At 48.7% G+C, this 270,725-nt stretch overlaps 1 protein-coding gene and 1 long non-coding RNA gene across 2 annotated transcripts; one reads left to right on the top strand and one right to left on the bottom strand.

The window, feature by feature from the left end:
- Nucleotides 1-54,123: 54,123 nt before the first annotated feature.
- fer1l6 (fer-1 like family member 6) lies at nt 54,124-257,518 on the top strand. Its single transcript, XM_072467070.1, has 41 exons — nt 54,124-54,193; nt 61,581-61,663; nt 71,538-71,646; nt 84,539-84,593; nt 84,701-84,832; nt 95,529-95,591; nt 97,496-97,574; nt 105,169-105,328; nt 107,275-107,461; nt 109,465-109,657; nt 112,879-113,219; nt 116,826-116,934; nt 119,075-119,252; nt 121,736-121,856; nt 126,745-126,845; nt 137,194-137,284; nt 140,782-140,898; nt 143,431-143,583; nt 144,804-144,984; nt 154,233-154,357; nt 156,431-156,565; nt 164,160-164,309; nt 170,769-170,879; nt 180,768-180,929; nt 188,498-188,672; nt 192,411-192,517; nt 196,495-196,611; nt 199,807-199,858; nt 201,656-201,753; nt 203,754-203,885; nt 209,233-209,352; nt 210,026-210,153; nt 213,828-213,998; nt 214,087-214,241; nt 224,694-224,836; nt 226,973-227,061; nt 228,345-228,443; nt 235,729-235,970; nt 238,583-238,746; nt 247,043-247,143; nt 256,732-257,518. The coding sequence occupies exons 1-41, from the start codon at nt 54,171-54,173 to the stop codon at nt 256,910-256,912; spliced, it is 5,433 nt and encodes a 1,810-aa protein (XP_072323171.1). The 5' UTR covers nt 54,124-54,170; the 3' UTR covers nt 256,913-257,518.
- LOC140385189 (uncharacterized) lies at nt 189,299-236,241 on the bottom strand. The gene is made up of 3 exons (XR_011933308.1): nt 236,165-236,241; nt 235,839-235,988; nt 189,299-189,827 (listed from the first exon to the last, which is right to left on the bottom strand). It is a non-coding gene; the product is annotated as an uncharacterized lncRNA (long non-coding RNA).
- Nucleotides 257,519-270,725: the final 13,207 nt, after the last annotated feature.

Genomic DNA, 270,725 nt, shown 5'->3' with positions numbered 1-270,725 from the left:
CTCTGGAGTTCAGAAGTAATCTCATTGAAACATATAGGATCCTGAAGGGGCTTGATGGGATAAGCACAGATTTTTTTCCCCTGGCTAAAACACTGGGGCCACAACCTCAGGATTAAGGAGTGGGGGTGGGGTGATTATTTGGGTGAGAGATGAGAGATTGTGTCACTTAAAAGTTTGTGCATCTTGGAATTCTCAAACCCTCAGGGTTGTGAATGTTCCATTGTTCTGCATATTTAAAGCTGAGACAGACAGATTTTTGGTGTCTCGGGGATAGGGAAAACCGGCTGGGGAATGGTGGAATTGAGGTGGAAGCTCAGCCCTGATTGTGTTGAAAGGCAAAGCAGGCTCGAGGAGGTCATGCGAAGTACTCCTATTTCTTATGTTCTTGTGGTCACATTGCTGATGGATAGGAATGGATTATTCCTGCCACCAATACAGGTGTCCTTCTGCAACTGATGACATGAGACCGGGGTGTGTTAAAAGCTGCATCAGGATCCAAATTACTTGATGATCAACTTGATTCTCAATGGGGCCTGGAATGCGAGCCTCTATAGCTGCCTAAAACTGACTGACCAAAATGGTGTGGGGCTGAGTGGGGTGGTATATCACTCTGCTCCACATTAAGGTAAATTTAAAAAGGAAAACCAAAAATCTTTTATGTTGGCAACAGTCCACTTGAACAGTCAGGGTTTCTATAGGCCCTTAACTTTCTAACTGCTTGCCTGTGTTTTTGATTAGTGTACAGTTTCACTTTGTTATTTTGAGCCAATCAATGAAGAATAATCAAAAGAAAGCACAACGGGAAATAAGTTACATTTGCGGGATGTGTGTTGCATGCACGACTGCTGTGACGGTGGATCTTGTGTTAAAGGAAATTGGAGAATTCGGTTTTTGATTGATATCTTTGTACTGTTGCTTTTCCGCCGTTCCTGCTTCTCTTTTCTGACCCTTCGCACTTTTTCCCTTTCTGCTTCTCCCTCGACGCTCCTTATCCTCATTGCCCTCGTCTATTCTCTTTCAACGCCTTATTTCCTCTCCTTTGGGTAGCTGTTGGTGTCTGATGAAGAAGGGAACTGCTGAGTGGGTGGGGTGAAGTACAATCAATTCAAGAAATAATCAAAGCATGGGGCCACCAGTCAACGGAGGAAGCTTGAATTGAGTAAAACTAGATAGTGTAACCTTTGGATTATGGGTGGTGGAATAATGTGGCTGTTGGCTGAGGGGGAAAAAAAGAATTCTGGTCCAAACTGGTCTTGTATGCCTTAAAATGGAACACCAGTAAAAACTGGGAAATAGGGATACTGGTCTGAACTGTTCTTTGCTATTTGATGGGGATCTGGCTCCTTGTGCTCCCTACCCTCACCAGACTAGAACCATAGAATTCCTACAGAGCAGAAGCAGGCCATTCGGCCCATCAAGTCTGCACGGGCCCTCTGAATGAGCACCCTACCCAGGCCCATTCCCCCACCCTATCCTCATAACCTCACTTAACCTGCGCATCCTTGGAAACTAAGGGGCAATTGAGCATGGCCAATCCATCTAACCACATCTTTGTACTGTGGGAGGAAACCCACACAGACATGAGAAAGTGCAAACTTCACTCAGTCACCCAAGGCCGGAATTGAACCCGGGTCCCTAACCACTGTGCCACCGCGCCGTCCTAATGCTAGCAAACTACAGTGGAAAACATGTGGATGGGAACTGCAGTGGTGAGGCTGAAAGACTGCCAGGTGGAGGGGAATCAAGCTGAGGAGTAATCCAGAGCAGACATAAGGTCATCAATGAGGCCCTAAAGCTGTGCCCAAAGGCAGGCTGGTAAGGCACATCAAAGAGGGAGAAGGCCTGAGGGAACCAGTTAATGGTCGTTCGAAGAAGGATGGAATTTTAAAAGAATATTATTTGCCTTTTACTGTTTCTCTTTCTCCCCCCCCCCCCCCCCCCCCCCCCCCCCAATTTTGTGGTGGGTTTGGAAGGTCTGAAGCAACAATCTGGCTGGGTATTGCACTGTCTCAAAAGGAAGAAACGCTTCCCTCTAGTGTGGAGATGATGTATTGCAGGGCTTGAGGGCTAAGCAAAATTCATTGCCAAGTGCAATAGAGGTAGTGTGACTGGTAAAGGCTAGTACTACACAATAAAAGTGCACACCCTCCGTATAATTAAGGTGCTATGTAACTGGGGACAGCGCAGGTCAACATAGGCAAAACAGCTTTGGTTTAGAGTTTGAAGATTGTGTTGAAATGTTTAACCAATGTATGTTGTCCACCAGCTATTAAAATTATTTTAAATGCTTAGATTCCATTTCAAGCATGTTTTCAATCCTTAAATATTCCAAACATGAAATAGATTTTGAATCTCAGTAAGACTTGGCTAAATACAAGTAACTACTTAAGAGGGAGACATGGGAACATTTTATAATTGGGAGTTCTGGATGAGTAAACCAATAACAAAGTTCATATCATGTACTTTGAAATATGGATGCAGAGGCCACGTCTATTCGTTCAGGTGAACGTAGAAGATTCCAGCCACCATTTCAAAGAGGACGACGGGATCTATCCCTGGTGAACTGGCTAATACTCATCCCTCAATCAATATGGCACAAATAAATTGCCTGGATATATTAACTTTGCTGTTTGTGGGATCTTGCTGTTCTCTAAGTCGGCTGCCGCATTTGCTACATTACAATAGTGACAACACTTCAAAAGTACTTCCTATCCGGCCCCGGGTCACTGTGGAGTTCGCACATTCTCCCCGTGTCTGCGTGGGATTCACCCCCACAACCCAAAGATGCGCAGGTTAGTTGGATTGGCCACGCTAAATTGCCCCTTAATTGGAAAAAAATATATATATAATTGGGTACTCTAAATTTATTTTAATGAAGTACTTTGGGCGGCACGGTAGCACAGTGGTTAGCACTGTTGATCACCGATGATCGGTCAGTATTGATAGTTACTGCGCTATTGGCCAATGGATGTTTCATGCATGACACTTTGCTAAATTGATAGGCAATTAAATGTGTGACGGACATTATTCTGCAGGTATCATACTTGAAAATGTTGTACATTTTTGGGGGGGAAATGTTTTATTTAAAACAAATTTAATATTTCCAGAGAGAAAACAGGTCCTATGCAAAGAGCCTTAACATAGTGAAAACAAACAGTGGGAAAGAATAAACATGTTAATAAAGCACTTCCCCTGTCAGCTCTGTTTGCCCTGCCCCACGTGTTCAACTAAACTAAAGTGGCTCTAAACCCCCCACTTCCCTCGGGTGTCGCTGCTGTTGGTTTCCCCCCCCCCCCCCCCCCCCCCCGCCCACTTAAGTCTTCTCTGCTCTCCTTCCTGGCTGCCCCCCTCTTTCCCCCCCCCCCCCCCTCCTCCCCCTCCCAAAACCTCCCCTACCCCCCCGAGGCCTGACTTGCCAGGCCAGCCCTGCGCTTGGCCCTAGCCCGCCCCTGACCTACATTTGCTACGCTGACTCCTGCCCTTGGCGCCTGTCTGTCTCCCACCCGAGCGCTCGGGCCCTCCCCCCACACACCAAGGACCCATTAACCTGATTGTATCTCACCGTGCCCTTTCAAGTCCCTTAACCATCCCCTAGCCCATCCCCCTCTCCGAGGCCCCGATCTCCTGCCAAAAGGTACCAACTGCAGGGCCCCCTTTGCAGGGCCCCTCTCTCTTACCCCCCCCCCCCCCCCGATGCTATCCCCCCAAAAAACCCTACACAATGCGTCCTCCAGCCCCCGCTCTCTGTCCCGGCTGAAAACAATCTTGGATAGAACATGACAGGACAGGATAATTTAACAAAGCGCCGCCACACAAAAGCTCTGAGAGCCCAGAGTCCTTTAGTTCAAGTCCAGCTTTTAATAAAAGTCCACACCTAGTCAGAGCAAATTAGGTTAACAGACGCCGTCACTGTACAGCACTGAGAAAATTAAGTGCCCGTTTGTTCAAGTCCAGCTTTTCTTTAATAAAAGTCCAAACCTGTTCTGGTGTCTCAAAGTAGTAGTGGAGTTCCTCAAACGTAACCCAAAGCTTCGCAGGATGCAACATTCCAAACCTCACCTTTTTGTAGAGGGCTGCCTTTACCTTGATGAATCCTGCATGCCTCTTGGCCAGCTCCGTTCCCAAGTCCTGGTAGATGCGCACCTCACAATTCTCCCATCTGCTGCTCCTCTCCGCCTTGGCCCATCGCAGCACACGTTCCCTGTCAGCAAGCCAGTGAACGCGGACCACCAAGGCCCTCGGTCGGTCGCCCATTCTGGGCTTCCTTGCGGGGGCTCTGTGCGTCCCATCCAACTCCAGGGGTCGGGGGAAGGCCTCCGGCCCCATCAGCGCCTCGAGCATGCCTTTCACGTATGCACCCGCATCCGACCCCTCGCAGCCCTCGGGGAGGCCAACGACCCTCAAATTCTGCCTCCTGGCTCTGTTCCCCTGCTCTTCAAGCTGCTCCTGCATCCTCCTCTGGTGGGCGTTCAGCTCTTCCACCTCGTGCTCCAGCTCCGACACCGAGTCCGCCTGGCTGGAGAGCTTCACCTCGACCTCCCTGAGCGCCTTCTCCTGGACCGCCTGCGCATCGACCATTCGGTCCATTACCGCCCTCATCGGGTCCAACGTGTCCTTCAATTCAGCGAAACAGTTCTTTTAAAAAAAAAAAAACTCCATCTGCGGCTCCCTTGGCCACTGAGCCTCTGCTCCCTGGTCCCTGCCGTCCGCCATGTTTCGCTGCCTGGCCTTGGGTTGCCTTGGGTCCCCGTTGCTCCCGCTTCGAGCCCTGCCGCTCCACTCGACCACTTGTGGTCCAGCTGCCAAAAAATGTTGTACATTAGAGCATATTTAATTATATAGATTACAGTTCAACATTTGTGTTTTGTTTAATCAATTTTATCATGACACTGAAGACACCGTTTAATCTTCAGAAAATGAAAATCCCACTGAAAAGTCAGACGAGTCATGTTGTTTTACTAAAGTTTAGTGAAGTTGATATAATTAGCCATTCATCCACCCACTTTCCATGATGAAACGCAAGAGAAACATATAAACTACGACAGATCACTGGAAAGTTTGGTGGGTAAGCAGTCATGTTTATATATCTTTAAGGAGGGTGGCATGGTAGCACAGTGGTTAGCACTGTTGCTTCACAGCTCCAGGGTCCCAGGTTCCATTCCCGGCTTGGGTCACTGTCGGTGCAGAGTCTGCATGTTCTCCCCGTGACTGCGTGGGTTTACTCCGGTTTCCTCCCACAGTCCAAAGATGTGCGGGTTAGGTGGATTGGCCATTCTAAATTGCCCCATAGTGTCGGGTGGCGTTAGTGGGATAGGGCTTAGGTCGGTTCCAAGGGCCGGTTAGACTCGATGGGCCAAATGGCCTCCTCCTGCATAGATTTCATAGAATTTACAGTGCATCAGGAGGCCATTTGACCCATCGAGTCTGCACCGGCTCTTGGAAAGGGCACCCTACCCAAGCCCACATCTACACCCTATCCCCATAACCCAGTAACCCCACCCAACACCCAATAGGGAAATTTATCATGGCCATCTTTCAACTGTGGGGGGAAACCCACGCACACACGGGAAGAACGTGCAGACAGTGACCCAAGCTGGGAATCGAACCTGGGACCCTGGAGCTGCGAAGCAATTGTGCTAACCACTATGCTACTGTGCTGCCCACGCTGCACTTGAAATTCTATGTTGAATAGGGACACTGTCATATTAAAAATCTTAAATTTATACATTTTTAGTAGCTAATGCGATGGTCTGGTCACTCAACTTTATTACTGAATAAGCGTGGTATTTATTGGAGGCAGTGGGGCGGGGGGGGGTCTCACTCATTGGCTAGAGAGCTAGCCTCTTTTAGGAAAGGTCTGCTCTATTAAGTGCCACTCAGATGTGGAACTGGACAGTTGGAGCCCTATCCCGGAATCCAGGATCCTGTGGCTGAGGTCCCGCCCCCTAACAGCTGCTGGCCAATCAGAGGCCAACAGCTCCATTGAACTGCAGTGCCTCTGGGAGATGGTGGCCATTGCCAGTAATGCACCTATCCAAGAAGGTGATACTTTTGTTTTGGTTTAGGTCACTGTCCCTTTAAATCAGCCACAATGCAAAAGATTGAAAAAGCAGGCATGGATCAATACAAACATCGAGGCTCATCAGTTCGTCGCCACGGTTATTGGAGGGAGGGGGAGGGGGGGAGGAGAAAGAGTTATGTAATTAAATGTATTAGTGTTGAGGTTTCTAAATTAGTTTCCAAGGCTACAGGTTCAAGAGTGCTAGAAAGCTGTATTCCAAATCTGTTCACACTCGGTTGGTAGCGTGATGACCAGTTATTTTTTGATTGAGTGTCTATTATTCAAATCTTTGGCTCCTGAAATAAAATGCTGCAAATACATAACAGATCGGCCAGCATCAATGAGGAATTGATACCCAAACTGTTGAAATGTTGGCTCTTTCGGACGCTACCTACCCTTGTTTGCTTCTGGCATTTCCGTTTTGTTTTAGATTTGCAACTTCTCAACTTTATAAAAAAAAAAAAAAAATTTTAATTATAAATTTAGAGTATCCAATTCATTTTTTTCCAATTAAGGGGCAATTTAGTGTGGCCAATCCACCTACCCTGTACATCTTTTTGGGTTGTGGGGACGAAACCCACGCGAACACGGGGAGGACATGCAAACTCCACACGGACAGTGAGCCAGAGCCAGGATCGAACCTGAGACCTCAGCGGCGTGAGGCAACTGTGCTAACCACTTGCGCCACCGTGCTGCCCTTCCAGCTTCTCAACTTGAAGGACTCTGCTCAGAGGATCTGGAGTTCTGAAAGTTGGTCGGAATAATGCACGGCACCAAAAAAATACTTTTACTGTATCCGGGTATGTGCCAGGCTGCACTGTACCACCAGAGGGTGGTGTGTACTTGTGGAAAAGACGGACTTTTGCCAGTTACTCTGAGTTTTCCTTTACCCTACAGTCATCGTTGCTTTTGCAATTCACTTACTGATCATCATTTATGTGGTCAAATTACTTTGCAAGTCCGCTTCCTAACACAGAGGCCCATCTGATACTTGTGTTTAAGGTCATGAAACTATTTGAAAGGGTAGATAGCCAGAAATGTTAATGATCTGGGAGTGAAGGGAGGCGGTATGCTCATGAAGTTCGCTGATGATAGGAAAATTGGTCATGTAGTAAATAATGAGGAGAAAAGCCTTACATTACAGGATGATGTAGACGAGCTAGTCTGATGGACAGAACAGTGGCAAATGGACTTTAACCCTGAAAAGTGAGATTGTCACGCATTTTGGGGGGAACCAACATGGCAAGAGAATATACAACGAATGGTAGGACCCTAGGAAGTAGAGGATCAGAGGGACTTTGTGTGCAGGTTCTCAGATCTCTCAAGGCATTAAGACGGATGGATAAAGTGGTTCGGAAGGCATTGAGGTGGCATGGTGGCGCACTGCTGCCTCACAGCGCAAGGACCCAGGTTCAATTCCAGCCTTGGGTGACTGTGTGGAGTTTGCACTTTCTCCCGTGTCTGCGTGGGTTTCCTCCGGGTGCTCCAATTTCCTCCCACAGTCCAGAAATGTGCAGGTTAGGTGGATTGGCCGTGCTAAATTGACCGTTGGAGTCAAAAAGGTTAGGTGGGGTTAAGGGGATAGGGTGGGCTCTTTCAGAGGGTTGATGCAGACTCAATGGGCCGAATGGCCACCTCCTGCAGTGTAGGGATTCTATACAAGATACTTGCCTTTATTAGTCGAGGTGTAGAATATAAGAGCAGAGAGGTTAGACTGGAGCTGTATAAAATGCTCGTTAGGCCACAGCTAGAGTACTTTTTTTAAATAAATATTTTATTGAAAATTTTTGGTCAACCAACACAGTACATTGTGCATCCTTTACACAATATTATAACAACACAAATAACAATGACCTATTTTATAAACAAAACAAAAAAATGAATAAATAATAAATAACAAAAATGAAAACTAACCCTAATTGGCAACTGCCTTATCACAAGTAACACTCTCCAAAAATATAATTTAACAGTCCAATATATAATTATCTGTAGCAACGACCTATACATATTATACAGTATATATTAACAACCCTGAGAGTCCTTCTGGTTCCTCTTCCCCCCCCCCCCCCCCCCCCCCGATCCTGGGCTGCTGCTGCTGCCTTCTTTTTTCCATTCCATCTATCTTTCTGCGAGGTATTCGACGAACGGTTGCCACCGCCTGGTGAACCCTTGAGCCGACCCCCTTAGAACGAACTTAATCCGCTCTAGCTTTATAAACCCTGCCATGTCATTTATCCAGGTCTCCACCCCCGGGGGCTTGGCTTCTTTCCACATTAACAATATCCTGCGCCGGGCTACTAGGGACGCAAAGGCCAAAACATCGGCCTCTCTCGCCTCCTGCACTCCCGGCTCTTGTGCAACCCCAAATATAGCCAACCCCCAGCTTGGTTCGACCCGGACCCCCACTACTTTTGAAAGCACCTTTGTCACCCCCATCCAAAACCCCTGTAGTGCCGGGCATGACCAAAACATATGGGTATGATTCGCTTGGCTTCTCGAGCACCTCGCACACCTATCCTCCACCCCAAAACATTTACTGAGCCGTGCTCCAGTCATATGCGCCCTGTGTAATACCTTAAACTGAATCAGGCTTAGCCTGGCACACGAGGACGACGAGTTTACCCTGCTTAAGGCATCTGCCCACAGCCCCTCCTCGATCTCCTCCCCCAGCTCTTCTTCCCATTTCCCTTTTAGTTCATCTACCATAGTCTCCCCTTCGTCCCTCATTTCCCTATATATATCTGACACCTTACCATCCCCCACCCATGTCTTTGAGATCACTCTGTCCTGCACCTCTTGTGTCGGGAGCTGCGGGAATTCCCTCACCTGTTGCCTCGCAAAAGCCCTCAGTTGCATATACCTGAATGCATTCCCTTGGGGCAACCCATATTTCTCGGTCAGCGCTCCCAGACTCGCGAACTTCCCATCCACAAACAGATCTTTCAGTTGCGTTATTCCTGCTCTTTGCCACATTCTATATCCCCCATCCATTCCCCCCGGGGCAAACCTATGGTTGTTTCTTATCGGGGACCCCCCCAAGGCTCCAGTCTTTCCCCTATGCCGTCTCCACTGTCCCCAAATCTTCAGTGTAGCCACCACCACCGGGCTTGTGGTGTAGTTCCTCGGTGAGAACGGCAATGGGGCTGTCACCATAGCCTGTAGGCTAGTCCCCCTACAGGACGCCCTCTCTAATCTCTTCCACGCCGCTCCCTCCTCCTCTCCCATCCATTTACTCACCATTGAAATATTAGCGGCCCAATAATACTCACTTAGGCTCGGTAGTGCCAGCCCCCCCCTATCCCTGCTACGCTGTAAGAATCCCTTCCTCACTCTCGGGGTCTTCCCGGCCCACACAAAACCCATGATGCTCTTTTCAATCCTTTTAAAAAAAGCCTTTGTGATCACCACCGGGAGGCACTGAAACACAAAGAGGAATCTCGGGAGGACCACCATCTTAACCGCCTGCACCCTCCCTGCCAGTGACAGGGATACCATATCCCATCTCTTGAAATCCTCCTCCATTTGTTCCACCAACCGCGTTAAATTTAACCTATGCAATGTGCCCCAATTCTTGGCTATCTGGATCCCCAGGTAACGAAAGTCCCTTGTTACCTTCCTCAACGGTAGGTCCTCTATTTCTCTACTCTGCTCCCCTGGATGCACCACAAACAACTCACTTTTCCCCATGTTCAATTTATACCCTGAAAAATCCCATAACTCCCCAAGTATCCGCATTATTTCTGGCATCCCCTCCGCCGGGCCTGCCACGTATAGTAGCAAATCGTCCGCATACAAAGATACCCGGTGTTCTTCTCCTCTAAGTACTCCCCTCCACTTCTTGGAACCCCTCAACGCTATCGCCAGGGGCTCAATCGCCAGTGCAAACAATAATGGGGACAGAGGGCATCCCTGCCTTGTCCCTCTATGGAGCCGAAAATATGCAGATCCCCGTCCATTCGTGACCACGTTCGCCATCGGGGCCCTATACAACAGCTGCACCCATCCAACATACTCCTCTCCAAAACCAAATCTCCTCAACACCTGCCACAAATAATCCCACTCCACTCTATCAAATGCTTTCTCGGCATCCATCGCCACTACTATCTCCGTTTCCCCCTCTGGTGGGGCCATCATCATTACCCCTAACAGCCTCCGTATATTCATGTTCAGCTGTCTCCCCTTCACAAACCCAGTTTGGTCCTCGTGGACCACCCCCGGGACACATTCCTCTATTCTCATTGCCATTACCTTGGCCAGGATCTTGGCATCTATATTTAGGAGGGAAATAGGTCTAGAGGACCCGCATTGTAGCGGGTCCTTTTCCTTCTTTAAGAGAAGCGATATCGTTGCTTCAGACATAGTCGGGGCAGTTGTCCCCTTTCCTTTGCCTCATTAAAGGTCCTCGTCAATACCGGGGCGAGCAAGTCCACATATTTTCTATAGAATTCGACTGGGAATCCATCCGGTCCCGGGGCCTTTCCCGCCTGCATGCTCCTAATTCCTTTCACCACTTCTTCTACCTCGATCTGTGCTCCCAGTCCCACCCTTTCCTGCTCTTCCACCTTGGGAAATTCCAGCCGATCCAAGAAGCCCATCATTCTCTCCCTCCCATCCGGGGGTTGAGCTTCATATAATTTTTTATAAAATGTCTTGAACACTCCATTCACTCTCTCCGCTCCCCGCTCCATCTCTCCTTCCTCATCACTCACTCCCCCTATTTCCCTCGCTGCTCCCCTTTTCCTCAATTGGTGTGCCAGCAACCTGCTCGCCTTCTCCCCATATTCGTACTGTACACCCTGTGCCTTCCTCCATTGTGCCTCTGCAGTCCCCGTAGTCAGCAAGTCAAATTCTACATATAGCCTTTGCCTTTCCCTGTACAGTCCCTCCTCCGGTGCTTCCGCATATTGTCTGTCCACCCTCAAAAGTTCTTGCAGCAACCGCTCCCGTTCTTACTCTCCTGCTTCCCTTTATGTACCCTTATTGATATCAGCTCCCCTCTAACCACTGCCTTCAACGCCTCCCAGACCACTCCCACCTGGACCTCCCCATTATCATTGAGTTCCAAGTACTTTTCAATGCACCCCCTCACCCTTAGACACACCCCCTCATCTGCCATTAGTCCCATGTCCATTCTCCAGGTTGGGCACCCTCCTGTTTCCTCCCCTATCTCCAAGTCTACCCAGTGTGGAGCGTGATCCGAAATGGCTATAGCCGTATACTCCGTTCCCCTCACCTTCGGGATCAACGCCCTTCCCAGCACAAAAAAGTCTATTCGCGAGTAGACTTTATGGACATAGGAGAAAAACGAGAACTCCTTACTCCTAGGTCTGCTAAATCTCCACGGGTCTACACCTCCCATCTGCTCCATAAAATCTTTTAAGTACCTTGGCTGCTGCCGGCCTCCTTCCAGTCCTGGACTTCGACCTATCCAGCCCTGGTTCCAACACCGTATTAAAATCTCCCCCCATTATCAGTTTTCCCATCCCTAGGTCCGGAATGCGTCCTAACATCCGCCTCATAAAATTGGCATCATCCCAGTTCGGGGCATATACGTTTAACAAAACCACCGTCTCCCCCTGTAGTTTGCCACTCACCATCACGTATCTGCCCCCGTTATCCGCCACTATAGTCTTTGCCTCGAACATTACCCGCTTCCCCACTAATATAGCCACCCCCCTGTTTTTCGCATCTAGCCCCGAATGGAACACCTGCCCCACCCATCCTTTGCGTAGCCTAACCTGGTCTATCAGTTTCAGGTGCGTTTCCTGTAACATAACCACATCTGCCTTAAGTTTCTTAAAGTGTGCGAGTACCCGTGCCCTCTTTATCGGCCCGTTCAGCCCTCTCACGTTCCACGTGATCAGCCGGGTTGGGGGGCTTCCTACCCACCCCCCCCCCCTTGTCGATTAGCCATCACCTTTTTCCAGCTCCTCACCCGGTTCCCACGCAGCTGTATCTCCCCCAGGCGGTGCCACCCCCGCCCATCCCCTCCCATACCAGCTCCCCCCTCTCCCCAGCAGCAGCAACCCAGTAATTCCCCCCTCCCACCCCCCCCCCCCCCCGCCAAATCCCCCGCTAGCGTAATTACTCCCCCCATGTTGCTCCCAGAAGTCAGCAAACTCTGGCCGACCTCGGCTTCCCCCTGTGACCTCGGCTGGCACCATACGACGCCCCTCCTTCCTGCTTCTCTATTCCCGCCATGATTATCATAGCGCGGGAACCAAGCCCGCGCTTCTCCCTTGGCCCCGCCCCCAATGGCCAACGCCCCATCTCCTCCACCTCCCCTCCTCCCCCCATCACCACCTGTGGAAGAGAGAAAAGTTACCACATCGCAGGATTAGTACATAAAACTCCTCTTTCCCCCCTTTTTAACCCCTTCTTTGCCCCCCACATTCGCCCCACCACTTTGTTCAAACGTTCTTTTTAATAACCCGCTCATTCCAGTTTTTCTTCCACAATAAAAGTCCACGCTTCATCCGCCGTCTCAAAGTAGTGGTGCCTCCCTCGATATGTGACCCACAGTCTTGCCGGTTGCAGCATTCCAAATTTTATCTTCTTTTTATGAAGCACCGCCTTGGCCCGATTAAAGCTCGCCCTCCTTCTCGCCACCTCCGCACTCCAGTCTTGATAAACGCGGATCACCGCGTTCTCCCATTTACTGCTCCGAGTTTTCTTTGCCCATCTAAGGACCATTTCTCTATCCTTAAAACGGAGGAATCTCACCACTATGGCTCTGGGAATTTCTCCTGCTCTCGGTCCTCGCGCCATCACTCGGTATGCTCCCTCCACCTCCAACGGACCCGCCGGGGCCTCCGCTCCCATTAACGAGTGCAGCATCGTGCTCACATATGCCCCGACGTCCGCTCCCTCCGCACCTTCAGGAAGACCAAGAATCCTCAGGTTGTTCCTCCTTGCGTTGTTCTCCAGTGCCTCCAACCTTTCCACACATCGTTTCTGATGTGCCTCATGCGTCTCCGTCTTCACCACCAGGCCCTGTATGTCGTCCTCATTCTCGGCTGCCTTTGCCTTCACGATCCGAAGCTCCCGCTCCTGGGTCTTTTGTTCCTCCTTTAGCCCTTCGATCGCCTGTAGTATCGGGGCCAACAGCTCTTTCTTCATTTCCTTTTTGAGCTCTTCCACACAGCATTTCAAGAACTCTTGTTGTTCAGGGCCCCATGTTAAACTGCCACCTTCCGACGCCATCTTGGTTTTTGCTTGCCTTCCTTGCCGCTGTTCTAAAGGATCCACTGCAATCCGGCCACTTTCTCCTCCTTTTTTCATCCGTATCCAGGGGGGATTCCCTTCTGGTTTACCGCACAGTGTTTTTAGCCGTCAAAATTGCCGTTGGGGCTCCTATCAAGAGCCCAAAAGTCCGTTTCACCGGGAGCTGCCGAAACGTGCGACTCAGCTGGTCATCGCCGCACCCGGAAGTCCCCACAGCTAGAGTACTGTGTGCAGTTCTGGTCGATACACTATAGGAAGAAAGTGATTGCACTGGAGAGGGTGCAGAGGAGATTCACCAGGATGTTGGAAAGTTTTAGCTATGAATGGTGGGCAGCATGGTGGCACAGTGGTTAGTGCTGCTGCCTCTGCCCAGGGGCCTGAGTTCGACTCAGGCCTTTGTTAACTGTCTGTGTGGAGTTTGCACCTTCTCTCTATGTCTCCGGGTGCTTTCGTCCCACAGTCCAAAGACTGCAGGTTAGGTGGATTGGCCTTGATCAATGTGTGGGGTTACAGGGATCAGGCGGGGGAGTGGGTCTAGATCGCATGCTCTTTCGGAGGGCCGGTGCAGAGCGATGGTCCAAATGACCTCCTTCTGCACTTTAGGAATTCTATGAAAGGAAGGCTGGTTATCTTAGAATTTACAGTGCAGAAGGAGGCCATTCGGCCCATCGAGTCTGCACCGGCTCTTGGAAAGAGCACCCTAACCAAGGTCAACACCTCCACCCTATCCCCATAACCCAGTAACCTCACCCAACACTAAGGGCAATTTTGGACACTAAGGGCAATTTATCATGGCCAATCCATCTAACCTGCACATCTTTGGACTGTGGGAGGAAACCGGAGCACCCGGAGGAAACCCACGCACACTCGGGGAGGATGTGCAGACTCCGCACAGACAGTGACCCAAGCCGGAATCGAACCTGGGACCCTGGAGCTGTGAAGCAATTGTGCTATCCACAATGCTACCGTGCTGCCTGTTGTTGTTGGGGCTGTTTTGCTTAGAGCTGAAAAAACATACAAAACTATGAGGGATGTAGGTCGGGTGAATAGGAAGGAATGTTTCCCCTTGACAGAGGGGTCAATAACCAGGGGGCGTAGATGAGAAAAGCCCCCAGACGGTGATGGGAATCTGGAACCCACTGCCTGAAAGAGTGGTAGAAATGGGAACTCTCAAGACTACAGGCCAAGTGCTGGAAAATGAGATTAGAATAGATAGGCGCTTGATGGCTGGCACAGAAACAATGGGCTGAAGGGCCTCTTTTTGTGCTGTGAAATTCTATGACTCTGAACTATTTCATCTATTGAGGATGCCAGAACAGGGGGTATAACTGCAACATCAAAGCCAGGCTGTTGAGGAGTGATGTCAGCCAGCACTTCTCCATAAAAATGGCTGTGGGAATCCGGAACATTCCCCACCAAATGTTATTGAGACTGGGCAGATCAATGGAAAATGTCAAATCTGAGTTCGATTGAATTTTGATGGGTAAAGACATTACAAGGTGGATAGATGGAGTTGCGATTGAATGATGGAATAGGCTTGAGTGACTACTCGCCTTCCTATGTTCCTTGTGTTAGCAGCTCTGACTGAATATACATGTACCTGAATCTCTGGCCTACAGGTCAAGTGACGTCTGCTCACGGTTTGCAAACGTTACTGCATTTTGCCTCATTGAGGCCGGAACTTGTAAATGTGTTGTTGTATTTTGCCAGCAGCTGTGTCAGTCGGTTATTTTGCGAGTAAAAGGTGTTGAGATGCAGAATTGAAGGACTCTCATATCAGAACTAGATATTCTCATCCAGCTACAACACTACCATCTACCTGCCAATGAGATGTCTTATCCCCAACATATAGAAATTCAGCCAGCTGTTTATTAGCCTATATAACTAATCATATATAAAGGGATGGAGGTGGCACGTGGGTTAGCCCTGCTGCCTCACGGCGCCGAGGTCCCAGATTCAACCCCGGTTCTGGGTCACTGTCCGTGTGGAGTTTGCACATTCTCCCCGTGTTTGCGTGGGTTTCGCCCCCACAGATGTGCAGGCTAGGTGGATTGGCCATGCTAAATTGCCCCTTAATTGGAAAAAATGAATTGGGTACTCTAAATTTATTAAAAAATATATCTATATAAAGAGATGGGAGGATTCATCAACTGGGCAAGGAAGCTGATGAATCATAACTTGTTCATTGACACTCAGCTTGCGTTCCACCAGCTGCATCAGCTCTTGACCTCATTACAATCACGTCAGATTTTAAACACATACTGACCTCCCAAAGGTGAAAGATATGCAGGGCTAGGAACCAAACAAAAAGTAATTGTGAGAAAGATACCCAAATTTAAAAAAAAAAATCTTAATTAGTGTCACAAGTAGGCTTACATTAACACTGCAATGAAGTTACTGTGAAAGGTCCCTAGTCGCCACATTCCGATGCCTGTTCGGGTACACAGAGGGAGAGTTCAGAATGTCCAATTCACCTAACAGCACGTCTTTCGGGACTTGTGGGAGGTAAACCGGAGCACCCGGAGGAAACACGCAGACATGGGGAGAACGTGCAGACTCCGCACATCCAGTGACCCAAGCCGGGAACCAAACCTGGGATCTTGGTGCTGTGAAGCAACAGTGCTAACCACTGTGCTATCATGCAGCCTCCTGGGGATAATGTAATAAATTTGAAACTTGACAAGAAACCATGAACCTTTTGGTTTGCTGCTATGGCTACCATTACATCATCATCATGAGACTAATTCCCATAACTTCAGGTGGGCCCTGGAGGTGGAAATACTAACTGAGCCTTTAAATCTAAAACAAGTTCAGCAGCAATTCACTTTTAAGTTCCATCAACAAAGTATAAACGACTCTTAAATTTGCAAACCCCGTGGTTTCTGATTTCGCTTGTGTTAAAACTTGGGAGGAATGTTTGAGGAACAAGATAATCAGGTGGCCAATTTAAAACATTGGTTTAAATCCCTTTGGAAATGGTTTATTTGAGTTATTGTGGAAAGTTGACTTAACATAATTACAATATGATCCGGTTGATTAGTTATCCATGTGAGAGCACAAACCATAAGAAATAGGAGCAGGATTTGGCCCCTCCAACCTGCTCCACTATTTAACATGATCACAGCAAATCTTTTCCCTAAACTCCATTTTCCCACCTGCTCCCAATGTGTTAGGATACCAGACCGGATCCCAACTTTTGTTGGATATTGGATGAAAAATTCGAACCATTTTTCAATTTGTAAAACATTGAGGAAAGGATGCTTCACCCCGAGAGTGATGACTCTGTCCAATAGTTATCTTTTATGTTAAAACAACCTTTAATTTAAACACAGAATTAACCACATTAACATCAAAGAATTCACTTTACAATTATCAGTTAAACTGTTCTTAAACTAAAAGGAAAAACTTTAACTTATTATCTACACCTGCCACTAATTCCAATTAAGCAACTCAATACAGTTCAAATACTACTGGTAAACTAAAATTACCAGAACAGGCTATTTGCTTATCTGTGCAGATGTTTGGAGAGAGACCCTTTTGAGGAACAACTTGAAAATCCTTCTGAACTTGCTGTTCAACTTAAAATATTTTAACAGCTTGCAAAAGTAGATGGGCCTCCCTCTTCCCAGTAATTACATAATCTGCAACCCACTAAGATGTCCCATCATCCATTTACCTAGGACTAAATACAATCCCTCACAAATTATCAACTGTCCAGGGAATCTCCAGCAATCAAAACAATGGGCGCAATTCTCCCATCGGGAGACTAAGTTCCGACGCCAGAGTGAAAACCAGAGTGTTTCATTCCGCCGTCGGAGCCCACTCCCAGCCGCCTATTCTCCCGCCCCCGGGGGCTAGTAGCAGCGTTGAGTCATTTACGCGCGCCGGGCCTTGGCGCCGCATAAATGACGCGGCCGGCGCTGCGTAAATGACGTCAACCGCGCAAGCGCGGTTGCCGTCCTCCCTGAGGCCGCCCCGCAAGAAGATGTTGGATGGATCTTGCGGGGCGGCGGAGGAAAGGAGGTCCTCCTTCAGAGAGGCCGGCCCGCAGATTGGTGGGCACCGAACGCGGGCCAGACCCCTTTTGAGACCACCCCCAATGCAGGAACCCCCCCCCCCCCCCCCCAGCGTTCCCACGCTGTTCCCGCCGGCAGCGACCAGGTGTGGACGGCGCCGGCGGGAAGCCGTCGTGTTGGGCAGGCCGCTCGGCCCACCCGGGCCGGAGAATCGCCGCTCGCCCGTTACAAACGGCGATTCTCCCAGCGGCCAGCCGTGATTCTTGCCGCGCCGGTTTGGGGGGAGGTGGGAGAATCGCGTGCGGGTGCCGGGGTGGCGTGGCGGGACTCGCGCGGCGCCCCAGGAGATTCTCCCACCCGGCGTGGGGGGGGGGGGGGGGAGAATTCCGCCCAATGTTCCATTAGCCATCTCTCTGTAAACAAATAAATAGCTACCATCAATACTTACCTCACCTTTTCATAGAATCAGAATTTACGGTGCAGAAGGAGGCCATTCTGCCCATTGAGTCTACACTGGCCCTTGGAAAGAGCACCCTACTTAAGCCCATACCTCCACCCTATATCTGTAACCCCTCCTAACCTTTTGGACACTAAGGGGCAATTTAACAAACCAATCCACCTAACCTGTACATCTTTGGACTGTGGGAGGAAACCGGAGCACCCGGAGGAAACCCACGCAGGTACGAGGAGAAAGTGCAAACTCCACATAGACTGTCACCCGAGGCTGGAATTGAACCTGGGACCCTGGAGCTGTGAGGCAGTGATGCTTACCACTGTGCCACTGTGTCGCACCTTTTATGGCACCTTAATTACAGCTTTAGTAGACACACTGCCCGTATGTGTTTTAAACCAGGAATTGTAATGACATTACTGCCACAAATATGAAATATAATATGTAACAATTACTACATTCATGACATGATCCCTGAGGGATCAAAAGTCTTTCTGTTCCAGCCTTCAGTAAACTCAGTGATGGAGCATTCGCAAAGCTTTGGGGTCAGGAATTCCAGTGATTGACAGCTTTCGGAATGAAGAAATGTCAAATCTCAGTCCTAAATGATCGATCTCTTATCAAACTCAGTCTAGGGTGTTGCTGCATCAGTTAAGCTCATGATGTCGTTCACTGTGACCGTTCTAAAGAACTGAGATGAGAATGCAATTTGTCAATAACATTCAAGGTTGCAGGATTTGTGAACCTGTCAGTGATGAACTTTAATGAGCCAGCCGCCCATGACCGTGTGGGATTTTACAGCTTATATCGTGAAGATTTATTTGAATAAAGCACTCAGAATGTGGGTCCCCCAGACAGTGTTGGTGATCACTGTTACTTTTCATATTTTAGCAAGGAAACGTTTATTAGTTTGAAAGGTCAGCTTCTTGAGAAACAAAATCCTGAATTCTAAATGATAAATAAATCAAAAGTAACGCACATTGCTCCAAAACCCTGCGAACATGGTCAGTTTCCCTGGTAACTGTTCCATTGTGGCACATCTGCAACTTACCAGCCAATATCGTAACATTATTATTGTTGCCCTCGTTCCATTGATTCCGTTTATATATTTAAGCCCCTCCAGAAGACTGATATTGAGCCAGAGACAACAGGGAAAGGCACAAAGTTAGGTTTTAAATGTAGCACTTAATTTTCATCCTTCTGATTTATTTAATTGCTACCTGGCTAGCATTGTGCTGTGACTAATTCCCCAAAGCAAAATTATCCACAGCTAACATTTTGACAAGTGGAGGCCTTCACTGAGACCGGGGAAGTTCCCGTCTGTGAAAAGAATTGAATTTTTCAAAGAAACCTGTGACAAAAACCACATTGCTTCAGGCAACAGTGAAGGGGGTTTGTCTGTAATCGATAGGTTCAGAGCAATCATGCACAAAAGTATAGTTAGCATCAGACCAATCATCAATGTTTAATTGTTGTTGGTCCTGGTCCAGATCAGGTGTTTTCCCTGTATGAGCAGTTTTGAAATTATTGTGTGAATGAGGTTCTTTAATCCCTGCTCCATAATTTGGAGTTTTGGGGATATTAAGGATTTTGGAATTAATGACTGATACAGATCAGTGATGCTCGGCTTTCCAGGCAGAGTTTGTCAAGACTGAACAGAGGTCATAATGATTCCACCTTTGATCCCTTGCCTTTGCTGAATTAACTAATCCAAATTACTCAGCAGTGTGAGTGACAAATAGGGCAGAGCTTCCAGTGCTGATTACTATCCATCAACTGCTGGTAAAGGCCTTTGCAGGAAGATACTTGCCAATACCCAGGCTTGGGCCAACAGGTGGCAGGTAACATTCGTGCCACACAAGTGCCAGGCAATAACCATCTCCAACAAGAAAGGATCTAACCATCTCCTCTTGACATTCAATGGCATTTCCATCACTGACTCCCCCGCTATTAACATCCTGGGGGTTACCATTGACCAGAAATTGAACTGAAGTAGCCATATAAATATTGTGGTTACAAGACCAGATCAGAGGCTAAGAATCCTGCAGGGAGTAACTCACCTCCTGACTCCCCAAAGCCTATCCATGGTCAACAAAGCACAAGTCAGGAGTGTAATGGATGAATGCCTGGATGAATATAGCTCCAACAACACTCAAGAAGCTCAACACCATCCAGTGAAGTTCCCGTGAGTGTAGAAAGTGACGGCAGATGTAGTAGCACAGTGGTTAGCACTGTTGCTTCACAGCGCCAGTGTCCCAGGTTTGATTCCAGCTTGGTCACTGCCTGTGCGGAGTCTGCATGTTCTCCCTGTCTCTGCGTGGGTTTCCTCCGGGTGCTCCAGTTTCTTCCCACAAGTCCTGAATGACGTGCTTGTTAGGTGAATTGGACATCCTGAATTCTTCCTCCGTGTACCCGCACAGGCGCCGGAATGTGGTGACCAGGGGTTTTTCACAGTAACTTCATTGCAGTGTTAATGTAAGCCTACTTGTGTCAATAAAGATTGTTATTATTATTGATTGACAGAAGAACATTTATTTTTCAAAAAGACCTATGACAAAAACAAAATTGCTTCAGGTAACAAAGCAGCCCGCTTGATTGGCACCCCATCCACAAACATTCACACCTTCCACCACTGATGATTAGTGGCTGCCATGTGTGCCATCTACAAGATGCAATGCAAGAACTCACTAAGGTTCCTTAGACAGCACCTTCCAAACTGACGGCCATTACCATCTAGAAGGACAAGAGCAGCAGACACCTGGGAACCCCACCACCTGGAGGTTCCCTTCCAAGTCACTCACCACCCCGCCTTGGAAATATATCGGCATTCCTTCACTGTCACTGGGTCAAAATCCTGGAATTATCTCCCGAACAGCACAGCGGTCGTACCTACACCCCAGGGACTGCTGTGGTCCACAAAACAGCTCACCCACCACCTTCTAAAGGGCAATTAATGATGGCCGATAAATGCTGGCCTAGCCAGCGATGTCCACAACCCATATTTGATTTTTTTTAAAAAGCAAAGGCTGTGTCAAAGAAATGGGAGAGTTTTAAAGTTGTCCGATGTTTGGCATGGGCGAGTGGCATGTACGGGATTAATTGCAAGGCAACATTTTGTGCCTGTGCGTAATGAATTTTCCCTGAATTTAACACAGGTTGAGAGCGAACGATGGCTTTCTAAATCACTCACCCCCTGTGATTTTCCATATCATTAATTTCATCGTTCGAAGATTGCACACAATGCAAATTCAAATTTGTGATTTTCACTGCCAGTGAACAATACCCCATTGGCACCGTGGACTAATATATATTCCCTGTCTGCTTTATCAAGGCAAGTGTTGCCAACCGTCCAGGATTGACCTGGAGTCTCCAGGAATTGAAGATCAAACTTCAGGACACTGTTCTGTGCATCCCTGGAGAAAAACCATAGGAACATTAAAAAATATAGTTTTGGGGAGGGTCACGTGATGTGCACGCGGGCGCAGTTGTGTTTTTGCGCGCTTTGGCTCTGCTCAACTTGTGGTCTTTTTATCCTGGTGCACATTTCATATTTATTTTTCCTTGGGGTAAATGTCTTGCCTTGTATCCTTGGAGGATCTTCATGGGTGTTTTGTGAAGAGGAGCTAAGATAAATTGTGGAAAATCCTGTTTTGACGGTGGCTGTTGGAGTGGGCTGGGGTGGGGCCCAGCTTGCAGCGGAGTTGTTGCTGGTTGGTGGGTTTCCCCTCGGCGATGCTGCGTGCATCTGGACGATGGCCGCCATTCGGAATGCTGTTCCGGATGAGGATCTCGGCTCTGCTGTGCAGGTCATTAGAGCTTACTCTCAAGACTTGTGAGGTATCCTTGGGAGAATGGAGGAGGTGCCTGAGAAATTTCGCACGTTTGAGGGAGTGCTTTACCTGGTAAGGACCCGCCTTCAAGACGTTGAGATCCTGCTGCATGGCGTGTTGTCTGCTCTGGTTGGTTCGGGAGGGAGGGGCTGGGCCAGGTGTGTCTGGAAACCTGGCGAGAGGTGGGAGGCGAGTTCCAATTGAGTTTGAAAATTGGCTGCCATGCTTTAGTAATTATGATTTTGAGGCTCGGTGCACCAGATTCGACAGAGTATACGATCTTTGAGGCCTGGGATTCTATTGTGCCCCCCCCCCTCCCCCCCCCCCCCGATCGCTGGTCCTAAATTATCCTATCCTCGATACTCATTGTGAGGGGATGGAGGTGAATGAGTGGGTTGCGTCATTTCCCCCCCAACCGGCGTTTTGGCCGTGGGTCGCCTGGGTCTTCGAGCAAAGGCGTGGTGGAAATGATTGTGCTTTGTTCGTTGGGATCTTGGAGAGGTCATGAGGAATGTTCGCTGATCCTGTCTTAGCCTTTGCATTCTGAAGCAACATAGATGGTGTTATTATGCTGCAATTCTTCTACATTCATGGACGTTTTGCTAACACTGTTGGGGAGGTTTTAAACTAATGTGGCAGGGGGGTGGGAACCAGATTAGGAAGTTAGAGGTCAGTAAAGAGGCAGCAACTAAAGCCAGTAAGGTACTAGATAATAAACTCAATGTGACTAAGGGGAAGAGTAGACAGGGAAGAGATGATGAACGCAAAGGGACAGGTGGTCTGAGGTGCATTTGTTTTAATGCGAGAAGTGTAGCAGGTAAGGCAGATGAATTTAGGGCTTGGATTAGTACCTGGGAATATGATGATGTGGAGATGCCGGCGTTGGACTGGGCTGAGCACAGTACGAAGTCTTACAACACCAGGTTAAAGTCCAACAGGTTTGTTTCGATGTCACTTTAGCTTTCGGAGCGCTGCTCCTTCCTCAGGTGAATGAAGAGGTCTGTTCCAGAAACACATATATAGAAAAATTCAAAGATGCCAAACAATGCTAGGAATGCGAGCATTAGCAGGTGATTAAATCTATACAGATCCAGAGATGGGGTAACCCCAGGTTAAAGAGGTGTGAATTGTATCAAGCCAGGACAGTTGGTAGGATTTTGCAGGCCAGATGGTGGGGGATGAATGTAATGTGACATGAATCCCAGGTCCCGGTTGAGGCCGCACTCATGTGTGCGGAACTTGGCTATAAGTTTCTGCTCAGCGATTCTGCGTTGTCGCGGGTCCTGAAGGCCGCCTTGGAGAACGCTTACCCGGAGATCAGAGGCTGAATGCCCTTGACTGCTGAAGTGTTCCCCGACTGGAAGGGAACATTCCTGCCTGGTGATTGTTGCGCGATGTCCGTTCATTCATTGTCGCAGCGTCTGCATGGTCTCGCCAATGTACCACGCTTCGGCATCGAAACAAACCTGTTGGACTTTAACCTGGTGTTGTAAGACTTCGTACTGGGAATATGATGTTATTGGTATTACTGAGACTTGGTTGAGGGAAGGGCAAGACTGGCAACTAAATATCCCAGGGTATAGATGCTTCAGGAGGGATAGAGAGGGAGGTAAAAGGGGTGGAGGAGTTGCATTACTGAGTCAGAGATGATATCACAGCTGTGATTAAGGAGGGCACAATGGAGGATTCGAGCACTGAGGCAATATGGGTAGAGCTAAGAAATAGGAAGTGTGCAGTAACATTATTGGGACTTTACTACAGGCCTCCCTAAAACGAGCGTGAAGTAGAGGTACAAATATGTAGACAAATTATAGAAAAATGTAGGAGCAATAGGGTGGTCGTGATGGGAGATTTTAACTTCCCCAACATTGAATGGGACTCATGTAGTGTTGGAGGCGTAGATGGAGCAGAATTTGTAAGGAGCATCCAGGAGAGATTTTTAGAGCAGTATGTAAATAGTCCAACTCGGCAAGGGACCTTGCTGGACCTGGTATTGGGGAATGATCCCGTCCAGGTGGTTGAAGTTTCAGTCGGTGGTTACTTTGGGAATAGCGATCACAATTCCGTAAGTTTTAGAATACTCATGGACAAAGACGAGAGTAGTCCTAAAGAAAGAGTGCTAAATTGGGGAAAGGCCAAGTATAACAAAATTCGGCAGGAACTAGGGAATCTGGATTGGGAGCAGCTGTTTAAGGGTAAATCCACATTTGAAATGTGGGAGTCTTTTAAGGAAAGGTTGATTAGAGTGCAGGACAGACATGACCCTGTGAAAATGTGGGATAGAAATGGCAAGATTAGGGAACCATGGATGACGGGTGGAATTGTGAGACTAGCTAAGATGAAAAAGAAGCATACATAAGATCTAGACGACTTAAAACTGATGACGCTTTGGAGGAATATCGGGAAAGTAGGTCAAATCTCAAACGCGCAATAAAGAGGGCTAAAAGGGGTCATGAAATATCTTTGGCTAACAGGGTTAAGGAAAATCCCAAAGCCTTTTATTCGTATATAAGGAGCAAAAGGGTAACTAGAGAAAGGATTGGCCCTCTCAAAGACAAAAGAGGGAATTTATGCGTGGAGTCAGAGGAAATGGGTGAGATTCTTAATGAGTACTTTGCATTGGTATTCACCAAGGAGAGGGACATGACAGATGTTGAGGCTAGGGATGGATGATTAAATACTCTAGGTCAAGGCGGCATAAGGAAGGGGGAAGTTTCCGGTATTCTAAAAGGCATTAAGGTGGACAAGTCCCCAGGTCTGGATGGGATCTACCCCAGGTTACTGAGGGAAGTGAGGGATGAAATAGCTGGGGCCTTAACAGATATCTTTGCAGCATCCTTGAGCACTGGGGGGGCGGGGGGTCCCGGAGGACTGGAGAATTGCTAATGTTGTCCCTTTGTTTAAGAAGGGTAGCAGGGATAATCCAGGGAATTATAGACCTGTGAGCTTGACGTCAGTGGTAGGCAAACTGTTGGAGAAGATACTGAGGGATAGGATCTATTCACATTTGGAAGAAAATAGACTTATCAGTAATAGGCAGCATGGTTTTGTGCAGGGAAGGTCATGTCTTACAAACCTAATAGAATTCTTTGAGGAAGTGACAAAGTTAATTGATGAGGGAAGGGCTTTTGATGTCATATACATGGACTTCAGTAAGGCGTTTGATAAAGTTGCCCATGACAGATTGATGGAAAAAGTGAAGTCGTATGGGGTTCAGGGTGTACTAGCTAGATGGATAAAGAACTGGCTGGGCAACAGGAGACAGAGAGTAGTGGTGGAAGGGAGTATCTCAAAATGGAAAAAGGTGACTAGTGGTGTTCCACAAGGATCTGTGCTCGGACCACTGTTGTTTGTGATATACATAAATGATCTGGACGAAGGTATAGGTGGCCTGATTAGCAAGTTTGCAGATGATACTAAGATTGGTGGAGTTGCAGATAGCGAGGAGGACTGTCAGAGAATACAGGAAAATATAGATAGATTGGAGAGTTGGGCAGAGAAATGGCAGATGGAGTTCAATCCAGGCAAATGCGAGGTGATGCATTTTGGAAGATCTAATTCAAGAGCGGACTATACGGTCAATGGAAGAATCCTGGGGAAAATTGATGTACAGAGAGATCTGGCAGTTCAGGTCCATTGTACCCTGAGGGTGGCAACGCAGGTCGATAGAGTGGTCAAGACAGCATACAGCATGCTTGCCTTCATCGGACGGGGTATTGAGTACAAGAGTCGGCAGGTCATGTTACAATTGTATAGGACTTTGGTTAGGCCACATTTGGAATACTGCGTGCAGTTCTGGTCGCCACATCACCAGAGGGATGTGGATGCTTTAGAGAGTGTGCAGAGGAGGTTCACCAGGATGTTGCCTGGTATGGAGGGTGCTAGCTATGAAGAAAGGTTGAGTAGATTAGGCTTGTTTTCGTTGGAAAGATGGAAGTTGAGGGGGGGACCTGATTGAGGTCTACAAAATTATGAGAGGTATGGACAGGGTGGATAGCAACAGGCTTTTTCCAAGAGTGGGGGTGTCAATTACAAGTGGTCACAAATATCAAGGTGAGAGGGGGAAAGTTTAAGGGAGATGTGCGTGGAAAGTTTTTTACGCGGAGGGTGGTGGGTGCCTGGAACGCTTTGCCAGCGTAGGTGGCAGAGGCGGGCACGATAGCATCATTCAAGATGCATCTAGACAGATATATGAACGGGCGGGGAACAGAGGGAAGTAGATCCTTGGAAAATAGGCGACAGGCTTAGATAAAGGATCTGGATCGGCGCAGGCTGGGAGGGCCGAAGGGCCTGTTCTTGTGCTGTAATTTTCTTTGTTCTTTTTTACTCACTTGTGATGATGTTGTTGATTATTTAGTGTTGCCTTTTATCCTGCAAGGTGTGAGCACGAGGGACAGTGTGGGCTGTTATCCTGTTTGAGTAAAAATCATATTGAGTCGATTATGTGAAATGTGGGGTGTGATCTAACCAAAATGCAACAGAGTCCCTAGTGAAGCGTGTTTAGCCGGGTGTTTCCCGGCACTCGGAGCGCCAAGAAACACCACGCTATCTCATGGGACTTTGTTGCAATCCAGGGCATCAGCGGTGAACACCCCTCTGAGGCTGCAGTTAGTCCTGTTTCCTGTGCTGAGGAGCTCTGCTCACCGGAACTCCTCAGTGCAGGAGGAGGTGGGATCCCGATCTCGTGACCCCCCCCCCCTCCCCCACTCCACTGAAAGCCCCGACTCATCTATAGGGGCCCTCAGGCCCCCCACACTCCACCTCATATGGACCCAACCCCCAGTACAGGAAAAATGCCAGCTCAGCACCGTAGAATCATAGAATTTACAGTGCAGAAGGAGGCCATTCGGCCCATCGAGTCTGCACCGGCCCTTGAAAAGAGCAACCCACTTAAGCACACACCTCCACCCCAACCCCATAACTCAGTAACCCCACCTAACCTTCTGGACACTAAGGGGCAATTTAGCATGGCCAATTCACCTAACCTGCACATGTTTGGACTGTGGGAGGAAACCGGAGCACCCGGGAGAAACCCATGCAGACACGGGGAGAACTCCACACAGCCAGTCACCCGAGGCCGGAATTGAACCCGGGTCCCTGGAGCTGTGAGGCAGCAGTGCTAACCACTGTGCCACCGCGCCATGCCGTGATATAAGTGGACATAAGTGGCATCCTACTGCATAGCGGTTCTATCAGTTTGTAAATGCAGAGCAGCTCTGCCAAGCACTGGCAGGCACTGAGTGCTAGGTAGATGAACATTTGTTCACATACCCGTGTCTTGATATGGTTCAGTCAACTCAAACCTCAGAATGCTCTTATCATTTGGTTCTGCCATCACTGTGATGGGGGTAGTTATATCGGACAATTTGTGATACTTGGGTAGGAAATTCCCATCCCTGGAACTGTGTCTCCTCTTCTCAGGCATCCAGCTCACGTTTTGGCGCTGGATGCTGCTCTGGAACATCAATGGCTCCCATTGCATTGCCTAAGGGCCCGAATCTAGCGTCCGCATCAAGCTTTGCCAGTCGGCAAAGTGTAAGCGTGGGGTTTACACAAGGGTTTTTGAAACTCCTTGTCGCGATCCGCAGGTGGGTCATGGGAAGGGGCCAGGAGGGTCCTGGAGCGATCGGCCGAGGCATTCCGGGCCGCGGGTGAAGCACCCAATGGCCGCGACCAGCTTTTAAGTTGAGAATACCGTCCATGACCGGCTTTTAAATGCAAACAATGCAGTTTTCCTGCCAGTAGCGGCAGCAGAGAGCAGGTCACTCGCCCAGCACATACACTGGCATCACGTGCCCTGTTTTTGGAGCAAAATCACACAGGAGCGATTCCTCCATTTTCTAGCTGCGAGCAGGCAAGGCAACAGGACCGTGAAGAACTGAGAGGAGGGATCGTTTTGTTATAAGGAAGAGAGGGCCAGAGGCACAACAGGCCAGGATCTCACAATGGAATCTGCTAGAGAGAGCTGCTTAGCAGAGTCCATGGCAGGACAAAGCAGTGCTGGTGTGAGCTGCTCAGGAGAGTCCATGACAGGACAAAGCAGTGCTAATGTGAGCTGCTCAGGAGAGTCCACAACAGGACAAAGCAGTGCTAATGTGAGCTGTATGCAGCGATCCGGGGCTTCTGGTGAACAGTCTACTAAGAAGAAACTGAAATCGGCAATAAAGCAGTATAAAGGTGATTTCTTGAGGTATGGCTTTGTTAATTGTCCCAAAGCAAATCAGGATGCAAAGCCCATGTGTGTTATATGGAGGGAAGTATTGGCAAATGAACGTTTAAAGCCCTCAAAACTTCAAAAGCATTTGAAGATTAAGTATAGCGAATACGAGGGCAAACCTCTTGATCTTTTTCAAAGGATGCTGCATGAACTTAAATTATCAACTTAATTTCTCAGCAGAAATGTAAAATTGAATGACAAAGCAAGTCATATCGTAAGGGCCAGGATCGTCTGTTGCATTAAAGATAAGTGAAAATGGTGTGCCGCGAAGGTCGGCCGGCTTGGGTCACGAAGGACGATTGGTTGGTAAAAGTGGGTCCTGGGAAAAGTTTGAAAAACATTGGTGTACATTACTCTTGAAGGTATGCCTTACTTGCAATCTCAGAAGAGTTTGCGTGATATTTACAACACTGGAGATGGTGATACATCGATAAACAGGAAAGTGTATTCAATAATCTTTTCGTGACTGATCAGCAAAGAATTCCCAAATGTGGGTTAGGATGGAGGAGGAATCTTGTAAGGGGTCTAGTTTTAGGGCTATGGTGATGGCTGCGTTGCAATGGCTCAGAGTAGGTATTCAAGGAGCCCAGTGGTGCAGTCCACGGTGAAGATATGGAATCAGTTGAGGAGGAATTTTAGGGTGGAAGGGATGTCGGTGCTAACGCTGCTGTGCGAGAATCATGAATTTGAACCGGGGGTGGTGGTGTGGGGGTGTGAGGAAGAAATAGTGTATACAGGAGGTGAAGGAAAGTGGAGCTGGTCAAAGTGAGGGATTTGTATTTGGAGGAAAGGTTCGCCAGTCTGGAGGAGCTAAGGGAGAGGATAGAGCTACCGAGGGGTAGTGAGTTCAGGTATCTGCAGGTCAGGAACTTTGCGCGAAAGATCTGGAAGGGGTTCCCTAGGTTGCCGGGATACACCCTGCTGGAGCGACTGCTGCGCCTGGATGTGGAAGGGGAGGGAGGAATTGGGGATACATACAAGTGGCTGGGGGAGCGGGGAGGCGAGCGGGTGGTGAAGATCAAGGAGAAATGGGAAGGGGAGTTGGGAGGGGAGATCAATTGGGGAGTATGGAGTGAGGCACTGCGTAGGGTAAACGGGACCTCTTCTTGTGCAAGGATGAGCCTGATACAGTTTAAGGTGGTACACAGGGTGCATATGACTCGGCCGAGAATGAGTGGGTTCTTTCAGCGGGTAGCAGATGAATGTGAGAGGTGTGGGCGGGGGCCAGCGAATCACGTGCACATGTTTTGGGGTTGCGAAAAATTCTGGGTGGGAGTTTTCGCGGTCTTAGCCAGGATAGTGGAGGAGGAGGTGGATCCGGACCATGTGGTGGCAATATTTGGAGTTTCAGAGAAGCCGGAGCTCATGGAGAGGAGGTAGGCCGATGTCTTGGCTTTCGCCTCTCTGATTGCACGGCGACAAATTTTGCTGGGGTGGCGGTCGGAATCGCCACCGGGGATAGCGGTTTGGTTGGGTAACTGTACGACTTCCTGCGGTTGGAGAAGATAAAGTATGAGTTAAGGGGCTCTGCAGAGGGGTTTGAGAAAAGGTGGGGGATGTTTGTGATCGTGTGTGAGGGGCTGTTCATTGTGGGGGAGGGGGGTGGTGAAAATGGGGAAAAATCTGTACAGACTGTATAGTTGATTAGAATCATAGAATCATAGACGTTTACAGCATGGAAACAGGCCCTTCGGCCCAACCAGTCCATGCCGCCCAGTTTTTTACCATTAAAGCTAGTCCCAGTTGCCCGCACTTGGCCCATAACCCTCTATACCCATCTTACCCATGTAACCATCTAAATGCTTTTTGAAAGTCACAATTGTACCCGCTTCTACTACTACCTCTGGCAGCCCATTCCAGACACTCACTACCCTCTGAGTGAAGAAATTGCCCCTCTGGGCCCTTCTGAATCTCTCCCCTCTCACCTTAAACCTATGCCCTCTAGTTTTAGACTCCCCTACCTTTGGGAAAAGATGTTGACTATCTACCTTATCTATGCCCCTCATTATTTTATAGACCTCTATAAGATCACCCCTAAGCCTCCTACGCTCCAGGGAAAAAAGTCCCAGTCTATCCAGCCTCTCCTTATAACTCTAACCATCAAGTCCCGGCAACATCCTAGTAAATCTTTTCTGCACTCTTTCTAGTTTAATAATATCCTTTCTATAATAGGGTGACCAGAACTGCACACAGTATTCCAAGTGTGGCCGTACCAATGTCTTGTACAACTTCAACAAGACGTCCCAACTCCTATATTCAATGTTCTGACCAATGAAACCAAGCATGCCGAATGCCTTCTTCACCACCCTGTCCACCTGCGACTCCACCTTCAAGGAGCTATGAACCTGTACTCCTAGATCTCTTTGTTCTATAACTCTCCCCAACGCCATACCATTAACTGAGTAGGTCCTGGCCTGATTCGATCTGCCAAAATGCATCACCTCACATTTATCTAAATTAAACTCCATCTGCCATTCGTCGGCCCACTGGCCTAATTGATCAAGATCCCGTTGCAATCCTAGATAACCTTCTTCACTATCCACTATGCCACCAATCTTGGTGTCATCTGCAAACTTACTAACCATGCCTCCTAAATTCTCATCCAAATCATTAATATAAATCACAAATAACAGTGGACCCAGCACCGATCCCTGAGGCACACCACTGGTCACAGGCCTCCAGTTTGAAAAACAACCCTCTACAACCACCCTCTGCCTTCTGTCGTCCAGCCAATTTTGAATCCAATTGGCAACCTCACCCTGGATCCCGTGAGCTTTAACCTTCTGCAACAACCTACCATGCGGTACCTTGTCAAAGGCTTTGCTAAAGTCCATGTAGACAACGTCTACTGCACTACCCTCATCTACCTTCTTGGTCACTCCCTCAAAAAACTCAATCAATTGTTGGGAAGTATGTTTCCCGGCGAGTTTATTCACTGTAACCTGCTTTGATACATGTTTGTAATAAAATACATTTAAAAAAAAGAAGAATTCCCAGATGGAGGATAAAAGGAATCTCCCTAACTGGCTTTGTTTTTTTTTCTTGGAATGTTTCCCTGGGCATAAATGCAGAATGTGTTACAAAGAAGAAAGAAAATGATCCCATTCCAACATCTATCATGTATTCATTAAGGGCGGTGTTGGGAGGGAGAATTCTTCAGCTGTCAAAAATATATTTTTTTGTAAAGACTTTCACTCATTTGTTTTCATTGATTTTTCACATTTCACATTCTAAGAGACCCCTGCAGCATTAAAAGAGGTGTCATCTTTTTAAAGTAAATTTTGTTCGTATTTTATGACTTTTGTGTGGACTTTTCATCTGCAGCGTGCTGTCGCTTGGTGACTGGTCTAGCACAGTTGAACTGTGGCATGCAAGAACAGGGCATACCATTGGGCGACTCTTCAACCAATCAGATTGAAGAATCCTTCCCGAGAGCTATACGGCTACATTTTATTGTAACAGGCTACCAAGCAGCGGAGAAGCCTGTACTGGGTTGGGAACCCATTTGCTCTGTCAGTGAGCTTTGCTGAGGCTCTTTGACTCAACTAAGGCGTTTGTATCCTACTTCGAGGTCTCGCAGCCAATCATAGAGGACGGGCCGGATGATGGAAAGGTTTCTAGTTAAATGGAAACGGGGCAAAGGTCCGGATGGGTGAAATGTACATTGATTCCTGGACTTCATAGATCACGGGAATGGAGAGGAGGCTGTGGAAGGCTGCCCCTGGGTCTCTGAGTCTTATCTGGAGGTTCAACTGTGGGCTCAGTGACTGAAATGAAGTGAGGTTTCCCAAGGACAGGAGGAAGAGGATAGCCTCTAAGACCAAACAGGGTGGAGGGAAGCTGATGAGGAAGTCAGCAGCAGCACCGAGGTCCCTCTAACCCCGATACATTGCCCCAAGGGGTTCAAGGACCTCAGGAGAGAAGGAAAGGTGAGTGGGAAAAACTTTCAGGTGCCAACTCTCGCACTCTGACTTAACCAAATCTGCCTCCCTTTGCCAGTTACAATTCTGCCACAGAATCTAAATCATCTAAAGTGAAATATAGATTGGGAAAGAAAGATGCGTTAACATAGAGGGAAAGAAACTGAAAAGAAAGATTATGAAGACATTTTGTAACAACAATCATTAATAATTAATTTATGACAGAATGAGACTCCACAATTGTAAAATTGAATTTTCAATGTGAGAGAGGTTTTTATTTGGCTGTAATTTGGAGCTAGCAGCATTGCAAATTAACGTACACTTGAATACATTAGCCTTGTCCTTTTCCAGTTTGTTGAGTGCATTACTAAGTAGGTAAGTACCGCAGTTTTAAGCTGTTACGGGATTCATCGTTGTGGCTCTTGGCAAGGTACAGGGTTAGCGAAACAACTTCTGGATTTCCATGATTAACTGGAAGTGTGCGGATTATGGACAGCAACGTCCAATTTATTCCTTCATAATGTTGATGGCTGTTAGCCTTAAAGTAAAATCAGGGCTGATTAAGCTTGGATGGCATCCAGTACAGTCCTGGCTTGGGGCTATCTTCTTATTTTTAGCTTGATAGATTAAGCTTGACTCATGCTGACATCTGCACACTATTGATATCCTGTGGTATTTCCTTCAACATTCTCATGAATGTTCCTGCTCATCTTTATATACGCCTTTGCTGCTACTGAGACCATTACAGGGGCATCTGAATACGTTTCTTCCTGTTTGCATTGTGTCCTTTCTGCTAGCTGAAGCTGAGTTAGCTATCTCTGACAGGCAACGTAACAACCATGTTTGTGCAAGTGTAATCCAATGAAATGCAAATTTGTGGAACAGGACTTGATGAACCACACACAAGGATTTCCTTAAAAGCACTAAAACATGTTCATTTTGTTTGTAGCAACGGGGAACTTGAGAATATGAGTCAGAATTAATGTTTAACCTTCTTAATCATTTGGTGGATCAGCTGCGATGATGTACAAAACCGAGTTGTGGTTTTAGCAAAGTTGCCGCTGGGTTATATCTTCTGCTTGTTACTTTCCTGTTAACAGTCAACAATTCCCCTTGAATGCCTCCCACAATTGTGACTATCAGTCTTCTACTTCATGGGAAAAATTGTGAAAGAAATAAAAATGAGCTCTGGCGAACACATGTTATCTCCGTTCTCTCTCCACAGATGCTGTCAGACTTGTTGAGATTTTCCAGCATATTCTGTTTTTGTTTCAGATTCCAGCATCCGCAGTATTTCGCTTTCAGAAAATAATGCTGGCTGGAATACCTTAGGTTCGAAATTTAGACCAGAAGACATAAGACAAAGGAGCAGATTTAGGCCACTTGGCCCATCGAGTCTGCTCCGAAAACAATGTGCTACCGTGCCGCAGTTAGGGACCTTTAGCAACAGGATTTAAAAGACAATTTGTGTGGGGACACTGATCCGTGTTATTTTGCTTATCCCTGGTTGCCCTGACAATGGGTCCCCTCTATGAAAGGCCACAACCCTTGAGGTGCTGGTCCTCCGACAATTGTGATAAACTGGGAATTCAAGCGTTCTGACTTGATGATGATATGGGTTTTAGTCAGGACGGTGTGTAATTTGGAGGGGAGGGTGTCCCTGCAATATTGTTCCTCTTGTTCTACTTTGATAGAGGTCTTGTTACCCTGAGGAACTCTAGCCTTGTAATCCTATGGCTGGTCTTCAACAACCATCACCATCTTCCTTTGTGTCAGGCATGACTCTAACCACTGGAGGATTTCCCCTTTGATTCCCATTGAGTCCCAGTGTTGCTGGGACCTCCTGGTGCTGTACCATGTCTAATGTTGCCCTGAGGTTGAAGCCAGCTACTGTCACCCTTCTGTCCATGTTTGGATCAAGGTTGTGATGAGGTCTGGAATTATGTGTTTTGGATAGAGCCCAAACTGGCCGTCAGTGTATTGACCACTGAGTAGGGGGTTGGTTGATGGGATTATTGATAGCTCCCTTTGTCAGTCGATTGATGAGTGGGAGAAGGCGAATGGGATTGTGTATGCTGGACATTTAGTCAGATATGGGCCAGTGTCATCATTGTATAGATTGGCTAGGAGAGCGGCTAACAAGCACAATGCACATGTCTTCAGCACTACAGTCAAGATTTTATCAGGGAACACAGACTCTGCCGTCTCAAGTGTACTCAGCTGGCTTATAATACGGCGTAGAGTTCACTGAATTGGCTGGACACTGGTGAGCACTTTGGGAATGTCTCAAGTAAGCAACGCCTTGGCTCTTTTCTCCTGAAGACATGGTAAACAATTCCACATTGTCTTTTGCATTTCTGTACTGGACCATACCATGTTTGAGGATGGGAACATTTCTGGCACATCCTTCTCCTCTTAGTTGCCATGTTGTCTTTCATTATTCTCAACTGGATGTGTTGGGGCCACAATTTTACTCCAATGTGTTGTTTGTGGGCCTACTTAGCTCTCACTGTCTTCTCTAGGTGTTTGGCATGTAGGTATTCTGCACTGAATCAGATTCTTCAGGCTTGATTGTGGCCAGGGATTCAGCGATATTTGGCCACGGAGTTACAGATTTGGTATACGCAGTTTGCCTGTGGATCTGCAACACCTCGTAGATGCCCAGATTGAGCTGATAGGTCTCTCCTTAGTCTGTCCTATCTACAGCGTGTTCTACACAATGTGATGGAGGATGTGCTGAGAGTGGAGATCAGAGGCACGAACGAACGGCCTCTTCGCGCGGTGACCCGGCGAGGCCGTTAAATCTTGTGAGAGACCTCTCGCGAGATTTGTGATGCTCGGAGTGCCACGCAAGATCTAACGAGATCTCCCCTGATGTCGTGGTCTGGATCTCAGCCTCACTGGGCGACATCCAGATTTACATATTTAAGTGAGCAGTTAGGCTCACTTAAATATGTCAGTGCCCGATGTTTCCGAGGCCCGGGAATGAATGCCTGTGCTTGTGGGCAGCACGGTAGCATTGTGGATAGCACAATTGCTTCACAGCACCAGGGTCCCAGGTTCGATTCTGGCTTGGGTCACAGTCTGTGCGGAGTCTGCACATCCTCCCCGTGTGTGCGTGGGTTTCCTCCGGGTGCTCCGGTTTCCTCCCACAGTCCAAAGATGTGCAGGTTAGGTGGATTGGCCATGATAAATTGCCCTTAGTGTCCAAAATTTCCCTTAGTGTTGGGTGGGGTTACTGGGTTATGGGGATAGGGTGGAGGTGTGGACCTTGGATAGGGCGCTCTTTCCAAGAGCCGGTGCAGACTCGATGAGCCGAATGGCCTCCTTCTGCACTGTAAATTCTATGAAATAGTATTCTATGTGCTTGGGAGTCCTCAGCATGGCGCCATTTAACACTGTTCCACACACACGTGGACCAGGTGTAATGTCACCTGGGAAGGGAGGGTCTCTCGAGCCACAGGAGGCCCCCGGGTGGTCGGGGCCTGAGTGGCACTGCCAGGCTGGTAATGGCACTGCCAGGGTGCAGGTGCCTGGGCGCCAGGTTGCCATGCCAGGGATAAAGCCTAGGGGTGCCCTGCCCTTCAGTGCCCGTCAGTGCCGGAAGTAAGGTAAGTGCGACCTCGGCGGGGTGTTCCTCATCGAGGCCAAGAAAGAAACCAGAGTCCCGTTTGATAGCGGGGTCGATCCCGATGCAGCAGGAGCCGAGAAACACCCCACTAAATGCACCCAGTTAAATCGTGCCCTGTGAATATTGCCAATGTTCAAGGCTGATTTCTTCAGCAATGCCCAGCTAGCACTGTTAGAATTGAGATCAGTAAGCGGAGTACAGAGCAGGTATGGAATGTGGGATCCCCATGTTTCGTTGCCAAGCTTGGTGTTCCACATTATGCATTTGGGTCATCAGCAAATTTTGAAATGTATTCATGCTGAGATGAATTTCTGCTGATGACACCGTTTTCCATACCGTGATACAATCAACATTGCGATGATGTCACGACAACAGATTTCACTCTTTTTCTGCTTTCTGTACACCATGATGGTGCTTCTTTAAAACAGCACTTAGATTGGACGAGGTGTCACTAACGTTGTCACTAACGGTCATTGTGATAACTGTTGTTTGGTCCGTACAAATTAGACAAACTACACCCAACCTCTTCTCAGCCTCACCGTGTGGGGTGATGTTGAACTGCTGGGTGCTTGTTTCTCACCTGAGACATGGGTAGCTGGTAGTTGAAGATAATGGGGTGGTGGAGTGTTGAAGGCTTGAGGGTCATGTGATGCCCCATGAATGAGCAAAACTGCATGTCCGCCTGTTTCTGGCAGAAAGCTGCGTACGTGTACAAATCAGGGTCTATATGCTGTTCACAATGGTTAGCACTGTTGCTACACAGCGCCAGGGTCCAGGTTTGATTAAAGGCTTGGGTCTTTGTCTGCGGAGTCTGCACGTTCTCCCCGTGTCTGGGTGGGTTTCCTCCGGGTGCTCCAGTTTCCTCCCACAAGTCCCGAAAGACGTGCTGTTAGGTGAATTGGACATTCTGAATTCTCCCTCTGTGTACCCGAACAGGCGCCGGAATGTGGCCACTCGGGGATTTTCACAGTAACTTCATTGGAGTGTTAATGTAAGCCTACTTGTGACAATAATAAAGATTATCATTATTTTTCAGATTGCTTTTACAATTTTCAAGTGTAAATAGCTGAACCAGAAGTCTTTAAAAGGACCTCTGATAGCCTAACCAGCACTCTTTAAAGGGAACTCTGATAGCAGAACCAGCACTCCTTAAAGGGACCTCTGATAGCAGAACCAGCACTCCTTAAAGAGACCGCTGATAGCAGAACTAGCACTCCTTAAAGGGACCTCTGATAGCAGAACCAGCACTCCTTAAAGGGACATCTGATAGCCTAACCAGCACTCTTTAAAGGGAAATCTGATAGCAGAACCAGCACTCCTTAAAGGGACCTCTGATAGCAGAACCAGCACTCCTTAAAGAGACCGCTGATAGCAGAACTAGCACTCCTTAAAGGGACCGCTGATAGCAGAACCAGCACTCCTTAAAGGGACCTCTGACAGCACTCCTTAAAGGGACCTCTGACAGCAGAACCAGCACTCCTTAAAGGGACCGCTGACAGCAGAACCAGCACTCCTTAAAGGGACTTCTGATAGCAGAACCAGCACTCCTTAAAGGGACCTCTGATAGCAGAACCAGCACTCCTTAAAGGGACCTCTGATAGCAGAACCAGCACTCCTTAAAGAGACCGCTGATAGCAGAACTAGCACTCCTTAAAGGGACCTCTGATAGCAGAACCAGCACTCCTTAAAGGGACCTCTGATAGCAGAACCAGCACTCCTTAAAGGGACCTCTGACAGCAGAACCAGTACTCCTTAAAGAGACCGCTGATAGCAGAACTAGCACTCCTTAAAGGGACCTCTGGTAGCAGAACCAGCACTCCTTAAAGGGACCTCTGACAGCAGAACCAGCACTCCTTAAAGGGACCTCTAACAGCAGAACCAGCACTCCTTAAAGGGAACTCTGATAGCAGAACCAGCACTCCTTAAAGGGACCTCTGATAGCAGAACCAGCACTCCTTAAAGAGACCGCTGATAGCAGAACTAGCACTCCTTAAAGGGACCTCTGATAGCAGAACCAGCACTCCTTAAAGGGACATCTGATAGCCTAACCAGCACTCTTTAAAGGGAAATCTGATAGCAGAACCAGCACTCCTTAAAGGGACCTCTGATAGCAGAACCAGCACTCCTTAAAGAGACCGCTGATAGCAGAACTAGCACTCCTTAAAGGGACCGCTGATAGCAGAACCAGCACTCCTTAAAGGGACCTCTGACAGCACTCCTTAAAGGGACCTCTGACAGCAGAACCAGCACTCCTTAAAGGGACCGCTGACAGCAGAACCAGCACTCCTTAAAGGGACTTCTGATAGCAGAACCAGCACTCCTTAAAGGGACCTCTGATAGCAGAACCAGCACTCCTTAAAGGGACCTCTGATAGCAGAACCAGCACTCCTTAAAGAGACCGCTGATAGCAGAACTAGCACTCCTTAAAGGGACCTCTGATAGCAGAACCAGCACTCCTTAAAGGGACCTCTGATAGCAGAACCAGCACTCCTTAAAGGGACCTCTGACAGCAGAACCAGTACTCCTTAAAGAGACCGCTGATAGCAGAACTAGCACTCCTTAAAGGGACCTCTGGTAGCAGAACCAGCACTCCTTAAAGGGACCTCTGACAGCAGAACCAGCACTCCTTAAAGGGACCTCTAACAGCAGAACCAGCACTCCTTAAAGGGAACTCTGATAGCAGAACCAGCACTCCTTAAAGGGACCTCTGATAGCAGAACCAGCACTCCTTAAAGGGACCTCTGACAGCAGAACAAGCACTCCTTAAAGAGACCGCTGATAGCAGAACTAGCACTCCTTAAAGGGACCTCTGGTAGCAGAACCAGCACTCCTTAAAGGGACCTCTGACAGCAGAACCAGCACTCCTTAAAGGGACCTCTGATAGCAGAACCAGCACTCCTTAAAGAGACCTCTGATAGCAGAACTAGCACTCCTTAAAGGGACCTCTGATAGTAGAACTAGCACTCCTTAAAGGGACCTCTGATAGCAGAACCAGCACTCCTTAAAGGGACCTCTGATAGCAGAACCAGCACTCCTTAAAGAGACCTCTGATAGCAGAACTAGCACTCCTTAAAGGGACCTCTGATAGTAGAACTAGCACTCCTTAAAGGGACCTCTGATAGCAGAACCAGCACTCCTTAAAGGGACCTCTGATAGCAGAACCAGCACTCCTTAAAGGGACCTCTGACAGCAGAACCAGCACTCCCTAAAGAGACCGCTGATAGCAAAACTAGCACTCCTTAAAGGGACCTCTGGTAGCAGAACCAGCACTCCTTAAAGGGACCTCTGACAGCAGAACCAGCACTCCTTAAAGGGACCTCTAACAGCAGAACCAGCACTCCTTAAAGGGAACTCTGATAGCAGAACCAGCACTCCTTAAAGGGACCTCTGATAGCAGAACCAGCACTCCTTAAAGGGACCTCTGACAGCAGAACCAGCACTCCTTAAAGAGACCGCTGATAGCAGAACTAGCACTCCTTAAAGGGACCTCTGATAGTAGAACTAGCACTCCTTCAAGGGACCTCTGATAGCAGAACCAGCACTCCTTAAAGGGACCTCTGATAGCAGAACCAGCACTCCTTAAAGGAACCTCTGACAGCAGAACCAGCACTCCTTAAAGAGACCGCTGATAGCAGAACTAGCACTCCTTAAAGGGACCTCTGATAGCAGAACCAGCACTCCTTAAAGGGACCTCTGACAGCAGAACCAGCACTCCTTAAAGGGACCTCTAACAGCAGAACCAGCACTCCTTAAAGGGACCTCTGATAGCAGAACCAGCACTCCTTAAAGGGACTTCTGATAGCAGAACCAGCACTCCTTAAAGGGACCTCTGATAGCAGAACCAGCACTCCTTAAAGGGACCTCTGATAGCAGAACTAGCACTCCTTAAAGGGACCTCTGATAGCAGAACCAGCACTCCTTAAAGGAACCTCTGATAGCAGAACCAGCACTCCTTAAAGGGAACTCTGATAGCAGAACCAGCACTCCTTAAAGGGACCTCTGATAGCAGAACCAGCACTCCTTAAAGGGACCTCTGACAGCAGAACCAGCACTCCTTAAAGGGACCTCTGATAGCAGAACCAGCACTCCTTAAAGAGACCTCTGATAGCAGAACTAGCACTCCTTAAAGGGACCTCTGATAGTAGAACTAGCACTCCTTAAAGAGACCGCTGATAGCAGAACTAGCACTCCTTAAAGGGACCTCTGGTAGCAGAACCAGCACTCCTTAAAGGGACCTCTGACAGCAGAACCAGCACTCCTTAAAGGGACCTCTAACAGCAGAACAAGCACTCCTTAAAGGGACCTCTGATAGCAGAACCAGCACTCCTTAAAGGGACTTCTGATAGCAGAACCAGCACTCCTTAAAGGGACCTCTGATAGCAGAACCAGCACTCCTTAAAGGGACCTCTGACAGCAGAACCAGTACTCCTTAAAGAGACCGCTGATAGCAGAACTAGCACTCCTTAAAGGGACCTCTGGTAGCAGAACCAGCACTCCTTAAAGGGACCTCTGACAGCAGAACCAGCACTCCTTAAAGGGACCTCTAACAGCAGAACCAGCACTCCTTAAAGGGAACTCTGATAGCAGAACCAGCACTCCTTAAAGGGACCTCTGATAGCAGAACCAGCACTCCTTAAAGGGACCTCTGACAGCAGAACCAGCACTCCTTAAAGGGACCTCTGATAGCAGAACCAGCACTCCTTAAAGAGACCTCTGATAGCAGAACTAGCACTCCTTAAAGGGACCTCTGATAGTAGAACTAGCACTCCTTAAAGGGACCTCTGATAGCAGAACCAGCACTCCTTAAAGGGACCTCTGATAGCAGAACTAGCACTCCTTAAAGGGACCTCTGATAGTAGAACTAGCACTCCTTAAAGGGACCTCTGATAGCAGAACCAGCACTCCTTAAAGGGACCTCTGATAGCAGAACCAGCACTCCTTAAAGGGACCTCTGACAGCAGAACCAGCACTCCCTAAAGAGACCGCTGATAGCAGAACTAGCACTCCTTAAAGGGACCTCTGGTAGCAGAACCAGCACTCCTTAAAGGGACCTCTGACAGCAGAACCAGCACTCCTTAAAGGGACCTCTAACAGCAGAACCAGCACTCCTTAAAGGGAACTCTGATAGCAGAACCAGCACTCCTGAAAGGGACCTCTGATAGCAGAACCAGCACTCCTTAAAGGGACCTCTGACAGCAGAACCAGCACTCCTTAAAGAGACCGCTGATAGCAGAACTAGCACTCCTTAAAGGGACCTCTGATAGTAGAACTAGCACTCCTTCAAGGGACCTCTGATAGCAGAACCAGCACTCCTTAAAGGGACCTCTGATAGCAGAACCAGCACTCCTTAAAGGGACCTCTGACAGCAGAACCAGCACTCCCTAAAGAGACCGCTGATAGCAGAACTAGCACTCCTTAAAGGGACCTCTGGTAGCAGAACCAGCACTCCTTAAAGGGACCTCTGACAGCAGAACCAGCACTCCTTAAAGGGACCTCTAACAGCAGAACCAGCACTCCTTAAAGGGAACTCTGATAGCAGAACCAGCACTCCTTAAAGGGACCTCTGATAGCAGAACCAGCACTCCTTAAAGGGACCTCTGACAGCAGAACCAGCACTCCTTAAAGAGACCGCTGATAGCAGACCTAGCACTCCTTAAAGGGACCTCTGGTAGCAGAAACAGCACTCATTAAAGGGACCTCTGACAGCAGAACCAGCACTCCTTAAAGGGACCTCTAACAGCAGAACCAGCACTCCTTAAAGGGACCTCTGATAGCAGAACCAGCACTCCTTAAAGGGACTTCTGATAGCAGAACCAGCACTTCTTAAAGGGACCTCTGATAGCCGAACCAGCACTCCTTAAAGGGACCTCTGATAGCAGAACCAGCACTCCTTAAAGGACCTCTGATAGCAGAACCAGCACTCCTTAAAGGGAACTCTGATAGCAGAACCAGCACTCCTTAAAGAGACCTCTGACAGCAGAACCAGCAGTCCTTAAAGGGACCTCTGATAGCAGAACCAGCACTCCTTAAAGAGACCTCTGATAGCAGAACTAGCACTCTTTAAAGGGACCTCTGATAGTAGAACTAGCACTCCTTAAAGGGACCTCTGATAGCAGAACCAGCACTCCCTAAAGAGACCGCTGATAGCAGAACTAGCACTCCTTAAAGGGACCTCTGGTAGCAGAACCAGCACTCCTTAAAGGGACCTCTGATAGCAGAACTAGCACTCCTTAAAGGGACCTCTGATAGTAGAACCAGCACTCCTTAAAGGGAACTCTGATAGCAGAACCAGCGCTCCTTAAAGGGACCTCTGATAGCAGAACCAGCACTCCTTAAAGGGACCTCTGACAGCAGAACCAGCACTCCTTAAAGAGACCGCTGATAGCAGAACTAGCACTCCTTAAAGGGACCTCTGATAGCAGAACCAGCACTCCTTAAAGGGACCTCTGACAGCAGAACCAGCACTCCTTAAAGGGACCTCTAACAGCAGAACCAGCACTCCTTAAAGGGACCTCTGATAGCAGAACCAGCACTCCTTAAAGGGACTTCTGATAGCAAAACCAGCACTCCTTAAAGGGACCTCTGATAGCAGAACCAGCACTCCTTAAAGGGACCTCTGATAGCAGAACTAGCACTCCTTAAAGGGACCTCTGATAGCAGAACCAGCACTCCTTAAAGGAACCTCTGATAGCAGAACCAGCACTCCTTAAAGGGAACTCTGATAGCAGAACCAGCACTCCTTAAAGGGACCTCTGATAGCAGAACCAGCACTCCTTAAAGGGACCTCTGACAGCAGAACCAGCACTCCTTAAAGGGACCTCTGATAGCAGAACCAGCACTCCTTAAAGAGACCTCTGATAGCAGAACTAGCACTCCTTAAAGGGACCTCTGATAGTAGAACTAGCACTCCTTAAAGGGACCTCTGATAGCAGAACCAGCACTCCTTAAAGGGACCTCTGATAGCAGAACCAGCACTCCTTAAAGAGACCTCTGATAGCAGAACTAGCACTCCTTAAAGGGACCTCTGATAGTAGAACTAGCACTCCTTAAAGGGACCTCTGATAGCAGAACCAGCACTCCTTAAAGGGACCTCTGATAGCAGAACCAGCACTCCTTAAAGGGACCTCTGACAGCAGAACCAGCACTCCCTAAAGAGACCGCTGATAGCAGAACTAGCACTCCTTAAAGGGACCTCTGGTAGCAGAACCAGCACTCCTTAAAGGGACCTCTGACAGCAGAACCAGCACTCCTTAAAAGGACCTCTAACAGCAGAACCAGCACTCCTTAAAGGGAACTCTGATAGCAGAACCAGCACTCCTTAAAGGGACCTCTGATAGCAGAACCAGCACTCCTTAAAGGGACCTCTGACAGCAGAACCAGCACTCCTTAAAGAGACCGCTGATAGCAGAACTAGCACTCCTTAAAGGGACCTCTGATAGCAGAACCAGCACTCCTTAAAGGGACCTCTGACAGCAGAACCAGCACTCCTTAAAGGGACCTCTAACAGCAGAACCAGCACTCCTTAAAGGGACCTCTGATAGCAGAACCAGCACTCCTTAAAGGGACTTCTGATAGCAGAACCAGCACTCCTTAAAGGGACCTCTGATAGCAGAACCAGCACTCCTTAAAGGGACCTCTGATAGCAGAACTAGCACTCCTTAAAGGGACCTCTGATAGCAGAACCAGCACTCCTTAAAGGAACCTCTGATAGCAGAACCAGCACTCCTTAAAGGGAACTCTGATAGCAGAACCAGCACTCCTTAAAGGGACCTCTGATAGCAGAACCAGCACTCCTTAAAGGGACCTCTGACAGCAGAACCAGCACTCCTTAAAGGGACCTCTGATAGCAGAACCAGCACTCCTTAAAGAGACCTCTGATAGCAGAACTAGCACTCCTTAAAGGGACCTCTGATAGTAGAACTAGCACTCCTTAAAGGGACCTCTGATAGCAGAACCAGCACTCCTTAAAGGGACCTCTGATAGCAGAACCAGCACTCCTTAAAGGGACCTCTGATAGCAGAACCAGCACTCCTTAAAGGGACCTCTGATAGCAGAACCAGCACTCCTTAAAGGGACCTTTGATAGCTGAACCAGGAGTCCTTTGATTTTTTTCAGGGCCACAGGAACAGACGAGCTCCTCCTTGCTCCACAAAATGCCCAATTGACCCAGCGCCAACTTGTGCCCAACCCCCTCCAGAATCAGCTCCCACTTTTGCACAAGTCATGAGCTTTGGTCTTGCGCCCATTTGGTGTCGTTGTTTGCCAGCCCCATACAAATGAGGCCTGAACCTGAAAATGATGACATCGCTGAAGCTCTGCATAGATTGCAGATTGCCCTGGTGCGAGCCTACACATACTGCTGCTCAGGAATTCCAATCTCTCAGCGTTTGCAACAATCAGTGTTCATCCCAGGCAGCCGGCCGGAATCAGGAAGGCACGCGAGTGGTCGATTCGAGTGATTTCCATTATATTCAATTTGAGCCTTCTCCCTTTTAATCCAAGTTACTTCAGGTTCAAAATTCCGTTCAGTACCCTGTTTATAACTTAAAGATGAACTGAGTGTGCTTGAGAACTTAAATTATAACAGCTTTCAAGAAGAGGTGATCTGATATCTTCTCTCGAGAGATTTAAAGGAATAATGTTGCTGATTGTTAGCTCCAGTCCATTGTAAGTTGCAGTGTTTACATTAACATAGTGACGAAAGCTGAAAGAAATGTATTCACCTTTCTGTGTGTTCTTCGATTTTGTGTTTGCTCAGGGCTGGTTCGACGACAGGTGTTAAGTATGGCTGTGTCATGTGATTCTCTACCTATGTATTTACACAGGCATTTGATGACTTCACTAATACCTGAAACTGATAGGGTGGACAGTGAGAGCCTTCTCCCGCGGATGGATATGGCTGGCACGAGGGGACATAACTTTAAACTGAGGGGTAATAGATATAGGACAGAGGTCAGAGGTAGGTTCTTTACGCAAAGAGTAGTGAGGCCGTGGAATGCCCTACCTGCTACAGTAGTGAACTCGCCAACATTGAGGGCATTTAAAAGTTTATTGGATAAACATATGGATGATAATGGCATAGTGTAGGTTAGATGGCTTTTGTTTCGGTGCAACATTGTGGGCCGAAGGGCCTGTACTGCGCTGTATTGTTCTATGTTCTATGTTCTATGTTCTATGGTATCAATTGGAATTCGCAATGATAATCAACTGGAAAGTGGGGAAAAAATCCACCTGGGACCCAGACCTGTGAAAAAGGGAAAGTACAGATTTTGGCTGTTTTTTCCCCAGAACCAACAACAGCAACGTGCATTTATATAGTACAGTACGAAGTCTTACAACACCAGGTTAAAGTCCAACAGGTTTGTTTCGATGTCGCTAGCTTTCAGAGAGCTGCTCCTTCCTCAGGTGAATGAAGAGGTATGTTCCAGAAACACATATATAGACAGATTCAAAGATGCCAAACAATGCTAGGAATGCGACCATTAGCAGGTGATTAAATCTTTACAGATCCAGAGATGGGGTAACCCCAGGTTAAAGAGGTGTGAATTGTGTCAAGCCAGGACAGTTGGTAGGATTTTGCAGGCCAGATGGTGGGGGATGAATGTAATGCGACATGAATCCCAGGTCCCGGTTGAGGCCGCACTCATGTGTGCGGAACTTGGCTATAAGTTTCTGCTCAGCGATTCTGCGTTGTCGCGCGTCCTGAAGGCCGCCTTGGAGAACGCTTACCCGGAGATCAGAGGCTGAATGCCCTTGACTGCTGAAGTGTTCCCCGACTGGAAGGGAACATTCCTGCCTGGTGATTGTTGCGCGATGGCCGTTCATTCGTTGTCGCAGCGTCTGCATGGTCTCGCCAATGTACCACGCTTCGGGACATCCTTTCCTGCAGCGTATGAGGTAGACAACGTTGGCCGAGTCGCACGAGTATGTACCGCGTACCTGGTGGGTGGTGTTCTCACGTGTAATAGTGGTATCCATGTCGATGATCTGGCACGTCTTGCAGAGATTGCCATGGCAGGGTTGTGTGGTGTCGTGGTCACTGTTCTGAAGACTGGGTAGTTTGCTGCAAACAATGGTTCGTTTGAGGTTGCGCGGTTGTTTGAAGGCAAGTAGTGGGGGTGTGGGGATGACCTTGGCAAGATGTTCATCGTCATCAATGACGTGTTGAAGGCTGTGAAGAAGATGACGTAGTTTCTCCGCTCCGGGGAAGTACTGGACGACGAAGGGTATTCTGTCGGTTGTGTCCCATGTTTGTCTTCTGAGGAGGTCGGTGCGGTTTTTCGCTGTGGCGCGTTGGAACTGTCGCTCGATGAGTCGAGTGCCATATCCCGTTCGTACGAGGGCATCTTTCAACGTCTGTAGATGTCTGTTACGCTCCTCCTCGTCTGAGCAGATCCTGTGTATACGGAGCGCTTGTCCATAGGGGATGGCTTCTTTAATGTGTTTAGGGTGGAAGCTGGAGAAGTGGAGCATCATGAGGTTATCCGTGGGTTTGCGGTAAAGCGAAGTGCTGAGGTGACCGTCCTTGATGGAGACGAGTGTGTCCAAGAATGCAACTGATTTTGGAGAGTAGTCCATGGTGAGTCTGACAGACTACTCTCCAAAATCAGTTGCATTCTTGGACACACTCGTCTCCATCAAGGACGATCACCTCAGCACTTCGCTTTACCGCAAACCCACGGATAACCTCATGATGCTCCACTTCTCCAGCTTCCACCCTAAACACATTAAAGAAGCCATCCCCTATGGACAAGCGCTCCGTATACACAGGATCTGCTCAGACGAGGAGGAGCGTAACAGACATCTACAGACGTTGAAAGATGCCCTCGTACGAACGGGATATGGCACTCGACTCATCGAGCGACAGTTCCAACGCGCCACAGCGAAAAACCGCACCGACCTCCTCAGAAGACAAACATGGGACACAACCGACAGAATACCCTTCGTCGTCCAGTACTTCCCCGGAGCGGAGAAACTACGTCATCTTCTTCACAGCCTTCAACACGTCATTGATGACGATGAACATCTTGCAAAGGTCATCCCCACACCCCCACTACTTGCCTTCAAACAACCGCGCAACCTCAAACGAACCATTGTTTGCAGCAAACTACCCAGTCTTCAGAACAGTGACCACGACACCACACAACCCTGCCATGGCAATCTCTGCAAGACGTGCCAGATCATCGACATGGATACCACTATTACACGTGAGAACACCACCCACCAGGTACGCGGTACATACTCGTGCGACTCGGCCAACGTTGTCTACCTCATACGCTGCAGGAAAGGATGTCCCGAAGCGTGGTACATTGGCGAGACCATGCAGACGCTGCGACAACGAATGAACGGCCATCGCGCAACAATCACCAGGCAGGAATGTTCCCTTCCAGTCGGGGAACACTTCAGCAGTCAAGGGCATTCAGCCTCTGATCTCCGGGTAAGCGTTCTCCAAGGCGGCCTTCAGGACGCGCGACAACGCAGAATCGCCGAGCAGAAACTTATAGCCAAGTTCCGCACACATGAGTGCGGCCTCAACCGGGACCTGGGATTCATGTCGCATTACATTCATCCCCCACCATCTGGCCTGCAAAATCCTACCAACTGTCCTGGCTTGACACAATTCACACCTCTTTAACCTGGGGTTACCCCATCTATGGATCTGTAAAGATTTAATCACCTGCTAATGGTCGCATTCCTAGCATTGTTTGGCATCTTTGAATTTGTCTATATATGTGTTTCTGGAACATACCTCTTCATTCACCTGAGGAAGGAGCAGCGCTCCGAAAGCTAGTGACATCGAAACAAACCTGTTGGACTTTAACCTGGTGTTGTAAGACTTCGTACTGTGCTCACCCCAGTCCAACGCCGGCATCTCCACATCATTTATATAGTGCCGTCGACACAGAATAAAATGTCTCATTGCGCTTCACAGAGATCTTTGGGGGGATTTTCCGCACCCCGCACCCCCCTGCGGCGTGATTTCCGACGGGCGGAGGCGGCTCGCCCTTGGCCACCAGTGAGATCTTCCGGTCCTGCCGATGGCTACGGCATTTTGCCGCCAGCGGTAAGGGCCGGAAAACATCAGGCCAAAGTAGACACTGAGATAAAGAAGGAGATATTACGGAGGGGATGGTGAAATTCTTGATCACAGAGATTAATTCTGAGGAGAAGAAGGTGGAGAGACAGAGGGACAAAGAGAGGGAATTCCATGGTACAAAGCCTCGCTGCTGAAAGGTACAATCATCAAAATGAAATGAAGGGGAGGGAGTATACCAGAGCCCGAGGGATGGATAGCTTTGAGACAGGGAGAGGGAGGTGGGATTGTCGGTCCGGAGGATGATCATGAGCAAGGGATTTAAACATGAAGAAAATCATTTCAAATTTGATCCGTTGGGGCCTGGGAGCGCAGAGGGGGTAAACTGGACTATGGGCCAGATACAATGTGAGCAGTAGAGTTCTGGATGCAATGGAGCTTACGGAGGTTGGAGAATATGACATCAGTTAGGATCGCATTGGAATAATCAGGTCTGAAGGAAGCAAAATCAGGTATGAGGCATATTAGCAGTGGATGGGTTGTGGAAGGGACAGACATGTTAGAGAAATCGGTTGTCCTGATGGACAGTGTATTAGATCAAAAAGACACTGAGATTATGAAGAGTCTGGTTCAGCTTCTGTCAATTGTTGGTGGTGGGTGGGGGGGGGGGGGGGGGGGGGGTGCACGATGGAATCAGTTGTGGAAGGATGGAGTTTTTGATAGGAGGTTAAAGCAATGGGCCCTTTCTGAAGGCAAATTTGCACATTTTGCTCTTCCAAATTTGGAGAGCAAAATTGGAAAATCTCACTTCGAAATGCACCCTGATACAAGCCCACTTTTGAGCACTCTTGCCAGTTATGGGGTCAGTCTGGCACCGGCTGCCTGCCCAGCCGCAATTCAATACCCACAGGATCAACTCAGTGGTGACAAACTGGTGATGTCGCTGGATCATCCCCAAAGCAGGTGGGACCCTTGCCCCGGCCCATTGAAAGTGAAGCCTTGCTGTTGCCTCGGGGCTACCTCCTGCTAACAGGTCAAAGGTCCATCGCAGCTCCTTTAATTAATCTCCCACCACCCCCAAGAATAATAGAATGGGTGGGCCACAGCCCTGGCTGCAGGCCATCCTGTGGAGGGAATCCCATCCACAATGAAGGCCTGGCAACTGGGGTCACACTCATTTCTTTTACTATTTTAGAATTCTTCCTCTACCTGAGGCACCCGTCCATTTACCTCTGTGCCCCTGGCATAGTTTGCACAAGTGTTTTTTGTTTTCATAAACCAGTAGTGAATTGCGTTGCCCTGACGTCACATCGGCTGGGTGGGAGGTTAAGGCGTGGGTGGGCGTTATGGTGTCAAGCTCGATAAGTCTATGTCAAAATGTAATATTACACGGAAATTAGGTTCACTTCCTTTTTGTGCATGAACCTGATCAGATCACCAGCAAGGGGCTGCCGCAAATCCCGTTATTGCCCTCTCGTGAGATTTAGCAGCCGTGTACGGGGTAGGCCCCTTGGCGGACGGGCCCATTAAATCCAGATCTTTATGTTTGTTATTTACCAGGGACGTTGGAGCCACTCAGAATGTTTTGTTGTTTGCCTTCATCAGCGGCCAGTACTCAACCACACCTTGTAGTCGCAGAGCAGATACAACTGAGCTTTATTATCCTCGCTACACCTAAAGGTGCCCTCAGGAATAAGATCGGGGGGGGGGGGGGGGGGGGAAATACAGGGAGGTGCCTCATTACGGGCTCAGTGGGAGTTGTGTGTGCTCCATTTGCCAGACACCCTCAGGCATTCACCTGTTCTATATCTCATGACAATTGCTATTCTAGACAATATGAGTCACAAACATTTTCACTGCTCCTTCCATATGTCCTGGGAAGGAGGAAAGGTTGGATAGTTGATCGCAGAATTCAAACCCACGTCCATACCTTGCGTTAATAATTAACAGAGGTGATTTGAGCTCGGGTAAAAGCGAAACCCTGCAGATGCTGAAAATCTGAAATAAAAACAGAAAAGTGCTGGGGATTACATAGAATTTACAGTGCAGAAGGAGGCCATTCAGCCTATCGAGCCTGCACCGGCCCTTGGAAAGAGCACCCCCATTTTAAGCCCAGAGCTCCGCCCCATATCCGTAACCCAGCAACCCCACCCAACCCCTTTGGACACTATGGGCAATTTAACATGGCCACTCCACCTAACACTCAACAGGCCTGGCAGCACCTGTGAAGAGAGAAATAGGGTAAATGTTTTGAGTAAATTGTTGAATCAAAGAATTTTTACGGCATCGGAAGTGTATTCTTCACATTCCTCTGTGCGTATTCCATGATCTTTCACTTGTTTTTTTTTGTTCAAGTATTTGTCCATTTTCCCCCTTTATGCTCAGCTGAGAATTCATCGGAGACAAATTTGCATCCCTTCCTCCAAAATGTAGCAATCTCTAATTGTGCATTTGCAGCGGAATTCTCGTTCAACTCAGGTGACACTTGTCAGGTTATGGCGAGAGGGCGGGGGTATGGGCCTAGGTTAGGGTGCTCTTTCAAACGGCCTCCTTCTGTACTGTAGAGATTCTATGGTATCAATGGTAAAGACTGATCTACAATGATAATTTTCATCGATTTGTACATGTGTAAAGTGGTACATAGGGCGCATATGTTGGTGGCGAGGATGAGTAGGTTCTTTGAGGCGTAGAGGATAGGTGAGGGCAGTGCGCGGTGGGGCCTACAACCACACCCACATGTTCTGGTCGTGTCCAGGATTGAGAAGGTTTTGGCAGGGGTTCTCGGACCTGATATACGAGGTGCTGGGTGCGGAGGTGCTCCTGAGTCCAGAGGTAGTGATATTTGAGGTGTCAGCAGACCCGGATGTTCAGGGGGTGAGAGAGGCCGATGTTTTGGCCTTTGCCTCCCGTAAGACTATAAGACATAGAATCAGAATTAGGCCACTCGGCCCATCGAGTCTGCTCTGCCATTCAATCATGGTTGATATTTTTCTCATCCTCAGTCTCCTGCCTGCTCTCCATAATCCCTGATCCCTTATTAATCAAGAACCTATCTATCTCTGTCTTAAAGACACTCAGTGTTTTGGTCTCCACAGCCTTCTGCGGCAAAGAGTTCGACAGATTCACCACCCTCTGGCTGAAGAGATTCCTCCTCATCTCTGTTTTAACGGATCGTCCCTTTAGTCTGAGATTGTGCCACCTGGTTCTAATTTTTCCTACTGGTGGAAACATCCTCTCCACATCCACTCCATCCAGGCCTTGCAGTATCCTGTCCGTTTCAATAAGATCCCCCCTCATTCTTCGAAACTCCAACGATTACAGACCCAGAGTCTTCAACCTTTCCTCATACGAGCTGTTCATTCCAGGGATCATTCTTGTGAACCTCCACTGGACCCTTTCCAAGGCCAGCACATCGTCCCTTAGATACAGGGCCCAAAACTGCTCACAATACTCCAAATGGGGTTTGACCAGAGCCTTATACAGCCTCAGAAGTATATCCCTGGTCTTGTATTCTAGCCCTCTTGACATGAATGCTAACATAGCATTTGTCTTCCTAACTGCCGATTGAACCTGCACGTTAACCTTATGAGAATCGTGAACAAGGACTCCCAAGTCCCTTTGTGCTTCTGATTTTCTAAGTCTTTCCCCATTTAGAAAATAATCTATGCCTAAATTCCTCCTTCCAAAATGCATAACCTCACCCTTTTCCATATTATATTTCATCTACCACTTCATTGCCCACTCTCCCAGCCTGTCCAAATCCTTCTGTAGCCTCCTTGCTTCTTCAATACTACCTGTTCCTCTACAGATCTTTGTATCATCTGCAAACTTCGCAATAGTGCCTTCAGTTCCTTCTTCCAGATCATGAATGCATATTGTGAAAAGTTGTGGTCCCAGCACAGATCCCTGAGGCACACCACTAGTCACCGGCTGCCATCCTGAAAAAGACCCCTATACCCCCACTCTCTGCCTTCTGCCAGTCAGCCAATCCTCTATCCATGCCAGGGTCTTACCCTTAACACCATGGGCTCTTCACTTATTTAACAATCTCCTATGCTGCATCTTGTCTAAGGCCTTCTGGAAATCTAAATAAATCACGTCCACTGGTTCTCCTTTGTCTAACTTCCTTGTTACCTCCTCAAAGAACTCTATCAGATTTGTCAGACCTCCCTTTGATAAAGCCGTGCTGACTCAGTCCTATTTTACCATGCACTTCCAAGTACTCCGCGATCCCATCTTTAATAATGGACTCTAAAATCTTACCAACGACCGAAGTCAGGCTAACCGGCCTATAATTTCCCGTCTTCTGCCTCCCTCTCTTCTTAAACCGTGGTGTTACATTAGCCACTTTCCAATCCTTTGGGACCGTCACTGCCTCCAGTGATTCCTGAAAGATCATCACCAATGCCTCAACAATCTCCTCAGCTATCTCTTTTAGAACCCTGGGGTGTAGTCCATCCGGTCCAGGTGACTTATCCACCTTCAGACCTTTCAGTTTCCCCAGAATCTTCTCCTTCGTAGTGTCACTGCACTCACCTCTGCTCCCTGATTCTCCTGGAGCTCTGGCATCCCACTGGTGTCTTCCACAGTGAAGACTGATGCAAAGTAACTATTCAGTTTGTCTGCCATTTCTTTGTTCCCTATTATTACTTCTCCAGCCACATTTTCCAGTGGTCCAATGTCTATTTTGCCTCTCTCTTACCTTTTATATATTAAAAAAAACTCTTCCTATCTTCATTTATATTACTAGCTAGCTTGCACTCATATTTCATCTTCTCTCCCCTTATTGCTTTTTTAGTTGTCCTCTGCTCGCTTTTAAAGGCTTCTCAATCCTCCAGCTTCTCACTAATCCTCGCCACTTTGTTTGATTTTTCTTTTGCTTTTATGCTGTCCTTGATTTCCCTCATCAACCATGGATGCCTGGTCCTCCCCTTAGCATGTTTCCTCCTCCTTGGGATGAATTTCTACTGTGCCTCCCGAAAACCCCAAAAACCTCCTGCCTTTGCTGTTCCACTGTCTTCCCTGCTAGGCTCCCTTTCCAATCAACTCTGCCCAGCTTCTCCCTCATGTCTTTGTAGTTACCCTTATTTAATTGTAATACGGTTACATCTGATTGCAGCTTCTCCCTCTCAAACTGCAGGGTAAATTCTTTCATATTGTAGTCACTGCTCCCTAAGGGTTCCTTCATCTTAAAATCACTAATCAAGTCTGCCTAATTACACATCACCAAATCTAGAATTGCCTGTTCCCTAGTGGGCTCTACCACAAGCCGCTCCAAAAACACATCTCTTAAACATTCCACAAATTCCTTTTCTTGGGATCCACTACCAACCTGATTTTCCCAGTCCACTGCATATTGAAGTCCCACATGATTACTGTGAGATTGCCTTTTTTACATGCCTTTTCTATCTCCTGATTTATCTTCTGCCCCACATTCTGACTACTGCTGGGGCGCTTGTACATAACTCCCATCAGGGTCTTTTTACCTTTGCGATTCCTCAACTCTACCCACAGAGATTCTATGCCTTCTGATCCTATATCGCTACTTGCTATCGATTTAACTTCATTCCTTACTAACAATGCAACCCTGCACCCTTTGCCCATCTGCCTGTCCTTTCGATAGGACACATATCCTTGTATATTTAGATCCCAGCCGTGATCCCTTTGCAGCCACGTCTCTGTGATGCCCACAACATCGTACCGGCCAATCTCAATGTGCGCAACAAGCTCATTTACCTTGTTCCGTATACTGTGCACATTAAGGTACAACACCTTCAGTCCTGCATTGACCACCTCCTTTTTCACATTTGTCACCATTTTTGCTCTGCCTAAGGGTGATGTTGTTCTCTTATTTTTCTTCTTTATTTCCCCTTCAGTTATGACACCTTCTAAGCTAACACTGGTTCCCACGCCCCTGCCATACTAGTTTAAATCCTCCCCAGTGACACTAGCAAACCTCCCAGACCGGATATTGGTGCCCCGCAGATTTGATGCAATCCGTTCTTCTTGTACCTATCTGCCCCGGAAGAGATCCCAATGGTCCAGAAAACCCTCCTTCCTACACCATTGGTTTAGCCACGTGTTTAGCTGCACTATCCTCCTATTTCTAGCCTCACTGGCACAGGGCACAGGGAGTAATCCTGATCGCCCGGAGACGGATCTTGCTCGGGTGACGGGACTCGGAGCCGCCAAAAACGCGAGTGTGGGCAAACTACCTGGCAGAATTCCTGAGGCTGGAGAAAGTTAAGTTCGTCTTGAGGGGGGTCAGCTTACGGGCTCACCTGGAGGTGGAGGTTTGAGAGGTCAGCAAGGGGAGGCGGGGGTGAGGGTGGGGGGGTAAGCAGGTTAAAATTGAGAAGGCAGGGTGGCATCAGGGAAGCGGGGGGGGGGGGGGGGGTAGGTGTTGGTTGTTTATTGAGTTTGATTCTTCTGACTTTGTTTGTACATATGAAAATGCCTTGAATAAAAATATATTTAAAAAGATTTGTACAATACGTTTGTAAAGATTTCCAGAGGTTATGGTTCAACTTGAATTCTTCCACCCAATTTTGAGGCTTACCTGTAAAATCATTTGCACACAGTGGGAACGGCCTATCATAAACATTCATACCTCCCTCTATTATAATAACATGATTGCTAATCAGTACTCAACACAAAGGGATGTGGTTGGTTAGGTGAACTTTACAGTCTGGGGCAACCAGTGCAGAAACACACTTGGTTATTTTAGCTCGGTGAAATTAGTCTCTAAATCTACAGGACCTCGAGAGTGAAACTATTTTCCAAAAGATGGAGCCTGGTACACTACAAAAGTAAGTAGCAGGAATGTTTTCTGTTCACGTGGATGACAAGTGCCTCTCATTTAAAACTGAACTGAAATTCAAGTGAGCTTATTTCCATCGGTGATCCCAAAGAAAAAATGCCTTCATGTGTTTGCAATGGAAGTTTCCTTACAGTGAGAGTGCAAACTAAGTTTGGAACATTTTCTAAATGATTTTCATCTGTGATAATTATTTTTAGGAGATCTTGCAACCTAAGGATCAACATAATTAGAGTTTGAATGATCAAAGCAATATAAACATTTTGAGAAATGTCTTTGGGTTGCAACGTGGGACGTTATGGATGCAGTTGTATTGTGACAATAAGCAGATTTGAAATGCTTGGTTCTTTCTTTCCAGGTACACAAGGTTTTGTGATGTGATAACGCATGATAGAAGAGAGGGGAAGAATATTTCCTGGGGTTTCGGGAGTGAGGGGTGGTGGGGGTGGGGGGGGGTGTCAGGCGTCCATAATAGAGGCTATTTCCAAACACATACTGTAATATAGGACGGGATTTTCTGCCCCCTCTGTGGCATGGTTTTGGGTCAGTGGGGGTGGCTTGCGATTGGCCAGCTTGGGATCTTCTGGTCCAACCGTTGTCAATGGGGCTTCCCGTTGTTCGCACCCTCCGCCACCGGGAACGCACTGTCGGCGGGAGGGACGAGAAGATCCCATTGCAGGAATGGCCGGAAAACTTTGGCCAATATGTTCGTTCATACCTATATAAAAGCAAATTACTGCGGATGCTGCAATCTGAAACGAAAGAGAAAATGCTGGAAAATCTGAGCAGGTCTGGCAGCATCTGTTGGGAGAGAAAAGAGCTAACGTTTCGAGCTCAATGACTCTTTGTCAAAGCTTTGACAAAGAGTTATTGGACCCGAAATGTTAGCTCTTTTCTCTCCCTACAGATGCTGCTAGACCTGATGAGATTTACCAGCATTTTCTGTCCTGGTCATATCTATAATGAGAATCACAGTTCTTTGAGAAGTATCCTCTTTCTAAATGTAATGTAATGTAAAAACCAATAACAATATTATTGTTATACTTATATATTTTAAATTACATTACATATTTTTAAATGCATATGTATCTATATGTAGTATAATTAGAATGCCGAAGATTCCCTGTACCAACAAATTCTTATGAAAATGTTGATTCCGAAGTTATACAAAACTATCTATTTTCTCCATCTTTCTTGCTGATTCTTTGTTTTTCTCTGTAAAATGCTGAACGCCATTCCAAAGAGTTATCACCCCTCGGGCAGTTTAATGAAGTGACTATTCTGGAGGAAAAGACAATAATTCTGATTGGTTTTCTGAGGGGCATTGAAATCGTGTTGCGTTCTTACTGGGTATCACACTCGTGCACCTACATCAGTCATCACTAGGGCAGCACGGTAGCATGGTGGTTAGCACAATTGCTTCACAGTTCCAGGGTCCCAGGTTCGATTCCCGGCTTGGGTCACTGCCTGTGCAGAGTCTACACGTTCTCCCCGTGTGTGCGTGGGTTTCCTCCGGGTGCTCCGGTTTCTTCCCACAGTCCAAAGATATGCAGGTTAGGTGGATTGGCCATGCTAAATTGCCCTTAGTGTTGGGTGGCGTTACTGGGTCATGGGGATAGGGTCGAGGCTTGGGTAGGGTGCCCTTTCAAAGAGCTGGTGCAGACTCGATAGGCCGAATGGCCTCCTTCTGCACTGTAAATTCTATGATTCTATGATTCTATGATCACACGGCAGAGGCCACATTCTAATTGTGCTCCTCCCTACTCCAGGATTAGCGAAATCAAATATGTTAATGTCACGTCAATTACATTGTTAAAGTTAATAAAAGCAGGTGATGGGTATTGTCTCTTGGAACATATAAATAGTTTGGACGGAATTCCACATTGTGGATACCTCCCTTGCAATCCCACAATTTGAGCCCTCAGACGGGAATTCTCTTCTTGCCTTTCCATTCCGTGTAGAGGGGTTTCCTGTATGGTCTGCTGCTGCACAGACTCCCCCTCTTTGCTTCCCCCACGGTATGAACACCCCTTGGCATTCTGTTCTTCCGCCTAGTGGTGGGGGTAGCCTCTAGAGGAGGGATTTCTATGTGGGAGTCCCCCTTTTTCCATCAGCGACCTGACATGGAGGGTGTTGCTTGCAGCAGTGCCAAGCAATCGCAGATTAAGATGGTTCGCAGGCGCCCAGACCTCATGTCTTTTCTGCGGACAGGGCCGTCTGAGTTCCACGTTTATGTAGATTGTCCGAGGTTGCAGCCCCTTTTTTGTTATTTGAAGGGGCTGCAATCCAACCTTTGGTTGGATTTCAGCTCCACACCCCCATCTGCAGTCACCCGGTGCGGAGGAAGGTGGGGAGGGAGGAGGACCTCCTCGTAATTCTGCTCCTGGGCCTGGTCAAGTTGGCCATTAACAGGTACAAGCATGGACGGTCGAGGGTATTGTCTGACCCAACTGTCTGCCCATCTACAATGTCTATGTTTGTGGCTGGGGGACCTTTGAGAGGGAGCGCACTGTGCCCATTGGTACGCTTGTCTTTCCGCAACCAGAGGGCCATGGGAATGCATCATCACCCCGGGAATTAAATTTTGATTTTGTTAGTTAAGTTTACTTTGACATTTTGTTTTTGTTGCAGTACCCCAATAAGAGTTCTCACCCATGTCATTTTTGTACCATTTATGATAATTAGTTTAATTAAAAGAGTATAAATGGGGATAACTAGGACACTGGGCTGTGTGGCAGGAGAGCTGTGAGACTGAACAAGTCAATAAACTTGTATGGGCAGCACAGTAGCACAAGTGATTAGCACTGTGGCTTCACAGCTCCAGGGTCCCAGGTTCGATTCCCCGCTGGGTCACTGTCTGTGCGAAGCCTACATGTTCTCCCCGTGTCTGCGTGGGTTTCCTCCTGGTGCTCCGGTTTCCTCCCACTGTCCAAAGACGTACAGGTTAGGTGGATTGGCCATGACAAATTGCCCTTAGTGACCAAAAAAGGTTAGGAGGAGTTATTGGGTTACGGGGATAGTGTGGAAGTGAGGGCTTAATTGGTTCGGTGCAGACTCGATGGGCCGAATGGTCTCCTTCTGCACTGTAAGTTCTATGTTCTATGTAAACTCTCTCAATAAAGAAAAGCTCTGTGGCTTGGTTCTGGCTTCACCAAACAGCTTGGATCCTATTAACCGAATAGAACGGAAACCAATCTATGAGCCGTTCGAAGTGCATTGACCATGTTGCCAACTTAGCCACTCGGACATTGAAATCATTCAAACATACAGTCTACTTGAAGAACAATTCTGTATGAGAGACTCTGGATATTTTTACAATCTTGTTGAAGAGCTGTCAAACATATTGTACAAATCTGAAAGAAAACTTTAACTTCCTGTATGACTTTGATTTACATTTCAAGGGACTTTGATATTTTTGTTTCTCAATAGACCAAACCTGGGAAGATTATAGTTTAATGAAGTAGTGTTGGAGGTATCCATGACCTAATGATTCACAACTGGGTAACCATGGGCTACATTGTACAGGGTGGGTTGTGGGGAATGCTTCCTACTCCAAGGAAAGAAAGTTCGACTGGAAGTCAACAGGGCCAGGCCAACTCCGCTCCGCGATACGCTGGGGATGGAATAAATTGGCTGAGTCCAGGATTGCACCCCTCAGCGGGAGACAGTCCTACTCTTGGCTAGAGTATTATGGGGGTCAGCACAGGGGTGAGTGGGAATGTGATGGGCTGGTCACCTTATTTTACGTGTCCCCCTCCTACTTGAAACGCAATGTAAAATCCAGTCCCAGGTTTTGTTGTTATTTATCCTCTCTTACCTGGTACTTTGAATCATACAGTGGCTTCCTGATAGACTGATCTGCTGACTGGATAGATCTGATAGACTGATCACTTACACTGTTTACTTATAACAATCAAAATATGATCGTTCAAAACTCCCGATGTTATTGAAACTGTTTATCATGGTCAGTGCAACTTTGTTTGGCCAGTTTCCCCATTGTTGACACCTATGACAATTGTAACATATTTTACTTGTACGATCAAGTATATGAATGTAAATAAGATTACCAATGGTACTTAATTAGATTTAGCTGATTAACTATGAAGGATCTTGAGAATGGCTTGATAGTTGCAGTGCTAAGCAGTACTGCTCAATAAGTAATGACACTTTAGTTGGTGCTCACTCATAGCACCAGTACCAGCATTATAAAAACTGCAATGATGTGCACAGTGACACAATGGTTACCACTGCTGTCTCACAGCATCAGGGACCCAGGTTCAATTCCGGCCTTGGATAACTGTGTGGAGTTTGCACATTCTCCCAGTGTCTGTGTGGATTTCCAACAGGTGCTCCGGTTTCCTCCCACAGTCCAAAGTTGTGCAGGTTAGGTGGATTGGCCATGCTAAATTTCCTCTTAGTGTCCAATGATGTACAGGTTCGGTGGGGTTACGAGGATAGGGCGGGGGAGTGGGCCTAGGTAGGGTGCTCGTTCAGAGAGTCGGTGCAGACTCGATAGGCCAAATAACCTCCTTCTGCACTGTACGAATTTGGTGGTTCAATGCTTTAATATACAGATCAGTTTGTTAGGACCTCAATAGCAGCCATTAACATTTGAAGAGAAGTTTGAAATCCCAGTGATTAACTGAAAGAGCTATGCCACAAGATTTCAGTTTTTAAGCAAGAAAACATCTTTATTGTACAAAATTAAACAAAGCAAGCACTACTAAATTAACACTATAGTTTAAAAAGGCTTAGGCTTTACTCCCCCAAGAATACTCTTATATCATTACTAGATTTTGGAGGTTCATTCATGTCTGCTGGGACCAAACAAGATGTGCCACAGCCCTCTGGAATTCACTTTGGTTTCTCCTCAGTCTTCCAGCTATACTCCGAGTCATGAAATGTCATGGGGATCCTTTCATTAACTTTTGACTAAGCAATCCTCCAATTCTCCTATTAGACCTCAGGATTGTGGACTCCTCAGTTCAAGTGTGGTCTTCACTGCACTCTCGCTTGATTACTTTAAGATCAGAAAACCCTATTGGTTTCTAATAGCCCTTTACCATGGTTCCACAACTGTGTTACAGCTTCTGGCTTATTGTATATCTCGGCCTTCTCCAAACTCCATCCAGGCTTACTGCGACTGCTTGCTTCTGTGAATAAGCATATAGATAAATTGAAACGAAAGAACCTTCTTCAGCCTTACAGCTCATCTCCATGGCAATGTGGAATAGCTTGGGATGCTCCAAACAGAAATATGAATACAATAGAATCATAGAATCATAGAATCCCTACAATGCAGAAAGAGGCCATTCTTTTACCTTTAAAACAACACTTTGATTCTGAGACCCAGATGAATAGTTTATATCTTTAATAGCGGTAACGGCCCTCTTCTCAGGCTGAGTAGTTCCACCAAGAAGTCTTAAGATTACAATGTGCTTTCAGAACTTCTTTGAACTGGCGACTGCATGAATAACGGTAACTACACCAGAAAATATGACAATTGAAATCCCTAATTGGAATCACTATAGGCATCCTGCCCCTCCCAGAGCTCAGAGATGGGTCATTCATTATTTAAGGTTTCCCCACTTCTTAACATTGATCGACATTAAAAAAAAATCCAATACCCAAATTAAGATTTATATTTCCAAAATATAGAATCCATATAATCCCTACAGTGCAGAAGGAGGTCATTCAGTCCACTGAGTCTGCACCAACCCTCCAAAACAGCACCCCACCCAGGCCTACACCCCCGCCCTATCCCCATAACCCCACCTAACCTTTTTGGACACTCAGGAGCAATTTGCCACGGCCAATCCACCTAACCTGCACATCTTTTGACTGTGGAAGGAAACGGGAGAATCCGGAGGAAACCCACGCAGGCACAGGGAGAATGTACAAACTCCATATCAGTTACGAAATGGGATATTTGCAACAGGTGCTTACAGCAATCATTCAGAACGCTGGCAAAATTGCTCAAAATGTCAGCTTTCCGCTGTATCCTCCTGGTTAAAGTAATCACCTATCATAATATTTGATATCTGATATCTCATGTTGGTCCAATGCTTTGCTAGCCCTCTGTCCCACTCTTAGAGTTGGGAACATAAGAACTAGGAACAGGAGTAGGCCATCTGGCCCCTCGAGCCTGCTCCGCCATTCAATGAGATCATGGCTGGTCTTTGTGGACTCAGCTCCACTCTCCGGCCCGTACACCATATCCCCGAATCCCTTTATTCTTTAGAAAGGTATCTATCTTTTTCTTAAAAACGTTTAAAGAAGGAGCCTCAACTGCTTCACTGGGCAAGGAATTCCAGAGATTCACAACCCTTTGGGTGAAGAAGTTCCTTCTAAACTCGGTCCTAAATCTACTTCCCCTTATTTTGAGGCTATGCCCCCTAGTTCTGCTTTCCCCGACCAGTGGAAACAACCTGCCCGCATCTATCCTATCTATTCCCTTCATAATTTTATATGTTTCAATAAGATCCCCCCCGCATCCTTCTATACTCCAATGAGTACAGTCCCAGTCTACTCAACCTCTCGTCATAATCTAATCCCCTCAACTCTGGGATCAACCTAGTGAATCTCCTCTGCACTCCCTCCAGTGCCAATATGTCCTTTCTCAGGTAAGGAGACCAAAACTGAACACAATACAGGCCGGTTATTTTGATGTCTCACTACCTATATTAACAGAAACATCACTCGAACTCACTAGGGGCGAGATTTTCCAGCACTTCCTGATGCCGGATCTTCCAGTCCCAGCGAAAGCAACATCCCCCGCTACAGTGCAGAAGGAGGCCATTCAGGCCATCCCCTGCAACGGTGGGTTCGCCGAAAAATCCCTTCCATGTGTGAACTGAGCTTATTTATTTGGGAACACCTGAAATATTGGCGGAGTGGCTTTCTATGGGGGAGTGAGGAGGGGCTGTGGACATGAGAAACTAGAAGATGGGAAAGAGGGACCTCAGTGACAACAATTAGAGTGGATTGAGATAGGAATGGTGTTTTCCATCATGATCACCTCATATTGGAAATTAGAAAGATGTGTCAACAACTCCATACTTGATGATTTTCTACCTCTTAGAACTTGGCCAATATAGGAATATAATCATAATGAGAAAGATTGAATATCTCACCCTGTGATGGATTTCTCCCTGACTGAGGGAGGTGAGAGAGAGGGATGTATGCAAAGATATTCCGGGGCTGGGAATTCTAGCCAGCTGTCTTGTTACTAATGTGTATCTAAAAGCAAAAGCATCCAATTCTCACACTGTGAATGCAGAGCTTATTAATACCCTTAATATTACTCATTTACTTCAATAAGGTTCGCAACTGGCTCACATGCACAGAAAACACACCAATGTTTTGCTTTTTTTTGTCAGGAAGAACGTATTTGCTGGAATGAAACTGAAAAAGAAGAAAAAGGAAGAAAGAGGTTTATTCATAGCAAACAAAGGTGCATTAGGTAAGGCCTTGTAGATAAATATCCACCACTGATAATAAGCAATATAAATGGCGCACTAAAGGATGTGGAATTGGTAAGAGATTGTTACACCGATATTCTGACAAATGAATTCTATTTTAGATCGAGTAGCAATCCTCCACCATAAGTAAACAGGAGCTAATTACACTGAAAGCAGTTTTCATGGGTGTCAGGTGTCAAGACATTTGCTTGTGCTATGGTAATAAAAAACGTCAGGGGAAATTCGAAGGCATTTCGCAATGTTTGGTCACTTAGAATAAAATAGAATTTACATAGAAACAGGCCATTCGGCCCAACTGGCCCATGTTGGTGTTTACACCCCACGTGAGTTTCCTCCCATCCCTCTTCATCTCACCCTATCACAACCTTCCATTCCTTTAACTCTCGTGTTTATTTAGCTTCCTTTTAAATAGAACCCCTACAGTGCAGAAGGAAGCCATTCGGCCCATCGAGTCTGCACTGGCCCTTGGAAAGAGTATTCTACTTATGCCTCCACACTATCCCCATAACCCCACCTAATCTTTTTTGGACACTAAGGAGCAATTTAGCACGGCCAATCCACCTAACCTGCACACCTTTGGACTGTGGGAGGAAACTGGAGCACCCGGAGGAAACCCACGCAGACATGGGGAGAAAGTGCAAACTGCACACAGTCAGCCGAGGCTGGAATTGAACCCGGGACCCTGGAGCTGTGAGGCAGCAGTGCTAAACACTGTGCCGCTAGTCTTTAAACTATTCCATGTGGTTGCATTGAGTTTCAGATTCTAACTAAAGAAGGTCACTTTGAATTTTGTATTGGATTTATTACTAACGACCTTAAATATACGACCCTTAGACTTGGTCTCCCCAGAAATGGAAACATCTTCTCTATGTCTGCTCTATCAAACCCTTTCATCATCTGAAAGACCTCAATCTGTTCTTCCCCCAGCCTTCTTTTTTCTGTTCAACCTTTCCTGAAGCATATCACCTTTCAGTTCTGGATTCATCTCTGTGAATATTTTTTTGAACCCTCTCCAGGTGTTTTTATAGTATGGCGAGGAGAACTGGGTACGCTACCGTAAGTGTGGTCTAACCAAAGTTCTCTGCAGCTTTAACATAACTTACCTGTGCTCCAATGGGGAAGGTCTTGTGGTGCAGTGGGTACTGTCCCTGCCTCTGAACCAGAAGCTCTGGATTTGTAGATCCACCCCAGGATGGCCATGGAAGGTACACTCATAACGTGGTCAAACAGGTTGTGTGCCAACCTGCAAATCCTTCCAACACGTGCAAGCGGTGAGAGCAGGAGAGATTCCTGGTTAGTGGTGTGATGGAAAGAAATTGGAGCCTCTACCATCACTATCCATAACTCTTTACTGCAACATGCATGTAAAAAGTGCATGTTCCACAGCAAATCAGAATCCCCGAGCGAATGGCACTGCGCACACACCTGCTTTTCAATTCTATCCCTCTTTATTTGCTTTTTCCAAATTTACTTGATACCCCTGGGGATTTGTGTGTCCGTATCCCTAGGTACCTTTTGCTCCACTACCCCATTTAAACTCCTATTTCTGAGGAGTGTGAGGCCTTCTGAAACGTCTTGTCAAAATACACCACCTTACGCATCTGTATTGAAATTAATTTGCCAATTACATGCCCATTCTGCAAGCTATGCAGTAGAAGCGGAGGTGAGGTAAGCAAAGCGATATTGACTTAAGTGACACCCAGCTTGGCTTTAAAAATCAGGAGTTAATAGGAAGAAGAAAAGACGAGGGGAGTTGTGGAGTTCCACAGCTTTGAGTTCCTGAAAATAAATAAATTACTGGATGGACTCCAGGATAGCGTCTTACACTTTTGCTAGCAACCATTTTTGGGTATCTCATCCAGAGTGGTAACAGCTTCCACGGCCAGAGAAACATGGAGGTTTGGGCATCGTTATTAAGTAGTAGGCACAGCGCTAGGAACCCACACATGTTTATGTGCCAATGTTCATGGACGTGATTGGGAAAGAGTGCTGTTTGGATGAGGTGTGTCTGGGCCTCAGAGTGTGATCACAGGGGATGCTGGGAGGTTGGGAAAGATCATTGCGGTGGTCCGTGGCCCTGTTGGTTGGGCCTCCGTATGCAGTCGTTGGGTGGGATTAGGTGTTCAGGCTGGGGTCAGGGTCAGATCAGGATGAGGGGCTGGAGTTTGGAGTCAGAATGAGGCCCGAGATTTCAATCGGCCAGAGTGGGGGTGGTTGCGTTGAGAACAAACCCTTTCTTGATGCTAGGCGTTGGATTTCCTGGGGCCAATGAACACTGGTGGTGACTGCCTCAGGGGCAAGCCAGAGTTGTGAGAGGGAGCATAGCAGGCATTAGGCCCCAATCAATGGTCTAATGTCTGCTTCTGGTATGGGTAAAGGACGTCTGGTTATTTGGCCCTTACTAAAATGCAGCCTGCAGCAGAATTGTGTGTGCACTGCTTAGACTACTGCTTCTCTGCAGTCCAAAGGTTCTGACTGACCCTCCAGCTTTGAGAGCCCATTCTCCATCCTTATTTGTATAGCGGGTCTACGTTCTCGTCATTCATTGGTCGCCCTGGGGAAAATCGCAATAAGTGACTGTTTCCCCACATGGCTTGAGCTTTTGACCCCCTTTTGAACCTGGCGGCAGTGTCCTGGGAAAATCCAGCTCCCAATGTCAACGGTCTGCATGATGGGAAAATAGCATTCATGACCTCAGGATATCCCAAAACACTTTGCAGCTACCAAAGCACTTCTAAAGTATAGCGACTGCTGTGAGGTAAGAAACGCGACAACCAATCCGCCTCAAAGCCCCACATACAGCAATGTGATAATGACTAAATAATCTGTCGATTGGGAGAGAAATATTGACCAGGGCACTGAGGGGAACTCCCCTGTGTCATAATATACACCAGTATATCATGGTGCAGACACACACACACACACTGATGGACATGCAGTGGGACCAATCAGCATACACAACACCGCAGCCAATCACCAGTGAGAGTACACGCACTATAAAGACAGGGGACAGGAGAGTTCCCGCTCATTCTAGTAGCAGCCAGCTCGGAGCACAGAGCTCACAGCCTGCAACACAGATATTCACCATGTGCTGAGTGCATCACCTGGTTAGGACTAGGCAAGGGTCAACAGTTAAAGCTGGTATTGCATTTACCCACAGTTCAAGTATGTTAATATAGTTAACCTTATAATAAAATATAGTTGCACCACTTCCAGTGTTGGTGACCTGTTTGTGATCCAGAACACCCAACACATCACCCTGCACCTCTTTCAAATTGTGCCGTTGGATCCTTCATCAATTTAATCAATTTAGTCTGAACGATGGCGCCTCTGTCAGTATAGTACACCTTCAGTGCTGCACTGGAGTGTAAGCCGGGGTCCGCCTGCACAAGTGTCTGGAGTGGGTCTAGTATCTGAATGCTTTGATTCTGAGGCGAGAGCAGTACCAATAAGCCAGGTTTAGTTGTATTACAATAACTTCTTTAATTTTTAAGAATACTAATAATCTTTATTGTCACAAGTAGGCTTACATTTACATTGCAATGAAGTTACTGTGAAAATCCCCTAGTCGCCACATTCCGGTGCCTGTTCGGGATTTGAACTGTGACAATCAGTCGGACCAGGCCACAGATTCACACCAGTAAATGGTACCTTTAGGACTGATATCAGGAAGAGGTTTTTCATGCGGAGAGCGATCAACATCTGCAATGGACCATGAGGTAGAGATACGCTGCTCTGATTGCAGAAGTGGAGCAGTTCTGAACAGATGCATTAAGATCGGTTAAATAGTCTTCCTCATCTACATACAATCACCCTTTTTTTTTCTTGTGAATTTGACAGAAATACCATGATCCGTGTGGCAAAGTAGTACAGAAAAAACTTTGTACTGAGGTTGGATTAACTACTGTCTCATGATCTGCACTGTTGTCACTGAGCAAACAAGTTTACTAACAGGCATATCAGCTGCCTCACATTGTCAACCTTTAGCAACTGACTCTCCTGGGAAAATACTTACTATAAACCAATCTCACATCCCACAAAATAAACAACTGATGCGTGTGATTGTATTGTGTGGTTTAATCTCGGCTTGACAAGAGAATTTGAACAGAAAGCAGAGTAAAATTTACAGTGGGGAAAAGAGGCCATTCGGCCCATCGAGTCTGCACCAGCCCTTACAAAGAGCACCCTACTCAAGCCCACGTATCGACCCTATACCCGTAACCCCCACCTAACCTTTTTGACCACTAAGGGCAATTTAGCATGGCCAATCCACCTAGCCCGCACATCTTTGGACTGTGGGGGAAACTGGCGCACCCGGAGGAAACCCACGCACACACGGGGAGAATGTGCAGACTCCACACAGACAGTGACCCAGTCGGGAATCGAACCTGGGACCCTGGAGCTGTGAAGCAACTGTGCGTGCCACTATGCTACCGTGCAAGTTTACTACTTTTTGAACCATTGAATTGATATTTGACGAAAACAGAGGGGGCACAGTGATCCTTGTTGGAAATGTAGGAATAGCTGGAGATTTGTGTTTTATATGTTATGCTCTAATTTACATACAGCATTCTCATGCAGCACCTCATTATCACAATAACTAAAACAAAAGTAATCTAATTCTCAAAACATTTTACAACTGACTGCATTAAAAGAAAAATCAATAGTGATGCTGGTAACATTGAAAAACATTCACCTTTTTGTTTCTTTGCTTTCTTCCTGCCCTTCAGCCACTTTCCTTCTTTCTCTATCTCCGCCTGTCTTTCTACCTCTCTTCTCGCTCTCTCTTGTTTTTCTCTTTCTTCCTGTCCTCCGCCTCTCACTTTCACCTGCTCTTCTATTCCCTCCTTCACTGTTCCCGTTTTCCAATCCCTTCTCTCCACCCTCTTCGTTTCCCCTCCCTCTACCTCCTGCCCCTCTCTCCTCCTTCCTTCCTTTGTGGTTCCTTAGTGGCTCCCGCCCACCGAGTGGGCGGCCCTTACATTTGTGACTCAGAAATGTGTCCATTTGAATCCTACTCCAGGACAGCAGCATGAAAATCAAGGCTGATAGTTCATTGCAGTGCTGGAGGAGTGCTGCACTGTTGGAGGAACCGTCTTTCAGGTGCCACCTTAAAGCAGGACTCACCTGCCTCTTGGGTGGATACACTCTACTGAAGAGGAGGAGGGGTGTCCCGCCCGGTGAACTGGTTAATATTTATCCCTCAATCAACATAACAAAATAAACAGTTTAACTGGTCATCATCACATTGCTGTTGTGGGAGTTTGGTTGCTGCATTCCCAGTTTTTCAAAAGGGGCAAGGCAGTGGGAAACCAAAGGAGTGGGGAAGAGAGAAAACAAGGAAAGAGCTAGAAAATGAGTGAAATAGGGCAGACTGGAACAGGGGATGAAGTGTTAAAAACCAACCGTGGCCAAGAGTATTTTGTGGTGTCTCGGCGGGGGGGCTGCCATTCCGTAGGGCAGGGACTCACTTTAGATACCTGGGGGTGCAGGTTGCCCGGGAGGGGGGGTGGGCTCCGCAGGTACAACATTTCTAGTTTGGTGGGGAGAGTGATCTGGCAAGGTGGGATGGTCTCCCTCTGTCACTGGCGTGTTGGATACAGGCGGTTAAAATGAGCGTGTTGCCGCAATTTCTGTTTATTTTCCAATGCCAGTCGATTTTCCTGCCAAAAGCGTTTTTCAGAGAGATTGAAGGAATGATCACCTTGTTCATATGGGGAGGGAAGGTGGCCAGAGTTACAAAGGTGCTGCTACAGAGGGGAAGGCAGGCAGGGGGTTTGGGTCTTCCGAACCTGATGTATGATTACTGGGCGGCGAATGTGGAGAAGGTGAGGAGCTGGGTCAGAGGGGTTGATTCCCAGTGGGTCAGGATGGAGGAGAGTTTGTGCAGGGGGTCGGGGCTGAAGGCACTTGCAACAGCGCCGCTCCCGATAGCTCCGGGGAAATACTCAGAGAGTCCGGTAATAATAGCTTCATTGAGAACTTGGAGACAGTTTCTCCAACACTTCGGGTTGGGGGCAGGGTCAAGAGAAATGCCGATTCGGGGGAACCACAGATTTTAGCCAGGGAGGTGGGATGGAAATTTTCAGAAACGGGAGGAGAACGGGATTAAGACACAGCTGAAGTTGTAAATAGAGCGCACCTCACAAGGGCGAGGGGGGGGGGGGGGGGTGGACCTGTTGGAATTCTTAACCCTTGAGAACATTAAGTTTGAACTGAGGGGCAGGATGTGGGCTAATGTTTGGGGTTTGGTGGGAGGATGGGATCGTTGTTATTGATATGGTGATTGACATTGTCATTAATGATTATTGTTTATTGTTGGTGTAAATTTGGGAGAAAATGTGAAAAAGGAGGAGAATAAAAGTATTTTTTAGAAAAACAAAACAACTGTGACTATATTTCAAAGGGACTTCATTGACTAAAGTGCTTTGGGACGTGCTGTAAGGGGCAAGTCTTTCTCCCCTTTCTTTCCTTCCTTTGTGGCATCCTCTCTTTGTTTCTCCACTATTTCTTTCTCTTCTTGTTCTCCCTCCTCTTCAGGTTTATTTTCTTCTCTATTCTTCTCCCTCTGCCTCATTCCCCTTTTCTATCCTTCCTTCTCTCTTATTTTTGGTCCTCCATTTTTTTTGTATTCTTTCGCGGGATGTGCTAGCCCAGCATTTATAGCCCATCCCTACTTGCCCTTGAGAAAGTGATGTTGAGCCGCCTTTGTGAACTTCTGCTGTCCGTGTGGTGCAGGTACACCCACAGTGCTGTTGGGGAGGGAGTTCCAAGGTTCTGGCTCAGCAACTGTGAAGGAACGGCGATATGTTTTTGAGTCAGGATGATGAGTGGCCTGTAGGGGGACTTCCAGGTGGCAGTGTTCCCATGCATATACTGCCCTTGTCCATCTAGGTGGTAGAGGTCACGGGTTTAAAGGGTTGTTAAAAGAGTCTTGCTGAGTCACTGCAGTGCACCTTGTAGATGGCATACACTGCTGCTAACGTTTATTAGTGGGGGAGGGTGTGAGTTTTGAAGGTGGTGACTGGGGTGCCAATCAAGCGGGCCCACATCCCATGAAGGCGATTCAGCGATGGTAATGCCATCGAGTGTCATGGGGAGATTGTTGGATTCTCTCTGGTGGAGGTGGTTATTGCCTGTCACCTATGGAGCATGAATGTTACTTGCCACCTATCAGTTCTCTCAGAAAGCATCACACAGGAACCAATCACTGACCATTGTCAGGCAGATCACTGTACCTGGCCTGCCCACCAGCCTCCAGCCAACCAATCGATCTGACTCCCTCATAACCTGGTTCCTAAGATCCACTCAGTGCCGAGGAGTCTGGCTTCTCCTCTCCAAAACCAAAACCTGGGAACACAGTGTCCCGACAAGCAGGCTACTTCAACCTTGTATCCTCTGCTTAAAAGTACATTCTGATTATGGGCCGATGGTCCAAAATAATGGACAGAGAAGAAATGGGAACAAGAAATAGGAAACAAAGGAAATGGCGACACGGTGGCACAGTAGTTAGCACGGCTGCCTCACAGCTCCAGGGGCCTAGATTCGATTCCAACCTCATGTTACAATCTGTGTGGAGTGTGCACATTCTCCCTGTGTCTGCCTGGGTTTCCTCCGGGTGCTCCGGTTTCCTCCCACAGTCCAAAGTTGTGCAGGTTAGGTGGATTGACCGTGCTAAATTACCCCATGGTGTCCGGGGTTGTGTGGGATTATGGGGGTAGGGCAGAGGATTGGGCCTAGGTACGGTGCCCTTTTGGAGGGTTGGTGCAGATTGGATGGCCAGAATGGCTTCCTTCTGCACTGTAGGGATTCTATGAAACAGCTCTCTCTTTCTCTTTCGTCCCACAGAATCTCTTAGTCTGATCCCCTTTTTCTTACCTCTGCCACGTTCCTGTTTATCAAAGATTTGGTAGTGATAGATGGGAGCAATCAGATTGCTGAAGCAACTCAGTGAGTTAAACAGTGCAGACTCAGGCTAGAGAGTGCGTTGGTCCTTTTCAATCAGTCCATAGCGTTGTTTGCAGCAATAAACTTCAGTGCAATGTGCATTGGTAATGGTAATTTACTATATGTGAACATTTATTAACGTTGCTGATAGAATGTAGACCTTTGTTTTTGGTGGTACTGTAAAACAGTAGATAGCAAATCAATAACAATGCACTGCCTGATAGGGTGGCAGAGACATGTTCAATAGTAGTTTTCAAAAGGGAATATATACTTGGAGGAGGAAACAATTGCAGGGATTTAGGGAAAATGTGAGGAGCGGGGCATCAACAGAGCTGGTGCAGACTTGTGGGTCTTATGAGCTCCTGTACTGTACTAACATTTGATTCTTTATTGGTTTATGTGTCACCGGCAAGGCCAGCATTTGTCGTGTTTAAACCCCTCAGATCCATTAGCTGCAAGCCATTCATTAATTTCTAATAATGGACTGTGGTTGACAGCTTCCACAAAACAGCTGCAGCCTTGATTCATTCATCTCCCTTCATGGATGAGTGACTCTAAGTGCTGACACCCCATTGTGGCTGATGTTTGTAAAATTTGGGTTTTCAGCACTTAGGGTCACCGCGATGCCCACCGCCAAATTGATGAAAATGGGTCATTTAGACCCATTTGTATTCATTTACATCCTCCCGTTGGGATGCGGGTGCGAACCTTGATCCTTCTGCCAGCCCGGGGGGGGGGGGGGGGGGGGGGGGGGGTGCGATTGGAGCATTGCGTCGGCATTGATCCTGATTTTTTGAATCTCCGCCACATCGGGACCCTGCTACCAGCGGTGAGTGGTGGAGAATCCAGGCCAGTCTTTAGTTGGTAGTACTTTATAATAAACGTCTCAAAATGTGAAATCACCCTCTCAACTATGAACTGGAAGTTTGAATTTCTTTTTAAAAGTTATGGTTCATCACAGAGGTCACAAAATCACATGTTCATGAGGACAATCCATTCTGTGGCTGTTTCTCTGTTTAATTAATTTTGTTTCAGCTGCTGTGTTTATTTTAAATGTTCAGGTAAAAACCCTGAGCTGGGTTCTCTCATCCCCGACACCGGAATCACGTTCAGCGACGGGACGGAGAATCCCCGATGACGGCGAAATCGGGGGCGGCGCCACTTTCACGATGCTCCACCCTCTGAAAAGCGGCGTACTCTGCGACTGCGCCGCACGCCGTATCCACGGCTTCCGTACACTCCCTGAAGCCCGCCCCGCGATGCTCTGTCCCCGACCGGCCGAGTTCCCGATGGCGTGGGACAGGTGTGGTCTCACCCATTGGGAACTCAGCGTGGGGGCTGCGGACACAGTCCAGCGCCGCCACAGTCGGGGGAGGGCTGATCCGAGGGTAGGGGTAGACATATTCGGGGCTGGGGGCACTTCGGTGGGGCGGTCCGGGGCGCGCGAGCTGGCTGAAAGGTAGGACTATTTCGCGGCCGGGTCCGTGAACGGCAACCGCCATGAAGCAAGGCGCGGCCGCTGGAGGCCGCCGCCGTGCGCATGCGCGGCCAAGGACCCGGCAATTCTGAAGGCTGTATTGGCAGCTAGAGCTGGGTGCTCTACGCTGCCTCCATGCTCGCCCCCATCACAACGGGGAATCGGTGGCCGTTTTGCGCCAGTTTTCCTGGCGTAAAACGCCACTGTTCCCTGCCGGCATAGTGACATAGTCTCCAAATCAGAGAAACCAGCCCCCTATTGGTTTCTGGGATACAAAAATTGGCCTATTTGTAAATTGTCAATTTATAAACTTCCTTCACAGTATTGTGCAGTTGCTTCATCTTTCAATAGCGGCTCCCTTTAACTTAAACACTTTCCTGTTGAAAGACTGACTATGCATTGCTGGAATACTGATTGTGATTGTTTCCCAGGTGATCAGAGTGATGTTGACAGCGTGCTGGACATGCCAGGAGTTATTGGCCATGATACCTACGAAGCCAGTTTTGAAATTCCAATAAGGAATATTCCTCACAGAAAAAGGTAGGCAACTCCCGTATGGTAAAACTATATTCCAGTTTGAGAGGATAACTTCACATTTTGGAAATTATAAGCATGTACAAGCTCGGAGTGAAACTTGTTTGGTGAAATCGGAGGCTGAGTCAGTCAATTGGCAGCCTTGATGTCTTGCTTGATCCTGAGAGGAGCTTCCAGCCATGAATCTGCTCCATTACTAAGACCATCTTTGTAACTTTAGCCCGTCTCTTACATTGTCTAAACTCATCTGTTCCTGAAATCCTCATCCATGCCTTTGTTACCACTAGGCCTTACTATTTCAACGCTCTCCAGGCTGACTTCCCATCTTCCAGCCTCCATAAACTTGACATTATCCAATAATCTACTCTCCATGCCCTTATTTGTACAAAACCCTGTTCACCCATTGCCCTGACACTGCCCTACATGGCTCCAGGTTTGAATGTTTCAACTTTAAAATTCACAGTCTTGTTTTCAAATCTCCTCATGGTATCATCTCTCCCGATCTCTGTAATCTTCCCTAGTCCTCCAGCTTTCCAAACTTTCTGAGTCCTTCCAATGCTTGCCTCCTATATATCCTCCAATCTATTTTAATCACCCCATCATTATCAGTGTGTTTTTTTGTTGCCTGGGCCCTAAGTTCAGGAATACTCTTTTTAAACCTCTTCACCTTTCTTCCTCTCACTTCCTCCTTTAAGTGAATGCATACGTTCCCCTGAGGAAGGAGCAGCGCTCCGAAAGCTAGTGTTTGAAACAAACCTGTTGGACTTTAACCTGGTGTTGTAAGACTTCTTACTGTGCTCACCCCAGTCCAACGCCGGCATGTCCACATCATTCCTCCTTTAAGACACTCCTCAAAATCTGCTTCTTTAACAAAAGCATTGTGGGGGTGGGAGTCGCGGTGGGTAGCCTGAGCCTGAGGGGGTGGGGTGGAGATGGAGGAGGGGAGTAGACTGGTGATTCAGTTGGTTTTTTTGCTTGGGTTTAGCTGAGGATGGAGAGGGTGGCTATTTTGGACGGGCCCAGATTAGTAAGGGGTCAGATGATTGGGATTTGGGTTTGGTGACGATGGCGGACCTCAGTAGAGGAGGGGGTCAGGTGTTCCTCTCGGGTTTGATTCTAGGTCGAGGGGAGTTGCGATCCTGTTCATGTAAAAAGGTGGTATTTGTGGTTGCCAGGGAAGCGTGGGGGCGGGGGGTAGGTTTGTGATGGTGAGTGGGGTCTTAGCAGGGCTTTGGTGGTTCTAGTCAATGCATACGTTCCGAATTGGGACAATGTTGACTTTATTAAGAAGTTGTTCGTGTCCATCCCGATTTGGATTCCCATCAGTCGATCATGGGACTCTAGGGTGAATAGATCTAGTCCCAAGTCAATGGCTAGGTCGGGGATGGTGAGGGTGTTGGACTGGGGTGAGCACAGTAAGAAGTCTTACAACACCAGGTTAAAGTTAGATGAGAAGAGGGGAGTGGATCCATGGAGGTTTAGACCCCGGGACAGTGGGAGTATTCCTTCTTCTCCCATGTACATCGGGTATACTTCCGTATCCAATTCTTTGTGGTGGGAGGGTGGTACTGTCGGGGGTTGTGGGGGCGGACTATGCAGGGATAGCAATTTTGGACCAAGTGTCGCATTATGTGGACATGAGGTTTGAAACGGGATGGGTACTGAGACCGGGGTAGAGGTTTGATTTGGTGCTCTGGCAGATAAAAGTGTTGTGAGAACGTGGCATTGCCGATAAAGAATTATGTGGAGTTTAAACTGAACCAAGAGGTTTCTGCGGCCGTGTTTTGCGAGGCATTGAAAGGGGTGCTTCTGGGAGAGGTTATTTTGTATAAGGCCTATAGGGATGAAGTGGAAAGGGAGGAGGGGCAGAGGCTGTTGGAAGTTATTGTAGAGGTGGCCTTGACTAAGGAGCTGGTGGCTGAAAGGAAGAATTAGCAGGGGAAGTTTGATCGTCTGACAACGGGGAAGGCAGTGGGCCAGCTTCAGTGTGAATATGGGGAGAAGGCTAGTCACCTGCTAACCCACCAACTGAGGCAGCAGGCAGAAGCAAGGGCGGCAGGCAGCAGGCCCAGCACCCCAGAGTGATATGACACATACCCTGGGAGGGTGGGCAACAGGAGTGGGGGGGTGACGGACCAGGTCACATCCTATGTGAAGCGGGCGAGTCTGAGGGCCTCCCTGGTCCTCTGGGCTTGATGACCCCTCGCCGCTGCCGCCTGTCCTGCAGCTCCTGGCTGGCCCTCAGGTTGTTCCCCAGCCTCGTCCTCCAGCCCCTGCTGGTCCGGCGCCTCCTCCTCCTCCTTGTAATCCTCCTCCTCGGAGGTGGCCATATGTGCCTCATCACCAACCCCCAGCTCGTCGCCCCGCTGCTGTGCGGGCAACCCTTCGAGCGGTGTTCTGGAGCGGTCGAGACATCGGAAGTGCATCTTGAGGAGCCCGCGCTGCATCGTTCAATCACAGCCCGGGTGGCCACATGGGCCTCATTGCATTGGGCCTCCGCCTCGGTCTCCGGCCTCCTTACTGGCGTCAGTAGCCAGGTCCTCAGCGGTTACCGCTTATCCCTTGAGAGCAAGCCGCCCATCCTGGGGTGATCCTTGAATAGGGCTGGGATGATCGGCTGCCCCAGGATGTAGCTGTCGTGCATACTCCCCAGGAAGCAGGCACACACGTGCATTATCTTCATCGGTAGTCGCACACGGGTTCTATGTTGAAGGATTGAAACCCCTTCCTGTTAACATAGGGCACTCCCAGCTGGCCCGGTGTAGCACAGAGCAACATGCGTGGCATCTATTACCCCCTGGACCTGGGCATCCTTGCGATGGCGGAGAAGCCTGCTGCCCAGGCATCGTGCTGGGCTTGGTTTTAAAAATAAATTTAGAGTACCCAATTAATTTTTTCCAATTAAGGGGCAATTTAGCGTGGCCAATCCACCTAGCCTGTTCACCTTTGGGTTGTGGGGGCAAAACTCACGCAAACACGGGGAGAATGTGCAAACTCCACACGGACAGTGACCCAGAGCCGGGATCGAACCTGGGACCTCGGCGCTGTGAGGCAGCAGGGCTAACCCACTGCGCCACCGTGCCGCCGGTCCATGTAAAAGTTGATGTGGTTTTCCACCCGGGCATACAGGGCATCCGTGAGCTGTTGGCTGTGCCTGTGGGCTGTGCCTGTGAGCTGGAACACAGATCCCCGCTGGAGCCCTGGAATGATCCCGAGGTGTAAAAGCTCAAAGCCACGGTGACCTTGACGGGCACCAGGACAGGTGCCCTCCTCCTCCACGTGGTGCCACGTCCGTGAGGATATGGCACAGGTACTGCACCGTCTCCTAGTTGAGGCGGAGCCTCCTATGGCACGCGCTGTCTGTCATCTGTTCAAACGACCAGCGACGCCTGTACACCCTGGGCCATCGCGGATCTCCCCCTCTCGGTCCCTCCCTGGACTGATGGAGGGACCTTAGGGTATGGGGCGGGGTCCGGCACATGGTCCTCCACCTCAAGCAATCTGCAGACACTGCTGCTGCCGCCGTCTCCAGCGTCTGGCCGCCCAGACTACCACCAACACCACTAGGGCAAGTTCTGAGTCCAATATCTCTGCCATAGCGTCCAATATCTGTAAGGGATTGGGAGAGGGTGTTAGACTGACAAACAGCAGTGCGTTCCACCCCGGGGCCCCCCATTCCCCCATTGAGCCCCCCCTTCCCTCCCCCACCAGAATGCCCAGCCCACGCCTTCCCGGCCGCAGTGGGCCCAACTGTACCGCGGACACCCGCTCATAACACCACCTGGACCGGGCGCTGGACGTTTCCCCGTGGCAGCCGCCCACCTCCGAACGTGGTTATGTCTCCGGAGTTGTATCCCAGCCCCTGGGGATTCAGATGTTGGCAGCTGCATGTGTGGTGTTGCCTCCCACTGTGTTCAGGCACATAATATAATTGGGATACTGGGCTATGACTCCCGCATGCAACATGACCCACCCACCCACGGGAATCCACTTGGTCACTTAACCACAATTGGCAGTTCCCTGTTAGCAATAGCGTTCAGCTGCACGGCCAGAGGCCTCAGCAGTCGGTGGGAGTTATGGGTTGTCGGTGGGGACTGACGGGCAGGGACAAGTGTTGCCCCCGGAACGGGTACACACGATCCAGGAGTTGGCATGGTGGTGCTGCGACCGGTTGCCCCCCCGGTTGCCCCCTCCCCCCCCCCCCCACCCTCCAATGGCAGCCGACCCAAGCCGCGGCTGTCTCCAACCCGCCCCTAGCCGAGGGTCCCCCGCCCCACACAGAGCCCTGGGATGGCAAAACCAGTGACCCTGGGCTCCTTGCCTGTCAGCAAAGATGGCTGCTCACCTCCTCAGCTCCCCACAGAAGCCCTTCTGCCAGGTTCACATTTTTAAAAAGGAGTAGGAATCAGCGCTTGTGTGACCACTTGCTGGGGAGGCTGACGAATGACGGGAGGCAGTTGGATATGGGGTGGCTTCTATTAATTGTATGGAAATAGGGCTTGAGTGGTGATAATTGGTTTCTCGCCATGCCACGGCGAGATCCCGATTTTGCCTACTGGAGCGGGCCGGTTGTATCGCAAACTGTTTGACACTTGGTTCTCGTTTATGGTTTCTCCCACTATTTACTGGCCTCATTCTGCTTGAACAAGAGCGTAACAAGGCCAGAGAATCACGCTCAATATTTCCTATTGTGGCTCGGAATCAAATTGCGTTTGACAATACTCCTGTGTTTTTGTAAAAATTACCTCATAGTGCCATGTGGATGGCATCAGGAAGATCAGCACTTATTGTCCACCCCTAATTGCCCTTAAGAAGTTGGTGGTGGGCTACTGCAGTCCCTCTGGTAAAGGTACACCCACAATGCTGATCGGGAAGGGGCCCTGGGATTTTGGCACAGCAACAATAAAGGAAAGGCAATATATTCCCATGTCAGGATGGTGCGGGGTTTGTTCGACTACTTGTAGTGGCACAGGTTGTGGATTTGGGAAGTGAAATCCTGGCAAATTGCTGCAGTACATCTTGTAGATGGCACACACTGTTGTCACTGTGCATCAGTGGTGGAGAGAGTGAGTGTTAAAGGTGGTGGATGGAGTGCCGATTGAGTGGACTGCTTTATTCGGGTTGATGTTGAGCTTCTTGAGTAACATGGAGCCATACTCTCCCAGGAAAGCGGAGAGTATTCCATCCCACTCCTGACTTGCGGCTTGTAGATGCTTGACAAGTTTTGGAGAGTCAGGAGATGAGTTACGTGCTGCAGAATATCTAGCCTCTGACCTCCTGTTGTAGCCACAGTATTTATATAGCTGGCCCAGGTAATTTCCTGTTAATGGTGACCAACAGGATATCAATGGTGGACGATGCAAAAATGATAATGCTGTTAAATGTCATGGCGCAGTGAGAAGGAGTGAATGGCTCCCCTCTATTCTGCCTCCTCGATTGGTCACATCAAAGATTTCTTTTTCACGAGGATATGCCTTTTCCAAATAAGAATGTATTTAACTGTTTCAGCGGTGAGCAATAAGGAGCCAATTAAACAAGGCTTTGTTGCGTGAAGAAAAGAGTAAACCAAAGGATAAATAATAATAAAAATGAGATGTCACGCATATAGGTATCGGAAATAAGAGAAGTTAGAGTCCAATGAAAAATAGGTTAAAAGAATATATGGTTCAATATCCTTTGATTATCCTTCAGATGTAGATTGTTAAACGTTGCGACTGTTTTGGATCAGCTGATTTTGTCAATGTAGTCAGATGTAGGAGATGTTGCAATTATGATGAGATCTTGGTTTGCAGGTAGATTTCTAGTTAAATTGGCTTCCAAACCAGACAATACACTTGTTCCAAGAGAGGACGAGTAGCTTTCAGCCTGTTTTTTCTGCTGAAACCTTTTGTGCAATCTTTCTCTCCAGTGGCTGCCTCCTGGCCGGTCATACTTCACCCATTGTGTATTTCCAAGGGGGCTTTGGATGGGCCTGTTGTGGCAGCCATTGTTTCAATATCAATCAACATTTTGCATTTTGATGCCTCTTCCTCAGGCAGTGACGAGTTTTGATGGGTCTCTGAATTATAGGAAATGTCTATGTGCACTCCCCTGAGGGTAACTTGTTTGTTTTGAAACCTTCACCTTGGGAGATGGCTTTGCATTTTTGAGTTTTTATTCTGTCTGATTTCAAATAGCAAAATTTCCAGTCAGTTGAAATTTTTAAATCATATATTTTCAAAATTAAAGGAACATAACCTTGTGATACTTGTTGGCGATGGCTCTTGCCAGGCACGTATGTTACTTGCCACCTATCATCAACACAAGCCTGAATGTTGTTTTGCAGTTGTTGCTGCATGTGAGACAGCTTACATGCTTACAGGTACTGAACACCACAATCATCAGTAAGCATCGCCACTTTATTGATTGATTGGTTGACTGATATTTATTGTCACATGTACCGTAGTACAGTGAAAAGTATTTTTCTGCGGCAAAGGGAACGGGCACAGTATGTACATAGTAGACAAAAGAATAATCGACAGAGTACATTGGCAGTGATACATCAACAAATAGTAATTGGTTACAGTGCGAAACAAGAGCCAAACAAGAGCAGCATAGGGCATCGTGAATAGTGTTCTTACAGGGAACAGATCAGTCCAAGGGAGAGTTGTTGAGGAGTCTGGCAGCTGTGGAGAAGAAGCTGTTCCTATGTCTGATGTGCGGGTCTTCAGACTTCTGTATCTTCTGCCTGATGGAAGATGAAGTTATCTTGGAGAGAAGGTCACTGATGAAGCAGCTGAAGATGGTTGGACCTAGGACACTGCCCTAAGGAACTCCTGAAGTGATGTCCTGGGGCTAAGATGATTGGCCTCCAGCAACCACAACCTTCTTGCATTGTGCTAGGTTTGGCTGCAATCGGTGAAGAACCTTTCCCCAATTCCCACCCACTCCACTCTCGGGTTTCTTGATGCCACACTCAGTCAAATGTTGCCTTGATGGCAAAGTCAGCCCTGCAGTTCAACTCATTTGTCCATGTTTGGTCTAAAGCTGTGATGAGGTCAGGAGCTGAGTGGCCCAGGTGGAGCCGACATTGAGCACTGGTGAGCAGGTTATTGCTGAGTAAGTGGTGCTTGATAGCACTGTTAATGACACTTTCCATCACTTTGCATCATCAAGAGTAGACAGTCGAGTTGATATTTGGATTTGTCTTGCTGGGCTGGACGTGACCTGAGGCCCTCTCCCCGATGCTCTGACGGGGCCGAGTTCCCGATGGCTTGGGTCTCTCATGCTATTTGTTTTCGGGAACTCGGCGTTGCGGCTGCGGACTCAGTCCACGGTCGGGGGAGGGCCGATCCGTGGGCAGGGGGGACTTTGGCAGGGTCTGGGGGCACTGTTGGGGGGGGGTGTGGTCCGGGGGTGGCGAGCCTGGCCAAAGGGGGGGCACTATTTGGCAGGTTGGGTCTGCGCGTGGCTGGCACCAAGTTGCGCGGCCACTGCAGGCCGCCACCGTGCGCATGCGCGGGCACGGACCGGGCAATTCTCCGGCTGTATCAGCAGCTGGCGCCGGGTGCTCTACGCTGACTTCCTGCTAGCCCCTCACCAAACGGAGGATCGGTGGACGGTTTGCGCCGATATTTCAATCGTATAACGCCACCGTTCCCACGCCGGTTTCAGGGCATAGACTCCAAATCGGAGAATCCTGCCCGAGGTTTGGGGCAATGTGGGAGCAATTTTCAAACAAGCTGTATATTTAGATTAGTAAATAACCCGTAAAAGGTGGATAATAGTTCATTGCTTGGTTAATGATATGCTTATTCATTCAAGGCAAACTGTTAAATAAAGAAATGCTGAAAAGTGAAACAATTTGCAAAGTGCCATTGTGATACAAATGAACCATTCAAGTAAAATTTGAAGTAGGAGGATGTAGAACATGTTTTGTTCCATTATTCATAGACGTGCAAAATGCTTGTACAGAAAAAAAAGCAAGTCTTTGCTGGAATTAACAGCTGATTAGTTTATTCTTTACAATTGTTGAAGCAAATCCTTGATTGCGAAAATGATATATGTCGGTTTTTTACACTTTAAACATTTCTCCATTAATTTAGACTTTGCACCAGGATTGAGGATTCGATAGGTTGGCTAATTTTGTGAGTGAATGATTTCAGTGGGGTACCTCACATACCAATTGGCGGGATTCTCCCACAATTGCCGAAATGGCCTGACGCCGGCGAACGGCGCGAACCACTCCGGCGCTGGGCCAACCGGATGTTGCGGAATTATCCTAATTTCCGGGGGCTAGGCCGGCGGCGGAGGGGTTGGTGCCGCGCCAACCGCCGCCAAAGGGCCGGTGCGAGTTGGCGCAAGCGCAGAACTGCCAGCATGGTTCCCGCGCATGCGCAGACCGGCCGGCATGTTCCAGCGCTTTGCGCAGGGGGGTTATTCTCCGCACCGGCCATGGCAGAACCCTACAGAGGCCGGCGCGGAAGGATGGAGTGCCCCCACGGCACAGGCCCGCCCACAGATCGGTGGGCCCCGATCGCGGGCCAGACCACCGTGGGGGCCTCCCCCGGGACCAGATCCCCCGTGCCCCCCCCCCGAGGGCTTCAGTGGCCGGTCTACAAGCCAGGTCCCGCCATGTGGGACCATGTCCATTTCACGCCGGCGGGACTGGCCAGGAACCGACTGCCGCTCGGCCCACTAGGGCCTAGAAAATTGCTGGGGGGGGGGGGGGGGGCTGCTAACGGTCCCTGACCGGCGCGGCGTGATCCCCGCCCCCACCCGAAAACCGGCACCGGAGAATACGGCAGCCGGCATCGGAGTGACCGGGCGGGATTCACGCCGCCCCCCCCGGGGATTCTCCGACCCGGCGGGGGTCGGCGAATCGTGTTTGATGGGCCTTCGTATTCCTGGAAAGGGGCAGTGTTGGCTTGGACAGGAGGTCAGGAAATTGTGGGTGTCCAAACTAGGATTTTCAGTCCATTTAAATTCACAAAATATGTAAGTGAAGAGAGAAAAAATCTTGTGCATAATTTCTCAGCATCTGTACCCACTTTACTTGGAGGTAACACGCAGAGTTCCGAGTGATGAGGTTGTGGGTTCAGATAGCACACAATCTAGGTGAGCTACCCAGGGCCAGGCAGAAGGAAGATTCTATTTTCAGAGCTGCTGGATGGATTGTAAACTGCAGTCCCTTCTGTCCTTTCAGATGACTGTCGACAATTCAATCCCACTATTTGGATTAGGGCAGGGAAATGCTTAATGGCATCCTCAATATTTATCCTACAACTGACCCTGCTACAGAACAAAAGTAAGCCATTAACTGCGAAGCACAATGTGGTGGCCTAAGGCCATGAAAGACGTCATAGGCCTCGTGTGTTTTATCCAACACCCTCATGTTCAATTGCGTTTCGGATTTCAGATCATTTCAATGTTCAGATACTGCATGTAGGCCTAGGTGTATTTATATCACAATGCAGCAGCCTACGTTAGCTATACTCTACATAAAATCATTGGAAAAGTAAGATTTACCGCTGCTTAATAAATACTGGAGCTGTAAGGTTCCACCCATGGCACCATCCGCGATTCAGCTTGTGAGAGAGGGTTTGCAAGGTAAACATTGCAAATAATCAACTAGACTTCCCAAGGCAAGCACGCATATCCGCGAGCATCCTGCATGCACACAGAAACACCATGGACTGGATTCTCTGATTCTGAGACTAAGTGTTGACGCTGGGCCCTGTCAGCAAGGTTCATGTCGGCTGGTGTCAGAGACTTCCCGTGCTAAGTTTAGATGCTGTTGGCTTGGGTCATGTTGCCTGGGGTCATGTTGGCTGAGCTCATGTCAGGTTGAGTCCTGTCAGGGACAGCATGGTGTCGCAGTGGGTGACACAGCAGTCTCACGGCGCCGAGGTCCCAGGTTCGATACCGGCTCTGGGCCACTGTCCGTGTGGGGTTTGCACATTCTCCCCGTGTTTGCGTGGGGTTTGCCCCCACAACCCAAAGATGTGCAGCATAGGTGGATTGGCCACACTAAATTGGCCCTTAATTGGAACTAGCATGAATTGGGTACTCTAAATTTAAAAAAAAAGATTGGGTCCTGTCGCTTCGGGTCATGTTGACTTGGATCATGTTGATTCGGGGGCGGCGCTGCTTTTGCGATGCACCACCTCCTCCAAAACAGCATACTCTAGGAGTACGCCGCCTGATGGATGGACGGACTCAGGACGTTACCTGAGGCCCTCCCCCGATGCTCCGCCCCTGATGGGCCGAGTTCCCGACGGCGTGGGTCTCTCATGCTACTTTCCGTCGGGAACTCGGCGTGGCGGCTGCGGACTCAGTCCAGCGCCGCCACAGTCGGGGGAGAGCCGAACCACGGGCAGGGGGGACTTTGGCAGGGGCTGGAGGCACTGGTGGGGGGTGGTCCGGTGGTGGCGAGCCTGGCCAAAGGGGGGTACTATTTGGCAGGCTGGTTCCTTGCACGGTGCGCGGCCGGTGGCATGTTGCACAGCGGGGTCACTGCAGGCAGCCGCCGTGTGCACGCGCGGCCACGGACCAGCCAATTCTCCGGTCATATCGTCAGCTAGAGCTGGGTGCTCTACGCTGCGTGCCTGCTAGCTCCCCACCAGACGGAAGATCGTTGGCCGTTTTGTGCCGGTTTTTCGGTCGTAAAACGCCACCATTCCCAGGCCAGCGTCAACACTTAGTCTCAGAATCAGAGAATCCAGCCCATCTTGTTTCTGTGCGCATGCAGGATGCTCGCGGATGTGCGCGCTTGCCTTGGAGTGCAGTACAACTGGAATCATACAGGAAAATTCCACCTCGAGTGTTTTCAAGTCATCCTCGATTTTAGTTTTGCTTTTTCCCCCCCGCATGCCGGATTTCCTTTCTCTTCATTTTATCCTGTCAGTATGTCTGAGCTCTCTATCCCTGCAGCCTGCAAAGCGGAGTCTTTTCTGAGTTTGAAAGGGGCCCATTCTGACTCCAGCCTTTAATTGTTTGTATTAGTGTGGTAATCACCACTGTTGTATATATTAGCCCTCAACACAATCTTTGTGCTGTTCGGCTTCCCCGCCTACATCCACAGTGATAGGGGATCCTCATTCATGAGCGATGAGCTGCATCAGTTCCTGCTCAACAGGGTTATCGCCTCCAGCAGGACGACCAGCTACAACCCCCGGGGAAACGGGCAGGTGGAGAGGGAGAACGGGATGGTCTGGAGGGCCGTCCAATCGGCCCTACGGCCCAGAAATCTCCCGGCCCCCGCTGGAAGGAGGTCCTCCCCGATGCACTGCACTCCATTTGGTCGCTACTATGCACCGCCACTAACGACACACCCCATGAACGTCTCTTTGCCTTCCCCAGGAAGTCCACATCCGGGGTGTCGCTCCCGACTTGGCTCGCAGCTCCAAGACCCGTACTCCTCCGTAGGCACGTCCGACTCCACGAGGTGGACGTGCTGGTTGAAAGGGTGCAGTTACTCCACGCTAACTCCCAGTATGCCTACGTACCGTACCCCGACGGCTGCCAGGATTCTGTCTCCCTCAGGGACCTGGCACCAGCAGGTTCCACACACACGCACACCCCTCCGGCCTGGTGCCACCCTCCCCTCCCCCGGCACACCCAGCAGCAACCCCCCCCCGGGACCATCCGTCCTCCCCCTGCCCACGCCCGAGGATGAAGAGGATTTTGGCATGCTCCCGGAGTGACCGAGAACCAGACCAACACCGGAATCGCCGCCACCACTGTGCCGCTCCCAACGCCACATCAAGGCCCCGGACCGGCTAAATCTATAATTGGTTCGGGACTATCAAACCACCGTGTACTGGACTTCAGAAAGAAATATTTTTTTCCGCTTCTGTATATTAAACTTGCTCTGTACATAGTTCTCCACCACCCCTGCCGGACTCAATTTTAACAGGGGTGAACGTGGTAATTCCACTGTTGTATATATTAGGAGATGTGTGGTAAGGTCCCTGTACTACAGGTACGGGGGTAGTCCCTGCCTGCTGGCTCCGCCCAGTAGGCGGAGTATAAATATGTGTGCTCCCTATACAGCAGCCATTTCGCCAGCTGCTGTAGGAGGCCACACATCTGAGAGTAATAAAGCCTCAGTTGTATTCAACTCTTGTCTCTGTGCAATTGATTGTGCATCAATTAGTTTCGGGTTCCTCGCCGCCACTATTTCCTGCTCCCTGCAGAGGTCCAAGGCATAGAAATCAGCCAGCAGCATGTCTAGAGATTTATGATGATTCCCGGGGGCAGGCAGTACCACGGAACCCTTGTTATGAATTGATGAACACTGAGGGACGGGAGCAGGACGTGGCCAAGGTGCTGCCTGTCTCTGAGGAAATCGGCAAGATTCTGTCAGCAGCACTGCTCAAACAGATTTCTCCACCCACAAATCTTTGCAACTCAGTGTTATTAATTTCACCTCACCGTATACCGACTGTGTTTGACTTATTTTTTAAATATAAATTTTGAGTACCCAATTATTTTTTTTCCAATTAAGGGGCAATTGAGCGCGGCCCGCCCACCGAACCGGCACATCTTTTTTGGGTCGTGAGGGTGAAACCCACGCAGACACGAGAGAACGTGCAAACTCCACACGGGCAGAGAACCCGGGTCCTCAGCGCCGTAGGCAGCAGTGCTAACCACTGCGCCACCGTGCTGCCCTGTTACTGTGCTTGATTTCTGGGTGCCTGCCCTAAAAATGGGGCCGCCCATGATATTAGACCTCAATGGGCAATCTGCGGCCTGATTTTAAATCAGGAAGAGCAGTAAACGATATCCCTCCCAATAACTATTTTACAACGTGAGCAGATTGTTACTAATTATTGATTTGAGTAATTTATTTATTTTGCCAAACTGTAAAAAAAAATCTGGATAGAATTCCACTTCATTAACAAAATATCCTTCACAGATCAAAACCAGTGTCCAAAATACACCCCATTGAAAACAAGGCTCAACACTACCAGGTAAGAGGACACATTAACTGATTCCGGTAATCTTATTTCAAGGCTGTTTAACAAATGCAACTGGACAACTATTCACCAGAGAATTCTTGTTTTCCTGTGCGCACCAGATTGCCATCACCATTACTGAGGCACGACAGCTGGCCGGGGAGAACATCAACCCAGTGGTGGCAATTGAAGTCGGAGATGAAAAAAAGCAAACAACGGTTAAAGAGGCAACAAATTCGCCATTATACAGTGAGGTAAAAATATCGAATCGCTCATGTCAATGGTTGAGTGAAAAATATTGTTCTGCGTACAGTCTAGGCAGATCGTTCCACACATGTAAAGCATAGGACATGCAATAGATATACGGGGCGTCATTCTCCGACCCCCCGCCGGGTCGGAGAATGGCCGTTGGCCGCCGTGAATCCCGCCCCCGCCCCCGCCGAAGTCTCCGCTCCCGGAGATTGGGCGGGGGCGGGAATCGGGCCGCGCCGGTTGGCCCCTGCTGGATTCTCCGGCCCGGATGGGCCGAAGTCCCGCCCAGAAATTGCCTGTCCCGCCGGCGTAAATCAAACCTGGTATTTACCGGCGGGACCAGGCGGCGTGGGCGGGCTCCGGGGTCCTGGGGGGGGGGGGCGCAGGGCGATCTGACCCCGGGGGGTGCCCCCACGGTGGCCTGGCCCGCGATCGGGGCCCACCGATCCGCGGGCGGGCCTGTGCCGTGGGGGCACTCTTTCCCTTCCGCCTCCGCCACGGCCTCCACCATGGCGGAGGCGGAAGAGACTCTCCCCACTGCGCATGCGCGGGAAACTGACAGCGGCCGCTGATGCTCCCGTGCATGTGCCGGGAAACTGACAGCGGCCGCTGACGCTCCTGCGCATGCGCCGCATTTCCGCGCCAGCTGGCGGGGCAACAAAGGCCATTTCCGCCAGCTGGCGGGGCGGAAGTCCCTCCGGCGTCGGCCTAGCCCCTCAATGTTGGGGCTAGGCCGCCAAAGATGCGGAGCATTCCGCACCTTTGGGCCGGCGCGATGCCCGTCTGATTGGCGCCGTCTTTGGCGCCAGTCGGCGGACATCTCACCGTTGGGGGAGAATTTCGCCCACGGTGTGAATACATAGACATCGGGTGAATCTTACGGACTGTAGTACTACTCAGTAGAGAATATGTGAGGAGAGATTAGTTCAGTCCATATGAGGGTCATTCAGGAGTCTGGTAACAACGGGGAAGAAGCTGTTTTTGTATCTGTTAGTGCGTGCTCTCAGACTTTTGTATCTTCTGCCCGATGGAAGAGGTTGGATGAGAGAATAACTTGGGTGTGAGGGGTCTTTGATTATGCTGCCCGCTTTCCCAAGGCAGCGGGACGTGTAGATAGTGTCAATGGATGGGAGGTGAGTTGGCGTGATGGACTGGGCTGTGTTCACGACTCTCTGTAGTTTCTTACGGTCTTGGGCCGAGCAGTTGCCATACTAGGCTGTGATGCAGCCAGATAGGATGCGTTCTATGGTGCACCTGTAAAAATTGGTGAGAGTCAAAGAACAAAGAAAAGTACAGCACAGGAACAGGCCCTTCGGCCCTCCAAGCCCGTGCCGACCATGCTGCCCGTCTAAACTAAAATCTTCCACACTTCCTGAGTCCATATCCCTTTATTCCCATCATATTCATATATTTGTCAAGATGCCCCTTAAATGTCACTCTCGTCCCTGCTTCCACCACCTCTTCCGGCAGCAAGTCCCAGGCACCCACTACCCTCTGTGTAAAAAACTTGCCTCGTACATCTCCTCTAAACCTTGCCCCTCGCACCTTAAACCCATACCCCCTAGTAATTGACCCCTCTACCCTGGGAAAAAGCCTCTGATTATCCACTCTGTCTATGCCCCTCATAATTTTGTAGACCTCTATCAGGTCGCCCCTCAACTTCATCGTTCCAGTGAGAACAAACCGAGTTTATTCAACCGCTCCTCAGAGCTAATGCCCTTCATACCAGGCAACATCCTGGTAAATCTCTTCTGCACCCTCTCTAAAGCCTCCACATCCTTCTGGTAGTGTGGTGACCAGAATGGAGTACTATACTCCAAGTGTGGCCTAACTAAGGTTCTATACAGCTGCAACATGACTTGCCAATTCTTATACTCAATGCCCCAGCCAATGAAGGTAAGCATGCCGTATGCCTTCTTGACTACCTTCTCCACCTGTGGTCACCTTTCAGTGATCTGTGGACCTGTACACCTAGATCTCTCTGACTGTCAATACTCTTGAGGGTTCTACCATTCACTGTATATTCCCCACCTGCATTAGACCTTCCAAAATGCATGACCTCACATTCGTCCGGATTAAACTCCATCTGCCATCTCTCCGCCCAAGTTTCCAAACGATCTAAATCCTGCTGCATCCTCTGACGGTCCTCATCGCTATCCGCAATTCCACCAACCTTTGTGTCGTCTGCAAACTTACTAATCAGACCAGTTACATTTTCCTCCAAATCATTTATATATACTACGAACAGCAAAGGTCCCAGCACTGATCCCTGTGGAACACCATTAGTCACAGCCCTTCAATCAGAAAAGCACCCGTCCATTGCTACTCTCTGCCTTCTATGACCTAGCCAGTTCTGTATCCATCATGCCAGCTCATCCCTGATCCCGTGTGACTTCAACTTTTGTACCAGTCTGCCATGAGGGACCTTGTCAAAGGCCTTACTGAAGTCCACATAGACAACATCCACTGCCCTACCTGCATCAATCATCTTCGTGACCTCTTCGAAAAACTCTATCAAGTTAGTGAGACACGACCTGCCCTTCACAAAACCGTGCTGCCTCTCGCTAATACGTCCATTTGCTTCCAAATGGGAGTAGATCATGTCTCGAAGAATTCTCTCCAGTAACTTCCCTACACTGACGTAAGGCCTGTAGTTCCCTGGATTATCCTTGCTACCCTTCTTAAACAAAGGAACAGCATTGGCTATTCTCCAGTCCTCCGGGACATCACCTGAAGACAGTGAGGATCCAAAGATTTCTGTCAAGGCCTCAGCAATTTCCTCTCTAGCCTCCTTCAGAATTCTGGGGTAGATCGCATCAGGTCCTGGGGACTTATCTACCTTAATATTTTTCAAGACGCCCAACACCTCGTCTTTTTGGATCTCAATGTGACCCAGGCTATCTACACATCCTTCTCCAGACTCAACATCCACCAATTCCTTCTCTTTGGTGAATACTGATGCAAAGTATTCATTTAGTACCTCACCCATTTCCTCTGGCTCCACACATAGATTCCCTTGCCTGTCCTTCAGTGGGTCAACCCTTTCCCTGGCTACCCTCTTGCTTTTTATGTACGTGTAAAAAGCCTTGGGATTTTCCTTAACCCTATTTGCCAATGACTTTTCGTGACCCCTTTTAGCCCTCCTGACTCCTTGCTTAAGTTCCTTCCTACTTTCCTTATATTCCACACAGGCTTCGTCTGTTCCTAGCCTTCTAGCCCTGACACATGCCTCCTTTTTCTTTTTGACGAGGCCTACAATATCTCTCGTTATCCAAGGTTCCCGAAATTTGCTGTATTTATCCTTCTTCCGCACAGAAACATGCCGGTCCTGAATTCCTTTCAACTGACATTTGAAAGCCTCCCGCATGTCAGATGTTGATTTACCTTCAAACATCCGCCCCCAATCTAGGTTCTTCAGTTTCCGCCTAATATCATTGTAATTAGCCTTCCCCCAATTTAGCACATTTACCCTGGACCACTCTTATACTTGTCCACCAGCACTTTAAAACTTACTGAATTGTGGTCACTGTTCTCAAAATGCTCCCCTACTGAAACTTCTACCACCTGGCTGGACTCATTCCCCAATACCAGGTCCAGTACAGCCCATTCCCTAGTTGGACTATCCACATATTGTTTTAAGAAGCCCTCCTGGATGCTCCTTACAAACTCTGCCCCGTCCAAGCCCCGAGCACTAAGTGAGTCCCAGTCAATATTGGGGAAGTTGAAGTCTCCCATCACCACAACCCTGTTGCTTTTACTCCTTTCCAAAATCTGTCTACATATCTGTTCCTCTATCTCCCGCTGGCTGTTGGGAGGCCTGTAGTAGGCCTCTTATTCCTGATTTCTACCCATATAGCCTTGCTGCCCTCTGAGGTGTCCTCCCGTAGTACAGCTGTGATATTCTCCCTAACCAGTAGTGCAACTCTGCCACCCCTTTCACATCCCCCTCTATCCCACCTGAAACATCTAAATCCTGGAACGTTTAGCTGCCAATCCTGTCCTTCCCTCAACCAGGTCTCTGTAATGGCAACAACATCATAGTTCCAAGTACTAATCCAAGCTCTAAGTTCATCTGCCTTACCCGTTATACTTATTGCATTAAAACATATGCACTTCAGGCCACCAGTTCCGCTGTTTTCAGCAACATCTCCCTGTCTGCTCTTCCTCAGAGTCATACTGGCCCTATTCCCTAGTTCTCCCTCAATGTTTTCACCTTCTGACCTTTGCTCCGGTACCCACCCCCTGCCATACTAGTTTAAACCCTCCCGTGTGACACTAGCAAACCTCGCGACCAGGATATTTATGGCTCTCCAGTTTAGATGCAACCCGTCCTTCTTATACAGGTCACACCTGCTCCAGAAGAGCTCCCAGTGGTCCAGATAACGGAAACCCTTCCTCCTACACCAGCTGTTTAGCCACGTGTTTAGCTGCTCTATCTTCCTATTTCTACCCTCACTGGCACGTGGCACAGGGAGTAATCCCGAAATTACAACCCTAGAGGTCCTGTCTTTTAACTTTCTGCCTAGCTCCCTGAACTCCTGCTGCAGGACCTCATGCCCCTTCCTGCCTAAGTTGTTGTACCAATATGTACAACGACCTCTGCCTGTTTGCCCTCCCCCTTCAGGATGCCTGCTACCCGTTCTGAGACATCCTGGACCTGGCACCAGGGAGGCAACATACCATCCTGGAGTCTCTTTCACGTCCACAGAAGCGCCTATCTGTGCCCCTGACTATAGAGTCCCCTATGACTATTGCTCTTCTGCACTTTGACCCTCCCTGCTGAACATCAGAGCCAGGCGTGGTGCCACTGCTCTGGCTGTTGCTGTTTTCCCCTGATAGGCTATTCCCCCCAACAGTATCCAAAGCGGTATACCTGTTCGAGAGGGGGACAACCACAGGGGATTCCTGCACTGACTGCCTGCCCCTTCTGGTGGTCGCCCATCTCTCTGCCTGCACCTTGGGTGTGACCATGTCTCTATAACTCCTACCTATGACGCTTTCCGCCACTTGCATGCTCCAAAGTGCATCCAATTGCTGCTCCAACCGAACCACGTGGTCTGTGAGGAGCTGCCGTTGGTTACACTTGCTGCAGATATAGTCGACCGGAACGCTGGAAGCGTCACAGATCTGCCACATCTCACAGTTGGAGCACTGCACCCCGCTGAGTGACATTTAAGCATTAATTAATTAATTTAAAATAAACACTTGAATTATTGTTAGATTGAGTTACAATTAACTATATGGCCCTGACGCTAGATGATTTTTACTGTAAAATTAAAATTAATTTTAATTAATTTGTCAATGTCAATGTGGACATTCCGAATTTCCTTAGTTTCCTGAGAAAGTATAGGCACTGTTGTGCTTTCTTGGTCGTAGCGTTGCACGTGTTGTGAACGCATTATGGTGGTTTCGAATGTGAGGATAAGGAAGATTTTAAATGTAAGTTTAGAAAGAATCCGAATAGCATTCAGAGTTTTTAAAAAAAGAAGATCCCTAACAAGTGGAGAGGGTGCACAGTCGAGCGCATACCTCTGCCATGCTGTGTTAACGCCACATTATTACAATGACCCAACTCTTCCTTGTGACTTTTCCCTGTTTGGCTGATGGTCTTTAGCTAAAAAGCGGGAAAAAAATATTTTTATTAAGAGTTTCTGGTGCTTTCGAATCGCGCCCCCCCCCCCCCCCCCCCCCCCCCCCACCCCACCGAGGTCTGAATTTCCCACCCGAGATCAACGGACCTTTAAATAGTTCGTCAAAATTTCCATCCTGACCAGGATGATTCTCATGGTGGGGTGGGGAGGGGGGCGGGGGGGGGGGGGGGGGGGGGGGGGGGGGGGGGGTGACAACTTGAAAATATACCCCACATCCCACTGAGGCTAATCTGCACCCAACAGCCTGCTCGGAAAACACTGCTCACGTTTTGAGAGCTGTAAGGAATTGCACCACGGCAATTGGGGCAATCCACAACATTCTGAAATAACCAATAGCAACGTAAATAAAAGAACCCACAACATCCTCAAAAAAGTCAAGTTGCCCACTGCCATAAAGTTAGATGGTTAAAAAAACTCCAGGATCCGCATATGCCTCGTTGCCAAAAACTAATCCGTTCTTCCATTGGCCCTACCCTATCTGTGAAACAGGTTTTGTTGAAATCCATCCACCACTTTTGATGTTCGAGAAATAATGGGTGCAATTCTCACTAAAGTGTCATTATGGGCACTTGGTCATTTCTTTGGAGGGGGCGTGTTTTGTACCAGCATTGAGAGGGGTGGCACCTCCGAGATCAGGGTGCCTCTCAAAGTTAAGTGACAGGACTCCCCCTCTTCCCCCCCCCCCCCTCTGGGGGACATCGTGACCCTATACAGACAAGGGGAACACTCCACCCCTTGACCACAGAGGGACAACTTCTCCCGCCACTGAGTGTTCGGGTAATGCCCCTCCACATACATTAGGGTGACGCGACCACCTCCCACCCTCGCCGAAATCACACCCCCCTCCCATCCTCAACGGTATCAGCCCCCCCCCCCCAAATGCTGGCACCAGGCCCCCCCAAGTGAGCAGCACGCTGCCATGGGGTCGCCAATGGCCCCCATCCCCTTCAGACCCCCTTCAGGCCCTGACCCTTGGCAGTGCCAACCTGGTACTACCCTCTAGCCCCTTAGCAGTGCCCCTTGGCAGTGCCTCTTTGCATCCTGACAGTGGCAATCTGCCATTTCCCTGACCACCCGTGACTACTATGGCCTTCAAGCCCCCTGACCTGGTCATCAAGAGACCAGTAGTGATTCCCACCAGCGCCACGTCACACCGACAGGTGGGAACACTGCACATGCCTGGAAGTTTCGGCATCAAGCCATCTTGGCATATTAAAATCTATATTGAAATGAGTAATAATCAGGTTCATGCCCTCACTGGGTGTTAAGCCGATTGCGTCTGTTGGGAGGACCCTGGAATATCGCAAACTGTTTGATGCCCGGCGCAAGTCCTGTTTCAGGGCACTGCCGGTATTTTCCCGCATGCAGGAATTTGCACCGGACGCAACGTGGCAGGAGAATCTCCCTTGTTGTTTGCAGACAAACAGGCCACCAGTGGCTCAAACATGTTCACCTTCAGCGGTGGAGATAATAAAAATACAGAAAGAGAGAATACCTCGGCGTGCAATCTGAGAATCTGGCTGGGTGTCTGCTGGTCCTACCGGGAGGCCGGTCAGTCAGCCAAAATCAGGGTTAGTTTAATATCAGGCAGAGATGGGGAGAGAGATGGACAAAGGCTCAGGCTACTCCAGCCCCTAACAGTCTCTCAGATTCCAAGAACGATTTATCTTTCCTCAGCTGTCCAGCTGCCAGCAGAGAGAGGGCAGAATGTACATGACCTACACTCATCCCAATTTAGCCCAAAGATGGCGTTGGATTTCCATTGACATCATAAGACCCCAATTTAAATATTTGAAATCAGCTTGCCACTTTCTTCAGGCACGTAGTTAGGCCACCTATGCAAAGGACCCAGCACAATGGCCACCAGCCACAAAGGCGGCGGCAATGGAGTGGTAAATTCTTGAATTCCATTTTCATACCACTCCTGGCTTGTTTCCGCCAGATGGGAGACCTGAGGGTCCAGCCCGTAATCGCAAAGGCAACGCTTCCGAGCTCCTGTACCCTGTGTCCATTTGAGGAAACTGGGCAGAGTGCACAAGATCATGTGCCCGCACCTGAGAATCTTCACACATTGGCTCACCGACCTTCATTATGTTGCCCAGGGACTGCTGAGTGAAAAGCAACTTTTCTTCCATTGGGGTAGATGGAAAATTCCATAGAGCAGCTACTTGAAAATTCCTGCACACCTCAATGATAGAACGTCATTGACAAAGGACTGGCGGTTGCCTCTCATTCTGCCCCACCCACCCTGCCCACTACACACACATACACACACACATATACACACACAGGTACTCATGTACATAGACATGTACACACACACATACACACACACGTACACACTCACGCACATACAGACACGTACACACACATGTACACACGCACACACATACACATGTACATACAGACACATACACACGCATACGCACATACACACACTCACGAACATACACATGTACACGCACACACGTATACACACACGCACTTACGTTCATACACACACGTACACGCACACGTACACAAACACACACATATATACACATACTCACCTACATACAGACATGTACACACATACACGTACATATACACACACGTACACGCACACATACACGTACACACAGACACATACACACACGTACACAGATGTACACACACGTACACACATACGTGCACACACACATGTACACACACAGACACATACACACACGCATATATACACACACTCGCGTACATACAGACATGCACACACATACACGTACATATACACACACACACATACACACATACACGTACACACAGACACACATACACACACGTACACAGATGTACACTCACACGTACACACGTACGCACACACACACATGTACACACACAGACACGTACACACACGCATATATACACACACGCGTACATACAGACACGCACACACATACATGTGCATACACACACACATGTGCACACATACACGTACACACAGACCCACATACACACATACGTCCACACACGCACACGTACACACATACACACACGTACACACATACACACACGTACACACATACACACACGTACACACACACATGCGCACACACACACATGTACACACATACACACACCCGTACACACTAACACACACACACACACTTTATTAGGAATGCTGTGTGGCATGGAGAGCCACAGAACAGGATGAAGAAAGAAATATATAGTTTTGCAAAAAAAACTTTTAAAAATTGAAGTATGTCAATAAAAAATAAACACAAACTGGGTAGCATTCACTGCTAAATGAAATGGACGCTTAGAAGTAATGGCAGATGTGATATTGATTTTTATTTCCGAGAAAGGGTATCAAGCTCACAAAACACGACAAATATAAATCGATTATGTTTAAAGTAAATATACATTGATATTCCATTTTTCCTCGGCTTTTTATTTTATTGTCTGGATAACCTGTACAGACATAAAATAAAATAACTCCTCAGTAGTTATAAATAGTGGAGAAACTTTCACAACTGTATTCAGTCTCTCTTATTGAAACTCAGTTAGATCCTGCCTGGCTACAAATTGAGGCTGGGTGAGAAATGGCCCTTGAGTGGTCACTGAGTGACCAATTAAATTGGGGCATGGGCAGGCTGGCCTAGGCCTTGACCGTCCCACCATAAAATTGTGGGAGACTCAGAGTGGTCAGGAGGGCAGATGGAAAATCATTCAGGGAATCAAACTGGCCTACCCGCTATCTGCAAGCCCATTGATGGGGGGGTGGGGGGCATAAAGTGTATGCCTGTGGTCTCATTGAAGCATACAACATTTTTAAGAGCTTTACTGTGTGGATGCTGGAAAACTGTTTCCCATAGCTGGGGAATCTAAAGCAAGTGATCACAGTCCCAGAATAAGAGGTCAGCCATTTTGTTCTGAAATGAGGAGAAATGTCCTCACTTAAAGAGTGTGAATCTTTGGAATTATCCACTGCAGAGAGCTATAGATGCTGCATTGTTGAGTATATTCATGTCAGATTGCCAGATTTTTGGGTTGGGAATCAGGGAATATGGACATTGTGCGGGAAGTTGCAACTCGAGGCAGAAGACCACCATGATCTTATTGAATGCAGGCTTGAGGGGCCAAATGGTCTACTCCTACTTCTTGGGCGGGATTCTCACATTCGGCGGCAGAGTGTCCATGCCATCGGAAACGCCGTCGCGTTTCACGACGACGTGAATGGGCCATTGGGAATACCGATTCTGGCCCCTACAGGGGGCCAGCATGGCGCTGGAGCGATTCACACCGCTCCAGCCTCTCATCCCGCTGTGAACTGTGCGCCGAGGGATCCGCGCATGCGCAGTGGCGCCAACCCGCGGATGCGGGGTGGCCTCCCTCAACATGCCGGCCCCGACACAACATGATGCGGGAGTTCAGGGGCCGGAGCGGAAGAAAATAGGCCCGGGGAGCGAGAGGCCGGCCCGCCGATCGGTGGGCCCCGATCGCGGGCCGGGCCCCATCGGAAGCCCCCCCGGGGTCGGAACCCCCCTCGCCCCCCTCACAGGCCGCCCCCCGACCCTGCGCGCAGAGTTCACGCCGGCTGCGACCAGGTGTGGACGGCGCCGGCGGGACTCTGCCTTGTTAGAGCGGCCGCTCGGCCCATCCCAGGCCGATAATCGGTGGCCCGGCTGCGTACAGCAGCCCGAGACCGGCGCCGCGCCAATGGCGCAGATTCTACGCTCCGCGGAGAATCGCGTGCCTGCGCGGGGCGGCGGGGCCCGGTCGCGGGGATTCTCCAGCCCAGCCCAAATCCCGCCACTTATGTTCTTATGTTTAACAAGGTTTTTGTTTCATTTACATCGATAGCGAGAAAAAACTTTCGAACCCCAATGAACAATCAAGAAATAAAAGTCCATTTGACCTATTAATGGTCCTTGCCCTAATTCCCTATTTGTTCCAGATTAAGTTACATTTTGGATACTTCTAACACCTCTGTGTTGGTACTAGGCTGTGCAGTTGAACGACGTAAAATATTTACTGTGACACGATTAATTACTTACTCATTCTATCTTTGCAGTATTTTGTGTTTGATTACGTCGGCCCGGCAGAAATATTGTTCGACAGAATCATTAAACTTTCAGTAAGTAATCACCAGATTATACACATTTTAAATTGAATTTTGTAAACAATCAGATAAACGATGCTGCAAAGTTTTAACTAGCCAGTGTACTGTAACTGAATCTCATTACAATTTAGGAAAAGTTAGTCTGTAAAGTCTTTATGATTCAAAAGTGGAAGAGTTCTCGCTGTGATTTTAAACGTGCAGGGTTAGTGTAAACTCAGCGGCAGTGAGTTGGCAATTGGCCATGATCATCCCCGATCGCCAACTTCAGCTGCTTCATCAATGACCTCCCTTCCATCATAAGGTCAGAAGTGGGGATATTCGCTGATGACTGCACAATGTTCAGTACCATTTGTGACTCCTCAGGTATTGAATCAGTCCATGTCCAAATGCAGCAAGACCTGGACAATACCCAGGCTCGGGCTGACAAGTGATAAGTAGCATTTGTGCCACACAAGGACCATCACCAGCAAGAGAGAATCTGACCATCGGGGTCCTTCACATTCAATGGCATTACCATCGTTGAATCCCCCTCTATCGACATCCTGGGGGTTACCATTGACCAGAAGCTAAATTGGACCAGTCAAATAAACACTGTGGCTACAAGAGCAGGTCAGAGGCTATGAAACCCAATTAGGGAAACCATAAAAATAAACTATGAGGATATGCTTATTAAAAATACATTAAAAATTGTCTTCCTGTTTGTTTTACGAAATTAGGTCCAAATTTCACACCTAAAAGTTTACTTTTTGATTTTGATTTGATTTGATTTATTGTCACATGTACCGAAGTACAGTGAAAAGTGTTTTACTGCGGCCGAGGGCACGTACACAGTTCGTATACAGTAGACAAAAGAATAATCAACAGAAAACATTGATAAATGGTACATCGACAAACAGTGATTGGCTACAGTGCAGAACAAGGGGCAAACAAAGCAAATACATGAGCAAGAGCAGCATAGGGCGTCGTGAATAGTGTTCTTACAGGGAACAGATCAGTCCGAGGGGGGAGTCGTTGAGGAGTCTTGTAGCTGTGGGGGGGGGAGGCTGTTCCAAAGTCTGGATGTGCAGGTCTTCAGACTTCTGTACTTTCTGCCTGATGGAAGGGTTTGGAAGAAAGCAATGCCTGGGTGGGAGGGGTCTCTGACAATGCTGTCTGCCTTCCTGAGGCAGTGGGAGGTGTAGACAGAATCAATGTGGGGGTGGCAAGCTTGTGTGATGTGTTGGGCTGAGTTCACCACACTCTGCAGTTTCTTGCGATCTTGGACCGAGCAGTTGCCATACCAGGCTGTGATGCAGCCGGATAGGATGCTCTCTATCGCACATCTGTAGAAGTTTGAGAGAGTCGATGCAGACATGCCAAATTTCTTTAGCTTCGGTAGGAAGTAGAGACGTTGTTGGGCTTTCTTGACTGTTGCATCAACGTGAGTGGACCAGGACAGACTGTTGGTGATGGTGACCCCCAGGAACTTAAAGCTATTGACCATCTCCAATTCGGAGTAATTGATGCAAACGGGAGTGTGTGTCGTGCTGCCCTTCCTGAAGTCGATGATCAGTTCCTTGTTCTTTCCGATATTTAGAGAGAGGTTGTTTTCGGTACACCATGCAACCAAATGATTTATCTCCCTCCTGTAGTCTGATTCTTTGTTGTTTGAGAAACGACCCACCACAGTCGTATCATCCGCAAACTTAAATCTTGCCACATACTCATATGTGTATAGGGAGTACAGTAGAGGACTGAGCACACATTTATTTCATGAATAAAGAAATATCAGCAGATTACCTGATCCAAACTTCCTCATGTTTAGTAGATTGAATGAAAAAGTACAGGAATAAAATGTGAATTTCATTCTTTACATCTAGCTCAGCTGGTTAACCTTTCACTCATTTCCTATTTGTCTAAACATTGATGTAATTACCCAGGTTTTGCATTCCAAACTGATTGGTACGACGTTGATAGGAGCATTTAAGCTGGATGTGGGAACAGTTCACAACGAACCAGGTACATTCAAATATTATCAGCTCAAGTCAAAGCTGTGGGGTTTGGGGTGGGTGGGTGGGGGCGAGGTAATGGTGGGGAGGTGCTTACCTGGCTGTCCTTCCGGACATGCTGGATTGTGTGGAACATCTGAAGGCTGGACATGTCGCAGCACCCATCCGGAGGAATACTGGGTGAGTTCCGTTACCGGAATCGCATTCTGAGCCACGCGGAGTTCAATGTGCAGGCACACCCAGGGATCACAGGATCAAAGAATTTACAGTGCGGAAGGAGGCCATTCGGCCCATCGAGTCTGCACCGGCCCTTGGAAAGAGCACCTCACTTAAGCCCACACTTCCAACCTATCCCTGTCACTAGTAACCCCATCTAACCTTTTTGGACACTAAGGGCAATCTAGCATGGCCAATCCACCTAACCTGCACATCTTTGGACTATGGGAGGAAACCGGAGCACCCGGAGGAAACCCACGCAGACAGGGGGAGAAAGTGCAAACTCCGCACAGACAGTGACCCAAGCCGGGAATCGAACCTGAGACCCTGGTCAAACTTCTCGACATAATCCCTTGTGCACCTTCTGTCTTATCTGTGTTGAGTTGCTTTGTTTCCCACTGAGAAACTGGATTCTGCGCTGGAGCAGGTTTCCTCCTGTATCTACCCATTTCAGAATGGTTTAATTCCTGATTGGGACTAACTTCATTGGATTCAGGGAATTGAGCAAACTGCAACTTCCAGGGATCTATCCAGTTTACCCATTGGGACCTTTTGAAAGAGTAAAAAGAAAATCTTGCATTTGTGTACATCCACCCAGCAACAAATCAAAGTCCTTTATCTGCAGTGGAATTTGGCTTTGATTATTACATGGGCAAACGTGACCAAGATCAGATGAAGGGCTGTATTTTTCTGCTGCTGTGCTGTACGGTGGGGTTAAAATGAAGGCAAATCACTGCATTCCATCTTTGCTACCACTGAACTTAAATTACTGCGCTACGACCTTCCCCTACAACCCTGCTGCCAATACAGGGACCACCATGAGCAGAGTGGCAGTACCAGGATAGAATCTTTACCCATTGCTAACCCACGGCTTCGGGCTTAGAGGGAGACTCTTATTGGGTGGGATTCTCCAGTTGCCCAGCCGCGTATTTCTCGGTACCACACCATTCGTTGGCGGCGGAATTCTATCTTCCTGTTGGAGCCACCCCACGCCACCAGAAATTCCGAGAATTCCGGCCATTACCTCTTTGGCCCGGCCAATTCATTGAGATCCTTTTCTGATATTTAAAAATAAATGTTTGGGGCTCTTCTGCCACTTCTTCTTCTGTTCAAGGACTGTCCAAGGTCCCCATCGCAGCATTGGTGAACTCCATACCCTAGTGGAAGCCAGCACCTCTCTTGGTGCCATTGAGGTCAATTTGGATGCCAACTTTGTATAGGTTACCAGCCTCAATGCAGGAAAATGGGTAAGGGTTAGGGTGATGGGTGGAAATCCTGCCTGACCACAACTCCGTAGCAGCCCAGGAAGGAAAATTCAACCTAAATTATTAATTGATTTGATTTGGGTTGTGTTGGACAGCAGGGGTGAGTTGGCCAGGCCTTCAAGAGAACACTTTTTTTTTAAAAGAGCAGAGGGTTAAAATGCTTTCTAACCCTCTTGATGGAAGACAACATCAATGGCGAAAATTTAATGAAATTGAGGCAGTTAGTCAGCAAACAGTTGTTAGGGACCATGGGCATGCAGCGATTGAAAGATTCAGAATGAAATGGTTTGCAACAAAAATATAAAGTATAGAGTACAAAAAGTACAGATAATTCTTAAATTATTGTTGCCATTGCCATTACAATTTGTTGTTGTCATTTCAATTTGATGGAATTTGATGGTAGCTGGGTTCCCGATGCGGCAGAGAATCAAAAAATCGGGATTGGCACCGAGCGTTGGAAGGCGCCAATCTGATCGCGATGCTCCAGCATCCCGCTGGTGGCTACATCGGGATTCACGCCCATGCGGCAGCGGTAAGTGTATGCAAATGGGCCTTTATGACTCATTGCATAACTTAGTGGGCCGGGCACCCTATGTTCTGGTCCTCCATATTTCTCCGGTTTGCTGGACCGGGAATCACGTGGGCGGGAATCACAACAGGTCTCACCAAACGTGAGCCTGACATGGTGGCCCTCATGATGGGCCAAGGGGGTAACTCCTTAAGGCAGTTGCCCCAAAAATCCATCCAAGGGCCACCCTCCCTCCCTCATAATGCACGACCTGCCCACCCCTCCTCTACTAGAGGCTGGGGCTGGTTTAGCACACTGAGCTAAATCGCTGGCTTTGAAAGCAGACCAAGGCAGGCCAGCAGCACGGTTCAATTCCCGTACCAGCCTTCCCGAACAGGCGCTGGAATGTGGCGACTAGGGGCTTTTCACAGTAACTTCATTTGAAGCCTACTTGTGACAATAAGCGAGTTTCATTTTTTGTTTTGGATAGTCAGAGGCTTTTCCCCGGGGTAGAGGGGTCAATTACTAGGGGGCATAGGTTTAAGGTGAGAGGGGCAAGGTTTAGAGTAGATGTACGAGGCAAATTTTTTACGCAGAGGGTAGTGGGTGCCTGGAACTCGCTACCGGAGGAGGTGGTGGAAGCAGGGACGATAGTGACATTTAAGGGGCATCTTGACAAGTGCATGAATAGGATGGGAATAGAGGGATACGGACCCAGGAAGTGTAGAAGATTTTAGTTTAGTCGGGCAGCATGGTCGGCACGGGCTTGGAGGGCCGAAGTGCCTGTTCCTGGGCTGTACATTTCTTTGTTCTTTGTAGACCAACCCCCCATGTCCCCCCTGGGATCCCCTAAAATGAGGGACCCCCCGGGAGCCCCTAGCTAAAGGAAGCCCCCACAGGGACCCACTCACTAAAGGAACCCTCCCACAGAGATGCCCTAACTAGAGGGACCACCCCACAGGGACCCCCTAACTAGAGGGACGCCCCACAGGGACCACATCAACCACATCAAAGAGAGGTAAATGCATTGCAATCACATGCTTTCAGTGATTGGAATGCACTTAGTGATTGGAATACGCTATCTCTCTTTGATGTGGTTGATGTTTGTAAACATTGGGGATTCAGCACTTAGAGTCACTCATCCACACAGTCACTCACCCACTAAGGGAGATGAATGAATCACGATGTAGAAGCTGCCAATCACAGCCCACTACTAGAAATGAATAAATGGGCTGAAGCTAATGGATCTGAGGGGTTTAGACACAGGTCACAGTTCTCTTTCCAGGAATGGGCACGTAGACAGGTAAGTGTTACAACTTTTGTTCACTGTCCCAGTCTGGACTGCTCTCTAGGTTCCAGACAAGGTTATTTTTTCTTGGGGGGGGCGTCCCTCTAATTACGGGGTCTCTGTTGGAGGTTTCATTAGTTAGGGAGTCTCTGTGGGGGAGTGGGAGTTCCTTTAATTAGGAGGTCCCTATTAAGGGGATCCATGGGGTCTTCTTACTAAGGTGATCCCTGTGGGCGTTCTCACTAGTTAGGGAGGGGGGGTGTTGGGTCACCCCTGTAGTTGGGGGGAAGGAGCAGCACCCAGAAAATCCAGGGGGGCTTCTTTGCCATGTGGGGGTAGGGTGGGGGGCTGATTTGTGGCTCAATATAGCGGCCCAATAGCGGGATTCCCTTTGGAATTCCATCTATTCCTTGCCATGCATAAATTTGTACGGCGAGGAAGAGTGAATTATCCCCTGATTTACACTCCGAGGGGGAACGTAAATCCGAAGTAACTCTGCTCCGGTAGGAGAACACAGGCCTGGATTCTCTTCCGTTCCGGAGACTAAGTGTTGACGCTGGGGCAGGATTTGTGAACTTCCACGACAGCAAAACTCTGGACCAATTCAGCGACCGCGGAGAGGCTAGCACCAGTGCCAAGTGGAACACAATCAATTCCAATGAGAAACGGTGAGGGATTCACCGGGTCCGTGATTGGGAGGCTGACAAGCTGCCGCCGCACAGACACACTGCACTTCCCACACCCACCATCCCAGCCATCAAGCTGGCACTGGTTGTGCTGGAACACGCCCATACAGCTGATGGGTCAGCTGGAGCCAGAGGGTACCTAGGGGAGTGCCCTGGGGGGAGGGCACCCATATGACCTGGGCTGTCAGTGGCGTGCGCAGCTGCACGGCTGCCATACAGGCCGCAGCAATGGCGCTCCATGCCCGTCCACCCAACCCCACAGCCCACCTCCTGGCCAGCCCCCGCTATTCCCTCTGGCCCTGGCAGAAGCTCCCCAGCCAGCGGCATGACTGTCAGCAAGCTATGGTGATGTTGGACACTTGCCGTACCCTCTCTCCCTCCCTCAGCAGCCACATCACCTGTTTCAGGACTTTGAAAAGCACAAGTGAACCTCGCCGTCGGGAATGCGCCCCAGTGGAGGCGGAGCATCTCGGTGGCCCCAGAAAATACCGGGTCGGGACAGCTAATGATATGCCAGCGGCATTTCCTGTACGTGCGGAGTGGGAAACATTGACGCCACTGTCGGGCACCAGAGAATTGCGATGTGGCAGGAACCCGCCACGATTTCGGCGTCAAAACCGATTCTCAGCCCATTTGCATTTCCCGATTCTGGTGTCAGCCGACGCAGAAACCCGCCCATAGGCCGAGATTCTCTGAAACCCCGGCCAAGTGTTGACGCCGGCGTAAACACCGGAGTGGTGTACGCCGGCGCTTCAACGGGCCTCCTGGCCCAGCGATTCACCGGTGTTCAGGGGGCTAGCACAGTGCCGGAGTGCTGCACGCTGCTCTGGCGCCGAAAGGAGGCCCTGCACAGCCGGCGCAGGTCCACGCATGCGCGCGCTGGCCATCTATGTACCAGCGCATGCGTGTTGTTGCTTTCTCCGCGCTGGCATGGAGCAACATGCCGGGGACCTTACAGCGGGCCGCGCGGAATGAGGTCGACACCCTCCAGATTGCGGCCGCCCTCCGATTGGAAGCCCCCGATCACGGGCCTGGACCCCATGGAGTGCCACCCTCCTGGAGTCAGATCCCCCCGCCCCCCCCCAACCAGGACGACCAGCGTGGCCGCGGGTCCGACCTCCCGCCGGGTGATACCAGGTTGGAGCCATGCTGGCAGGACTCGGCAGAACTCGGTGGGAGTTCGGCCCGTCGCCCATGGAGAATTGCTGCGGGCACCTATTTCAGCGGCCCCCGACCGGCACCGCGGCGACCACGCAGCCACGATTGACGCCGATTCTCTGGTCGCCGGTGAATCGCGTTCCGGCTTCGGAGCGGCTTGGCGGGAATCTCCCACGCCCCCGCCGATTCTCCGATCCGCTGCGGGCCCGGAGAATCCCGCCCATAGTCTCCCAAACGGAAAATCTTGCCCGATGTTCTTGCAAAATATTCTGATGAGTACAAGATGACAAACTTCGACAACACATGTCTTTTTCCAGCAATACTCAACATGTGTACTACCAATCGACAAATAATGATAGTAAATAAGGAACAGATTTTATTGTAACCTTTTGATAGACAAGTTATCTCAAACTTGTGACCTGTAGTCCTATTTCCCTAATGCTTATTTCAAAGCACAGCTCGTGATGTGCTGCTGGTTGTGCCGGTGTGCCTGAGACAATAAAGAGTTGAGTAAAGGCACAGATGGGGTCAGTTACTGCACCAGGCATGTGGGGCCATGGAACCAGGCAGCAATTTGCTGACAAATCATAAGGTTGTCGTGCAAGGTTTATTTTTAGCTTTCAGATTGACTTGTGTATTCTGCACTGTACAATTAAATTAATTTACCCCTTACCAGCATTTTGTGAACGCGGATAAAAGAATTGTTTGTTCTGCCCATTTTGTGAGTGACATTTTAAAAAAGCTTCAGGGCACTTTGAAGACTGCATTTCTGCTCAAAAAGGGAAAGGGTCGAAGATTCCTGCAAACTCACCAGTGAACATTAGGGCAGCATGGTAGCACAGCGGTTAGCACAATTGCTTCACAGCTCTAGGGTCCCAGGTTCGATTCCCGGCTTGGGTCACTGCCTGTACGGAGTCTACATGTTCTCCCCGTGTGGTCGTGGGTTTCCTCCGGGTGCTCCGGTTTCCTCCCACAGTCCAAAGATGTTCAGTATAGGTGGATTGGCCTCAGTGTCCAAAATTGCCATTAGTGTTGGGCGGGGTTACTGGGTTACGGGGATAGGGTGGAGGTGTGGGCTTGGGTAGGGTGCTCTTTCCAAGGGCCGGTGCAGACTCGATGGGCCGAATGGCCTCCTTCTGCACTGTAAATTCTATGATTCTGTAAATTCTATGAACATGGAACTGTTGGTTTTTGCGTACCAGTTGTTTAAAAACATCATGCCTTGCATGTGATTCCTTCCGAGCCACACAACTTCCTGACTTGGAACTATGTCACCTTTCCCTCACTGTTGTTGGGTCGAAATCCTGGAACACCCTCCCTAACAGCACAGTGCGTTTTTTATTTGAATGGCGGGGGAACAGTTATAGTTCGATGTCAAGGTTAACAATCTATTCAACCACTTCAGCTGACATTGTGTGAATAATTGTGATGCCACCATATGGATCTCTCTCAGGGATAGAATTCAGTATTTGAGCGAAAGTCTGACTTGGATGGACCCAGTCACAAGTTGAGCTGTTCCTCATGTTCCACTCATCAACAAATGGCCACATTTTCCCCGGCCCGTCCAGGGTTGTCCAGGTTTTCCGTGGAAGTTGAAAACTGGGACTGCGGTTGGTGGTGTTTGCAGTCAACCCGGAGGTGCACCAGCGAGAGGCGGGGCTGTCGTCGGTTTATCGGGCGTAGAGTGTATTCCAGTAGGAGCTCCTAGACGAGCTATGTGGATGGGTGGCACAGTGGGTAGCGTCCCTGCCTCTGAGCCAGAAGCTTCGGGTTCGAATCCCACCCCAGGGCTTGATGGCCAAGTTCATAACACAGCCAAACAGGTGGAGTGTGTCAACCTGCAAAATCCTTCCAACATGCCAATGGCTGGTGGTAAGAGCGGGAGAGAGTCCTGGTCAGCCACGTTTGACATGGAGTGGCACGCCTCAAGCTGTAAGCCCCTGGCGACAAATGAGCGACCATGTCCCGGGATTGCTATCTATGAAAACAGACGGGATGCGAATTGGGGCTGTTTAGCACAGGGCTAAATCGCTGGCTTTGAAAGCAGGCCAGCAGCACGGTTCGATTCCCATAACAGCCTCCCCAAACAGGCGCCGGAATGTGGCGACTAGGGGCTTTTCACAGTAACTTCATTTGAAGCCTACTTGTGACAATAAGCGATTTTCATTTTCATTTCATTTCATTTTTCAATTGGACTGTGGATGTGTCTACAACACACAGACTGCAATGGTTCACCAACGTGGTGCAGCTGGAGCAATTAGGGAATAAATCTTGGCCTTGTCAGCAATGCCCACATCTTATGAACAAAAATGAACAAAAATGCATGGTTTGGGGGCAATTTTTTAAAATTCTAATTGCCGTGTGACCTGCTGGACTGTAGCAGTAACACAGCAAAAATGTAATTCTGACTGGTTATTCATAATTTAAAAATGTGAATTAAAGTGAATATACCGAATTAACCTTTCCTCTTGTCCTTGCTTTAGGCCATCAGTTTTGTAACAAGTGGGCACCTCTTACCGACCCGAGTGATATCAAAACTGGAGTGAAAGGTTACCTTAAATGTGACATCTCTGTCATTGGGAAAGGAGATAGCACTCGACCCCCTCAGAAACCCAGCGAAGGCACCGAGGAAGAAATTGAAAAGTACGTTTGTACAGTCATCCCTCCTGAGCAACGTTGTGATGGACGTACTGGAAATGCCCAGCATGTTGGACAGCAGAGAGAGCGAAACATAGTTAATGGGTGTGGAATTTTACAGCCCCTCCCACCGATGGGATTTTCCAGTCCCTCCGAAGTCTGTAAACGTTTGATTGGCTCGCCTCACTTTCTGGCCCCGCCCACCACTGCGACAGGGCCGTGAAGGTCTGTCCCATGGGGGTGATTTTGCGGCCACGTTTGCTGTCAGTGAGAACGGCGGCGGGAAACCGCGCGAGAGTTGGCAATTCTGCCGCCGTTTTCCGATTTTCCCTGTCACTCGCTGGTGATGTAATGAGGTTCCTGCCCAGAAAGGGCGGGCAACTCATTTAAATGCATTAACGTGTGTTTAAAGGGCCTTCTCTTCACGTTATTCCCTGCTTTCTCTCTCCCTCCCTTTTTGAATATCGGAGTGACGTGAGCTACCCTCCAATCTGCAGGGACAGTTCCAGAGTCTATCGAATCCCGGAAGATGACCACCAATGCACCCACTATTTCCAGAGCCACCTCCTTAAGCACTCTGGGATGCAGGTTCTCAGGCCCTGGGGATCTATCCACCTTCAATCCCATCAGTTTTCCCAGCACCATTTCTCTACTAATGTTGATCTCCCTCAGTTCTTCCCTCTCTCTAAACCTTTCATTCTCCAAAATTTCTGGTATCTGATTTGTGTCCTCATTTGTGAAGACAGAACCAAAGTATGTATTCAATTGCTCAGTCATTTCTTTGTCCCTTATTATACATTCCCCTGTTTCTGCCTGTAGGGGGCCTACATTTCTCTTTACCAATCTCTTTCTCTTCACATATCTATAGAAACTCTTAGTGTCAGTCTTTATGTTCCCTGCAAGCTTACGTTCGTGCTGTATTTTCCCTTTCTTAATCAATACCTTGGTCCTTCTTTGCTGAATTCTAAATTGCTCCCAATCCTCAGACTTATTATTTTTCTTGGCCAACCTGTCGGCTTCTTCCTTGGATTGGATACTATTTCTAATTTCCTTTAATTTCCATGGAGTGGCCCTCTTACCCATTTTGCTTGGTGTCAGACAGGAATGAACAGTTGCTGCAGTTTCCCCATGCGTTCCTTGAATGTTTGCCATTGCCTATCCACTGTCATCCCTTTAAGTAACTCTCCCCAATCTATCAAGGCTAACTCACACCTCATTGGCCCCTTAGTGGGCTAAATCGCCTACTTGATTGTCGGTGGGCCCCGCTTCCGACTCTCGCACGTGCCCACTGACCGGAATTTCGCGCGCGTTGCGTGATGATGTCGGGAGTTGTGCCCGAAGACCTCTTTTGCGATTTCACGGTTAGGTTTTCGGGTTGGGCGCGGGCCCTGAGCAACGTAAAGTTCTGGCCAAAATGTGTGTTTAGCGTTTGTTCACCAGAAATGAACATCTTCAAAAGTATTTGTTTTCAACTAAATTTAGTGAATCTGCTTTTTCATTTAAATACATTGTGCTGAGGGGTTGATTTAAATGCCACTGAATTGGATATGTCCCAGTTCAGGCACCCAGTGGCAGCAGTAAGCGTTGGCAGGACAGCTGCACACAGTTTGATGCAAAGTAATATCTTCTCTCTCCTGCTCGCAGCAGTGCGACATTCATTGTTCTGCACCGGCCCTCATTAGGCCTGCTGTCAATGACATGGCCCCACTTGGTAGTGAATTGGGGACAGTTTTTGCCCCTCAGGCCCGTGGAACCAGGATTGTGCTCCGGCCAAACACATTTCGCATCGAACCCTTGCAGCCAGTACGCCGAGATTCCGATCGCACCCCTCCCACCGCCATGCTTAAATGTTGTTTCCCACGGTTTTGTGCTTCGGTCGGCAATCAACCGTTTTTTAAAAAATGTAAAAGTGGTTGAATTTTTATTTACAGTGCAATTTTTGATCTTTAAAGGAATCTGCTTATTCCAGTCGGGCTACCAACGGAGAGGCCGTGGGCCAGGTTTTTTGTCAAAATTTACAAAGCTCAGGGATTGCCGAAGATGAATTCCAGCCTCATGGCAAATGTAACAAAAGCGTTCATGGGAGACAACAAGGATTTTGTGGACCCATATGTCCTCGTCACCTTTTCTGGCCAAAAGGTATTTCCTTTAAAATTATTCCCCTGTTTATCAGCACGTTCATCGAACAAGTCTGTAAACCTCACCAAAGTGATTGAAACATGAAATTGAAACCAGACTATATAGCTTTGTGTTTGTTTACATATAACTTTATTAATTTTGTCCTGAGTAGGATTACTGCAGACTGGGTGACTAGGCCTCTTTTTATTTTGCACGTTAATTATGACAAAAACGAGAGGTCTGATTTAGTCTTGCCTTGCCAGGGGAAACCTGGTAGGTGGTTAGTTAAAATAGCGACACCGATATTGCACCCTTGTGAGGTGCAATTTTATTCTGTTCTTTTGGGCAGGGCCGCTGGAAACATCCACTGGAAGACAATGAGGCCTTTCTTTAAATTAGCAAATTGGGCTCTGATCATGCCATTGGGACCCACCTGTATTTTAAGCCAAGGCCTACGTGAGGAAGCCGTCATAACTTAGAAATATAGGAACAGCAGTTGGTCATTTAGGGCCTCAAGCCTGCTCCATAATTCAATGAGATCCCGGGTGATCTGTCTCTTAACTGCATCCACTGGCCTTGGCTTCATTTTCTTCTATCTGTCTGTCTCACAAAAATCTGTTGATGTCACATTTAAAAGCATTAATTAAGATAGTACTTATTGCTTGTTGTGGTGAACGTATTGCTACTGCAATTCACCACTGTATTGTACTGTACTATGTTGATGCCCCTGTGGGCTCCGCCCCCTCGGGGGTGGTATATAAACCTGCAGCCTGTAGGCGGCACTCAGTACAGAGCAGTCGCAGGCAGGCACAGATCTAGCTTATTAAAACCACTGTTCACTTCTACTAATCATCTCATGTGAATTGACGGTCGCATCACTTCTTATGGGAGAGAGTTTGATGATTCTGCTACCCTTTGTGTTAAGGAGCGTTTCCCCACACCTCTCCCCATTAGCCTGCCTCTGATTTGAAGATTTTATCCCCTTGCTTCCCAACAGTTGAAAACGTTTCTCTCCCCTCTACCCTTTCAAAAGCTTGAAACGTCAATCTTTACTGTTCTATATTCCCATAAATGCCAAGGCCGAGATTTTCCGCCACCCCCCACTCTCCAAATGGACACTGTCACTGAGCTACATTGGTACCATACCTACAATTGTTCAGCCCTTGTTACCAGCGTTTAATAATAATGACCCACTCAGGTACTTTATACTCAATGTCACGTAATCTGTTTTTGTCACGTATTTTCAATTATTGTAGGAATTTGTAATTTTTTCAATACACCATGAAAATATGGGGTTCCTCAATCCCGTGTTTCTCAGTGGCGCGCTATTCGCTGGTGCCGGAATTCTGTCTTCCCGCCGCTTGCCGATGGGTTTTCCCATTGAAGCCACCCCACGCCATTGGGAAATCCACAGATGCACATGTGCTGCCAGCGGGAACGACTGTAGAATTCCAGCCATGCTTTGTAACAGTATTGTAGTTGCTGTCTCACGATATCTGGGTAATCATTGGAATGAGGTCGCTGCTGAATCTGCAGAAAGATAGAACATACAGTGCAGAAGGAGGCCATTCGGCCCATCGGGGCTGCACCGACCCACTTAAGCTCTCACTTCCACCCTATCCTTGTAACCCAATAAGCCCTCCTAACCTTTTTGGGCACTAAGGGCAATTTATCATGGCCAATCCACCTAACCTGCACGTTTTTGGACTGTGGGAGGAAACCGTAGCACCCGGAGGAAACCCACGCAGACACGGGGAGAATGTGCAGACTCCGCACAGACAGTGACCCAGCGGGTAATCGAACCTGGGACCCTGGCGCTGTGAAGCCGCAGTGCTATCCACTTGTGCTACCGCGCTGCCCTGAATTCTCGGGCCGTTGGGATCACTGCCAGCGCATCCCTAACCGCAGTGTGCTTGAGTTTGGCTGGCTGAGGTTCCCTTCGAGCACCCACGACTAGCTGATTGTATGGAATTATTTATTCTCTGCACCATGACGGAACTTTCCTCTTTCCTTCCATCCATCAGGGCCGAACATCTGTGCAGAAAAGCTGCGCTGAGCCTGTGTGGAGTGAACAGATAATTTTTAAAGAAATGTTCCCACCCCTTTGCCGGCGAGTCAAAATTCAGGTGTGGGATGAAGGGAACGTCAATGATGTTGCCATAGGAACTCATTACATTGACTTGAAGAAAATATCAAATGACCACGATGGAGATAAAGGTTAAAAGGCATTTGTGAAATTTCTCAGCAGAAGAATCAAAATGTTCATTGAAATAAATATTATGTCAGCATTTAGTGACTGAATAGGATCACTGCATTTCAAATAAAAGCTGTTGAATGGTTACATCTACCAGCAGCAAGATGGTAATTGCTGATAAGATTGCGCCTCTCCCGATTTAACTATTTAAGACTTTCAAACAAATTCTTCAGATGTCAAAAAGTCTGTGAGTTTTAGTTGTCGGCAATGACGATAAATAAGGGCCAGAATTCTCTGGCCGTTGGGATTTTCTTTCCCCCCCCCGCCAGCCCACCCCCATCCGCAGGTTTCCCAGCGGCGTGGGGTGGTTCCAAAGGGAAAAGTCATTGACAAGCAGCGGGAAGAGAGAATCATGCCCCCAGCGAAACACGGCGCTTGGGGGCCGGATAATCCAGCCCAGGATACCGGGCCGGACTTTCCAGCCCCCCCCCCCCGCCCCATTCTCTCTCCCCCCCCCCCCTTCCCCCGGTTATCAGTGGGCAGGAAAGCCAGTGAGGGGTGTGGAGAATCCGCAAAACGCTTTTACACTTCTGGGGTTTCCTGTTGCCATTGACTCCGCCCCCACACCATGAAAGGTCAGAACCTCATTACCATATATTTAAATATTATTAGCAGGTTTCCCTGCTGTATTATCCCCCCCCCCCCCCCACGTAGGGATTCCACCAACCACCACCCCCCTCCCCCCCCCCCCCCCCAACCAGCCAGCGGGGTTTACAACATACCTGGACAAATCGGGACCTGATAAATGGTCCCCTGCCATTTATCAGGTCCCCTGGGGGGGGGGGGGGGGGGGGGAGAAGGTCACGCCCAGGCAGTCCCCCCTGGGAGTGCCCCCTGGCCAGTGTGACGTTGTGGGACCCACCTCCGGAATCTAGAGTTATAGGGCACGATTGAACCAAACGGGAACTACATCTCATAGCGAGCGCGTTTAGCTACCTGTTTCCTGGTGCTCGCAGCACCGAGAAACACAATGCTATCTATTGTGACTCCGGTTAGATATGGGGCCTCAGTGGGGAATGCACGGCCGAGGCCGCACTTAGTCCCATTTCTTGCTCTGAGGAGCTCCGCTCGCCGGAAATCCTCAGTGCAGGAAGAGATTAGGATACATAGATAAATAGAAGATAGGAGCAGGAGGAGGCCTTTTGGCCCTTCGAGCCTGCTCCGCCATTCATCACGATCAAGGCTGATCATCCAACTCAATAGCCTAATCCTGCTTTCTCCCCATAGCCTTTGATCCCATTCTCCCCAAGTGCTATATCCAGCCGCCTCTTGAATATATTCATTTTTGAATGGCGTCCCGATTTCTAGAGACCCTGATATGATCCCTGAACTACCCCCAAGCCCCAGCTCACTGTAAGGGGGTCCCTGGGCTTGCCCACAACCCTGCCACCCCTCACACACGGCACCACACGGCATGATCACCACTGCGCAAAAATGCCAGCACCTTGGCAGTGCCAACTTGTTACCCTGGAAGTGCCCCTGCTAGCTGTCAGTGCTGCTTGGGCACCTTGGCAGTGCCAGGCTGGCACCCAGGTGGCTGGCACTGCAAGGGTGCCAAACTGGCAATGCCAAGGTGTCCAGGTGGCACCAGCAGTGCCAGAGTACCACCCTGCCTAGATGGCATGCTCCTGCTGACCTCCAAATGCCTGGGAGACCTCTACGAGTGCTGTTTTGTCTGGTCCTCATTTGAGGAGACCAGTACTGAACGGTGCTCACCCGAGGTCTCCAAGATGAAGAGGATAGATCCCAAGGCCTTGGTTAACCCGGCGAGCTGCATATTAGAGTGAGATTAACATTCTCACTTTAATATACAGATTTGCCAAAAGGTGACCCCGACAACAATGGGTGGGCTGCACTTCGTGACGTCTCGCGAGATCGCGTTAGATCTCTTGAGGCATGATGAGCCACGTAGATCCCGGGAGCGGGATCTCCCGGCAGTTACCGACCACGGTGTGCCACGGCGCACCGCTTTTCAGGCGCAACGCGGCCGGTAGATCGTGCCCATAGAGTGAATAATCTTTTGGCAATGTATCAAAACCATGACGGGAGAAACTGGCAGTACAGCTGTCAGGCTACAGACCACTTTTCCCTCCTGACTTGGCACATTGTCAAAAAAAGAAAATACATTGACTGACATCACAATGGTGACAAAATACAAATTGTGAAAGTTATAAAGGGACATTTTCTTCAATTGCACTCCTGGCTCAGAATTGTGCCTAATGCTATTGCAGTCAGTAATTTGGATGGACCCTTTACACAATTCCTAGCATTAATTCAAATGGATGGAACATTGAAGAATTTTAATCTGTATTTCCGGCGTATGGGGTGCACAATTTTGGAAAATGGCCCCTATATTGTTAAGTAAAGCAGGAGTTTGACTTCACTGGGGATAGAATTTGCATCAGCTGGTCACTGAATAACAGGAGGGGTTGTATTGACCTTTGAAAGAGGTCAGATTTGAAAAAACCAAGAGGATTCTTGTTCTGAGTACTTTACGTAATTGATTTAAACAAATTGTTCATTGTGACGAAGGAGTAAAGTTCCTGGGAACAGAATCGGAGAATTCCTACAGTGCGGAAGCAGGCCATTCAGCCCATCGAGTCTGCACCGACCCTCTGAAAGAGCGCCCCACCTAGGCCCAGACCCCCACCCTATCCCCATAACCCCACCTAACTTTTGGACACTCAGGGGCAATTTAGCACGGCCAATCCACCTAACAAGCGCATCTTTGGACTGTGGGAGGAAACCGGAGCACCCGGAGGAAACCCACGCACACACGGGGAGAACGTGCAAACTCCTCACAGACACTGAAGGCCGGAATTGAACCCGGGCCCCTGCCGCTGTGAAGCAGCAGTGTCGCTATGCACAGTTTGTCAGTTAGGAGATAAGAAAAGGCCCCAAAGGATTCCCCAGGGGACAATATAATTATGGAATTAGGTTTTGGGTAAAGATATTGAAACTGATTGTTTAAATTGATCCAAGTGAGAAGAAAAAGCATTTTGGAGACAGATGGGTTAAGAATGTGTTTCGGAGACAAGTAGGTGAGGTTAATCTCTGGAGATTGAATGGACTGCAAATAATAATGACAAAAAGACATGACTAAAACCATGAAATAAAATTCTAATGTTAGAAAATTGAAAAATGATTTCAAACGAACAACATTTTGGTTTTCTTTTCCTTTAAGGATTTTTGCCAACGTTTGGACCAGCGTGGATCAATTTGTATGGCTCAACCCGCAATTATACCCTCATGGATGATAATCAGGAGCTCAATGAGGGCTTTGGGGAAGGTGTATCGTTCAGGGGCCGACTCCTGATTCAAATCGCAGTGGAGATTCTGTCGGCGGGTGCAGCTGATTCCAAATTCTCTAAGTTAGCCAAGCAATTGAAAATTGTGTCTAAAGAGCCCAAATCTGGAAAAGACCAGAAGTTGTCGCCCGCACTCGAGGAATCCAAATCCCCTCACCTTTCTGATAAGGCAAACTCGACTGAGGTCGAAGTGGAACCAATCGAGCCTTCTACTTGGGTTTGTTTTACAGTCCTTCCATGTTAATTTGGCAACAAGGGTATGAAGGGCTGGGAGGAATGAAATTGTGACCTCAAAAACCCCCAGCCGCATGTTTCTCGGCAGCAGGAGGTGGCGCACTGTTTGCTGTTGGCGGGATTCTTCGTTCCCTACACTGTCAATGGAACTTGCTATTGGAGACGCCCCACATCGCCGGGAAACCCATGGGCGGGGGTGAGCCGCCGGCGACCAGAGAAACCATCCCTCGCTCGCTGCCTCTTTTCTGCCCTATGGGCTGGGCACAAGGCATGACTCTGTGCTCTGGCACTGTGTTTAAATTAATTAAATAATTCTAAAAACAAAACATCCCACCGGCCCTCACCTCTCACACACTCCCTTTGCCCCATCCATGCCATCCTATTCCAATCCATGCCCCCACCCACCCCATAGCCCCTTACACCTATGCCAGCTTAGTGCCCTCAACCCACCCCCATTTACTTATACACCCATGCCAACTCATGCCGACTCATTTCCCCACCCACAACCCCTGTCCCTTACCCCCTCCATGACAAGTTACCTAGGGGCTGATTCAGCGTAATGGAGTGCTGCTGTGGTTTGGAAGCCTTCCAGGTGTTCAGAGGGCATGGAGATTAAAGTGGCCAGAGGGCATGGAGATTAAAGTGGCCAGGCCGCTTCAATGTTTTGTCAGTACACAGACAAGAATGAAGATTTTGATCAGAGAGGTGCCTGAAATCACCATGCCAAGAGTGATATTCAGGTTGCTCAGGGCTGAAAGGGGCAGTCCAGCCATGAGACCCCCTATTCAAGAAGAGAGTCCTGAGGTCAGCACCTTGCCCCCAGTCTGAGCTCACCCAACCCTTGGGGGACCTCCCTCTGTACCTTGGCAGCTGCAGAGGGGCACATGGGCACTGCACCTACCTCCTTGACACCCCCTCAGCATCCAATGTGCCAGACCAGGGTGCCACTGCCAGGGTGGCAGGGGGAAGTGTGCCGTTGGCACTGGCAAGGGCTGGGGCCTGAACGGGGACCTGAGGGGGGAGGGGTGATGAGGGTGTAGTGGGTCATCCTTATGCGTGCATGGTGTGGGTAGTGGTGACCTATTATTTTAGAGGTGGGGGGAGGATTCCCCTCTTTGCTGAGGAGTTGGGGGTGCTCCCCTTGACATTGGGAGGTCACCATTTCCATTGTTGGGGGAGATGGGACTGTTTGTGAATGCTGGGATCTTGGTGCTCTGGCACTGTGTTTAAATTAATTTAATTAATTTAATTAACTGTTCAACTTTGATAGCTTTGACACATCCTGGACTGCTCTTTAACTCTGCCTTGACAGTTGGACAGTTTCTTGACAGCTTGACAGTTCATTGACAGTTCCAATGAGTATGTGTGTAAAAGTTATTTAGTCAAGTTCATTTCTAACAATCCCAGAGAGTGCCTTACCTCTCCCAAAGGTGTCCTGTGAGCCTATCCAAAGGTGTACCTTAACTCTTTAAAGGGGAATCCTCCAAACTAATCCACCAAGTTGAGACAACTTCTTACCTATTCTAATCTGCAGACTCCAGATTTCACATTCTAGGCCTTCCAAAATCTCACTTCAGTGCAGACAGCTGGCGACTTAAATGACCATTTGCCTCCATGAATTGCACACGTGCAAATCCCGGCCTGATTCCAGTCCCGACCCCACAAAGATGGGAAATGGCGGATTCAGGTCTTGACTTAAAATTTTTGACCAGGATTTTTGCCACGACGAGGAGGCCCTCTGTTGTAATGAAAGCCCGGCCCTGAAAGTCTATTCACAGTCAGCACAGCAGCTCCTGCCTTGGTATTCAGGGGCGAACATCTTCCCAGTAAATCAACCCAGTAAAGCCACCCAAGGCTTGTTGGGCAAAATTCGGAGTGATCATCCTTCTTCCTTCCTTCATCCTTCTGTTTTACCTGGAATTAAAAAGACAGTCCCAAAAAATAATCATCTTACAAAACATTGCTTGCAGAAAAGTGGGCGACACACACTTCAGGGAGGTTGACAAGGCAGGTGTTGTTTGCTTTTGTCAGGCTATGGAATGCTCTTAACCCCCGAGCAGTAATACTTGCATTAAAAGAGTACCAAATTTACTACTTCAAGTAGTTATTAACATTATGGTACTGCAAAATTTTAAAACTCCCTGGCTTCCGCATGATAGCTACTCGTATAAATTCATTACATTTTACCACTTCAGCTGGTAAAATGTAGACTGCACTCCAAATAGGTCAACACAAGGTATGCTCACAACTAGGGCAACTAGGTAGATAAGAAAGGCTAACTACTCCTCCTGAGATGGAGTCTCCTACTGTAGTGACTCAGGCACTGAGAGACTGATAGAGCTGAAGAGATTCTTTGCAATAGTGATGGCATTCCTGAGCAGAACAATGCGGAACTGAACTGACAGAATAGTCTATGTTAACCGGGAAAAAAAAGAGCAGGATTTTCAAGCCCAAACAAAGTCAGATGCGGAGGCAGACAGGTCCCAAATTTCACAATGCTGGCATGAAGCACCCAGCCCCCCCCCCCCCCCCCCCCCCCCCATTCTCAACCTTGCCCCTCGCCTGAGGTGTGGTGATCCTCAGGTTAAATCACCACCAGTCAGCTTTTCCCCCTCAAAGGGGAAAGCAGCCTATGGTCATCCAGGACTACGGTGACTTTACTTTACTTTCATCATATGTAGGGCCGCACAGTGACACAGTGCCTCACCACGGTGCCGAGGTCCCAGGTTCGATCCCGGCTCTGGGTCACTGTCTGTGTGGAGTTTCTCCCTGTGTTTGCGTGGGTTTCGCCTCACAAGCCAAAGGTGTGCAGGCTAGGTGGATTGGCCATGCTAAATTGCCCCTTAATTGGAAAAAACTTTAGACATAAGTAAAGGAGGCCGGTTGGGATTTTCTAGCCAGTCTGCATTGCCTGATGTAACAAAGAGCAATTCAACTGCCTGGAGACAAACACCCAGCGACAGGCCACGATGCCAGGGCTCCAGATGGACATACAGGCCTTCCCCTACCTGTTTGGGTGGGGGTACAGTCAAAGGGCGTCCGTTGGAGGAATTCCAACTTCCTCCCGCCCACAGTGGTTGCCTGGATATGTTTCTACTTTTTAATTTACACATTGCTGCGGAGGGCACCTTCTTGTTGAAGCAACCTCTCAGTTATTTACCCTTTACTGCAGCCAGTGGGCCCTCTGAAGCTGGAGGGCCTTTGTCTTGTCCTCCAGCTTTGTGAGCCTGTCTCCAAGCCAATTAAGAGGGCGAGCCTGTCAAAATTCCAACCAGTGACAGTTTCTCACTTTGTGTGTGTGTGTGTCTGTATGTGTGTGTGTGGGGAGAGGGGTGGGGGGGGGGGGGGTGGAAGGAATTGGGGGGCAGAGCTGGCAGGGGGCAGATTTGGGCCCCAGAAACAATCCAGCTCCCATTTCGTAAAAAAAGAAAGGCAATATTATTATATTCTCATTTTAAAAGTTTCAGATTTGGGTGTTTTAGGAAATTATGTTTTGCTCCCCCCTCCCCCCTCCCAGAAGAAATACAGATATTGCAATGTCTCCGAATTTAGGTTATCTTACCATCTGACTAACAAATGCCTTTTTCAGACTGATGAAGGAACTGCCCAAGAATTTTTTCTCTTTGGTACAATCTTTGAGGCAACAATGATCGACAGGAAGATTGGTGAAAAGCCAATCAGCTTTGAGATATCTTTAGGTAAGAGGTCACAACCTGCTCCATTTTCTTAGTTTTTTAAAAAGTATGTCTGTTGGAATTTTAAATTTTAGAAACAGATGCAACAAAATTACAAAATACTACCTTCATAAGGGTAGATATAGGACATATGTCAGAGGTAGGTTCTTTACTCAGAGAGTAGCAAGGGCGTGGAATACCCTGCCTGCAACAGTAGTGGACTCGCCAAAATTAAGGGCATTTAAATGGTCACTGGATAAACATATGGATGATAAGGGAATAGTGTAGATGGGCTTTAGAGTGGTTTCACAGGTCGGCGCAACATCGAGGGCCGAAGGGCCTGTACTGCGCTGTAATGTTCTATGTTCTATGTAGCAGCAAGGAAAAGTCTCAACAAACATTGGGCACAAAATGGAACAGTACTGATGAGCTGTTCATTAATATATCTCTCATCACTTCACATCCTCCAGAGGAAAGATAAGACAGGTATGAGAAGAACATTATGTGAATTCCCACACCTCGGGTACAGTAGAAATCGTGAAGCCCAGCTTTGCCTGTAGATAATGTCAGGGTGGAATCTCTGTACTGTCACTGCCAGAGGGCAATCACCCTGGCACATGTGAGATTACCACACCCGTACATTAATATGTCAATCCAACATACCTATGATTATCCATCCATTTATTTTAATGAGGTGGTTTCAGCAAATGTTTGTGTGATTGAAATATATAGCACTGCCTGACAATAAACACATGTAAAATTTAAAAATAAATCCTCCACGCACACGTCTAAACTTGAAAGAATCGATTATTTTCTCATTGCCCGTACAATGGGCCAGACCAGGTTGTAATAATCATGGTGAGGCTATCAGCGTTCACTGTTACTTATTGGCAAATCGAACAACAACTTCTGGCGCTCCCAGTTAACCCCGAAATCAGGAATTTGCTGTCAGATTGTTCCAGCAGCTTCCTGACAATAGTATCTCACTGAGGGACTCGACATTGAAACAAATAAAATGGGGTTAAATTGCTGAACTTACATTTGCACAGGTCTGAGGTCCCCCCTAATAAAATCATGGAATTACAGAATCACTGCAGTGCAGAAGGAGGCCATTCGGCCCATCGAGTCTGCACCGACCCTCTGAAAGAGCACCCCACCTAGGCCCACTCCCTTGCCCTATCCCTGTAACTCCACCTCACCTTTGGGAAATTTAGGCAACCTTTCAACACTAAGGGGCAATTTAGCATGGCCATCCACCTAACCTGCAATTCTTTGGACTGTGGGAGGAAACCGGAGCACCCGGAGGAAACCCACGCAGACACTGGGAGCAAGTGCATCTCCTCAGTCACTCGAGGTCGGAATTGAACCCGGATCCCTGGCGCGTGATGCAGCGGTGCTAACCACTGTGCAACCGTGCCGCCCTCTGTGCAATAGCTATAAATTTCTGGACAAAAATCCAGAGAAAATCTGTGGGAAGGTGTGAATGTGATGAACGGCAAATCCCATTTGTTCGCCATTGAGTGCGAAATCTGGGCCAATACGGGCCTTTAATCTTCTCCTCAGAGAAGGAGGTGCCATTAGAAAGTCCGCATATGTTTCAGGATTAAGGACATTTAAAAAAGTGCTTTGCAGGCTCAAACTCAAGGAACAAACCGAGACAAATAAATGTCTCAGAATAAATAACTATTGGACCTAAAAGTCAGAACAAGGGTCGGAAATGATATGTTCTGTCGTGTTATGTACTCTGGGATAACACAGGCTGCAACTGGATGCAGCTTTAACCAAAAGATGCTCCAGACCTTGAAGTTAGTTCAATCTGATTTATTGAACCAGTAGCACAGTTAGCACAGTTCTCTATGAGTTCGACTCTCTGCTAACCCAAGTGTGGTTACTCTGTCTGACTGAACCAGACTAGCTCATAGCCACGTGCTGGAGGTGTGATACTGTAAATACACCCTGACTCACTCTTAAGATGTTCATCAGTGGAAAGAGACGGAGTGTGAGTTCCTCGTGCCTTTTATAGTGAGATACCACCCCTGAGTGTCCTGCCTGACTCATTGGTCATGTCCTGTTCTCTGTGTTCATTAGCTGCCTGTCTGTGCCTGTCTGTATATCATTATCTGCATGTCTGCATATCGTGACATGTTCCTTTTCCTTTTCACAGGGAATTACGGGAATGTTATAGATGGCGTTTCCCCAATCTCACCAACCAAAAAGCGACACCCTGATGTGAACGAGGGGGAAACTGTATCTCTGTTGCATGGCAGCGGATTGGATCAGACATCGGAGTCTGACAAGCCTACTACCACTCCCGAGAAACCACTGCTAACTGACGGCAATAGGTGAATGAAAATATTCTATTCTATTTAACAAAGCATTTTTAAAAAAGGCTGCTCCATACAATCTGTTATATTGTTCACTCTGATACAAAAGTTGCTGTTTTTTGTGGTCAGATGCTGGTTGACAAAACATTAGCTGCGACATTCTGCATCGTACCCTCAGATTTGCAAATCGTAGCCAACTGCCTGAAGCTGCAACTCCAGCACTTTTATACTTCAGTTAGTTCCTTGCGGTAGGAAAGCGGGTAAATATTGGCCAGAATTCTCCGGTCGTTGTGATTCACTTTTCCCGCTGCCAACGGATTTCACGGCGGCGTGGGGCGGTTACAATGGGAAATCACATTGACAAGCAGCGGGAAGATAAAATCCCACAGTCAGCGAACAGTTGGAAGTTGTCTGACTTGTTGGAAGCGCTAATGTATGTCAATGGGTACGGGGCTCCTTCTGACACTAACCCACCTAAATCTGGAATATAAACCTATGAACATGGTGGATGGGAAAGACCAGCAGGTTAAGTCTATCCCTTACAGTCATGTTGTCACTAAGAATGACGACCCCACCCATTAGAGAGGGTGGTGGAAATTTGCTGCCAAAGTGGATAATGACCTCACTTTTATCGTCATTATACTGCGTCTGCCAAGCATTTGCCCACTCACTCAACTTGTCCAAATCACACCGAAGCACCATTTTCGCCTGAAATAAAAGTAAAATACTCAATGCTGGAAATGTGAAATAAAAACTCAGCAGGTCTGGCAGCATCTGAGGAGAGAGAAACAGAGTTAATCTTTCGAGTCCGTATGACTCTTCTTGAACCATTATTCCATTAACATTCGACGGGAATTTCAGGTCCTGCCACGAAGGGTCATCGGCCGCGATTTAACTGGAAACAATTGTATGTCGGGTTTGGGGCACGTTTAGTGGGGTACTTCTCGGCAACTGCAACACAGAGAAACATAGCGGCACTTTGCTGTTTCTTTTGGCCTTGGGGCGTTTCTCTCTGCCGAGGCCACACTTAGAGTTATTTCATACTGAAAGGCTCCTTGCAGATCGGGGCAAAATTGTGTCTGCCTGCCCTGATCTTTTCCCCCTCTTTCAGCCTCTTCCACCCCCCCAGCCCCATTTTTGATCCCCACCCAACTTCAGGGAGGTCCCCCTTCATCTTCCCCTCCACCTGGTAAGGCCCCCAATGACCCATCCCTGGCAGTGCCAACCTGGCACCCGGGCACCCTTCCAATCTGGCAGTGTTACCCAGGCACCCTGGCAGTGTCACCCTGGCAGTGCCCCTTTCCAAACTGGCAGTGCTACCCAGGCAACCTGGCAGTGTCAGGCTGGCACTTCCAAGTTGCCCGGGTGCCAGAGGGAGTGCCAGGGTGCCATCCTGTCCTGTCCCCAACCAGCTGGCAGTCTCTAATGGCCTGAGAGACCCCCCCAGTGCCATTATGACTGGTCCGCGTTTATGGTAACCAGTACTAAATGGCGCCCTGGGCAGGCCTCCCAGGCATGGCCATTCGGTCCCGGGCTCTGGGAGAATCCCCCAAACGAAGGCGAGATCCAGATGGTGAGGACTCACGATACACAAGGCATTTAGATTAGAAAGGCGCAAATCTCGCCAGTTGAATCGGAAGATTCAATGGCCTCGTCTCGACACCAAGTCTGGCGTGACAGGGCTGGTAGATCATGCCCATAGTTTCTCACTCCACAGATGCTGCCAGATCTGCTGAAGTTTTCCTGCACTTTCTGTTTTTACGACTATTTTGTCTGGTAATTGGCACAGTGGTTAGCATTGCTGCCTCACGGCGCCGAGGTCCCAGGTTCGATCCCGGCTCTGGGTCACTGTCCATGTGGCATTTGTAAATTCTCCCCTTGTTTGTGTGGGTTTCGCCCCCACAACGCAAAGATGTGCAGGGTAGCTGGATTGGCCATGCTAAATTGCCCCTTAATTGGAAAAAATTAATTGTGTACTCAAAATGTTTTTTTTGTTTCAAATAAAATATTTTGTCTGATAATGCCAAAGTATCATGCATAATATTTTTGTACAGTGCCAACAACAACTTTCATTCATGTAGTGCCCTTAACACAGTAAAATGACCCGAGGCTCTTTGCAGGAGCGTTATTATGTAAGCAGGTATTAGTACAGGTAGCTAATAGCTTGGTCAAAGCGGTAGGTTTTAAGGAGCATCTTAAAAGGAACTTGGAGAGGGAATTTCAAAGCTTACGGTTTAGGCAGCAGAGGATATGCTCAATGGTAATGATGAAAATTGGGGATTGGCATGAATCGGAGAAACACAGAGACTTCCAATAACAAGCTCCTGGTAAACGCAAGCTTTTATTTGACTTTTCATCCACACAGGAAGACTGTCGGATTTCGGGCCTAGTCTTAGCTTATCATCCACCCTCCTGGCTCTCATTCTCCCAGAAACCTTCGTCTCAGATAATACTACATTAGAAAAAATGACTCTCATTGAATTCCTCTCTTTTGTTTACAGGAATTACTACTATTTGCCATTTAATAACAAGAAGCCATGTGTCTATGTCAAGAGTCAGTGGGAGGACCAAATCTTTCGGTTGCACAGTTCGAACTTCCTGGACAAAATTGCTGACAGGCTTGTTAGTTTTTCTTAAATTAATTAATAAATAATTTGCTCCATCTGCTGTTGTTGGCTCACCCTCTGACGCCTTTCCAATAATTCATGGGTTCCTAAATGATCTGTCCTCTCTCCCTTCTGTATATCGGTGACTTTCTTCGCTCATTCGGGCCAAATTTAGCCCCCGAAAGTGGGTGGATTTGGGCCACGTGGCAAGTTAACATTTAAAACATTTTGAACCCTATCTGCCTCAAATCCCTCGCCTTCTTCAAATTCCTCCTCTTCTTTGTTAAACTGGGTGGGTGGGGGAGGTGTGAATAGCCAACTCACTGTCAGGAGGCAGGTTAGAAACATATAATTTGAATCATAAAATCCCTGCACTGCAGAAGGAGGCCATTCGGCCCATTGAGTCTGCACCAATCCACTCCGCCCGATAACCCCGTAACCTAACCTGCACATCCCTGGACATTAAGGGGCAATTTAGCATGGTCAGTCCACCTAACCTGCACATCTTTGGACTGTGGCAGGAAACTGGAGCACCCGGAGGAAACCCACGCAGACACGGGGAGAACGTGCAGACTCCGTGATGCGACCATCAATTCACACGAGGCAGAGAGTTGAAGTGAACAGTGGCTTTAATCAACTAGAACAGTCCCTGCCTGCGACTGCTCTGCACTGAGAGCTGCCTACAGGACAGCTGCTCTATATACCTCCCCTCAAGGGGGCGGAGCCAGGGGCGGAGCCAGGGGCGGAGCCCACAAGGGCACCAACATGATACAAGCGGTGTAATATAGTACAATGGTCCATAGGTGGAGCCCACATGGGCAACAGCATAGTACAATGTGATACAGTGGTGAATGGTTACCGTAATACGTTCACCACACTCCGCACAGTCACCCAAGGCTGAAATTGAACCCAGGTTCCTGGTGCTGTGAGACAGCATTGCTAACCACTGTGCTACCGTGCCACCCTTGATTGATAGTAGATTGATTGATAGTAGCTCCTTTTCTCCTCCCAACATGATCACCCCACCTTTAATCCCTTCCCCAATTGCCCCCTGCAATCTCTCCCCCTCCCTGACCATGAGACCCCCACCCCGACGACCCCCTGCCCACCATGGTTTATCCTCTTATCCTCTTCCTCCACCGTCACAAGCTTCCCCTGACTGAAATTTCTTGCTCCCTCCCATACCTGTTCCTCAGTTGAGGGCATGGGTCACAGTCTCTCCTTCCTCACCGGCAGTCGATCTGTCAATTGGGCTGGCTGGCAGACCTGCAGGTAAACATGTAAAGGCGGTCCTATAGTAAGCAGGACATCACCTGGAAAACCTTTACTTTCGGGTTTCCCATTCACAGCTCCTCTCCCATTCATCCTACTGATTCAAACATATCTCCCTGTGAGTGATAGGGCCATCGTATCTGGCTTTTGCTCATGATTTTAATCTGCATTCAGCCAATCAGACTGCGCGCCCTCATTCATCCATCATGCAATGGCTGAATCGCTGCAGGTTGTTACCTTCCGCCTAATGAATGGGGTAATTAAAATCCTGGCTTCAATCTTTGGAAGAATGTTGTGTGGGGTGTATAATGGGCGGCTGATATTTATCCCCCATTTTACTTAGATCCTCCTCACAGAGGTTGCAAATTATTTTCCTTTTTAATTCTTCGGAAATACAAATCTCAAAATTATTTTTGGTGGTAGTAGCATATCATTGTTTCATGTGTTCATTTGTTAATATCTATTATCTTATTAAAAATGCTGAACCTCCCAACCCCCATTTACGAGTTATGTCCCTGTTAAATGACTCAGTAATGGAATGTCACGCAAGTGACATTTGTACAGTAATCTTAGGAACACTAATTCTTTGTCTTTCACAAACCTTAATAATACTTCCGTTACCGGGCCAGTAATCCAAAGATCCAAGCAAATACTCTGGGCAAATGGGTTCAAATCCCTTCACGCCGGTTGATGGGATTTCAAAATTGTGGATAGCACAATTGCTTCACAGCTCCAGGGTCCCAGGTTCGATTCCGGCTTGGGTCACTGTCTGTGCGGAGTCTGCACATTCTCCCCGTGTGTGCATGGGTTTCCTCCGGGTGCTCCGGTTTCCTCCCACAGTCCAAACATTTGCAGGTTAGGTGGATTGGCTATGATAAATTGCCCTGAGTGTACAAAATTGCCCTTAGTGTTGCGTGGGGGTTCTGGGTTATGGGGATAGGGTGGAGGTGTTGACCTTGGGTCGGGTGCTCTTTCCAAGAGCCGGTGCAGACTCGATGGGCCGAATGGCCTCCTTCTGCACTGTAAATTCTATGATGACTCTATGATGACTCTGTCCCCAACACAGGTGAGTGAGGAGCTTGAGGGTTGTTAAAATTTCAAAAGTCCGAGACCTGATCCCACCTGCCATGAACCCCTCATTTTGGGTTTTCACGAGGGTTAGTTGTGTTGGAGGGTGTCAGGGTTTGGGCAGCCAAATAACTTGTTCCCAAAAGGCAGGACAGGTATTTAAAAATGCTAATGAGGGTGCACACCTCTACTTTTAACACGGGAAACCCAGGAACTGAAGGAAGGAGTGGGGAGTTGGAATCACTAGATGTCTTTGTTTGAAATTTGTTTGTGGGATCTGGGTGTCACTAGCATTTGCTGCCCGTCCCTAATTACACTTGAGAACAATGATGTGTCAACAACGTTGTTGTGGGTCTTGAGTCTCATGTAGGCCAGACCAGGTAAGGTTAGCCGATTCCCTTCCCTAAAAGATGTTAGTGAACAAGATGGATTTTTACATCAATCCATATTTTTTTTATTTATTTTATTTTAATTTTTTCCAATTAAGGGGCAATTTAGCGTGGCCAATCCACTTACCCTGCACTTATTTGGGTAGTGGGGGTGAGACCCACGAAGACACGGGAAGAATGTGCAAACTCCACATGGTTGGTTACCATTACTGAGACTAGCTTTCATAGAATTTACAGTGCAGAAGGAGGCCATTCGGCCCATCGAGTCTGCACCGGCTCTTGGAAAGAGCACCCGACCCAAGGTCAACACCTCCACCCTATCCCCATAACCCAGAACCCCCACGCAACACTAAGGGCAATTTTGGACACTCAGGGCAATTTATCATAGCCAATCCACCTAACCTGCACATGTTTGGACTGTGGGAGGAAACCGGAGCACCCGGAGGAAACCCATGCACACACGGGGAGAATGTGCAGACTCCGCACAGACAGTGACCCAAGCCGGAATCGAACCTGGGACCCTGGAGCTGTGAAGCAATTGTGCTATCCACAATTTTGAAATCCCATCAACCGGCGTGAAGGGATTTGAACCCATTTGCCCAGAGTATTTGCTTGGATCTTTGGATTACTGGCCCGGTAACGTTACCACTGCACCGCCATCTCCTTTTCAACAGTGTTCTTGGGCCAGGAGAGCCTGATCCATGATCTCCCCCATGATTCACAATCTCTCACCGGCCTGTGATTTTTCTTTTCCTCCCTCCCTCCCACTTCTCCATTTCCTGCCTGTGTCCTCTCACTACCCCCTTCCTAGTATGCCCTCTCTGGCCCACTGTCCCGGTATGCCTTTCCAGCTTGCCCTTTCCCAGCATGCCCTTTCCCAGCATGCCATTTCCCAGCATGCCCTTTCCCAGCATGCCCTATCCCAGCATGCCCTATCCCAGCATGCCCTTTCCCAGCATGCCCTTTCCCAGCATGCCCTTCCTCTCAACAGACACCCAATCTGGCTGGATGCTGGCCAGGAAATAGAGAGAAAAAACCCAAATGAGATCCCACCATTAAATCTGGCATGATCCCTGCATTATCCAGGTTTTCTGGATTCTACAACACTCCCCTCCCCAATCCCTCACCACTCCATCACGACCTTGAACTCGCCATCTTTTCTGACCTCAGTGCCACTGCCACATTGCCGACTAAGGTTGCACCTGGAATTTCCAAAGCGGAAACCAGGATCTGTGCTGGTACTGGGGAGCTGAATTTCATTTGGATATCAGTTCAGATGATAGGCAAGCAGGATTCTCCGTCGGTGTCATGCTGTGTTTCATCAGCAGCACATTCACACCCACGGATTTCCCTACGGCGTGGGGGTGCTCACAATGGGAAACCCCATTGGCCGACTGCCAGGGCGGAGGATCCCACCCACAACTTAAAAAAAAATTTTTTTAGAGTACCCAATTAATTTTTTCTAATTTAGGGGCAATTTAGTGTGGCCAATCCACCTACCCTGCACATCTTTGGGTTGTGGGGGCGAAACCCACGCAAACACGGGGAGAATGTGCAAACTCCACACGGACAGTGACCCAGGACCGGGATCGAACCTGGGACCTCGGCGCCATGAGGCAGCAGCGCTAACCCACTGCGCCACCGTGCTGCCCTACACCGCGCTGCCCCCTCCCACGACTTTTAACATTGTGTACGCTTGCAGTGAGATCTGAAGTGTGAAAATGGAAACAATAAGTGTAACCATTTATTGAAGTTTAAATGTAGGTGGCATACTTTGTGTTTAATGTTGCAACTGGTCACTGCGTAATTGGCCAATAGCACACAAAGGAGAGTGTGAATGAGTCTTGACCAGTGCCATAGATTTAAGGTCAGGGGCAGAAGGTTCAGAGGGGTTGTGAGGAAAAACCTTTTCACCCAGAGGGTGATGGGAGTCTGGAACTCGCTGCCTGAAAGGGGGGTGGAGGCAGAGACCTTCATAACATTTAAGAAGTATTTAGATGTGCACTTGTGATGCCAAGGTATACAAGGCTCTGAGCCAAGCGCTGGAAAATGGGATTAGAATAGTTAGGTGGTTGTTTTTGCCCGCCGCAGATGCGAAGGGCAGAAGGGCCTTTTCTGTGCGGCAGACCTCTACGACTCTGACAGTTTTATTCATTGCCTCAACTTCGTTTGTAGGAAGAAGGATTGGAAGAAATCAAAGAATACATGAAAGTTTCTGACTCTAGAATGGATAAGAAGATGAAAGATGTTCTCAAGGAATTTATAGCCAGATGCAGGTAAAATACTGAAATGACTGACAGATATATCAACCATCCAAAAGATAATATAGCAACAAAAATAATGGGACAAGAAGCGAGGATGCTGGAAAAACTCAGCAGGTCTGGCAGCATCTACAAGGGGAGAAGGAAGAGTTCAGAACTGCAGGGAGGGAGAATGTTGTCGATCAACTCATTCTCTCCTTACAGACGCTATACCCGACCTGCTGAGTTCTTCCAACATCCTCTGCTCAAGTTCCAGATTCCAGCATTTTGCTTATTGTAAACTAATAAAATACCCTGACCGTCTCTTGAATTCCAGATTTGCATTTCATTGTTTTAGCTGCTTAAGAACATTTTGTGAATGCATGCAGCAGTTTTGTTTTACTATTGCTTCTGCTGCGGTATTTCCTGGAATTCATGCTTCTGTTTTACAATAGCTGATTTTTATGTTTATGTTCCTGTTAGGCTGCAAAACCTCTCATTATTTGACTGGCAGGGGCTTTTCTCAGTAACTTCAGAGTTGTGACAATAAAAGGCTATTATTATAATTAGTTATAAATCCCGAACCCATGTAGTCTACCTGTTTAAATGACTTTGATACAGAAATAAGGAGTGTGGGGGGGGTAGATTTTCTGGCCGTTCTCGGCAGCAGAATCTTCCGATGGTGTACTCCCACCGTGCGCTTTCCGGTGACGGGGGCGGAGGGGGGGTGGGGGTGGGGAGGGGGTGTAATGATATCTCGTATATAATCTTTGTATATCTAGTATGTCATCTTTGTATCTATAGTGTATCATCTTTGTATATATGAATGATCATGTAGAATAGTGTGTAATTACAGCATCCAGCCACCAGATGGAGTAAGAGCACACCTCACAGCCCACACGGTGGTCCACGTGATCTTGGGAGTGAGTTAGCAGGGAGGGTTGGAGACCGTCGTGTTTTCAGTAGCTCTGTGTATTGTGGTTATCTGATCTAATAATTAGCTTTTTCGGCATGCTTAAGAATTCACAGTTTATGGCGTAGTCTAAATAAATTGACTTTGATTTAGTACAAAGTCTGCATGTTCTTTGTGGCAACACTACAACCTTAATAATAGTAATTTAAACAAACAACGAACGTCACGGGGCGGGGGGGGGGGGGGAATTCGATGAGGATTCCCATTGGCAGTGACGGGACCAGAAGATCCAGTCACTGAGAAACACTCTGCGGGTGGGGGGTGGAGCCCAAGACCAGGTTGTGCTCTATACTCTCTTCTCGTCTATATTCAGTATTTGACACTGAGAAAAAGACTGAGAGGAACTTGCACAAACATAGGAAACATAAAGAGAGACAAAGAAGCTGATTAGAAAAGCTAAGTGACCTATGAAGAAAACCTGGCGTGAGCATGAATAGAAATGCCACAGGGCTGAACGCCCCAGCAAGCTGGCCCCACAGAAAGGTGTGGGATTGGGATATGAAAATCATGAGGAAAGATATCTCATTTTTGCAATATTCTTGGGGAAGGTACTCTTGATTATATCAGCAAGCTAATAATATTTAACTTGGAGTCCTATGCTATGATTATTTTAATGTTTGTTTTTCATTTTTTTCCAATTGAGGGGCAATTTAGCGTGGCCAATCCACCTACCCTGCACATCTTTTTGGGTGGTGGGGGTGAGACCCACGCAGACACGGGGCGAATGTGACCCAGGGCCGGGATCGAACCCGGGTCCTCGGCGCCGTGAGGCAGCAGTGCTAACCACTGTGCCACCGTGCCGCCCCCACGACCTTGATACAGTTTTGGGGTATTGAATTGGAAGGAACACTGAGAGGTGGGCCCAACCAGCAATCCCTGGCAATGCTTAGAGTCTTTTTAAAGGGGCAAGCCGTGGCAGAGAGAACCAATCCATATTTTGCTGCCCCTGAGTATTCAGGGCTGGAAGCTTGTGCAGTGATAGTCATGGCGAGTGGCAATTATTGGTGCAATTAATTATTTTACTTCAGAGAGGGCGAGTCAGCCAAGGAGGATTGGATTCAGTTTAGAAACTAGGTCGTGTGCAGGAGGGTGTTGGAGGAACAGTTAAGAGAGAATGCTGGAGCCCCAGCAGCTCCTAACAGAACACCATATAGGACAGGGGATTGCACAGAGTCTGGCCTGGAATGAGTCACTAGGAGCTGACAGGAGAGATGTGCGTAACGTGGGCCAGCTTCAGTGAGGGGACATGTTACCCCTTGTCTGCACAAAGAAAGTAACTGATGTTCTGTTTGAGGAGACAAATCAATTCATCAACTTCCCCATTAGCCTCTGTAGACAAGGCCTTTATCAAATGCAGCACTTCACTTGTATGTATGTGGGGGGGGGGGGATGCTTGTGCAAATGTAAAAACCACAGATGTGTAAATACTGCTCCATTGCGGGGCTGGTGAGCTGGACTGTCACATCCTCAGACTCTCCCAGAGGGAAGAATAATAAAGAATATGTATTTTTAAAATTATGGGCGCGATTCAACCACCAGGATGCGTCCGCTGCGGATCTGGGCACGTCGGGTAAAAAGCAGGCAGGGCCAAAATCAAGATTCGAGCTGGGTGCGAACCAGTTTCCAATTCACCCAGCCCACTCTTGACTGCGAGTTCCGGATCACGCCCAAAAATGGCGAGCGTATCATCAACCCTCATTTGCGTTCATTTCAATCTCGTTAGCAAAATTGAAGTCGAATCTGGCGGCCTCCTGGGAATGACCCGACTCGCCAGCGAGAAGTCATGTGGGTGTCGTTTAGTGCAATGGCTGCTGAGGCGAAGTCAGGAGGTGAGTAAACATCTCCATTTTTCGGCAGAAACCTCAAGAACACCGGAGCTCCTGCCCCAGTGCTCGTGGGGGGTTCAGCTGGTTGGGAGACCCCTCGTGGGGGTGGGGGGGGCTTAGTTGGGAGTCTGAAGCGTTCCAGGTCGGGGGTCACCCTTGGGACGGGGGGCGGTGAGGGGCTTTGGGTAGGTGAGGCCTTCAAGTCATCTTTAAATATTGTGGAGACCCATAACAGGGTCAAGCTGCAGGCTGTCTGTCCACACTTGCAGGACAGAGCCTTGAATACCTTCAATGCTGGAATTCAATTTCAATCCCTCTGACTGTGAACAGCCTCTAATGCACAGTTTGAAGCTATTGCAAATGATGAATTAGCCTTGTTAGTTGTGAGAGCAACAGGGACTGGAGGTGCAGACAGGCCCATTGTGAAGATTAATGTGACAGAGGCTTCACATGTATTCAGGTGTAATGGGCGGGATTCTCCGACCCCCCGCCGGGTCGGAGAATCCCGGGGAGCAGCGTGACTCCCGCCCCGCCGCTCCGACGCCGGCTGCCATATTCTCCGGCGCCGGCGGGGGCGGGGATCACGCCACACCGGTCGGGGGTTGTTGGCAGCGGCACCCCACGGCAATTCTCCAGGCCCCGATGGGCCGAGCGGCCGTCCGTTTCTGGCCAGTCCCGCCGGCGTGGATTGGACATGGTCCCACACGGCGAGAGCTGGCAGGTATGTTGGCTGGTGCGGTCCTCGGGGTGCGCTGGGGGATCCGACCCTGGGGCGGCCCCCCACGGTGGCCTGGCCCGCGATCGGGGCCCACCGATCTGCAGGCGGGCCTGTGCCGTGGGGGCACTTCTTCCTTCCGCGCCGGCCCCTGTGGGGATCCGCCATGGCCGGAGCGAATAAAACACCCTCCTGCGCATGCGCCAAATACGCCGGTGGTTCTGCGCATGTGCTAACTCGCGCAGTCCCTTCGGCACCAGCTGGCGTGGCTCCAAACCCTCCGGCGCCGGCCTAGCCCCCGGAAGTGTGGAGAATTCCGTAACTTCCGGTCGGCCCGATGCCGGAGTGGTTTGCGCCGTTTTTCACGCTGGCGTCGGGCCATCGCGCCAATTCGGAAGAAACCTGCCTAACATGTTTTAATAGTGAAAGATTGGCATTTTTATTCCCCCTAGCTGCAGATAACGAACTCCGCCAACTGCCCCAAAGTGCCCACTCAGTGAATCCTCAACCTTCTTGAGCTTCCGTGCTCTACTGCTACGTCTAGGTGTGTCCCCAGGATGCACATCAGGGGTGGACACAGCCTGCTGCTTTCCGCATCCTGTGTCCTTCGATACCCTTGGCGGATGTCATCTGGAGGGCCTGGGGCCAGAGGGCCCGCAGCGACTTACCAGTGAGACTGGCATCGCCGTGCCACCCCGTTCTGCCTCCTGCCCTTCAGATGTACCAGTATCAGGCTTTGCCAGCCTTGGGAGCTCCCCATTGTCTGCACCATAGTGTTGAGACCCTTAGCGATGCTCCTCTGTGACTGGGCCACGCTTTGGAGTGCCACAGCAATGTCCACTTGCATCTGCGACATGTCCTTCAGCGACTAGGACTTGAAGTCAAGGCACTCAGCCATGGTCATCACAGACTGAGCCATGTCTTGGACACCACCACTCAAGATGTCATGATCCAGGGGTTACCCTAGTGGCTACCCTAGTGTTGGCCTCTGTTCCACGCGTGGTCGGCAACATAGCCTTGGGACTCCTCCAACAGGCTATGCAGTCGTTGGAATGTTCGTGACATCCCCTCCTGAATCCCACGGCTGTGTCCTATAATCTGCATCACCTCTGGGAGAACCTTGTCCAGATGTCCCATCTGACTGGGACCCAGCTGAGACCTGGGATCCAGAAGACCTCCAACTGCTGACTCCATTGGATGTTCTTGCCTCCACCTGATGTGCATCAGCAACTGTGTGGTGCTCACCAGATTGTGCCCCCGAAGCCTGTCCACTAATGTCGCCCACAGAGGTTGTGTCTCTGTGCTGGGGAAAGGTGCAGGTGATAACTGTGATGTCTCGATGGCGGTCTCCTCAGATCTCTCCTCCGAGCTGGTCTCTTGGGTGGCAGGATTGAGGTGACTCCGGATGGCCTGGCCCCATCAGATGGAGATCCTGCGAGGCAATGGCCTTGTGGTCAGTGAGAGAGAATGATCATTTTGTCTGACATCAACAACTCACTTAGTACAGGTCATCTGGGTGAAGGGCCAGTGGACCCTCACCTCTGCGGCACAGGCCATCCTCGCTGTCGGTGACTGTGCTCTCCTCGGCCAACTCTGCAATATCCAGGGCCTGTTACTCATGGGAGGTGTGGTCTCACATCTATGAGACTCCATCCCACTGTCCGGACCCTTTCCCACTTATTATGGACTACTTTCTCCTGTGGGGACAAAGCGAGGGCATTGTGAGCCGCACACTTGATGGGTCGGGGCGATCTATAGCAGATGGCATATGTGGGCACCTCAGCTGGACATGAAGGGTTTGTGCTGGTGGGTACCGGGGGCTGCTGAGGAACACGCATGTGGCACTCCAAAACGTGGCCCAGTCACAGAGGAGCATCGCTAAGGGTAGCACAAGTGGATAGCACTGTGGCTTCACAGAGCCAGGGTCCCAGGTTTGATTCCCCGCTGGGTTACTGTCTGTGTGGAGTCTGCACATTCTCCCCTTGTCTGCGTGGGTTTCCTCCGGGTGCTCCGGTTTCCTCCCACAGTCCAAAGACGTGCAGGTTAGGTGGATTGGCCGTGCTAAATTGCCCTTAATGTCCAAAAAGGTTAGGAGGGGTTGTTGGGTTATGGGGATAGGGTGGAAGTGAGGGCTTAAGTGGGTTGGTGCAGACTTGATGGGCCGAATGGCCTCCTTCTGCACTGTATGTTCTATGTTCTAAGATCGCTGTGGGAAGGGAGCAAGGTGTCAGCCAGTGATCTGTGGTGGGAGAGGGGTTTGGGAATTTGAGGGGTAAAGCGGAACTGATGCCGGGAGAGAGGTGGTAACTTACCCTTGCAGCCCTGTGGTTGTCGTTGGTCTTCTTCCAACATTGGACGGCGGTCCTGCTGCCTGCACTGGCAGCCGCTGCCACTGTCTCCCAGGCGCCATTGCTGACCCTGCTGTTGGGCCTCCAATGTCCTCGGGGGAACAGGATGTCCCAACTCACCTCCACAGCTTCGCGAAGCTTGGCCAGGTCAGCATCGCCAAAGCGAGGAGCAGGTCTGAGCACTGCCACGATTGTGTGTTGACTGGGAGGGAGTGGTGAGGGAGTGCTTAAAAGCAGTTCCCCTTTGTTAACCGCGAGACACTGAGGCTTATGTCTGATGAATCAGATGACGAGACAGTCAGTAATGGAAAGACTCGTGAGGAATCATTTTCGGCACTGAATGCCGTTGAATATGGGTCGCGATCTTGCCAATGCGGCCGTCGAGGAACACCCTGCCAATAGCGCTTTATCTGTTAGGGCGGCACGGTGGCGTAAAGGTTAGCACTGCTGCCTCACGACACCGAGGATCCGGGGTCGATCCCGACCCTGGGCCACTGTCTGTGTGGAGTTTGCACATTCTCCCCGTGTTTGCGTGGGCCTCACTCTCACAACCCGAAGATGAGCAGGGTAGGTGGATTGGCCACACTTAATTGCCCCTTAATTGGAAAAATTAAAAAAGAAAGAAAAAAAAAAAGAAATGTTTCCATTGAATCGCGCCCGCTGTGTCTATCATAATGACACTGAGTGGCTGTGGTACATCGATCAAAATATGACATAATGCATAGTTTGCAGTGTGTTGCGAGGCAGTAACAAGGTGGGGGAATCAGCAGAATAAACCACTAAAACAGCTTGTTTTCATCTCCTCAAAACAAAATAACGTGTCACAGTCAATAAATAACTTTAAAAATTTAATCAGTGTTGTTATGCTGACAGATGTGACTGATGTGCTATATCGTCCAGCATATGCTAATCGACCAAATGGATATAAGAACAGGTCCATTCAGATTTTGTTCAAGTTTTCCACACAGGCACCAATGGAGATTTCTTCAGTCCAATCAGCCGTGAATTAAACTGCAGTGATAGTGGGCAGAATTTCAATTTCTATGGGATGGGCGTGGGTGCAGGCACAAGGACAAATCCCTGAATTTAGCATCGACACAACCCGCCCTCTCCACATTTGCAGAGAAGGCCACGAAGTTAAAGCTTGCAGTGAATCATAATTCTGCTAATATTCAAAAATACTTCATTGCGTATTTAGGAAATAGCACCTTCTAAATCTATTTGAACTCATTAAATCAACTTACAGAGTCAGTTCTCATTTTGCACTCTGTAGTTTATCATTTACATTCTGATAATCCAATTTCATATCAAAACCACCTTGTCCTTTTAGTACTCTTTCAGCCGTGTCATGTCATCTTACCACAACGGTTAGATATTAATACAGTAAAATGGGTAATTAGACGTTCTGGGTGAAACAGCACAGGGTAGGGTGGACCAGGCATGCAAAATCCAAAACAGGACACATTGAAAAGCCTTAGGAAGGCGGGCTCTGCGCTGATGAACATATTGAGCGACCAATGGCTGTTGACTGGGGGAGGGGCAATCAAAGGTAGGATACCATGTGATCACCGGCGAGATTCTCCGGCCTCACAGCCGAGTGTTTCTCGGCAATGGGAGGCTGCGTTGGTTCCCTGGCAGCTCCCGCTGCTGTCAATGGGAATTCCCATTGAAGCCACCCCATGCACAGGGAAACCCACGGGCGGGTGTTTGATGTCAGCGGGACCAGAGAATCCTGCCACCAGCAAACGGCTGGAGAATTTCGGCCAACATCTCCCTAAATATGTCCAGCCAGAATAAGCAACCATTGCAGACACCCAATCATTGAAGACAGAAGTTGCAAACTTTCTTTTCAATGACATTTCTGCCTCATTTTCTTTAAAAAAAATTGAATCTAGTTTTCATTTGTCACAAGATTTCAGAATCCTCTATTCCGCTCTAACCTTGCTGTGTAATCCCAATGATAAGTCCAATCTCCATTTAAAGGTCTATTTTCATTTACACACTGAATCCTAACAATTGGTGTTTTCAACCAAACCTGTATTTTAATCTAGCGAATGTGAGGGAGATTTTGTTTGCTCTGAGTTGCAAGCAGAAAGTTTGGGATCTTTTAATCAGAGATTTGGCCCAGCGTGCCATGGTCAAAGAATTTTCCTGTCACCTTCCTCAGTGATGATTAGTGCTTTAATGAAGGGTATCATCCTTCCTCAGTGATGATTGGTGCTTTACCGATGGACATCATCCTTCCTCAGTGATGATTGGTGCTTTACCGATGGACATCATCCTTCCTCAGTGATGATTGGTGCTTTACCGATGGGTATCATCCTTCCTCAGTGATGATTGGTGCTTTACTGATGGGCATCATTGGACAACATTCCAACATTGGCTTGTGATTGGAGGATGCGGTGTTAATTTATAGGAGGTAAATTATCCCCATAATCTCTTAGAAATTACCCCCTGTGCCTCTCTGGCTGGGGGCCTCCTTTCCTACACGCCGGCCCCTGTAGCCCTGCGCCATGTTGCGTTGGGGCCGGCGCGTAGAAGGAGGCCACTGTGCATGTGCACGTTGGCGCCGGTGCCACTGCGCATGCGCGGATCCCGCGGCACACAGTTCACGCCGGGATCGGCAGCTGGAGTGGCGCAAACTGCTCCAGCGCTGTGTTGGCCCATTGGGGCAGAATTACTTCTGGCAGCGGCCCGTTCACACCGTCATAAAACGCAACAGCGTTTACAACGGCATGGACACGCTGCCGCGGGATGGGAGAATCCCGCCCGAAGTGCTGACAGAAATCTCTGATCTGGATGCTGTGATGAGGGAAAAGCTTCACAACAGGGCACTTGGGCTAAACTTTTATGTTGAATGTACAGGCGCAAGCTTGGCATGGAATTGCGTGGAATCGTGCGAGATGTTGGGTGCGTATCCGGCCTTCATTACGCTCACACACAGAATTATGGTTAGCAACGCACGTGGAAGTCAGATATGTTCCCGCCGACACTTAAGTGGACAGTCAAGCCCATTAAAGAGCCAATTGTCCGTGATTTTATGCGGCCCGTTCACTTTTACGGGGGCGGATGGGCCAATCTGCCAGGCGGCCTTCATGCTTTCACTACAAACTCCATCCGGGGTGGGTTAAAATGTTCAGGGGTTAAATGAATTAAAAAGATGTTTGAGGGATGAGATGCTATGATGTCTGATGTCAGGTGTTTGAATTTGCATTGCAGACACAGTGAACAGATGTTTATTGACCTCATTTGGGCAGCATGGTAGCATAATGGTTAGCACTTTGGCTTCACAGCTCCAGGGTCCCAGGTTCGATTCCCCGCTGGGTCACTGTCTGCGCGGAGCCTGCACGTTCTCCCTGTGTCTGCGTGGGTTTCCTCCGGGTGCTCCGGTTTCCTCTCACAGTCCAAAGGTGTGCAGGGGTAGGTGGATTGGCCATGCTAAATTACCCTCAGTGTCCAAAAAAGGTTAGGTGGGGTTACGGGGATAGAGTGTGGCCTTAGGTAGAGTGCTCTTTCCAAGAGCCGGTGCAGACTCGATGGGCCGAATGGCCTCCTTCTGCACGGTAAATTCTGTGATTTTGTTCTTACAGCTCTGCAGCTCCCCGAGGCAGCTCCACCGCAGCTGTCAGCCTCGAGGGGGTGCCCACCCACACTCTCATTTCCCTCCGCATTCGCTTTCTTCCCGCACCCACCCCCATCACACACAGAACCCCCCCCCCCCCCCCAGCCCCAGGCAGCACTGAGCCTTCCTCTGCGCACATTTCACGCTGGCTACACGCGAATTGGCCAGCCAGTGTGAAATTGCATTCGGCCCATCTATATCGTGTCTGCTTCCGGCCCCGCCAATCACAGGCGCCCAAAGAGCGCAAGATCCAGGCTCCTGATTTCATTTTTGAAAATTGAGCAAATTGTCGGGACAACGGGACATTTAATGAAAAACCGAAACTGTTCCGGCAGAACCAGTACATCTGTCCACCGTCGCACCGGGATGAGCAGGCTGCCTGCCCCAGTACTGTAGCTCGAGGCCTAGTCGCCTTTAACATCCAGCCAAGCCTCACTAACAGCCTCACGGTCAGCTGCCTGCACGAGGCAGGCATCTAGAGGCAGCTTGCTTAGTCAGGGTGTAAGTTCTGGAAAGCGGGTTTTGGACAGGTATGTGGATGGAGAGCAGAGGCACTATGCGGCAGACACTCAAACGGTCTTCTTCAGGGTTCTCAAAGGTCATGTCTTCACTCAACATTGACCATACGGAGTCAATCCAGCAAGGGTCACTGAACAGTGATCAGAAGCAAGCATTGGGGCTGCTTTAGACTGACGCTAAGAATAATTGTAGCATAATAAATAACAAATGATATACTTACGGCAATTTAAGCACAGTTTTTGCTAGTTGCTTGATTGGAGGTTTGTGACTCAGAACCAGTTCATGGATTTTACTTTGCAATTCAGCGCTAGCTATGAACATACACCAATGAAGGTGAAAAATTCACCCACCTAACTAATCAATAATTTATTTGTGTCCTAGACATTTTTCCGCCTTCGCTGAAACAAAACTGGAACGAGTTGACCAGACTGCGCTGGATAAGAAACGCTTGATCACATGCAGGGTGGAACTGGTAGGACATTGACACAATGGACTGGACATGAAGGCTGTGAATTTCCTGGAACCTGCTCCCACACTGAAGTCAGGCGGAAACTAATTTAAGTGTGTTAATGGGGTTTCCCTTGCACTTCAGCAGCAGTTATCACGGGAGCAACTTCCAGGGAATATTTTGGTGTGTTTGACCTTCATGGCATGATGCCTGTTATAACTCTCACAGCAGAATGGCCAAGAGGCAATTACATACATGAATTCCTGTCTCATTGTTCAAGACTGCTCTCCGCAATTATTTCTAAGGTAACATATTGTACAAGATTTACTGTCAGACAAAACAAAGGAAAGGATTTCAACTGTTGGGTGGCTGACTATCGCTCAGCGCCCGGCCGCCTTGTGCTAGGAAGCACAGATGCCAGAGCCATTTTGAAATTCTGCCCTCAATGAAATAGAACCAGCAAGTTGCTATCCAATATTTTTATAATTAACAAATGGAAATGTTCAAAGAAAACTTTAAAAAGCACAATTCTTTCAATGCCTCTGTAAAGGTTTTCCCCAGTTTCTTGGCGTAAAGTCCAGGGAAGATTAATCTTTAATGTTTGGAGACTCTTGAACTATCCAGGAGGGCTTGGAACCATTATTTTTATGTTTGTTAAACTTGCCTATTAAAAGGGGCCTCTTGCCTAAAACAGGCAGGAACCTCTGTGCCCGAGTGGGCCTTTTAAAAATGGCAATAGCCAATGCATCACTAGTATTGGAATGCTAAGTCTAGTGACTGTGTTCTGAGGCTGTTACATGTTAGTATTGACTAGACTAAGCTAAAATGGTCGAAAGTTGAAATTATTTCCAAAAGGGGATCGAAATATCTGACTGATAAAAAATGAGACATGTGCACTAGTTTCCAAAGTATCATGTTGTCTATATAAGCAATCCTTTAAACATTTAAAACATTTCTGTTCATATCGTCGGCGTCAAACAAGAAAATAAGCTTTGACAAAGAGTCATCAAACTCAAAAGGTTAGGTCCCTTCTCGCTCCACAATTGCTGACGGACCTGCTGAGATTGCCCAGTGCTTCAGACTCCAACATCCGCAGTAATTTGCTTTTATTATCTTAGTAAAATATCGTTACTGATCTGGAGCTTTTAAGTAGTTCTTTTGATTGTATTTGGTATTTTTGCAGGTTTTTTTTTGAGACACAGTAACTTGTCAGTATAATCTTGCAGCTGCAGGTCTAAAGTAAGGAGAGGGCACTCTATAAAGGAGATAGTTTCAAAATTGAATTATCTATTTAATTGAGAGGAAGCAGTAGTGCTCCGTGGTTGTCACAACATGAGCCTGGAATTTATTGCGATGTGTTCATGCATTGAAAATAAGTGGGTTTAAAGCCTCTGCTACAATAGTGGAGGGAGGAATTTGAGACAAGAGTTTTAAGCGTTGATATATTCGTGTTGCTTACTGTAACCTCCATGGTCATTATAGCACACAAGAAGGCCATTCAGCCCATCAAGGCCCTGCCAGTGATGATTCCTTTCTCATATAATCAATGCAGAGCTAAAGAAATCCACACGTCAAAATATTGTTTCATTTTATGTTGCAAATGGAATTGAGCAACCCAAAGAAACCTCACAACTAAAACTCCAGCTTAGATCTAAAGCCCGTTGACGTGTTATCTGTGATGAATTTTTCTCACATCTTTACGTCTTCACAAGTTTTTAAGTAACAGCTGCATCCCTGGTTAACACGGAATAAAATGCAGGAACAAAAACAGATGATGCTGGACAATGGTGGGGCAGCACGGTCGCACAATGGGTAGCACTGTTGCTTCACAGCGCCAGGGTCCCAGGTTCGATTCCCTGCGTGGGCCTCCGGGTGCTCCGGTTTCCTCCCACAAGTCCCGAAAGACGTGCTGTTAGGTGAATTGGACATTCTGAATTCTCCCTCTGTGTACCCGAACAGGTGCCGGAGTGTGGCGACTAGGGGCTTTTCACAGTAACTTCATTGCAGCGTTAATGTAAGCCTACTTGTGACACTAATAAAGATTATTATTATTAATCTCAACAAGTCTGACAGCATCTGTGGGGAGAGAAGGGAGCTAACCGTTTCGAGTCTGGATGATTCTGTCAAAGCGGATGTCTCGTTGTCACAGATTTGATAAAGAGTTACCCAGACTGGAAATGTTTCTCTCTCCACAGATGCTGTCAGACCTGCTGAGGTTGTCCAGCATCTTCTGTTTTTGCTTCAGATTCCAGCATCCGCAGTGATTTGCTTTTATAATAAACCGCAGCAGTTTATTGGAAACTCAATTCTCTCCATCTGTCTAATTCCCCATCCTTTTATGTCTGCTGGTGTTTAACATCAAGTAAGACCATTCATCTTTCCAGGATGTACCGTCAATCTTGCAGCTTTCATTTCTTTGAGGGGAAAGATCAATTTTGTGCAGAGTTAAGTGATCATGTGGTAACGGGAATCGACATTTTTACAGGTTTGTTGCTCAGTGTCACCAACAAGTACAATCAGCTACAGCTTGAAACCCTTTCAAGTAGAACCCAAGAGATTGCTCACCTCAAAGAAAAAGGATGTGCTGCCAAAACAATTTTCCATTTCCCACTCTCGGCATCTTTTTGGTACATCCTTGCGAGAGTCAGTGGGTGGGATTTTCTGGTCGCCGACACCGAAATCGCGTTTGACGATTGCCCGTTTGAGCCGAAATCGGGGGCGGCACCGCTTTTTGTGATGCCCCGCCCTCTCGAAACTTAGAGTACACGGCACGCCTTATGGACGGCCTCAGGAAGTCAACTGATGCTCCCCCCCCAGTGGGCCGAGTTCCCGACGGCGTGGGTCGCTCATGCTATTTTTGTTCGTGAACCCAGCTTAGCGGTTGTGGACTGAGTCCAGTGCCGCCACAGTTGGGGGGGGGGGGGAAGCCATTCCGTGAGCAGGGGGGGGGGCTTTGGCGGGTCTGGGGGCACTGGTGGGGTGGCGAGGGGGGTTACTGGGGGACAGTATGTGGCAGGACGGGTCCACGCGCGGCCGCGCCATGTTGCACGGCGCAGCCGCCACCATGCGCATGCCAATTCTCCGGCCGATCCACAGGGAAAGCCGGGGGCTTTACACTGCATGCCTGCAGGCCCCCCACCAGATGGAGGATCGGTGCAGCTTTTGCGCCGTTTTTTCTGGCGTAAGATGCCACTGTTCCCAAGCCGGACTCAGCACTTAGTCGTCAAATCAGAGAATCCAGCCTAGTTTGTGCCAAAATTTGCTCACGAGGGATTAGGATGAGGTTGTCCAAAGCTGTTCCAGGTTCTTTTAACCCCTGAGTTACCTGACTTAAGCCAGTGCAGAGCTGCTGGACTATGGAAGGGAGAACAATAGCGATCAGGGTCCCCGCTCCAGGTTGCCGCCGTGTGTGCGCACGTCTACAGTTCAATGTTTCACTGTAACCTGTTGGCAGAAAAGCAAAAACAACCTGCCAGGTACATCCTTCACACTCATCATCTTGCTCATGTTTTGTATTCCAGGAACTAACGTCCAATGAAGCCAACGTAATGCTACAGGAAAAGAAGAAAATGTCAGTGAACGAGAGGCTGCGAGAAATTCAGAGCTGGATCCCGAAGCTACGGTTTCTTGTTGATGAGGTAGCGAAGAATAGAAAGGGGTGTTTCATTGGAATCAACCTGATTATTGAACACAACCTGATCAGAGTTAACTTTCACACCGCTTGCTTTCCCCCAAACCCCGAAAGAATCGGATGGACTGCAGCGGTTCACGGAGGTGGCTCTCCACCGCCTTCTCAAGGGCATTTAGGGATGGGTAACAAATGTTGGCCTGCCCAGCAAAACCCACATTCCATCAATGGATAAAATAAGTGACCAGATGGTTTGGAGTGAGTTAAAAGGTTGCAATTCAGCCAAAGGTGCTTCAGCGATGGTAAATTATCTGTTTATAAATGTCAGCAGAAAGCCCACGATTGAATGAATCATAAGAGCACAGAAGGAGGCCATTTGGCCCATCATTCTGGTGTGTGCTCTTTGAAATAGCTATCCAGTAGTCCCACTCCCCTATCTTTTTCTCACAGTCCTGTATTCTTTTCCCTTCAAGAACTTATCCAAGAGAACAATTGACACACTCCTTAATATCTGTTACTTGGTGTAGCAATGCACACTGTAGTTAATTTTACAACAAAAGTATTTTTCAAAGTTTTGGATGCGCTAAGTTATAGAGCCCCAAACTGATGCGTTCCTGCTTTAGTACAGTATTATGGTCACGGAGGTACGTGTGACAAATTCAAGAGGCCTCAATAATTCAGCTTTCAGAACACTGCCATTTCTTCGACTGCTTGAAACTTCCATCCCATAAAATTTATAACACAGTGATGGATATACTCATATTATTACATTCTGTATCGCTGTAACCGTAAAACAGAAGATAATATAATTACGCTGGCTGGGTTGGTAGAATGCTCACCTCTGCGTCAGAAAGATGTGGGATCAAGGTCCAATACAGGACTTAATTTAGGTTGACTCATCAGTGCAGTACTGAGGGGTGAGATGTCAAACCAAGATAAAGCCTCCTTATCGTTATACTTCAGCAGGATGTGGAAGGTTCCACAGGACGACTTCAAGAAGAGCAAAAGTCCCCTTTGAGTCCCGGCCAAAACATTTCCTTCAGTCAACACCATAAAAAAACAGGTTAACTGGGACTTGCCTGCGCACTAATTGGTTACCAGTTTGACCTCCGAAACAATGGTTGCATTTAAAAATAAAATTGAATGGTTCTGATGTGCTTTGGGATGTCCTGAGGAGTTATGGAATCATAGAATGATAAAGCTGCAGAAAGAGGACATTTGCCCATCTACTTCGTGCCAGCCCTTTGAAAGAATTGCCCTATTAGTCCTGCCCCCCTGCCTTTCCCCATAACCGTGCCAATTTTCCCCCTTCAATTATTTAGCCAACTCTGTGTGAAAGTTATTATTGAATGAAGCTCCACCACGCTTTTGGGTGGTACAGTCCAGATCATACAACTCGCTATGTAAATTGTTTTTGCTCCTTTTACCAATCACCTTAAATCTGTGACCTTTGATTACTGACCCTTCTGCCATGGAAACAGTTTCTCCCTAACTGCTCTTTCAAACCCTCTCATGACTTTGAACACAAAACAATTACTATTAATGTCTTCCTCTCTCACTTGAGGAGGTGGGGCCTGTCGTGTTGGGTGTTCCGCTATACAAACGAACCAACACGGTTGTAGATGGTACAACTCTGTTTTATTACTCTTGATAACAACATCTGTTAACTCATGGCTGTGGTTCGTACTTTACCCGTTAACCTGTGGACCCAGCCCTAACACTATCTTAGAGAGGCACTCAGCACATGGTGTATGTCTGAGTGGCATGCTGTGAGCTCTGTGCCCTGAGCCGGCCCCTGCTGGAATGAGCGGGAACTGTGGTGTTCCCTGTTTTATAGTGCATGTGCTCTCACTGGTGATTGGCTGTGATGTTGCGTGTGTGTTGATTGGTCCGTTGATCTGTCCATCAATGTGTGTGTGTGATTGCACCATGATATGTTTATATGAATATCATGACAGGGCCTTCATAAATAATCTCAGCCAGTACAGGAATTGAACTCACGTTGTTGGCCTGACGTTCCATCATGAACCAGCTGTCTAGCCAACTGAGCTAAACCGGCCCTCCTGGTTTTGATAAAGATACCTAAAACGTTTTTAACTGATGAAATGAAAATCGCTTATTGTCACAAGTAGGCTTCAAATGAAGTTACTGTGAAAAGCCCCTCGTCGCCACATTCCGGCGCCTGTTCAGGGAGGCTGGTACGGGAATTGGATGAATTCTGCCGAGGATATTTGTACCTTATTTATCCAATTTCCACGTTTTCTGCAAAAGATATTTGTAATTCTGATGATCTGATTATCGTTAAGTCATGATACAATTTAGAATGAAAGTCAACTCTGACGATGAACTCTGTCATCGGTTCCGATGAAAGGTCACAGACCAGAAATGTTAATGCTGCTTCTGTCCCAACAGATACTACCTTATCCGCTGGCAATTTCCAGCATGTTCTGTTTTTATTCCAGATATCCAACATCCGCGGTGTTTTGCTCCCTGTAAATTTAAAAATGGGCTGAGTGATTTTCATTTTTTGTTATATTTTCAGCCACAACACACCATTCCAGATGTGTTCATTTGGATGCTCACGGGCAATAAGAGAATTGCATATGTACGGATTCCGGCTAAAGACATCCTGTATTCTGAGAAGCAGGACGAAAAAGGAAAAAACTGCGGGAAGATTCAGTCCCTATTTCTCAAAGTATATAATAGTTTTGTTATAGAAATGTCCCAAATCTTGCACTGCCTCTTAAAACGAAGAGGAGCCATGGTTCATTTTATTCCTCTGTGTACCCTCTTGTGCTGTACATTGTTTTTCCTTCATAGAGTGGGCAGGTAGGAATTCTGTCTCTCAGCTGCTGGTATCCTGCTGATGTCATTTGGTGTATGGCCATCCTTTGGAAGTAAAGGGTGGCACGTTGGCACAGTGGTTAGCACTGCTGCCTCACAGCGTCAGGGTCCCCGGATTTAATTCCGGCCTCGGGTGACTGTGCGGAGTTTGCACTTTATCCCCCTCTCTGCGTGGGTTTCCTCCGGGTGCTCCTGTTTTTCCTCCCACAGTCCAAAGATGTGTAGGTTAGGTGGATTGGCCATGCTAAATTGCCCCTTAGTGTACAAAATGTTAGGTGGAGTTACTGGGTGGAGGTGTGGGCTTACGTGGGGTGCTCTTTCCGAGGGCCGGTGCACACTCAATGGGCCAGCTGGCCTTCTTCTGCACTGTAAATCCTATAAAGATAAAGTTGCCATAGTCCTAGATGATAATAGGCTGCTTTGTCCTTTGAGGGGGAGAGCTGACTGGTGGTGATTTAACCTGAACATCACCACACCTCAGGCAAGAGGCAAGGTTGAGAAGGCAGATCCTTCACGAATAACTTCAGTTGATTTGGGAATTGAACCCATGCTGTTGGCATTCTGAACCAGCTATCTAGCCAAGTGTAGCCCCTTTGGAAGCACACAAGTGTCAGCTGACAGACCTGCACGCTTATGTTTTCCCCCTCGGTATTGGAATGAGTCCGATGTCCATTCAGAGCAGTCCAACATGTTGCGATTTATTTTGATAATAAATAATGAGAATGGGATCAAACATGAGCTGGAATTTGCCAGCCGTCCCCTGGCGGTGGGATTCTCTGATCCAGCCGGCAGCGCCCCCCTGCCCATGGGTTTCCCGGCGGCGTGGGGTGTCTTCAATGGGAAATCCCACTGACAGCGTTAGGAGCCGGGAATCCCGCCGTCAGCGAACGGCGCACCGCCTCCCGCTGCCGGGAATCAGGCGGCTGGAGGACCGGAGAATTCAGCCCATAATCTCATTGAATGGCGGAGCAGGCTCAAGGGGCCGAGTGATCTACTCCCGCTCCGAATTTGAATGTTCGTATGTACTCTTGCATTACTTGCAATTATTTTTTATTATGTGTATCCTTTAAGCTGCCAGGAAAACGTGTTATTGGCTGGACCGTACAAGCAAAGGTGGATATTTACCTCTGGTTGGGTTCAACCAGACATATGGAAACTGTTTTAGAAAACCTACCCTATGGATTTGAGCCTGAATTTCCAACAAGCAGCACTGGGTATCAGATTTCTCCACCTCTCAGTGTTCTTTATAAAGGTGGGTGCCAACAGGTCCTGTCTGAATTCCTAAGCAATTCTGTAATTCGTAATTTTGAATATCTCCGTCAAGTTTCTCCTTAATCTTCTCTGTTCTAAGGAGAACGAGCTTAGCTTCTGTCATCGTTCTACTTAACCGCATCCCTGGTCCTGTTCAATAACTCCTATCAGTGCCGTCCCTGAGGCGTTCACACTCTTCCTAAAGAGTAGTGCCCAGATTTGAACACAATGGGTTGAATTTTACAGGCTCCAGGGGGTGGGGTTCAGAGGGGGTAGGGTTGAGGGAGGATGGGTGGACAGGCGGTGCAGTGATAAAATTAAGGGGAGTCGGGTTTGTTTGCTCCCCAATCCGGTCACACTTGTCATTTTACCAACAACAGGACTGAAAATAGACAAGCTGCTCACCCCAGTGATGCAGGCAGAAAATTGGGCACCCGATTAGGGGCCATTTAAAAATGCCCCATCAGACTTTTGCTGTCAACAGAAATAGCCCCCGCCATGTGAAATCGCTTCCAGCTAAATGGGAGCAGCCACCCAACAGCGCAGCCCTGAGGAGGGAGTTGGTTTTGTGAAGCAAAGAGGTGGCCACAGGTACGGAAGGTAGGCCCCACAGTCTCAGTGATTTACCTGGAGGGGCTTCCCCTCCAACACTAAGAGGTTTAACATAACCTCTTTGCCTTTGTACCCTATGCCTCGGTTTATAAAGCCAAGAACAATAGATTTTTTGATCCCTCAGGGAATTCAAGAATATGGGGAGCAGGCAGGAAAATGGAGTTGAGGCAGACAATCAACCATGATCCTATTGAATGGTAAAACAGGCTACCATTGCCCCTACCTCTTATATTCTTATGTAAATTGCATGCGTCCACTTAATTAGCCTGTCTTAGTTTGCTATTATCCTCCTCACTGCTTACTACATTTGAGTTCTATGTCATCAGCAAATTTTGAAATTATATACTGTAAAACAAAGCCTATGCCATTAATGTTGTCTGGACCGTACAAGCAAAGGTGGATATTTACCTCTGGTTGGGTTCAACCAGACATATGGAAACTGTTTTAGAAAAACTACCCTATGGATTTGAGCCTGAATTTCCAACAAGCAGCACTGGGTATCAGATTTCTCCACCTCTCAGTGTTCTTTATAAAGGTGGGTGCCAACAGGTCCTGTCTGAATTCCTAAGCAATTCTGTAATTCGTAATTTTGAATATCTCCGTCAAGCTTCTCCTTAATCTTCTCTGCTCTAAGGAGAACGAGCTTAGCTTCTGTCATCGTTCTACTTAACCGCATCCCTGGTCCTGTTCAATAACTCCTATCAGTGCCGTCCCTGAGGCGTTCACACTCTTCCTAAAGAGTAGTGCCCAGATTTGAACACAATGGGTTGAATTTTACAGGCTCCAGGGGGTGGGGTCTTGAAGAGGTCTAGGGACTTGTATGATTGAGCAATAACTGTTTATTAATAACACATAACTACTTTTATATATAGGAATTGTGGTAGTACCAGGTATTGCGGTACCCGAAAGGCTGATGACCATTGGTTAGACCAGGAGTCTACCATTGGCTGTATTACGTAGCTCCGCCCTGAAGGCGGGGTATAAGAGATGGTGCCGTCCCAGCAGCCTTCACTTTCTGTATCGAAGCTGCTGGGGAAAAGGTTCTAGTAGATTAAAGCCTTCAGTTATGAAATCACTTCGTCTTGAGTGTAATTGATTGCGCATCAATTTAATCTACTAGACTTAAGCTGGAAGGATGGATCTCCGAATCAAACCGGAGTGCCTTCAACTCAGCCCCTACGCGGAGAACTCAGCTGCAATATTTAAACACTGGCTGGCGTGCTTTAAAGGCTACCTCGAGACGGCCGGAGGCACCCCCACAGAAGGACAGAAAATGCATCTCCTGCGCTCAAGGGTTAGCCCTGGGATCTACCCCCTTATCGAGGAGGCGGCGAACTATGATGCCGCGATCGAACTGCTAGAAGGACATTATATCCGCCCTGTGAATCAGGTCTATGCTCGTCACCTGCTTGCGACTAGACGGCAAAGCCCCGAAGAATCGTTGGAAGATTTCTACTGGGCGCTACAGGTGCTGGGCCGAAACTGTGGCTGCCCGCAAGTTTCGGGGAGTGAGCACACGGAACTTTTAATCAGGGATGCTTTCGTAGCAGGTGTGAGTTCCCCTGATATCCGCCGAAGACTCCTAGAAAGGGACACTCTCGGACTTAGAGAGGCACGGGCCCTGGCAGGGTCCATGGACGTTGCCTACAGAAACACGCAGTCCTATGCGCCCGACCGCGCGGCAGCCCCCTGGGCTGCGTGGCACCCCGCAGCGGCAGCCCCACAGACCTTCCCCCTGACCCCGCAGGCCTGCGCTGCGAGACGGCACGCTAACGCCGCCAGGCCCCGCTGTTTCTTCTGTGGGCAGGCGAATTATCCCCGCCCGCGCTGCCCGGCCCGCACCGCCACCTGCAAGGGGTGCGGCAAGAAGGGCCACTTTGTGGGGGTCTGCCAGGCCCGCGCTGTGGCCGCGGTCTCCAGCGACTATGGCTCGCCGCGGCAACCCCCCCTTCAGGCCCCGACCGCCCACCGCTCACCGCCACCCCCCTAAACGAGCACCACATGCGACCCATGGGCGCGGCCATCTTGTCCATCCCTGCCGCCATCTTGTTCATCCCCGGACACCATGTGCGACCCATGGGTGACGCCATCTTGGATGGGGCCCCAGGCCCTCAGCACGGCCGACTACACGCTGCCCAATCAGAACTCGCAATTGCTGCATCTGGCCTCGGTGACACTGGACCAAAGTCGACCCCGGACACTCGCAACAGCAACAACGACGGTCTTCATTAACGGCCATGATACGTCCTGCCTGATTGACTCTGGGAGCACGGAAAGCTTTGTTCACCCCGACACGGTAAGGCGGTGTTCACTTGTAACCCACCCTGTAAATCAAAGGATCTCCCTGGCCTCTGGGTCACACTCGGTGGAGATAAAGGGGTTCTGCCTAGCGAACCTCACTGTCCAAGGCAGGAAATTCGACAATTTCCGCCTGTATGTCCTGCCGCACCTCTGCGCGGCTACCCTCCGGGGGCTGGACTTCCAATGCCATTTGCAAAGCCTGACCTTTAAATTTGGCGGCCCTATACCTCCCCTTACTGTCTGCGGCCTCGCGACCCTTAAGGTCGACCCGCCTTCCCTGTTTGCGAACCTCACCCCGGATTGCAAACCTGTCGCCACCAGGAGCAGGCGGTACAGCGCCCAGGACCGGACCTTCATCAGGTCAGAGGTCCAAAGGCTGATGGGGGAAGGGGTCATCGAAGCGAGCAACAGTCCCTGGAGAGCTCAAGTAGTGGTGGTAAAGACCGGGGAGAAACATAGGACGGTCATTGACTACAGTCAGACCATCAACAGGTTTACGCAGCTGGACGCGTACCCTCTCCCACGTATAGCCGACCTGGTAAACAGGATCGCACAATACAAGGTCTTCTCCGCGGTGGATCTCAAGTCCGCCTACCACAGCTACCCCTCCGTAATAGTGACCGCAAGTACACTGCCTTCGAAGCAGATGGGCGACTCTATCAATTTTTAAGGGTTCCCTTTGGTGTCACTAATGGGGTCTCGGTCTTCCAGCGAGAGATGGACCGAATGGTTGACCGGTACGGCTTACGCGCAACGTTCCCGTATCTGGATAACGTCACCATCTGCGGCCATGACCAGCAGGACCACGACATCAACCTCCGCAAATTTCTCCAGACCGCGAAAATCCTTAATCCGACATACAATAAGGATAAATGCGTATTTAGCACCGACCGTCTAGCCATTCTAGGCTACATAGTGCGAAGTGGAGTTATAGGCCCCGGCCCTGAGCGCATGCGCCCCCTTATGGAGTTCCCCCTCCCTCACTGCCCCAAGGCCCTGAAGCGCTGCCTCGGGTTCTTCAGCTATTATGCACAGTGGGTCCCCAACTACGCAGACAAAGCCAGACCCCTAATCCAGTCCACGACCTTCCCCCTGTCGACGGGGGCCCGCCAGGCCTTCAGCCGCATCAAAGCAGACATTGCAAAGGCCACGATGCGCGCCATCGATGAGTCCCTCCCCTTCCAGGTCGAGAGCGATGCATCCGACGTAGCTCTGGCGGCCACCCTCAACCAAACGGGCAGGCCCGTGGCTTTCTTCTCCCGTACCCTCCATGCTTCCGAAATTCGCCATTCCTCGGTCGAAAAAGAGGCACAAGCCATAGTAGAAGCTGTGAGACATTGGAGGCATTACCTGGCCGGCAGGAAATTCACTCTCCTCATGGACCAACGGTCGTTGTCTTCATGTTCGATAATGCACAGCGGGGCAAGATTAAAAACGACAAGATCTTGCGGTGGAGGATAGAACTCTCCACCTTCAACTACGAGATCTTGTACCGTCCGGGGAAGCTCAACGAGCCTCCTGATGCCCTGTCCCGCGACACTTGTGCCACTGCACAAGTGGACTGCCTCCGATCCCTCCACGAGGACCTCTGCCACCCCGGGGTCACTCGCTTTTCCATTTTGTCAAGGCCCGCAACCTGCCCTACTCCATCGAGGAGGTCAGGTCAGTCACCAGGGACTGCCAAATCTGGGCGGAGTGCAAACCGCACTTCAGCCGGCCAGAGAGGGCGCACCTGATAAAGGCTTCCCGTCCCTTTGAACGCCTCAGCATGGATTTCAAAGGCCCCCTCCCCTCCACCGACTGCAACACGTATTTCCTGAACGTGATTGACGAGTACTCCCGGTTCCCTTTCGACATCCCCTGCCCAGACATGACCACAACCACCGTCATCAAGGCCCTCCAGGGTATCTTTACACTGTTTGGGTTCCCCGCTTACATACACAGTGATAGGGGGTCCTCCTTTATGAGCGACGAACTGCGCCAATTTCTGCTCAGCAAGGGCATCGCCTCGAGCAGGACGACCAGTTACAACCCCCGGGGAAATGGACAGGTAGAGAGGGAGAACGGAACGGTCTGGAAGACTGTTCTACTGGCCCTATGGTCCAGGGATCTCCCAGTCTCCCGCTGGCAAGAAGTCCTTCCGATGGCCCTCCACGCCATCCAGTCGCTGCTCTGTACAACTACCAACCAGACACCTCATGAACGTCTCCTTGTTTTCCCCAGGAAGTCCTCCTCCGGGACCTCGCTCCCAACCTGGCTAGCGACACCCGGACCCATCCTGCTTCGGAAGCACGTGCAGGCGCACAAGTCGGACCTGTTGGTCGAGAAGGTCCACCTGCTGCACACTAACCCCCAGTACGCCTATGTCGCGTTCCCTGACGGCCGGCAAGATACAGTCTCCCTTCGGGACCTGGCGCCCGCCAGAACCCCACGCGCACCCGAACAATTGCCCCCCCCCACAGCACCTCACTGGGGAGTCGGTCCTCCCGCCGCTGCTGCCTAGGCCATCCCACCCACCGATGCCCCCTACAGGCGCCCCCCCCCCCCCCCCCCACCCCGTGTCACCCTTTTGCCCCAACAGCGCCGCCTAGGGGTGACGAAGCTGCCAGGAAGGACGAAACCACGCTCCCAGAGTCGCAACCACCGGGACACCCACCAGAATCACCACCGAAACCCAGACGCTCCAGAAGGCGACCAGGCCACCCGATCGACTGATTGCTTCGCTGTGACTCTAACTGTGAACTTTGTACATATCCTCGACAGCACGGTACCTCCATACCTGGTCATACCATGCAACTGTTACCACTGGCCACCACCCCCGCCGGACACTTTTTTAACAGGGGGTGAATGTGGTAGTACCAGGTATTGCGGTACCTGAGAGGCTGATGACCATTGGTTAGACCCAGGAGTCTACCATTGGCTGTATTATGTAGCTCCGCCCTTAAGGCGGAGAATAAGAGACGGTGCCGTCCCAGCAGCCTTCACTTTCTGTGTCGAAGTTGCTGGGGAAAAGGTTTTAGTAGATTAAAGCCTTCAGTTATGAAATCACTTCAGCTTGAGTGTAATTGATTGCGCATCAGGAATCTGATGAGGTCTTATCATCATGCCGACTTTTACCAGGCTCTCCACTACACTCTGTTACTCCCATGTGACTCTTCACATCAGAATGTGACTGATACAGTTCCCTCACTCCAACATTAGCCCTCATTTCCCGAATACTACAACTAATATGTATCAAAAAGAGTTGTGGTCTGAACACCACCCTCATGGGACCCTATTGTTTACGTTCCTCCAGTCTGAATCATATGGGCTGGATTCTTCGTCTGGAGATACTGGCTGGGATTCTCTGTCCCACCGCACCAGATTTCTGATGCGACGCGCCCCCTGGGATTCTGCGTCTCACCAGCCGGCCAATGGTGTTTCCCATTGTGCGCCGCCCCAAGCCGTCGGGAAATCTCCTGGCTGCCGGCGCAAAGGAGAATCCCGAAAGCGGAGATATGTTCTTCCGTCAGAGTAGAATTGTTCCTGGTTTGCGCTGGCGCTAGGTGTGGTGCCCAGAAATGATTGACTGTCCCATACCATGCTAATTTATGCATGGCGGAGAGCTTGAGGGATTCCGTTCGAATCCCGCTATTGGGCCACCATTTTTAGCAGACAGCGCGATACCGAGCACCAGTGGCTGGCCCCCTCCTCCCCACAACGCAAATTCTATACCCCCCCCAATCGCTGACAAGTAGGGGCATCTCCCCCTGCCCAACAACTTTAATTGCTGGGTCACCCCCCGCCCCACAGCTCGCATGCTTGAGGGCGACCCGATCTCCCCACTGACCGCCTATCAGACCCCCATCCCCATCAGACCCCGCATCAGTACCCCATGGACAGCATGGTGGCACAATGGTTAGCGCTGCTACCTCACAGCGCCAGGGACCCGGGTTCGATTCCAACCTTGGGTGACTGTGTGGAGTCTGCACGTTCTTCCTGTATATGTGTCGGTTTTCTCCGGGTACTTGGGTTTCCTTCCACAATGCAAAAATGTGCAGGTTAGGTGAATTGGCCATGATAAATTGTCCCTTGGTGTCCAAAGGTTGGGTAGGTTACAGGCTTAAAGGTATAGGGTAGGGGAGTGGGCTTAGGTAGGATGCTCTTTCAGAGGGTCTGTACAGACTCAATAGGCCGAATGGCCTCCTGCACTGTGGAAGGATTCTGCGGATCACACCCCACATCAGACCCCCATCAGAGACATCCCATATCAGACTCCCATATCAGACACCCACCAGACCCCCATTGGAAACCTTCCCCACCAGACCCCCATTGGAAACCCTCCCCAACAGACCCCCTGCCATCAGACCCTTATTAGAGACCGCCCATATCAGACTTCCACATCAAACTCCCATATCAGACATCCACCAGACCCCCATTAAAACCCTCCCCATAAGAGACCCCCTACCATCAGACACACATCAGAGACCTCCATTTCATACCCCCATATCAGACCCCCATATCAGAGACCCCCCATATCAGAGAGCCCCCTCCCCCATCAGTTACCCCTGTCTGGAAGCTAAAGAGAACTCCAGGTATAAACAGTGAAAAATCACTGCCTTTTCACTTACACCTGCTGCCTCAGACAGAAGCATAGAAAGCAGCAGCTGTTACTTCATTGAAAGCCAAAACACATCGTAAGGCTTTGAACCTCCTCAGATCCTTCGATCTGCTTCTAGACACTTTCAAAGAGAAATAGCTTTTAGCAGGCTGTAATTGACAGGGAATAGTTTCCAGACAGCCAGGTATCTGGATTGTTTATTTTTATTTACCTTCACCCTTGAATGCATCTCAAGTACCCTGCTTGGAACCTAACTGCAATGTTTAAAACATCTAGCTATGATTGGCAGGTCATCACCACATCAAAAGCAGTTAAGTGTTTTCTGCAGAGTAAAGGAGGAATTGAAAGCACTTATCTCCTCGATAACCATACAAATAAACACAAAATCATTAATATATTATAAATTACTACCTAAATGAACAAATTACAGTTGAATAAACTTTATCTGTGCATCCAAAAACCAAACTTTTTTTGATCAGATTCTAATTTGAGCCCACATGAACTTCACCGACCAGGTCTGACCTTAGTGTGGGAAGTCTAGTTGCTCATCTGTACTGTTTACAGTCAGATGCCTTGGCCATACCTTGTGATATTTGTGGGGTTTTTAAAAACTTCTTTTGGGCTTTTATTCCACCGTGAACATGTCAAAAAGACCATCAGATTTCCCTATTGGGTAACAGTGAGAAAAGGTTAGGGGAAGTATAATTCATTCCCTGTTGCTAAGAAAATGGAGCAGCTGCAGAAACCTGACCATAGTGCACCTGTGAGGCAACCGAGCAAGGTGTTTGGCGTGGGTAACAAACCAATGTGGTATTATATTACTGGTGTCATAAGTGTCAACATATAAGGAGTAGGTTGTGTGAGAGTTGGCAGATGGAGAAACAATCTATTATTTGTGGGCTATAGCTAGCCTATGCTTCGGCTATTGTAATGTAAGTAGACCTGGGCCTTCCATATACACACACTACACCCGAAAACCGAAAATATCTGCATACTGAAATGCAATCGGTCACAAGGGTTTCTGAAAAAGGATACTCGGCCTGTAATATACTCTTCTGTGAATGCAACTAAAAGAACAAATATTTTAGTTATGGAGGCAGCTGTTGGCCAAAGTCCATTGTTGCGCTTTTGCATGGGGTATGGTCTTATAATCTTTACTGGCAGGTCTGACCTGGATTGAAAGGTGAAAGTTGCCTTGAGGGATTTTAAAAGTACACGTGAGCTGGTATATATCCTGCTTGATTGAGCTCTCCCACCTAGATCATGAAAATAATTAATGTCTTTTTCTGAAAACCTCAACAGCCCATTTCTATTGTCGGAAACAAGAGTGGCAATCATCTGACTCCTAACCACACATTTCTACACATGCAGATAGGCCAACAGTTTGTCTGTTAAAAATAGAAACCAGACAAAATTATGTCTGACCCTTGTGCCATTGTGACCTGCACATTCGTTAATGAACGGATAAAGTGGCAAGGAGAATATCAGCTACTTTTGAAAAACTAAAAGAAAACACCATTCACAATGACTTCACATAAAAGAATTTAAATTTGGAAACATTTATAACACTAGTTCCTTTAGCTATAAAAGTGAGGGGAGATACATTAGTTGAGAATGTGATCCCATTTCTTTAACCAGCTATAATCAGTATTGCTAACTGAGAGTAGTGTACAAAGTGTAGTGTTTCCAATCATTGCCTCTCCATCTTTAACAGTTGTATTTCTTCCATTGAACAGAGCACCACATGTTTCAGCTAAGATGCCACATGTACCAGGCAAGAGGCCTTCTGGCTGCTGACAATACTGGTCTTTCAGATCCTTTTGCTAAAGTGACATTTGTTTCACATTGTCAGACTACTAAGGTAAGAATGATGTGCTAATGTGACAGTAGCAATGTGGTACTGTGGTTATCGATTAAGTTTTCTCGTGATCGTAAACTTATTTTTAAGTAACTTACTTTAGGATTGTTCTCCTGCATGTAGTGTTATGTTTGTTCGTACAAAAATCTGAATAGCCAAGTATCGGTTTGCTTTATAATAAATATTATTGATAACACTGCATGGCTATAAAATCTTGCATTCAAATTATTGACCGAAATATGACCCCGGGCAGCCTAATCACTGCTGTTTATGCGGACACATTTTAAAAAATAGCGATACATCATTTCTTTTTGTGATTTTATTTGTGCTTCAGAGCTCCAGTTTGTCAACATTGCAGAGTTCCTTTCCCAGGACTTGCATCTCAACATTGGTAACTCGAACCTGAGTCTGCCAAGACATCTTGGATGGAGTATGCACGTCGTCTGTTTTTCTCACCGGCTTGTGATTCTTTTCACGCGTTTGCACTAAATTTCACCCGCGATCGTTCCGTCCACTTGCAGATTTTGTCCAATTTATTCTGTTGGTTTTTTTTGGTGCTGCATTCAGTCGTGAATGGTGGTGGACAATTAAACAACTCACTGGAGGAAGAGGCTCCACAAATATTCCCATCGGCAATGATGGAGGAGCCCGGAACATCTGTGCACAAGATAAGGCTGAAGCATTCGCAACAATCTGCAGCCAGAAGTGCCAAGTGGATGACCCATCTTTTTTTTTTAGTTTTTCCAATTAAAGGGCAATTTAGTGTGGCCAATCCACGTACCCTGCACATCTTTGTGTTGTGGGCAGATGGGGGTGGGGGGGGGGGGTGGAGACCTACACAGACACGGGGAGAATGTGCAAACTCCACACGGACAGTGGCGCGGGGCCGGGATCGAACCCAGTTCCTCAGCGCAGTGCTAACCACTGTGCCGCCGACCCATCTTGACTTCTTCCAGAGGTGCCCAGCATCACAGATGCCAGCATTCAGCCAGTTCGACTGACTCCACGTGATACCAAGAACTGGCTGAAGGCACTGGATACTGGATATAGGCCCTGACAACAATGCAGCAATATGTCATGATATACATCAGCATATCATGGTGCAATCACACAAACACTGATGGACATACAGTAGGACCAACCAGCATACACAACATCGCAGCCAATCACCAGTGAGAGCACATGCACTACAAAAACAGGGGACACCAGAGTTCCCGCTCATTCTAGCAGCAGCCAGCTCAGAGCACAGAGCTCACAGCCTGCCTTCCAGACATTCACCATGTGCTGAGTGCCTCACCTAGATAGTGATAGGACAGGGTCCACAGATACGCTGGTAATGCACGTACCCAAGCTTACAGTATGTTATTACAGTTGAGTTGTTAATAAAATAGAGTTACACCATCTCCAGCTGTGTTGACCTGTTTGTAGACCAGAACACCCAACAAGGCACAATAGTCCTGAAGATTTGTGCTCCAAATGTAGCTGTGCCCTTAGTCAAGGTAGCTGTAACACTGGTGTCTACCTGATAATGTGGAAAAGTGCCCAGGCATGTCCTGTCCACAAAAGGCAGGAAAAGCCAGTTACCAGTCTATCACTCCACTCGTGTTCATCCGCAAAGTGATGGACGCGGTCATATGCAATGAGGGAGGATTTGAACCCATGTCCTCAGAGCATTAACCCTGGGTCTCTGGATTACTAGTCTAGTAACATTACCACCACACCCTCATCTGCCTTTTAGTTTATATTATCTCTCCTCATTCATCCTATCAAATAAACCACTTTACGGGTCATTGAATTATTCTTGCCACGAGTCTGCCTGTTTCACCAATCTGCCCATGTCCTGTAAGCTGGAGGTGGTTTTCACTGATGTTGGCTGGGCTGAGGCAAGGAGGAAAATTGGTCAAATTCCATTGCTTTAAAAGGAAAAAAATGTCCAGATCTGGCATTTACACGCTGTGCAAATTGTGGTAATATTGATTTAAAGAATGGGATTGGACTAAATGCAAAATAATTTAATAAGAAGATGAAGGTGAAAATCCTTGTCACACTGCTTCATTTCCTTTTGGTTCTTGACAGGTTATCACTCAGACTTTGTCTCCAACATGGAACCAAATGCTTCAGTTCAATAATATTCACCTGTACGGTGAAGCAACAGAAATAAACGAGGCTCCCCCACTTGTGGTTATTGAGGTTTATGATGAAGATGCTGTTGTGAGTATAAAATATTAATCAGTCTGCATAATGGCAAGGAATTTCTTCACAAAGGACATTGTTGAAACTCCCTTCCTAACACCTAATGTTCGGCTGGAATCTCCGCACCGCAACGGCGAAATTGCGTCCAGCGCCGGGGCGGAGAATCCATTTCCACTCGTGGAATCGGGACCGGCGCCAGTGCCTCGATTCTCCGGCCCCCGAAAAGCGCCGCATATCGCCCACTTGCGGCCATTGCCAGAGGGCCGCTCCGCCATTCTCCGCCTCCGACCGGCCGAAGTCCCGACGCATTTCTAACGTGGTCCCAGCCGTTTGGGAAACTCGCCGCCATGGTCGGGGGCGAGCCGATCGGAGGGCAGAGGGAGCCTCGGGGGGGGGACTGTGCCTTTATTGTCCGGGCGGTCCGGGTCGGGCGCACGGCCGATCGGGGGCACTATTTCCGCAGTCCTGCTCTGCGGTCTGAGTCCGCCATGGAGCATGGCGCGGCTGCTGGAGCCCGCCACCGTGCGCATGCGCGGCCTCTGACCCGGAAGTGCGGGGGGGGGGGGGGGGGGGGCGTGTCTGCAGCTGCAGCTGCACGTTTCGCGATGGCTCCCTGCTAGCCCCTTGCAGAGCTGTGAATCTGTGGCCTTTTAACGCCAGTCTTTCTGGCGTAAAAGGCCACAGTTTTCACAACTGTGTGGGGGGACCATAGTCCCTGAAACAGAGAATCGAGCCCATTGTTCTTACAACACATAGACTGCAGCAGTTCAAAAAGGCAGCATTTCTCAAAGGATGGGCAACAAATGTTGGCCTAGTCAGCAACGCCCACCTCCCATTAACAAATATAAGAATAAATTAATTTCAAGTTATTCTTTGGTCCACATTCTTTCTTGAGCTACTTAACTCTATCTCAATCCCGGGCCTTGCCTTCAGGCTGACTGTGTCAATTCCATTCTTGATCCAGCCATTGAGAAATGCCAGGCAGCAACCCGGTGTGGTATATCCAATTAAATTGCTCTTCTCTCTCCACAGTGGAGGACTTGCTATCAATTGAGAGTGCTTATGGGAGCTTGCATTACAGTGACTCCACGTCAAAATTATTTCAGTGGTCGTAAAGTGTTTTGGGAAATTCGGAGATAAAGAAAGACTCTACATGGAGCAGTAGGCTGGGACATCCCAGGCCCGCTGGCCCTACAATCAATTCAAAATGGCACAGGAGGCCAGTCAGCCCATCGGGAACATGCTGGCACTCTGTGGAGCCATCCAAACAGTTGGATTCCCCACTCTATCCCAGTAAATTTATTTCTCTCAAATGCCTGTCCAATTTCCTTTTGAAACCATTCACCGTCGCTCCTCTTGGGCAGTGAATGCCAGGTCATTTACACTCGCTGTTTTAAAAAAGTTATTTCTTGCATTATCCCAGAAACTCTTGCCCCAAACCTTAAATCTGCGGTCCCTAGAAACAGAAAATAGGAGCAGGAGGAGGCCATATGGCCTTTCGGAGCTGCTCTGCCATTCGTTATGATCATGGCTGATCATCCAACTCAATAGCGTGATCCCGCCTTCCCCCCGTATCCTTTAATCTCTTCAGTACCTTCTTGAAAACATTTTGTGCTCATCTATTTTCTGTGGGAGTGAATTTGTGATGACTGTAAGAAACTGGTATATACACTGTACTTTATATCTGTTGCAATAATGTTTTAAAAAGTCTGAGTTCAGGTATATATATCTGTTGCAGTAATATTTTAAAAAATACGTATTTTATTCCAAACATGTGTAAAAAAAACAGCAACATATACAAACACACTCCACAGTCGGCAAAGATTATTCCCCCTTTTACCCCTGCCCCGCCCCCTCCCCTCCCCCCATGATAAACAGTTCCTCAAACATTGTCATGAACAGCCCCACCGCATCTCAAAGCCCCACCGCATGTCATAATATACACCAGTATATTATGGTGCAGACACACACACACACTGATGGACATGCAGTGGGACCAATCAGCATACACAACACCGCAGCCAATCACAAGTGAGAGCACAGGCACTATAAAGACAGGGGACAGGAGAGTTCCCGCTCATTCTAGTAGCAGCCAGCTCGGAGCACAGAGCTCACAGCCTGCAACACAGACATTCACCATGTGCTGAGTGCATCACCTGGTTAGGACCAGGCAAGGGTCAACAGTTAAAGCTGGTATTGCATTTACCCACAGTTCAAGTATGTTAATATAGTTAACCTTATAATAAAATAGAGTTACACCACTTCAAGTGTTGGTGACCTGTTTGTGATCCAGAACACCCAACACGTCACCGCAGACCACCCTCAACTCAAACTTCATCTTTTCCAACCGGAGAAAGTCGTACAAATCCCCCAGCCAGGCCGCCACCCCCGGCGGCGTAATGGACCTCCAATGTAACGAGATCCTTCTCTGGGCAATTAGAGAGGGGAAGGCCACAACTAGGCCGCCTTCCCCCCCCCCCCAACAGCTCTGGAACTTCTGATACCCCAAAGATCGCCACCATCTGATCCGGCCTGACCTCTACCCCAACAGTCTTAGATAGCGACCCAAACACCGCTAGTCAGTATCTCTCCAGCTTCTCACAACCCCAGAACATGTGCGTATGATTCGCCGGCCCCCGCCCATACTGTGATGATATGCATCACTATAAATACACAAGGGGTTAATGTAAATACACTACACCTAGCTAGACACTAGAGGGAGCACCAGAAACATCATGACACAGACATTCAATCAATAGGTCAGTAAGCTAGGACACGACCAATGGGCAGTCACAACACACAAAGAGGTGACACTACCACAGGGGGGCATTACACCAACCCATATAAAAGGACACAGCACACATGGGTCAGGATTCTCCCTTACCCGGCGGGGTGGGGGGTACCGGCGGGATGGAGTAGCGGGAACCGCTCCGTCGTCGGGCCATCCCAAAGGTGCGGAATTCTCCGCACCTTTAGGGGCCAAGCCCTCACCTTGAGGGGCTAGGCCCGCGCCGGAGTGGTTGGCGCGTCGGCAGCCGGTGGGAAAGGCCTTTGGCGCCAAGCCAGCCGGGGCCGAAAGGACTTTGCCGGCCGGCGGAAGTCCGCGCATGCGCGGGAGCGTCAGCGGCTGCTGACGTCATCCCCACGCATGCGCAGGGGGGGGGGGGGGTCTCTGACGCGTCAGCCATGGTGAAGGCTGTGACCGAGGCGGAGGGAAAAGAGTGCCCCCACAGCACAGGCCCGCCAGCGGATCGGTAGGCCCCGATCGCGGGCCAGGCCACCGTGGGGGCACCCCCCAGGGCCAGATCGCCCCCCCGCCCCCCCCCCACCCCCCAGGACACCAGAGCCCGCCTGCGCTGCCTTGTCCCGCCGGTAAGAGAGGTGGTTTTATTCTCGCCGGCGGGACAGGCATTCCTGCAGCGGGACTTTGGCCCATCGCGGGCCGGAGAATCGTCGGGGGCGGCCCACCAACCGGTGCGGCGCGATTCCCGCCCCCACCGAATATCCGGTGCCGGAGAATTCGGAAACTGGCCGGGGTGGGATTCACGCCAGCCCCCGGCGATTTTCTCACCCGGCGGGGGGTCAGAAAACCCCGCCCATGATCTTCCTCTTTCCAGTGGAGACACTTAGGGAGTACACAGGGTTGATTCAACACATCACACCCACCACGTGGATTGTAGCAGACTGGTTAGATCGTCTGAGTAGCTATAGCAGGATTAACAGGAGAGTCGAATCCAAGTAGGAGAATTGTTAACAGTAATGTGTTAAAGCTATCTCCAAGTCTGAACCTTCCTTTGTCAGAGTGCACATCAAGGAAACAGCTTGTGCTCCGACAAGAGCATAACAAAACACATACTTCTTGCATTCATCGGCCATCCCTTGGAAGAGCCCACTCATCCTCGCCCAGGTCACGTGCAGCCTACGCACCACCTTGAACTGAATTAAGGTCATCCTGACGCAGTAGGTTGAATTAACTCTACGCATCACCTCGCACCACAGTCCCCAGCCTATTCCCACCCCCAACTCCTCTTCCTATTTGTTCTTAATCCTCATCCCCTACTCCCCCAACCACCCATATATATCCCCAATCCTGCCCTCCCCAACTCACCTGGGAGCAGCAGTTGCTCCAATAAAGTGTATTCCGGCAACCTGGGAAACGCCTTCCACTCATTTCGTGCAAAGTCCCTCACCTGCATATATCTAAATTCACTTTCCCTCGGCAACTCAAACCTCTCCCACAACACATCCAGACATGCAAACGTCCCTTCCAAGTACAAGTCCCTCACCCTCACCAGCCCCGCCTCCCTCGCATCCCATCCATCTCCCCCGGCTTAAACCTATGATTCCCACACAGTGGTGTCAACATCAACATCGCCTCCAACTTAAAGTGTCTCCTCAGCTGTTTCCACCCCCTGACCATCGACTGTACCACCGGGCTCCCTGTATGCTCCCCTGGAGCTAGTGGCCTGTGCAAACGGTCCCCCTACCCACCAGAATACCCTTCAGTCTGCAACCCCACCCAACAGGCCCGGGCATCCACACCGCTTACCGTAAAGAAAAAACACCCAAACTCACAAATCACCCCCTCCAAAGAGAAAAACACCATAAATAGTGGTGGTGGTGTGGGGGAGGGGGTGATCACCCCCTTACAAACTTACAACTCCCCCCCCCCAAAAAAAACAACCCACCCTCCAGCACTACAAAATAGCCATAACATCCAATCTTTGCAGATATAGCTCCTCCATCTCACACCAACTCTTAGTTCACCCCCAATTTATGATCCCTTATAAAGTCATTGGCCTATTCTGGTGGCTCTAAATAGGACTCCCGGCCTTCAAATGTGACTCACAGTTTCACCGGGTACAACAGCCACATACCAAATCTCCCTTTGGTACAGCACTGCCTTGGCCCTGTTGAACTCAGCACGCCTCTTCGCCAGCTTCACGCCAATGTCCTGGTATATTCGGACACGATTCCCCTCCCATTCACAGTCTTGCTTCTCCCTGGCCAACCGCAGGATCTTCTCCTTCTCCACAAACTTGTGCAACCGCACAATCACCGCCCGTAGTGGCTCCCTCATTCTTGGTTTCTGCCTTAAGGACCTGTGGGCCTGGTCCAGCTCTGGGGCCTTGTCCAGCACCCTTTTCTCCACCAACCTAGCCAGTATCCTCGATGCATATTTTGTGGCGTCCGTTCCTTCCACACTCTCCACAATTCGCAGGTTCTGCCACCTGGACCTGTTCGTCTGCTCCTTGACCTTCACTCACAGCAACTCCCCCAGGACCCCCCCCCCCCCCCTCGGCCTCCTAGGACATGACGCGATCGCTCTGGTCGGACACCACCTTCTCCACTTCACGTATCGTCGCCCTTTTTACCCGATCCATCAATCCTCGCAGAACTGCTACTGCTCCCTCAATGGCCTTCACCCAATCACCATGCACCCCCTTCCTTTGTTGGTGAAATTCCTCTTTGATGGAGGCCATCAACTGCACCATCTGGGACTTTCCCACTGGCGACCACCCTCCCCCCTCCGCCATTCTCCCAATTGTTGCAGCTCCACTGATCCTCGCCAATTCCTTAGCCAGATCTCTGTTTTTCCCCAGGTCTGGTAGCCAGTAGACCTATCAACCTTGGGGGGAACTGCTCTTTCTACATCTTCTGCACCACTTTCCTGCCGGAGTTACCCCACCCACTAACGGGTATAAAATGCCCAAACCAATGACTTTGAGCCAGAGCTGCCACAACTCCTTGTCTGCAACCAGAAGTCTCCGTTGCAGTAATATTCCTAAAAAATCTAGGATAAGGGTATCCAGACTCTGTGGCTGCAAAATGTGCAATTAAGGTGTCAGAAAAGTGAGATCATCATTCATTCCAACCATGTATTTGTTTACAAAGAGAGGGCGAATGTAACTTTGTTATGATTGCTGGAGATTCCCTGGAGTATAAATAATTTGAGCCATAAGTGTTTAGATTTAAGTAAGCTGGGTCATGGGAACTGAGTGGGATAAATATGATGTTTTAATGGGAAGAGCCAGGTCTGTCTGTAGTTTTCAGTTTAATATAGGTTTGGCAGACTTCTAGGAGTTTTAAGTTGAGCAGCAGGTCTTGTCAAAGGCTGTTAGGTTGAGCAGGAGTCTGACAAAGGCAGTAGGATCTGCTGTTTCCTGAAAGGACCTCTCTCTCTCTTCAAGCAGTAATTCCAAGGAATATCTGTACAAGTGTACAACAAGTATTCCTGTGTTTGCTAACTTTATTTATAAGTGGCTTTTGACCTGCAATGGGCTTTGCTTAAATGGAGATAGAGAAGGTATAAGTTATTTGTTAAAAAGGGTTTCCTTTTATTTTAAGAATTGTTTAACTGTTAATTGAACATATATTTTCTGTGATGTTAATGTGTTCAACCCTGTGTTAATAATAACACTTGTTTTAATATTAAAGATACCTATTGGTCAGTGGAATCCTTTCCTCAAAGTTTAAACATTTTTTAAAAAGTGTTTGGGTTTCTTGCCTTGTATCCTAACAACAATGTTGGGGTCTGGTTTATAGAAAGAACATCCTTCCTCAGATAAGGAGACCAGAATTGCGCACAATATTCCAGATGTGGCCTCACCAAAATCCTGTACCTAGACTTTGAACCATCAGCTAATGGGAATGGCAGAGCTTTTTCTGCCTCATCTAAACCTGTCCGAATCATTTCCACCACGATTAAATCTTCCCATAATCTTTTCTATTCCAACAAAACCAATCCTAGCTTCTACAATTTAACCTTGAACCTAAAATCCTTTATCTCTGGAACCGTTCTGGCAAGTCTCCTCCATTAATCTTTATTAATGTCACAAGTAGACCTACATTAGCACTGCAATGAGGTCACTGTGAAAAGCCCCTAGTCCCCACACTCCAGCACATGTTCGGGTACACTGAGGGAGAATTCAGAATGTCCAATCCACCTAACAAGTATGTCTTTCGGGACTTGCGGGAGGAAACCGGTGCACCCGGGGGGAAACCCGCGCAGACACGGGGAGAACGTGCAAACTCCGCACAGGCAGTGACCCAAGCCGGGAATCGAACCCGGGTCCCTGGCGCAGTGAAGCAACAGTGCTAACCGCTGTGCTACCGTGCCGCCCCTCTGCAACCTCTCGGTAACCCTTGGCACAGGTGATTGAGGTGGCGAATCTCAGGTGGTGTGAGTAATCGGCACATGACCCAGATCACGAGGACGCCAATCTACTGCAATTCCCTGCAATCTAGGGCTTGTAATCTTTGTTTATTACTGACTCCTAATGGTGAAATATGATGTACAATAATGATCAAGTAAACATCACAGTTTCTTTACAACTAACATGCTCATTTGATTCAACTACAAGTATCCAAATGTTGCTTTGGTTTCTCATGCACTCACCTGATAAACCCAGGCAGAGTAAATCTCCCAAGCCTGCAGTTCAGATTATGATTTTGAACCATGATTTGACTGTTGCTTGGCGTCAACAGAAAAGCTGTTTTTTTCCACTTCTACCATCTTGTTTTCATCCTTTTTGGCCAACACAGCCGAAAGTTGTGATTCACCAAGATGACTCAAAATGATGGCTCTTCTTTTATTCTACCTTCGTTTCAGGGTAAAGCAGAATACATTGGCAGCACTGTGGCTCTTCCTGTTGTGACACTGGCTGAGCAGGACTACGTCCCACCTGAGCTTCAATATCACCCAATGTATTGTGGTGGAATACCTGCGGGTGAGCTCCTTGTAGCCTTTGAACTTCTGCAGGTACGAACGTATTGGGGTCAATTTGCACATTATCTTGTTGAACCCCTTAAACATAAATTGTTGCATTGATGATAATTGGCACGAGTAGGAGTTCACGTAGCTAATAGATTTGATAGAGATGTTCAGAATCATGAGGAGGCTGGACAGATTAGAAAGGGAGGAACTTTTCCCACTCGTCAAAGGATCGAGAACGAGATGGCGCAGATTTGAAGTTATTTGCGAAAGAAGCAAGTGTGATGTGAGAAAAAACATTTTCACACAGCGAGTAGGTTCGGGTCTGGAGCGCACTGCCTGGAAGTGCGGTGGAGGCATGTTCAATCGAGGCATTCAAGATTTTCAGAGTCGCAACAATATGCAGGGACACAGGGGAAGGGCACTAAGCCATAATGCTCATTTGGAGAGCCTTCTTCTGCACTGTACCAATTCTGTGATTCTGTGATATAGTGGATTCATATGTAGATGGTCAATTATAGTATACTCCAGGGGGGAGAAATCTTTCCTTACTTAGGCTGACTCCTGGGCGAGGAGGCAGGCAGTGTTGAGTGTTCCATTCATGTCAATTAAGAAGTTAAAAATAGGAATATATTTGATCACTTATTTGAGTTAATTTTCACGTACACATTTTAAAACAGCCTCCTTGCATTAACTTTCGTGAAAGGGGAGCACAGGAAAGTTAATGGCTGGAAAGTCTGTTTTTTCTGAGGCCGAGTTACCGCAGACATTTCAACAAAACTAGGTCAGAGCAACTCTGCCAAGAATCAAATCAGCTTTCCCACAGTGTACAATTCTGACTTATTCATGGTGGACTGGCTCTTTTAGTGTTGCGTATGGACAATTTGCCTCTTGGGGGACCTGCGTCGAGTGTTGCTGCAGCAACTGGAAGGCCAAGGCAGCCAGGCTGGGTTTCCAGAACTATTTAATGTTTACGCAGTAACTGCTTTTTCAGGCGCCAAGGTCAAAACTCTAAAGATTCCTCAGCTGAGGTGTCTCTAATCCATTAAGAGAGCCATGATGTGGAGATGCTGGGGTTGGACTGGGGTGGGCACAGTAAGACGTTTTGCAACATCAGGTTAAAGTCCAACAAGTTTGTTTCGAATCACTAGCTTTCGGAGCACTGCTCCTTCATCAGGTGAGCTGCCCTCTGAAAGCAAGTGATTCAAAACAAACCTGTTGGACTTTAACCTGGTGTTGTAAGACTTCTTACTGTGCCCATTAAAAGAGTGCATTTGTTCTTAGTTATTAAGTTATGAGGGAAAGAGGCCAATGAGAGGCAAAAATATGGGGCTAGAGTTTCCACCCCCGCAACTTGTTTTCTGGCATTTTGCATGGCTTGCCTGCCCCGCCATGGGGGTGGGGGTTACAGGACGTGGTTCCCCATTGGCAGGACCGGAAGATCCTGCCAGTGGGAATGGCTGGAAAATCCCACCCCTGGTCTTGGCAACGAATCCCCCTCACCTAAACCTTCTGAAACTCGGACTGCATTCCAAATGACGCGATGCTCAACCATTTGGTTGAAGTCAAAGACAAGGAAGTGTCACCTCCATCTCCCAAGGCTCGTGCGGTGAACCAGTGGTACTGCCTCAGAACTGCCACTTTAGGATCTGTAGGAAACTAAACGTGCAAAGGTGGAGAGGAGTACGCTTACCCAGGGGAGGTTGCACTGTAAGAGAGTTGTCAGTAAGATGTTTGTCTTGCTGATGGAGTAAATGCAGAATTATTTGGGCAATGCCTGCATGAATGACTATCAGAATAATTTTTGAATGGGGGGCTTGGCAGTTGTTGAGGAAACTAGATGTCAATGAAGGACTGAGTTATACAGGACTATGGTGACAAGAAACACTGGGAAATGGGCTAGGATCTTCAGTCAGCTGAAGGTCCCCTGGTGAGATATACCCGCAGTTATCGGACAACTTCCGGACAAGGGACAGCCTTCTGAAACTTTGCTGAGGGGGCATGCTGCAGGGGCCCTGTCTAGATTTTCTGTCTGTCATCTCTTCAATTATAGGGCAGCACGGTGGTACAAGTGGTTAGCACAGTTGCCTCATGGTGCTGAGGTCCCTGGTTCATTCCTGCCTCTGGGTCACTGTCCGTGTGGAGTTTGCACATTCTCCCCGTGTTTGCGTGGGTTTCGCCCCCACAACCCAAAAGATGTGCAGGCTAGGTGGATTGGCCGCGCTAAATTGCCCCTTAATTGGAAAAAATGAATTGGATACTCTAAATTTATTTTTTAAAATCTCTTCAATTATCCTCTCAATTTTTGTCTTCTCTTAAAATTAGAACAGGTGGGAGCCTAAGAGAGAAAACCCATTGAAACCCAAGATCTAGCCTGCAATTTTAAAGTAAAAAAACCTTTTCAAATAATTGGAGCAAAATATTATTTGAAAAACAAGGACATTTTGAGAAATAAAAACCTTGTTTTGAAAAAATAAGCCTTTAAATCTGTCTAAAAACTTATCTGCAGGTTACTCTGGGTCCCTTGTGGCCTTCATCTATGATGTGCATCTGGTCCAACACGAATCCCACTGCCTGTTCTCTGATGTATTGAACACAGCTGCCAGCTACCAGGCAGCAGCAGATGTACAGACAGTCTTACCAAGAAATGTTGCTCATCTGCCATCTTGTGCATGCACGCAGGCAAAAATGACTTCCCCCCAGTGGCGTGAGAAGAAAATAGTCAGTTCCATGATTTGGGCTCGGGAGGCTCCATATTCTCTGCCTTATTCTCCTCCATTCCTCCTGGTGACACCTGAAAATAGCTGGCAAAAACAGCGGAAAATCCAGGCAGACTGTGGTGCCAGGCTGGATTGCTGACTGCATTAGCAGCTTTGAGTTAAATTGTCGTCCCCAGCACTGAGTGATTGATGGCACCCGTAATACCAAACTGTGAGGATTCACCACCAAATATCATCGGCACAAAAGTAAATTGCTCGTCGTGTTGCTTTAGCAAAATATCCCCAAACAGCCCCTCAACAAAGATTGGATTGGATTGGATTTGTTTATTGTCACGTGTACAGAGGTACAGTGAAAAGTATTTTTCTGCGAGCAGCTCAACAGATCATTAAGTACATGAGAAGAAAAGGGAATAAAAGAAAATACATAATAGGGCAACACAACATATACAATGTAACTACATAAGCACCGGCATCGGATGAAGCATACAGGGTGTAGTGTTAATGAAATCAGTCCATAAGAGGGTCATTTAGGAGTCTGGTGACAGTGGGGTAGAAGCTGTTTTTGAGTCTGTTTGTGCGTGTTCTCAGACTTCTGTATCTCCTGTCCGCTGGAAGAAGTTGGAAGAGTGAGTAAGCCGGGTGGGAGGGATCTTTGATTATGCTGCCCGCTTTCCCCAGGCAGCGGGAGGTGTAGATGGAGTTAATGGATGGGAGGCAGGTTCGTGTGATGGACTGGGCGGTGTTCACGACTCTCTGAAGTTTCTTGCGGTCCTGGGCCGAGCAGTTGCCATACCAGGCTGTGATGCAGCCCGATAGGATGCTTTCTATGGTGCATCTGTAAAAGTTGGTAAGGGTTAATGTGGACATGCCGAATTTCCTTAGCTTCCTGAGGAAGTATAGGCGCTGTTGTGCTTTCTTGGTGGTAGCGTCGACCTGGGTGGACCAGGACAGATTTTTGGAGATGTGCACCCCTAGGAATTTGAAACTGCTAACCATCTCCACCTCGGCCCTGTTGATGCTGACAGGGGTGTGTACAGCACTTTGCTTCCTGAAGTCAATTACCAGCTCTTTAGTTTTGCTGGCATTGAGGGAGAGATTGTTGTCGCTACACCACTCCACTAGACTCTCTATCTCCCTCCTGTATTCGGACTCGTCGTTATTCGAAATCCGGCCCACTATGGTCGTATCGTCAGCAAACTTGTAGATGGAGTTGGAACCAAGTTTTGCCACGTAGTCGTGTGTGTACAGGGAGTAGAGTAGGGGGCTAAGTACGCAGCCTTGTGGGGCGCCGGTGTTGAGGACTATTGTGGAGGAGGTGTTGTTGTTCATTCTTACTGATTGTGGTCTGTTGGTCAGAAAATCGAGGATCCAGTTGCAGAGTGGGGAGCCAAGTCCTAGGTTTTGGAGCTTTGATATGAGCTTGGCTGGGATTATGGTGTTGAAGGCGGAGCTGTAGTCAATAAATAGGAGTCTGATGTAGGAATCCTTGTTTTCGAGATGCTCGAGGGATGAGTGTAGGGCCAGGGAAATGGTATCTGATGTGGACCGGTTGCAGCGGTATGCGAATTGCAGTGGATCAAGGCGTTCTGGGAGTATGGAGGTATGGAGAATCTACCCCTCAAAGTACTGTATGCCTGATTATTTTGTGGCCACTTGAGATTTATCTGGGATAAACTCGGGCCATATGAGAACAGGAATTAACTGATGTGAAACAGGACGTATGGAGTGTAGAATTCGGAATGCAAATCTAAATTTACAACAGAACTGGGCAGCCTGTCCCCTCAAAATTTAAAAGGTGAAACGGTGTTTAAAAAAAGACAGGACACCATGACAATATTTTTGAATTAAAATTCAGAACCAGCAATGCCTTGTTCATCCAAGAATGGGGGACCCAGGGGAGGATTTACAATGACACCGTGTCTAGGCACAGGGGCCTGATCAATGAAGGACCCCACCGTCAGCTGCCCTATTGTATCATCGAGCCAGGGACTGGAACCCTCAGAGTCAGCTCAGCTGGAGTACACATCAACATCGCCAGACAATTAGCAGGGCATCCAATCAGAGGCTAATTATTCCCTGCATGTGCTGCTGATAGGCTCAAAGTAGCAAATGCCGAGTAAAATCAGACTCTCATTGGATGAGAACCAAAGAGCGGAACCACAGTAAGTGATGATTGACAGCAGGCTCATGCACGCAACATCACGAGAGAGGCAGAGGCGCGATGGCCGGCCACGATGAGGGCGCAGTGTGGGGAAGCTAGCAGCGGAGTAGACCCCGCACCTCTCCAAGCCAGCAGCAGGCGCGTGACGCCCCGAAGCGAGGGAACGGCACTGCGGCCACGAAAAGGCGCAGTGTGGGTGACACAGGCTGCCTCGAGGACCCGAGCCAAGCGAGGGCAGAATCATAGAATTTACAGTGCAGAAGGAGGCTATTCGGCCCATCAGGTCAGCATCGGCCCTTGGAAAGAGCACCCTGCCTAAGTCCATACCTCCACCCTAGCCCCGTAACCCAGTAACCTCACCTAACATTTGAACACGAAGGGCAATTTAGCATGGCCAATCCACCCAACCTGCATATCTTTGGACTATGGGAGGAAACCAGAGCACCCGGAGGAAACCCACGCAGACACGGGGAGAACGTGCAGACTACCCAAGCCGCACAGTGCTAACCACTGTGCTACCGTGCCATGCATGGGAGAATGGGAGAGTATGAGAGTTGGAGGGGGGGGGGGGGGGGGAAGAGGCTGTGAGAGAATGGGAGGGTGGGAGAATGTGGTAAAGGGTTATGGGGAGGGAGAGCTTGTGAGGGGTTGTGGGTGGAGGGAGAGTTTGTGAGGGAGTTAATAGGAGGGAGAGTTTGTGAGGGGTTGTGGCTAGAGGGAGAGTTTGTGAGGGGGTTAATAGGAGGGAGAGTTTGTGAGGGGTTGTGGATGGAGGGAGAGTTTGTGAGGGAGTTAATGCGAGGGAGAGTTTGTGAGGGGTTTTGGGGGGAGGGAGACTTTCTGGGGGGTTAATGCGAGGGAGAGTTTGTGAGGGGTTGTGGGGGAGGGAGAGTTTGTGAGGGTGTGTGTGAGAGGGAGAGTTTGTGAGAGGTTGTGTGGGAGGGAGAGTTTGTGAGAGGTTGTGTGGGAGGGAGAGTTTGTGAGAGGTTGTGTGGGAGGGAGAGTTTGTGAGGGTGTGTGTGAGAGGGAGAGTTTGTGAGAGGTTGTGTGGGAGGGAGAGTTTGTGAGGGTGTGTGTGAGAGGGAGAGTTTGTGAGAGGTTGTGTGGGAGGGAGAGTTTGTGAGAGGTTGTGTGGGAGGGGGAGTTTGTGAGGGTGTGTGTGAGAGGGAGAGTTTGAGAGGATGTTGTGTGGGAGGGAGAGTTAGTCAGGGGGGGGTGGGTGAGAGTTACTGGCCCCAGTAACAGTAAATCTGTCTTTGGGGGAAACTTATTGAAGACCTACATTCAAGTCAAATGGGTCCAGCATTGGAACAAGATAGTTCCATCAGCTAAGTTGAACTCTGACTGTTTCTTCAATTGCACTTTATTTTAGCAACTTTATACAAGACATTTAATACAAAACCATTCAATACAAAACCAAGGGCTACTAGAAACTGCCCAGATTAGGTTGTCCATTAAGAAGGTGTTAGCTGAGGGAAGGGGTTGGTTGGTAAAAGGAAATATGAAACAGAACAAGACAAAACCAAGCTGGGTGAGGTGGGGGGAGCTCGGGATAGGGGAGGAAATGGGGTTGAGTGTAAGAATGTGTGTAATCTTTATCTTTTTTCTCTGATTATGCGCTTTCAGATTCCTGATTCGGGGGTTGAAGACCTTCCTGCCATTGATGAACCAGATGGAAACCAGATCTTACCAGTGCCAAGGAACATCCGTCCTGTGCTCAGTAACTACAGACTGGAGGTACAGTGTGTACTGTAGACAAAGTGTATTTGAAACAGTGAAGCAGCAGAGCAACCTGGAAACACTCAACAGGTCAGGCAATATCTGTGGAGAGAGAATCAGAGTTAACGGGCTGGATATAACAGGGTGCTACACTCTGCACCCCACCCATCCCCACTCCTGATGCATGCTGTGCAGCTATTTAACGCTGTGAGCCGCCGGAGACAAACCTTCTGTCCCTTTCTCGGGAGAAGTCCCACCTTAAAGAGAGCTGTCAGCCAATCGGAGGACTGACGCCTCTCTTGTCCCAGCAGCACCAGCCAGGAGTGGTGGCCACTGCTGAAACTACAACCAATCCTGATGACGAGGAGCCTGAACTCCAAGGTAAATCTTGAGGGGGGTGGCAGGAGGGGGAAGAACAAAGAACAAAGCAAAGTACAGCGCAGGAACAGGCCCTTTGGCCCTCCAAGCCCGTGCCGACCATGTTGCCCGTCTAAACTAAAATCTTCTACGCTTCCTGGGTCTGTATCCCTCTATTCTCATCCTATTCATGTATTCCCATCCTATTCAAGAGTCTTGCCAAGCCCAGGCTACCAGCCCAGGGTGAGAGAACAGGGGAAGTTTATGAAAGGCCGGTGGAAGAGTTATATGGAGGGGAATGGCCTTCTGGGGAGAGGCCTCTTAGTCCCAGGGAGCCAGGAGAGACTGCTTTCACAGAGCAGTATCAGCCTCTTCTTTAGTCTTTAACAATTAACACTTCTTTGCCTTATGCCCCTACCGTCTTTTGTCCACACTCCCCTTGTTGCCACCTATCCCTGATCTATTATACTCCGGCTGTTCCACCCCCTCTTACAGTATAAAATCATCACATTTTCCCCTCTCTTTAACTTTGAAGAAGAGTCATCCAGATTCGAAATGTTAACTAAATGGGCTCCATAGCGAACGCATTTAGCTGCATGTTTCCAGGTGCTCGCAGCGCTGAGAAACACAAGGCTATAAAATACGACTCGCATTTGAGAAGGGGCCTCAATGGGGAATGCCCGGCCCAGGCCGCACATATCCCCGTTTTCTGCACTGAGGAGCTCACTCGATGGAACTCCTCAGTGTAGCGATAGATCAGGATGCCATTTTTAAATGGTGGCCCAATCTCCAAGGCATCCTCCCCCCCACCCCCCCAGCGCATTGCGCAGGGCACCCCAGTCCAATCATATCCACACACAAAAAGCCAGTTTGGCACCTTGGCAGTGCCAATCTGGCACCCTGGCAGTGCCCCTGCCAGCACCACAAGTGACAAGAGACCCTGACAAGTGCCATTCTGTCTGGTCCCCGTTTCTGCCGACCAGTACTGAATGGTGCTTGCCCAATGTGTCCGAGGTGACAGAGGTTGATCCCACACCTCGGGTAATTCAGGAATCTGCACATTAAAGTGAGACTAGCTGTCTCACTTTAATATGCAAATTTGCTGAAAAGTGATACTGCCCACAATGGGCGGGACTCACATTGCAACATCTCACGATAGATCTCGCGAGGTGTTGTGAGCTGGGTAGATCCCGGGAGTGGAGCCTCCTGGCTTTTATTAGCCACGCGGCGAGCTGCTTTTCAGGCACACCATGGCCATTAAATCGCGCCATCTATATTTCTCTCCACAGATGTTGCCAGACCTGCTGAGTTTTTCTAGCATTTTCGGTTTTATTGCAAAGGTCCTCTCTTGCCTGACACTAACCCATGCAGCTAAAGCCACTGGGCTTCCTGCATGGCATGGGACTGCCCTGTGTGGAAAATACCAGCGGTCGTAGGATGGGGCACTTAAGTAGTCACTAATTGGTCACTTATGGGCTTCAATTGGCCCAAGGATAGTTGGGCCGACTTCCGGGTGCGGCGATGACCAGCTAAGTCGCACGTTTCGGCAGCTCCCGGTGGAACGGACTTTTGGGCTCTTAATAGGAGCCCCATCGGCAATTTTAACGGCAAATAACACTGTGCGGTAATCCAGAAGGGAATCCCCCCTGGACACGGATGGAAAAAAGAGAGGAAAGTAGCCGGATTGCGGTGGATCCTCAAGAGCAGCGGCCAGGAAGGCAGGCACAAAGCAAGATGGCGTCGGAAGGAGGCAGTTTAATATGGGGCCCTGACCAACAAGAGTTCCTGTGGCGTTGCGTAGATGAACTCAAAAAGGAGATGAAGAAGGAGCTGTTGGCCCCGATATTACAAACGATTGAGGGGCTAAAGGAGGAGCAAAAGACCCGGGAACAGGAGCTTCGGGTCGTGAAGGCAAAGGCTGCTGAGAATGAGGATGACATACAGGGCCTGGTGGTGAAAACGGAGATCCACGAGGCACAACACAAAAGATGTGTGGAAAGGCTGGAGGTGCTGGAGAATAATGCGAGGAGGAAGAACTTAAGGATTCTTGGTCTTCCCGAAGGTGCAGAAGGGGCGGACGTCGGGGCATATGTGAGCACGATGCTGCATTCGTTAATGGGATTGGAGGCCCCGACGGGTCCGCTGGAGGTGGAGGGAGCCTATCGGGTTATGGCGCGAAGACCAAGGGCTGGAGAAATTCCTCGAGCAATAGTTGTGAGATTTCTCCGATACAAGGACAGAGAGATGGTCCTCAGATGGGCAAAGAAAACTCGGAACAGTAGGTGGGAGAATGCAGTGATCCGCGTATATCAAGATTGGAGTGCGGAGGTGGCGAGGAGGGCAAGCTTTAATCGGACCAAGGCGGTGTTGCATAAAAGGAAGGTCAAATTTGGAATGTTGCAACCGGCAAGACTGTGGGTCACACATCTAGGGAAACACCACTATTTCGAAACGGCAGACGAGGCGTGGACATTTATTGTCGAGGAGAAGCTGGAGTGAGCGGGCCAAAAAAAGAACGTTTGGGACAAAAGTGGGGGGGTGAATTTGTGGGATGAAGGGGGGAAAAGGGGGAAGAGAGGACTTCCCAAGTTGTTAAACCTGCGACCCTGTAACTTCTCTCTCTTCCCCATGTCGTGGGGGAGGGGGTGAGGGAGGATGAGGAGCTGAGGGCGTCGGCCATTGGGGACGGGGCCAAAAGGGGAAGCGCGGGCTTTGTTCCCGCGCTATGGTAATCATGGCGGGAACAGGGAAGCAGGGGGCCTCGCACAGTGTGAGCCGAGGTCACGGGGGGAAGCCGAGGTCGGCCAGAGTTTGCTGACTTCTGGGAGCAACATGGGGGGTGCAATTACGCTAGCTTGGGATCTAGCGGGGGGTTAACTGGGTTGCTGCTGCTGGGGAGAAGGGGGAGCTGGTATGGGAGGGGGGTGGTCGGGGGGGGGGCGCTGCCTGCGGGGGATACAGCTACGTGGGAACCGGGTGAGGAGCTGGATTGAAAAAAGAAATGGCTAGTCGTCGGGGGGGCGGGGGGGGTGATGGGTGGGGCAGGTGTTTCATTCGGGGCTAGATGCAAAAAACAGGGGGGTGGCCATACTAGTGGGGAAGCGGGTAATGTTTGAGGCAAAGACTATAGTGGCGGATAGTGGGGGCAGATACGTGATGGTGAGTGGCAAACTGCAAGGGGAGGCGGTGGTCTTAGTGAACGTGTATGCCCCGAACTGGGATGATGCCAATTTTATGAGGCGTATGTTAGGACGAATCCCGGACCTAGAAGTGGGGAAGTTGGTAATGGGTGGAGACTTTAATACGGTGCTGGACCCAGGGCTGGACAGATCGAGGACCAGGACCGGAAGGAGGCCGGCTGCAGCTAGGGTGCTTAAGGATTTTATGGTGCAGATGGGAGGAGTAGATCCCTGGAGATTTAGTAGACCTAGGAGTAAGGAGTTTTCGTTTTTCTCCTATGTACATAAAGTATTTTCACGAATAGATTTTTTTGTTTTGGGAAGGGCACTGATCCCAAAGGTGACGGGGACGGAGTACACGGCTATAGCCATCTTGGATCATGCTCCACACTGGGTGGACCTGGAGATAGGGGAAGAAAAACAACAGCTTCCACCCTGGAGAATGGACATGGGATTATTGGCAGATGAGGGGGGGTGTTTAAGGGTGAGGGGGTGTATTGAAAGGTACTTGGAACTTAATGATAATGGGAAGGTACAGGTGGAAGTGGTCTGGGAGGCACTGAAGGCAGTGGTTAGAGGGGAGCTGATATCTATTAGGGCACATAAAGGAAAGCAGGAGGGTAGGGAAAGGGAGCGGTTGTTGAAAGAACTTCTGAGGGTGGACAGACAATACGCGGAGGAACCGGAGGAGGGACTATACAGGGAAAGGCAAAGGCTACATGTAGAATTTGACTTGTTGACTACGGGTAAGGCAGAGGCACAATGGAGGAAGGCACAGGGTGTACAGTACGAATATGGGGAGAAGGCGAGTAGGTTGTTGGCCCACCAACTGAGGAAAAGGGGAGCAGCGAGGGAGATAGGGGGGGTGAGAGATGAGGAGGGAGAGATGGAGCGGGGAGCGGAGAGAGTGAATGGAGTGTTCAAGGCATTTTATGAAAGATTATATGAAGCGCAGCCCCCGGACGGGAAGGAGAGAATGATGTGCTTTCTGGATCAGCTGGAATTTCCTAAGGTGGAGGAGCAGGAGAGAGTGGGGCTGGAGCACAGATTGAGACGGAGTGAAAGGGATTGGAAGCATGCAGGCGGGGAAGGCCCTGGGACCAGATGGATTCCCAGTTGAATTCTATAAGAAATATTTGGACTTGCTGGCCCCGCTACTGATGAGAACCTTTAATGAGGCGAGGGAAAGGGGGCAGCTGCCCCCGACTATGTCAGAGGCAACGATATCGCTCCTCCTAAAGAAGGAAAAAGACCCGCTGCAATGCGGGTCATACAGGCCCATTTCCCTCCTGAATGTGGATGCTAAGATTCTGGCCAAGGTAATGGCAATGAGGATAGAGGATTGTGTCCCGGAGGTGGTCCATGAGGACCAAACTGGGTTTGTGAAGGGGAGACAGCTAAATACAAATATACAGAGGCTGCTAGGGGTAATGATGATGCCCCCACCAGAGGGGGAAGCGGAGATAGTGGTGGCGATGGATGCCGAGAAAGCATTTGATAGAGTGGAGTGGGATTATTTGTGGGAGGTGTTGAGGAGATTTGACTTTGGGAATGGGTATATCAGGTGGGTACAGTTGCTGTATAGGGCTCCGATGGCGAGTGTGGTCACGAATGGACGGGGGTCTGACTATTTTTGGCTCCATAGAGGGACGAGGCAGGGATGTCCTCTGTCCCCGTTATTGTTTGCATTGGCGATTGAACCCTGGCCATGGCACTGAGGGGTTCCAGGAAGTGGAGGGGAGTACTTAGGGGGGGAGAAGAACACCGGGTATCTCTGTATGCGGATGATTTGTTGCTATATGTGGCGGACCCGGTGGAGGGGATGCCAGAGATAATGCGGATACTTGGGGAGTTTGGGGATTTTTCAGGGTATAAACTGAACATGGGGAAAAGTGAGTTATTTGTGGTGCATCCGGGGGAGCAGAGCAGAGAGATAGAGGATTTACCGTTGAGGAAGGTAACAAGGGACTTCCAGTACCTGGGGATCCAGATAGCCAAGAATTGGGGTACATTACACAGGCTTAATTTAATGGAGGAGGATTTCAAGAGATGGGACATGGTGTCCCTGTCATTGGCAGGTAGGGTGCAGGCGGTTAAAATGGTGGTCCTCCCGAGATTCCTTTTTGTGTTCCAGTGCCTCCCGGTGGTGATCACGAAGGCTTTTTTCAAAAGAATTGAGAAGAGCATTATGAGTTTTGTGTGGGCTGGGAAGACCCCGAGTGTGAGGCGGGGATTCTTGCAGCGTAGTAGGGACAGGGGGGCGCTGGCACTACCGAGCCTAAGTGAGTACTACTGGGCGGCCAATGTTTCAATGGTGTGTAAGTCGATGGGAGAAGGGGAGGGAGCGGCGTGGAAGAGATTGGAGAGGGCGTCCTGCAGGGGGACTAGCCTGCAAGCAATGGTGACGGCGCTATTGCCGTTCTCACCAAAGAAATACACCACAAGCCAGGTGGTGGTGGCTACATTGAAAATTTGGGGGCAGTGGAGACGGCATAGGGGAGGGACGGGAGCTTCGGTGCGGTCCCCGATAAGAAACAATCATAGGTTCGTTCCGGGGAGAATGGATGGGGGATTTGGAGCATGGCAAAGAGCTGGGGTAGTTCAATTAAGAGATCTATTTGTAGATGGGACGTTTGCGAGTCTGGGAGCGCTGACGGAGAAAAATGGGTTGCCCCAAGGGAATGCATTCAGGTATATGCAATTGGGGGCTTTTGCGAGGCAACAGGTGAGGGAATTCCCGCAGCTCCCGACGCAGGAAGTGCAGGATAGAGTGATCTCAGAGACATGGGTGGGGGACGGTAAGGTGGCGGACATATACAGGGAGATGAGGGACGAGGGGGAGATCATGGTAGATGAGCTGAAAGGGAAATGGGAAGAACTGGGGCAGGAGATTGAGGAGGGGCTGTGGGCTGATGCCCTACGTAGGGTAAACTCATCGTCCTCGTGTGCCAGGCTAAGCCTGATACAATTTAAGGTGCTACACAGGGCGCATATGACTGGAGCACGGCTTAGTAAATTTTTTGGGTTAGAGGATAGGTGTGCGAGATGCTCGAGAGGCCCAGCGAATCACACCCACATGTTCTGGTCATGCCATGCTGACTATCCCTGATCATATTATTCCTATCTAGATGATTATAAATCTTGTCTCTTATAATCCCCTCCAAGACTTTACCCACTACAGATGTGAGGCTCACCGGTCTATAGTTGCCGGGGTTGTCTCTGCTCCCCTTTTTGAACAAAGGGACCACATTTGCTATCCTCCAGTCCTCTGGCACTATTCCTGTAGCCAATGATGACATAAAAATCAAAGCCAAAGGTCCCGCAATCTCTTCCCTGGCCTCCCAGAGAATCCTAGGATAAATCCCATCAGGACCCGGGGACTTATCTATTTTCAGCCTGTCCAGAATTGCCAACACCTCTTCCCTACGTACCTCAATGCCATCTATTCTATTAGCCTGGGTCTCAGCATTCTCCTCCACAACATTATCTTTTTCCTGAGTGAATACTGACGAAAAATATTCATTTAGTATCTCGCCTATCTCTTCAGACTCCACACATAACTTCCCATCCCTGTCCTTGACTGGTCCTACTCTTTCCCTAGTCATTCGCTTATTCCTGACATACCTATAGAAAGCTTTTGGGTTTTCCTTGATCCTACCTGCCAAATACTTCTCATGTCCCCTCCTTGCTCGTCTTAGCTCTCTCTTTAGATCCTTCCTCGCTACCTTGTAACTATCCACCGCCCCAACTGAAACTTCACACCTCATCTTCACATAGGCCTCCTTCTTCCTCTTAACAAGAGATTCCACTTCTTTGGTAAACCACGGTTCCCTCGCTCGACGCCTTCCTCCCTGCCTGACCGGTACATACTTATCAAGAACACGCAGTAGCTGATCCTTGAACAAGCTCCACTTATCCAGTGTGCCCAACACTTGCAGCCTACTTCTCCACCTTATCCCCCCCAAGTCACGTCTAATGGCATCATAATTGCCCTTCCCCCAGCTATAACTCTTGCCCTGCGGTGTATACTTATGCCTTTCCATCATTAACGTAAACATCACCGAATTGTGGTCACTGTCCCCAAAGTGCTCTCCTACCTCCAAATCCAATACCTGGCCTGGTTCATTACCCAAAACCAAATCCAACGTGGCCTCGCCTCTTGTTGGCCTGTCAACATATTGTGTCAGGAAACCCTCCTGCACACACTGTACAAAAAAAGACCCATCTAATGTACTCGAACTATATCTTTTCCAGTCAATATTTGGAAAGCTAAAGTCTCCCATAATAACTACCCTGTTACTTTCGCTCTTATCCAGGATCATCCTCGCCATCCTTTCCTCTACATCCCTAGAACTATTTGGAGGCCTATAGAAGACTCCCAACAGTGTGACCTCTCCTTTCATGTTTCTAACCTCAGCCCATACTACCTCGGAAGATGAGTCCCCATCTAGCATCCTCTCCGTCACCGTAATACTGCTCTTGACTAGCAGCGCCACACCTCCCCCTCTTTTGCCTCCTTCTCTGAGCTTACTAAAACACCTAAACCCCGGAACCTGCAACATCCATTCCTGTCCCTGCTCTATCCATGTCTCTGAAATGGCCACAACATCGAAGTCCCAGGTACCAACCCATGCTGCCAGTTCCCCTACCTTATTTCGTATACTCCTGGCATTGAAGTAGACACACTTCAAACCACCTACCTGAACACTGGCCCCCTCCTGCGACGTCAAATCTGTGCTCCTGACCTCTATACTCTCATTCTCCCTTACCCTAAAACAACAATCCAGGTTCCCATGCCCCTGCTGCATTAGTTTAAACCCCCCCAAAGAGCACTAACAAATCTCCCCCCCAGGATATTTGTGCCCCTCAGGTTCAGATGTAGACCATCCTGTCTGTAGAGGTCCCACCTTCCCCAGAAAGAGCCCCAATTATCCAGAAATCTGAATCCCTCCCGCCTGCACCATCCCTGTAGCCACGTGTTTAATTGCTCTCTCTCCCTATTCCTCATCTCACTATCACGTGGCACGGGCAACAACCCAGAGATAACAACTCTGTTTGTTCTAGTTCTGAGCTTCCATCCTAGCTCCCTGAAAGCCTGCCTGACATCCTTGTCCCCTTTCCTACCTATGTCGTTAGTGCCAATGTGGACCACGACTTGGGGCTGCTCCCCCTCCCCCTAAGGACCCGGAAAACACGATCCGAGACATCACGTACCCTTGCACCTGGGAGGCAACATACCTGTTAAGGGGTTCGGCTCAGGGGTTCACCAGGCGGTGGCAACCGTTCGTCGACTACCTCACAGAAAGATAGAGGGAATGGAAAATAACTAGATAACAGCAGCAACCCAGGGGGGAGGGGTGGGGGGGGAAGGGTGGGGGGGGGGATTGGACGGACTCTCAGGGATGTTATTGTATATGTATAGGTATTTGGTATACGTAATTGTATATTGGATTGTTGGATTGTATTTTTGGAGAGTATTTATTTTGGACAAGGCAGTTGCCATTTAGTTTTGTTCTTTGTTTTTGTTTATATGTTACTTATTTATTTGTTTAAAACTGGCCACGGTTATTTATATTGCTTTATTGTTGTGTAAAAGAAACACTACGTATTGTTATATTTGGCTAAAAAACTTGAATAAAATATATATATTTTTTAAAAAGGATAGTTGGGCCACCCAACAGCTTCCCCCCATCCTGTGCAGAAGGGTCAGGGGCAGGCTGGTAGGTGGCAGACACGGGACCCACTGGATTTTATGTGCCCACCCTGTCTCCAAACCCCCGCAATGAGGGAGCGTAAAATCCAACCCGACGTTTCAGGTCAATGACCTTTTATCAGAACTGGGAAATGTTAGCGATGTAATAGGTTTTAGGCAAATACAAAGGCATGGGCAAGGGGGATGAAGAGCAGTGAAGAAGGCCAATGACAGAATGGAAGACAGGCAAGGTTAAATGGTGCAAGAAAGGAAGGACTCACATTTGCGTAGTGCCATTCCTGACCTCAAGTCATCCAGGGTGCTTCACAGCTAGTGTGTGACTTTTGAAGTGTTGTCGCCTTCAATTATAGCAGCCAGTTAGCAGCCAGCGAGTTCCCACAAACAGCGAGGTGCACGATCAGATAATCTGTATCTCTGGTAATGTGATTCAGGAAACCAATATTGGCCGGGGTACTCAGAAACCCGCACTGCTCTCTTGATGCTACAACAACCCAGGCACAGCCCTCTTAATGATATGGTGACTGCCTTACAAAATCCAGCACATGCTTGAGTTCTTTGGGGACACAGCTTGAGGTGCTCGCCATTTTCCACATGCGTTTGAATGTTTTAAATGTCAAAAGTTGACTTCAGTTTAATTTGAAATGCAATTTCCTGCAGGTGTTTTTTTGGGGTCTCCGCGAGCTGAAACGCGTACAGCTCCTCACCGTGGATCGACCACAGGTTTTTATTGAGTATGCAGGGAGGGGCGTCAAATCTTCAGTCATCCAGAGTTACAAGAAAAATCCAAACTTTACAGTTCAAGAAGACTGTTTCACTGTAGTAAGTAGACAATTATTAAATGCACCACCAAGGGTTTGCTGCCAACAATGGGGGCTTTGCAGGGATATCCCCCAAACTCTGTCCATTATTCGTTCCTGAGGCCCTGGGAAGCAGGTTCCATACTGGGCTTAAAGAATCACAGGATTGCTACGGCCCAGCGTGTCTGCACCGGCTCTCCAAACAAGCATCATGACTTAGTGCCATTCCCCTCCCTTTTCCCCGCACATTGTTTCTACTTAAATAATCATCAAATGGGGCAGCACGGTGGCACAGTGGGTTAGCACTGCGGCCTCACGGCGCCGAGGTCCCAGGTTCGATCCCGGCTCTGGGTCACTGTCCGTGTGGAGTTTGCACATTCTCCGTGGATTTCGCCCCCACAACCCAAAAATGTGCAAGCTAGGTGGATTGGACACGCTAAATTGCCCCTTGGTTTGCACTGAGTGCTGAATTTGGTGCTTTTTGAGTGCGATAGTGAGAGTTTGGTGACCGAGGGAGTATAAGGCTTCATTTTTATCTAAAGTTTAGTCTTTCTTTTATTTAGTTAATTAACTTAAAAGTTGCTGTTTGGTTTAGAAGAAGGTGAATTTTCAATCAGCTTTAAACAGGCTTCTACTTCTAGGCACTTGCAGCTGGAGCTTGTTAATTAGTTAATTGGATTAGGCCAGTTTTCAGAGGCTAGATTCACAGTATAAAAGTGATCCACCTACAGTGCAGACTTTGTTTGCACTGAGTGCTGAATTTGGTGCTTTTTGAGTGCGATAGTGAGAGTTTGGTGACCGAGGGAGTGCTGAATTTGGTGCTTTTTGAGTGCGATAGTGAGAGTTTGGTGACCGAGGGAGTGCTGAATTTGGTGCTTTTTGAGTGCGATAGTGAGAGTTTGGTGACCGAGGGAGTGCTGAATTTGGTGCTTTTTGAGTGCGATAGTGAGAGTTTGGTGACCGAGGGAGTTAGGTGAGGAGGGAGTAAGGTGCTCCTTTCATTTTGTTTCCGACATTTCCGCAAAGAGTGCGAAGAGAGCCAGGAGTTTACAGGAAGTGTAGCTGACTGGGAGCAGGGTCGGAGGGCAGAGATCTAGTTAGTCCACACGGCAGCTATATTCTGTAAGGTAAGAGGGGATGCAGGCTAGGCCAGTTACATGCTCCTCCTGTAGGATGTGCGTGGTGAGGGATACCACCGGTGTCCCCGCTGACTATACCTGCGGAAAGTGCACCCAACTTCAGCTCCTCAAAGACCGTGTTAGGGAACTGGAGCTGAAGCTGGATGAACTTCGGATCATCCGGGAGGCAGAGGGGGTGATTGAGAAGAGTTACAGGGAGGTAACCACACCCAAGGTACAGGACAAGAATAGCTGGGTTACAGTCAGGGGGAAAAAAACAAACAGGCAGACAGTGCAGGGATCCCTCGTGGCCGTTCCCTTTCAAAACAAGTATACCGTTTTGGATGCTGTTGGGGGGGATGACCTACCGGGGGAAGGCCCTAGCGGTCAGGTCTCTGGCACGGAGTCTGGCTCTGGGGCTCAGAAGGGAAGGGGGGAGAATAGAAAAGCAATAGTTGTAGGAGATTCAATGGTTAGGGGAATAGATAGGAGATTCTGTGGTCGCGAGCGAGACTCCCGGAAGGTATGTTGCCTCCCGGGTGCCAGGGCCAGGGATGTCTCGGATTGTGTCTTCAGGATCCTTAAGGGGGAGGGTGAGCAGCCAGAAGTCGTGGTGCACATTGGTACCAACGACATAGGTAGGAAAAGGGGTGTGGAGGTAATAAACAAGTTTAGGGAGTTAGGCTGGAAGTTGAAAGCCAGGACAGACAGAGTTGTCATCTCTGGTTTGTTGCCGGTGCCACGTGATAGCGAGGCTAGGAATAGGGAGAGAGTGCAGTTGAACACGTGGCTGCAGGAATGGTGTAGGAGGGAGGGCTTCAGGTATTTGGATAATTGGAGCGCATTCTGGGGAAGGTGGGACCTGTACAAGCAGGACGGGTTGCATCTGAACCAGAGGGGCATCAATATCCTGGGAGGGAGGTTTGCTAGTACTCTTCGGGAGGGTTTAAACTAATTTGGCAGGGGAATGGGAACCGGATTTGTAGTCCAGCAACTAAGGTAGCCGATATTCAGGACGCCAAAGCATGTAATGAGGCAGTGGGGAAGGGAACACTGACAAAGGAGAGTATTTGCAGGCACGGAGATGGGTTGAAGTGTGTATACTTCAACGCAAGAAGCATCAGGAATAAGGTGGGTGAACTTAAGGCATGGATCGGTACTTGGGACTACGATGTGGTGGCCATCACGGAAACTTGGATAGAAGAGGGGCAGAAATGGTTGCTGGAGGTCCCTGGTTATAGATGTTTCAATAAGATTAGGGAGGGTGGTAAAAGAGGTGGGGGGGGTGGCATTATTAATTAGAGATAGTATAACAGCTGCAGAAAGGCAGTTCGAGGAGTATCACCCTATTGAGGTAGTATGGGTTGACGTCAGAAATAGGAAAGGAGCAGTCACCTTGTTAGGAGTTTTCTATAGGCCCCCCAATAGTAACAGAGATGTGGAGGAACAGATTTTGGAAAGGTGCAGAAGTCATAGGGTAGTAGTCATGGGCGACTTTAACTTCCCAAATATTGAGTGGAAACTCTTTAGATCAAATAGTTTGGATGGGGTGGTGTTTGTGCAGTGTGTCCAGGAAGCTTTTCTAACACAGTATGTAGATTGTCCGACCAGAGGAGGGGCAATATTGGATTTAGTACTGGGTAATGAACCAGGGCAAGTGATAGATTTGTTAGTGGGGGAGCATTTTGGAGATAGTGACCACAATTCTGTGACTTTCACTTTAGTAATGGAGAGGGATAGGTACGTGCAACAGGGCAAGGTTTACAATTGGGGGAAGGGTAAATACGATGTTGTCAGACAAGAATTGAAGTGCATAAGTTGGGAACATAGGCTGGCAGGGAAGGACACAAGTGAAATGTGGAACTTGTTCAAGGAACAGGTGCTACGTGTCCTTGATATGTATGTCCCTGTCAGGCAGGGAAGAGATGGTTGAGTGAGGGAACCATGGTTGACAAGAGAGGTTGAATGTCTTGTTAAGAGGAAAAAGGTGACTTATGTAAGGCTGAGGAAACAAGGTTCAGACAGGGCATTGGAGGGATACAAGATAGCCAGGAGGGAACTGAAGAAAGGGATTAGGAGAGCTAAGAGAGGGCATGAACAATCTTTGGCGGGTAGGATCAAGGAAAACCCCAAGGCCTTTTACACATATGTGAGAAATATGAGAATGACTAGAGCGAGGGTAGGTCCGATCAAGGACAGTAGCGGGAGATTGTGTATTGAGTCTGAAGAGATAGGAGAGGCCTTGAATGAGTATTTTTCTTCTGTATTTACAAATGAGAGGGGCGATATTGTTGGAGAGGACAGTGTGAAACAGATTGGTAAGCTCGAGGAAATACTTGTCAGGAAGGAAGATGTGTTGGGCATTTTGAAAAACTTGAGGATAGACAAGTCCCCCGGGCCTGACGGGATATATCCAAGGATTCTATGGGAAGCAAGAGATGAAATTGCAGAGCCGTTGGCAATGATCTTTTCGTCCTCACTGTCAACAGGGGTGGTACCAGGGGATTGGAGAGTGGCGAATGTCGTGCCCCTGTTCAAAAAAGGAACTAGGGATAACCCTGGGAATTACGGGCCAGTTAGTCTTACTTCGGTGGTAGGCAAAGTAATGGAAAGGGTACTGAAGGATAGGATTTCTGAGCATCTGGAAAGACACTGCTTGATTAGGGATAGTCAGCACGGATTTGTGAGGGGTAGGTCTTGCCTTACAAGTCTTATTGAATTCTTTGAGGAGGTGACCAAGCATGTGGATGAAGGTAAAGCAGTGGATGTAGTGTACATGGATTTTAGTAAGGCATTTGATAAAGTTCCCCATGGTAGGCTTATGCAGAAAGTAAGGAGGCATGGGATAGTGGGAAATTTGGCCAGTTGGATAACGAACTGGCTAACCGATAGAAGTCAGAGAGTGGTGGTGGATGGCAAATATTCAGCCTGGATCCCAGTTACCAGTGGCGTACCGCAGGGATCAGTTCTGGGTCCTCTGCTGTTTGTGATTTTCATTAATGACTTGGATGAGGGAGTTGAAGGGTGGGTCAGTAAATTTGCAGACGATACGAAGATTGGTGGAGTTGTGGATAGTAAGGAGGGCTGTTGTCGGCTGCAAAGAGACATAGATAGGATGCAGAGCTGGGCTGAGAAGTGGCAGATGGAGTTTAACCCTGAAAAGTGTGAGGTTGTCCATTTTGGAAGGACAAATATGAATGCGGAATACAGGGTTAACGGTAGAGTTCTTGGCAATGTGGAGGAGCAGAGAGATCTTGGGGTCTATGTTCATACATCTTTGAAAGTTGCCACTCAAGTGGATAGAGCTGTGAAGAAGGCCTATGGTGTGCTCGCGTTCATTAACAGAGGGATTGAATTTAAGAGCCGTGAGGTGATGATGCAGCTGTACAAAACTTTGGTAAGGCCACATTTGGAGTACTGTGTACAGTTCTGGTCGCCTCATTTTAGGAAGGATGTGGAAGCTCTGGAAAAGGGGCAAAGAAGATTTACCAGGATGTTGCCTGGAATGGAGAGTAGGTCTTACGAGGAAAGGTTGAGGGTGCTAGGCCTTTTCTCATTAGAGCGGAGAAGGATGAGGGGCGACTTGATAGAGGTTTATAAGATGATCAGGGGAATAGATAGAGTAGACAGTCAGAGACTTTTTCCCCGGGTGGAACACACCATTACAAGGGGACATAAATTTAAGGTGAAAGGTGGAAGATATAGGAGGGATATCAGAGGTAGGTTCTTTACCCAGAGAGTAGTGGGGGCATGGAATGCACTGCCTGTGGAAGTAGTTGAGTCGGAAACATTAGGGACCTTCAAGCAGCTATTGGATAGGCACATGGATGACGGTAAAATGATATAGTGTAGATTTATTTGTTCTTAAGGGCAGCACGGTAGCATTGTGGATAGCGCGATTGCTTCACAGCTCCGTGGTCCCAAGTTCGATTCCGGCTTGGGTCATTGTCTGTGCGGAGTCTGCACGTCCTCCCCGTGTCTGCGTGGGTATCCTCCGGGTGCTCCGGTTTCCTCCCACAGTCCAAAGATGTGCGGGTTAGGTGAATTGGCCAATGATAAATTGCCCTTAATGTCCAAATTGCCCTTGGTGTTGGGTGGAGGTGTTGAGTTTGGGTATGGTGCTCTTTCCAAGAGCCGGTGCAGACTCAAAGGGCCGAATGGCCTCCCTCTGCACTGTAAATTCAATGATAATCTATGATTAATCTAGGACAAAGGTTCGGCACAACATCATGGGCCGAAGGGCCTGTTCTGTGCTGTATTTTTCTATGTTCTATGTTCTATGTTAATTGGAAAAAATGAATTGGGTACTCTAAATTTATTTTAAAAATAAATAAATAATAATAATCATCAAATGCCCTCTTGAACGCCTCAATTAAACCTGCCCCCACCACACTCCAGACCCAAACCGCTCGCTGTGTGAAAAATATTTTTCTCACATCACATTTGCGTTCTTCGGCAAATCTCTTGAAATCTGTGCCCTCTCGTTCTCGATCCTTTGACGGGCGGGACTAGTTTCTCCCTATCTACTCTGTCCCACCCAGCCCCCTACTGATTTTGAAAATCTCCATCGGATCTCCCCTTAGCCTTCTTCTCTCCGAGGAGAAACCCCAAGCCCCAACCTTTCCAATCTATCCTCGTAACTGAAGTTTCTCATTCCCGGAACCATTCTTGTAAACCTCTTCTGCACTCCTCAATGCGTTTCCATCCCAAGTGACATTGGTAATCGAATCTGGGAGCCAGTTTAAAAATGCAACGTTTCCTCTTCAGCCCATTTAAGGGCCCACGGCGCCTTCATCAGAGTGACAACATACTACTCTGAGTCTCCGATGGTCAGTTATGGTCGGCACATCCGTCCTGTTTCCAGGGGTATGGGCCACCTGCCGTTACTATTTAGTCCCTGTGATTTAGGGAACAATGGCAGATGGAAGTCCTCCCCTGTCACACCTCCAAGGGTGGAGCAGGAACTCAAAAATGTTGGGCCCTGTCTCTTTAGCCATGGTGCCATCCATGATGGTTTGAACAAAGGGCAAATCATAGCAGTAAAGTGTGTCGCCACTTTAGTTTCTTTGTTCCGGGGGGGGGGGGGGAATATTGGTCAGGGGCACTTTTCTGGATGAATTTCCCGGTTTCTTTTTCTGCTTTTTCATTTCCTGGCCTCGTATAATGGAAGCGAAGAGAATCGATGCATGTTCTTGATTTCTTGGCATTGATTTCTCGGAGCTGACTGCAAAAGGTATCAGGCCCTGCCCAGACCTCTTTCTTTTGCTGTGGGTTTCCACTTCTCATTTTCCCATTGTGTTTGGCATTGCAGTCAAACCTGCATCTTTTGCTGCACCACTAGCTTCAGCTAGTTAATATTTACTGCTCAGCAATGGATGGGGCGGAATGTGCAAAGTGCAACCCCAACTCTTGTCCGTGCCGACTGCTATTTAATAGTGGCAAGGCTGGCATGTGTCAGGTCTGGCAGCGTTGGCCACCTCATTATAATACTTAAACCCACAAAATTGTAAACCTGCACCTGCGGTGCATTTAGGAGCCTGAATTCAATTTGACGATAGCTGGGCAGGCTTTTCAGGAATTGGAGAAATCTGGCAGGGCATTAAAAGCAGGGTAAGTGTGTTTTCCCGAGCACTCCTATTGGCTACGAGGTGCAGGTATATCCCCCATGGCTTCTGAAGCAAACCTTCTACCAATCACAAACTCTACATGCTGCTGTGTGGAGTCAACATGACCATTGCCTCCATACACCTGAACTTTCTCTCCCTCCCAGTTTCTGGGGTCTGACACCCCTCCCCTGCAGCCCCCCCCCCCACCTTTCCTCCACCAACCCTGATACCCCGTCTTGTTGGGGACTATTCCCAAAAGTCCAGGATGGTGCTTTCTGCCACTGCTTTCCTACCAGGTAGCTGGCCAATCCCTGAATCTGAAAACGATTGCGAGGTCTTGCTGTTAAATTCCGAGTTTCAAACCCTTCCCCCGACCACCAGCTCTCTCCCCCCCCCCTTCTCCTGCCCTCATGTAAAAATCAGGGGTATTGTATTGCACAGGTATAAGATTTATGCATTATGATTAAAGGAAATATGACAGAAAGAGTATTGTTGAAAAAAGAGACATGCTGCCAAAGCTTTTCATCTTGCACTCATCAGGACAGCTACAAGAATACCAAATTTCTAAGGGAAGAACAGTTTGTACTGCATGAGAAAAGGATGCTGATTGGTTGGCGCAAGGCCTCTGATCGAAATATTGCTGCGGACAATGTTATTCCCCAAGCTTTTGTTTAAGTTCAACAAAGGCTAGTTGACTCTGGTTGGTTGAGATGTTGTCATGATAAATGCCTTGTGGAATTAGATTGTTGTTTCCTTTGAAATTTAGCACTCTTGTATCTGTCCTGATGAATGCCAGGTGAAAAGCTGCAACAGCTTGTCCCTTTTATTCAGCATTAAAAGAAATACTTCATTGCTTGTTTTGGCAGGAATTACCTGAGCATGAATATCTGCACCCGCCACTTTCCATCTCCGTAGTCGACTGGAGAGCATTTGGGCGCAGTACTCTCGTTGGGACACACACCATCAACTCGCTGAAGCAGTACATGCACAAACCTTCTGAACGTCGACGATCGACAGTGAAAAGGATAACGGACCGAACTGGTAAGCATCCCTGACACAAGTCCCTCTCAAATCAGCTGAAAACATAACTGGGGACAGTGATCTGTGATGAGTGAGCAACATAATATAAAATATTTAAAATGTTTCCACTCGTGGGGAGTCTATGTCTGGGGGGGGGGGGGGAGACATAGTCTGAAAATTTATTGGCCAGGGGTATTAAGGGATATGGGGCAAAGGTGGGTATAAGGATTAATGTCACAGATGAGTCATGATCACGTAATGGTGGAACCGGCTCGAGGAGCTAAATGGCCGACTCATATTCCTACATTCCTACGTTACTAATAGAACTTTGAAGAAAGCTTCTTGGCTCCAACCACTCTTTAAGTGTCAGCTTTGGCCATTTGTTAGCAGTCTTCTCTCAAAGTTAGAGGTTTGTGCGTTGAAATGTGACTCCAGAGACTTGGGTACATGATCCAGGCTGGCACGTTGGTGCAGTGCCGATTGAGCACTGTCAGAGGTGCTGACATTTGGATGGTAAACCACAACACTGTTTGCCCTCTCAGCTAGGTGTGAAAGATCCCACAGCGAAGAAGAGCCAGGGGGAGTTCTCCCAACACTTCTGCCCAACATTTAACCCCCAACCAACACCTACAAATGGATGATCCTTAGATTTATTTCATTACAAGTTGTGACATCAAACTTTGCACAATGTGCCTGCTACAGTTCCCACATTGCAGCTGGTGTAGCGACAATCCATCAAAAGTAGCTCGTTGGTGGTCAGGTGCACTGGAACATCGTGAAGTTGTGTTTACAATGCAAGTCTGTTCTTTCTTTCATTCTTCCCTGGCTTTCTCTCTCTTCATCATAACACTATTTTTGTCTCAGAAAATGTAATTTGATTTAGAGTTGAGTGTAGATGTTAAAATGAACCTCAAAGTGCAGTAAATTGAGTCCATTATTTTGTAGGGTCTACGCAAGGTTAGCTGGTAACGGGCAGCATGGTGGCACCATGGTAGCACTGCAGTCTCACGGCGCCGAGGTCCCAGGTTCGATCCCAGCCCTGGGTCACTGTCTGTGTGGAGTTTGCGCATTCTCCCAGTGTTTGCGTGGGTTTCGCTCCTACAACCCAAAGATGTGCAGGGTAGGTGGATTGGCCATGCTAAATTGCCCCTTAATTGGAAAAATGAATTGGGTACTCTAAATTTAAGAAGAAAAATGTTAGCTGGTAAGCAGGTAATTATTTCTGTACAACATATACTTATTAATATATTCAGATAGCAAGGGCACAGCACTGCAAATATTTGGATTAGAAGAGAGAGAGTCTCATTCAATTGCTTAATGCTAAATATAACCCATAACATCGACTCTCTTACATTTTCTCCTTTTTCTTCTTTGCCCTTGAAGCTTTTTCAGGGGGGGGTTTCCTCCAGGTGCTCCGGTTTCCTCCAGTCCAAAGACGTGCAGGTTAGGTGGATTGGCCATGATAAATTGCCCTTAGTGTCCAAAAAGGTTAGATGGGCTTATGGGGATAGGGTGGAGGTGTGGGGATAGGGTGGCGGTATGGGCTTAGGTAGGGTGCTCTTTACAATGGCCGGTGCAGACTTGATGGGCCGAATGGCCTCCTTCTGCATTGTAAATTCAAAAACAAAAATTCTAAAAAAAGTTCCCTTGGGTTCAGAGGGTCCCATATTCTTTGGCAGGTGGGGGGGGGTGGGGGTCCCTGGGGGAGGGGTGATGTCGTGGGACCGCCGGATTTTATATGGTGGGTAAAGCTTACAGTGCAGCCAATGGGCTACACTCTACGGGTGAGATTCTCTGTTTGAGAGATTAAGGGCTTGAAACTCCGTCAACCGACACCAGTATCGAGGTCCACGATGCGGCAGAGAATTGCAAAATTGGGATCGACTCTGGGTGTTGGTGGGCACTGTTCCGAAAGCAATGGACCGACCCCCCCCCACCCCCCCACATTGGTGTCAGAATCAGAGTCCATCTCTGCATCCTCCTCACAGCTCACCCTCCCACCCAGCTTAATGTCATCTGCAAATTTGGAGATATTTCAGTTAGTTCCCTCATCTAAATCATTAATATATCTTGTGAATGGCTGAGACCCTAGCACCAATCACTGCGGTATCCCACTGGTCATTTATTCCTACTCTTTGTGTAATATCTGCCAACCAGTTTTCTATCCACCTCAATACACTAGCCCCAATCCCAAGCATTTTCATTTTACATGCTAACCTCTTATGTAAGACTTTGTCTGAAGCCTTCTGAAAGTCCAAATAAACCACATCCACTGGCTCCCCCTCATCAACTCTACCAGTGACTTTCTCGACGAATTCCAGTAGATTTGCCAAGCATGACTTCCCCTTCATAAATCCATGCTGACTCTGTCCATTATTCTCCCACTATTTTCCAACTGCTCTGCTGTAAAATCTTAGATAATGGACTCTAGAATTTCCCCCACTACTGACATCTGGCTGACTGGTCTATAATTCATTGTTTTCTCTTTGCCTCCTTTTTTAAATAGTGGAGTTACATTAGCTACCCTCAATCTGTAGAAACTGTTCCAGAATCTATAGAATCTTGGAAGATGACCACCAATACATCCACTATTTGTAGGGCCACTTCCTTCAGTACTCTGGGATGTAGACTATCAGCGTGGTGAACCACCTGCCAAAGAACCTGTATTAGGGGATGTAAGGTAGGACCTGCACTACTGGATCCCAGTAGCCCCTGCTGGCTGGCTCTGCCCAGTAGGAGGAGCATAAATATGCGTGTCCTCCATTCAGCTGCCATTTCGCCAGCTGCAGCAGGAGGCCACGCATCTGACTGCAATAAAGCCACAGTTGTACCCAACCTTAGTCTTTGTGCAATTGATCGTGCATCAATCAGGTCCTAGGGCTTTATCGGCCTTCAATCCCATCAATTTCCCCAACACATTTCTCTACTAATACTGATTTCCTTCAGTCCCTCTCTGTCACTAAACCCTGTGTTCCCTGACATTTCCAGTATGTTCTTTGTGTTCTCCTTTGTGAAGACAGAACCAAATCCTGTGTTCTCCAACATTTCCAGTATGTTCTTTGTGTCCTCCTTTGTGAAGACAAGTATGTATTTAGTTGCTCAGTCATTTTTTTGTTCCCCATCATAATTTCCCCTGTTTCTGATTGTAAGGGACCGACATTTGTCTTCACCAATCTTTTTCTCTCCACGTACCTGTTGAGACTTTTACAGTCAGTCTTTATGTTGCCCAGTAGCTTAGAGCTTGCCATCTTAAGCGCAAGCTTAAGTTGGTACGGAATGGCAATCCGTTGCTCATTTCCACTCTGAGGAGGTTATAAACTTGCGTCATGAGTCAGAAACAAAACAGGGACAAGAATGTGGACCATGTAAAAGGCAGTTAAACCCATCTCTTTTGCCCGAATACCTCAGTGTGGGCAGCTGAGACACTCTACGGGGCAGGTGTCCGCTCCTGCCCGCCGCAGGAATCATCGCGGGAGGGCCGGACAATTTGACGGACCATTGAAAGGCCCGTTGAACTCGGGCGGGAATTTTCGGTCTTGGGTTGGGCGGGACCGGGAAATTCCGCCCAAGAACTCATGTACAAATTTGTTGGATTCAGACTGGGGAAAGTCAAAGTGAGGAGAAACTAAACGCTGAATCGCTAGAAAAGCAAACTCGACAATGAACCGGAGATGTGTTGAAATGTATAGCAATATTCCAGCATAAGTCCAAATTCAACTTTCTATTAATTATGGATTTCTTTTCAAAATGCATCTACAGATGGCTCTGGTGCTACACTACAGAGGCGGGAAGATGAAGTCCATATAAACATCAGGCCCGAAACACCAGCTGAACCAATGGCAGAAAGAGCTTTCAAAAAATCATTGGTAAGGTTTTCTTGCCCATGCACCTCTCTAATTTACATTACATCCTCTGTTAGAATGTTGAACTTGATTGAATACTGTATAATGATATATGCAGCAGTGTAATGCAGTTGACCTCACGCAGCCTTTTAAATTCTTTCACAGCATGTGGGCGCTGCTGGCTAGGCCATCCATAATTGCCCTTGAGAAGGTGCTGGTGAGTTGCCTACTTGAACGACTGCAGTCCATGGTGTGTAGGTACACCCACACTGTGCTATTACAGAGGGAGTTCCAGGATATTGACCCAATGACAGTGACGGGGCGATATATTTACAAGTCAGGATGGTGTGTGGCTTAAAGTGGAGCATGCAGGGAATGGCGTTCCCATGTATCTGCTGTGCTTGTCCTTCTAGATGGTAGTGGGTCGTGAGTTTGGAAGGTGTTGTCTAAGGAACCTTGGTGAGTTGCTGCAGTGCAACTTGTAGATGGTACACACGGCTGCCACTGTGAGCCAGCGGGGGAAGGAAGCGAATACTGAAGGTGGCCGATGGGTTGGCAATCACGCGTGGCTGCTTTGTCCTGGATGGCATCAAGCTTCTTGAGTGTTGTTGGAGCTGCATCTGCATCCAGGCAAGTGGGGAATATACCATAACACTCCAGGAGGTGAGTTACCATCCACAGAATTCACAACTTCTGACCTGCTCTGGTAGCACAGTATTTATATTGCTGGTCCAGTTGAGTTTCTGGTCAATGATAACCCCCAGGATGTCGGTAGTGGGGTTCAGCAATGGTAATGCCATTGAATCTCAAGGGGAGATGGTTGGATTCTCTCCTGTTGAAGCTGGTTATTGTGTGGCGTGAATGTTACTTGCCACTTATCAGCCCAAGCCCGAGTATCATCTAAGTCTTACCGGATATGGGCACAGACTGTTCAATATCTGAGGAGTTGTGAATGGTGCTGAACATTGTGCAATCATCAGCGACCATCCCCACTTCTTACGATGGAGGGTCGTTCATTGATTAAGTTGTTGAAGATGGTTGGGCCTAGGACACTACCCTGAGGGCCTCCTGCAGTGATGTACTGGGACTGAAATGATTAACCTCCAACAGCCACAAATACTTTCTTTTCTGCTCGGTATAATTCCAACCGGAGGAGAGTTCCCCCCACCCCGATTCCCAAAGGCTCCAGTTTTGCTGGGGTCCCCCAATGCCACACTTGGTTAAATGCTGCCCTGATGTCAAGGGACATCACTCCCACCTCACCTCTAGAGTTCAGCTCTTCATTTCATGTTTGGGCTAGGGCAGTAAAGAGGTCAGGAGCTGAATGGCCCTGGCAGAGTCCAAACGGAGTGTCAGTGAACAGATCATTGCTGAGTAGGTGCTATTTGATAGCACTGTTGGTAACTCACATTTTGAGGATGATTGAAAATATACTGATGGGGCTGTGATTGGCCAGTTTGAACCTCCTTCTCCCGTGAGTTGTTTAATTGTCCCCCACCAGTCACGACTGGATGTCGCAGGAAGTCGGTAGAGCACACAAAAAACTCAGAGCAGAAACGGACAGAGCAGGCAATCTGAGTGGGAAAAATTGGTTACTGCACTTATAGCCTTAAAGGGGCAATGACATTTAAAGCTGTAACTACAAGAAAATGTAGCATTCTTGGAGAAAGGGATAACAAACATTGTATTGCAAATAGTTATACTCCATTGGAAGGGACAAAGGTTTTCTATTGAGAAGAAAGGGGGCTGTTGTATTCTGTGCCCACATGCCACTGTAATGAAACGATGCTCGGCAGAGCAAGAGTTAATGTGAGACTGGAATAGCATTGCTGATGGTATGATGTATAGAGACACATGGTATTAGACTCAGAGCAAAGTCAGCGTAGAGACAGAAGCTCCATACATGCCATTAACTGAGATCTGTAAATATTTAAAGATTAACAATAAATGGTTCATATTTAAATATACAAGTGTCAGACTCTTCATAATTGAGATGCTACAGCTGACACCATGGCCGGGATTCTCCGACCATGCGCCATGTCGGAGAATCCCTGGGGGAGGAGTGAATCCCGCCCTGACGGGGCCGCCCTATTCTCTGGCGCCATTTTTCGGGGTCCTGTGGGATTCCTGCCACGCCGGTCGGGGGCCGTTTACAGCGGCCCCCCCCGGCGATTCTCCGGGCCCCGGTGGGCCGTGTGGCCGTGATGTTTTGCCCTGTCCTGCCGGCGTGAATTACTCACCTCACGCATGGCGGGACCTGGCAGGTAAGTGTGCGGGGGCGGTCCGGGGAGGGGGGTGGATCCGACCCCGGGGGGGTGCCCCCACGGTGGCCTGGCCCGCGATCGGGGCCTACTGATCTGCCGGTGGGCTGGTCCCGTGGGGAGCCTTCTTTCTTCTGCGCCGGTCCCCTGTAGGGCTCCGCCATATTGCCCGGGGGCTGGCGCTGAGAAGGAAACCCCCGCGCATGCGCGGAAATACGCCGGTCGGTCCGCTCATGCGCAAACTCGTGCCGGCCCTTCGTCAGCGGCTGGAGCGGCGCCGACCACTCCGGCGTCAACCTAGCCCCCGAGAAATTGGAAAATTCCTCACTTTCGGGGGGGGGGGCTGTTGACGCTGAAGTGGTCGGCGCCTGTGTTCCCGCCGGCGTGGGGACGTAGCCCCATTTTCAGAGAATCCCGCCGCATATTACAACAATGTTAGTTCAAATACAAAATTGGTGAGATGATTGGGAAACTCCTCCCCCCACCTCAGCCCATTGCATCTCTCATTGCATCTAATAAGGCAAATGGGAGGAGGAAAGACAAATTGTCAAACAGGAGGACAAAACTTACAAATGTACTGAAAATTACTTGTACAAGAAATTATTTCTCAACATTTAGAAATGATATTTCATAAATGATTAGCGTAATAACTTCTCAAGATTTTACACTAGGTTGTGTTATTCTGTGCCTACACGATAGCTAAGTCCACAAAGTTGCTGAACGCATTTAACTAGCCATTCACCTCTGTTTAAATGAACTCAAGGTAATGGATAGTTTTGGCACCATTCTTGGCTGCTATTGTTTTAACTCAATGTTGCGTATGCTTAGTTTATGCTTGCTAAGGCTGTTGTTGTATCTGGGCAATGTTCACTTGGAGAATAGCGCGAAGCAGTGGACCGATGTGCAGGTTGTCAGCCAGAGAGACCATAATGTGAACGTGCCCTCCATGCCCATTATCAACTTCATGTCAGCTGACAGGGTGATTAGTTCTGAATGGTGGGAGGATTTTTTGATCTTCCACAACCTATTAGTTGACCCCCACATCCAACGAACACAAGTACCCTGCGGGATGTCCATCCAAAATTCAGAGTTGGAACTCCGGGATTGTGCGGAGTGAGGTTCCAACAGTGCAGCTCCTCGGATTCGAATCCCGGCCCCGGGTCACTATCCGTGTGGAGTTTGCACATTCTCCCCGTGTCTGCATGGGTTTCACCCCCGCAACCCAAAGATGTGCAGGTTAGGTGGATAGGCCACGCTAAATTGCCCCTTAATTGGGAAAAAAAATAATTGGGTCCTTTAAATTAAAAAAAAACAGTGCACCTCCTGATTCATTGGAACATAGGAAATGGGGGTAGAAGTAGGCCATTCGGCCCCTCAAGTCTGCATTACTATTTATCTAGTTCATGACTGATCTTCTATCTCAGTGCCATTTTCCCACCCTGTCCCCATGTCCCCTTGATGTCTTAATGTCCAGAAATCTATCAATCTCTGTCTTGAACATGCTCAATGACTCAGCCTCTGGGGCCCAATGGGGTAGAGGATTCAAAGATTGACCACCCTCTGAGGGAAGAAATTCCTTTATTCAGGAAGTGAGAGTGCTGCCACTAAATCCAAAGGTTGCCCCCTTGCTGCCGTCCTGGGACATATGGACCACCCCTCATAGGACCAGTGAAAAGGTGTGTTCCAAGTTTTATTTTGTATTCATTGAAACCACTACCCATTGGCTTTGCTTTATTTCAGAAGCGGAGGTTGTCGCGGAAGTTCACTTCAAGGAGGAAATCTTCTGTCGCTACCGACAGCGAGAATGTTATAGACTGGTGGTCAAAGTACGACGCTTCTGTGAGAAAAGCCCACAATGTAGGGAATATTTATGCATGTTCATTTTATAATGCTTGTTTAAAATGTGCTCCTCATGAAATTATACCATTTATTGAAATGCTATCACTGATCAATAAGAATGATTGTACTTCATTGATTTCATTGCTAATGTCTGTGATAAAGATGAACTACATATGCGGAATGGAAAGTTGAAGAAACTGCACAGGATTTTGGAAACAAAGACAATGGCCGGGATTCTCTCTTCTGGGGATTAAGTCCCCACGCCGGGGGGAGAACCGGCGCCAACCACTCCGGCGTCAACAGCCCCCGAAAGTGCGGAATTCTCCGCATTTTCAGGGGCTAGGTGGACACTGGAGGGGTTGGCGCCGCTCCAGCCGGCGCCGAAGGGCCGGCGTGATCTCGCACATGCGCGAGACGGCCACCGTGGTTCCGCGCATGCGCAGACCGGCCGGTGTATTGTGGCGCATGCGCGGGGGGATTCTCTTACCGCGCCGGCCCTACAAGGGCCCGGCATGGAAGGAAGAAGTGCCCCCACGCAACAAGCTGTCCCGCAGATCGGTGGGCCCCGATCGCGGGCCAGGTCGCGGGTCAGGCCTCGGTGCCCCCCCCCGGGGTCGGATCCCCTCAGCACCCCCCCCCCCCCGAGGACCGCCCCTGGCGACTTACCTGCCACGTCCCGCTGGTACGCGAGTTGAGTGATTCACGCCGGCGGGACTGGCCAAAAATGGACGGCCGCTCGGCCCATCGGGGCCCGGAGAATTGTCAAGGGGGGCCGCTGCCAACAGCCCGAGACCGGCGTGGCGGGAATCCCTCCCACGGCCAAAAATTGTCGCCGGAGAATACGGCAGCTGGCGGCGGGGCGGGATTCGCACCGCCCCCTGTGGATTCTCCGACCCCGGGGGTCGGAGAATCCCGCCCAAAGGGTGCGATTCAACAGGAAAAAACAGATTCCGCTTTTGAGCGTGTTCAGTGTGGTGTTTCCGCTGAGAAACACCCCACCAATCAATTGCCAGTTTTGTTCCGCCTCAGTGAGGGACGCACCGTCGAGAACGCACTTAAGTAATTTCCTGCACTGGCGACACCAGCCGTTATTTCTAAAGGCAGCCCCAATCCTTCGACCCCCCTCAGCAACCACTCCAAATCCCCAACTGCACCCAACGTATCTCTTCCGGGGTCCTCGAGCCACATCTTTTAAGGGCAAGGCACCCCCGGCCGAACCCTTGGGACAGGTACCCGGGCATCTTGGCACTGCCAGTCTGGGATCCTGGCACTGCCCCTAATAGCCTGGAAGTGCCACCAGGGTCCCTTGGTCTGCCAGGGTGGCCCTACCCGGGTGGAAGTGCCAAGGTACCTAGGTGCGAGTGGGAGTGCCAGGGTACCACCCTGCACAGAGCACGATCACCCGGGGGTCTCCAATGACCAGTGGACCAGCATTAAATGTCGCCCAGTCGAGGCCTTGCTGGGGAGACCATTAGTTCCCCGGCACTGGGAAAATAGGGCAGCACAAAGGTTAGCACTGTAGCTTCTGAGCGCCAGGGTCCCAGGTTCGATTCCCGGCTTGGGTCACTGTCTGTGCGGAGTCTGCATGTTCTCCCTGTGTCTGCGTAGGTTTCCTCCGGGTGCTCCGGTTTCCTCCCACAATTGCCGAAAGAGGTAACTTGAGTAGTAACTCACACCTGTGAGTTTTGTGTTTCCTTTTTGGGCTCCGTCATAATTAACATAGTGACTTAATGCATATTGTTCTGCCGGTAACGTTTGAGTTCAGAAGAACAATCCATTACTTTCATTTGATTTGAACAGAAGGCAAGCAGAATTTTAATAGGTCCCCCTAACGGGTCAGTGAATTTACCCGATGATCAGCAGAGCTATAGGATGGGACTTCTGGCCTCGCCCACTACCAGGATTATCCAGTCCCGCCGAAGGCCATTCAAATTTTGGCTGGGGCATCAAATCTCACACGACGAGTCCCGCCGCAATGGGGCTGGAAAACCGCGACCATAGTCTCAATCCAACTGTTGATAAGTGCAATTGACTTCAGCATTAAGGGAGTGATGGAGGTGTCACAACTGACCCCAATGTCAGGTGTAGGACAACTTTCATGTTCGCTTTCCTTTAGTTACTTTAACATCAACTCAGTTGCAACAAATGCCGATCAGATGCTTGTCTTTAGTAAAGTCACCATAATACCAGATGTCTGTAGGCTTTGAGGAAGGAGCAGTGCTCCGAAAGTTAGTGTTTGAACAAACCTGTTGGACTTTAACCTGGTGTTGTAAGACTTCTTACTCCACTTTGAAGGGAGGGGGAGAGCTGACTGGTGGTGATTTAATCTGAAGATCATCACACCTCAGGTGAGGGGCAAGATTGAGAAGGCAGGGCCTTCAGAAATAACTTCAGGCGGTACGGAAATTGAACCCCCGCTATTGTTGGCTTCGCTCTGCATCATGAACTAGCTGCCCAGCCAACTGAGTTAGGTGCTTGCCTTTAATGAGCCTATGTTACACAATTCAACGCTAGTACTCCCAGGCGTATATCACAACACAATTCTATTTATTTGATTCTTTATGAACACGTTTACAAATTGCGACAGAACCTGGGGCCTATTTATCTCTGGTAAAAGTCTTCACCACCGATAGGCGATTCATCAGTTGCTCCCATTGATTCCATTACCATTGCTACAGATCCCCCAAGCACTTTATTGCTATAAGCAGTGACCAACACATGCTCCAAAGCCAATTAAGACTTGGATGAATGATTTTCAACATATTATCATTTAACAAAGTTGCCCGGGTTCAATTCCATCCTCGGGTGACTGTGTGGAGTTTGCACTTTCTCCCCATGTCTGTGTGGGTTTCCTCCGTGTGCTCCACAGTCCAAAGATGTGTAGGTTAGGTGGGGTTACAGGGATGGGGCAAGGGAGTGGGCCGAGGTGGGGGTGCTCATTCAGAGGGTCGGGTCGGTGCAGACTCGATAGGCCGGATGACCTTCTTCTGCACTGCAGCAATTCTATGGTTCTATGTACTGATCTCACAAGCAGCAAGCATTGAAATAAATGGAGCGGTGTGAATCTAGATTCCCACATCTGGGAATTAGGTTAAGAGAAATCACCCAATGCTACCGCTCCTGATCTCTTAGAACTGCCATATTCACCCAACATGTCACTGTAACATTAATAAGTTGCCTACCTACTCATTTTAATTTTGTCTTTCTGATAAGGCTAAATCGAGAGATTTAAGTATCAGTCTGCATGCTGAAGGACGTGAAAGTGGTAAGTGAGCACTTACAGAGGAAAATGTCTAATTGTTAGACACCTATCCATTAAAAAAAATATTTTATTCAAGCAAAGTTTTCATTACAACAAACAAACCCACCAACAATACAATCCCAATCCCATCCTATCCTTAACCCATCCCGAACTCCGACCTCCTTCCCCCTCCATAAAGAAAACAAGACCTTAGCAAACCCTTAACCCAACTAAGAAGATGAACCCTGTCCCCTCCCCCAACTGCTGATGGTAACTAACTCCACTCAAGTAGAAACTTTCCATCGACCCCCTCAAAGTATACTTAATCTTCTCCATGTGTAGAAATTCCATCAAATTCCCCAACCAAGCCAAGGATTGAGGTTGCATCGGGGATCTCCAACCAAACTGAACTCGCCTGCGGGCTATTAGCGAGGCAAAGGCTAAGACACCCGGCGTCGACCCTGTCTGCAGCCCTGGCAAGTCAGACACTCCAAAGATGGCCACCAACGGCACGGCTCCAACTGAACGCCCAAAATCCCTGATATCATAACAAAAAAAGGGCAGAGAAGTTGACAAGCTTAAACACTTTCCTAAATATAATCTGCTGTTTCACCATCTAGAGGTATTAGAAAGCCGGATGCCCAATGATAGATTTATACAGCTAAAAGGGCATAACAAATGATTATATAATTTAATAAATATGAAGGCCTTATATCTCTGGTAGAAAGGAATGTTGACCAAAAAATTGGCCGTAGAGGGCAACATTCCTGATTTGCTGTACACAGTTTTCTGGTCATTTGTTTTCACAGAAAAGTGGAAATGCCCCAAAAGGGGACCACAATTGCCTTCGTACCCCAACCTACACCGGCCGCAGAGCCTCATAACATTTATCCTATAATATCTGACATTTAGATGCATAAAATAAATGCTCAAAGCCTTTGGTCCAAAGGTAGAGGTAATAGTTACAAAATATTTAACATGCTGTCAGTCATATTAGTGAACGAGCCAACAACGTATCCAACTGTTGCTATAAAGTTTCTTACTCGATAGTGATGCACCTGAGGAGGTGCGCATCCATCCGCCAGTAGCAAATTCTTCCAACAGGCGCCAATGGCAGGCAGTACCATTCAGCTCCAGATTACATACAAAGTGCATGTGTCACAGCAACCCAGACCCCTTGAGTGAACTGCAATACACACATCATTGATGCGCCTTGTTGATTTTATTTGGGGTAATTTTATGAAGTTGCGCCATTTCGGTCGTCAGGGCTCCGCTGACTCCATTGTCACCTGATGGGCCCGTTCCGAGTAATTCGCAAATTGATTAAAGTTTGAACAGTTTGTTGATGTAGCACAGAAGTAGGTCATTCTGCCCATCCTGTCGGTGAAAGAGTTACCTAATTACTCACACATGACTGCTCTTTCCCCCATAGCCTTCAGATTTTGCTCGATTATACAAAGGATTTCAAAGTAGAAAAAGGGCGAAAACTTTCTCTGTGGATAATTTGGAGCAAAATCATTTAAACCTCTTCTACTGAAGCATTTATTACAGGTCATGCACAAAGGGAATATTTGCCGTGCATTTAAGTGAACATCATAAAAATTGTGTAGCAAGGGAGAAATAGGTTACTTCAAATGCTAGATAATTATTGCTGATGCTAAACATCACATGTATTTATAATATTTATAATTACTGAGATTTAGTTTTTTGGAAACCCAAGAACGAAATGTTGTTTTTTATTTCTTGACTTAACATTTCCTGGCGCACAATGTGGTTATGTACATATATGGTGCTTATTTAATCTTGTTATTTTTTTTCTAGTCCGGGGAGCACATGGCGGTGAAGACAATGAGAAACGAAAGAGAGTTATAATTGTCGAAAAGGAGAAAATGCTAAATCCTAGGCTAGCAACTCTGGAGGTAGACTCCAAAAGGGCATACCCCATATTGTTCATTATAGAAACACATCTATTCTTCCTATTCTTAAAAACGTATCCAATTGGTCCCAGTATGGCGACATCTCACCCATTCAATTTCCTGAGGGAGTAGATGAACCACATGTTAAATTTACAAAGTAAAATCCCCTCTGTTCAATGAAATGTCTTCAAAAATCTAGGACGGGATTCTCCGATTTCGTAATCGGCGATCGGGCGGAGAATCCCTTTTTACAACAGAATCGGGGGCGACGCCTGTTTTCGGAAACTCCGCCCCTTCCAAAACAGCAAGGGGCGGGCCGCACGCCGTTGAGATGGCCTCAGGGCGTTACCTGAATGCCCTCCCCCGATGCTCGCCCCCCCCCCCCCCCCCCCCTTGGGCCAAATTGCCGACCGCGCGGGGAATGTGTGGTCTCAGCGGTCGGGGACCCGGCGTGGCGGCTGCGGACTGTATCCACCATTGCCACAGTCGGCATGTGGTGGCCATTTACGTTGCATGGCTGCTAGCCCCTCACCGGTTGAAGGATCGGTGCTGGGGCCGGACCAAACTTTACCACGTAAAATGCCGCGGATCCTCCGGACATAGTCTGGAAATCGGAAAATCCAGCCCCTAAGATATGAGTTTTACTCCAAACCCAACATTATTCATTCCTTTGCTTTGGCAAAGAGTCATCGGACTCGAAACATTAGCTCTTTTCTCTCCCTGCAGATGCTGCCAGACCTGCTGAGATTTTCCAGCATTTTCCAGCATCCGCAGTGATTTGCTATTATTCATTTCTTTTTGGATTTGCATTCCATGGGTGACACTGTTATGGCCCAAGCAACTTTAATTTCAGCTCTGAGAAAGCTGGGTGGAGGCAGATGGGGGCAGGGAGCTGGAGCTGAAAATTCGAAGGAGCTGAAGTTAAGACCAGAAGTCCTTAACTTTTCTGCAGATTTCTCAAATTACTTCCAGCCTAATTGACAGGGTGGCCCCTTGCTGGGCTGGAAACCGTGATGCAAGGAGACAGCTAGGGAGAGGAGATAAAGAGTGAGGAGGGGGATGGCAGACGATAGGTAGGTGGATATTCTGGAGTTTGGTGGGGATCGAGGGGCAGAGTGGGGGTCAGAAGGGTGGACGTTGGAAGGCTCTAGGTGTCGAAGGGGTGGAGATTGGATGGTGGAGGTTGAAGGGGAAGTGATTGGTAGAGGGAAATCGGGGGGGGGGGGGGGGGGGAGGGGAAATGGTGAAGATCGAGTGGTGGAGATCAGGGGTTGAAGATCTTGGAGTGGAGCTGGGGTTGTGAACATGATGGGGTTGGTGGAAATCAGGGTTTTTTTTGGAGATCATGGTGGCAGCAATCGGTGGGGTAGAGATTGGAGGGTGCTGGTGGAGATCAATTGGGGGGGGTTGTGATGGAGATTGGGAACGTCAGGTGAAGATTATTGAGATAGTGGTTGGTTGGCAGAGATCATACTCCTCAGATGGAGTTTTGATCGACCAGTCTGTGAAGAGATTTGCTGGTTGGGCTGGGAAGGAACAGTTCTCCTTCTCTTGACCCACATGCAGTGCTGTAAATGCAATTATATTATGGATCCATATGTCCTCCATAACCTGATCTTCAAGCTCCAGAATCACCCGTGTAATTTTTCTCCAAAATGTCGCAATTATATCTATATTCATTCTGCAGGAATGGTCTCCAGGTTGCATGCATTATTCCAAATGTGGTCTTATCAATCAGCTTCACCGGGTAAAAATAACTTGATTTGATGAGCATTGAAATCATCTTAAATTGTATCCCAGTCATAACTGTAAGTTGCAAAATGAAAATTGGGTAGAATCTTTCTGTTGTAAATGCTGTCCCTAAATCTCCATCATTTGATGTTCATCTCTAAGTAAATTCCAGAGCTAGTTTGAGTAAAAATGTCTACTTACCAAGTGTAGGTTGCATTGCTTAGTTGCATCACTGGAACAAATACTACAGCATTGTCAATTGTTTCTGCAAGATCTACGATAAAGAACTAGAAGATGAATTTGAGCGATTCAGCGATTGGGTACAAACATTTGATCTCTTTCGCGGTAAAGCAAGTGAAGATGACGGCAGTGTTGATGATGAAAGAATAGTTGGAAAATTTAAGGTATGTTTGACTCTTTATTGGGCGGCACGGTAGCACAGTGGTTTGCACTGTTGCTTCACAGCTCCAGGGTCCTGGGTTCGATTCCTGGCTTGGGTGACTGTTTGTGCAGAGTCTGCACGTTCTCCCTGTATCTGCGTGGGTTTCCTCCGGGTACTCCGGTTTCCTCCCACAGTCCAAAGATATGGAGGTTAGGAGGATTGGCCATGCTAAATTGCCTGTAAGTGTCGAGAAAGGTTAGGTAGGTTACTAAGTTACGGGGATAGGATGGAGGTGTGGGCTTCGGTAAGGTGCTCTTTCCAAGGACCGGTGCAGACTTGATGGGCCGAATGGCCTCCTTCTGCACTGTAAATTATATGATTGATTTATTGTTACAAGGCCAAGGCTCGCTTTTATGGTGTTGCGACTCACGCAACACGTTTCGGGAACAGAAGAGAAATGAAAAACCGTGGGAAAGGAGGAAGAATAATAAAATCTAGTTTTGTTCATGTTGAGGTCCAAGTCATCTGACCATTTGCAAATCCCTCGTGTCATAACAGCAAGGTTGTATGTCTTTGCTCCTTGTTGACAGAAAATTGTTTTGTCTCTTTTCCCCCAAAGGCTTTGATTTCTGTCCCCAAAGTGTTGGCAGCCGTCCGTTATTTTCCACATTTGACTCGTCCCCATGTCCGAACTATGACTGTCAGCAAGCTATCAGACCGTAGTAACATCATAATCAAACTTGATCCTGTACTCACTCAATGTCCGTGTATCCGGAATCACTGGTTGACTATGGGAGCAGGAAATTTGAGGGGTTTTCCCCCCTCACAAGTCCAGGATTTCGAGACAGGATTTTGCGTTTTACGTGGGTACGCTGACATTGAGGTCAAATGGGGGTCCCAACCTCGCAGTCAGTTGGAAACAGTCACCTGGCAGTGACTTCCCATGATTGGCCAACAAGTGGTCATGTGGCGCACTTTGCATCTTTAGAGATGGCAGTCAGGTTCTTGAATGCTGGAGGGCCAACAGGAGCATAGGAGCTGAAACCTGCCGTTGCAAAGAGAGGCTGGGAGAGCCTCCATCTTAAAGCACCCCCTCAGCAACTTTAACGAATTTGAATTGTAAAATGGCTGCATCTGTCGGCCCATGATTATGGAGGGGAGGGGGGGGGGGGTGGTTTCCCCTTTCTCAGCGTAAGGCAGGCAGGGTGGCCTCACATCCTGTCTGGAGCACAAAAAATCCCAACATCCCACTGTGAGGCCACCTGCAGGCAGCCACGGAGACCTACAAGCCAACAGGTCTTCTGATAATTGGCCTTTAACTTAGCTCAATTGGCACTTGTGGGTGGGCAGCACTCCACCCTCATCCCACTTTTGGAGAAAATGAACAGGTGGTGGGATGGTGCTGGGAAACAGCACACCTGTTAGTGGTGCCAACTTTCAAGCTCCTTGTCCCCATGAAGGGGCAAAGTGTAGTGCCCTAACAGAAATCAGCTCAATTCAAAGATTAAAGCTTGGACTTCCAAATACATAATAAGAATGATAATGATCTTTATTGTCACAAGTAGGCTTACATTGCAATGAAGTTACTGTGAAAAGCCCCTAGTCGCCACATTCAGGCGCCTGTTCGGGTACACGGAGGGAGAATGCAGAATGTTCAAATTACCTAACAGCATGGCTTTCGGGACTTGTGGGAGGAAACCGGAGCACCCGGAGGAAACCCACGCAGACACAGGGAGAACGTGCAGACTCCACACAAACCCATGCCGGGAATCAAACCTCAGACCCTGGCCCTGTGAAGCCACAGTGCTAACCACTGTGCTACCGTGCTGCCCCAGTACCGAACCACCAGGAAACCCTTCTGATTAATATTTAGTATTATCAGCTCTGCCTTCGCATTACTCTCTCTGAGACGGGGGATGTGCTGTTTTATAACAGTAAAGTAGTAGTATGCAAAGACTAGTATGCTGTATGTATTGCATGAAATCTAAAGGTCACCATTGATCTATTTTATTGAAGGTATGTGACAGACAATTTAAGGAGACTCTGCTGCCGCTTGGAGTCGGTCTCGTTAGTGCCGAAAGTAGGTCAGATAATTACTGTGTAGTTTTGTAGAATTAAATCTCCAATTCTCCATTCTAGGCCCTGTCCCAGGCTCTGCCAGCACTAGTGCAAGATTATGAGGCATTTGAGATAGCCTTGTGCCCCCAACCTCCCGTCATTAACTTTCAAAATGCATATTGTGCATTTATATGAATGAACCTTTGTATTTATAATTTTATGCTGCAGCTACACTGTGGGAATGAGAGTAGCCTCTCACTTACAATTTTCAATATCACCAGGCCCATCATAGTCCTGACTTTAAAAGACTGCACAGAACCCTCTCAAATTGAGAGAAGGGTCTCGGAATGTTGCCCTGACAACCTCTGGCCAGGGCTCCACTCTCAGACACTGGGAGCCCTGCACACCTAGAGCAACAGCCCAACAGAGACTTCCAGCCCAACCCCAGCCCTGTACAAACTCCCTGATGCACGATCAATTATACAAAGACGAGAGTTGGATGCAATCGAGGCTTTATTACACTAAGATGTGTGGCCTCCTACAGCAGCTGGCGAAATGGCTGCTGTACGAGGAGCACACATATTTATACTCCGCCTACTGGGCGGAGCCAGCAGGCAGGGAACTACCCCCATACCTGTAGTACAGGGCCTTACCAAAAAGCGCCTAATATATACATCAGTGGTAACTACAACCATTCCTGCCTGGTACAGATTCCCACACCCTTCCCAACCCATTCTGGGCTTTAGCCTGCCTCTTGTCTCCTCTTTCCTTTATTCTGCTTCTTATCTTCGGTCTAATGAAGGATGTCGAATGGATCAGACTGTCCAATCAGACATCACAGCCAAAAGTCTCTTGCATGTGGACAGTGGGACCAGCTGGAATAACTGTCCGATGACAGGTCCCCTCCCCCCCTGCCCTTGCTGGTCCTCCAACATAGATTCGGTCTCTGGAGGAGCATAAGATCGGGAGAGAGGGAGCATGAGATTGGAGCAGCTGATGCAGTCAGCACGGGAGAGACGGAATCTATGATTCAATGAGGACCTCTGTTTTTCCTGCACTCACCGCGCCCCCAATCACCGTTTTGCTGTCAGTTCCCACTCTCGGCAACCGTCAGTTCAAATGAGTTAATTTTAGATTTTAAAAAGGAAACTGACAGTTGCTGAGAGTGGGAACGGGCAGATAGTATCACACAGTCAAAGCAGGAAGCTGCCCAAAGATCAGACGTAGCAATTCCTACTCCGCAACCGTCGGTAAACCTTATGTGGTGATATGCATCACTGTATATACACAAGGGGTTAATGTAAATACACTACGCCTAAGTAAACACTAGAGGGAGCACCAGAGGCGTCATGACATTCAGACATACAGCTAATGAACACACAGAATAGGACACGACCAATGGGCAGTCAAGACACCCAGAGGTGACACTACCACAAAGGGGCATTACACAACCCATATATAAGGACACACATGCTCTGTCTCTTTCCACAGGCGACACGTAGAGAGTAGGACAGGGGCAGATCAGAAGCATCACACCCACCACGTGGCTTAGAGCAGACTGGTTAGTTAGACTGAGTTACTATAGCAAGATTAGCAGGAGAGTCGAACTCATAGAGAACGGTGCTAATGGTTCATTAAATCACATTGAACTTACTCCAAAGTCTGGAGTATCTTTTGGTCAAAGCTGCATCGAGTTGCAGCCTGTGTTATCCCAGAGTACATAACACAACACCTTACAGTTCCGGTTTGTTTTAAGCCAGTCTTTCTGGTCTGAAGATCGGAAAGCAATGCCAGAAATCCACCATCTGGGGGGAAATTCTCACCCCTGAGTTTCATGAATCAATATTCAGAATTTTGTCGCAAAAGCAAAAATGTGTTGCTCCAGGCAACTGCCTGGCTTGCCCAGTGCTTGCACTGGCCCTGTGCTCTGCACACGCAACGGTAATCTCATCCCTGTAGCATCTCTGGTTAAAAATAAAATTGTTTAGCTATATGGTACATTTTTAAATCATCTACCCTCGTTGAATACTATTCTGTAGGAGAGCTGTAATTTTCTACTATTGCAAGTTATCAGAAATCTCCATGTGCATCGACTCATTTACATATTTAATTTTCTGTTGGAGACCAGATTGCAGGTGTTCAGTTTAACTCTACAAAAGACACATTTTGTTAAGCTCCATCAATCTGTCCAAGACAGATCACAGGTTTGAACCAAGAGTGCACTTGCAAACAGTTTGAACCTTTGTGAAAGCTGTGCAGGTTGTGAGCTTATTGTGCAGGCCTGTCTACAGTGCCCTGGAGATGAACACACTCTCCGAAATAGACTTCAGGGAGAGGATGCCCTGGGAGGGGACGGCACAGAGGCTGGAAGCGATCTTCAGCCGCGATGGTGAAATGCTGTGAAAGGCTTCCCAATAACCGACGTAACTTCTGCTGCGAAGGAAGGAGCTTTCTTCTCTCTGCCGGACTGTCTGAAGTTTGCATCTCATGCCACAGCAAAACTGGGAGACAATCGTGCCATCTGCCTCCTGGGCACTCTTTGCCACTAATACCTGCTGCTACTCTGCAATGCTGGTCATTTCACTTCATGCTGTCTCCTCTACCTTACTCTCCAACCCAGCTGCTGTGCCAATCTTTATGATGGTGCTTTGGAGCGATGCAATTTCCCCCAATTAATGGACAATTTAGCGTGGCCAATCCACTTACCCTGCACATCTTTGGGTTGTGGGAGTGCCCGGGGGGGGGGGGGGGGGGGGGGGGGGTCCTATGCAGACATGGGGAGAGTGTGCAAACTCCACACAGATAGTGACCCGGGGCCGGGATCGAACCCGGGTGAGGCAGCAATGCTAATCAGCGCTCCACCGCGCCGCCCCAGGAGCGATGCAGCATTGGCCTCTGTCCTCTTCTGTGGATTATAGCTGTTGAGACGAGGGGAGAGGAAAGAGAAAATGGAGCATTTATAAGGAACATCTTTAAAAGAGAGGAGGTTCAGCGGAGCAATTCCAGGGCTTGCAGCCAGGACTGCTGAAGGCACTGCCCCTCATGGTAGTTCAAAGGATACATGTGAGAATAAAGTTGGAGGAACTCCCCAAATTCTCACAGGGTTGTCGGGCCAAGGACATATTCAAATTTTAAAATGGACTTGCTGGTGGAGAGCGAGCCACAGGTGGAGGTGAGGGTGCGATGGAGCAACTGGGAAAGTGGAAAATGGAGGGGGAAAGGGTGGGCCTTTGAGAGCGCTATTTCTTCTACATACTAGCATTCCATTTCTGCCCTATTATAAACAGTCATCTTTCTGGATCTCCTTTCAGGGTTCATTCCGGATGTGGAAGTGTGGCGATGATTATGACGCGGATGGACAATGCAACATTATGCATGGAATGCCGTCAAACACTCCTGTCAAAGTTTTAATCAGAGTCTACGTTGTAGCGGTAGGTAGCACGGATGTCTCATTCCTCACGTCTTGGGTGGGATTCTCCCGTTCCCCAGCCGCGTGATTCTCGGTGGGCGGGATTCTCTCTTCCCGCCACTTGTCAGTGGGATTTTCCACTGAAGTCACCCTACACTGCCGGGAAACCCACAGGCGGGGTTGCACTGCCAGCGGAAAAAGAGATTCGCACACGGCCAGAGAATTCCGGCCCTTATACATCCTCAGTCCCCAGCTTTCCATATGCACGCCGCAGAAACTGAAGAATTAAATAAAAACATTTTTTTTAAAAACACAAATGCTGGCAATCTGACACAAACATCAGTAAATTTTGGATACGCCTAGCCGATCAGTCTGAGTCGACGGAGGGAAGAGATGAGTTACTGCCTCAGACCCTGGGAAAGGGTCCACTACCTGAACCGTTATCTCTTCTGCCTTCTCCACAGATTCTGACTGAGACATTTCACCAACATAGATCCCTAATCAACTCGGTGAAATATGTTCAAACACGCTTTCAGAATCTGATTGATCTCCGGTCACTCATTCTTGTGTCAAATCATCATTTCTGCTGCAGTTAGTGAAGTCATCACGTGGTGGTACCATTACCAAGTTATACGCTTTGTAAATCTTTCTCCCAATATAATCACGTTATTTTTTTCCTGTTTAATCTGTCTCAGGCAACTAATCTATACCCGGCTGACCCCGATGGAAAGGCTGATCCTTACATTGTTCTGCAGCTTGGAAAGACTGAGATTAAGGATCGTGACCATTATATCCCTAAGCAACTTAATCCACTGTTTGGAAGGTCAGATGACGATTGTGTGTGTGTGTCATTGTCTGATCTACTCTGTCACATGTTCCTATCTCATAAATAATCCGATAAGGTTCAGTCGAGAGGCTCAGTTCAGCATTGAGTGCTAAATCGCACTTGAGTAGATTTAATGTTACAAGTCACAGTGGCAGAGTGGTTAGCACTGCTGTCACACAGCGCCAGGGTCCTGTGTTCATTCCGGCCTCGGGTGACTGTCTGTGGAATTTGCACATCTGCTCATGTCTGCGTGGGTTTCCTCCGGGTGCTCCAGTTTCCTCCCGCAGTCCAAAGGTGTGGCGGTTAGGTGGGGTTACAGGAATGGCGCATGGGAGTGGGCCTAGGTAGGGTGCTCTTTCAGAGGGTGGGTGCAGACTCGATGGGCCGAATGACCTCCTTCTACACCGTAGCAATTCTATGATTCTAGGTCCCAAGTTGACATTGTGAAAATGGGGATGTGAAGGGTTATCGGCTGCTGCTGTCGCTACAGCTGAAATGTTATGCCTCACTGGGAGCAGGTTAGAATGCAGGCAAGCAGGGGTGGGGTGAAATTCGGTGGGATGGTGGGGGTGGTGTACCATACTACCTCCATTGGTATTTTACCTGTGACGGGCAGGGTTTAGGTGGCACGCCTGCCCTTGGCCCAATTGATCCCTTAAGAGTCCAGGTAATGATCATTTAAGTGTCGCCTCCTGCCGCTGTTAGGGTTTTATCAGCAGCATAGGTGGAGGACATGTGTCCACATCACATGTCAAGGCTGCCAGGTAAGTTCTGGTACCCTGATGGTAATTTTGGTTGGGGATTTCCTGTTCAGGCATCCTGTGCTCAATTACGGTCACCTCCCAACAATGTGATCACCCTCCACACCTGCTCTCCCTCAGGCCACTCCCCCTTCACCAGGTCCTGCCTTAGCAGCCCCAACAAAGCCGCCGCAAGTCACCTTTGATTCCGACCTCCATGCTGCTGGTCCGGAAGGTGGATTGCTGCAGTGCTGGCAGTGGCCACCGACGCCAATGGAGCTAGCGAACCGCTGGCCACCTGATTGGCTGGCAGCTCCTAGTGGGTCGTTCCCCCAGATACAGGCAGAAACCATGACCTCAGGGAATTAACAGCCGTAAAATCAGATCAAGGCTTCCCAGCCCTACAGAAGCGGGCATGTCCCCAACTTTGCAGAGGGACTACTACCTCTGTGAAAAGCTATGGCCCATATTGGATCCCCTGGCATAGAACTGATACCATTTGTACAGCTAGAAGGACACTTTTTCACTGCCATTCACATCTACCTGTCCTTATGCATAGAAATGTATGCATTAACCAACTTCAGGCTCTACTGAGATTCCTGTTGATCCAAAAGGTTGATAATGTGATGCTAAATTTGTTTCAATCAGTAAAGATAAGAAGCTGTTGAACGATGCCTTGGTTTCAAAGTTAATTGAAAGTTATTTAAAAGTAGACTCTGCACCTGAAATCAAAAGTCAGTTATTTGTGATGAACGCCTACATTTTCATCCTCCAAGCGACTAAGGGGAGTCACGAACATTCCTGGCTCAGCCCACCCAGGTCAAGAGAAAGTGTCCACCAATGAGGGGTCTTCTTTGCTGGGTTGTCAATCAAACAATGCCTCACCGGCATTAACAGGTTTTCTATTATTTTAATAGAAGTCTGGGCTCTCAGCCAAGCCTATATAATGAGGCTTGGCTGAGAGCCCCGACAGCTCCCCAGAGGAAACATTGTTTGATTGATAGTTCAGGCTCTCTGATCTTGTCGTCAATTTCACTATGTTTGTCTGCATAGCTCAGTTGGCTTCAAGTCCTTGTGGTTTTTGAAACTTCAAATCAGATGATCGAAACATTTATTAGCTTTCAGTCCAAACCTTGGGCGAAATTCTCCCGAAACGGCGCGATGTCCGCCGACTGGCGCCCAAAACGGCGCCAATTAGACGGGCATCGCGCCACCCCAAAGGTGCGGAATGCTCCGCATCTTTGGGGGCCGAGGCCCAACAGTGAGGGGCTAGGCTGGCGCCGGAGGAATTTCCGCCCCGCCAGCTGGCGGAAACGGCCTTTGTTGCCCCGCCAGCTGGCGCGGAAATGACATCCCCGGGCGGCGCATGCGCGGGAGCGTCAGCGGCCGCTGACAGTTTCCCACGCATGCGCAGTGGAGGGAGTCTCTTCCGCCTCCGCCATGGTTGAGATCGTGGCGGAGGCGGAAGGGAAAGGGTGCCCCCATGGTACAGGCCCGCCCGCAGATCGGTGGGCCCCGATCGCAGGCCAGGCCACCGTGGGGGCACCCCCCGGGGCCAGATCGCCCCGCGCCCCCCCCCAGGACCCCGGAGCCCGCCCACGCCGCCTTGTCCCGCCGTTCAAAAGGTGGTTTAATCCACGCCGGCGGGACAGGCAATTTATCGGCGGGACTGCGGCCCATCCAGGCCGGAGAATTGAGCAGGGGGGCCCGCCAACCGGCGCGGCGCGATTCCCTCCCCCGCTGAATCTCCGGTGCCGGAGACTTCGGCAACCAGCGGGAGCGGGATTCACGCCAGCCCCCGGCGATTCTCCGACCCGGCGGGGGGTCGGAGAATGACGTCCCTTATTTTCATGGGAGAAATCACGTTCACATGTTTTGGTCTTGACCAAAGCTGGAGGATTAGGATTACTGGAAGGAGGTTTTTAGGGTAATCTCTAAAGTGGTGCATGTGAAACTGGACCCAGGGCCTCGGGAGGCCATATTTGGGGTGTCGGACCAGCCAGGGTTGGAAATGGGTGCGGAGGCAGATGTTGTAGCCTTCACCTCGTTGATCGCACGAAGGCGGATCCTGTTGGGGTGGAGAGCAACCTCTCCACCCTGTGCCCTGGCATGGCGGGGGGACCTGTTGGAATTCTTGACTCTTGAGAAGGTTAAGTTTGAACTGAGGGGAAGGATGGAGGGGTTCTACAATTCATGGGCGTTATACATCATGCACTTTCAAGAATTGGATAACATCGAACATTAGTGGGGGTGGTTGGGAGGGTTGGGGGGAGGGGGACTGTATGTGTTAATGGGGACGATGGGTGATTCCTGATTCCTTTTTGTTATTTATTTATGTGAACATGCGGACAGTTGTTTGGGGGTTGGTGGGAGGATGGGATTGGTGTTATTGATATGAAAATGAAAATGAAATGAAAATCGCTTATTGTGGGGATTGACATAGTCGTTACTGCTTATTGTTTATTGTTGGTGGGTCCAAATGTGGGAGAAAATGTGAAAAAGGAAGAGAATAAAAATATTTTTTTTAAAAAATGAAATCAGTATGTCTGAGTATAAAGTACATTTTGACTGTATCAAGAGCAATGTAGTTCTATAATCCAATGTACCTTCTTGTACCACACAGTGATGTGATGGAAAAAAAATTACATTTATTTGACTCCAAGGCTGCATCTAAAATTGTGCTGACAACCATGAGTTCCTCACTATGAATATTTGTTCCAGTCCAGTAAAAAATTCACAATCCCATTATTCTGTTTGCTCAAATTAAATCCCCTTGAGACAGAATCCTTGAAAATTCAATATATCAAAAAGCCAAACACAAAGTATAACTTGGCCTCATCAAAACGTTCCAAAAATCCTTCAGTTTTCACCTTCTGACTATTTTGGGAGAAGAATGCCTCTTGTACAGTAATTCTTTCCTTCATCTGACAGGTCTTATGAGATGGAAGCTACATTCCCAATGGAGTCTCTGCTCAAGATAACAATCTATGATTTTGATTTGGTTGGAACAGATGATTTGATTGGGTCAACTAAAATTGATCTGGAGAATCGCTTTTACAGCAAATACAGAGCTACCTGTGGACTACCGTACAAATACGAGATGTAAGGATGCCAGAAGAGATTATCGTTTGTTTCTCGGGTATCGTTTGCTTCTCGTTTGTAACGGAATCTTTTTTTTTTACAATTACAGAGAGGGTTACAATGCCTGGCGTGACGCAATGAAACCAACTGAGATTCTGACCAGAGTGTGCAAGGAAAACGGGTTCCGTGGACCCCACTTTAGGTCGGGCAAGATTGAGGTGGAAGGCAAAGTCTTTGTGGGCAAGACAGCCTTTATGGAAGACGGTGAGGATCAATATTTATGTTGATAGGAAGCTGGGGCAGATCAAAATAGCATTTGCAATTGTGAGATTTTCCTGTGTCAGTGTTGTAACGGGTGGGTTTAGACCAGGTTTTTGAGATTGATTCTGAGTGTGGAAATCCTTCACCCCACTTTTAAGTTGTTATGCTTTATCTTTCCTGATCTCTCCAGCAGTCGTGCCTTATCCGTGGAGCTAATCATAGGGCGCTAGTCTGCCAATGAGTAGTTTTATGCTCAAAAGGTTGATATGCTCATTAAAAAGAAACGAGCAAAGTGATCTTTAAACAGCCATAATTATATAGTATGCAGAACACTGTAGGTTGAAAGCACATAATACCAAATGACTGAATAAATTGCTGCATAATACCAAATGACTGAAACCTGAAACAAAAGTGCTGAAACTGCCCAGCACATCTGGCAGCATCTGTGGAGAGAGAAACAGAGTCAAACAGCAGGATTTCCCCCAACAGGTGTGGGAAACAGAGGTGGCAGCCATTTCTGGGTCTGAACCCCGCCCCCAGGGGGAAAGAGTCATTAGACACCCTATTTTGACGGAGGCACTCCCTTAATTACCCTGGAGAACATCTTATTGGCCAATTAAGGGTGGTGGGCAGGCTCTTGAAGCTTGAGGGCCAACCAGAGGCCTTGCAAATTGAAAGGAGCAGCAGGCTATGATGGAAGGTGGGAAAGAAAGAGGGCCCTTCAAATTGGAACCGCCCTCTCTCCAACTGGTTACCATAAATAAAAATGGCCTTTTGAAGCCAGGCCACCAGTATGGTGAGGATCCTTTTGCAGGGTGGCCTGTGGCTGCTCCAGCCAGGGCCCTAGGCCTGCCCGGAGTGCTGCCTCCAGGCATCTAAACTGACTCCTGCTGGCTGTGGGAATCTGAAGACCAACTGGAAAATCCCAGATAGCCTCCTTTACTTGTCTCAATAGGCTCTTTAGGATAGTGTCAGCTCCTTGTGACACCTCCCCAGATCCTTGTGCGGTCTGGTAGCCCTGCTGCCTACCATAGCCCACTGTCATCCCCCCCCCTCCCCCCCCCCCTCCCCCGCCCCCCGACACACACAAACCCAAATCCCACCTCTACAAAAATGGCTGGAGGTGGTTTGGAGCCTAGGGACTGGCCCGCCAGCTGCCTTTTCATTGCTTACTTGAAAGGTATCAATTCCCAGCCTTGCTATCAAACAATGTATGAGTAAAAGGTTGGTAGGTGGGGCTATATTTAGTTCCCACCCACCTCTGATTCTGAACCTGGTGGGTCTGAAATCCCAGCCCAATGTTTCAGGTCAATGACCTTTCATCGGAACTGTATATTCCATCATTACATTTCATTCACATTTATATGTTCACCTTTGGTTCGTTGCTATCAGTTTCAACCCCCTACCAGGGTGTGGGTTCAAGCCTTCTTCCAGTACACTCCACTCGAGGGCAATACTGCAGATATTCAGAAGGTCCATCATTCAGATGAGATATTTATTCAAGGCCCTCTCTGTCCTTTCAGCTGGGTGTAAAGGGTCCCAATTCAAAAAGGGGAGTTCTCCCCAGTACTGTGGCCAATATTGTAACCCTTGACAATTTTTAAAATTGATCATCTGATCATTTTTCTTGTTGCTGTTTGTGGAGCTTTGCTGTGGGGGAACTGACCGTTTTCTAACATTACAACTGTGACAAGCCTCAAAAGTATTGCATTGGCTGTGAATTGCCCTGGGTCATCTTGTGGGCGTATATAAACGCAAATTCCGTAGGCGGGATTCTCCGAAATGGAGGCAGAGTGTCCGCGCCGTCGTGAACGCCGTTGCGTTTCACGACGGAGCGAAACAGGCGCAGGGACTACCGATTCTGGCCCCCACAGGGGGCCAGCACGGCACTGGAGTGGTTCATGCCACTCCAGCCTCCCTTCCAGGCGCCAACTGGGTGCCGTGCCAACCCGCGCATGCGCGGGGGACTTCCTCAACGCGCCGGCCCCGACCCAACATGGCACGGGGGTTCAGGGGCCGGTCGTGTAACAAAATAGGGCCGGGGCTGGAGAGGCCGGCTCGCCGATCGGTGGGCCCCGATCGCGGGCCGGACCCCATCGGAGGGCCCCCCCCCCCCCCCCGGTGAAGGAGCCCCCCTCCACCCCCCCTCGGCCCCCTCACACACAGGCCGCCCCCCGACCCTGCGTGCAGAGTTCCTGCCGGCTGCGAGCAGGTGTGGACGGCGCTGCCGGGACTCTGCCGTATCCGCACAGCCGTTCAGCCCATCCAGGCCGGAGAATCGGCGACCCAACCGCGGACAGCGGCCCGCGACCGGCGCAAGTGGCGGCGATTCGACACTCCCTGGAGAATCGCGTGCCACCGTCGGGGCGGCGTGGCGCTGTTGCGCCGATTCTCCGGCCTGGCGCGGGGCTCGGAGAATCCCACCTCTTTTCTCTTTCTGTACTTCTTCGTGTTCCTATGTCCCAGGTATCATGGCATATCCACCCTTATCTGAGACGGCGAGTGACTTGTTCCCTGAAGTTCTGCTTCTGTTCTGATAACCTCAGGAGGCGTGTTAGAACCTGGGGCGAGATTCTCCGACCCCCCGTTATTATCTCTGGGTTGTTACCTGTTCCACGTGCTAGCGAGACGAGGAATAGTGAGAGAGAGGAGTTGAACACGTGGCTACAGGGATGGTGCAGGAGGGAGGGTTTCAGATTCCTGGATAATTGGGGCGTATTCCGGGGTAGGTGGGACCTCTACTAACGGGATGGTCTACACCTGGATCAGAGAGGTACCAATATCCGGGGGGGGGGGGATATTTGCTAATGCTCTTCGGGAGGGTTTAAACTAGTTCAGCAGGGGATTGGGAACCTGAATTGTAGCTCCAGTATACAGGAGGTTGAGAGTAGTGAGGTCATGAGTAAGGTTTCAAAGTTGCAGGAGTGTAGCGGCAGACAGGAAGGTGGTTTAAAGTGTGTCTACTTCAATGCCAGGAGCATCCGGAATAAAGTGGGTGAACTTGTGGCATGAGTTGGTACCTGGGACTTCGATGTTGTGGCCATCTCGGAGACATGGATAGAGCAGGGGCAGGAATGGTTGTTTCAGGTGCCGGGGTTTAGATACTTCAGTAAGCTCAGGGAAGGTAGTAAAAGAGGGGGTGGGGTGGCATTGTTAGTCAAGGACAGTATTACGGTGGCAGAAAGAACATTTGATGAGGACTCGTCTACTGAGGTAGTATGGGCTGAAGTTAGAAACAGGAAAGGTAAGGTCACCCTGTTAGGGGTTTTCTATAGGCCTCTGAAAAGTTCCAGAGATGTAGAGGAAAGGATTGCAAAGATGATTCTGGATAGGAGCGAAAGTAACAGGGTAGTTGTTATGGGGGACTTTAATTTTCCAAATATTGACTGGAAACGCTATAGTTCAAGTATTTTAGATGGGTCCGATTTTGTCAAATGTGTGCAGGAGGGTTTCCTGACGCAGTATGTAGATAGGCCAACGAGAGGCAAGGCCATATTGGATTTGGTACTGGGTAATGAACCAGGACAGGTGTTAGATTTGGAGGTAGGTGAGCACTTTGGTGATAGTGACCACAATTCGATTACGTTTGCTTTAGTGATGGAAAGGGATAGGTATATACCGCAGGATAAGAGTTATATCTGGGGGAAAGGCAATTATGATGCGATGAGGCAAGACTTAGGATGCATTGGATGGAGAGGAAAACTGCAGGGATGGGCACAATGGAAATATGGAGCTTGTTCAAGGAACAGCTACTGCGTGTCCTTGATAAGTATGTACCTGCCAGGCAGGGAGGATGTGGTCGAGCGAGGGAACCGTGGTTTACTAAAGCAGTTGAAACACTTGTCAAGAGGAAGATGGAGGCTTATGTAAAGATGAGACGTGATGGTTCAGTTAGGGCGCTCGAGAGTTACAAGTTAGCTGGGAAGGACCTAAAGAGAGAGCTAAGAAGAGCCAGGAGGGGACATGAGAAGTCTTTGGCAGGTAGGATCAAGGATAACCCTAAAGCTTTCTATAGATATGTCAGGAATAAAAGAATGACTAGGGTAAGAGTAGGGCTAGTCAAGGACAGTAGTGGGAAGTTGTGCGTGGAGTCCGAGGAGATAGGAGAGGTGCTAAATGAATATTTTTCGTCAGTATTCACACAGGAAAAGGACAATGTTGTCGAGGAGAATACTGAGATACAGGCTACTAGACTAGAAGGGCTTGAGGTTCATAAGGAGGAGGTGTTAGCAATTCTGGAAAGTGTGAAAATAGATAAGTCCCCTGGGCCGGATGGGATTTATCCTAGGATTCTCTGGGAAGCTAGGGAGGAGATTGCTGAGCCTTTGGCTTTGATCTTTAAGTCATCTTTGTCTACAGGAATAGTGCCAGAAGACTGGAGGATAGCAAAAGATGTCCCTTGTTCAAGAAGGGGAGTAGAGACAACCCCTGTAACTATAGACCAGTGAGCTTTACTTCTGTTGTGGGCAAAGTCTTGGAAAGGTTTATAAGAGATAGGATGTATAATCATCTGGAAAGGAATAATTTGATTAGTGATAGTGAACACGGTTTTGTGAAGGGTAGGTCATGCCTCACAAACCTTCTTGAGTTCTTTGAGAAGGTGACCAAACAGGTGGATGAGGGTAAAGCAGTTGATGTGGTGTATATGGATTTCAGTAAAGTGTTTGATAAGGTTCCCCACTGTAGGCTAGTGCAGAAAATACGGAGGCATGGGATTCAGGGTGATTTAGCAGTTTGGATCAGAAATTGGCTAGCTGGAAGAAGACAAAGGGTGGTGGTTGATGGGAAATGTTCAGATTGGAGCCCAGTTACTAGTGGTGTACCACAAGGATCTGTTTTGGGGCCACTGCTGTTTGTCATTTTTATAAATGACCTGGAGGAGGGCATAGAAGGATGGGTGAGTAAATTTGCAGATGACACTAAAGTTGGTGGAGTTGTGGACAGTGCGGAAGGATGTTACAAGTTACAGAGGGACATAGATAAGCTGCAGAGCTGGGCTGAGAGGTGGAAAATGGAGTTTAATGCAGAAAAGTGTGAGGTGATTCATTTTGGAAGGAATAACAGGAAGACAGAGTACTGGACTAATGGTAAGATTCTTGGTAGTGTGGATGAGTAGAGGGATCTCGGTGTCCATGTACATAGATCCCTAAAAGTTGCCACCCAGGTTGAGAGGGTTGTTAAGAAGGCGTACGGTGTGTTAGCTTTTATTGGTAGAGGGATTGAGTTTCGGAGCCATGAGGTCATGGTGCAGCTGTACAAAACTCTGGTGCGGCCGCATTTGGAGTATTGCGTGCAATTCTGGTCGCCGCATTATAAGAAGGATGTGGAAGCACTGGAAAGGGTGCAGAGGAGATTTACCAGAATGTTGCCTGGCATGAGGGGAAAATCTTACGAGGGAAGGCTGAGGGACTTGAGGCTGTTTTCGTTAGAGAGAAGAAGGTTAAGAGGTGACTTAATTGAGGCATACAAGATGATCAGAGGATTAGATAGGGTGGACAGTGAGAGCCTTTTTCCTCGGATGGTGATGTCTAGCATGAGGGGACATAGCTTTAAGATATGATAGATATAGGACAGATGTCAGAGGTAGGTTCTTTACTCAGCGAGTAGTAAGGGCGTGGAATGCCCTGCCTGCAACAGTAGTGGACTTGCCAACATTAAGGACATTCAAATGGTAATTGGATAGACATATGGACGATAAGGGAATAGCGTAGATGGGCTTTAGAGTGGTTTCACAGGTCGGCGCAACATCGAGGGCCGAAGGGCCTGTACTGCGCTGTAATGTTCTATGTTCTATGTGGCTTACCCTCTGATCTCCTCTCTCCAGGCGGGGAAGAACATACCTTCTGCTCACTCATTGTTTAATAGCAAGGCTTGGATCCAACACCTTTCATGTGAACCATCATGGCAGTGGGGTTCCCTACACCATTTTAAACTGTTTTGAATGCATGAGAGTACTCTCTGCAATGCATCTCAACACTTATACAATGCTGATCAATGCAATGGTCAAATTACCTTGATAGCACAATGATCAAATACTGCATGAAAAATGTATCAGACTTCTCTGACAGTACCTAATAATGACATTTGAAACTAACAAGGCCTTTTAAACTTACCTGTCAGAATTTCTCTGACTCCTCGGCTAGCTTCTCCCAAATCGGACAAACTGACTTACCTGACCTGGTTCCTTCAGGCTTCCAAATCCTTCCCATCGTCACCACAATATCATGGGGCATTAAATTCACATTTCCTCTGGGCCTTCACCATGGCGATACCCGGGATCACAGGTCATGCATGTGCGGTCACAAACTGACACATTTCCCGACTAGGGGAAGATGGCGTGGGTGGGAATGGAGTGGTAATTTTGAGTGCCGACCTCACTTCACCAGAATCAGAACCATTTGTGGGTATGTGAGGGAGGGAAAAATCCAGACCCATGTCTAGACTGTTAGAAAGTCAACAAATGTAAGGCGAACGATCTATATGGGTAGGATTTTAAGGAATGCGAGTGATCAGCACTCGCCATCTCAAGAGCCGGTGCCTAAGGTGCAACCGCCAACTCTCAAACTCCCATTGCCATTTAGCGCTTGCTGGAAGCAAATCCCACGGGGCTGGTTTAGCACAGGGCTAAATCGCTGGCTTTGAAAGCAGACCAAGGCAGGCCAGCAGCACAGTTCAATTCCCGTACCAGCCTCCTGAACAGGCGCCGGAATGTGGCGACTAGGGGCTTTTCACAGTAACTTCATTTGAAGCCTACCTGTGACAATAAGCGATTTTCATTTCATTCATTTCATTTCATTTCACCAGTTGACAGCTCTCCAAGCCATCCAATCACAGCGCTGCAGTGGCTAGAAGCGGTACTGCAGCCCATTGACTGGTAGTAAATCCTGGGACTGTTGAAATGTTAAGTTCCGGGAATCTCAGGGGTGGGAGAGTAGGAGATGCCCTGGGTGGTTGGGAGGGGGGGTGGTAATTGGGATATTGGTGTAGACCAGGGGGGTCAGGAGGGAGGCCTGGCTCTCCATGTCCACAGATTGAGGCCCCTCCCCCATCCCGATGGAGAATTTATTTTTGGTGAGTTGCCCACCCAATGAATTTAGACTGGGTGGGATAAGGCCTTTAAATAGCCACTTAAATGGCTTAATAAGTGAATGGGTGGGTTTACCGCTTGAGGCCTTGCCTGCCCAAGCGTGGGTTTGGTTAGGCAGGTTCCGGGAGTATCCTGTCCATTCTATTTTACGCTGTAAGTTATCTGTAGTGATGTTCTTGTGCAGTGTATTGGTTTCCCCTCGTATAAGGTGTCAATTACCTTATTATAGAGAGTATTGGTTATCCTCCTTGATCATGCACACTTTATCCTCTTTCTTTGCCTATATCTTTGTGCCACCTGTGCTACCGTGGGCATAACGGTAGCACAGTGGTTAGCACACATGCTTCACAGCTCCAGGGTCTCAGGTTCGATTCCCGGCTTGGGTCACTGTCTGTGCGGAGTCTACACATTCTCCCCGTGTCTGCGTGGGTTTCCTCCGGGTGCTCCGGTTTCCTCCCACGGTCCAAAGAAGTGCGGGTTAGGTGGATTGGCCATGATACATTGCCCTTAGTGTCCAAACAGGTTAAGTGGGGGATTACTGGGTTAGGGGGATAGGGTGGAGGCGTGAGCTTGCGTAGGGTGCTCTTTCCAAGGGCCGGTGCAAACTCGATGGGCTCAACGGCCTCCTTCGGCACTGTAAATTCTATGATTCTATGATCTTGTCCTGAAGGCATTGACTCCCTTTGGAATATGGTACCTTGAGCACCAGCCTTCCTGGCGTTCATGCAGGTGCCCATTTTCCCATTATGTTGGCAACTTGTGCCTTTGTCTGACATCAAATTTAATGGCAATTTCACGGCACTTGAGTAATGAGAGCATTCACACTTGATCAGCAGAGGGCTCTTTACATTCATCAATCCAGTTTCAATGCATCAAGACGATCTTGTATTTACGTGGCGCTTTTAAAGTACAAAGATCTTCCAAGACAATTTGTGGAAGCATGAGGAAGGTACAGTAATGGGGAAGAGTGAGGTCATAAAATGCATGGATATTGAGGCGTTGGAACCCATGTAAACCACAAGGATGGGCAAGCTAGATTCATAGGTAGGGTAGGGCACAAGCAGAAGAGTTAAGCTTATCAAAGGTGCTAAAAAGGAGGCTGACCAGGAAAATAGTGCAATAACTGAATTTAAGAGATGACAGAAGTTTCATGGGGAGGTGGACTCAAGGCTTTGTTGAATGTGGTGAAGGGAAAGGAGAAATTGAGTAAAGGTAAGCCAAGTGCAGTGGTCTTTGCTAAATTAAAAGCGTATTTATATATCTTTATATTATTAAACACACTACAGCAAAAATTAAATCTGATATTCAAAATAAGGAAGAACACGCTGATTTCTCTCCTTACAGATGCTGCCAGACCTGCTGAGTTTTTCCAGCATTCTCTGTTTGTGATTGCTTAATGTTATCTTTATTCTTATCTGGTACCTCAGAAAAGCATTAACATAAAGGAGAGAAGCAGGAGTGGACAATTTGAGCTTGCTGTACCTGAATTTAAGATCATGACTTATCTTCTACCTGTTGCACTTACACTCTTCTATTCTCTATATTCTTCCATATGCTAGAGAATATAGGACTAGTGTTACAGAGAGGGGAGAAAGACAAATCTGAATTATTTTTCTCACCACCTGTCCATAAGCAGAGGTGTTTTAATTTTTGAAATAGGCTGTGGCGTGTTTCACCAAACCCTCTGTTTGTGAGGTCAATTTTTAAAGTGACTCGCAGTAAACTCTCTTTAGATATAAACAGGAACATTGTTTACTCATACATTCAAACCGGGGAATGGTTGCAACTTCGTACACAGATATACACACAGACAAGCATGTGGTAGTCACCACTAACTGTATTTGATGTATATTAGATGTAGTATGGTAAGACTCCTGTACTAGAGGTACATGGGTAAATCCCTGCCTGCTGACTCCGCCCAGTAGACGGCATATAAATGTGTGTGCTCACCGGAGCTGCTCCCATTCTGATAGCAGCTACAGGAGGCCACACATCTTTGCTCAATAAAGCCTTGATTATTCACTACTCTCGGCTTTGTAGTAATTGATAGTGCATCAAAGCACACACAAGAATACAATAAGAAGATAGAAAAGAGGAGTTGTTACAACAATTGATAACATAAAAGGAAAAACACCATAGATATGGATATCAGTTTATGTGATTGCCAGAGTCCAAAAAGTCAGAGTCCAGTGAGGGTTCCTTCAAGAGGAGCTAGCCAAAGCAGCCTTTGCAGAATTCCTTTAAAGTTAATAGTAATGCAGCAAGATGAGATTGGTAGGCAGAGACTTGGACTGCTCAGTGGGCGATAGCAGGAATCTTCTAAAGAAACAGGCTTCGAGGAGACATAGATTTGATGCAGGCTGTTGGTAAGCTTGAAGTCCTGCTTGGATGTTTGCAGGCTAGAGTTTAAACAGTGGCCTGGGTTGCAAATCTAAAAATGTAATATTAAAACTTTCCAAAGACCAGAAGCTTAGGTCTTTGATGTTGCACATTAATGAGTCAGTTACAGGTTAACAAGCAGTTTCCATGCCTCTGGTCCAAATCCATCATTCACCTTAGGACAGAGATGGTGACTTTTAGTACCTCTGCAAGTATAAGGAATTTTGATGGATCTCCCTTTTGTAGAAGCAGGCTTGGTAGACAGGTCGTCTACTGGTCCTTGTTTTAGTTGATTGTAATGTGTCCTCACAATGAGAGATGTGAGATTCCAGAAGAAAGAGGGTTGAGATTTTGTCCTGTAACTTCAGTTTGAAATTTCTAGAAACAGTAGCCAGCTTGTGACTCATATGACCTGTGGCGGCTATCCTTCGGATCAACAAGGTCCATCTTTGAAATAATCAAAAAGGTACAGTTTGATTTAAACAGTTTATGATCTCTTTCACGTCTTAAGAACATGGCAGTAGACAAATATTTCCTCAGGAATCAGGCTAGTGAACTTTAATTGTATTCCCGTAAAGCAAATATATCCTTTCTGAAGTAAGAAGGCAGGAACTGCACACAATACGGTAGATATGACCTCACAAAGGCCTTCTATAATTCTTGTAAGACTTTATTACTCTTATACCCCAATCCTTTTGTAATACAAGCTAATGTACTATTTGCTTTCCTATTTGCATGTTGCAGCTGTATGTTAACCTCCTGTGATTCACTGACAAGGACACACAGGTCCCTGTGAATAGGAACATCTCCCAGTCTATCACCATTTCAAAAACATTCTGCTTTTCTGTTTACCCTGCCAGAGTGGACACTTCACATTTCTCCACAGATATTCCAACTGCTGATTTCTTGCAACACGTGTGTGCAATTCATTATAAGTAGTGATAAATACTTTGATATGATCGAGCATATTCCATTGCTTTTTAATGCAGGTGAAGAGGTGATATCACATGAACATCTGGCTTTAAAAGTGCTACATCAGTGGCCAGTGATTCCTGGGGCTGGGTATAAATTGGTTCCTGAGCACGTTGAGACCCGACCCCTCTACCATCCCGACAAACCAGGCATGGAACAGGTGACGTAAATATTAGTGGCACAAAACTCTGCTTGCTGAGAGCTTTAACCATTTTGTGATGTGATACGTGACCTTTTTGCCTAACACACCTCCATTATAACGGTACCCTGTTGAGCCAATCATTTTGCAAAAAATGGTAATATGCGTGGCATGCGAACTGTCCCAAAATATAGCATGAAATGGACCATAAAATAGTCAAAGCTAAAGATTTGCAGCTTTATATCAGGCAGTATTAAAACCGGGGGCTGGTTTCGTTCAGTTGGCTGAACAGCTGGTTTGTGGTGCAGAGCGGGGCTGATGCACAATCAATACTCTTGAGACCATGAGGAGTCATATCGATTCAGCTTTAATCAGATAGAACTGTACCCAGCAGCGATGTTACGGAAGTGAAGGTTGCTGGGACAGCACCGGTTCTTATACTCCGCCTCTCAGGGCGGGGCTATGTACATTACCCAATGGTAGACCCCGCGGTCTAGCCAATGGTCATTCACCTCTCAGGTACTGCAATAACTGGTATTACCACAGGGGCCAACAGTGCGGGTTCATTTCCTGTACCCACTGGGGTTATTCATGAAGGCCCCGCCTTGCCCCTCGCCTGAGGTGTTGTGATCCTCGGGTTAAATCACCACCAGTCAGCTCTCCCCCTCAAAGCGGAAAGCAGCCTATGGTCACCTGGGGCTATGGCGACTTTACTTACTATTATAACTGTGGTCGACACAAAATAACCTTCTGAACTCGGCACACAATATTTTACCAAATACCTGAGACTTTGGGTTTTCTCTTGATAAAAGAGTTTTATAAATGGACGGTAAGTCACAACTTGCGTACAGAGGGACTGGATGCACCATTGAGTTTGCACAATGCTGACCGATCTAACAACAACAACTTGCATTTACAAAGCGCAGTTGATGTAGAAAAACGTCCCAAAGCACTTCAGTGGAGCGGTATTAAACTGCATTCGACACTTAGCCACTTAAGGAGATATTATGCTTGGTCAAAATTGCGGGTTTTAAGCAGTATCATAAAAGAAGAGAGAGCTAGAGAAACAGAGAGGTTCATGGTGGGAATTCCAGAGCTTAGCATCTCTACAATTGAACGCATGGAGCTTGAGAATGAGCAAGAGGCCAGAATTGGAGGAGTGCAGAATTTTGAAGGCTTAAGGCTAGATGAAGTTACAGAGTTAGGGAGGGGTGAGGCTATGGAGAAGTTGAACACAACTACGAGAATTTTAAATTGGAGGTGTTGTTGGACCCAAAGAAAGTGTAATATTAATCCATTACAACATTCTCTTTCTCAAGCTTGGCAGACTAACTGTTCACTGCTACATTCTCTATGGCAACTCCGCTACCAATCAAGTCCAATTGCAAACCAATCGGCGCCCTTTTCACATGCAGTATAAATTGATGTTCCCTTTGAGATTTGATAATCTTCAAATATGTCCTGATGGGTACAAGATGGAAAACTTCAACAGCATGTTTAATTTTTGGCAATACCTATCAATTCTTTGTGGGACATTATTTGCACACAAATTGGCTGCTGCGTTTGCAAAATAACAGTGGCTGTAACTCAAAAGCAAATACTTGGCTTATGATGTGCTTTGAAAGTTCCAGATGAAAGGCAGTGTCTGAGTGCAAGTTGTCCCTTTCATTTAAAGGCTTGGTTGGTTGATCAAAACTCATTCTGAACATAAAACTACACTCAAAGTTACACTTACATTGCAGATTTAGTAGTTTTATCCTCAGTGAAGTAAAGTGGGATTTTAAAGGGTCACTTGTTTATGCTGCTGGAATGGGGCTTTGGCCATATTGGAAATATACAATAATTTTCTGCCCAGCTGTCTACTTGATACAATCGCACAAACTTTCAACTTTGACGGAGGTGCTAAAAAATGAACGATAATGGATTGGCTGTCCATTATGGAACGGGAGTGTACATTGGAGGGTCAATTCAATATCACTTGCTCAGGTTGTCCTTGTCTGTTTTTTGAAAGAGAGCCACCCACAATAATCCCAGATGAGCCGATTATAATTCCCAATTTCCTAATCATGTGTCTTAATGTAATCATTCCTCTACTGTCACGTAGAGTTTATTGAAGTAGATGGTTGTATCATGTTTCTGCTTCTGATAATACTCTAGGGTCGTGTTCGGATGTGGGTGGACATGTTTCCAATGCATATGCCCCCTCCTGGGCCTGCTGTTGACATATCACCTCGCAAGCCTAAAAGGTAATAGGGAGAAGGCGGGGAAACGAAGCTGGGTGAGTTGTTCAACCAGAGAGCTGGTGCAGACACGATGGGCCAAATAGCCTCCTCCTTCACTGTAACAATCCTGTGATTCTGTGAATTCTAATTGAAAGAGAACGACAGGGCAATGCCCTATTGAACAGCAGTAATTTATTCTCCAAAAGGACATTAAACTTTATCTTGCAGCTCTTTCATTTGTCAAATGGTTCACCATCACAGTGAAACTATTTTTATTCCATCTCTTTAGAGAACTCTCTGGTCATTTATTTCAATGACCTAAAATTGATATTAAATCAAAATATATGTGCTTTAAAAAAAATCCACTTTGAAACTAGATGTTCCAAAGTCTGCTCCCAACCTCAGCTCTTCAGGTGAGACCTGGATCGGTTTTGGAATTGAGGACATTTGAGTTTTTAAAAAACTTTTAAGTTTTAGCATGGTCAATCCACCTAACCGGCACATTTTTAGACTGTGGGAGGAAACCGGAGGAAACCCATGCAGACGCGGGGAGAACGTGTAGACTCCGCACAGACAGTGACCCAAGCCGGGAATCGAACCTGGGACCCTGGAGCTGTGAAGCAACAGTGCTAACCACTGCGCTACTGTGTCGCTAGAATTTAAAAGGTTAAGGGGTATTCAAGATGTTAACAGGGAAAGACGGCAGATAAAGGTCCATTATTTCTACTGGTTAGAGATTCTAAAACTAGGGGGTATAGTCTAAAGATTAGGGCTAAATCATTCAGGAGAGATGTTGGAATGAATTTCTTTGCTCAAAGGGTGAAGTGGAGCAGTTGTTAATTTTAAATCTGAGATAGATAGATAGTTGTTAAGCAAAGATATTGAGGGATACGGGTCAAAGGCACGGATATGGGGTTAGGTCACAGATCAGCCATGATCTCATTGAATGGCGGGACAGGCCCGATGGGCTGAATGGCCAGTTCCTGTTCCGATGTTCCTAAGGTGGCCGCCTCCCTATGTCCCCACACTCGCTGTTGGAAAATGCAGGTGACCCCGTAAAATGTCCCCTAGTTGGGGGCTTTCTTTTTTAAATAAGTTAACCGCTTCCTAGAACTGTGCTCCGCAGCCCAATGCTAGGAAACCTCCCCATCAGCAGAAGAACAATGTGGGGCCGTCCCGAGGGCTGCTAAAATTCAGCCAATAGTGTCTGAAGGAAGCAACTTGTCTCCAATTTAGCACATACGTGAAATATTTCGTCGTAAACGTCTGCGACGTAATCTTTGATACATTGATGTTTTTGATTGCAGGTATGAACTCAGAATAATTATCTGGAATACCGAAGATGTGATATTAGAAGATGAGAATTTTATTACAGGTCAAAAGTCAAGTGACATCTACATCAAGGGGTAAGAGCACCCAGTCTACCTTTTAGATTAGACAAGTGTCTTACTGAAAACTGGGATTACAACGTAGTTACAATCTTACCAAATCTTTACAAAATTGGCAGCAATGGGGTGGGTCATGCATTTGATATGTGCGCCAGCCTTTCTGGCGAATTATTTTAATGCTGCTTCAATTTAGAAATTTAAATCCATTTTGATTCGCGCAGCCAACTGGTGCTGGGTCGATGTTACTTTGTGCAGACTAGATCTGCATGAAAAGGAGTCCAATTTGGACAATGGAGAGATGATGTTACTTGGCACGGTAAGGAATGCTTGTTTCATGATGCATAAAGAAGACTTGGCAAACTTACCCTCAAGTGCTGAATCCCATATGGCAGCGGTTTCTGTCCAAGCAACTTTAGTTCATGCGTTACTCAACAATGTAAAGATCGGGGGGGGGGCAGAAATTCCCCCGATTGTCCCAGTGTCAGGTTCAGATATCTGGGCACTCCCCTCCCCCTCAGCAAGTAGGTGTCACGGCATACCCCCCACCCTTCCCCCAAGCACGCAAATATCTTGGCACCTAGCCCCCCCACACAAGTACCAGGGCATTCCCCCCCTTCCCAACACGCAAGTATCTGGGGCATTCCACCTTACATATGTTTCTGTAAATTCGGCCCAGTGTTTGGCCAGGTCCGCCTCAATGTCTTGGCACAAGCGGTTGGAATATCCCTCCCACTTTGCACCCTTTTGCACTTTTTGCCCATCTCAGGACCCACTCCAGATCCTGATATTTGTGTTACTTCACAATTATCGCCCGTGGTAGTTAGTTCCCCAGCTCTACGTCGCTGCCGAAGCGACATGTGGGCAGGGTCCACCTCCGGAGGCTTGGCCTCTTGGCCGATTGGTTTCCCGAATATCTCTGACATAATCTGTGGGGTTTCTCCCCTCCATCCCTTCCGGCTGCCCCACGATCCTTAAGTTCAGGCGGCGAGACCTGTCCTCCTGATCATCAATTTTCTCTCTTGGGCCCTTCTGGGGCTTGATCAGGCTCGCCACCTCGGTCTCCAAAACTGCTGATCCAGTCACCTTGGTCTGTGGCGGCTTTCACCAGGTCTTTCGCCGTTGATTCTTGGGCCTCCAACCGCCACTCCATTTTGGCCATCGCCTCCCTCATGGGGGCCGTCGCCGTTTCCACTGATGTCTCGGCGATTGCCAGGACGTCTCTTTGCTGTTCCTCTCTGTGTCTCTGGAGCTCGGTGGTGATGAAGCCTAGGAGCTTGTCCATCAGCGTCTGGGTCTTCCCGTTTCCATGCCACCTCGTGTGGCTGCCGGTTCCGAGGTCCAGGTTTCCCTCCCCTCGTCCTCGCTGGCTTTCCTGGTGGACGGCTGATTCTTTCCCATTCTCCATTTTTCGGATTTCTCTTTGATGCGTTCTGTGGGGGTTAGGCTGCGGAGCGGGGAGTTGTGGATAATCTTGGTGCCGTTTGATGGGGTTAAAAGGTTGTTTTCGCTGTTCTCATACGGGAGTCACCTGTGTTGTTATGTTACTTTGAGTAACATTAGCCGCCACTTGTGTAGGCATTGTTGAAGAATACTCCAGACCTTGAGGTTGTGGTGAATGTATTATGGCAGCCATTCACCACTGTATTGCATTGTACTATGTTGTTGCCCTTGTTGGCTCCACCTATGGACCACTGTATTGTATTACACCACATTGTATCATATTGGTGCCCTTGTGGGCTCTGCCCCTGGCTCCGACCCTCGGGGGAGGTATATAGAGCTGCTGCCCTGCAGGCGGCTCTCAGTGCAGAGCAGTCGCAGGCAGGCACAGTTCTAGCTGATTAAAGCCACTTCAACTCTCCGTCTCGTGTGAATTGATGGTCGCATCAATTTAATCAGCTACAACATCGCGATGGAAGCAGCCCTCAAACCTGACCGACTGGAACTCGACCCACAGGCCGCTGAAGCCAAAGGGATTTTTTTGCATTGGCTCCGCTGTTTTGAAGCCGATCTTGCCGCCTCTTCCTCGCCCTCCATCACCGACGAACAGAAGCTGAGCCTCCTCCACGCCCGGGTGAGCCATCGAATCTCCATGAAAATCGAGGAAGCGACCACATATGCAGATGTGATCCTGAAGCGGCAATATGTGAGGCTGGTGAACGAAGTGTTCGCACGGCATCTCCTCACCACTCGCCACCAACGTCCCGGGGAATCGCTGGAGGGGTACCTACGCGACCTGAATGTACTCGCGCGAAGCTGCAACCACAAGGCCGTCACGGCCTCCCAACACATGGAACTCGCCGTCCAGGCCGCCTATGTGGCTGGAGTCTGGTTAAACTACGTCAGACAGCGCCTGCTCGAGAAGGGCACCCTCGACCTAGAAGAGACGGTAAAACTAGCCACCTCCCTAGAAGTAGCGTTCCAGAGCCTCAACGCTTTCCCCTCCGACCACGCGACCCCCTCATGGACACCCGACCAGAGAGTGCCCCAGGCCTGTGCCGCGCGGCTGCCCGGGGGGGCTACCCTGCTATTTCTGCGGCCAGCACCAGCACCCCAGGCACCGTTGCCCGGCTCGGAACGCGACCTGTAGCGACTGCGGCAAGAAAGGACACTTTGCCAAAGCTTGCCTGGCCAGGTCCAAGGCCTCCAAATCACAGGCCCGACTCTCAGACTCACAGGCCCGCAGACCCCGCAGCGTGGCTGCGTGCCTGCCGGCTCCGCCCCCTTCGGACGCGTCATCCGCCTCATGTTGTCCGTGGGGGCAGCCAGCTTCGACTCTACACAGCACATGCGACTCACGGGGGCCGCCATCTTGGCCGCTGTCCCCCACGCGGACGGCCATGCGCGACTCATGGGGGCCGCCATATTCATCGCCGGCCGACACGTGCGACCGACGGGGGCCGCCGTCTTGGCCGCCATCTTCAACGCCACCCATTCAGTGCAGATCCGGGGGTACTGTGTCGCGAACCTGGCGATACAGGGTGCCGAGTACGCAAATTTTAAACTATATATACTCCCCGATCTCTGCGCCCCTCTCCTGTTGAGACTGGACTTCCAGTGCAACCTCAGGAGCCTGACACTGAAGTTCGGCGGGCCCCTACCCCCCCCCCCCTCACCGTATGTAGCCTCGCGACCCTTAAGGTCACCCCTCCCTCGCTCTTCGCTAACTTCACAGCTGACTGTAAACCCGTCGCCACCAGGAGCAGGCGGTACAGTTTCCAGGACAGGATCTTTATCAAGTCCGAGGTCCAGCGGCTCTTGAGGGAGGGGATCATCGAGGCAGCAATAGCCCCCGGAGAGCCCAGGTGGTGGTCGTCAGGACCGGGGAAAAGAACCGGATGGTTGTGGACTACAGCCAAACCATAAACCGGTGCTTACCCCCTCCCCCGGATAGCGGACATGGTGAATCAGATTGCACACTACCAGGTGTTCTCCACGGTAGATCTGAAGTCCGCATACCACCAGCTCCCAATCTGCCCGGGGGACCGTCACTACACGGCCTTTGAGGCAGACAGCCGCCTCTTCCACTTCCTTCGGGTCCCCTTCGGCATCACCAACGGGGGTGTCGGTCTTCCAAAGAATGATGGACTGGATGGTGGACCAATATGGGCTGCGGGCCACATTTCCGTAATTGGACAAAGTCACCATCTGCGGCCACGACCAGCAGGACCACGACGCCAACCTTCAGAAGTTTCTCCAAACCGCCCAAGCCCTCAACCTCACTTATAACAAGGAGAAATGCGTTTTCTGCACAACCCGACTAGCCATCCTCGGCTATGTCGTGGAAAACGGAGTCCTAGGGCCCGACCCTGACCGTATGCGCCCCCTCCTGCAACTCTCCCGCCCCCACTGCCCCAAGGCCCTGAAAAGATGCCTCGGGTTCTTTTCCTATTATGCCCAGTGGGTCCCCAACTATGCAGACAAAGCCTGCCCACTGATCAAAGCTGCCATCTTCCCACTGGCGGCTGAGACCCGCCAGGCCTTCAGCCGCATCAAGGCAGATATTGCCAAAGCCGTGATGCGCGCGATGGACGAGTCCGTCCCCTTCCAGGTGGAGAGCGACGCGTCAGAGGTCGCCCTCGCTGCTATCCTTAACCAGGCAGGCAGGCCCGTAGCCTTTTTCTCCCATACCCTCAACGCCTCCGAGATTCGACACTCTTCAATCGAAAAAGAAGCTCAAGTCATTGTGGAAGCTGTACGGCATTGGAGGCACTACCTCGCTGGTAGGAGGTTCACCCTCGTCACCGACCAACGGTCGGTAGCCTTCATGTTCGACAACACACAGCGAGGCAAGATCAAGAACGAGAAAATCTTGAGGTGGAGGATCGAACTCTCCACCTATAATTACGATATCGTGTAACGTCCTGGGAAGCTCAATGAGCCCCCAGATGGCCTGTCCCGCGGTACATGCACCAGTGCGCAAGATGACCGACTCCGGGCCATCCACAACGACCTCTGCCACCCGGGGGTCACCCGGCTTCTCCACTACATCAAGGCCCGCAACATGCCCTACTCCACCGAGGAGGTCAGGGCCATGACCAGGGACTGCCAAATCTGCGCGCAGTGTAAGCCGCACTTCTATCAACCGGATAAGGCCCACCTGGTGAAGGCACCCGGCCCTTTGAGCGCCTCAGTATCGACTTCAAAGGGCCCCTCCCCTCTACCAACCGCAACGCTAACTCCCGCTTCCCTTTTGCAATCCCTTGCCCCGACATGACCGCGGCCACCGTCATTAAGGCCCTGCATAATATCTTCACCCTGTTCGGTTTCCCCACTTACATCCACAGTGACCGGGGCTCCTCGTTTATGAGCGATGAGCTGCGTCAGTATCTGCTCGGTAAGGGCATCTCCTCGAGCAGGACTACCAATTACAACCCCCGGGGAAACGGACAGGTGGAGAGGGAGAACGCGGCGGTATGGAAGGCCGTCCTCCTAGCCCTTGGTCTAGGAGTCTCCCAGTTTCCCACTGGCAGGAGCTCCTCCCCGACGCACTCCACTCCATTAGGTCACTTCTTTGCACAGCCACGAACGAGACCCTTCATGACCGCCTATTTGTTTTCCCTAGGAAATCCACCTCCGGGGTCCCGCTTCCAGCCTGGCTGACGAGACCGGGGCCCGTCCTCCTCCAAAAACACGTGAGGAGCCATAAGTCCGACCCCCCCCTGGTCGAGAGGGTCCAGCTCCTTCACGCCAACCCCCAGTATGCCTACGCAGCGCACCACGACGGCCGACAAGATACAGTCCCACTCCGGGACCTGGCACCCGCAGGATCCCCTATGACCATCACCTACCCCCCCAAACTACACCGAACAGCGCCCCCGCCCCTACATGGCCACCTCCCCCCCCCCCCTCCTACACCCCCTCCCCCATCGCCGACCTACAGGGACGAAGCTCCAGAAGACACGCTCCCGGAGTCCGTACCCATGCCCGAATCAACAATTTCAACACCCGTGCCCGCACCGTCTAGTTCAACACCCGTGCCTGCAGCGAAACCAGTGCTCAGGCGATCGCAGCGCACGGTCAGGGTGCCGGACAGATTCAACCTGTGAGCCACTTCACCCCCACTGGACTTCAATTTTTTAACAGGGGGTGAATGTGGTGAATGTATTATGACAACCATTCACCACTGTATTGCAATGTACTATGTTGTTGCCCTTGTGGGCTCCACCTATGGACCGTTGTATTGTATTACACAGCATTGTATCATATTGGTGCCCTTGTGGGCTCCACCCCTGGCTCCACCCCCTTGGGGGAGGTATATAGAGCTACTGCCCTGCAGGCAGCTCTCAGTGCAGAGCAGTCGCAGGTAGGCACAGTTCTAGCTGATTAAAGCCACTGTTCACTTCAACTCTCCGTCTCGTGTGAATTGATGGTCGCATCAGAGGTAAGTCAAAAGACAAAAGTCCGTGGGCAGGATTCTCCGACCCCAGGCCGGGTCGGAGAATCGCCGGGGAGGGGTGGGGAGGGGGGGATACCGCTCCGACGCCGGTCAGCCGATTCTCCGATCACCGGGATGGGCCGAGTCACGTGTAGTCCCACCCGGCGGGACCTTGGCCTACATCCTGCGGGGGACAGCCTGGTGGGGGGCTGGGGGGATCCGACCCCCGGGGGGACCCTCCACCGGGCCTGGCCCGCGATTGGGGCCTACCGATCGGTGGCCCGGTTTCTCCTGGTGGGAGCCTCTTTTACTCTGTAGCTCTCCGCCATGTTGCGTCGGGGCCAGTGCGGAGAAGCCAAATTCGCGCTGGCCTCAGCGCGCATGCGCAAACCCGCGGCGCCTGTTTGACGCCGGTATCGGCAGCTGGAGCTGCGTGAGTCACTCCAGTGCCGTGCTGGACCCCTGTAGGGCGCGGGATCGCTGCTCCTGGGGGCCTGTTGACGCCGACGTAAAACACGACGGCGTTTACGACGGCGTCAACACTTAGCCTCAGGATCAGAGAATCCCACCCCTTGTTTCAGATGGTACGTTCTTCTGTGCACCTTCTTCACGTTGTGAGGGTGGTTTAAAGTCTCCGGTCTACAGCTTGTAATGATCTTCTTTGCAGCTCAGTCGCATATCTTATTCACAGCTTTTACAAGAGAGGCCTCTGGCTTCACATCAGCCTGTTCTTCGAGTGAGTTATCAGATCCTGGATTCTGCTTCACTTCAGCCATATTTGCAGAGAGCGAGAATCTCACAGGTCAGATTAATTCTACACAGTCTGGGGAAGCAATTCTGCTGCTTCTGGCCCGAGAAAATACAAACTTCTTTGTAAATCAAACAAGAAATAAATAATGAATATATTTACACAATAAATAAAACTTAATTTTGGGTTTCTCTTTGACTGTACAGCTATTGGACTCCATGGCGCATGTTTTGTATAGTTTTGCTTAAATTGGAATTTAGGGTCCCATTTAATCATTGACATCTTGCCAGAGGACCCCTAGGTCTGCTTGCATTGTAAAAGGGATGATTGCCTGAACCAGGCAGATGCCTTGGCCGCAGGATCGGGGCATCTGTGAAGGGGTCGCAGAGCCACCCCATTCAAGATCAAGTTAAAGTCTAATCTCACGATTTTCCAAAGTCTAGGACACCACTATTTATTTCAGCCCGATTGGGATCCCACTTCCCAACTTATCCTTTTTTAAGTCCTTTGCAAATCATCGAACACTCAAGACGTTTCAAATTTCCTCATGAGATCATCGGGCATCCATACCACTGGATTCTTGTCAAGGTGAAGGAGCCTTTATTCTCTCCAGCAGTGTAAACGTGCCTCGGGTGCAAAATATATTTTAACATTTCAAACATTTTTTTCCCCACCCCCAGCTGGCTGAAGGGAAAAGAGGATGATAAGAAAGAAACAGACGTGCACTACAACTCCTTGACTGGGGAGGGAAACTTCAATTGGCGTTTTATTTTTCCTTTCAACTACATACCTGCAGAGAAACATATGGTCATAAGCAAAAGGGAGTCCATTTTCTCTCTGGACAAGATGGAGCGTAAGGTTCCCGCAGTCCTTGTACTTCAAGTCTGGGATTTTGAGAGGCTTTCTTCTAATGACTTCCTCGGTAAGTCAGAAATTGTTTCTATTGGCAGTAGAAAGAATTCAGATCAAAATTGTGGGGCTGGATTCTCCGGCGTAATCGAGTACAGCGATCGGCCAGAGCATCCCCGTTCACAACCAAATCGGAACCGGCGCCGCTTTCGCAATGCTCCGCCCCATCCAAAGCGGAGTACTCCAAGAGTACGCCAGCCGACGTACCAACGGCCTCAGGACATTGCCCCCGACCGGCCGGGTTCCCGATGGCGTCGGTCGTGTGTGGTCTCACCCGTCGGGAACTCGGCGTGGCGGCTGCGGACGTAGTCCAGCGACGCCACAGTCGGGGGAGGGCCGATCCACGGGCGGGGAGGGACTTTATCAGGGGCTGGAGGCACTGTTGGGGGGTGGTCCGGGGTGAGAGAGCCAGCCAAAGGGGGGGGCACTGCTTTGCACGCCGGGTCCGCGAGCGGCCGCCGCCATGTTGCACGGCGTGTGAACGGCCACGGAGCTGGAAATTCTCCGGGCTGTATCTGCAGCTAGTGCCGGGTGCTCTACGCTGGCGGCATGCTCGCCCCCAGCAAAATGGGGAATTAGTGGCCGTTTATCACCAAATCTTCGGGCGTTAAATGCCACCCTTCCCATACCGGCGTAAGGACATAGCCTCAGAATCGGAGAATCCAGCGCCTGGTTTCAAATCTGACCCAGAGGCAGCCAATAGGCACAAAAGGAAATGGGTTTTAGATCTTCCACATTTCAAGAATTGAAAACAACCTCAGCATAGCGGGACTTCCAATATCTAAGAGGCAGGTGTTTTTCTTAGTCTCAAAGTCATTTTAAACCTGTGTTTGAAAACTGCCTGGGCTACGAGTTGAGATCTGTCACTGTGGACCCCGATCGCCTGAACAGCACAACAAGAGGAAGTAATTCCGCCCATTGCCTGGAGTCCTATCCACTTGATACCACACTTTCTTGTTTTACCCCCATAGCCCTGCAATTGTTTCCTCTTGCATAGAATTACTGAATTTAGTGTAGGAAACATGGGCTATGCCCGCTGGTTGGAGAGCCAGCGAGAGCCACACATCACCTCATATCAGGAAAGTCAGGCACTTAGCTGAGCAGCAGTGGGGCCTTCGCCAGGCTCAAGGACCCTGAGGGCAGAAGACCCACCAGCCAAGGGCTGGCAGCACTTCACTGCTCAGCAGCGCCACCAGGGAGGCTCTGGCTGCTGCTGGTAAAACACTTGCCCGAGGCCCAGGATCCCTGTGGAACCCAGGCACAGGTCAGTGATGATTGGAAGGGGGAGGGTGGGTTCGTGGGGTGTAAGAGACAACAAGGGTTAATCTCAGCAGGTCCCAACCCCCCCCCCCCTCCCGATGCCCCCCCCCCCCCCCCCTCAGACGCCCGCAAGAAGCCTGCAAGAATCCCGGCAACGCTTTCTTTTCAGACTTTCCACGTGGCGAGTTTCTTGTCCGCTGCTGAGTGAAAACCAACAACAGTGGGAAGAGGCCCTTAATTGGGCATTAATTGCCCCATCTCGATTGAATGCCCCCCTGCTCCCAAACCCACATGAGGGAGGGAATTAAATTATGGCCCACAATGCCTTATTTTAGTGGAACTGTACTAAATGGATGCTGTACCCATTGGACATCCTGTTTGAAAGTTTGGTTATAACATACAATTTCCTAATTGCTGCTTTTCAAAGCTTGAACTTGCCTGAGCTTTTGAGACAAGAGACACCTGCAGCTTTCTCCTCAGGCATTGATTAGATGCAATTATTGTGGAGTAGCCACCTACTTCTGATGAAGATGTGAGGTGTGCTGGGTAACCTTTACAAGGCCATGAAGGAATCCACACCAAGTAACTCAAAGTAACTTAGTTTCTTTACAATATCTATTATGTACATCACACGATAGATCCCCACTGGGTCTGCCTAGTCTTGCCAGCCTTATACAACTACACATTGTTCAGAGGTCCCCCGCCCCCTTAATGGGGGAGCTCATATTCTGCAAGGTTCACAGGGAAGTTAATTGTTCCCAACCCGTGAGGTACTTACAGGTTACAACAGTAACACACTGTGATGGTCTTCAGGATGGCCCAGACACCAAAAACAAGAAAACTCTCAAACGCAGCCTGCACTAGAGGTCCTGGTTGAAGACGCAGGTTCTAAGACTTAAAGGGAATAAATTTCTTCCTGTTTTTTTAATGGTTGGTAGGCATGCTGTGGTGGTATGTATTAGGGGTATTAAGGTACCCTGGGATGCCGAGAGGCTATTGGTAGAAAGACACTGAATCCCGATTGGATCAGGCCGCCTGCTGGCTCCACCCAGCAAGGCGGAGTATAAGAGCCCGGGTTCTCCCAGCAGCCGCATTCTGTAACTGTGCTGCTGGGGAACAAGTCTGCGTAATAAAGCCATTGTTCGACTCCTTCTCATCCCGTCTCGTGAGTGATTGATTGTGCTACACATGTTCCGCCATCAGGGAACACACCGCGGTGAGCGGGGGGTTGCCATCGGCAAGACCAAACATCCTGCCGGCGGGAAGGGGCAGAAAATCTTGGCCAAGGATTGGATAACATGAAGGGACTGATCCAATGTAAACAGTGTTTCATATGCATTTTATTTTTCTGGCACCTTTTTGTAGGGTCTGTGGAACTTGATCTGAATGGATTTCCTTGTGGTGCCAAGTCAGCTAAGAAATGTGACTTGGATATGATTGAAGAGAATTCAAGCACTAAACTTATCTCAATATTTCAGCAAAAACGGCTTCGGGCTTGGTGGCCTTTAGAAAAGTCGGGCGAACTCACTGTAAGTACAATGCTTTTCATCCGCAATAAATAAAATTCAACTCAATGGGAAAAAATCGAGAGGGCGATGTTACTTTTCTCGTCTGAGTTTGATTTGCTCAGTGGAAGTCTCCTATCAGCTGTAAGTAAACTGAGCTGGCCAGTTGCTGACTATGTTTTGGTGTGTCACCCACAAGATGAAAGAGATCCGAACTCATCATTAAAGTGGATAATTCTCGGTCAAAGAGGTTACTATGTCCGGCGGTTTGGGTAATGTTGCCAACCGTCCAGGATTTGGCCTGGAGCCTCCAGGAATTGAAGATCACTCTTTGTGAGGGACACTGCTGAGTACAACCTTGGAGGAAAATCAACGGGGCATTAAAAGATATTTATTTAATGGGATTTATTTTTGTCATTTTCTTTGATATTTTCTCTTCATCAGATATTAAAAATGGCTGACAGTCAAGAATCATCCAATTAGGCAGTGAGTCTATTTGCTTTGCAATTGGCGAAGGCGGGCAGCGGGTCAGAAGGATAGATGTTTTGGCCGACTGATAGCTGGGGTGTGGGGCAAGCCATGCGATGAGACCTCCAGGAATACATTTAATTACAATTGACAACCCTGGGTAATAGGGAGGCAAAATAGTCACAGTAAGACCCAATTCCGTGGACCTACACCCTGCTCCCCAAGGACAGCTGTAAAAACATCCAACATGAAATTGGGTCTGGTCATTTTTGGTGTTTGGGTCAATCATTTAAAACAAGTGAGCCCCTTTCATATGTTAAGAGAGGTCTAATGTTTGTATTAAGAGCCCTCTGTAAAATATCCTGCCCTTACAATCAGTAGGCTTTGGGCTTATTCCGTTCAGGTTATCTAGATGGGAGGTTGCCTTGCAAACGACCACAATTGTAAACGTGAGTTTAATTGTCAGTTTGAATTGATTTGCTCCTTCTGACTCCACAACACGTCTGCTGGACTGCGATAAGGCTTCTTCAGCCAGGCAAGCTACCTGTGGAGGTTACCAGTGGCAACGGTTCACCATAATTCTTTAGATCAGGACTGAGGACGAATTGTCCACCATCCATGATGCTCCATCTTTGGGCACAGGGTTCACTCCCTGTTCCCATTTGGAATCTGACCCGAACAGATTTTTGTGCCCATTTAAATTTGAAAACTGACCTAAACAAATGCCTAGACCTGCATTCTGCTTTAGTTCAATTTCTACCACCTTCTGCTGGATACAATAAATCAACAATGCTGATTAATATATTTAACTTCCACTCAATTTCCCCCCCTCCCCTCCCCCCAGCCCCACACTGCACTTGAGGCAGTGACTTATACAACAGCAGAGCTGCAGAAGTGTTAGTAGTCCCTGGGACTGCAAACAGATGCCATTTTGTGTCAGCCTAGGTGCTGACCTAGAGAGCAGACAAGTCATCTAATGGGATTAGATGAGTAGACATCTGTGCTGTCCCAACATAGGTCACTAAAGTAAGCAGAAGAGGCCTAATTGGTTTTATTCCCTCTCTTCATTCCATGGCACAGATGTCCATGGTCTACATTGTAAGACTGGCTCAGGTCAGTGAACTCACTCAGACCAGAGATCATCTGGGGTCTTCTTGGTCTGTGTTGCTTACCTCATGGTCCTTGAAATACCAAGGGACACATTTTCATGGAGTTGGAGACCTTTAGAAATAACAGGCGAGACCCGGTTGCAGAAGCTTCCCCCTCCCATATTTCTGATAGATCCAATGTTAGCTAGCGGGGGGAAAGGAGTGATCTGCAAGTCTCGTACACTGGAAACGCAAACTCAGCAGAGCCGTTTGTAATTAGTGCTGAATTCAAATAGACCTCATTTTCCCTGTTCCAAGAGTTTTAATCCACAGTGCAGGAATCGCGAATTTCTGAAGTAGACATAAACACTCTTGAAGGGTGGATCAGCTCTGTTACAGTGTCATGATCTGAAATTAATTAAATCTCCCGGCCTTTAAGCATAAAAAAACTCAGACCGTAGCTGTCAGTTCGAATTTTTTAAAAAGCAGATGAAAAGCCATCTGATGAAGTTTAGACTAAATGATTACCACCTGATCTTGCAATTTCAATTGAGTTGATTGTTGACTTTTCCCAAGAGCAGTTATTACAGCTGAGGTCATTAAGAATGCTTGGCTGTGTTTTGAAAGCTCCAAAAGCACTTATATCAACCGGGGGAACAGTGTTCACATTTTGATTGACAGTTTAAAGAGGCTATTAAAGGAATGTCTGTATTCGATACAGTTACTAAACAGAAGTTGGTTTGTGTTTATAACGGATTGCCCACGTGAGGTGATTTGAAATCTTTGAAATAGTTTAATAAATAAGAGCTTATTTTCTGTATCAAATGTGTATGAGCTCTATTAGGTTATTAGAAGTTTACTTTTTTTCATCCCCACATGACTGCTGAAGTTGCCCAAGTGGATAATGGGTGAGTGTCTGTGGAGGTGACATTGAGAAATGAGAGGGTATGTGGGTAGGTAGAGGACATGAGTTGACTTGGACGTGGCTTGGGAAGTGGGTGGTGGTGTGAGAAGCTAGAGGGACCAGCAGTTTTTAAAACAACTTGGACAAAGCCGCTGAAAATCAAACCAGCCCCCCACTGCCATGACCACATCAAACTAGCTTCTGGCATAAGGAAGCCTGACTATATTGTCATGTGAGAGTACCTTTAAGAAATGGGTGTTTATTAAATAGCTGTAGTGGATGTACCTTTAAGAAATGGGTGTTTATCGAATAGCTGTAGTGAGTGTACCTTTCAGAAATGGGTGTTTATCAAATAGCTGCAGTGATGTCAGAGTGTGGGTGGAGCTGGGCTGTCTGACTGTTTTACTTTCGCTTTGAGCTAGCAGCTACAGGGTGTGTTTAGTTTCGTTTTGCAGATCGGGACCTGAATCCAGCAAAACCAGGTGTAATTCTGAATTATTTCTGCATGAAGGGAATGTATTCAAATCACTTGATAATTTAAATGTGATAACTGCTCTCAGTAGAAAATTTAAACCTGGGCCGGCATTCTCCGACCCGGCGCCGGGTCCAGGGGGACCCCCTGCGCCGGCTTCCCCATTCTCCGTCGCCGATTCTCGGGCGCCCGCGTGATTCCTGCCGCGCCAGTCGGGGGCCGTTGTTAGCAGTCCCCGCCCCAGTGATTTTATGGGCCCCGATGGGCCGAATGGCCGATGAGTCCTGCCGGCGTGGGTTACTCAAGTCCCACACGGCGGGACCTGGAAGGTGAGTCTGCGGGTGCCATCCTGGAGGGGGGGCGGGGGGGGATCTGACCCCAGGCGGGGCCCCCACGATGGCCTGACCCCCGATCGGGGCCTACCGATCGGAGGGCGGGCTGGTTCCGTGGGGGCCTATTTTATTCCGCACCGGGCCCCTGTAGAGCTCCGCCATATTTCCCGGGGGTCGGCGTGGAGAAGGAAACCACCGCGCATGTGCGGAATTACGCCGGCCGTTCCATGCATGCTCTGGGTGGGATTAGTGCTACAAGTGCCGGGGACGGCCCCGTTATCTAATGACACGTTGTTGCTATTTCAGCCCTGGCGAGAATGCCCTTCTGAGGCCACACTTACCCACATTTCCTGCACTGAGGAGCTCTGCTCACCCAGACAGGAAGAGATTGGGGCACCATTTTCCCCTGACATGGTCCCCGAACCGCCACCCCCCCCCCCCCACCGCCCTTCCACATGCGCCAACTCACCTATAAGGGAGTCCTCAGTCCCTGCCCCCCACACCCCTCTACATATTGGCAGGGCACCTCAGGTCCAATCCCCGGTGGGGGGAAAATGCCAGCTTGACACTGTCAACCTGGCATCCTGGCATGTTCCCCTGCGAGCCTGGTAGTGCCACCTGGGCACATTAGCAATGATAGCACTCGGGTAGCACTGCCAAGGTGCCCAGGTGACACTGCCAAGGTGCCAGCCTGGTAGTGCCAAGGTGCCCAGGTGACACCAACAGTGCCAGGGTGCCAGCCTGGCCAGAATCTGGCCATCCGAAGGCCTCCAATCCCCTGGGAGACCCCCCCCCCCAGTGCCATTTCATCTGGCCCCCCGTTTGTGAGGACCAGTGCTAAATGACGTTCGGCTGGGGTCTCCTCAGCGAGGCCAGTAAATGCCCATCATGGGCGGGATGCAGATCACAATGTCTCGGAAGATGTGGTTAGATCCCGCGAGGCACAATGACCAACACGAATCAGAGGAGCGGCCTCTCCCGGGATTCCCAATGATTGTTACGCCTCGCAAGATCTAACCACGCCCATCCCGATTCCGGCCAGACGCGGCCAGTAAATCGCACCCGATATCTGCTGGAAATAGCGCAGCATAAGATTACTTCGATCAAAAATGTACTATTAATTCAAATAAATGTTGCTAGAGCATATTTTGACAGTTAACCTCAGATGCTAACTGTTGCTAATGACTACTGCCCACACACATAATTGCTTCATGCCTGCGTGCTATTTTTATTTCTGTTGAAACTACTTGTTCTGACATTTAGTTAAGGCTCTTAAAACAGCACCACGGCCCTGCTTGACATCATAACATAATAATAGTAATAATCTTTATTGGTGTCACAAGTAGGCTTGTGTTAACACTGCAATGACGTTACTGTGAAAATATGATGCTGTTTTCAGCTCAAGATATCGCTCAGTAAGTTATTCAGTTTTGCTGGATTCACAGATGATATAGAAAACACCTCAAAAACAATTTGCAAAACACCTTCTGTATTTTTATTGCCAATATTGATCCCTGATTCCTTTACCTAAAGAAAAATCTGCTCGGACCAGTGATAAATAAGGAATGATGTGAAGACTCAAAATTCCAAAAGCAGTAATACTATCAGAAATGTGCCGTGTTCAGTTGATTTATTGAAGTAGTACGACAATTATTATGCTGAACAAGGCACGAGTATTAAAGCTAATATTGCTATTGATTCTGAACACCATGAGAATTGCAAAGTTCTAGTTGGAGTTAAATGTTAAAACATAGTGTGAAATATCGAGTGTGATTAGCCCAGAAGTGGTACTGCTTAAATACCATTGTGTAGTGGCTTAGTGATAATGAATCTGAGCAAGTAACCCAGAGGTCCTGAGTTTATAATCCCACCCGTGGAAAATTCCAGAATTGAATTCAGGAGCTAATCTGCCAGCTCTATGTGGCCTGGCCTACATGTGACTTCACTATTTGGTTGACTTTAAAATGTCCTTGAAGCAATCTGAAATGAGCACCAAAAGGCTTGCCAGTGTCACACCCAAGAACAAAAATATATATATATATATATTTGGGTTCTTTTCAGAGAACTGAGTGATTGCGATTGAAGAGGTAGGTGTTAAATAAACTCACATTAGGGGGTATTAGGTAATCTTACATAGAATAATATCATGTGGGATTAGTCCATTTGGCCCATCCCAACTGTGCTGACCCTTTGAAAGACCTATCCAATGAGTTCCACTCCCCTGCTCTTTCCCTGGAGTCCTGTAGATTTTTCCTTTTGAAGTATTTTTTCCAATTGAATGTTACCACTGAATCTGCTTCCACCACCCTTTCAGGTAATGTATTCAACAGCTGACTGCATAAAAATAAATTATTTTCTTCCCTCTGACTCTTTTACCAATTACCTTGGTAGGGGTTTTCCAACCCCGCCCACCAGGGGGCCACAATTCCCACCCGAAATCAACTGACATTTTGCTGGTCCGCCAAATTTGCCGTCCTGCCTGACCAATTCCTTTGCCTTCAGATCCTGACGGTTCTCCTTACATACCCAAGCACCAGCTCCCAAGATATTGAAGTCTGCTTTGAAATGTCCCATAAACAGCCTCTGCTGTAAAAGAAAGCAATCCTAGCTCCCCCAAGACCTCCACATAACTGAAGTCCCCTCATCCCTGGTAACATTCCAGAGAATTTCCTCTGTACTTTCTCCAAGGCCTTGACAAATTTATGATAGTATTGAGTTAAATTAATTACAGTTGAGGGAATCAGTAGTCAGCAGGGAACCAGGTAAATCCAGTTTATATACTTCCTGAAGAGAATCTTCATAAACTCACTCATGAGTTACTGGAGTTTCTTTATTCAGACAGATGCCCCGTTTATTTCCCATTTGATATCCTATTTCCTAATCTCAATAATGGGTGCGATTTACCGTCCTCGTCCCGCCTGACTTGGTGACACGACGAGGCCGTTGAATCTCGCGAGAGGACTCTCAAGATGTCTCACAAGATTCACCGTGGGCAGCACAATAGCACAGTGGGTAGCACTGTTGCTTCACAGCTCCAGGGTCCCAGGTTCGGTTCCCGGCTTGGGTCGCTGTCTGTGTGCAGTTCTCCCCGTGTCTGTGTCCTCCCACAACTCCCAAAAGACGTGTTATTAAGTAATTCGGACATTCTCCCTCTGTATCCCCAAACAGGTGCCGGAATGTGGCGACTAAGGGCTTTTAACAGTAACTTCATTTGCAGTGTTAATGTAAGCCTACTTGTGACAATAAAGATTATTATTATTATTAATAAGATTCAACCGAACATTGCGAGACGTCGCGATCAGGCCTCGGTGGGCCTGCCCATGATCTGTAATCATTTAATCGTTGCCTCTCAACCCTCTGTAGTTTCTCCGTCATTGCCTCCTAACACATTGTAGCTGCTACCTTGCCACCTCCCACTTCACTGTAGCCACCCCATGGCTGCCTCCTGACCCGCTGTAGCCAATTCCTTGCCATCTGATGCCTGCTGCAGCCACTTGTGCTACTGCTCTGGCCCTCAGGGTTCAGGCGGAGTGCTGCCATTTACCCTCCCACAGCTCGCCAATCCTCCAAAGACATTTTCTCTCCAGTGTTTGCGGAGCCTTTTAGCAGCAAACATGGGAGAGAAAACCAACCTGTAAGTGGAGGAACAGTTCCTTTCTAAATATGGTACATCCACTTCCTTGTGCTTACATATATTTTCAACACTGGTTGGCAGACCAGATGGAAATCTATAGCGGCCGGCTTCTGGCCAGGAGGAACTATGTTCAATAACACTGGTAAAGAAATTATGATGACTTATCGAATCCATGCAGTGCAGAAGGAGACAATTCACCCATCAAGCCTTTACCTACCCTTTGACATAGCACCCAACCTAGGCCCACTCCCCTGCCCTATCCCAGTAACCCCATAACCCCTCCTAACCTTTTTGGACACGAAGGGCAATTTAGCATGGCCAATCCACCTAACCTACACATCTTTGGACTGTGGGAGGAAACCAGAGCACACGGAGAAAACCCACGCAGATACGGGGAGAAAGTGCAAACTCCGCACAGTCACCCGAGGCCGGGATTGAACCCAGGTCCCTGTCGCTGTGAGGCAGCAGTGCTAACCACCGTGCCACCGTGCCGTCCCTTAATTCCTTCACATTGAGGAAGGAGGGAAGAGAAAGAAAGGATGACTGATATGACGCTGAGGAGGATGATCTAGGAGTAGGATTGGAATGAAGAGAGAAATTGGAGGCCTTGGTAACAGGAGATTGCCAAATAAATAGGGTCTGAATATTCCCAGCTTATTGGTAAAGAGCTGAGGGGTGGGAGGGCTGGCAAAATGCCAAGAGGAGGCGTCAAGAGGGGTGCCCGATGTCTTTCTGCCACCATGTCAAATTGCCAATGGCAAGAAACTTGGTGCCTCAGCCACCCACCGGACCACTGAAATGGCCAATTAAAGGACACTATGTGCCGCCATTTTGCCCACCTCGAGAGGGCCTGTCGCCACATGGGAAGATTGCCAGGTAAATGCTGGTGGCCCCCCAGTGATCTCTGGTTGGGAGATAGGCCCTCCTTGTGGATGGTCTATAGCCAATGGGGGGATCCCCCCCTGGAAGCAATGACTGCCCTCTTAGCAACAGCATGACCAATGATCCACAACCTCACCCCACCCCACTGTTGAGGCACTCTCTTATAGTTCTCATCAGTGGTGATGGTACTGAGGCTGCTGAGCTGTCACTCCTCTGATTGGGGGCTGGCAGCTGTCCTTAATTGGCTGCCAGAAGAATGTATCCCGGGATCCCATTGCCAGTCGAATCGGGGTCAGCCAGGTGTACTTGACCAGTCAATAATATTCAGCCCAAGATGTTCCTTTTATCGTGTCAGAACTATAGGACATATGACAGAATAGCATCTTTATAAGGGAGCATTATTCAAATTCTAATCTATTAATGCCTGTCATTCCTGTACTGATCATTGCTCCCAATCTAAAGTTTGTATTTGCTATTCACTGTATTTTTGCACACGTGACAAATGCGTTGCTATTCATGGTTTCTATATAATTAATTTAGGGTAAGGTTGAAGCTGAATTCCACCTACTTACTGGCGAAGAGGCTGAGAAAAATCCAGTTGGCTCAGGCCGCAAAGAGCCAGAACCATTGGAAAAACCCAAGTAAGTTTGGCCTCACAATGGGCTGAGTTAATTTTAAAGAACCTTTGGTAGTCTGAGGGATCTAATTTGCACTTTGTGGGCACGATTCAAACTAAGTCCGCTGTTGGGCGCGTTTAGCACGTTTGTGTGGACCAGTGCTAAACGGTGCCCTGGCGACGTCACACAGGCACCAGGCGAATCTGCCATCCTGGTATTGAAATGGGCCACTAGATTCATTTAAATGTGCAGATTTGAATCTTGCCCAGCCGGATGGAGCGAGTCGGTTGACTCGTGATATTTTCATTTTTAAAATTCTTCCAAGGGATGCGGGCATCGTTGGCAAGGCCAGCATTTGGTGCAAATCCCCAATTGCCCATCAAATGATGGTCGTGAGCCACTTTCGGTAACTGCTGCAATCCACGTGGTGCAGGTACACCCACAGTGCTGTTAGGGAGGGAGTTCCAGGATTCTGACCCAGCGACAGTGAAGGAGCGGCGATACATTTCCAAGTCAGGAAGGTGTGTGACTTGGAGGGGAACTTGCAGGCGATGATGTTCCCAAGCATCTTATAGGGGAGGCTGTGGTGTTGTCACTTGACTAATAGTGCAGAGATCCAGGGCTATATCTGGAGACCCGGCTTCATATCCCACCACGGCAGACGGTAAAATTTGAATAAAATATAGATCTGGAATTAAAAGCCTCATGATGACCATAAAACCATTGTCATAAAAACCCATCTGGTTCACTAATGTCCTTTGGGGAAGGAATCCATCCATCCTTACCTGTGACTCCACAGCTATATGGTTGATTCTCAAATACCCTCTGAAATAGAGGGCAGTTAGAGATGGGCATAAATGCTGGCACACTTTACTCACTTCAGAATTCCTAGCCTCTGACCTGCTCTTGTAGCCACAGGATTTAAATGGCTAGTCCAGTTCAGTTTCTGGTCAATGACAAGCCCCCATTACGTTGATAGTAGGAGATTCAGCAATGCTAATGCCATTGAATGTCAAGAGAAAATGATAATTGCCCAGCACTTGTTACTGGTGACTTATGAGCCCCATCCTGAATGTTGTCCAGATCTTGTTGCTTACGGACACAGACTGCTGCAATATCTGAGGAATTGAAAATGGGGCTGAATATTGTGCAATCATCAGTGAACATCCGCATCTGCCCTTATGGTGGAAGGAAGGTTATTGTTTAAGCTGCTGTATATGGTTGTGCCTAGGACACTACCCTGAGATCATCCTGCAGCGATATCCTGGCACTGGGATGATTGGCCTCCAACAACCAGGACCATTTTTTTTAATGATAGGTATGACTCCACTGGTTGGAGTTCTCCCCCTGATTCCTATTGACATCAATTTTTTCAGGGTTCCTTGATGCCTCACCCAGTCAAATGCTGCCTTGTTGTCAAGGGCAGTCACTCTCACCTCCCACCTTAAGTTCAACTCTTTTGCCAATGATTGGACCAAGGCTGAGATCAGAAGCTAAGTGGCCCTGGTGGAATCCAAACTGAACATCATCAAACAGGTTATTGTTGTGGAAGCATGATAACGCTGACCAACACCTTTGTTGATGATCAAGAGGAGGCTGATATGGTGGTAATTGGGTGGATCTGCTTTTTATGGACAGGACGTACCTGTCAGGTAGATGTCAGTGCTGTAGCTATACTCGAACAGCTTGACTAGGGCCATAGCTAGTTTTGGAGTTTATCATTCTTTGTTCCTTATGCAATATCATATTGTTGTATCTGACCAATTTAGATACTTTGGACCAGTTTACCCAGTTTGCCTAGGTGTCTTTAGTAGCGAGGAGAACAAAGGACAAACACAAATATGAATTCAACAATCTTTATTAAACACATAATTAACCCATAAATTAACCCAAATATATACACAAGAAACACCCAAGATTTGGTTATGCTACCCACAGTTGAAGGGTGGGTCCGATTCCTGAGTCCCTCTGGTCTGTCTTCACGAAGGTGGGCCTCGCTGGCAACTTCTTCCTTCCTTCCTTCTGGTCAGTTCTTCGGATGGTTAAGGTCACCTCCCATGTCAAGTCTTCGCTCTCGATGTGCCCCAGGTGTCTATTGTTATCCTCTTTTCCTTCGCGTCCTTTTACCACTTTCCCTGGCCTCCTGCCAATGAGGCCTCGGGAGGGGTCTCAGCACCCAATGGTCCAGTTGATGACCTTTGACAGGAAACCTGGGCCCGCCCCAAATGCCCATTTTCGATAGTGTGGCCCGCACGCACCCCCTTGCCAAATAAGGTAACGGCTGGAACTCGGGGAGCCCAGGAGTCTGGCTCAATCTAGGCTGCAGACAATAGACCGGTGCATATCAATAGGGTGCGATGATCTCTTGATGGGCAGTTGACAGGGCAGACTGTCTAAGTTCTGTATAGGCCAAGTCCGGATTTCCAACAAGCCATTTGCTGGAGCTGACTGTAGTTTAATTTGAAGTGTCCAATTCTTTAATTTAGGCTATCCGGGGCAGCACGGAGGCGCAGTGGTTAGCACTGCAGTCTCACGGCGCTGAGGTCCCAAGTTCAATCCCAGCTCTGGGTCACAGTTCGTGTGGGGTTTGCACATTCTCCCCGTGTTTGCGTGGGGTTCGCCCACACAACCCAAAAAGATGTGCAGGGTAGGTGGACTGGCCATGCTAAATTGCCCCTTAATTTAAAAAAAAAATGAATTGGGTACTCTAAATTTATTTTTAAAAATAATAATAATTTAGCATATCCAATTTTATTTGGGCTCAAAACTAGGCCCACTAGGTCACCTCAATATTAGCGAGGAATACTGGGAAAAGTTCACTAAAGTCAAATAAATTCTTGTCAGCCAGATGTTGCATTAGAATAAGCACAATGCAGAACTTCCGGGTGCGGCGATGACCAGCTGAGTCGCACGTTTCGGCAGCTCCCTGTGAAACGGACTTTTGGGCTCTTGGTAGGAGTCCCAACGGCAATTTTGACAGCTAAAAACACTGTGCGGTAAACCAGAAGGGAATCCCCCCTGGATACGGATGGAAAAAGGAGGAGAAAGTGGCCAGATTGTAGTGGATCCTTTAGAACAGCGGCAAGGAAGGCAAGCAAAAACCAAGATGGCGTCGGAAGGTGGCAGTTTAACATGGGGCCCTGAACAACAAGAGTTCTTGAAATGCTGTGTGGAAGAGATCAAAAAGGAAATGAAGAAAGAGCTGTTGGCCCCGATACTACAGGCGATCGAAGGGCTAAAGGAGGAACAAAAGACCCAGGAGCGGGAGCTTCGGGTCGTGAAGGCAAAGGCAGCCGAGAATGAGGACGACATACAGGGCCTGGTGGTGAAGACGGAGACGCAGGAGGCACATCAGAAACGATGTGTGGAAAGGTTGGAGGCACTGGAAAACAACGCAAGGAGGAACAACCTGAGGATTCTTGGTCTTCCTGAAGGTGTGGAGGGAGCGGACGTCGGGGCATATGTGAGCACGATGCTGCACTCGTTAATGGGAGCGGAGGCCCCGGCGGGTCCGTTGGAGGTGGAGGGAGCATACCGAGTGATGGCGCGAGGACCGAGAGCAGGAGAAATTCCCAGAGCCATAGTGGTGAGATTCCTCCGTTTTAAGGATAGAGAAATGGTCCTTAGATGGGCGAAGAAAACTCGGAGCAGTAAATGGGAGAACGCGGTGATCCGCGTTTATCAAGACTGGAGTGCGGAGGTGGCGAGAAGGAGGGCGAGTTTTAATCGGGCCAAGGCGGTGCTTCATAAAAAGAAGATAAAATTTGGAATGCTGCAACCGGCAAGACTGTGGGTCACATATCGAGGGAGGCACCACTACTTTGAGACGGCGGATGAAGCGTGGACTTTTATTGTGGAAGAAAAACTGGAATGAGCGGGTTATTAAAAAGAACGTTCGAACAAAGTGGTGGGGCGAATGGGGGCAAAGAGGGGTTTTATGTACTAATCCTGCGATGTGGTAACTTTTCTCTCTCCCACAGGTGGTGATGGGGGGAGGTGGGGAGGTGGAGGAGATGGGGCGTTGGCCATTGGGGGCGGGGCCAAGGGAGAAGCGCGGGCTTGGTTCCCGCGCTATGATAATCATGGCGGGAATAGAGAAGCAGGAAGGAGGGGGCGTCGCGCGGTGCGAGCCGAGGTCACGGGGGGAAGCCGAGGTCAGCCAGAGTTTGCTGACTTCTGGGAGCAACATGGGGGGAGTAATTACGCTAGCGGGGGATCTAGCGGGGGGGGTGGGAGGGGGGAATTACTGGGTTGCTGCTGCTGGGGAGAGGGGGGAGCTGGTATGGGAGAGGATGGGCGGGGGGGGCACCGCCTGGGGGAGATACAGCTGCGTGGGAACCGGGTGAGGAGCTGGAAAAAGGTGATGGCTAATCGACAAGGGGGGGGGTAGGAAGCCCCCCAACTCGGCTGATCACGTGGAACGTGAGAGGGCTGAACGGGCCGATAAAGAGGGCACGGGTACTCGCACACCTTAAGAAACTTAAGGCAGATGTGGTTATGTTACAGGAAACGCACCTGAAACTGATAGACCAGGTTAGGCTACGCAAAGGATGGGTGGGGCAGGTGTTCCATTCGGGGCTAGATGCGAAAAACAGTGGGGTGGCTATATTAGTGGGGAAGCGGGTAATGTTCGAGGCAAAGACTATAGTGGCGGATAACGGGGGCAGATAAGTGATGGTGAGTGGCAAACTACAGGGGGAGACGGTGGTTTTGGTAAACGTATATGCCCCGAACTGGGATGATGCCAATTTTATGAGGCGGATGCTAGGACGCATTCCGGACCTAGAGATGGGAAAGCTGATAATGGGGGGAGATTTTAATACGGTGTTGGAACCAGGGCTGGATAGGTCGAAGTCCAGGACTGGAAGGAGGCCGGCAGCAGCCAAGGTACTTAAAGATTTTATGGAGCAGATGGGAGGTGAAGACCCGTGGAGATTTAGCAGACCTAGGAGTAAGGAGTTCTCGTTTTTCTCCTATGTCCATAAAGTCTACTCGCGAATAGACTTTTTTGTGCTGGGTAGGGCATTGATCCCGAAGGTGAGGGGAACGGAGTATACGGCTATAGCCATTTCGGATCACGCTCCACACTGGGTGGACTTGGAGATAGGGGAGGAAACAGGAGGGCGCCCACCCTGGAGAATGGACATGGGACTAATGGCAGATGAGGGGGTGTGTCTAAGGGTGAGGGGGTGCATTGAAAAGTACTTGGAACTCAATGATAATGGGGAGGTCCAGGTGGGAGTGGTCTGGGAGGCGTTAAAGGCGGTGGTTAGAGGGGAGCTGATATCAATAAGGGCACATAAAGGGAAGCAGGAGAGCAAGGAACGGGAGCGGTTGCTGCAAGAACTTTTGAGGGTGGACAGACAATATGCGGAAGCACCGGAGGAGGGACTGTACAGGGAAAGGCAAAGGCTACATGTAGAATTTGACTTGCTGACTACAGGCACTGCAGAGGCACAATGGAGGAAGGCACAGGGTGTACAGTACGAATATGGGGAGAAGGCGAGCAGGTTGCTGGCACACCAATTGAGGAAAAGGGGAGCAGCGAGGGAAATAGGGGGAGTGAGGGATGAGGAAGGAGAGATGGAGCGGGGAGCGGAGAGAGTGAATGGAGTGTTCAAGACATTTTATAAAAAATTATATGAAGCTCAACCCCCGGATGGGAGGGAGAGAATGATGGGCTTCTTGGATCGGCTGGAATTTCCCAAGGTGGAAGAGCAGGAAAGGGTGGGACTGGGAGCACAGATCGAGGTAAAAGAAGTGGTGAAAGGAATTAGGAGCATGCAGGCGGGAAAGGCCCCGGGACCGGATGGATTCCCAGTCGAATTCTATAGAAAATATGTGGACTTGCTCGCCCCGGTACTGACGAGGACCTTTAATGAGGCAAAGGAAAGGGGACAACTGCCCCCGACTATGTCTGAAGCAACGATATCACTTCTCTTAAAGAAGGAAAAGGACCCGCTACAATGCGGGTCCTATAGACCTATTTCCCTCCTAAATGTAGATGCCAAGGTCCTGGCCAAGGTAATGGCAATGAGAATAGAGGAATGTGTCCCGGGGGTGGTCCACGAGGACCAAACTGGGTTTGTGAAGGGGAGACAGCTGAACACGAATATACGGAGGTTGTTAGGGGTAATGATGATGGCCCCACCAGAGGGAGAAACGGAGATAGTAGTGGCGATGGATGCTGAGAAAGCATTTGATAGAGTGGAGTGGGATTATTTGTGGGAGGTGTTGAGGAGATTTGGTTTTGGAGAGGGGTATGTTAGATGGGTGCAGCTGTTGTATAGGGCCCCAGTGGCGAGCGTGGTCACGAATGGACGGGGATCTGCATATTTTCGGCTCCATAGAGGGACAAGGCAGGGATGCCCTCTGTCCCCATTATTGTTTGCACTGGCGATTGAGCCCCTGGCGATAGCGTTGAGGGGTTCCAAGAAGTGGAGGGGAGTACTTAGGGGAGGAGAAGAACACCGGGTAACTTTGTATGCGGACGATTTGCTACTATACGTGGCGGACCCGGCGGAGGGAATGCCAGAAATAATGCGGATACTTGGGGAGTTTGGGGATTTTTCAGGGTATAAATTGAACATGGGGAAAAGTGAGTTGTTTGTGGTGCATCCAGGGGAGCAGAGTAGAGAAATAGAGGACCTACCGTTGAGGAAGGTAACAAGGGACTTTCGTTACCTGGGGATCCAGATAGCCAAGAATTGGGGCACATTGCATAGGTTAAATTTAACGCGGTTGGTGGAACAGATGGAGGAGGATTTCAAGAGATGGGATATGGTATCCCTGTCACTGGCAGGGAGGGTGCAGGCGGTTAAGATGGTGGTCCTCCCGAGATTCCTCTTTGTGTTTCAGTGCCTCCCGGTGGTGATCACGAAGGCTTTTTTTAAAAGGATTGAAAAGAGCATCATGGGTTTTGTGTGGGCCGGGAAGACCCCGAGAGTGAGGAAGGGATTCTTACAGCGTAGCAGGGATAGGGGGGGGCTGGCACTACCGAGCCTAAGTGAGTATTATTGGGCCGCTAATATTTCAATGGTGAGTAAGTGGATGGGAGAGGAGGAGGGAGCGGCGTGGAAGAGATTAGAGAGGGCGTCCTGTAGGGGGACTAGCCTACAGGCTATGGTGACAGCCCCATTGCCGTTCTCACCGAGGAACTACACCACAAGCCCGGTGGTGGTGGCTACACTGAAGATTTGGGGACAGTGGAGATGGCATAGGGGAAAGATTGGAGCCTTGGGGGGGTCCCCGATAAGAAACAATCATAGGTTTGCCCCGGGGGGGAATGGATGGGGGATATGGAATGTGGCAAAGAGCAGGAATAACGCAACTGAAAGATCTGTTTGTGGATGGGAAGTTCGCGAGTCTGGGAGCGCTGACCGAGAAATATGGGTTGCCCCAAGGGAATGCATTCAGGTATATGCAACTGAGGGCTTTTGCGAGGCAACAGGTGAGGGAATTCCCGCAGCTCCCGACACAAGAGGTGCAGGACAGAGTGATCTCAAAGACATGGGTGGGGGATGGTAAGGTGTCAGATATATATAGGGAAATGAGGGACGAAGGGGAGACTATGGTAGATGAACTAAAAGGGAAATGGGAAGAAGAGCTGGGGGAGGAGATCGAGGAGGGGCTGTGGGCAGAGGCCCTAAGCAGGGTAAACTCGTCGTCCTCGTGTGCCAGGCTAAGCCTGATTCAGTTTAAGGTATTACTCAGGGCACATATGACTGGAGCACGGCTCAGTAAATTTTTTTGGGTGGAGGATAGGTGTGCGAGGTGCTCGAGAAGCCCAGTGAATCATACCCATATGTTTTGGTCATGCTCGGCACTACAGGGGTTTTGGATGGGGGTGACAAAGGTGCTTTCAAAAGTAGTAGGAGTCCGGGTCGAACCAAGCTGGGGGTTGGCTATATTTGGGGTTGCACAAGAGCCGGGAGTGCAGGAGGCGAGAGAGGCCGATGTTTTGGCCTTTGCGTCCCTAGTAGCCCGGCGCAGGATATTGCCAATGTGGAAAGAAGCCAAGCCCCCGGGGGTGGAGACCTGGATAAATGACATGGCGGGGTTTATAAAGCTAGACCGGATTAAGTTCGTCCTAAGGGGGTCGGCTCAAGGGTTCACCAGGCGGTGGCAACCGTTCGTCGAATACCTCGCAGAAAGATAGACGGAATGGGAAAAAGAAGGCAGCAGCAGCAGCCCAGGATCGGGGGGGGGGGGGAGGAGGAACCAGAAGGACTCTCAGGGTTGTTAATATATACTGTATAGTATGTATAGGTCATTGCTACAGATAATTATATATTGGACTGTTAAATTATATTTTTGGAGAGTGTTACTTGTGACAAGGCAGTTGCCAATTAGGGCTAGTTTTCATTTTTGTTATTTATTATTTATTCATTTTTTGTTTATAAAATAGGTCATTGTTATTTGTGTTGTTATAATATTGTGTAAAGGATGCACAATGTACTGTGTTGGTTGACCAAAAATTTTCAATGAAATATTTAATTAAAAAAAAGAATAAGCACAATGCACAACGTTGGGATAAATATTGTTCAATTCTGCAGGTTTACTTCACCTTTAACCTAAGTAGTTTATTTAATAGAAACATAGAAAACAAAAGCAGAAGAAGGCCATTCGGCCCTTCGAGCCTGCTCCACCAGTCTTTATGATCATGGCGGATCATCCAACTCAATAGCCTTACCTGGCTTTCCCCCCATATCCTTTGATCCCCTTCGCCCTAAGTGCTATATCTAACTGCTTCTTGAAAACATACAATGTTTTCGCCTTAACTACTTCCTGTGGTAACAAATTCCACAGGCCGACCACTCTCTGGGTGAAGAAATATCTCCTCATATCCGTCCTAAATGATCTACCCCGTGCCCTCAGACTGTCACCCCTGGTACTGAACACCCCCACCATCGGGAACATCCTTCCTGCATCTACCCTATCCAGTCCTGCTCGGATTTTGTAGGTTTCTATGAGATCCCCTCTCATTCGTCTGAACGCCCCCGAATACATTCCTAACCGATTCAATCTCTCCTCGTACGTTAGTCCCGCCATCCCAGGAATCAGCCTGGTAAACCTTTGTTGCACCCCCTCTACAGCAAGAACATCCTTCCTCAGATAAGGAGACCAAAACTGCTCACAATATTCCAGGTGTGGCCTCACCAAGGCCCTTTATAATTGCAGCAAGACATCCCTGCTCCTGTACTCGAATCCACTTGCAATGAAGGCCAACATACCATTTGCCTTCTTTACCGCCTGCTGCACCTGTATGCTTACCTTCAGTGACTGATGTATGAGGACACCCAGGTCTCGTGGCACATTCCCCTCTCCTAATTTATAGCCATTCAGATACTAGTCTGCCTTCTCATTTTTGCTACCAAAATAATAATTAAATAGCGCTTCAGTTTACCAAATGGTATAAGTAATATTCCCAGTAATCATTATGCCTGCAGCATTGTACTTTATGTTACTGCTACTTTTACTATTTTTAAGGGTTTGCCGACTAGTGTGTTGTGACCCGACAGACAAGCAGGCCGGTGCTTTAGATTTAAAAGGGTCATCAATACCCACAATGGTTTTAAACTATTTTAATCAGCTTTTTGTTCCTTCCTACAGCCGCCCCGATACTTCCTTCTCTTGGTTCATCAACCCATTCAAGTGCATGTATTACCTGATCTGGAGGAACTACAAAAAGTACATCATTATTGGGATCATTTTGATCATCCTCACCTTGTTTATTGTATTGCTGATCTACACATTGCCTGCTGCAATAAGTACAAGGATAATGAATGGATGAACTGAAGTCTTCTTGATTGAAATCGAAGGATTCACAAAAAAATGTCCTCATCTATTTTTCCTAAGTCGACCAAAACCTGGCAGCTATTGTGCTCCAGGCTTTTGTTTCCTGTGTATATAAAATTAAACAGCCGTTTAAATTAGGAATGGACTGTTAATTGGCAACGTATTCCATTGGATAATTCCTCAATCAGGCTGCAAGCTATTTAAACAGGATATTTTGTAGAGTTCTATTAGTCGCTTAATTTGTGATAATATTTGATAAATTGGAATTAGGATCTTAAATAAGAACAGCCACTGTCCTGACTCTGTCATACTGTGTTTATGAAACACATAGGGGGCGATTCTCCAAAATGGAGGCTAAGTGTTCATGCCGTCGTGAATGCCATCGCATTTCACGACGGCGCGAAACGGGCCCAGGGACAACTGATTCTGTCCCCCACAGGGGACCAACATGGCACTGGAGCGGTTCACGCCTCACCAGCCTCCCTTCCCGGCGCCAAATGGGCACCGCGCCAACCCGTGCATGCGCAGTTGGGCCGCGCCAACCTGCGCATGCGCGGGGGACGTCTTCAGCGCGCCGGCCCGACGCAACATGGCGTGGGGGTTCAGGGGTTGGCCGCGCCAGGAAGTAGGCCCGTGGGGGGGGGGGGAGAGGCCGGCCCGCCGATTGGTGGGCCCTGATTGTGGGCCAGACCCCATCGGAGGGCCCCCCCCCCCGTGAAGGAGCGCTTTTCCCCGCCCCACAGGCCGCCCCCCCTACCCTTTGCGCAGAGTTCCCGCTGGCAGCGACCAGGGGTGAACGGCGCCGGCGGGACTCTGCCGTTTCCGCGCGGCCGCTCGGCCCATCCGGGCCGGAGAATCGGTGGCCCCACCGATACCAGCAGCCAAACGCGCCGGCGAAAATGGCGGCGATTCTCCGGACCCCGGAGAATCGCTCGCCGGCTTCGTGGCGCGGTTGCGGCGATTCTCCGGCCCAGCGCGGGGCTTGGAGAATCGTCCCCATAGTGAGAACAGAAGAATGTTTCGGTCTCAACCGAGATTGCTGTGAACTCGCCTTTATTTTGGACTGAGGGGTGATTCGCTTGTTGTGGCAAGGCCATCAAACTATGGGTGCAGAAAAAATATTGAAATCTTCCCTGTGTGTTGATGCCAACTGCCTGCTCAACTCAAAAGCCTTGATAGCAGCAACAGGGAAGATGTGGCCCAGTCTCCTCACCTTTCAGTCAGAAAGAATATCGGTAACAATTGGTTATGAAAGTAAAGCATGAAGAGAAATGTAGCAACAAAAGAAAGGGAGGTATCGGGTATGATTCGAGGCTTAAAATGCATAAAAATATTAAACTTACCTCCATAAACCGAGAAATGTTATTTTGAAAAAATAATATGAAAAGCAATGAGCATTAGGAACAACCTAGTTGATTGAAGAGATTATTATGGGGAGTCTTTGACAAGTTCTTAGCTGAGTGTATCGGACAATCCTTGAATGCCAGTCTGCCTCCCTGACTGAAGGAAGACGTACAAGCACCCAAGGCAGCAACGGAAAACATAGCTGTTATATTCTAGGAGGAACACTTGGCTTTAGTGGGCTGGAGCACTTAACGATCGCACAACTCAAAAGCACTCCAGTTATTTTCCAAGAAAGTCTGAGACTTTTGTAACTCTCTTAGCATGCTGGGAATGCTGAGGAATTTAGGTGAGAGCAGGCTGGGCTCTGTTTATAGTGAGCACTGCTAAATTATAGAAATGCAAAGTAACAGTCAGTTGTCATTTCTGACAACTTTTCCATCATATGGTGCATATGATCATTTACTTTACTTTGATATGCAATGCCATTAATACAGCTCCAATGGTATTGTTCATTCAGCTTTAAGGATAAATATGTGAAATTCCACCAGATTCTTTTGACACAAAAGTTGACATATTAGACACATAACTGTTCAGGATGACATCGCTTATCATTGTTTAAATAGTGACATTGTTCTTATACTTTTCCAGTTCCAGTCACATTGCATTACAAAGTTTCTTTTCTTTTCTGTTAACAGCACTAACCCCGTCCTTGCTATTCTCCTGAGGTTTAGCTGCTAACGGGCTCATGGCGATGTCACATTATTGCCAGGATAAAGTAACACCTTGCTACAATTGGGAAAAATTGCGACAAGCAATAATTACATACTCAATTGTGAACTCTGCTAAATGACTTTGAATCGATCGTGTAACAAGAAATAAATTTTGGTTTGAAGGAAGCCTACTGGCAGATATTATAAGGGACTGTGTCTGCATTATTAACCAGGCAGGTGTTGGAGGATTTGGATTCAATGTGAGGTTACAGTCCGAGCTATGGTGAATTGTCACAGAACTGGTGTGGTCAGCAGTTAACAATTCACAACCTCGTCATCCTTTATGTCAAAGCATTTCTTCTTGTTCTATCACAGGGTGTGGACTTTGCTGACTAGGTCAGCATTTATTGCCCATTCCTAATTGCCCTCGAGAGCATGGTGGTGAGCTGCCTTCTTGAACCGCTGCAGTCCATGTGATATCAGGAGTACCCACAGTGCCGTTAGGGAGTGAGCTCTATGATTTTGACCCAGTGACAGTGAAGGAGCAGTGATATAGTTCCAAATTAGAATGGTGTGTAGCTTGGAGGGGAACCTCCAGGTGGTGGTGTTCCCATGTATCTGCTGCCCTTGTCCTTCTAGGTAGAGGCCGTGGGTTTGTTGTAGCAAAGGAGCCTTGGCAAATTGCTACAGTGAATCCTGTAGATGGTACACACCGCTGCCACTGTGCTCCGTTGGTGGAGGGAGTGAATTTTGAAGGTAGTGGAATGTTTGAAGTATCAAAGCAATGTGCAGTATGTTCCTTTATTGAAGGCTGTCAAAAAATCAAAACAGAGGGCGGCAAGTGGCGCAGTGGTTAGCACTGCTGCCTCATGGTGCCGAGGATCCGGGTTCGATCCCAGCCCCGGGTCACTGCCGTGTGGAGTTTGCACATTCTCCCTGTGTCTGCATGGGTCTCACCCCCACAACCCAAAGATGTGCAGGGTAGGTGGATTGGCCACGCTAAATTGTCCCTTAATTGGAAAAAATAAGTCAAAACAGACATATCTCATTTTTTAGTTTGATAAATGTAATGTAATTTTTAAAAGCAATATTATAGCAATCATTTCAACTCACAAATAAGTGTTACTTACATTTACACAGAAACATTTCTAGCAGGTCAGGTAGCAGTTGTGGAAATAGCAAACTAATCCAGGTTTTGAGTGCAAACTCTTCTTCAGATATATTTTGAAGAATTTGAACCTAGATTAGCTTGAGTGTTCTTTTCCCCAATGCTGCCTGCCTGCTGTCTGTCTCCAATATTTTCTGCTTTTGACTCGGGGATTTTCCAGCCACGCCTGTTGTCAGGATTGTCCACTCCAGGACTGTATGCAATGCTAACACAGCTTCTCATTAAAAGGGCAAAATAACCTATAATTTTCATTCTAAAGTTAACTTTTCAAATTGGAATTGCAAAAACTGCATTAACGGAGCAGCATTGTAGCACAGCTCCAGGGTTCCAGGTTCGATTCCCGGCTTGGGTTACTGTCTGTGCGGAGTATGCACATTCTCCCCGTGTCTGCATGAGTTTCCTCTGGGTGCTCCGCTTTCCTCCCACAATCCAAAGATGTGCAGGTTAGGTGGATTGGCCATGCTAAATTGCCCTTGGTGTCCAAAAAGGTTAGGTTGGGTTATGTGGATAGGATGGAAGTGTTGGATTAAGTGGGGTGCTCTTTCTAAGGGCCGGTGCAGACCCGATGGGCCAAATGGCCTCCTTCTGCACTGCACATTCTATGATTCACAGTGTCAGGAACCCCGGTTTAATTCCCGGCTTGAGCCACTGTCTGTGCGGAGTCTGCACATTCTCCCCGTGCCCGCGAGGGTTTCCTCCGGGTGCTCCGGTTTCCTCCCACAAGTCCTGAAAGACGTGCTTGTTAGGTGAATTGGACATTCTGAATTCTCCCTCCGTGTACCCGAACAGGCGCCGGAATGTGGATTTTCACCATAACTTCATTGTAGTGTGAATGTAAGCATTCTTGTGACACTAATAAAGATTATTATTATATTATAATTCTGCATGTTTTAACTGAAAGCTTTAAGGTGATTTGGTATTTAACTGTCTAATGCCTGTAACTAAGTGTTGGAATAAAAAAAAGCTCTTTATAATGTGTTGTATATATGAACTATTCTTTGGTTTTGATAATAACAATGATAATTTATTATAATTTGAGAAACCTATATCTTATACATGCATTTTATACATTAATACTTTTGCATAATCTGCCAATGTTGAACCAGCTGCCAAATGTCCACTTCACTATTATTGATAAGTTCCTTCTGATGACTTCCGGGTGCGGCGATGACCAGCTGAGTCGCACGTTTCGGCAGCTCCCGGTGGAACGGACTTTTGGGCTCTTGATAGGAGCCCCAACGGCAATTTTAACGGCTAAAAACACCGTGCGGTAAACCAGAAGGGTGTTCCCCCTGGACACGGATGGAAAAAGGAGAGGAAAGTGGCCGGATTGCAGCGGATCCTTTGGAACAACGGCAAGGAAGGCAAGCAGAAACCAAGATGGCGTCGGAAGGTGGCAGTTTCATATGGGGCCCTGAACAACAAGAGTTCTTGAAACGCAGCGTGGAGGAGATAAAAAAGGAAATGAAGAAAGAGTTGTTGGCCCCGATATTACAGGCGATTGAAGGGCTGAAAGAGGAACAAAAGACCCAGGAGCAGGAGCTTCGGGTCGTGAAGGCGAAAGCAGCAGAGAATGAGAACGATATACAGGGCCTGGTGGTGAAGTCGGAGATACAGGAGGCGCACCAGAAACGATCTGTGGAGAGGTTGGAGGCACTGGAAAACAACGCAAGGAGGAACAACTTGAGGATTCTTGGCCTTCCTGAAGGTGTGGAGGGGGCGGACGTCGGGGCATATGTGAGCACGATGCTGCACTCGTTAATGGGAGCGGAGGCCCCGACGGGTCCGTTGGAGGTGGAGGGAGCATACCGAGTGATGGCGCGAGGACCGAGAGCAGGAGAAATTCCCAGAGCCATAGTGGTGAGATTCCTCCGTTTTAAGGACAGAGAGATGGTCCTTAGATGGGCAAAGAAAACTCGGAGCAGTAGGTGGGAGAAAGCGGTGATCCGCGTATATCAAGACTGGAGTGCGGAGGTGGCGAGAAGGAGGGCGAGCTTTAATCGGGCCAAGGCGGTGCTTCACAAAAAGAAGATAAAATTTGGAATGCTGCAACCGGCAAGACTGTGGGTCACATATCAAGGGAGGCACCACTACTTTGAGACGGCGGATGAAGCGTGGACTTTTATTGTAGAAGAAAAATTGGAATGATTGGATTATGAAAATGAACGTTTGGACAAAGTGGTGGGGCGAATGGGGGGGGGCGAAGAGGGGTTTTATGTTTTAATCCTGCGGTATGGTAACTTTTCTTTCTCCCACAGGTGGTGATGGGGGGAGGTGGGGAGGGAGAGGAGATGGGGCGTTGGCCATGGGAGGCGGGGCCGAGGGAGAGGCGCGGGCTTGGTTCCCGCGCTATGATAATTATGGCGGGAATAGAGAAGCAGGAAGGAGGGGGCGTCGCACGGTGCGAGCCGTGATCACGGGGGGAAGCTGAGGTCAGCCAGAGTTTGCTGACTTCTGGGAGCAACATGGGGGGAGTAATTACGCTAGCGGGGGGTCTAGCAGGGGGGGGGGGAGGGGGGAATTACTGGGTTGCTGCTGCTGGGGAAAGGGGGGAGTGGGTACGGGAAGGGATGGGCGGGGGGGCACCGTCTGGGAGAGATACAGCTGCGTGGGAACTGGGTCAGAAGCTGGAAAAAGATGATGGCTAACCGGCAGGGGGGGGGTGGGAAGCCCCCCAACTCGGCTGATCACGTGGAACGTGAGGGGGCTTAACGGGCCGATAAAGAGGGCACGAGTACTCGCACACCTTAAGAAACTTAAAGCAGATGTGGTTATGCTACAGGAAACGCACCTGAAACTGATAGACCAGGTTAGGTTGCGCAAAGGATGGGTGGGGCAGGTGTTCCATTCGGGGCTGGATGCGAAAAACAGGGGGGTGGCTATATTAGTGGGGAAGCGGGTAATGTTCGAGGTGAAGACTATAGTGGCGGATAACGGGGGCAGATACGTGATGGTGAGTGGCAAATTACAGGGAGAGATGGTGGTTTTGGTAAACGTGTATGCCCCGAACTGGGATGATGCCAACATTATGAGGCGAATGCTAGGACGCATCCCAGACCTAGGGACCGGAAAGCTGATAATGGGGGGAGACTTTAACACGGTGTTGGAACCAAGGCTGGATAGGTCGAAGTCCAGGACTGGTAGGAGGCCGGCAGCAGCCAAGGTGCTTAAGGATTTTATGAAGCAGATGGGAGGGGTGGACCCGTGGAGATTCAGTAGACCTAGGAGTAAGAGTTCTCGTTTTTCTCCTATGTCCATAAAGTCTATTCACGCATAGACTTTTTTGTGTTGGGTAGGGCATTGATCCCGAGGGTGAGGGGAACGGAATATACGGCTATAGCCATTTCGGATCATGCCCCACACTGGGTAGACTTGGAGATAGGGGAGGAAACAAGAGGGCGCCCACCCTGGAGAATGGACATGGGACTAATGGCGGATGAGGGGGTGTGCCTAAGGGTGAGGGGATGCATTGAAAAGTACTTGGAACTCAATGACAATGGGGAGGTTCAGGTGGGAGTGGTCTGGGAGGCGTTGAAGGCGGTGGTTAGGGGGGAGCTGATATCAATAAGGACACATAAAGGGAAGCAGGAGAGTAAGGAACGGGAGCGGTTGCTGCAAGAACTTTTGAGGGTGGATAGACAATATGCGGAAGCACCGGAGGAGGGACTGTACAGGGAAAGGCAAAGGCTGCATGTGGAATTTGACTTGCTGACTACAGGCACTGCAGAGGCACAATGGAGGAAGGCGCAGGGTGTACAGTATGAATATGGAGAGAAGGCGAGCAGATTGCTGGCACACCAATTGAGGAAAAGGGGAGCAGCGAGGGAAATAGGGGGGGTGAGGGACGAGGAAGGAGAGACGGAGCGGGGAGCGGAGAGAGTGAACGAAGTGTTCAAGACATTTTATAAAAAATTGTATGAAGCTCAACCCCCGGATGGGAGGGAGAGAATGATGGATTTTTTGGATCGGCTCGAAATTCCCAAGGTGGAAGAGCAGGAAAGGGTGGGACTGGGAGCACAGATCACGGTAGAAGAAGTGGTGAAAGGAATTAGGAACATGCAGACGGGAAAGGCCCCAGGACCGGACGGATTCCCAGTTGAATTTTACAGAAAATATTTGGACTTGCTCGCCCCGCTACTGACGAGGACCTTTAACGAGGCAAAGGAAAGGGGACAACTGCCCCCGACTATGTCAGAAGCAACGATATCGCTTCTTTTAAAGAAGGAAAAGGATCCGCTACAATGCGGGTCCTACAGACCAATTTCCCTCCTCAATGTGGATGCCAAGGTCCTGGCCAAGGTAATGGCAATGAGAATAGAGGAATGTGTCCCGGGGGTGGTTCATGAGGACCAAACTGGGTTTTTGAAGGGGAGACAGCTGAACACGAATATACGGAGGCTGTTAGGGGTAATGATGATGGCCCCACCAGAGGGTGAAACGGAGATAGTAGTGGCGATGGATGCCGAGAAAGCATTTGATAGAGTGCAATGGGATTATCTGTGGGAGGTGTTGAGGAGATTTGGGTTTGGAGAGGGGTATGTTAGATGGGTGCAGCTGTTGTATAGGGCCCCAGTGGCGAGTGTGGTCACGAATGGACGGGGATCGGCATATTTTCGGCTCCATAGAGGGACAAGGCAGGGATGTCCTCTGTCCCCATTGCTGTTTGCACTGGCGATTGAGCCCCTGGCGATAGCGCTGAGAGGTTCCAAGAGATGGAGGGGAATACTTAGGGGAGGAGAAGAACACCGGGCATCTTTATATGCGGATGATCTGCTACTATACGTGGCGGATCCAGCGGAGGGGATGCCAGAAATAATGCGGATACTTGGGGAGTTTGGGGATTTTTCAGGGTATAAATTGAACATGGGGAAGAGTGAGCTGTTTGTGGTGCATCCAGGGGAGCAGAGTAGAGAAATAGAAGACCTACCGTTGAGGAAGGTAACAAGAGACTTTCGTTACCTGGGGATCCAGATAGCTAAGAATTGGGGCACATTGCACAGGCTAAATTTGACGCGGTTGGTGGAACAGATGGAGGAAGATTTCAAGAGATGGGATATGGTAGCATTGTCAATGGCAGGGAGGGTGCAGGCGGTTAAGATGGTGGTCCTCCCGAGATTCCTCTTTGTGTTTCAGTGCCTCCCGGTGGTGATCACGAAGGCTTTTTTCAAAAGGATAGAAAAGAGTATCATGGGTTTTGTTTGGGCCGGGAAGACTCCGAGAGTGAGGAAGGGATTCTTACAGCGTAGTAGGGATAGGGGGGGGCTGGCACTACCGAGCCTAAGTGAGTATTATTGGGCCGCTAATATTTCAATGGTGAGTAAGTGGATGGGAGAGGAGGAAGGAGCGGCGTGGAAGAGATTAGAGAGGGCGTCCTGTAGGGGGACCAGCCTGCAGGCTATGGTGACAGCCCCATTGCCATTCTCACCAAGGAACTATACCACGAGTCCGGTGGTGGTAGCTACACTGAAGATTTGGGGACAGTGGAGACGACATAGGGGAAAGACCGGAGCATTGGGGGGGTCCCCGGGGGGAATGGATGGGGGATATGGAATGTGGCAAAGAGCAGGTATAACGCAATTGAAAGATCTATTTGTGGACGGGAAGTTCGCGAGTCTGGGAGCGCTGACTGAGAAATATGGGTTGCCCCAAGGGAATGCATTCAGGTACATGCAATTGAGGGCTTTTGCGAGGCAACAGGTGAGGGAATTCCCGCAGCTCCCGACACAAGAGGTGCAGGACAGAGTCATCTCGAAGAAATGGGTGGGGGACGGTAAGGTGTCGGATATATATAGGGAAATGAGGGATGAAGGGGAGACTATGGTGGACGAACTAAAAGGGAAATGGGAAGAAGAGCTAGGGGAGGAGATCGAGGAGGGGCTGTGGGCAGATGCCCTAAACAGGGTAAACTCGTCGTCCTCGTGCGCCAGGCTAAGCCTGATTCAGTTTAAGGTATTACACAGGGCACATATGACTGGAACACGGCTCAGTAAATTTTTTGGGGTGGAGGATAGGTGTGCGAGGTGCTCGAGAAGCCCAGCGAATCATACCCATATGTTTTGGTCATGCCCGGCACTACAGGGGTTTTGGATGGGGGTGACAAAGGTGCTTTCGAAAGTAGTAGGAGTCCGGGTCGAACCAAGCTGGGGGTTGGCTATATTTGGGGTTGCACAAGAGCCGGGAGTGCAGGAGGCGAGAGAGGCCGATGTTTTGGCCTTTGCGTCCCTAGTAGCCCGGCGCAGGATATTGCTAATGTGGAAAGAAGCCAAGCCCCCGGGGGTGGAGACCTGGATAAATGATATGGCGGGGTTCATAAAGTTAGAGCGGATTAAGTTCGTCCTAAGGGGGTCGGCTCAAGGGTTTACCAGGCGGTGGCAACCGTTCATCGAATATCTTGCGGAAAGATAGATGGGGGGAAAAAGAAGGCAGCAGCAGCTAGCCAGGACTTGGGGGTGGGGGGTGGGGGGGGGGGGGGGAGGGGTGGCCTGAGACAAGGCAGTTGCCAATTAGGGCTAGTTTTTTATTTTTGTTATTTAATATTTATTTATTTGTTGTTGTTTTCTTTTGTTCTTGTTTAAATAAAAAAGGTCATTATTATCTGTATTGTTATAATGTTGTGTAAAGGATGCACAATGTACTGTGTTGGTTGACCAAAAATTTTCAATAAAATATTATTTAAAAAAAAAAGTTCCTTCTGATATCTACTACCCCATTGCCATAACTTCAGATGTCCAATGGAAATTCATCCACACAGTAGTTGGTTGCCGAGCAGGAGGTGCCCAGAGAACATTCTCGGCATATATCAGTGTTCATGGAATCCCTACAGTACAGACGGAGGCCATTCAGCCCAGCGCATCTGCACAGACCATCTGAAAAAGCTCCCTAACCTAGGCCACTCCCTCGCCCTATCCCCGTAACCCCACCTAAGAGATTGGACACTAAGGGGCAATTTTATGATGGCTAACCCACGTAACCTGCAGATCTTTGGACTGTGGGAGAAAACCGGAGCACCCGGAGGAAACCCACGCAGACACGGGGAGAATGTGCAAACTCCACACAGTCACCCAAGGTCAGAATTGAACCCGGGTCCCTGGCGCTGTGAGGCAGCGGTGCTCACCACTCTGCCACCGTGCGGCCCTGATTTGCAAAGTGATGTACCATTAAGTCACTGGAAGACGGTGAGAGTGAGTGAACATCGGCTTTATTAACGAAGAACTTGCCTGCCTGTGTCTGCTGTACAAATGAGCGCCGCCCCCAGATGGCCGGTCTATATACCGTCCGGGGGGGGCGGAGCCCACCAGGTTCCAGTACAATACCTGTAAGGAGATCACGGGCGTCATTCTCCGACCCCCCGCCGGGTCGGAGAATGGCCGTTGGCCGCCGTGAATCCCGCCCCCGCCCCCCGCCGAAGTCTCCGGTACCGGACATTGGACGGGGGCGGGAATCGGGCCGCGCTGGTTGGCGGGACCCCCCGCTCAATTCTCCGGCCCGGATGGGCCGAAGTCCCGCCTAGAAATTGCCTGTCCTGCCGGCGTAAATCAAAGCTGGTATTTACCGGCGGGACCAGGCGGCGTGGGCGGGCTCCGGGGTCCTGGGGGAGGGCGCAGGGCAATCTGACCCTGGGGGGTGCCCCCACGGTGGCCTGGCCCGCGATCGGGGCCCACCGATCCGCGGGCGGGCCTGTGCCGTGGGGGCACTCTTTCCCTTCCGCCTCCGCCACGGCCTCCACCATGGCGGAGGCGGAAGAGACCCTCCCCACTGCGCATGCGCGGGAAACTGTCGGCGGCCGCTGACGCTCCCGCGCATGCGCCGCATTTCCGCGCCAGCTGGCGGGGCACCAAACGCCATTTCCGCCAGCTGGCGGGGGGGAAATCCCTCCGGCGCCGGCCTAGCCCCTCAATGTTGGGGCTCGGCCCCCAAAGATGCGGAGCATTCCGCACCTTTGGGCCGGCGCGATGCCCGTCTGATTGGCGCCGCTTTTGCCGCCAGTCGGCGGACATCGCGCCGTTGGGGGAGAATTTCGCCCCATATTACCATTGGGCCACACTGCTACACAGACAGCTTATACTATGGTGAATACATTCACCACACAAAGGAAGTTGAATTCATGGTCAGAGTCCAGCCATCCAGGTAAAGCAGTTTATTTCTTTCGCAAGTGCCGCCTGGTCTGCTGAACAATTCCAGCATTTGCTTTGTATGTTTCAGATTTACATCATCTGCAATATTATGTAGGATGCACAGCACTGAAACAGGCCATTCAGCCCATCCAGTCCTCACGGCATTTACACTCCACTCCAGCCTCCTCGCATAAATCGATCACATCAACCTTCCCATCCCTCCTCTCTCAAATGCTTGTCTAATTCCTCACAAATGCATCAATGGGTGGGATTTTCCGGCCACGCTGGGATCGCCCGGTGCTGCCGGGGCTGGAAATTCCCAGCCTCGGCTATTCTTTTCAACCACCCCCTGAGGTGGCGAGTTCCACAATCTCACCCCTCTTTGGGTAAAATTCTTTTTCCAAATTCCCAACTGAATTTCTTGTTGACTACCTTATATTGATACCCGTGGTAGGGCTGGTTTAGCACGGGGCTAAATAGCTGGCTTTTAAAGCAGACCAAGGCAGGCCAGCAGCGCGGGTTCAATTCCCGTACCAGCCTCCCGAACAGGCGCCGGAATGTGGCGACTAGGGGCTTTTCGCAGTAACATCATTGAAGCCTACTTGTGACAATAAGCAGTTCTCATTTCATTTCATTTGATGGCCTATAATTATGCTCTTCCCCAGAAGGGGAAACATTCTCTCTGCATCCACGCCATAATAATCTTTTATAATTTTAAAGCCCTCCATTCGATCACCCTCTAGCCACCTTTTTTCAAGAGGAAAACACCGCACCTGTCAGTCCTTTCCTGATACGTATACGTATACCCTTTCTGGTATCATCCTTGAAAATGTTCTCGAAAGCATTTTTATATTAAGACGATCAGAACTGCACACTGTACACAGAGTGTGGTCCTAGCAACATTTGATACAGTTTTCGTATAAATTCCCTACTTTTCAATTCCCTCTGGAGCTAAAGTTCATGCTGGGTTAGCGTTTTTGAGGCTGTGGCCCAACGTTTAATGATTGATGCATTTGTACTCCGAGGTCCCTTTGGTCTTCTGCTCTGCCTAGATTTTCACCTTCCAAATAGTCAGAAACTGCTGTGTGTGCCTGCATGCCATTAGAATATAACGGTCGCTCAGCAGGGCAAGGGTTAACGTGGGGCTGGAGAATAACACTGCCCATGGTATGATGTATAGAGTCACATGGTAATAGACTCCGAGAACAGTACAGAAGGAACCTGCACGGGAGCAGCACCACGCATGGCAGTAACTTGGATCTGTACATAGTTAAGGAGTACCAATAAATTGTTCATGTTTAAACGTACAAGTCTGAAGATCTCATCAATGAGATACCCAAATGAATCCAGGATGCAACAGTAACCTTCCTATTCTTCCTACCAAAATGTACCACCTCATATTTATTGAATTTCACTTTCCAGTTATTTTCCCAGTCTGCAAGTTTATTCATGTGCAGACTTTTCATCAGCTCTTTGTTTTTCTCAACTGAGCATTTTTCTTGATCTAGGACAACGTGCTTTACAACACTGGTCTGGTGCTGGAGGAGAATGGCTTTGGAGAAAACACCTTAGGAGGCCTGTCTAGTTTGAGTAATTAGTGCCAAGCCCTTACAGTTTATGTGTGACATGTCATTGCTGTTCAGTGTGCTGGGCAGCATGGTGGTGCAGTGGGTTAGCCTCACGGCGCTGAGGTCCCAGGTTCGATCCCGGCCCTGGGTCACTGTCCATGTGGAGTTTGCACATTCTCCCCGTGTTTGCGTGGGTTTCGCCCCCACAACCCAAAGATGTGTAAGCGAGGTAGATTGGCCACGCTAAATTGCCCCTTAATTGGAAAAAATGAATTGGACCACTCAAAATTTTACAAAAAAACAAAAAAAATTGCTGTTCAGTGTGCCAACCGCCAGATGGATATGGTCGATAATCCCTGAACCTACCGTCTTAATGCTGCGAACAACATTGAAACTGAGAGCCAGGGAACCAAGAGGGAATAGTCCTGATTGAAGACTGACTCTGCGGCTTATCATTCAGAATGGCAGTAAGTGCATCCATTACAACAAAGCTTTACAGCATCGGTGGCAGAGTGTTTGTGTTTTAACTTCACCTGTCAATATTGGAGTATGGAATTTGTAGAACAAAATGGCTGACAGTAAATTGACTGTCATTTTACACACCAAGGTATATTCCTTTCTAGCCAACCTGAAAATACATCGGACAGATTGTTTAAAATGTTACCTTTATTTCATTTTTTTGCAATGAATTATTTACAGGTTGTTTCCAGTTTTGACCTGTTCACATCTGGGGTCATATCATTTCCAGAACATTAGTATCTGAATTCACACTTTTTGTACAAAGTGCTCCTCATTTATGTGGATGTTGATAATCTAGGAGTGTGCATAGGGATTAAAGAATATTTTAATGTATGGTATGACGTAATGTAATTCATATCATTTCAAAGCATTGCGTGACAGGCTC

This window comes from Scyliorhinus torazame, chromosome 11, assembly GCF_047496885.1.
Source record: "Scyliorhinus torazame isolate Kashiwa2021f chromosome 11, sScyTor2.1, whole genome shotgun sequence".
NCBI lineage: Eukaryota > Metazoa > Chordata > Chondrichthyes > Carcharhiniformes > Scyliorhinidae > Scyliorhinus > Scyliorhinus torazame.
The sequence above is the reverse complement of the archived record's forward strand: the minus strand, read 5'-3'. Positions and strand labels throughout refer to the sequence as shown.

Excerpts from the sequence above, each read along its gene's own strand:
- fer1l6 (XM_072467070.1), top strand. The coding sequence starts at position 54,171 with ATGGAGCCTGGTACACTACAAAA. Across the intron at positions 143,584-144,803 it reads TTCAGTCCCTATTTCTCAAA|CTGCCAGGAAAACGTGTTAT; the intron begins GTATATAATAGT and ends GTATCCTTTAAG. Across the intron at positions 209,353-210,025 it reads TCAGAGTCTACGTTGTAGCG|GCAACTAATCTATACCCGGC; the intron begins GTAGGTAGCACG and ends AATCTGTCTCAG.